This window comes from Leuciscus leuciscus, assembly GCF_965113295.1.
Source record: "Leuciscus leuciscus genome assembly, chromosome: 16".
NCBI classification, from domain to species: Eukaryota; Metazoa; Chordata; class Actinopteri; order Cypriniformes; family Leuciscidae; genus Leuciscus; species Leuciscus leuciscus.
This window is the reverse complement of record NC_138740.1, coordinates 31213381-31457173: the sequence shown is the minus strand read 5'-3', so window position 1 is coordinate 31457173 and position 243793 is coordinate 31213381. Positions and strand designations below refer to the sequence as shown.

The 243793-nt window shown below is 41.4% G+C and overlaps 2 protein-coding genes, 2 long non-coding RNA genes and 1 pseudogene across 5 annotated transcripts; 1 reads left to right on the top strand and 4 right to left on the bottom strand.

Annotated features, from left to right (window-relative positions):
• Positions 1 to 240: 240 nt before the first annotated feature.
• LOC309477551 (chemokine XC receptor 1-like) lies at positions 241 to 166962 on the bottom strand (annotated as a pseudogene). The gene is made up of 3 exons: positions 166650 to 166962; positions 4410 to 4778; positions 241 to 267 (listed from the first exon to the last, which is right to left on the bottom strand). The product of its transcript is annotated as a chemokine XC receptor 1-like (transcript).
• LOC309477351 (uncharacterized protein) lies at positions 15785 to 18131 on the bottom strand. The gene is made up of 2 exons (XM_082140607.1): positions 17334 to 18131; positions 15785 to 17231 (listed from the first exon to the last, which is right to left on the bottom strand). The coding sequence occupies exons 1-2, from the start codon at positions 17844 to 17846 to the stop codon at positions 16005 to 16007; spliced, it is 1740 nt and encodes a 579-aa protein (XP_081996733.1). The 5' UTR covers positions 17847 to 18131; the 3' UTR covers positions 15785 to 16004.
• Positions 68761 to 71731, bottom strand: LOC309477368. Its single transcript, XR_014198613.1, has 4 exons — positions 70833 to 71731; positions 70299 to 70355; positions 69732 to 69804; positions 68761 to 69653 (listed from the first exon to the last, which is right to left on the bottom strand). It is a non-coding gene; the product is annotated as an uncharacterized lncRNA (long non-coding RNA).
• On the top strand, positions 92518 to 93297 carry LOC309477367. Its single transcript, XR_014198612.1, has 3 exons — positions 92518 to 92869; positions 93067 to 93135; positions 93236 to 93297. It is a non-coding gene; the product is annotated as an uncharacterized lncRNA (long non-coding RNA).
• Positions 166963 to 174407: 7445 nt separating the features above from the next.
• LOC309477550 (chemokine XC receptor 1-like) lies at positions 174408 to 177004 on the bottom strand (the record flags this gene model as incomplete). The annotated part of the gene is made up of 3 exons (XM_082140825.1): positions 174408 to 174424; positions 174544 to 174694; positions 176339 to 177004. 3 exons carry the CDS (start codon positions 177002 to 177004, stop codon positions 174408 to 174410), a joined length of 834 nt encoding a protein of 277 aa, XP_081996951.1.
• Positions 177005 to 243793: the final 66789 nt, after the last annotated feature.

Here is a 243793-nt window from a genome sequence, read left to right as displayed (position 1 = left end):
AATGTTTACTCCAGCCAATGGGTGGATCTAGGGTGTTAAACACCACGAGGGAAATGATTTGAAATGTAGTTTTGTCAAAAGAAAAAAACATCTGTTTCATGGTTTAGTTGTATTTTAAAACACTGCTTTTCTTAAAAACATTGTGTCAGATGTACTTGGTGGTATTATTCTCTTGTTTCATCAGGTATTAACTCTATATTTATCCGGTTGATATTTTGTAGAAATAAGATAAGTACATTTCTAACACAAAAGAACCAGTTTATGGCTCTGTGTCAGAACACAGCACATATGAAGAAATGCTTTAAAAATTTTGTTCAAACTTTAAAGCAAGATTATCCTTTTTGAAAAAGTGTAATTGTATACAATAATATTTTATTTTGGTAGGGAATACTGGAAACTAGTGTCTTTTAACTTAATCTTTGGTTTTAAGGGAAATTAAATATTCTCAGGAGCCCCATTGACCCCTGAAGTTATGACTTCTGATTGAAGACCTTAAAGGTTGGGTAGGTAGGAATTGTCTAAAAAACTTCTTTTCCAAATTTGTTTAAACTTTATTTATATATCAATACATAATTAAAATGTAAGTACTCTGAAAAAGAAAGTATAAAAATCGAGTGTCTGTAGACCTCTCACGATTGTTTTAAAGACAGCTCATTATTTCCATTCACTCCACCCCCTCCCTTCTGGGCTCCTTCCAAAGCCACGCCCCCAAAACACATGAACGCGCGACTCCGACCGCTGAGCTGGAAGACGCATTATTTACCTGAGACGAGCGGAGAGGAGCGCAGTGCATGCAGTGACATCATGTCAGAATCGCATGTAATAAAAAAATCTAACTTTATCATTATGAATATAAACAAATAAGATGTATTTTAGTACTCACTATCAAGCTAGCATTGGGTCACTCCCCCTCGCTCTCTGCGAGTTGTAAATATGCAGGGACACTGATGACGGCGGATAAACAGTTATCGCACATTCACTGGTAGGGACGAAACATCAACAATATGCTTTACATTGACTATGGCCTGCCCATACTTTGACTACAAACTTGGTCCTCAAATCATTACGTATTTTGCAATACATGTAATGTAACTTCATAACGTTGCACTCTTTCTATAAGTTATAAATAGCTAGCAAGATAATAATGGTAACGTTACAGTATCTAAGTAATTATTCTAGCGATGTGTAATGCTAAATAAGGTTTGCTAGTACATTATTTCAGCAACATGACAAGCCAGTGAATTAGCAGGTTTCTATTGTTGTTTTGCACAGTGCGTGACATTTTATCTGTATGCTATGCGGCTAGAGTTTTGACACTGAGTCAATGGGCTCCGACGGGCTTGTTTATCGTCATCGGTCTTTTTCCGTTTACCTGTCTTTGTTGCATGAGCTGGTGCCACTCGAGAAATTGGCAGTTTTGGTTGTTTGTCCGCCATTAGCACAGCTGCGGCACACCGGCTAATCTTGATTTTGAACGACGGTACGCGCTGTGCGAGAGAGGGGGGTGATGATCAGCGCGTACACAAGCATGATTGACACTGCTAAGACACTCCACTCCGACCTACTCTGCCAGAAAGCTGCCGTCATTTGCTGACAGAACGCCTGAAATTACCGTAATAAGCCGCATATTGCCGAAATGCAGCAATTTGAAATGTTTTGATAGTGCAAACGGTTAAAAAGTTACGGTAACATGAATACATCTTGCTGGTGTGTGTTGGTGGATAAAATACTGCTTGAATATCTTTGAATAAAGTTTTTTGAGCAGATGCTGTTATGTAAAATAATACCTCGGGTTAAATTTATGCAAAATCATTTCTGGGTCATTTTATGGCCATGTCCATTTTCTGTCCCTAGCCTTTACAGAAATATCACACTTGAAAAACACTTTAGGGTTACAATTTCTTCACATTTTAAAATAAAACATGATATTTGAACAATTACGTCGTCTTGAGACATCTATGTGGCAATATTTGATTATTAATATTTGAAAGTAGTGGTCCCCTGGAGTTGTGTCACTGGCGTTACCGTTAAACAAAAATATAATATTTTGAAATAAAAATCATACTATACTGATGACATCACTCGACTTCCTTCTTCCAAATTCATGAATATCAATGAAGAAAGGCCCATGGCCTATTTTCAGTTATCAAAAACTTTCTCATTTATCTCATGATTTCATATGAAGCTTTAGTTGAACTCACTGGTATGACCTACTTTATTGTTAGGGAGTTGTAAAAAAAATTAAAATAAACTAGAATACTTATGGAATAAACAACTTCATTTAGTTAATATACCATGATTGACAAGATGTGGTATGATACTGTAATATAGATTCACTGGAGGCAAGTTGTAAAGAGAACCCAAGTTCAGCTTTATTTCAAATTAAACAAAACATGAAAACAAAAACCATGGCATGAACTAGAACTTACACAACAGCAGATTACAGGGAACAATACTTGACAAAGACACATGGCAAACATGAGGGCTTAAATACACAGACTAATGACAAGACAAGGGACATCTTGCTGCTTGAATATCTTTCAAGCACCTGTGAACAATGATCAGACAATTAACCAATGACAAGACACATGGCATGATCACATGACAAACAGGGAATCACATGACAGACATGGAAACATGACATGAACAAACCCAAAACGTGACAGATACCTTGTAGTAGCCATTTTGTAAAATTATTTTTTCATGAAAACTGTCACTGGTGTCTCTTTTCTTATGGGAGAACCCCAGTGACACCAGTGACTCCCATTTATAGATACAACTTTATTCAAAGCTATTACCAAATGTAGCAATTTAGTCTCATCTACTTAATTATGGTTGACGAATAATGATCTTTGGTCTTATGTGTGTCATTGGTGATTCATTATGTCATTGGTGTCACTGTCTTTTTCTGTCACGTTAAATAAAATGTCACATGTGATATGATAATCATTTTACATCCATTTAATTCTGATGCACTCAAAGTTAAGATTTAAAGGATTGCATCGTTACTTGATTTTAACAGGTTTTTCAAATATTTTCATTGTTATCGCAAATACATGGTAGCGCAGATGAACTAACATCATTCAATCATACTTTTAACAAACCTGATTAAAATAAATAAAACATAATCTTCTTATTTGTAGAATAAAGCAGAACAACTGGATGAAGAGGAAGAGGAGGAACTGCAGGGAGAAGAACCAAATTGCGATTGAATCAAAACAACATGACAGTTACCAATCTCACAAGAGATTGAGGATGAAGAATTCTGAATCGACTCCACTTCCTGTTCCTGTGACAATGAGCCATATAACGTAAAAGTGTGTAGGAAGACCTAACAGAAAACTAAAGCTGCACACACAATTCTAGACTTTCTTTTAGCTCAATGGAATGAGCAGTGGAGTTTGAGGATGCTTTAATGATGAAGTTCACTGTAGAGTCATTCATCTTTTTCTAGTCTTGAAAATCTCACAAAATGAATACTAAGTTATCTATAGGAAGATAAGAGTAAGAATACTAGATAACTAACCCTGCTCTGAAGAAGAAGAAAAACAAGAAAAAAACAAAACAATGTTGTGCATATCATAGTCTATGGTCATATTCCAAATCTCAATTAAAACAAAACACCTCTCCCTGTTTTACCCAACAGCTAATTCATCTAAGTTGTCCATAACTCTTAATCTAGAGCAGTCTGCTAATCATGTTAATATTTTTTGCATATCACTCAATGGAATAAACAAATTAAGTCAAAAAGGAGAGTCTGTCACCTGAAGAGTGAATGTCCAGTCTCTCTGGGTGTAAAAAATACGCTGTCCTGTTTTTGTATTCTCACTTCAAAGTTGTTGCAATGATAAATCACATAAAACAAAACATACACAAATGCATGTGGTTGAAAAATGATTGATGTTCATTCAAAATGTTTTAAAACATTTCAATATATCTGAGAAATTGTGTGAATTTCTTCTTCTTTTGTGGAATCCAATGGAAACTAAAGAATAAATACTCAATCTTAATATTAATAATTACTAATAAATAATAATAAATTAATAAATAAATGTATTTTGCAACAAAAAGCATTTAGTAAACAAATTGCGACAAATGCATTCAAGGAATGTATTGTATCAGGGTGTATCCACTATTCATCTGTGGAACATTTTCTTGTCAGCTTTTCTAAGTTTTTCTACACTGTTATAGAAGTTATTGATTAGTAAAAAATAATAAATAAGGATTAGTTACATAACTTTTGAGGAACAGAGGCAGGATAGTTTTTCAGCATGGTACAGATAAAGAACAGGCTGAACAAAACCAGCCAGCAAAAAACAAACTATACAAATGCACCAAAGTGCACAAATATTCTGTTTTGTCACAATGACAAAGAGTCCTTTCATAGTATATGGGACATATATGATGACCATTTTGACAGTAGTTATTAGAATGACATAAAATGCTCTTCTCTTCATGTGGTTTTCCTCCTTTCTCTCTCTCTCTCCCTCTCTCTCCTGGTCCTGACTGCTTCAGAGCTCTGAGAACAGCCACAAGACAAAACAACTGGATGGAGAGGAAGAGGAGGAACTGCGTTGAGAAGAACCATGTTTGTTCTATAGTATTCAGCAAGAAGAACATAGAGAAAATACAGGAGCCAAGAGTGATGATCCAGACCGCAGTGCAGCAGATCACTCTATATCTGAGAGGTTTGAACTTCAGAAAGGTTACAGGATGAACCACTGCCAGGTAACGCTCAACACAGATCAGACACTGAAACAGAGGACGACCGGTGGTGCCTAGTCCCATTAAAAAACACATTAATGTTGTGAGACTTTTATACCAAAAACACAGTAGACAAATTAAACTAGTCACACATATACCAATCTCAGAAACAGACAGATTGAGTTGAAAGAACAATGATTCAACTCTTGATCCTGTGATGATGAGCCATATAACATAGGAGTGAGTAGGAAGACCAAACAGGAAACTAAAACTGTATGCATACATTTCAAAAATGTCCAATGGCCCAAAGGAATAGGTTGTGGATGATTCAGTGAAGTTCACTGTAGAGTTGTTCATTTCCTCCGTGTGTTCTCAAAATATTATAAAAAATATTTATATCTTGAAATAGTGATCTATTAAAAAAGAGAAGAGCAAATGTACTAAGAAAAAAGCCAAATCAAATTGACTCAAGATTAAAATCTTCAATATACCCCAGTATCCAATTCTACACACTCATGATTTAAATCCAAACATTAATTTGAACAGATCTTTAGAATTTTAAATTAATTTCATGTCCAGTGAAGTGATATTATTATTAAACAAATGCATCACAAGCTGTAATTCTACACAGTTGTTTAAACTAATTCTTTAAATTACCCAAAACGATTACTTGGTATGGGATGATTCTATTAATTATTATAAAACAAATGTAGTGTATTTCTTAGCATGAAGTTGTAAAACAAAACATTTTCTATTATATTTCTAAAATTAAACAATACACTTCAGCACAAGTTTACTCATTCAGCTAATTTACCTAATTCAGCCATAAATTACATCTAATAATCACACTCATGTTTTTGCATTTTACTGAAAATAAAAACAAACTAATCAATCAAAAAGGAGAGTTTGTCACCTGAAGAGTGAATGTCTAGTCTCTCTGGGTGTAAATGACTTTTTCTAGTCTCACTTGAACAGCTGTCACAAGAATATATGTACATAGCTTCATAATGTAGCATGTCACTTAAAACAAAACATATGCAAACATATGCAAGACATGCACAAGATTCAAAATGATCAATGGTCTTCCATTCAAATGTCTTAAAACATTTAAATAGTATGGAGAAATTGTGCATTTGTTTTCTGAGGACATTAATTGTACACGTCAATGGAACTGACTTTGAACTTTTATAGCCTCGGACAGTGACATCAATGTTCATTCGACAGAATTAGATGTGCCACAGGTACACCGACAGGTCTTTTTGTCTTCAGGCCCATACATGGCCCAGAATGCACCTGTATGCGTTTCCTCTGGTTTCTTTGCTCCTGGGAGTTCGCTAATAAGGGTCTTGACCCTCGTACTAATAGTGCCTCGTTGACCGAACAGAGTATGGTTCTCAGAGATAATATCTCTCCTCGACGGCTCGCCTTGGGCGATACCGGAGAGGAGGGACCTTCTGTCTCAAGCGCAGGGGACGATATTTCATCCCCGACCCGAGCTGTGGAACCTTCATGTCTGGCCCCTGAAGGGTACCAAATGAGGGACACTGGGCTTTCACCTGAAATTATTGAGACCATTCTCAGTGCTAGTGCTCCCTCCACTAGAAGGATTTATGGCAATAAATGGGGTGTCTTTGAAAGGTGGTGCACTGCACGTAATGCAGATCCAGTTATCAGCCAGATTGCTTCAGTTTTGGACTTCCTGCAGGAGAAATTATCAGCAGGCACATGACCCGACACTCTCAGGATCTATGTGGCCGCCTTATCGTCTTGCAACGACCTTGATTGACGGGGGGCCATTAGGGAAGTATTCTCTAGTTGCTCGCTTGTTTGTGGGGCCAAGTGACTGAGGCCTCCCGTTAGAACCAATATCCCTTCATGGGACTTAGCTATAGTCCTTGAGGGTCTATTTGAGACCCCCTTTAACCCTCTGAGGTCTGAGCTGTTTTCTGGCCCTGGAGGTGTTCTGACATGCTCTGACATTTGTGCTTATTTCTGTTACTTGTGACATTGTCATGGCTAAAGTCTTATTACACTGTATTTAGCACAAACTCTGCTACAATAATATATCAGCAGCATGTATTTAAAAGTTTGTAGTTTTGAGATAATGACATTTATGCGTGGTTTGTGAAAATACCAAACAAAATTGTCACTGAAATAAGGCCATGAAACCCATACTGATTATTTCTTCACAAGACTTTTGAAAATTGTATCACGTAGCCTAGAATATTTGCTCCAAAACTATGTGAAAATCACCCTGACTGCTCATTCAGATAAGACAATATATTGATTTAAAATTTCTAAGACGTGTTTTGTGTGAGAAAGCCATATGCGAAGAGGCGTGATCATCTCATGAATATGTAAGCCTTCAACACCTGAGAAAGACAAAGACACTCCCCTAACTGCCCTATTAGGAGCGATCAGGCCCTGCCATTCAGAGAAACCTTGCACAAAGAATGAGGAGATTTAAAAAAGAATGGCTTTTAGATTGTTTGGATTTATTTACAACACAACATAATCCAAAAATACACAACAAATGACAAAAGAGCACATTGAAAACAATGATCCAAAGACAGAGACCTTTGTGCCATTCCTAAAAACATTGTACATACCTTTCATTTCCAAGGTGTTTGATTTTCACTTTGCCATGTTCATGTACAGAGACTCAGAGCAGGACTCAGTGGCATCTGGTCCCTGAAAGAAAAGAAAAAAAGTGAACATACTGGTATCAAGAGAAACTAGGCCTGCACGATTTTGGGAATACATTTTAGATTTTTCTGGTTAAAATTGCTTTTTAAAATTCACAGAATACACACACATACACACAAATGTTTCCAACAATATATAATATAATGAACACCAGGTTTGTTGTGCCTTGTAGGCATAGGCTATGCGCAGTGCTGCATAAAATAATAATAACATTAACCTATAGCAGCCTATAAATCTTTCATAAATCTAAGAATTTCAGTAACAACTATGCTAGAGAAAAATATATTGATTATCATATGTTACTTCAAATGTTTCCATTCGTTATGATGATATGAAATGAGATAATAGTAAAAATATAAAGCCTATTGTTTGGTGCATTTTGCTTTTCAAACGCGATCATGCTCCAAAATATGATACATTCAAACGCGATCGCGCTCCAATATATGAAACATTATGGTTACCATATTTTACATATCTACGTTTGAGCAGATATCCACAAACAGTATTTAACAGTAAACACGGGTCTAAATATTATAATATTCACCATATATCTAGCAACTGTTCAACTGCAATGTGAAGTTTATGCAACAATACCATAAACTAATAAGTAAGAATTTCTTACCTTACATCTTTCTTGTCTTCAAATCGCGTTCTTCTTCTTCTTAGGTAAATCCAATGTAAGCTCACAGCGCGTCTTCCAAACTCGACGAAAAGCAGAGACTTGTGAAGTGTTTTGGTGTTTTGTGTTTGAGGTAACGAGGGCGTTCGCGTTCCATGTGGAGAGTTGCATGTGAATCTCTTTTGCGCGAGTGGGCGTGTCGAATTAAAAAATAATTAGCAAGCGTTTGAGATACTGAACATCCTGTTGGTTTTATACAAATTACATAAACAGAGAATATTTGTTTTCAGTTTGAATCCGATCATTTAAAAGTACACACTTAAATGTTTATAAAGGTATATGGCTAATAAATGTGTGAGAAGTATTGACGGAGTAATTTAAGTTTATTGTGCTACAATGTGAAGAAAATCCAGCAAAATGCGGGGGCGCGTTTGCCGACCTCAGAGGGTTAAACCTCTAGAGTCGGTGCCTGACAAGCTTCTGACTCTAAAGATGTTTTTTCATATAGCTATCAGTTATAATAATTGCGGATTTGCAGGCTCTGTCGGTCTCACCATCCTGCCTAGACTTTGACCCAGGAATGGTGAAAGCAATCTTGCATCCTCATCCTGACTACCTGCCTAAGGTACCTTTCTCAACTGTACATCCACTCTTGAGGCCTTCTGTCCTCAGGAGAGACTTCACAGGCTGTGTCCAGTCCGTGCTCTTCAGACCTACTGTGCGTCCACTTGCCAGTGACGTAAGTCAGATCAACTATTTGTTTGTCATGTCAAAACAGACATTTTCACATTGGTTGAGGGATGCTATTGCCCTTGCCTATAAGGCGCGTTGTCAAGCTTTGACAGAAGGCATCAGGGCTTATTCTACTAGGGGGGTCGCTTCTTCTAGAGCCTTGGCGGGGGGTGCCCCCCTGCAGCATGTTTGTGACTCGGCAGGCTGGTCCTCTTTGTATAAATTCATAAGGTTTTATAGTTTGGATGTTCATGCCACTCCGGGCTCTCACATCCTTGAGTCGACATCACAAGCTCATGTCTGAGACCTTGTGAGCACACACTACACAACCGTAAGGGGTCCAAGCACCCACAGTGCGGCGGCGTGGGTATTCTTGTTTCAAGAGCGCTGAATCAAGCGCAGCATTGCTTTTGAAAGGGGACAAGGTCAATGAAACACTGTGGTCAAGCCAACACTGAGAGGTGGGAATTTACTCAGGCTTCATAGAGCATCTACACAAGTTCCTCCCCCTCTTCCTGCTTCTACTGGTTGCTGTGCATGTGTGTGACCGGAAACCCGGTCCGACCATGCGGTCGCGGTCCGGCAGGCCCAACACATCAAGCCATGTGCAACTTCCTCGACCATGACGGAGTCGAACTAACCATGCAAGTTCATCATATCTTCTTTATTCAACACAGGAGAAATCAATTGCAAATTTAACGCCATTGACTCACGGAACCATCAAATCATGAACTTTACGGAACTGCTGCAACAGCGATGCAAGTATCGAACAATTAACTGACTAAACAGGTTTAGGATAAGCAGTAAAATCCTCTTAATGAAGTGCTTTGAAAATAATAAGCTGGTGATTCTTTTCATGTTGAATGAATCTTTTCCATTGTTTCATTCCCCTTTTTCCATTTCCGGTTTCATTCTGTCACTTACCATTTTACCCTTGTATGTGTGATTGTGTGATTGTGTTTGTTTAGATTAGTTTCCTGCGTTTCCACCACAGGAACTTTCCCCAGGAACTAGGAACTTTGGGGTTGTACTCGGTGTGTTTACACCGCAGGAACTAGGGTCTAAATGAAGTTCCGTGTAACTATTTCCCCCTCCGAAAGTCACTGCTGGTGAGGTAGTACTTTTTCAATGTCCAGGAACTTTTGGGGGTGGGACTTGTGTGCTGAACATGCTGATTGGTTGAGTTCACGCCGCATTTTAATTGGTTGACTCCACGCAGCATTTTATTTCAACCGCCATTTTTAAAAATCTATTGTGGTTAGTGCAGTAAGAGTGTAACGGTCACCAGCTGGAGTGCCCTTGAGAGCCAACAGAGGACACTCCACACCAGACTATTATCACTCCCTCACAAACTACATTTCCCATAACTCACTGCCCGGACTCATCATCACTGATTGCGTTCACCTGTGTCTCATCACCCTGTTAGTCTCAGCCTATTTATACCATGTTCACTCATTCACTCACTGTGAAGTTTTGTATGTTGTTGCACTGCATTTTCGAGCATTTTCCCTGGTTTCATGTCTCTTGGTTTTGGGATTTTTTTTGCCCCTGACCCCTGCCTGTTTTGTTTGTTTGTTTGTTTGTTTGTTTGTTTGTTTGTTTGTTTGTTTGTTTGTTTGTTTGGACGGCCTACCTGTGTTTTGACCTATTGCCTGTATATTGGATTACGTGTCTGGATTGCCCCTTAATTAAAGCTGCATTTGGATCTCAACCTTCGTGTCTCGGAGCAGTTCGTAACAAAGAGTTGTCTGTCTGCAATTATGGAATTTAATAAAAAATATGACCGCTGGACCGACGACGAGGTTCAGGCTTTATTAAGCGTATTCGCGGAAGAGGAAATCCAGCGGGAACTGGAAACGGCAATGAAAAGGTATACCTGAAAATATCGAGTTGTTTATGCGAGCTGGGCATTGTTCACACTGGAAAACATTGCAGAGAGAAGTTAAAAAAATTAAAACAAGATTACAAGCAATTGAAGGATCACAACAACAGAAGCGGATCCGATTGGCGTACCGTCAAGTCAATTCAAGTCACATTTATTTATATAGCGCTTTTTATAATACAGATTGTTTCAAAGCAGCTTTACAGAGATAACAGGAAAATAATGCAAAAAAGTTTGTTTCCAGAAGAAAATAGCGTCACGGTCCAGCTTAAGTAAGTTGAGTGATGTTTCATTTTTGTTTTAAAAAAGGCATTAATTTAGCCTTCAGTTCTTGTATAATAGTATAATAGTGCCAATGCAGGCAGATCAATATTATTGTTGAATATTAAATTAAATGTTAAATTTAATGTCCCCAACAAGTGGTTTGACCGCCTGTACGCGTTGTTGGGACACAGGCCGGCCTTTTCTGGAGCAGCAGTGACAAAAGACTCGGCAATTGCGTTGTTGGAATCCATTCAGGAATCTGAGGACCAGTCAGTTGAAGGTAAATAATGTCACATCTACATGATATCTTCTTAAACTTGTTGCAGTGATAAAACAAACTAACTTTTTTCAACGTGTTTTTATAGATGAAACGAATGACCCCAATGATTTGAAGGCAACGGAGGCCAGCGTGTTTCCCCCTGCAATTACCAGTAGCCCTCGTCCCATGTCTCCCGCCGAAATGCACACACACCAAGTTATAAAGCCACGTTGTCTGTTGACAAAAATATACTTCAGAACTAACCTAATTGTAGTCTTAATGGGTTTGGGTCATTGTGTTTTTTTTTTATTATTGCAAACTTAAATGGCCCATGATAAAAAAAAAAAAAAAATGGAGCATGATGGCCCAACACAAATAGTTCAAAATTAAGATTTTGTAGTGAAAACACTTTATTACATAATACTTATTTTATGGTTTTATTGTTTCAGGGTGGGCTTGTGTATTTATTGTCATGGGTTTCTTCACTTAGGGAAGAGGAAAAGGGATTGTGACTTCCTTGGAAGATGCTAACCGGGCCGCCCTGCAGCTTGGACAAGAACAGCGTGACAAATTTATGCAGCTGTTACTCGAGAGCCAGGCAGAGGAAAGAAAGATGAGGAGGCAAGAGTTGGCATTCCTGCAGTCGGAAGCTGAAGAAAGCAGACGGCAACAGAGGGACTTTCAGGCCGGGTTTCTGTCTGTTCTTGGACAGTTTGTCCAGTCATTCAAAAAGTAACCACAATGCCCAGCCACTTGACTGAACACTGTCTCTGAGTTTACACTTGCACTTTTTCTTTGCACAATTGGCATTTATCATTTTTATATATTGTTCTGTTTGTTCTTGGAGAGTTTGTCCAGTTGTTCAAAAATACATTTTTATTTGTTTTCCTTTGTGCATTAATATTTTACTGTTCTCGTAATTTATTGCTCTTCGCACAATTTTATATATTTTAAAAGTAATACTTTGTGTAAAATAAAGTTTGTAAAATGTCACTTTCTTGAGATCAAGTGCCTTTTCATTTCCATGGTAATTTTAGCTCTTACGGTAAGATTTGAAGTGCTGGTTAGATGTTAAAACATTTCACTCAAACTATATCGCTAAGTATATACTACAATATGTAAAAAGACACATTCTAGATTTACCACATTCTAATAATATTCACTATGCCCTGAGGAAGTAGTGACTGGAAATATATACAATAAGCTCAGTATTTAAACCAGGTGAAAGTGCACAGGTTAAAATAAGCAAAGTGTAGGTAATTTGTTTAACAACCTGATAACAGTCACTTATGAAATTACATCATTTATATTTATTATGACAGAGTCAAATATAAAAAACATAACTACAAATAACAATTGTAGCTTTATTATGTTTCTATATTCACTGACTCAAGTGTCAGCTTTCTGAAGATACTTTGGTTAAGGATAAAGTCACAAGGACACATGATTCAGCAATCATTTTATTTCTGGCGTAGCATGTATGCTCTCTCTCTACAAATTGGGGGTAACTGTTACTGTTAACAGAATAAATGAAAACCAAAGCATGATTCAGAATGTATTTACAAAATGAATGTGTTATGCAGCAAAAACAATGTACAACAGGTGTATACAGCATAAAAGCCTCTGATGGTTATTTTTCCCTAAAAAAAAAAAAAAAAAAAAAACCTTTCTGAACTAATACAGGGTTAGTTCACCCAAAAATGAAAATTATGTCATTAATGACTCACCCACATCACTCCAAACCCGTAAGATCTCCGTTTCTCTTCTGAAGACATCTTAAGATATTTTAGATTTATTCCGAGAGCTTTCTGTCCCTCCATTGAAAGTCAATGGACGGTATACTGTTCACGTCCATAAATGTAATAAAGACATCATCAAAGTAGTCCATGTGACATCAGTGGGTTAGTTAGAATGTTTTGAAGCATCGAAAATACATTTTGGTCCAAAATTAACAAAAACTACGACTTTATTCAACATTGTATTCTCTTCCGGTCTGTTTTCCATCCGCGTTCACGAGTCCACATTGACGCTGCTATCGTGTTATCTGCTGCGCCCGAGCTTCGGTTACAGTCTGAGGGAGAAGCACGGTGTAAACAAAGCAATCTTCGCAAACATGTCTAATGATTTCGACACAGAGGAAGACTTGTATTTTTTTGCCCAACCATATTTATTTGAACCCGAAATACACAGACGAAGAACTTAGAGCGATGGAAGAAACTCCTACACAGCAGCAACCGCTGTCACAAGCTTCGGAAAGACAAAGTGCAATGGAGACCTGGTGGTATAAATGTCTTCATTGCCATACGATGCCTACAGAACTGGAGAGCTTGTGCTGCACCGAGTGGGACATAGTAATGCCGCAGCTGGAACGTGGAACATTCAGCAGATGAGATGGCATTGCACTGTATAACGGAGGATACCGGCTTTCCGCCCCTGCTGAGCCGCAGTGTTTTAGACGTGTTTTTTCACTTACCTAAAGTGAATTGGAAATGACGACCGAGGCCTGAAGGACCAGGTGGCACACTAACTGTAGAGTAAGTATTTATTTAATGTAATTTTTTTTCTATTACTTGTTACACATACCGCCATTGTAGTAACAATGTATCTTCTTTATCGTTTACAGTCAGTGTAGACTGGTGGCATACCGTGTTGTACTACTGGAGTGGATACTCAAAGGAGAAAAACTGGGAAGAAACAACAGGAAAGTTCTGCCATTGTGTGTGGTGTGGAGTATACGTGAAAGATACCCATCATCATCTGGAACGTATGTGGGTTTCAAAGAAGTTCAAGAAGCTTTTGAACTGATTTGATTTTTTTTTTATAATAATTGTTATATTCTTCTTGTTACTGAAGACTAACTCTTTATGTGGACAGTTTATTTTGTGAATTATAAAAAAAAAAAAAAAAAATCTGTTGTACAATTTGTTACCTATAGGCTATAAATCAAAAACTTTTGTTACAGTAGCACATTCAACTTCAGTCAGAGTCAATCCATAGTAAAAAAAATAAATATTTATGATATGCATTTAGATATTTACATACACATCTGGTGCTCTCAGCACTCTTTTTTTAGATTGTGAAATGTATCCTACAAAAATACCTGTAAACGTATATGCTGAAAAATTATAGAAAACTGGGAAAAAAGTTGAAAAGGAATGATGTAGAACAAGGCCATCTACTTTTGAAACCTTGAAACATGCTTTTCAATTGCTGCTGCTTTGTTCATTGTAGCGAAAATGACTTTGTTATGGGGAATTAATAGTCAAATGAGGGGAATATTCAGAATATTCAGAATATTAATATCGCATACACAAATTAAATTATCCCGAATAGGGAATAGGTCAGACCTCACCTTATATCAATAATTAACAGGATTACTCTTATCAATTGTTGATATAGGTAGGTAAAATTATATCTTTAATCAGGGGAAATTTAGGTAGAAGTTAATGTTCAGTTATCACACAAACTGTCCGTCCGGCGGCCAGTATATGTACAACCTCTGAACAGAAACTTATATGGCCTATAACACCGACAAATACCCTCTTGTGGCCACAAGAAATGATATCTTCGTGTTCTAGACAATTTACAGATTGTGATGGTAGAATAAAGTAGAGCAGTAGCTTAGATCAATTTTCAGGGACTTCAGTAATGGAACATTGAGACAAATTTCAACTCAAAAGATTATGGAATTTAATATAAAACAACTAAGATTACATGTACTAATCAAAACACGCAGAAGTAGCCTAAATATGCATAGAAAAACGAACAACAATACAAACGATCGCAATAAGAAATATTGGAGAGAGAAAGAGAGAGATTGAGAGAGAGAGAGAGAGAGAGAGAGAGAGAGAGATTCAGAGAGTGTGTAAGTGAGTGAGAGAGAGAGAGAGATTTAGGACATAAACAGTTCAAACAGTTTTTTCACAAATGAGACCCCAAAGGCTTTAGTAATATCTAGGCAATCTTAACACAGCCGTTCTTTCCGGATTGCGAATTTAAGAATGTACGTTACTTTACTTTGATCTGGCCACCTTTGTGCGTCTGTGTTGAGCGGATGCGTGAAGCCACGTGTTTCGCGGAGTCTTCAGGGCGGAGTTGAGGTGATGGTAACTCGCTGCAGAGCATACGCGAACTTTGTCCAAAAGATACCTTAGTCTTAAGTTGGTATTTAAGTAAAGTATCAAACTGAGGTAGATTATCAAGAAAAGAAAGACTTAGGGTAAAAACGAAATTAGAAAGCAAAAATGAAGAAAACTCCGGTTGGAGTTTGTAGTAGGAAGGCGGGTCCTCTCTCTGGCGAACTGCCAAGAAAGGAGCGTGGTTCCGTGTTTTGAAGGAACTAAGCCACTCCTTTCTCACCTACCTAGACCAATCATTTGACGGATGTGTGTGGCGCCAAAACTTTCTTTGTTCGCTAAGTACACGCCTCTGGAAAGAGGTGCAGCGGAGATTAAATCTGTTATAAACTGATATAAATGGCAGAATGCATAATTTCATACTTTGAGTTAAGAATTCAACACCGTTGGTTTCTTTGGAATAAAACAATACCATGAATGATAATTCTGCGAGCTATTAACAGAAGATACATGATTCTTCGTGATTACATGCACATCAAATTTACATTTACATTTACATTTAGTCATTTAGCAGACGCCCTTATCCAAAGCGACTTACAAATTAGGACTAAGTTCAGCGAGTCATCATAAAGAGGCAAAAGCAACAACAACGCAGGAAGTGCTCAAAATACGAAGTTCTGGTATTATTCAGAGTAGCATAAGCCTGATAAGTGATGTTTCAAAGGGAAAGGATTTTTTTTTTATTTTTTTTTTATTTTTTTTTTATAAGGTTAAGTGCTCACGGAAGAGATTGGTTTTCAGCTGTTTTTTGAATGTTGTCAGGGATTCTGCATTCCGGATGAGGGTGGGGAGAGCGTTCCACCAGCATGGAACTGTAAATGAGAATGTTCTGGAAAGTGATTTTGTGGCTTTCTGTGATGGAACCACGAGACGTCGCTCGTTGACCGATCGTAGGTGTCTGGTAGGGATGTAGACTCGTAGGAGTGAGTGAAAGTAGGAGGGAGCTGAGCCTGTGATAGTTCTGTAAGCAAGCGTCAGAGCCTTGAACTTGATGCGAGCAGCTAGAGGTAGCCAGTGCAGAGAGATGAACAGAGGAGTGACGTGGGCCCTCTTGGGCTCGTTGAAGACAAGACGAGCTGCAGCATTCTGGATCATCTGTAGGGGTTTGGTCGCACATGCTGGGAGTCCAGCCAGAAGGGCATTGCAGTAGTCAAGCCTAGAGATGACCAGGGCCTGGACGATAAGTTGTGTTGCATGCTCAGTTAGGAAAGGCCTGATCTTCCTGATGTTGTGCAGTGCAAACCTGCATGATCGAGCTGTCTTTGAAATGTGATCTGTGAAGGTCAGCTGGTCATCAAACGTTACTCCAAGATTTCTGACCGATCTTGATGGGGTGATTAATGATGACTCTAGCTGGATGGTGAAGTCGTGCTGTAGAGACGGATTGGCAGGGAGGACGAGAAGCTCAGTCTTTGCCAGGTTGAGCTGCAGGTGGTGTTCCTTCATCCATGTGGAGATGTCCGCCAGACAGCTTGAGACCCGTGCAGCTACTGTGGGATCATCTGGTTGAAAGGAGAGGAAGAGCTGTGTGTCATCAGCATAGCAGTGGTAGGAAAAACCGTGTGCCTGTATGATGTGTCCCAGTGATGTGGTGTAGATGGAGAAGAGGAGGGGACCAAGAACTGAACCCTGGGGAACCCCTGTGGTCAGCTGATGTGCTCTGGATACCTCGCCTCTCCATGCGACCTTGAAGGACCTACCTGTGAGATAGGACTCAAACCAGTGGAGTGAAGTTCCTGTGATGCCCAGTGATGAGAGGGTGGACAGAAGGATCTGATGATTCACCGTGTCGAAGGCAGCAGACAGATCCAGGAGAATGAGGACTGAAGATTTGGAAGCAGCTTTTGCGATCCGTAGGGCTTCTGTGACTGACAGTAATGCAGTCTCAGTTGAATGTCCTTTCTTGAAGCCAGATTGGTTGACATCCAGCTGGTTGTTTAGAGACAAGAAGGATGTTAGTTGGTTGAAGACAGCTCTTTCAAGTGTCTTCGCAATGAATGGTAGGAGAGAGATAGGTCTGTAATTCTCTACCAATGATGTGTTTAGCGTTGGTTTTTTGAGCAGTGGAGTAACCCGAGCCTGCTTGAATGCTGTAGGGAAGGTGCCAGTGTGGAGGGATGAGTTGATGATGTGTGTGAGTGATGGTAGAAGTGTGGGAGAGATGGCTTGTAGAAGGTGTGAGGGGATGGGGTCAAGCGTGCAGGTGGTAGGGTGACTGGAGAGGAGAAGTGTAGATACTTCTTCCTCGGTTAGCGAAGAAAAGGAGGACAGAGGGGTATTGGCTGTGGAAGGGGTCGGTCTGGGTTCCTGTGTGTGTGGAGCTGAGAACTGGCTGCTGATAGCTGTTGTTTTGTTGGTGAAGAAGGTCGCAAAATCGTCAGCAGTTAAGGAGGAGGCGGGAGGTGGTGGAGGTGGACAGAGGAGAGAGTTGAATGTCTTGAAGAGTAATCGTGTGTTGGAGGAGCTGTTGATCTTGTTGTGGAAGTATGAAGATTTTGCAGCATGAACATCAACAGAAAAGGAGGAGAGGAGAGATTGATACATACTCAGGTCAGATGCGTCTTTTGATTTGTGCCATTTCCTCTCCGCTGCCCTGAGTTTGGTCCGGTGTTCCCGAAGAACCTCAGATAACCAGGGGTTAGAGGGAGTAGTGCGTGCTGGCCTGGAGGAGAGAGGGCAGATAATGTCTAGAGAAGAGATTAGAGTGGAGCATAAGGTGTCCGTTGCGGTATTCACATCCAGAGATGAGAATTGTGAGGGTGGGGGAAGAGAGGATGACACGGCAGAGGAGAGATGGGAGGGGGAAAGTGAGCGCAGGTTTCGTCTGAAAGTGACTGGTGGTGGGGGTGGGGGTGCAAATTGATTAAATACCAACAAAGCTTATAGTCAGGACCGTGCAGAGACCTCTGGAGGGGCAGGTGCTCAAAGTATAAAAGGGGGCACATGGAACAAGGCTTTAAATAGGGCTGTGCTCAAAATATCAATACAACAATATATCAATATGGATGATTCTGTATCGATACGGCAGCAAATGCATTGATGCAGTTTTGAAAAAGAAACAGAACAGAAAAGACAAATTTTAAGTTTAAAAGTAAAAAAAATTAAATAATTATGTGTACATATTAATAACTCTGGGATTAGAAACTGAAGTATCTTAAGTTGCCCCAACCTGATGGCTTTTCCTTCTCTGTTATAGCCTACAGAATAATAAAGAACAGCTGTTATAGTAAACTGTGTAGGACAAAATCAACGTGGCCCACGTTTCGTACAGTACAGTACAGTACAGTACAGTATAGTATAGTTTTATTTAATGCCGTGTCAGCATCTGTGGCTATTTTCATGGCATAAACTGATTTACAAAAATACAAGAGTTACATTTATTCAATGAAAATAAAAACAAAGCAAACAGAAAAAAATACAGCAATTAATACATTACAATATTTTTAACATTAATGTGATACCTGTTTCTGGTAAATTCTAAGTCCTTAAGTGAGTTTGTTTGCTGCCTTTGCTGTTGTTACTGCTGCTGCTGATGATGATGATACTGCTGGAGTTGATCTGAGACTGTAGACATTAAAACAAACATATAGGAGATATATTAGCTGATTAAACCATTTTTATGTGACCATGACAAGATGTAAAGATTGCTGACAGTGTTTGGAACTGGCTCACTAGCTCACTGACCTGCTGTAAAGCTGCAGACTCTGCCCAGGCTGCTAGGGGAGATGTGCACAGAGGCTGCTGCACACAAAACATAAGATACTGGTAAGCCTTACCAGTGTTGTGATCATTTTTAAGGCACTCTACGTTTTTTAAATAAATATTGTAATAATAATAATAGTTTAAAGTACAAATAACATAAAAAGACCAGACCCCTCGACACCCGTGAAACTTTTCTCCCTAAACAGCAAGCTAACGTTACTTCTACAGCCTACACACAGACAGCAATGTAAACAACATTTCTGCATGCTCTCTTCACGTCGTTCTTGTAAAATAACAATAATAAGTAAACAAACATCATAAGCACTTCGCTAAAAATGAAACACCACTTACCAGCAGCCGCAGAGTTGAAGATATCCTGTGGTAGTGCGCATAGCCGCGCGAATTTAAAAAATGCGCGTGCAGCGTGAGGAATCGTCCCGGTTGAGTTCGTCAGGTGAAAGGTCATCATGTGGGTCATTTTATTTACGGCTAAATTATTATTCATTCATTTTACTAATAGTTAGATTGGGCAGGCATCCACAAAAGGGCCTTTAATTACAAAAAAAGGAGAGGAAATTTTGCCTTGACATAAGGGCACTTTGGGCACCAAGGGGCAAAAGGGCAGGTGCTCGAGCACCCAACAATAAATAAATTGTAATAATAAATATTCAATAAATATTTATTTAATAAATAAATAAATAAATAGGCACCCCTCTGCACGTGCCTGCTTATAGTTATAGTAATTAGGGTATGGGGATCATGAAACACAACAAGAAATACATTTCATACATTTTCAAGAGTAATTTTGACCACACGTGGTCAGGGAATAGATGCGGTCCTTGAGCGTGTATGCATATGTGTGTGCGTAGAGTCATGAAGTCACGGAGAGTTCAAACTGCGCCGTGAACTTTTGTCACTCTGACTCAGGGGAAGTTCGTATGTGTGTGCGTATGTGTGTGCGTATTCTCTGAGCTGATGAGGTTAACAGTGGGCACATGTTTTGACATCTGGTCAGACACTGTTTTATTGTTTTGAAGTGTTAATCAGTGTCAAGAATCCGACGGCGTGGCGCCTAGGCGATCCGTGCTCCCAGCAGAGCAGTAAAACAGAATGGTTTTTGTATACCCAGGAAAAAGAGATCTGTGTTCTTAGATCGGCAATCTCTGATTATGCAGATGTTCAAATGCCATTTGCTCGGCTTCAAAGTCCAGGAACAACAGGGTTTGTGTTTGTTGATTGGAATCCAGTAATTTAATCACCTAGTAGAAACTGACCATCTGCTTTGTGCTACATCATTTTGGGTTTGGTAGCAATGTTCGGTGGTAATTCCTGAACAACAACTTGCGAGGTTGGGTCCTTGAAAACAACAATGCGCCGCTCCATAACTTTTTCCAGGAGTTCCTCCCTAAAGATCTGTGTTGTGGGTTCGTAAATTTGCCTAGCCACCCATTCCTTTGATTGTTTGGGAAAAACCACATTGTATCGTGGAACACCTAAAACACAGTCCAAAAAAAGTCCAAAATTATTACTTACTGCAAGAAATAATAACCAAGCATAACCCGGTGTACCTGTACATTTCACCTACTTCAGAAATATGTCTATATGTACGAAAAATAAATTACTTGTAGAACATGTTTTTTTTATGCTGTGTACTTGCCTGATGAGGTTGTGGCCTGTTCACGGTTTACATTCTCATTGTGGTCCAGGATAGCCAGTTGTGTGCGAGCAGCCATTGAGGAGTAGTGAAAGTGGAGGTTCTTCCGACAGTACTTCAGGAGAACAGTGTGGTACACCTCAAGACTGCCTGAGAAACCAAAATAAACAATGTACACTGGATTTAATATCAGTGTTGACAGAGTGCGAAATGAAGGAGATTCCTTTGTCAGCCAACGTTTTCGTCGCTGTTGGTCAGGACTTAGGACATCGTGATCACATTCTTTTTGCCGTCCATCTTCTGTCCATCTGTGTACACCACAAATGGGGTGGAGAAGGGATTTCCATTTCTCAGTTAATACCTGAAAAACAAAAACAAAAATGATAAAAAAAAGAATTACATACATTTACTTATTCAGTAATGTATATTTAGTGTTAAATATTGCAGATAACATACATGGGGGTTACCGCCACAGGATGCACATGCATACCACAAATGGTTGCATATACTTTTTATCCAAGGCTGGAGGTCTTGATTCTCTTTTTTTTTTTTTTTTTTTTGGTAATTGACAGCAGTTTTTTGAAGAACCCTTTTCAAAAAATTAAAAAAATAATATTATTTCAGATCAATAGGTTTTTTGGGTCAAAACAGAGCATGTAGACACTATTTTCTCTATTTTCAGTACTTCAATATTACTGTGAACCTGTTGTTTCCGCAACATCACAAATATAAGCTGCATTTAAAATAGTATATGTAACATTCATGTAATACTACTCTATAAGAACAATAATAATTTGTAAAGTAATTCATACCCTTTACTACATGCCAGATGTCAAACTCGTGTTGTATACGAGGGTAATCGACCCTCATAGTCTTTCTTATTGAGGGGGACCTGTCCGTTGTGATCACGTCTATTTTTAATCCACTGTCCAAAAGAAAGTCTACACACCTTTTGAAGGCTACTGGTTCCATGGCAACAGAGCTTGTTGCTTCAGTAACCTGTAAAAAAAACAAAAAAAAAACATATTTAATTCTAAAATAGTTTTTAAAAAAAGACATCCGAGACATGCACACTTACGCACCATTTTAAAAGATATAGCGATACCAAAATACAAACAATGTAGAATAGCTTGAATACACCGTGCTTCTCCCTCAGACTGTAACCGAAGCTCGGGCGCACCAGATAACACGTCAGCAGCGTCAATCTTTTTTTTACATTTTGGACCAAAATGTATTTGATGCTTCAAAACATTCTAACTAACCCACTGATGTCACATGGACTACTTTGATGATGTCTTTATTACCTTTATGGACGTGAACAGTATACCGTCCATTGACTTTCAATGGAGGGACAGAAAGCACTCGGAATAAATCTAAAATATTTACTTCCTGCTCAGCTACCGTTCGGACGCTCTTGCTTACTGCTCCGTGCTTTGCTCTATCGCTTTTATATTTTATCTTCTATATTTTTATATTTTAGCTCCTTTTATCACCTAATTTTAACTTCAGCAAATCAGCACAGTGCTCAAACGACAAAGTTTGGATTACTACAAAAACGCAGAATTCTTCTACCCGACCAGCTTACATTCCGGGGAAAGGAAAACACAACTGCCTACAAGGATAAGAGAGAAAATGCCTCTTCTGGAATCTACTTGCTGCACTAACTGCCAGAGACTTTTACAAAGGATTGCAGTTCTTGAAACAAAGTTATTTACGGGACCACCAAACCAGACGGAACACACAACAGAGCTTCGTCATGGACACCCTCAGCATATAGCCGGTGAGTCCCATGAAACTAGTGCTCCTCGACAGGTAGAGAAACAAGCCGACCGACTTACAAATCGATGGCACAAACAGGGAGCGAGACCCAAAGGCACTCGAGACATCAGATTGTCACGAGCCTCACATATTGCCGCAGTAGCATCCTCTACCCCAGATACAGCTCTGACAAGGATTGCAAACACTGGTCTCCTACCAACTATACATCTTGAGAACAGATTTGAAGTACTAATGAATGTAAATGAGGAATCCCCAAACATGAGGAATATGATCGAACACAGACTGAATCAGCCTGTAGCTAACACTGATGCTATCTGGCGCTCAAGGTTGAGCAGACAGCGACACTCAGCTCAGAGCGCAGCCGAGCCCAGGACTCTGATAGTGGGAGACTCCATAATCAGAAACATTAGCAGCAGGGATACAACTACATGCTGCCTTCCACAAGCAACAACTTCTGATATAAACAGGGAACTTCAGAACATTCTGATGAAACATAAGACTGCAAATCGACTCATCATTCATGTGGGGAAGAATGATATTCATAAAGAGCAGTCAGAACTCTGATTTCAATGAACTTTTTGAAACACTTAAAAGACTGAAAGTTCAAACATTCATCAGTGTACCACTCCCAGCAAGAGGGACAAACAGGTTTTCACGGCTGCTTGGGCTTAATACATGGCTGCAAAAAACCTGCAATATAAAAGGAGTAAACTTCATTGACAACTTAAATCTTTTCTGGAGTCAGAGACAACTGTTTCATCAGGATGGCCGCCATCCAAACAAACTTGGTTCAAGAGTGTTAAAGGACAATATCTACTTCTCCCTCAATCATTCTTCTGCAGTGTGTGTCAATCTGAACGACACACACACACCTGGAAACAGTATGAATGACCACGGGACTTCACTTCAGCAGCAAAATGGACATGCGGTTGACATATCACACAAGGACAATGATAACACCACTCAGCCACAACAACCTCTGCTCACGGACACAATCTCAGCTGAGCCCTGCCCACAGAGCTCACCACAGACAGACACATCAGAACTGCTCCAAGATTCAGCACCCAAGGACGACTTCCTGGAAAACAGCCAGGGAAGCCAGGACAGCATATCACAGCCTCCGATAACACCTGAGCAACAGCCCCTCTCACCAGACACGTTATCCCTCTCTCCAACATCCCCACTTCTGTGTTTCTCACAGAAAATGGAAGAACTGGTGCATGCTGGAACCAGACTATCCCACTATTTTGCTGCAAGCCCCCAGATACCAACCTAAAAACGGCAGGCACCTCAAACACCAAGGCCTGCGGGCCGAGCTCGCCCGCCCCCTCCTCCTGTGAGAGCTCTTCGGCCTCTTCGGCCAAAATGCCAGGGCCCACACCCTCCTCCATCTGCTCGAGGTGAACCAAAAACAACTGATACCAGCTCTCAGTGATATGTGTTGGGTTCCCGCTATGATAACAGTAACTTTCTCAAATGTTTACAGAACAAGCGGGAACCCAGTGTGCCTGTATCTTTCTCTATTGCTGTTTTATTACAAGATAGAAAGTCTAAGGCCTTCAATAGCCATACAGCAAACCCAACTAATCTGGTGCCTACTACATGTCAAACTAAGATTGCTGTGGGGACAAAAAGTAAGACTGTTAAGTTAGCACTTTTGAACATTCGCTCACTTAAAAATAAATCACTTCTAGTCAACGACTTAATTATCACAAACAACCTGGACTTTATGTTTCTAAATGAAACCTGGCTAGAAGACAGCTGCAGTGCAACAATCCTCAATGAAACAGCCCCTCCTAACTTTACTTTTATGAGTGTCTGCAGAGCTGTTAAGAGAGGTGGGGGTCTAGCTGCTCTTTTTAAAGATATCTATCAATGTAAGCAAATATCATTTGGGAATTACCCGTCTTTCGAATATCTGGGTGCTGTGTTAAAAGGTGCTCCACGCATTTTACTTATCATCATTTACAGGCCTCCAAAATACTCTCCAGCCTTTGCTGAGGACTTTACAGAACTGTTATCAACAATTACCTCAGAGTTTGACTGTTTTGCCATTGCTGGAGATTTTAACATTCACATAGATAGTGCAGAAAACAATATGGCAAAAGAAATCAAAACTGTCTTAAAAACTTTTGATCTGACTCAGCATGTACATGGACCCACACACAATCATGGACACACTCTAGATTTACTTATCAGTAAGGGTCTAAACATTTCATCAATTGTTGTTAAGGATGTAGCACTGTCTGATCATTTCTGTATTTTCTTTGATATATTGATCTCTCCTGCCACTGAAGCTAAATCTGTGTCTGTCAAGAAGAGATGCTTAAATGAGAACACTAGTGTACTATTTATGAAGGCTATATCCTTAACCAGGGGCGTAGCACCAAATTTTGGGCCCTGGGTACAAACCATCTTGCTGGGCCCCCGTACCAAATACCATAGTGATACCAATGGGTGGGGTAGGCTATTGCATTTTTATCATAAAAACACTTAAAATGTAAACAAAATAAGCCACACTCTGATTAATATATTTTTGTTTTATTGTCAAAAGTACAAGATAATTGATGATTATTTGTCTGTTTAAAATAAATGCAGAATATAGAATCAAAGGGTACACTAACCGCCAAACTAGACATTCAGTCTTTGAATTACGTTTTTAAAATAAGTAATTTTCAATCATTAAGATGTGCATTAAACTGAGAACAATCCTGTACTTAATGTAAGAGCGTGCGCGAGCTAATTTGCATAACATTGTGGTAAAATAGGCGCTAACGATCTGTGTTTTCACGGGTGTTAGATTTTGACAATGGAGGGAAATATACAGTGTTTTCATGTAAACTTCTGACTCTGGGGAGAACCAGAGAATGTCTAATAGGAAGAGAATTGGCACTCTCTGGTTACGTCCGGTTTCTGGACTGGCTGCAGTAACACGTCTCTGTCCATGCGGGGGCGCTCGCAGGCGAGTGCAGAATGAATGGAGGTCTATGACGCTAAACCATCAAAATCCACTTTTCTCAGGATATAATTTTTTGTCTAGTAATTTGAATGTTGTTTTCGAAAGGAGATGCAAAGAAATTACACATTGCTGGGTGTTAGATTTTTTAGAGTCACTTATTTGCTTTAAAAAGTCTTTTAAAATGTCAATGACGTCATACACATCGTACGACCAGAGATACTGCTTGACGGCAATCCTTCAGTCGCTTTGGTGCTTTCGCGCTCGGCACTTTCTTTTCTCTCGAGGCATCGACAACACAGCTGACACAGGTAAATACACATGCTAGAAGAGTTTTTGTTTTGTTTGTTTCTGGTCCTGCTTCGGATGCCACGATGCCATCAAGCGGTATCTCTGGTCGTAATCAGTCCTTCACTGACCAATCAGCGTTCATTAGCAGAATGCTAGCGTGTTATGGGCAACAATAACTCAACCTGTAAGAAATCGAAAGGACATAAGTACTCGTTCATTCAATTTTCGACCTATAACCCATGTTGAAGTTGCAAAACCTACAATAAAATCTGAGATTTCTCAACGGCAATCGGGTGAAAGAGACAAATTTAGCCGTATAGCCCCATAGACTCCCATTCAGTCTGCACTCGCCCGCGATCACCTCCAGTGGAATTCTAATGGAACTGCAACCAAGATCGATACAATGGGGCTAATAGGAAGTGCCAAGGCTCTCCGTAGACGGGCTCTGGGAGAACTGCAGCAGAAGAGGAGACAAGCTGCGCAGCTGCCTGGAGTGGCAGTGTGTTGAGCTCCCAGCTCCGCCTCAGTCTGCTTCTCACTCCGTTATTTACCCAGAAACATTGTTTGCTCGCTATGTAGGTTGTGATACTATAAAGTATTGATATATAATTCAAATAGAGTACGAACATAAATGTATGCTATTCTACCTGGAGTAGATATTTATGTTAAAACAATGTCAATGCTCGATGATGCATTTGGAGCTCACCTTTCTTTTAAAAAAACTGAGTGAGCAACTGCTTGCCCTCATTTGCCTTTCTCTCTTTAATCTTCTTTTCTTTTCGTTTTTGAGCCCCTGATTTTCCTTTCTTAAGGAAATACATGACTCTTCCCCTGTCTTCCTAGTTCCTATCACGGCTCACTCCAGCTCCTGTCTCATCAACTGATTCACCGACCGCAGGTCCGCAGCAGAAGCACCTGAACTGCGGGTCGTACCATTTACATTGATTCGAGAGGGGTGGTGGGGCCCTGCACAGCATGAAAATGACTTCTTTTATACCAAACCAGTGCCTAACTACAAGTTTAGTTTTGCACAGGAACTTTTTTATTTGTACATAAATGCTATACAAATGTTAGTGCATATATATGTATGTATAGAAAACTGACTTCTAACTGACTTTCTTCTCTGAGAAAATCAATAATATCAGAAAGGTGATCAGCACATCCTTGAGTTGCGCTGGGGTCAGACAGATCAGACCACCTGAGAAAGTAGTTACTATGTCTGATTTCAAATAAATTGATGGCAAAATTTTGGAAGAAACCGTACAGCACCTTAAAACATCAACATGCGCTCTTGACACACTTCCCACATCTTTTTTCAAAAGTGTGTTAAACAGTTTAGAAGCAGATCTTCTAGAAGTGGTAAATGCCTCACTTCTCTCTGGGAGTTTTCCAAACTCCCTGAAAACTGCAGTTGTCAAGCCCCTCCTGAAAAAGAGCAATCTGGATAAGACCATATTAAGCAACTATAGACCGATCTCAAATCTTCCTTTCATAGGCAAGATCATTGCCTTCAATCAGCTGAACAAATTCTTATGCTCGAATGGATACTTTGACAATTTTCAATCTGGTTTCCGACCGCACCACAGCACAGAAACAGCGCTCATAAAGATAATAAACGATATTCGCTTAAATACTGATTCAGGAAAATTATCAGTGCTGGTACTACTCGACCTCAGTGCTGCATTTGACACTGTCGATCACAACATACTTCTTGACAGGCTGGAAAACTGGGTGGGGCTTTCTGGGATAGTCCTAAAATGGTTCAGGCCATACTTAGATGGGAGAGGTTATTATGTGAGTATAGGAGACCATAAGTCTGAGTGGACATCCATGACATGCGGAGTCCCTCAAGGCTCAATTCTTGCGCCACTCCTGTTCAACCTGTATATGCTCCCAATGAGCCAAATAATGAGAAAGAACCAAATTGCTTACCACAGCTATGCCGACGACACACAGATCTACTTAGCCCTTTTGCCTAACGATTACAGCCCCATTGACTCCCTGTGCCAATGCATTGACGAAGTCAACAGTTGGATGTGTCAAAACTTTCTTCAATTAAACAAAGACAAAACTGAAGTCATTGCGTTTGGAAACAAAGATGAAGTTCTCAAGGTGAACGCATACCTTGACGCTAGGGGTCAAACAACTAAAAATCATGTCAGGAATCTTGGTGTGACACTAGAGTCAGACCTTAGTTTCAGTAGTCATGTCAAAGCAATAACTAAATCAGCATACTATCATCTCAAAAATATTGCAAGAATTAGATTCTTTGTTTCCAGACAAGACTTAGAGAAACTTGTGCATGCTTTCATCACCAGCAGGGTGGATTATTGTAATGGACTCCTCACTGGCCTTCCCAAAAAGACCATAAGACAGTTGCAGCTCATTCAGAACGCTGCCGCTAGGATTCTGAGCAGAACCAGGAAATATGAACATATCACACCAGTCCTCAGGTCTTTACACTGGCTCCCAGTTAGATTTAGGATTGATTTTAAAGTATTATTACTGGTAAATCATTCAATGGCCTAGGACCTCAATACATTGCAGATATGCTCACTGAATATAAACCCAACAGATCATTAGGATCACATCAGCTAGAAATACCAAGGGTTCACTCTTAGCATGGCTTTTAGCTATTATGCCAGCCACAGCTGGAACCAGCTTCCAGAAGAGATCAGATGTGCTCCTACAGTGGTCACATTCAAATCCAGACTCAAAACACTTCTGTTTAGCTATGCATTTACTGAATGAGCACTGTGCCGCTGTTCGTCCGACTGTTTGTTTTGCTTTCAAAAGATCAAACTATAGGCAAGGTGACAGAGAGGGTTTTAATTATGGTCAGCAGGGCATTTAGCCCGTAACTGTAAATGCCCACTCAGAAGGTGAAAGTGACGTGTATTAATGTGGGTTTGAAAGTAGAACAGTATTCTGAGAAAGAATGTGAACGCAGTGCTAAAGAAAGTGAAAAGAACGTGCGAGTAAATGAGGGAGAAAAGAAAATTAAAGGAAAGTTGATAGATGGAAGTTGTAAGAAGATTGAAGGTTAAAAGAAGGTTGAAAGATTTAAGTCTTAAAGGGATAGTTCACTTTGAAATAAATTTTTGGAATGTTTTAGCTTACCTCAAGGGCATCCAAGATGTAGGTGTCTTTTTTTCCGCAGTAGTTTCAATTTTTATATTTTTAGGTCAAACCGTTCTTGTCTGTCAGTCATATAATGCAGGTCGATGGTCACTGTCTCAAAACACAAGCACAGAGTCCAAATTAAAACAATTCCCCGTCGTCCAAATTAAACAATTCCCCATCGTAAGTACACATTGATGGCCTAAGACACGAAACGAGCGGTTTGTGTGAGAAAACGAACAGTATTTATACGCAGCCATGTCGAAGTGATCTGATCTGACGTGTGCGCAGACTGGTGCATAGATATATACACTAGATGTCGCCTTAAAGACATTAGTTCCAATGAACTGCCGTATACAAGGCGACATCTAGTGTGTATATATCTATGCACCAGTCTGCGCACACGTCAGATCAGATCACTCGGACATGGCTGTGTATAAGTGGTAAAAACGATATAAATACTGTTCGTTTTCTCACACAAACCGCTCGTTTCGTGTCTTAGGCCATCAATGTGTACTTACAATGGGGAATTGTTTAATTTGGACGACGGGGAATTGTTTTAATTTGGACTCTGTGCATGCTCTTTCAGATAATGACCATAGACCTGCATTATATGACTGACAGACAAGAACGGTTTGACCTAAAAATATCAAAATTGAAACTACTGCGGAAAAAAAGACACCTACATCTTGGATGCCCTTAAGGTAAGCTAAAACATACCAAAAATTAATTTCAAAGTGAACTATCCCTTTAAGGGAATCCTTTTGAAGGAAAGATCTATAATAATATTCTTTTTTTTTATTTAATTTTTTTTATAAGTACTGTATTTTATTTTTTATTTTTCTAAACTGTTTTAATTATTCTTATTTCTTTTTATTATTTTAATTTCTTCTATGTAAAGCACTTTGAATTGCCATTGTGTATGAAATGTGATATATAAATAAACTTGCCTTGCCTTGCCTTGCCTTGCCTAAAATATCTTAAGATGTCTTCAGAAGAGAAACGGAGGTCAAGTCAAGTCAAGTCAAGTATATTTGTATAGTGCTTTTCACAATACAGATTGTATCAAAGCAGCTTCACAGTATTAAATTAAAATAATACAACAAAGGTCTTACGGGTTTGGAGCGACATGTGGGTGAGTCATTAATGACATCATTTTTGGGTGAACTAACCCTTTAACCAGTGATACTGCAGTTTACTACATTGTAGTCAAAAACTTCATTAGACCTGTACGTGCATCTAGATCCTCGGCCTCTACAGTGGATGGCAGTACACAGTCAGGCTGGTTGAATGTACTCGTAACCCATTCTTCTCTGAACTCATCATTCATTTCACAGAGGTTATGCAGAATACAACATGCTATCACCAGGGATTTAACCTTGTGTGTATTGCATTCATTTCGTTTTAGCAAACACCTCCATCTGCCCTTTAGTCTGCCAAAAGCATTCTCAAACAAGCTCTGCTTGTTTTCTGTATGTACAATATACTTTAAACATTACATTGTCTTACAAGACAGTATTTTAAATGTGTTACCTGAATACTGAAGGCTGAATTTCTTGGGGGTATTTTTTCACACAATGCTGAATGCACTTGTTTTCAAGGCCATTACAATAAATAACATAACTTCAACAACAGACAGAGACACATGGTATTAACAACTCAAACAGTGATTATTTAAATCTCACATGGTTGTATCATTGTAAAACATAACAACATGTACCAAAAATGTTTTTAAATTAAAAGAACACTGAAAGAAACAAACCCCCCCCAAAAAAAAAAAAACATTTTGGAACAGCGGCCACACACAAACTACACACTGTTAGTTACTTTTTCTCGCTGAAATGCTCATTGTTAAATTATCATGCTCATGTTATCCAGCTTACTCCCAAGAAGTATTGACATAGTACACATAGTATAGTACTAGTAGGCAACACTGATATTACTTGCTACATACTTGGAAAATGTAATTTAACTTTCACTCTAAACACGATGGGTTTGTTTTAATGATTTCATACAATTAAATATCTCACAACTATGAAACTTGAAAATTGTGACATCATGTTCAATAATAATAATAAAAAAAACATAAAATAAGCACAGACAAAAAACAAAACAAAAAAAACAACAACATTTGTGTAAACGAATAAATTGTTGCAAAAAAAATGCACAAGTCATTTTAAGGTACACACACACACACACACACACACACACACACACACACACACACACACACACACACACACACACACACACATATATATATATATATATATATATAGAGAGAGAGAGAGAGAGAGAGAGAGAGAGAGAGAGAGAGAGAGAGTTTCTCTCTGTGAGGATACATTTACAGTTTCAATTCAACTGGAAAAACAATAATAATTTAAAATTGTCTGTACTGTTATAAAAGTTGTTGATAAAAAAAAAATATATATATATAAATAAGAATTAGTTACATAACTTTTGAGTAACAGAGGCATGTTTTTCAGCATGGTACAGATAAAGAACAGGCTGAACAAAACCAGCCAGCAAAAAACAAACTGTACAAATGCTCCAAAGTGCACGAATATTCTGTTTTGTCACAATGATAAAGAGTCCTGTCATAGTATATGGGACATATATGATGACCATATTGACAGTATTTATTAGAATGACATTAAAAGCTCTTCTCTTCATGTGGTTTTCCTCCTTTCTCTCTCTCCCTCTCTCTCCTGGTCCTGACTGCTTCAGAGCTCTGAGAACAGCCACAAGACAAAACAACTGGATGGAGAAGAAGAGGAGGAACTGTGTTGAGTAGAACCATGTGTGTTCTATAGTATTTGGCAAGAAGAACATAGAGAAATTACAGGAGCCAAGAGTGATGATCCAGACCGCAGTGCAGGAGATCACTCTATATCTGAGAGGTTTGAACTTCAGAAAGGTTACAGGATGAACCACTGCCAGGTAACGCTCAACACACATCAGACACTGAAACAGAGGACGACCGGTGATGCCTAGTCCCATTAAAAAACACATTAATGTTGTGAGACTTTTATACCAAAATAACAGTAGACAAATCAAACTAGCCACACAGATACCAATCTCACAAACAGACAGATTGAGTTGAAAGAACAATGATGCAACTCTTGATCCTGTGATGATGAGCCATATAACATAGGAGTGAGTAGGAAGACCAAACAGGAAACTAAAACTGTATGCATACATTTCAAAAATGTCCAATGGCCCAAAGGAATAAGTTGTGGATGATTCAGTGAAGTTCACTGTAGAGTTGTTCATTTCCTCCTTGAGTTTTCAAAATCTCATTCATAAAATTAATAAATAGTTGCAACAGTGATCTATTGGATAGAGAAGAGCAAATGTACTAAGAAAAAAGCCAAAACAAATTGAAACAAGATTTAAATCTTCAATATCCAACACACTCATATTTCCTATATTAAATTACTTTCATGTCCAGGAAATTGAAGTGAAATAATTAGTAAACCAATCACAAGCTGTAATTCTACACAATAGTTTAAACTAATTCTTTCAATTACCGAAAATATTACTCCAAATTTGTATGATTCTGTTAATAACAATTAATTATAAAACAAATTGAGTGCATTTCTTAGCCTAAAGTTGTAAACAAAACATTTTCTATAATATTTCCAAGGTGAAACAAACACTTCAGCACCATTTTACTCATTCAGCTAATTTATCTAATTCACTCATAATATTTATACTACATCTGATAATCACACGTATGCTTTTGCACAAAAACAAACAAATCAATCAAAAAGGCGAGTTTGTCACCTGAATGTTCAGTCTTTCTGGGTGTAAATGATACTCTGTGCTTTTTTGTCACTTTCAACCATGCTTCAATATCTGACGCTCAAAGCACCCTTTAGCGTCCATATGAGACGCATAACCCTACCACAGACCTAAACCTACCCAACCGAAGCGTCTCATATTGACGCTAAGGGTGCTTTGTGCGTCGGATATTGACGCTTCCGAAAGCGTCAGGTATATGACGCCTAAACCTACCCATAACCGAAGCGTCACATATGGACGCTAAAGGGTGCTTTGAGCGTCAGATATTGAAGCATGGTTGAAAGTGACAAAAAGTGACGTCTTGGGTATGAGAATGTGTTGGAATATATGTGCATATGTAACATGTCACATAAAACAAAACATATGCAAACATATGCAACACATGCACAAGATTCAAAATGATTGAATGTCCTTTATTCAAATGGCTTAAAACATTTAAATAGAAGGGAGAAATTGTGTGCATTTGTTTTCTGCGGACAGTTTAATTTTAGAAATGTACACTACATAGGGTGGATTGCCCTAATGTGGGACACTGCCTAATGTGGGACACCTAAGCTTCAGTGGGTGTGGCTCTTCCCCAAACTAATGAATGTCACTGAAACTATGGGAAAGCCAAAGCTGTAGTGTCATGTGAACAAAATCATATAACCTTTGACCTGTCCAGTCATAAATTAGGGCGGGGCAATCATCAAACAGGAAGTACTTGCTGTGAAAGCTACAAGAAGGTCAGTGACGTACAATTTTGACCAAATTAGTGTTAAGGGTATAAATTAATCATTATCAAAATAATCATGCAACTTTTTATCTTAACGTGTTCATAAAATGTTTGTTCATTAAAAAATAGTATAGCATATTATATATTTAAGCTATATATTTGTTTTTTAATACATTTTTCTATTGTCCCACTTTAGGACATGTAGTGTCCTAAAGTAGGACAGTATGATTAGCCTAATTTGGGACAGTTGTAAAGCTACATGCCAGTCAAGAATGTGTGGTGAAGCATGGTTTATGCAGCAGTAATGGTTATTTACATGTTCTTAGTGATCTTTTGCAGTATTAAAATACTTTATTACTACAGATATTTAAGGGCAAGGGACATTTTTACTGCGGTTTGAGGGACATTTTTACTGCGGTTTGAAGGTTGTGTGTGTGTGTGTGTGTGTGTGTGTGTGTGTGTGTGTGTGTGTGTGTGTGTGTGGGAGTAGGGAGTCCTAAAGAAAATAGCAGCAATAGCAACTCAATAAGGCATTTTATTCCATGAATATAGTGTTGACTTCTGCAGGCCATTTGTTATCTGCTGTTTTTTTCATCTGTTGTTGTTTGATATATTGTAATAAGCCTATGCAACATTTTATATATTTACCTTTAAATATAGGCTACTTCACGAGTTCATAATAAATGCATTTATAATAATAAGTTAATAATAAATTCATGCATGCAAATAATGTTGTTTTATTTGCTTGATGATGCTCAATTGTCCAACGTTCATCTTGGTTTTATGACAGGAACAACATTGCAAATGGTAAAATGACTGAACATAAAAATAAAGAATTAAAGAAATAGACAGAATTACTTATTGAGGACGTTTTACTATTATTCATGAATGAAGGTGCACCAGTTTAGACCTTTTAACATAGACTTTACAGTGTCCCACATTAGGCAAATGACTGTCCCACATTAGGAAGCTGCACATTTTCTCAGACAATTAGGCACTAAAAGCACTGATATCTGTATAATTTATTTTATGAATGTGTTATCTGCAATATCTCTTTTGATTTGATTAGAAAACCACCTGAGGATTCCAAAAAGGTATTGGATGTGGATTTAATGTATTGTCTTCACATCGTAATATTCTACAAAAGTCTGAAAAGCAAAAAATGTCCCACATTAGGGCAATCCACCCTACACAGCACATAACATTCAAAGACCTTCAGGTCTCTCTCGTCTCAGCTAAGGTCTGTGTTCATGACAAAGTACCAAGGCAGAAACCAGTGCTCACAACGAAAAAAAAAAGCTTGTTTTTGTCACATGCCTGTCCTGTCTTGTGCTGCACATGGGTGTTTTGTTATTTTGGGCCATGTGCTCGTGTCTATTGTCTAGCCCCACCCATCTTGTTATCTGATTATTGGTTAATTTGTCCCACCTGTCTGTCTCCTTACCCTCCTTTGTTTGTTCCCCTATTTAGCCTCCTTGTGTTTATAGTCTGGTGCTGGTTCGTTGTCCGAGTTTCTTGTCCCCATCTATTCCGTGACAGTTTTACATTCAATAAGATACACGGGTGAAACTCAATGTCTTATGAAGAAACAAATGAAATGTGGCACTTCTTGGTAAACATTTTTGAGTGACTAAGAATTTAATGTTTAGGAAAACTTCAACATAATATGAGTTAGTAGTGAGTTAGTTAACATGCAGTTGCAAAGTTACTTATAGTTAGTAGTAGCATGTCTTAAACGGACTATCGAAATAAAAAGCAACCAAGTATTGTATAAAAAAACAATACTAAACCACATCTGATAATCACACACTGAAAAAATCAGTGTATAATTTATTTTTAAATGATAATGCTTGTAAATTTCATAAATAACATAATATAATGGTCAAGTAGCACATTGAATTACATTAAACTTTTAATGTATTTTGGCTGTTCATTTACACGCCAACGGCGTTGTGTGTAATCCTCTCTGTGTAAACTACAAAAAAATTTTTTTTGGAAAACGGTAACGTCATGCGTATTACGCTCAGATACGAAAATTATCTTTTAGAGTTGTTTATAGAATCAATTATCACTTAAAATACTACTAAGATCCATTACTATCACACGAGCCAATGGCAATTAAATGCACAGATGCATAGTCAGATTAATGAATGAAATACAACTGTTCACGAACAGAAGATTGTATTTGACTCATGCTGCATATACATACGCAATGACAATTATGCCTACTGTAAATATAGAGTTGCAACTACCATTAGAGTTGTTTGCATAAAATGCACCGTGAACATTCATATGTTTGCCCCGTGATAGGCTTCAATTTATCTCCATAAATACTATTTTCTCAATTCTGCGCATATATTTTTACTTAGGCCTACATCAATTGCTCGATCAGTATTATCATCACATATTTTACATTTACATTTTTAACTGTAGGTACCACAAACAATTTAATATAGGTAAGTTTGTGTATATTTTACACGTAGTACAATACTGTATGTGCTGCTTATAAACACCAGACAGATAATGATTTATGAATTATGATCTTTACTCATCTCACTTGCACAAAATAAATGCAGAAATAGAAAGCATAGCAACGCACAGTGAAATACACTGAAAATTATATGCATTTAAAAATTCGGTCGGGTTGAAGTCATCCCTCCGGATCTTCTGTATCCACTCAGTCCGTACCGCAGCGTCAACGGGGAATGCATGAAAGCTGACTTCTCTGTTGTAACGTGACGAAATGGTATATAACGGCACACAACGATGAAGTGCTGAGGCTGTCACCTCTCTTGAATCCTAAAAACACTCATTGTGAAAAAAATATCTCTGTGGTAATGGAACTCGGTCGCTGTTGTCTCTCGCTCTCGCTGACAGATCACCGGAAGTTTTCACCGGAAGTACTGGCCCACACACTCAAGTACGGACGTCAACAGTCGCCATATTGTGCACGGAGCGAATTATGCGCGTCTCATGTTTTTAAGAGCAAAATTGCTTTCTGTTTGATAAGCCCTTAGGCCTTTCACTCATGTCAACATTTTTTGTCATGTTGTAGTGAGTTAAATCACCTATGAAACCTCTAAAAGACTGCTCATTTGTTTCTTGAAGCCATTAACAGCCCATACTTTTCTCTTCCAGCCAATGAGATCTTGGGCCAGATTTACAAAACATTTTTAAGTATAAAATAGTTCTTAACTGCCTTTTTCTTATTTTCAACTTAAGAAAAAAAGAGAAAGAAAATTATTACAACCAAACAAATATAATTACAATTCTTCAAAAGAATGTTTTTAAAAATCCACACAAAAAACTCCAACTTGTCTTAAATTACCCAAAGGTAAGATATTTAATGAATGTATTGGGTTGTTTCAAATGTTAAGCATTACAACAAAACACATAATAAATATAACTACTACACAATATTTCATATGCACTATGGAGGGATTTCAATTAAGGGAAAATGTACATTGAGTACTGTAGGTCGCAAAAAAAAACAAATCAGACAGGGTGATCCAAGTCCAACACTCAATCTGGAAAATGGTGAAACTGGGTGATGCAGTAAGTATTTATTCAAAACAAACAAACCACAAACAAGTGTTACAACCATATCTGATTAACACTCAAATAAAAAGCAAAATGTGTATGCAAATAACAATCACTAGTCGGTTTGACCTCTCTGAATAAAAGAGTGACCATGTTACCTACACTAACATGTTTTGGGCCATGAATCCTTATTTAGAGGAAAATGTCAATTTAGAAAAATAAATAAATAAATTAGTGACATTAGCAGGTATTATGTGGAACAGGTGATTTTTCCAGTTCGTCGCAGAAAAACAACAGGCTGCACAAATCCATCTATAGCAAATAACCAATTGAAGCAATAAACTGCAGAACCGAAATATGCTGCTGTGTTAAAATGAATGCTGAAATTTTATATGGGACAAATATGATAACCACAGCCACAGTAGTTATTAGAATGTGATTAAATGTTCTTCTTTTCAATTGGTTTACCTTTTCTTTGTCATTCTCTCCTGGTCCTGACTGTTTCAGACCTATGAGAACAGCTACAAGGAAAAATAACTGAACAAAGGGGAAAAGTAGAAACTGCACAGTGAACAGCCGTGCATGTGGACTAGTGTTGAGCGAGATTACAATAAACATGCAAAACAAACAGGAGGCAAGAGTGATTATCCAAGCAGCAATGCAACAGATCACTCTATATCTGAGAGGTTTGAACTTCAGAAAGGTTACAGGATGAACCACTGTGCTCAACACAGATCAGACACTGAAACAGAGGACGGCCAGTGATGGCTAGTTCTTGCAAAGACTGTGATGATGTCTTGAAATTTGAAAACCAAAATGACAGAATATCAATTAAACATTTCAGACAATTGCCCATCTCACAAACAGAAACATTTAGGTTGAAGAAGTCTGTTGCAATTCCAGTTTCTGTCACAATAAGCCATATAACATAAAAATGTATTGGAAGACCAAAAAGGAAATTGATGCTGCACACACACATGCTGCTACTTAGTCCAATGGAATGGGTTGTTGAGTCTGTAGTGAAGTTCAGTGTAGAGTTCATTTCTTCCTTATTTTTTTTCCCCCAACAGATTCCAATCTTTAGTTCTGCAGTTCTAAAATGTAAATACATATAACCAAAGCCAACCAATATTAAATAACTTTCATGTGTAGGCATTCAGGTAACTTAATTAATCCACAAAGTCAATTATTCAGCACAACACTTAAATTACTCAGTTGTATTCCAATTATAAATCATTTCAAAATATAGCTGCATTCATTATCATCAAACAACTTATCTTTATAATGATGACATTGATATTTTCTGCATATTATTGAATACAAAAAAAAAAAAGAAAAAAAAAAGAGTTTGTCACCTGAAGACTGAATGTCCTCTGAACTATGTTTTCATAGTCTTACTTTAAAGCTGCCACACAAATAAATGGCTGCACATAAACAATTCACTTCACATAAAATGGATATGCAAATGAATATAAGAAAGCATGAGGTTCAAATTATGCGTGGTATTCTATTCAAATAGCTTAAACATTTGAATAGAAAAAAAGCTCACTTCTATGTGGACATTTTTCACTAGAAATTGTAAGATACTGATTGCAAAAAAAGTGAATAAGTATTCAGAAAATGAATAAATAATATTGTGTATTTGTAGTATAAACACGAATACATCCCAAACAACAGCAGACCATGTACTTCGCTCACACATAATCAATATAACAAAACAAGGTATATACACATAAACGTTAGGTCTGCTTTATGTATATCAATGAGAACGTCTCGGTTACTAACGTAACCTCGGTTCTCTCTAGATTAGGGAACGAGTGTTGCGTAAGCTAGCTTATGCTACGGGAAAATCCCTTTTCTCGAGAATACTGAAGCCAAAAATTATCCTTAATTTTGTATTCATTTGAAACGCATTTGCTGCAGAGAGCAGACTCGCGCGCACCTCGCGCGCCTATTGGTCGCTCTGCGGCAACTGCTGCAACCTATCGAGGGGCTGCTCGTGACATAAGCACCAATGAGGGCGCGGGCGTGGCACAAGCACAGTAGGGTTACGCAACACTCGTTCCCTCATCTAGAGAGAACCGAGGTTACGTTAGTAACCGAGACGTTCTCTTACGAGAGTACTCTCGTGTTGCGTAAGCTAGCTTGTCCACAACAAGCACAACATTGTCCCAAGGGCATATGCCCGGGGCACACATGATAAGTGGGTAATATCAAGGCCAACGAAGAGTGGTTCTAATGAATAACAGAAGGCAATATTGTTGCCTTATGAACTAATAGGTGCTTGACACAGTATGACAGTCAGGATGGACCTCAGTCAGCCTGAACTGTAAAATAAAAAGGGGGTGCTTAACACAGTATAACAGTCAGGATGGACCTCAGTCAGCCTGAGCTGTAGAAAAGAAGGGGGTGCTTTCAGCACAGTATATCAGTCAGGATAGACCTTAGTCAGCCTATACTGGAACAGACAGCTGGACTGAACACAGTCCACTCTGTATAAGCATAACACGCAGTCCGGTCGGATCTGATTCGAGCAGAACTGCTGAATTTTCATTTAGACTGATAACAGTCTAGCCTGTAGTGCAGGGACTTCTAGGTTATAAAACCTTATGAATGTAGACGGAGAGGCCCAGCCTGCCGCCATACAAATATCATGAAGTGATACCCCGCTGGACCAGGCCCATGAAGAGGCCATGCCTCTGGTGGAATGAGCTCTAACACCCAAAGGGCAACGAAGGCCCTTGGACGTATAAGCCAGCGCGATAGCGTCGACTATCCACCTGGACAGGCTTTGTTTTGAGGTTGCTGGCCCTTTGGTGTGGCCACCGAAGGAAACAAAGAGCTGTTCTGACTGTCTGAAGGCAGCAGAACGGTCCACGTAAATTCTCAGTGCCCTGACCGGGCAGAGAAGATTTGCGTCATTTTCGCTATCAGATCCATGGAGAGCTGACAGGGAAATAACTTGTGCTCTGAAGGGGTGGAGAGCACCTTGGGGACATAACCATGTCTCGGTTTGAGGATGACTTTGGAGTCATTAGGCCCAAACGCGAGGCACGTGGCACTCGCAAAGAGCGCGTGCAAGTCACCCACCCGCTTAAAGGACAAGTTCGGTATTTTACACTTAAAGCCCTATTTTCAGATTGTTTCTGATGAAATAGAATGGTTTAGAATGAAATTTGGACAGATGCTGCTGGTCCGAGAATTTTAGGTTTTTGTGTTATCACCCCCCCACCTTCACAATGGCTCAATAGGTGCATATATGAACTATCCTTCCTAAAATGCATTCAACTTTCGTTTACAAAGACTGAAACTCACCGAGTGGTCTGTGATGGTCACTGATATGCTCACACAAAAATCGCTGCAAAAGATGCCTTCCAACAGTTGTTTTACCATTCGTTGTAAAACTGCGGGTCTATTTTTCCAAACGTCTCACACCCGTACATTCTTCCGTTGAGAGCTTGAATAATAGACACTCCAGCCCAGTTGGTGACTCCGTTTCCGGCAGCGGAGTAATAACGTACCTAACAGCACATCCATTAAGAGTCAATGGAGTTGCACATAAACTACGATAAAACCTGTTGGAAAGCATCTTTTGCAGAGATTTTTGTGTGAGCATATCAGTGAACACCACAGACCACTCGGTGAGTTTCAAGTCTTTGTAAACGAAAGTTGAAAGCGTTTTAGGAAGGGTAGTTCATAGATGCACCTATTGAGCCATTGTGAAGGTGGGGGGGTGCAGCCTGAGTGAGCACTGAACAGCGGGCACAATTCCTACATTTGAAACACGCGGCCTGAGCCGATTTTATTAATGCAGGCCCTGAATGAGTGAGTGTCACTGAACGGGCCGTGCTATGTGTAGGGGTAAGCACTGGGAAGTGGGCACAATTCCTATATTTATAACACTTTCGGCGTGAGCCGGATAACAGACATAATGCTCCTAGAGATTTATCTGGGTCGCCGTGAAAACAGCGTCAGGGCACAGGCGAGCGGGTTGTATAACGGGCTCGTTGGCTGCAAAATAGTCACATATGCTGTGGGAACTGTGAGAGCGAAGCGTTTCCAGTCACCTGGCGGGGCCAGCGTGAGCTCGTTCACATTGGTGAAAAAGTTCAGCGCGGCGAGATTCGAACTCGGGTCTCTGGCGCGAAAGTCTCAGATTCCACCGCTGAGACACAGAAGGGGGGTGAACTGTGAGGGGCGGGTTTGCTTTCTGTACGTAAGAAAGCTGGCCGCGAGCTCTGTGTTTAAACGCTCATAGTACTCGAGCCCCGCCATTTGAACGGGAGGGCGCGATGGGCGCGTTCGCTTTCTGTACGTAAGAAAGCTGGCTGCGAGCTCTGTGTTTAAACGCTTTTAATTCTCAAGCCCCGCCATTTGAACGGGAGGGCGCGAGGGGCGCATTCGCTTTCTGTACGTAAGAAAGCTGGCCGCGAGCTCTGTGTTTAAACGCTTTTAATACTCGAGCCCCGCCATTTGAACGGGAGGGCGCGAGGGGGCGTTTGCTTTCTGTACATAAGAAAGCTGGCCACGAACTCAGAGAAGAGCGTGGTATAATTTATATCTGCCGCCAGAGCCGGGATTCGAACAAGGGTCTCTGGTGCGAAAGCCTTAGATTTCGCCACAGGGGGAAAATTACATAAGCTTTCAGTTAGTGAGCAGATAAGAGAGCGTCATGTGAGTCACGCGGAGGATGTGTTTAAACGCTCATAGTAATCGAGCCCCGCCATTTGAACGGGAGGGCGCGAGGGGCGGGTTCGCTTTCTGTACGTAAGAAAGCTGGCCGCGAGCTCAGAGACGAGAGCAGCATAATTTTTTATCTGCCGCCAGAGCCGGGATTCTTTCCAGTCGCCTGAACTAGGAGGGAACTGAGAAATGTGTGAGAAATGGAGGTTGGTCCGGCCTCTTCTGGTACACTTTGCTCTTCGGCATTGTCCCCGTCGAACTCGTCGAGCACGTGAGCGAGGCGGGAGACTCAGGAAGCGATGCACGCAGGGATTCCACCGGCGTGCATTCACGAGCAGGATCACACTCCGGTGGTCTCTGTGAGCGGAGCTTTTTGCGGCGCGGCCCAGAAGAGAGAAGCGGAGGAGCGGGGTCCACGTCGAAGATGGCTAGTCGAGCCCGCAGGGTCGACACAGTCATGATATCACATTCCGGGCAGCCGCCCTGTGAAAGCGCGTGGTCCGCGTGGTTTCGTCCCAGGCAGGAAGCGCACAGGATGTGGCGGTCCCCGTCGCTGAGAGGGGCTCGACACGAGCCGCATTTGGAAACACGAGGCATTTGAAACAACGCCTCGGCTCTTTTAGGAAGAAAAACAGTGTTTGTAAAAGGATATGAGCGCCGGATGGCGCAGCAGGAACGGCGGCTGAAGGTGGCGAGAAGACGGCCGGCTTCCTCAGATTCTGTTCTGCGATGCAGATGGCTCGTCCCGCTGCAGTGCCTTTTCAACGACGCAGGCTTCTTCCGGAGATCCAGCGATGTGTACATTTCGCTGAAGAGATGAAAAATCAAAGAGCATCCTATCGGGACTGGGCTTATATAGACATAAGCCACGCCCATTCTGGCGGGACATGACGCATTGGTGCTTACGTCACGAGCAGCCTCTCAATAGGTTGCAGCAGTTGCCACAGAGCGACCAATAGGCACGCGAGCTGCCTCGCCTAGGTCTGCTCTCTGCAGCAAATGCGTTTTAAAGGGGTCATATAATGGTACATGCACTTTTACAAGTTGATTGCACTGAAATGTCTGTTGGCAGTGCCTGTACACAACCATCCTATCATGATAAAAATCCATCCAGTGGTTTTGTTTTAATCTCCTTATATGTTTGACCATCTCTGAAATCAAGCCGTTCGATATTGTGACATCATAAGATCGTACGCCCCTCCCGCTATTGTGATTGACAGCCGTGTTTCAACACAAGACCCGCCCTGAGCAAGCTGTGACAGCCGTCGTCATAGTAGTCCGCCATTGTTGATATGCTGGAGTAGAATGGCGTCTAAGCGATTGTGGTGTTCTGTTCTTAGATGTAATAAGGAACACAGCAGTCATTTGGATGTTCCTAAATCCGAGCCGTTGAAGAAGCAGTGGCTGAGTTTTGTTTTTGAAGCAATATGCCCAAAGGATTGACACGATCGTCTGTGCTTTCATGTTTGCGCGAATCATTTCACACCAGACAGCTTCACAAACGAGAAAAAACGGATCGGTACCAACGTGTTCCTGCTGAACCTCCAGAAGATGTGAGTGTAATGTTTTATTAACCTTTATATTAGTATTTATATTAATCTTTGCGAAATTTGCAAACCTTGCTGCAGGCTTCACGATGAATGCGTCTAAGGTTTACACTCAGGGTACATTACGGCATGTTTTCTATGTACGACGTTCTCAATATAATCCATAATCCCACGTTTATAACGAATAACACGTGGTTATTGTGTTAGATACGGTCAGAGAATGTCTAATACGGTGTACCCACAGAACAGTGGGGCGGGGTGAGCAAAGCTCATTATCATTTAAAGACACATGCACTGAAACGGCGTGCTGAAAACAGAGCTGTTTTTGACCAGGTAAAATTAGTGTTTTCTTACAATACTAATGAGAATTTTTAATTAAAGTATATTGCAAACTTTTAATTTAGACCCTAAAGAATCATATTAGCTTGTACAAAAATGGCATTATATGACCCCTTTAAATTAATACAAAATTAAGGATAATTTTTGGCTTCAGTATTCTCGAGAAAAGGGATTTCCCCATAGCGTAAGCTAGCTTACGCAACACGAGAGTACTCTCGTAAGAGAACAACAGTAGCTACATAATAATAGGAAAGTGAACAATTCAGATTTACTGAAAAGTATATTAATCTAAAGCAAATGTTTTGTTTTTGAGAATCAACTACATTCAAACCATTCTGACTTACAATTAAGTTCACACTTTAATTTTAAAGGTACTCTTATGTAACTTTTGACCCTTTAGCAGTTAAAAAACAAAACTGCAGGCGTTTTGCAGAAGAACATGGTTTTGGTTGTGCTTCGGCTCTGCGTTACTGTACTAAGTACAAATACTTTAACTTAATTAAGTACTTTATTCAAAAACCAAACCACATACAAATAACCATGTAGGCTATAACAGCTAGAAAAGGCATACTATGCATATACGTAAAAACCCAATGATTTTATGGATTAGTCAGTCATTTCAAAGATACCAGAATAAGTAAAACAGTGAATGGCTGACTAAAATGTTCTGGAATCATTAACTGTGTCAATAGAAGTGTAAATTCAGCTGGAACAAAAACAATGATTAGTTACTTTACATTGTTCACATTACAATGGATATCTTTAACAGGTTTCTTGGAAAACAGTGTTAGTTTTCCAACATGATTCAAAAAAGAACCGGCTGAATAAAACCAGCCAGAATATAACAAAAGACAGAAGTAGACCAAAGAGCTGGAAAATGCTGTTGTGTAAAAATTGTAGTGAATCCTGACATTATAAATGGAACATATATAATAGCCAAGCTAACAGTAGATATTAGAATGATATGAAATGCTCTTCTCTTTATGCTGTTTTTCTCCTCTTTCTCTCTCCCTCTCTCTCCTGGTCCTGACTGCTTCAGAGCTCTGAGAACAACCACAAGACAAAACGTACTCGGTTACTAACGTAACCTCGGTTCTCTCTAGAAGAGGGAACGAGTACTGCGTTTTTGTAAAAACGCTACGGGAAAAGTCTCTTTTCACGAAATACTGAAGCAAAAAATTATCCTTAATTTTCATACATGTAAAGCGCGTTGCGGCAGTGCTTAGCTATGGCGAGACGGCTCGCTCGCTCATTGGCTGCTCTGCAGCAACTGCATAAGCCTATCGAGCGAGGCCTGAGGTGACGTCAGGCCAATGAGGACGCTTCGCGCCCTCCTAGCCATTTCCCGCCGAGATGGGTGTGGCTAGCCTCTATATAAGGAGCTCGAGAAGGCTGATTCACTTGATTTTCATCGCCGAAGCGAACCAGAGTGAACCGTATGCACGGCAGAGAACGCAGTACTCGTTCCCTCTTCTAGAGAGAACCGAGGTTACGTTAGTAACCGAGTACGTTCTCTTACGAGAGTCCTCTCGTACTGCGTTTTTGTAAAAACGCTACGGGAACCCCTTGTAAAGCGCCGTGCGTGCTGGGATAAAGACACCAATCACTGGAGCAAACCAGGTGTACAGTGCATAATCACCAGATAGACTCACAAAGAGTCTGATTACATAATTCCCCATATTGCAACGTCCACGGACGTAAAACATGACCTCACAGAGAGAGTCTAGAGACAAGAGGGGATTCCTCTGTCCTTATAAGGTTGCGTCAGCAGACGCGAATATGACATAGCATAGACAGGGTGGGGAAACCTGAGCTAAATGCGGGAAATGTGGGTCTTACACAATTCTGCCCATAAGACAGTCGGCAGCGCATTGCGCATGCGATTTCAGTGTTCTAGTTAGACAGCTGAATCGGCTACACCGATAGTAGCTTAGCCTGCAAGGCGGGAACCTCTAGGTTGTAAAACCTAATAAATGTAGACGGCGAGGCCCAGCCCGCCGCCGTACATATATCCTGTAGGGAAATCCCGCTGGACCAAGCCCACGAGGAGGCAACACCCCTCGTGGAGTGCGCTCTAACTCCCAACGGGCACTGGAGGCCCTTGGCAGTATAAGCCAGCGCTATGGCGTCAACTATCCATCTGGATAGGCTCTGTTTCGAAACAGCCATTCCCTTGGAACGTCCACTGAACGAGACAAAGAGCTGCTCAGTCTGTCTGAAGACAGCAGAGCGGGACACGTAAGCTCTTAAAGCCCTAATGGGGCAGAGAAAACTTGAGTCCCCTTCCTCACTTGATCCCGGCAGGGCAGACAGGGAGATGACCTGAGCCCGAAATGGTGTGTTGAGGGATTTTGGCACATATCCATGCTTAGGTTTGAGTATGACTTTAGAGTCATTAGGTCCAAACTCTAAGCACGTTGGGCTCACAGAGAGCGCGTGCAGGTCGCCTATGCGCTTCACTGAAGCGAGAGCCATCAAAAACACTGTTTTGAAAGACAAATGCTCGAGGCTAATAGATTGGATAGGCTCGAAAGGGGCACCTTTCATGGCCGCCAAAACCGTAGAAAGGTCCCACATAGGAACTGAAGGAGGTCTGGGAGGATTTAGCCTCCTAGCTCCCCTGAGGAAGCGGATGACTAAATCGTTCCTTCCTAGAGACTGCCCCAGCGTTGTTCTGGAAAACGCTGTAATAGCCGCCACATAAACTTTGAGCGTGGAAGGGGATCTGCCCTTATCCAACAGCTCCTGTAGGAAGGAGAGAACCTCCGTCACCTCACAATTGAGAGGTGATATGCTCCGAGCTGTACACCAGCCGGAGAAAACCGACCACTTCGAGGCATAAAGCCGCCGAGTCGACGGCGCTCTGGCCTGAGTGATGGTGTTTATCACTCCCTCTGCGAGGTTAACGGATAACCGTTGAGCGCCCACACGTGAAGCGACCACAGCTCCGGGTGCGGATGCCAAATCGAGCCCCCGGCCTGCGAGAGGAGATCTCTCCTCAATGGCACTGGCCATGGAGCGATGTCTGCTAGCTGCATCAGGACTGGGAACCATGCTTGGTTCTTCCAGAACGGTGCTACAAGCAGTATTGAGCATTTCGTTTCCTTGACCCGCTCTAACACCTGAGGCAGGAGGGAGACGGGGGAAAAGCATAAAGCGGGCAGCGCGGCCACACGTGGGACAGCGCGCTGTCGTTCTTGGAAAAGAACACGGGGCAATGAGCGTTTTCGCGGGACGCGAATAGGTCCACCTCCGCTCTGCCGAATCTCTCCCACAACAGCCGGGCTGTTTGTGGGTGTAGAGACCATTCGCCCAGGGGAATGTTGTTCCTGGACAGTCTGTCTGGGCCCACATTCTGGAGCCCAGGCACATGCACTGCTCTCAGCGAGCGCAAACTGTGCTGAGCCCATATTAGGAGGCGTTTCGCCAGCCTGTACAGGGATGTGGATCTCAGACCGCCCTGGCGATTTATATAGGACACCACGGCCGTGTTGTCCGAACGGACTACGACGTGTTGGTCCTTGATGTGGGGATAAAAGCGCGTTAGCGCGTTGTGCACTGCCAGCATTTCCAGGCAGTTGATGTGTTGGAGCTTTTCTCGTTTCGACCACAGGCCGAAGAACGGTCTGCCCTCGAGCAGCGCTCCCCATCCCGAGGTGGATGCGTCGGTCGACACCATCCTCACTCTCGAGGAAGTCCCCAGGCTTACACCTGATCGGTACCAGTCGTCTGCCAACCAAGGTGTCAGGGCTGTGACACAGCTCTGATCGACCTTGAGACGCAACCGGCCGGACACCCACGCTCCGCGCGGTACTCGCGCTTTCAACCAGAACTGCAGAGGGCGCATGCGGAGCAAGCCCAGCTGGAGAACCGTTGATGCTGAGGCCATGAGACCTAGCATCCTTTGAAACGTTTTGAGCGGGGTAGACGCGCCGCAGCGGAAAGATCTCGCCACGCGCTGAATGTGCACCACGCGCTGTGGCGACAGCCGCGCTGTCATAGACTGTGAGTCCAGAATGGTACCCAGAAACGAAATCGTTTGACTGGGGTTCAGTGAACTCTTCGTCCAATTGACCGTGATACCAAGATTCTCGAGGTGGTCGAGTAAAATGGTTTTGTGCTCCACGAGCTGTGATCGTGATTGAGCTAGGATCAGCCAGTCGTCCAAATAGTTCAGCACTCGCATGCCTCTGAGTCTGAGAGGAGCAAGCGCCGCGTCCATGCATTTCGTAAATGTACGAGGTGCCAGGGACAAGCCGAACGGAAGGACTGTATACTGGTATATCTGACCCTCGAAGGCGAATCTCAAGTATCGCCTGTGACGTGACGCTATCTGTATTTGAAAATACGCGTCCTTCAGATCTATTGACATGAACCAGTCTCCTCGGCGAACCTGCGCGAGAATTTTCCTGGTCGTGAGCATTTTGAAACTGCGTTTCACTAATGCTTTGTTCAGCCGTCTTAGATCCAGTATGGGTCTGATACCACCGTCCTTTTTGGGGACTAGAAAGTATCTGCTGTATAGCCCCCCTTCGCTTTGAGCCAGGGGTACATGCTCTATCGCCCCTTTGCATATCAGTTTTGATATTTCGGCGCGAAGTAGGTGTGCTACTTCTAAATTCACCGTAGTCTCGACGCGCGCTGTGAAGCGGGGAGGGCGTCGACAAAACTGTAGCGAGAAGCCTCTCTTTATAATGCCTAGCACCCAGTCCGAAACCCCTGGAAGCGCTGCCCATGCTTCTGCATGGCTGGCTAAGGGCTGGATGCGAAGCGCGCTCTGTTCGCCGTGCGACAGAGGTGCTTCGAGGTGCGATAACATAGGCGTTATGCCTGTGGCATTCGAGGCGGGGGGCGCGCTTAATACAGCGGGCAGAGCGCTCGTCCTCGACCTTACTACAGTGCTTAACTGAGTGAGGGAGGTCTGAGCGAGCCCCGCGGGACTCATGTCTGCGAGTAAACGTGGGCGGGAAGCGGGCACATTTACTGCTTTGGCCGCGCTGCCTGTCTGAGCAGAGCGAGCGCGCACAGGTTTCGTTTTTACAGAGAGCCTGTGGTCTGTGAGACATAGTGTGTGTGGGCACTGGGGAGTGGGCACTTTCACTATATTGGAAGCGCAATCGACCTGAGTCGATTTTATGTGCGCGAGCCCTAAGTGTAGGGCTGTGCTTGTGTGTAGGGATGGGCACTGAGGAGTGGGCATCGACACTACATTTATAGCACCAACGGCCGTGGCCGGGACACCAGAAAATACACTCTTTTCGGGATATATCTGGGTAGCCGTGAAAACGGCTTTTGTGTGCAGGCGAGCGGGCAACTGTGCAGGCTTGCGTCTTGCAGAAAACGCTGGAACAGTCGCAAGTCTTGGGACTGAAACAGCGGTGCGCTTGGGTGAGAGACCGGCCGCAGCGGGGCTCACACACCTGCGCTTCCCTAGGAGTGCTAGGACTTCTTCGGGGCTTCCGGCTTCACCACAACCCTCGGCCGAGGCCCGCGCTGAGCAGGGCGTCGGCTGGTAGAGCGAGAGCGGGACCTAGAGCTGTGCTGCTGTCGCTGCTGTCGCTGCTGTCGCTGCTGAGAAGGTGTGGCGGAAGGCGGGGGCTGATGCTGAGAGCTTCGCGGATTCTGTTTATCGCGATTCGCTGCAGAACCGGAGCGCTTCGGCAGGAAGTGCTTAAAGGCTTGGGACGCTTTCTGGGCCTCGGTAAATCTCTCCACGAACTCGGAGAGAGAAGAACCGAAAAGGCCAGCGGAAGACAGCGGGGCGTCGAGAAACGCGTTGCGCTCGGAATCAGCCATTTCCGTGAGCGTAAGCCATAGGTGCCTCTCAGCAACAGTGGCGGAAGCCATACATCTTCCCATGGCCTGTGCAGCAGACTTGGTAGCGCGGAGTGTTAGATCCGAAGCGCTCCTCAGATCCGCGATGCAGATAGCCTCCGGTCCCATCTCGTCCAGCTTACGGAGGAGATCACCTTGGAAAATCTGCAGTGTAGCCATGGTGTGTAGCGCTGACGCAGCCTGCCCAGCGGCGGAGAAGATTCGCGCGAGCAGCGTCGACGTCATGCGGCAGGCTTTAGAAGGCAACACCGGTTTAGTCCGCCGTCCAGAAAACGGCCGTCGTGAAGCTCAGGAAGAAAGGGGGCGGGCTTAGATTCCGGAGAAGTGCGCTCACCAGGGAGGAAGCTACCATCCAGCCGGGTACGAGAAGGGAGTTCCGGTGCAGACCACTCGAGGCCGAGGCTCGCCGCGGCCAGCGCGAGTACTCGCATGAGCTCCTTCTCTATGTTGGCTCTCGTAGTGGGCTTGCGGGCAGGAGGCGCGAGGTCCTCAGAGCTCGCCCAGTCCTCGCTGCCTGAAGCTAGCAGAGAGCAGGAATCCTTCTCTCTCGACGCGGCCTCAGAAATGACTTCCTCTGATGAAGCGGCGGCAGACTGCGGGCGCTGAGCATCAGGAAGTGAAACAGGAGAAGCCGGTGAAGCAGGCGGGCAAACCGGCGAGCTTGGTCGAGCTGGAGCGGGTTCCGGGGCCCGCTGCGAGCGGCGCTTCTTACGGCGCGGCAGCGCGGCGGGGAGTGCAGACTCTGAGAAGGATGCCAGGCGAGTCCGCAGAGTCACCATCGGCAAAAGGTCGCAGTGAGGGCAGCCGCCGTCAGCGAGCGCGAGTGCTGCATGGTTCTCACCCAAACAGGAAACGCAGATGACGTGTTGGTCTCCCTGGGCGAGTGGGGCTCGGCACGAGCCACATGAAGGCATCTTTAACCCCCTGAGGTCTACGGTATCGCCGGCGATACCAGCTCGCTTTTTTTTTGTCAATGTAAAAGAAACTCATAAATACTCTGTTGACTTTGATTTTCCATAGGAGTTTCATACATCAATCGATTCTGTTAAATGTGTATTATTTTTGTGTATACTCACAATAAAAACAAAGTGTTGTGCTTTTTGCCAAATAAAGAAAAATAAACACGAAGCGAGTTCTGCCTTCTCTCTGCCAGTGAAGTCCATTCTGAAACGCGTCCGAAAATGAACAATAACTGAGCGAATACTCAGTCAAACAGACATACAGGCACACAGGCATGAAGCTTGAATTTTCTTCTTTTAAATGAAGTAATTTATATAAAAAACAAATATTCTAATCTTGTGAAATCTGTATTAAAAGAGAGCGATTCCAGTCGAGCTCATCTCATCTCATTACGTTATAATCGGCCCCGCCCACGGAGAGCGCGCGCTATTCAAACGCAAATGGCTGAGACGATCCCATACAAACTGTGAACGCCCCCATATCAGCTCGAGAAAACACATCAAGTTTATTCAGATAAGTGTAGTTGTCTACACTGTCTCGCAGCGCTGTGAGGAATAATAATAATGGAAAACTTACCTCAGAAGTGCTGGTATTTCGAGGAGCAACGGATGGAATAATGTAGTAAGTTTTTTTTTTCATTCTCAAGTAAATCGCGTTTCTGTGTGAATGAATGAACGAAAGAGATGCGCTGTTTACCACAACTCGCAAAAAGACGGTTTAAATTTGAATTGCGTTTCTGTGTGTGAATAAATGATCTGCTTTTAGCAAACTATTTAGCTATACTGAGTAAAATCGATTGAAATATGTTGAAATAAAATGTATTTGTATAAGCAACGTATTAAACTGCAAATTAACATTTATATTCCTTATAATAAAAACGAAAGACCTATGTTACAGACATATGAAAGACAACATTTCGTTGATTAGTTTTGGATAGATTACACATTTTTACTGTAAAATATCTGCCACCTCAAATAAGCTTTTGTTTGCCAATTTTTGCTAATATGTTAAATATAGTATGTTTTGTCAATGTAGGCTATATTCGAAGTTTGAAATATGTATGATAAAATGTATACTTTAGTTTTTACAAAGAAAGATTACACTTCAATTGTTGTTGTAATTGTAACCTTTTTAATAAAAAAATATATATTTACAAGGTAGATGTAAACAAATTTTAAAAGGTAAATATAAGCATTTTCTTTAAATAATTTTTATTGTGTTTTATTATTGACAAATTTGGGGAGAGGATACATATTCCAAAACTGAAAATACAGTATGAGAATTAACTGCACAATTAATAGACATGTTTTCCTTGGATACTATACAATTTGCAAGCAAAATTTGTAAAAAAAAAAAAAATTGACATGCTTCCAACTGTGAACCAATTTGGTAGAAATATATATATATATATATATATACTGTATATATATTGCTCTTGCATTCTTTCTTGTGGCTATAGGTGACACACCTGAATGAATGGCTCATTAAGTATGCGGGCCCCATTGTCTCCTGAGGTGTGAGCCACTACATATGCATGATGCTGTTGAATCGTTGACGCCCCTTGCGCATATTGCCTTTACAAACAAAAAGTGTTTTACAAGATTTAAATCAATGTATTGTGTTATGTGAATGATAAGGGCAGGATGATTTTCACATCATTTTGAAGAAAAAATTCTAGGCAAAGACATCAATTAGTCAAAAGTCTTATTGACACGTATTTAGTATGTGTTTTGTGGCCTTATTTCAGAAACTTTAGTTTTTAGTTTTTTCAATAACCATGCATAAACATTATTCTCTCAAAAATACAAACATGTACATGCATGTTGCTCACATATTATGGTAGCCCTGTTTGTGCTAAATAGAGTGTAATTATACCTTTGCCATTAATATGTTTATAAGCAAATGAAAAAAGCACAAATGTCAGGGCATGTCAGAACATCTCAAGGACCCCAAAAACCCCTCAGACCTCAGAGGGTTAAAAAGACGCAGCTCTTTTAGGGGGTGAGTGTCGCGGCGGCGAACACACACACACACACACAAACAGAGTGATAAAGGATATATAGCGCCGGAAAGCGCAGCAGGTACGGCTGTAGAAGGCGGCGTTGCCAGCAGCTTCGAGTGGCTCGTCCCGCTGAAATGCTTGCCTCAAACGACGCTTGCTTCCTCGTGATCCAGCGATGCGTGAGCTTCGCTGAAGAGATGAAAATCAAGTGAATCAGCCTTCTCGAGCTCCTTATATAGAGGCTAGCCACACCCATCTCGGCGGGAAATGGCTAGGAGGGCGCGAAGCGTCCTCATTGGCCTGACGTCACCTCAGGCCTCGCTCGATAGGCTTATGCAGTTGCTGCAGAGCAGCCAATGAGCGAGCGAGCCGTCTCGCCATAGCTAAGCACTGCCGCAACGCGCTTTACATGTATGAAAATTAAGGATAATTTTTTGCTTCAGTATTTCGTGAAAAGAGACTTTTCCCGTAGCGTTTTTACAAAAACGCAGTACGAGAGGACTCTCGTAAGAGAACAACTGGATTAAGAAGAAGAGGAGGAACTGCAGTGAGAAGAACCATGTATAGAAGATCGTGGCAAATGTCTTCAAAATTAACCAGCAGAATAAACATGAGCCACAAGTTATTATCCAGGCCGCAGTGCAGCAGATCACTCTATATCTGAGAGGTATGAACTTCAGAAAGGTTACAGGATGAACCACTGCCAGGTAACACTCAACACAGATCAGACACTGAAACAGAGGACGACCAGTGATGGAGAGTCCTTGCAAAATTAGTGACAATGTCTTGAAACATGAAAACTGAAATGACAGCAGAATAAACAAATTTGTCAGACAAACACCAATCTCACAAACAGAGAGATTGAGGTTGAGGAACTATGATGCAACTCCACTTGTTCCTGTGATGATGAGCCATAAAACATAGGAATGTGTTGGAAGACCAAACAGAAAACTGATGCTGGACACACATATTCTGGAGATTAATTCATAGGAATCAGTTGTGGAGTTTGTCGATGCTTCAGGTGTGGCGAAATGAACCGTGGTGTTATTCATCTCCCCGTCTTTTCAGCTCAGAACCTCACAAAATGATTCATTAGCGTATTCTATTTGAAGAGAGAAACGTGAATGTACCAAGCAATTAGGACTTCATTAAAAACAGTCAAAACTATTACACATATACTTCATATAAAAAAAAAATATATATATAAAAAAAAATTATACACAGAAGACAATCACATTCCTTCATAAAATTACTTTAAAATGAGATATCATTCTATTCATCACTTTCACTCTATTTAGATTTCTTAGTCTGATGTCATATACAAAATCGCTTTCTTGTTTAAGGAAACCATTTAGGGATGCACCTCAACCTGTTTTACTCAGAAGATAATCATTTAACCCTAAAACTATGTCTGATAATCACACTCATATTTTGCATATTACTGAATGGAATAACTAAGAAATTAATCAAAAAGGAGATTTTGTCACCTGAAGAGAGAATGTCCAGTTTCTCTGGATGGAAATAATACTCTCTGCTGTTTTTGTAGTCTCACTTCAATGTTGTCATTTGCACAGCTTCATATGCAACATTTCACATAAAATAATACATATGCAAACATTGCAGTCAAATATATATAAACTTTATTACAGGCTCTAGGCCCAACAGCAGGACATACACCATACAAAAACAAACAACAACAACAAAAAAAAAACAAAAAAAAAAAAACAATTACATAAACATATACAATACACCCTTTTTCACAAAAGTCTTAAAAGGCACTCATACCAATGCTTCCATAGATGTGATTGATATCGGACCGAGCTACACCTGGGACTTGTGAGCCTTACTATAATATAGTTTTGTGACTCATCAAGTCGACCCATAAACTTAAACATTAGGTTCCTCAAGAGGGCCTGTAAACAGCTTAGCCTCAAGTCACAAAAAAGCTTACTTGCACTGCTGCTCCTGGGCTTCTTCAGCAGTATCCTCAGACAATCATTATATGCTACCTGCAGTTTGCGCATGGTCTCCTTTTGATTAGTTGACCCATAATGGGGCTGCATACATAGGGGTACAGTAAGCACGAAACAAGTGCACTTTCACATCATCAGAGCAGTAATGAAATTTCCTGACTAACATGTTCGCTTGTACATACAACTTTCGTCTTTGCCTATACATGTCAGCATCATCTTCCATCTTGTCAGTAATGATATGCCCAAGATATTTTGTACAGTTAGATACACAGATACATTGCCCTGACAGGTAAAACATAGGAAAGTGCAGCTTCTGATCTTCCTTAGTCCTACAAACCAACACAACACTCTTCTTTGCATTGTACTGTACATCAAACTCACCCCCATACTTGGAGCATATATCCAACAACTGCTGGAACCCAACAGTACTGGGGGACATAACAACTAAATCATCTGCGTACATCAGGTGGTTTAACAGAGTGTTCCCTATTACACAACCCGTCTTACATATCCCCAACTGCTTTGAGAGGTTGTCCATATATAAGTTAAACAGTGCCGGAGACAAAAGCCCCCCCTGCCGTACTCCATTACTTACACTGAATGGTGACGATAAGCTATTTCCCCATTTCACCTGCATGCTTTGTTTTGCATACCAGTAAGTCAGTATACGTATGATGCATCCCGGCACACCCCTAAGCATAAGTTTAGTAAAAAGCTTATGATGATTTACTCTATCAAATGCCTTGGACGCATCAATAAACCCAATAAACATTGTAGAGCCCTGCCTTCTATAGGATTCAACAGCTTCTTTCAATGCATAGATACATAGATCAGTACTGTGTTGAGACTTAAAGCCAAATTGATTTTCCGTGGTGTAAATGAGCCCACTCAATCTATCTAGTAGCATCTTTTCTAACACCTTTGAAAGAATGCTAGCTAGAGCGATGGGTCTATAGTTGTCCAAACTCCCTATTTTCCCCGCCTTGTCCTTAATGACGGGCACTAATGTGACGATCAACATGGTGTCTGGCAGTACACCATGAGTCATCAGCCCTGTCAGGCAAATGGATAGAAGGGCTGACACTCTAGGGTTGGCTAACTTGAGATGCTCCGCAGTGATGTTATCTTTGCCACTAGCTTTGCTATCAGCTAGTCAGTAATGCTATAGCATTATAAACCTCATTGGGAGTAAAGTGGATTACATCCTCATTTAACTCCCCCACACAATAGGGCTCACTTTTAATGCAATTAAACAGAGTTGCATAATGCTGCCTCCACAGCTCTGCTATATTTTCTGCACCAGATACCCCTTCGATATGGCAAGGCAATATTGTCTTGGCCCTATTAGTAACTTTCACCTCCTTCCAGAACTCAGTGACATTGTTGCCAATCAAGTTTCCAGCCATAGAGTGAGCTCTTAAGGCTTCCTCATGCTTTCCAACAAAGCGCACTGCATATTTATATCTAGCCCTGGTAAGCTTTTTGTGTTCTAACTCTGGCCCCTTTCTGGGTTTACCAGCTATAACCCAGGACCTATGAGCCGTCTTAGCAGCTTCATGGTGGTCAACTACATACTTATTCCAGCCAGGTTTGATATTCTTAACCTTTCTGGGGTGTGTGTGTAGAAGACGACTGGCATCATCTATAGCCCTCACTATACCATTGTACATTTCATATAGGTCATTACAGTGAGTGACATCATCACAATTAATATTTGAACATAAAATAGCACCCATGGGTAACTGTACTTCCCTTAGAAGAGCATCCGACCTCCCACAATAGTACAATACATCCTCTCTATTTAGTTTATCCCAATCCACTTTGACCATGTTGGCGCCATCTTCTGTCAAACTACTGCAGTCAGGTAAGTTATCAACATTTATAATCATAGAGACAGGTAAGTGATCAGTTGTGGTCAACTCATACAGAATTTCAACTTTTTCCAGACTTTCATGAGCATCGGCTGTACAGATTACATGATCCAGCCAAGATGTCGTGTTCCATGCTTCACTGACATAAGTATAACTACCGGCAGGTAGGAAATTCATACTGGATAGAACCAGTTTACTATCCTGACAAAATTGTAACAAGTGCTGACCAAAGAGAGATTTGTCATCCGAAATGTCTGCATTCAAATCACCCATCACAAATATATTTGCATATGTACATTCCTTAATATAAGAGTTCAAAAAGGCCAATCTATTCATATATTCATCTTCATTTTTATAGCAGTCATATGGGGTATAAACATTTAAAATAATAAAAACATTCATAGAATGCACAACTTTAATTGCAATGCACCAGTCCACCTCTAATCTGATAATACTGATCATTGGATCATATTTCTTGCGCCACAAAATGGCCACACCTCCAGGTATTCTACCACGCACCAATTTGGTGCTTAAATCTGTTGTGGATTCCCCTGCTCCATGAAAATCACTGTGTACAGAATTGAGTTTATCAAGGTCCTGTTTGGCTAAAAATGTTTCTTGCAGGCAGATAATGTCTGTGGTCTCCAGTAGCTGACCAACCACAATCCGATGTGCTCTGTATCCAGCATTCTGTCCTAGGCGCAAGCCTCGTGAGTTGTATGACACCACTCTGAGCACCATCACTGTTGCTAGTACTAGACATCAGGTCCCCCAGATCCCATTACAGGCACGTTCAACACTGATATTGGCACAGCTATAGATTTAGGTTTGCGTGCCTCATAGAATCGCCGCACGAAAGTGCCTTCCGGCCACAGCTCTGGATTATACATTTCATCTACTTCTTTACACTCTGCGGTTATTTTAAAAGAACTGAACCAACTTTGCACAGCTTCTATCTTTTGGCAGGTTACATTACGCCCAAGTTTATCTTTCATATAGTTAGTCAAAGTCTCAGAGTCCAAATCAGGTGAGAATTTTGTTGCAAATACACTCACCATTTTGGATTTTATGACTCGGATGTCTCCACCCGTACCAGTTCCAACAATGCCAGCAGTTTTCTTCCCTTTATGAGGATTCAGGCGAGGTTTGGGCTTTACTGAAGCATTTTCAAGGACCTGTTTCCTGTGGTTGTTGCTCCTCTTGCCCTGGACCAGGTTCCAGGGTGGAGTAGCTACCACTTCACATGAGAGTCTTCCTTTGCAGCACTGGTTAGCCTGCCCAGGCCTAAGGCAGAATTCTCCATCTGGCTTGAATCTCCTTCGCTGGTCTGACCCTCCATGTCATCTTGGGTCTTCTCCCAGGCTTGAGGAGTGGACACTCTCTGAGTCATTGCATGTTTGTTGGTTTGGAGAACAGGCCCTCTCCTCAGACTTGTTCTAGGCTGCTCAATAGCACTCAAACGTTGGTTTATGTCCGTATTGATAATCCGCAGATCGTTACAGGTGTTTGCCTGCAAAGAAACAGCCTGTTTCATAGTTGTAATATCCACACTTAGTTGTTCAATCTTACCAAGCAGACAAGACACATCAAGGCTGTTGAAAGTCACAGATGGAAGTTCATCAAGATGGTGAGAAACAAACCGAGGAACATTTTCACCAGCTTCATTAAGGAGCTTAAGGCAACTCCTGATGTTCTTTAAGTCTTTTTGAGGCCCAGTGTGAGCCACAAGCTTGCGAGTAGAGCCTGGACACAGTTCAAAAAGCAGTTTAGTGGAGTTTACAATCCATTCTGATCCAAAATGGTCCACAGCCATCAAAACAATCTCATCCTGCTTCACAGTTTTGAGCTTGACATACAAAAAGTTCAAAAACTCATCTTCCACAATCACTTGCCCTGTATCTGTGTGGTAGATTTCAGGTTTTGTTCGAATTTTGTCGATGTTTGTCGAAATAAAAAAACATGAGGTTTAAAATGACATGTTTTAAATCATTTGAATAGTAAGTGCAAAAAAATCTACTTCTGTCTAGTCTTATGATATTACAAACATATAGTCAGTACAGCTCAGGTTCATTTTATTGTCATGTCTGAAAGGATATGTTTTTAGTAACTGTATAACAAGTGGCCAACATAACATCAAGAACCTAACAATTATACAGTAATTTAATTAACATTATGCATTATTGCACATTCACAATTTGCCAATGTACCTAGCATAATTATTACACCAAATCAAGGGTTTAAATTGGGAATGCCTACAGCAAGCTCCAGAAATTGGATCAAGCCTACAACAAATGGAAAATGGCCTAAAACTAATCATGACATATTTTCCTAAATAAACCATCAATAGTTGTGAAGACAGTTGCACACGTTTGGAAATATAATAATATTATAGTATTAATAATATAATAATATAATAATAATTATATTTTTTTATATTTTTTTTTGTCTATTTCAAATGCTTAAAACAAGACACATTTACTTGTTTTCATAGATTGTGATGTTAAGAGCATTTTGTCTTACTGACAGATATTTTTATATATATATATATATATATATATATATATATTTTTTTTTTTCACACTTGTATGTTTTGTTTAAACTTAAAGCAGGGCTCAGTAGTTTCGGGATTTCTTCGCTGTATTCTCGCTTTTTGCTCGCAGGTTTCTCTCTAGAGCTCCCCCCACAGCTTCGGAATAGATATTTGACAACACTGTTGTAAAAAGTCGTTGGCGATTCTCAGACACCATGGCTAGTAGATAAACGACATCAAAGCAGACGGGACATTCTTTAAAATGTCTTCTTCATTCGGGTTCGAACAGCGTGAGGGAGCGCAATAATGACAGCATTTTAGCAGATTTCTTTTGGCCGTAAAGCAATTGTTTACATCGCGAGACCTGATATCACGCGAGACTTCCTGACGCGGCGGCCGGCGGCCCGCCAGCTCAAAGTTGCAAGTGCGGATTTTCCGCTCACGGGCACCAGGGGGGTGCGAAACGACCACCATTCAACCCGAAATAAGTAATATAACCATTCCAATGACTCCGAAGCTGTTCAGTTAAGGTAAAAAAAAGTTACTTAGAGCACCTTTAAATCAAGTGAAAAATCTGCCAGTGCACCAAGACAAAGGTTTACATTAAAGTTTGTCACCTGAAGAGTGAATGTCCGGTCTCTCTTGGTGTAAATGTGCTGTAAATGATACTCTGTGCTGTTTTTGTGGTTTGACTTCAAAGCGTTCACCAATATGGCATAACTTCCTATGCACCATTTCACATAAACAATAGGCAAATAAAGATAAAAAGAAATAAAAGTCAAAATGATCTATAGCGTTTTAAACCATTTGAACAGCGCACAATTGAATTTCCCATTTCTACCAGTTAATCAGATGGAATGAGGTAAGATCTCTCTCTCTCTCTCTCTCTCTCTCTCTCTCTCTCTCTCTCTCTCTCTCTCTCTCTCTCTCTCTCGTTTCCGTTTGCGCATGCGTGGATGTATGACTGCGAGAGGTGTGTGAGCGTCTATCGTTTTGAGGGTGTAATTTGAACTTTTTGTGTCAAGTGCTGCTGAAATGTGGACACATTCTGATGGTTTTTCATTTTTAACTGCACGGCATGGATGCAAATGCATGCTGGATGAATCAATCACAACCGAAGATGTTTTAAATGCTATTGGAGATGAGTTAGGTGCTCGTAATATCTTATCGGCATCTAGAAGGAATAAAGCCATCGTTGTTTTTCTTAAAGAGGAGTCGATGGTACGTTTTGGTTGAGCGTGGTTTGTCTGTAAGGGATGTTTTCTTGTCAGTTTTACCGCTATCTAATCTGGCAAAAAAAAGTGATGTTATCTAATGTACCCCCGTTTATTCCTAATGACTTATTAGAGCGCTTACTTGTTCGCTACGGCAAATTAGTGGGAACTATAAAGATTATTCCTCTTGGCCTAAAAAACCCTGAGTTGAAACATATAATGTATTTTAGGCGTCAAACACACATGGTGTTGAATGCAGATTGTCAATCTTTAATCTTGTACAGCAAGTAACTCCAGCTACAGAAAACCATAGTGTGGGTGAGAACATCAATGGAAAAAATGAAGAACAAGTTGAGACGATGACTCTGTCTTGTGATAGAGAACATCAAATTGTACTTGAATCACCAAGCAATGTGAGTGCAAATGAACATTCTGTTGATACAGATGCACATTTGAATGATTGGAAATGACTCTGTAATAGTTACTGCGGAAAAAAATGAATTGGATGATTCTGATGGACAGATTAAGTTTGCGGGGGAGACTCAAATGTTGGTTGAAAATTTGTCACAGAATATAATAGATGCACCACTAGAGCTAAAACAAGGTGAATCTCAGTCGATTGATTATGATAATGCTGACAGTGCCACATCAGATGAAACGGGTGTGACTGAAATTAATTCTCAAGGAAATTCTGAAGGTAAAGCCTCCCGTTTTAAACTGAAGTCTCATTATTCTGTTCAGCAGATTCATAATTTGCTTGATGCCACATTTAATCAGCGAAGACCTAAACTAGAGACTTATTTTCCTGATTTACAACTTTTTGTTGAATCTGTTTCTATGGCTATGAGAAAAGCTACACTTGACGAAATTGACCAGCCCAAATGTTACAGACTTAAGAAACACATGAGTGCTGCTAAGCAAAGACTGAAAATCTGTCATAAGAAATAATAATATAGTCATGATTCTCCATGCATTTTTTTAATTTTTTTAATTTTTTTTTATTACCAATTACCACATGACATTCTTAAACATCGGGACCTTTAATATTAATGGTTGCCGGGGCACAACAAAGAGAGCTGCTTTATTTGATTATTTAATCTTAAAAAAGCAGATATAATCTTGCTTCAAGCAACCTATTCAGACTTACAAAATCAGGCACACTGGGTTAGAGATTGGAAGGGCAATGCTTTATTGGAACAAATTTAAGTGCATGTGTTGCCATGCTCTTTTTGTCTCGTATTGGTAACCATCCAGTAATGCTAGAAATTATGCCTTTTAGAATTTTGCGAGTAGATATTACTCTTGGTGAAATTGATGCTACCATTGAAATTGAAATTGAACCCAAACATTCTGTCATAATTTACAATTTACACTAAGTTGTCCCAAACCTGTATGAATTTATTTATTTTGCTGAACACAAAGGAGTATATTTTGAAGAATATGTAAACAAACAGTTGATGGACCCCATTGACTTCCATAGTATGGTAAAAAAAAAAAAAAACACAAGTCAGTAGGGTCCATCAACTGTTTGGTTACTGGCATTCCTAAAAAAAAATCTTCTTTTTGTTTTCAGCAGAAGAAGGAAATTGTGACGAGGCCTTATTGTAAACTGTCACCAAAATCTGACATTCTGACACAAAAACAATTCAGAAATAAGTTCTTATATTTGTTTATACAACTGAGAAAATGAAAAGCAACATGCATTAAACATATAACAAAACACACCTTAATGTATAAACTTAAACACAATGATAAAGTTAAATTACTCTTAAACTTGTTTGCAATAAACAACGGAATATATGATTCATAATGCCATTAGAAAAACCACTAAATTAAACGTTCCAAAATCTCAGGTATATGCAATTTGTTACGCTAAAATTATTCACCAAAGCTTATTTAGGTCATTTTATATAACCTAAAATATCTATTCTAAATTAAAACCAGCGTAAATTTTATAGTAGTATACGGCTCTCTGGAGAACATGACTCCGATTGGTCAATCCCAGCATTCAACAGTTAAATATTTCCAAATGATGACAGTCGAGATGAAGCTAAATTACTAACTGCCCAATTTGTGTGCCGTGCCTCTGCAGTCTCTAAAGGTTACAATAACTCAGATTAAAATTTCCTGTCTATGCATTTATTTTATTTGTTATGAAGCCATGTAATATTCAGTTTAACACTCAATATTCAATAACACAAAATAAAACACAACAGGGTGATAGCGAGTCTGGCGCAAAGCGGGCAATAATATGATTAATAACTCAACAAAATGTCATTTAAAAAAAAAAAAACAGAAGCAGAAGAGTTTTCCAGTCCGGTGCAGATAAAGTCCAAGGTGAACAAAACCAGCCAGCATTGTCACGTTACACGTTCAGGAATTAGGACCCAAAAGCAATTCAAGATCAACAGTTCTTTAATGGAAATTAGGCAGGCTGCGTAGCTGTCAAACAGAATGTCTCTTGTTGTAGAAAATAGGATGAACTCAAAGTCTCTTAATAAATCAACTGAGGAACAGTCCCGCAAAGGTACTCAGCATTCAACTCAGCATTCAGCAGCATCAAATCAAACTGGGCTCGGGGTCCGTCTCTCGTCATCAGATGCAGAGTAGCTGGGCAGAGAAAAGCTTCAGCATTAAACAGTCCAGACAGCGCGTAGCTTCCAGAAACACGTGTACCAATACCGGACTTGGACAAGACAGGACAAGACAAGATTCTAGCAGGTAAGCTCCGTGACGTAAGAAACATTGACAATAATCTGGCAGAGGAAAATGGGAAAAGGGGTACTAGAAGTAGGAACGCTAATTAGAAGAAAGTGGAAGCAGGTGAGGAGATAGATTGAGTAAAGAGAAGAATGATGGAAAACAGCTGGCGTAGAATGAGCGTAATAGTAAGTGGGTGTGTCCGGGCGAGGTGTGTGTGAATGAAGAGCGAGCGTGTGTGTGTGTGGGTGTGTCAGAGAGAGATGAATGAATCAAAGAAACAAAAGCCACAAGGGGGAGACAGAGACAGGAGAGAATACCGGGATCATGACAGTACTCCCTCCTCAACGAGCGCCTCCTGGCGCTCCCGAGGATTGAGACTGGCGAGCGCGGTAGAAGTCCTCAATCAGCGAGCGGTCCAAGACGTTCCGGGAGGGGATCCAGCTCCTCTCCTCAGGCCCGTATCCCTCCCAGTCGACGAGGTACTGGTGGCCACGACCCCGTGGTCGGACATCAAGTAATTTACGTACGCGATAGACAGGACCTCCATCAACATGAATAGGAGGAGAAACCTGGCGAGGGGGGGCGCGGACGACGGGCTTGATGCACGAAACATGAAACACTGGATGGATGCGCCGGAGGTTGGGGGGCAATCTAAGCTTAACCGCGACAGGACTGATGATCTTGGAGATAGAATATGGCCCAATGAATTTAGGGGCCAACTTGCGGGAAGGAGATCGTAACGGAAGGTTAAGAGTGGAGAGCCATACCTTTTGTCCGCAGGTGTATCTAGGGCTCTTAGTACGACGACGATTAGCAGCACGACGAGTGCGAGAACGAGTATGACATAGTGCAGACCTCACCCTTCTCCAGGTCTTCTTACAACGCTGAATAAACGCCTCGACGGATGGGACATTGGTTTCGGTTTCTTGGGAAGGAAATAGAGGCGGTTGGTATCCAAGACAGCTGTGGAAGGGAGACAAGCCAGTGGCGGAGGACGGAGAAGAATTGTAAGCATACTCTGCCCATGGGAGTTGGTCTGCCCATGAGGAGGGGTTACGGAACGCGAGACTGCGGAGAATACGACCAATAACCTGATTAGCGCGCTCGGCCTGACCGTTAGTCTGCGGGTGAAAACCAGAGGACAGACTGGGTGAGGCACCGATCTGACGGCAAAATTCCTTCCAGAACAATGACGCAAATTGAGGTCCACGATCGGACACGACATCCGAGGGGAGTCCGTGAATTTTGAAAACATGATTCACGACAACTTGAGCGGTCTCTTTAGCGGACGGAAGCTTGGGAAGTGGAATGAAGTGAGCTGCTTTTGAAAAGCGGTCTATGACAGTGAGAATTACAGTGTTGTCTCTGGACACCGGCAGTCCAGTAATGAAATCTAACGCGATGTGCGACCACGGGCGAGAAGGAATGGGTAAGGGTCTAAGCAGACCAGCAGGTGGCGAATTACTAGGCTTGGTCTGAGCACAAATAGAACAGGCGGCCACAAATCGACGAATATCGCGCTCGCGGGTAGGCCACCAGAATTTCTGACGGATTACTGCAATGGTACCCCTGACTCCAGGATGGGCAAACAGCTTGGAGGAGTGACCCCATTGCATGACGGCTAAACGAGTGGAGACAGGAACAAAGAGTAGGTCTCGTGGGCATTGGCGAGGAATGATAACCCGAGAAAGAGCTCGTTTAACCATACGTTCGATTCCCCAGATGGAGGAGCCAACGATACAACCCTGTGGGAGGATCTCTTCCCTAACAGGGGTTCCCTCGGGGGAATCGAATTGGCGTGAGAGGGCGTCGGGCTTAACGTTCTTAGAGCCAGGGCGATACGAAATGGAAAAATCAAAACGATCGAAGAATAGGGACCAACGTGCCTGACGAGCATTAAGTCGTTTAGCAGATCGAATGTACTCGAGGTTCTTATGATCGGTCCAGACAATGAATGGGACAGGGGAACCCTCGAGCCAATGACGCCATTCCCCCAAGGCCAATCGGATGGCTAGAAGCTCACGATTACCAACGTCATAGTTTCGCTCGGACGGAGAGAGACGGTGAGAATAGAATGCGCACGGGTGAATCTTATCATCAGTGGATGAACGTTGTGAAAGAATGGCTCCAACGCCCACCTCTGATGCATCAACCTCCACGATAAATTGCTTGGAGGGATCGGGGGTCGCAAGAATGGGTGCTGACGTAAACAAGGATTTTAAACGATCAAAAGCGGACTGGGCTGAGTGCGTCCATTCAAAACATGACTTGACCGACGTGAGTGCGGTAAGGGGGGCGGCGACCTGGCTAAAGTTGCGGATAAATCTTCGATAAAAATTTGCAAAACCCAGGAAACGCTGTAGGGCGACTCGTGAGTCGGGAACCGGCCAATCAGTGACAGCACGAACCTTGGCAAGGTCCATGCTGACCCCGTCAGCAGAAATTACCGATCCTAAAAACGTGACAGACTGGGCATGAAAGGTACACTTCTCGGCCTTTACAAAAAGACGATTCTCCAACAACCGTTGGAGTACACGGCGTACGTGCTGTACGTGAACCTGGAGAGATGGGGAGAAGATTAATATGTCATCAATATAGACAAAAACAAAGATGTTTAACATATCTCTTAAAACGTCGTTGACCAGGGCTTGAAAAACTGAGGGAGCGTTGACGAGGCCGAACGGAAGAACCTTATATTCAAAGTGTCCGAGGGGGGTATTAAACGCGGTCTTCCACTCATCCCCCTCTCTTATACGCACCAAATGATACGCGTTACGCAGATCTAGTTTCGTGAAAACCTTTGCGCCCTGAAGGATCTCGAACGCCGATGACACAAGGGGAAGAGGGTAGCGGTTTTTGACCGTTATGTCATTGAGCCCACGATAATCTATACAAGGGCGCAAAGAGCCGTCTTTCTTTTTCACGAAAAAGAAACCTGCGCCAGAGGGGGAGGAGGACGGAACAATAGTTCCCGCGGCAAGAGACTCGGAGAGGTACTTCTCCAGGGCTTCGCGCTCTGGTGCGGACAACGAAAATAGTCTGCCCCGCGGCGGGGTCGTGCCAGGGAGGAGATCAATACAACAGTCATACGGGCGATGGGGAGGGAGAGAAGCGGCCCGTGAACGACTAAAGACCGCCCGCAGATCCAGGTACTCCTCCGGGACTCCAGACAAATCCCCCGGATCCTCCTGAAACACAGAAACAGAAGAGACAGGAGGAACAGCAGACACTAAACACTTCACATGACAAGATAACTTCCACGAGAGAATGGACCCCTTGCCCCAGTCAATATGTGGATTGTGTTCCACGAGCCAAGGATGGCCCAAAACAACAGGAGTGTAGGGCGAATGAAAAATAAAAAAGGTAATAGTCTCTCTGTGATTTCCAGAAATCGTGAGACTCACCGGAATGGTAGCGCGGCTGACTCTTTCCAGCTCGCTTCCGTCGAGGGCAAAAACAGGCGTACAGTCATTCAAATTAACTAAAGGAATGCCCTGTTCAATGGCCCAGGTCTCATCCAAAAAACTTGCCTCCGCTCCCGAGTCGATTAGGGCTCGACAGGTAACCGAGGATCCCGACCATTGGAGAGTGGCAGGGAAGGTAGTGCGTGAACTTGGCGGAGGGACAAAAGCAGTAGTGCTCGCCAGAAGCCCTCTCCTTACTGACGAGCGTTGGCTTTTAACTTGCATGATGCTGCGAAATGACCGGCAGATCCGCAGTAAAGGCAGAGTCTGTTAATGATGCGACGCTCTCGTTCAGCCGTAGTGATGCGAATTCCTCCCAATTGCATGGGTTCGGGAGCCGAGCTGACAGAAGGAGTGATAGAAGAGACAGAGGGTGAGGCGAGCAGAGTCCTCTCCATGCCGCGTGCTCGACGCCGAAGCTCGAAACGTTTATCTATGCGGATGGCTTGGTCAATGAGAGAGTCAAGATGGGTCGGCATCTCACGGGAGAGGATCTCGTCCTTGATGTCTGTGTTAAGCCCCTCAATGAATCGAGCAACGAGCGCTGGCTCATTCCATCCGCAGGTAGTGGCGAGCGTACGAAACTCTATGGAAAAATCTGGAACTGACCGTTTGCCTTGACGGAGGGATGAGAGCAGGCGGGAGGCTTCAACGCCATGTGAAGAACGATCAAACACTCGAGTCATCTCCTCCTTGAATGTCGAGTAACAACTGGTGCAATCCGAGTCGGCGTTCCAGACCGCCGTTCCCCATTCACGAGCCCTCCCGGTGAGAAGAGAAACAACGTAGGCGATCCGGGTACGGTCCAGCGAATAGGTAAGCGGCTGTAGAGTGAAAACCACCTCACATTGAGTAAGGAATGAACGGCATTCTGAAGGGTCGCCGGAGTAGCAGGGCGGATTGTTTATTCTGGGTTCTTGGGTTCCAGAGAAGCGAGGGTGAGGCTCCGAGCGAAGATCGTGGACCCGCTCCGAGAGATCCGACAGCTGACTCGCCAAGGATTCGACTGCTCGACGAGTAGTGGACAGCTCGTCCTGTTGGCGGCCCAGCATGGCTCCCTGGAATTCCACCGCTGACTGGAAGGAATGATCAGTTGCTGGGTCCATAGCTGGCCAGATTATTCTGTCACGTTACACGTTCAGGAATTAGGACCCAAAAGCAATTCAAGATCAACAGTTCTTTAATGGAAATTAGGCAGGCTGCGTAGCTGTCAAACAGAATGTCTCTTGTTGTAGAAAATAGGATGAACTCAAAGTCTCTTAATAAATCAACTGAGGAACAGTCCCGCAAAGGTACTCAGCATTCAACTCAGCATTCAGCAGCATCAAATCAAACTGGGCTCGGGGTCCGTCTCTCGTCATCAGATGCAGAGTAGCTGGGCAGAGAAAAGCTTCAGCATTAAACAGTCCAGACAGCGCGTAGCTTCCAGAAACACGTGTACCAATACCGGACTTGGACAAGACAGGACAAGACAAGATTCTAGCAGGTAAGCTCCGTGACGTAAGAAACATTGACAATAATCTGGCAGAGGAAAATGGGAAAAGGGGTACTAGAAGTAGGAACGCTAATTAGAAGAAAGTGGAAGCAGGTGAGGAGATAGATTGAGTAAAGAGAAGAATGATGGAAAACAGCTGGCGTAGAATGAGCGTAATAGTAAGTGGGTGTGTCCGGGCGAGGTGTGTGTGAATGAAGAGCGAGCGTGTGTGTGTGTGGGTGTGTCAGAGAGAGATGAATGAATCAAAGAAACAAAAGCCACAAGGGGGAGACAGAGACAGGAGAGAATACCGGGATCATGACAAGCATAAAACAAATGTAACTAATTGACCAAATAATCTGAATGAACTGCTGTGTCGCAAGAGAGTGTAATCCAGTGGCAATAAATGGAACATATGTGATAACCAAGCTAGCAGTAGTTACTCGAATGATGTAAAATGCTCGTCTCTTCATTTGGTTTTCTTCCTCTCTCTCTCCCCTTCTCTCTCCTGGTCCTGACTGCTTCAGAGCTCTGAGAACAGCCACAAGACAAAACAACTGGATGGAGAGGATGAGGAGGAACTGCAGTGAGTAGAACCATATATACATATATATGGTAAATGAGAGAAAACTAAACATTGAGAACAAACAAGTGCCAAATATAAATATCCAGACCGCAGTGCAGCAGATCACTCTATATCTGAGAGGTTTGAACTTCAGAAAGGTTACAGGATGAACCACTGCCAGGTAAAGCTCAACACACATCAGACACTGAAACAGAGGATGACCAGTGACAGTAAATCCAAAGAAAAACTGTGTTACTGCTGTGAAACTTTGAAATGGAAACCATTTTGAGACTACACTGTAAAAATAAAAGGTGCCTGGAGGAACCTTTCGGGGTTCTTCACTTTGCCACACCGGCGGAACCGTCTGTAGATCCTCTAGGCACCCTTTAAAAAGGGGTGGTTCTCTGAAGAACCACACAGGTTTCCTGAGGAACTCTTATATAAGGCACTGTGTGGAACCACTGTGGGTGCCTCCAGGAACCAAATTTCAATTTTATTTTATTTGTATTAAATTAATTTCATGTTGTTACTATGGTTACCACCATTAACTTCTATTATAATAAACAAACTGAACCAAATACAAAATAAGAATTGTTTATTACATATTTTTAGATCCATTTTAATACATACACTTCCATGCACTTGAAAAAAAAAGCTAGTAATAGATTAATATCAATGAATACACACACACACAAAAAATAGTATAATACATAAGTAACATGAATAATCAATGTGTATACAATAGGCTACACAAGAAAAGACATCTCAACAAAATGCATGGAAAACACATGTTCCATGTAATAAATCAATGTAAAAAATTAAAATTTTGACTAATTAAAAATGTCCATCTTCACTTAATTTTAAAACATGTGTTTCAGTCCGCTTGTTAAGTCTGACGTCACTGTTTCCAAGTCCAAAAGCTCTATCAGATGCCAAAAACAAACAACAAACAGTGCTAATACACTCATTGTGCTGTAATATTCCTGAAAATTAGGATCCTAACCTTTATCTCTATTCCGAAATCTCAGATGGTTAGTTATTCAGCTATTTTGAATCATAAAATGTTGAAGTCTGGGATGCCGTGAGACTAGACTGAAATGTACACTATGGCTTTTGAAAAGCTTAAATGTGTGACTTGAATCAACAGTTCCCATAAAGGGTTGTTGAGTATTCTCAATATCTAGAAACAAGATAGAGAAAGTAGAAGTAGAGGCTTCGACCCGGAAACAGTATTCCTTATGTCACAACAAGCAGAAAACATTTTCCATTTTAACAGAGTTAAGGTGCAGTAAAATGATCTGTTGTTCTGTGAATGTTCACTGGTGAATTCAGTCATTTCAATAAGAATCCACACGATCAGCAATTTTGTCTTTTTGCCTGTGTAATTTCACGAAATTCACAAATGTGATGCACCTTTACTCGCTGCAACATAAAATGCAATCAATTATAAAATCTTCACAAGGGACACGTGAGGTACTTAACGAGTTAGAAAAGTGAAAAGGTGCATCAGCTTCATTTTCTGTTTGCTTTTCCTCTTTTCTGGTGGATGGTCCAGGCACTTCAGTGATTTTCAGGTCTACAGGAGGATTTTTATTCTTGATCAAACTTGTATTTCAGCTTACCGAGATCCCTGCAAAGTAAAAAATGTACTGTTAGTAAGGTTATTAAAGTTATTAAATAATTTCCTCAGCCTTGTGACGTTCCAAACCTGCTTGACTTTCTGTCTGTGGAACCCGAAAGCAGATCTCAGGCATAATGCAACCCGTCACCATTCAATATCACTGCATGAAACACAAGCATAAATTTTTTTTGCAATTCATTCAAACTATTCTTATGTACACTTGTCTAGTTCAATTCAATGCAACAATTTATGTAAAAATGGTTAAGCTCCAAAAATGTCCCAGAAAAGATCCTAAAAATAGTCAATGAGTTCACAACTCATGTGTTATGGGTTGTGTTGTAAGTCTTCTGAAGTCATATAATAGCTTTTTCCTTTTTTTTTTGTCGAAAAAGACTAAACTTTAAGTTATAATTCAGGGTTCAAATGTCTTATATTCAAATGCATATGATTAAGGTATAGCCTATAAAAAATGCATAGCATTATTAGCTCCAAACCTGTGATATTATTTTTCTGAGTAACATGAAAGATTTGAGAGCATGAGGGAAGATTTTCAGAGAATAACTTATTAAAAAAGTACACAGTCAAACAATACAATTTCACACAGAGAAAGTTCATAGTAATAAAGCACTTGCATGTGGTGTATAGGTAACTTACTGTAATTCAATGTTGCCTCTGAAATGTTCAGATTATTTTAGAAATGTACTGGTTGTTCTGGGGAAACAAAAGAACAAAGCTGATTATTCACAACATAATATTTATTGACCAGTAAATGGCTTTAAAATGGTATTTGAGAGAATGAGGGCACCTGTAGTAAGTAAAGTTAGGCTAAACAAAAACAGACCAAACTATATTAACCTGCTTTTGTTATTCATAACAAACGCCAATGACGACAGCAGGAATCAGCTACATTAGTTAGGCTATCTCAGCAATTTGAAGACACAGTTTTACAGAATATGTTGAATTGAATGACTAAATCAATCTAAGACAATAAGTCAATAATTTCCATTTGTTCATTAACTTACGTTAGATCATCGCGGCTAAAACCTTCATACCAGATACTGTACAATAAACGAGTGGTAAACACTGTAAAAAAGTAGTAATGTATAATCAATTTAGTTTATATATATGTGTGTTTGAGTATATAGTGAGTTGACTCTGTATTTATATTTATTTGGCGAGTTTACAAACCTTGTAACGGAGAGCCGATCAAACGGCGGAAGCTTTGATGAGAGGACGGAGCCGTTACCCGATGACGTCGATCAGCTGAGCTTTGTTGCGCGCGAGCAGCGCGAGCATCACTGAAGTGACGACAGCAGAGGAATAGCAGCAGTTTCGTGACAGAATAAAACTTTTCTCCTCCTAGTTCTTCTTCTTCAAATAATAATTTATGAAGAAGTAGGTAAAAATTATTATTTTATTACTATTATTTATTCAATAATAATTAATGAATTCTTATTATTAATATTATTATAATTTAGTGTTGTTGTTTAAGGTTTAAATTAATCAACAAAATAGGCCTATAGATACTAAATAAATGTAAGCTACCCAGGTGAAAAAGACGTAGGCTACTGTTAAATGTATTAAAAATGCATTAAAGTATATTTGTATTGTAGGCCTACTAAAAACACACTCAAGTACATTTTTAATAGTACGTCTTTTTTCACCTGGGTATGTAGGCTATACTGAATCAAACTTAAGTAGCCTATAATAATAATAATAGGATAATAATATTCTCATTCTGGCCTCACAGAACCATTGGGTTCCTCCAGATGCTGGCTTTAACATAAGAGATCTTCCAGGAACCACTTAAATGTTAAAAGATCTTCCAATAACCCTTTTATCGCATTCAAGTTCCTCTATTTTCCCCCAAAGCACTTCGAGGTCTCATGGTAATGAAAAGGTGACTCCAGAACCTCTGAACTAAATACAAAGTGCTTAAAGGATCCCATAAGTTCCAGCAAGAACCTCAAAGAATGTCAATGCTCCTCCAGTAACCCTACTATAGGAGAAAGAGCTTTGAGGCACCTAAATTACATTTTGAAGTTCCTTGAGTATCCGACAGGATATTTGAGGCTCCTTTAGTTTTTACAGTGTAGAATGAGCAAAGCGTTCACAGAGATAAAGATCCCACAAATAGAGAGATTGAGGTTGAAGAACTCTGATGCGACTCCGTTTCCTGTTCCTGTCATGATGAGCCATATAACATAGGCGTTTGTTGGAAGACCAGATATGAAGTGGAAGGTCAACATACAAGTTTCTAATATGCCTATTTGCCAAAATGAAGATAGTGTGATGTTGGCAGGTGTATGAGGTGTGGTGAAGTTTGCCATGTCTACTTTCTTCAGTCAGAACCAGAAGAACAAAGAAACAATGTTGCAGTTGTGATCTATGGAAAAAAAGAATACCAAATGTTCCAATGAAAATCTATAAAAAACAGACAATTTAAAGGCAAAATTACACTACATTATTGTAAGCAATTGTTATAATTCTACATAATACCTAAATTATACACAGACAATAAATGCATTCAAGTTTTAAATACAATGCTATATAATAATTTGAAACAAGTTAACTTTCATAGCTTAAGTTCAAATAGAAAATCTAAATTTATGTTACTTTTTTCCAAAGATCAAACCTATTTTACTCAACTAATTCATCTAGCATGCTTATCATAACCTGTGACACAGTGACTTTGTTATATATTATAAAGCAGAGACAAAGATAATGAATCAAAGTGAACAGAGTTTGTCACCTGGAGACTTCATGTTCTGTCTCTCTGGATTGACATAAAGCTCACTGCTGTTATATAGTCACTTCACAGATGTCCCCATGTGTATACAATTTCATTTTCTAAACATCACAAACACCATCTATGCAAATATTTAAAGTGAAAATTAGGAGGTTAAAAAAGACAGACAATCTTGTATAAACATTAATAGAAAAACATTTTATTCTCTGTGGAAAACTAATTTGAAAAAGATTGAATCAAAAAAAAAAAAAAAACACTGACACACAATAAACTGTTATTAGTATTACCGAATGTTCTTTGTTTGCAATATGTGATAAAGGCAACATTATACTATTCAAAATTGTTCATATTTAAAATCATGAGTTCAAATTAGTTTTCCACAGCTAATTTCATCCACACAGACGTCAGGTTTAATGGGAACATCTCTGTGACAAATGTCTAAGAAGTTTGGCTGTTTCAGTAATTCAGTCAAAACAAATCTTAAAGGAACATTGTGTGATTAGTACAGGTTAATTTTAATCTGGTTAATTACCAGACAACACAACACCCCAACCTTTAAAATACTGTAATACTGTAATAAAGTTTAAACATTTTTAGAGCTCAAACAATTTACTGTTTACTGTTACACATAAAAGTATAATTTTATAAGCTAAAAAGTTGGCCAGCTTACTCTCAAGAAGTATTGAAACAGAACACATAGAAGTATAGTACTAGTACACTGACATGACTTGCTAAAATATACTTTACGTTTGCTTAATTAAAATGAACTTTGTACAGGAACTATTTCACACCAAAGCTGATTTACAGTATTTTACCATACATTTGAATAAGTATGTTTTATAGGCCAATGTGTGAAAAAAAAAAGTAGTTAATAGACTACTATATCAAAAGAATAAACACATCACACGTCAAATATACTACTATTAATTATATATTGACATAAAGATTAAGTACAAGTATAGGCCAAATAAAAGCATACTATCTTATTTGTGTTTAACAGAAGTACTAATGGCACATTTTAATTAAATTTTTTTGTAATGAATTTCTTATGAGGAACAGAGGCAGGAGAGTTTTCCTGTCCAATTGAGATAAAGAACCGACTCAACAAAACCAGCCAGTGCATAACAAACCAAACCAGTGAACCAAAGTGCCTGACTGTTCTGCAGTGTCACAACATTCAAGAATACTGAGGTAGTACATGGGACATACCTGTATATGACGACCATGTTCACAGTAGTTATTAGAATGAGATTAAATGCTCTTTTCTTCATGTGGTTTTCCACTGTCGGTTGTGCTCACTGGCAGTGGTAGAGTGGCCCCCAGGCCTAGAGAATAGTGTATATCTACAATAATTGTATTGACTGGCCTAAAATATAGTATTATTATTATTATTACTACTATTATTATTATAAATTACAGTGCTACCACTACTCCTACTATTATTATCATTTTTTTTGAGTGGTGGAGATGGGATAGCATTGGCGCCCCCTGCACCCCAAAATGTGGAGGATGTCGCTGCGGCAGTTGTCAACCTGGTGGCAAAGAAATGACTCTGGCTGAAGAAAGGGAGCTGGAAGTTGTAAAGGGTGGCCTGACTTATGTTGGTGCTGATGACCACAGTGATAGTCCACACTGGCATGCAAGATATCCATGGCTCATGGACCCATCTACATTGCCAAACAACAGAAAAGCAGTGGAGGCAACCTTCCTTAGAACAGAGAGACAGCTCGCCAAAGAACCACAGTGGAAAAAAGCCTATAGTGCTCAAGTCCACGAAATGGTTGACCGCCGGGCTGCAAAAAAGCTGACCAAAGAAGATCTAACCAACTGGAATGGACCTGTCTGGTATATTAGTCATCTTATCGCACCCAACCCCCACTCTGTTACAACTCCGGTAAGACTTGTCTGGAACAGCAGTCAGAAGTACAAAGGCCAAAGTCTCAATGACCTTCTGATGAAAGGCCCTGACGTTCTCAACTCGATCCGAGCTGTCCTCCTCAAGTTCCGCCAATGCTCCTTCGCCGCTCTAGGAGACATTAGAAAAATGTACAATTCTGTGTGGCTCGAGGAGAGGGAAGTCCATCTACACCGGTTTTTGTGGCGTGATTCAGAGGGCGATGAGCTAGAACAATACGCCATAACCAGAGTGAATATTGGGGACAAGCCAGCAGGTTGCATAGCACAACTTGCCATGAGGGAGACGGCTAACCTGCCTCAATTCAGCCACCTCACAGATGAATGCCAAGTATTACATGAGCACAGCTACGTCGATGACATCTTGACATCCCACAACTGCCGTGAAAGACTTAAAGTCATCACAAAGAATGTGGAGCTGATTCTAAAAGCAGGAGGGTTTGCACTGAAGCCTTGGGTCTTCTCAGGCCAAGGTAAAGGAGAAAGAGAAAAGGCATCACCAAATATTGTTGTCCTGCCGAACCAGCTTAAGGAGGAAGACAACAAGGCGCTCGGTCTCGGCTACATTGTGGATGAAGACATGTTGCATGTCATGGTAAGGGTCAACTTCTCCAGGCGGAAGAAAAAGATGAGACTTGGGCAAGACTTGCTGCTAGAAGAAGTACGAGCACAGACACCAGACCCGCTGACAAGACGTGAACTGCTGAGTCAAGTTGCTGGTTTGTACGACCCAGTTGGCCTGACAACGCCATCAAAGCAAAAAGGGGCTATCTTGGTCCGAAGGGCATTCCAAGAGGCAAAACCAAAATGCAGCATGGTCAAGGACACATGGGACCTTCCTCTGTCGGATGAGCTCCGCAAAGATGCAATTGGAATTTTTGAGGAGTACGTCCAGCTAAGCAAAGTAAGGTTCCCAAGAGCCCTTACTCCACCAAAGGCAACAACTGAACCAGTCGCTGTCACTTTTTCAGATGGCAGTGAAAGCTCCTATGGTGCTGTCCTCTACCTGCGGTGGAACTGCAACAAACAATTAACAATTCGACTAGTGGAGTCAAAAGCAAAACTGACACCTCTAGACCAGAAGGGGGATGCGGTCAAAGCAGAACTTTGCGGTGCAGTCTTTGCAAGCCGCCTGAAAAAGTACTTTGAAAAGCATACCCAGATCCAGATAAAAAGGTGGTACCATTTGTTAGACAGTCAGACTGTTCTTGGAGCTATCCAGCGTGAAAGCTATGGATTTCAGACTTTCTTCGCTAATAGAATTGGAGAGATCCAAGAGAGCACACGGCTACAGGACTGGTGGTGGATCCCTGGACCACTCAACATAGCCGACATTATCACTCGAGGAGCTGGGCCAAATGAACTTGATGCCCATTCAGAGTGGCAGCAAGGGCCAGAGTTTCTACATCTTCCAGAGAGCGAGTGGCCAATTATGTCATCAAAAGATGTGTCTGTGACAGCTCGAGAAAGCATTAACAATATGCAAAAGAAGTCATTCGTGGCAGCACTCACCAGAGCCCAAGCGAAAAGAAGTCTTCCAAGTCTCGTGGGACGACTTCCTGCTGGTGCAGCTGTCCTAAACTTGGTGGATGAGAGGCGCTTTAGTAGCCTAAAGTGTCTAATCAAGACTGTTGCTTTCATCTGGAGAGCCGCCAAAAAGTTTATATCTGCAACAAAGTCCGTCGAGACCCCAAAGTGGGAGGCGATTCCCACAAAAGGAGTTATCACCGCCACAGAACGTCAAGAGGCAATAAGAGACATCTATCTTGCTGCTCAAGAAGGGGTGACGTTCCCAGCTACCACTACGGACCGCTTGGTTGTGTACAGAGAGCCAGAATCTGGGTTACTAGTCTGCGGTGGGAGAATCCATGGCTTCAGGGAGGATGGCGCTGCAGTTCCCCTTCTGCCTTTCAATGCATGGGTCTCTACTTTATTGGCACGGGAGGCGCACGATGAGGGTCATGAAGGTGTGGCTGCAACCCTGCTGAAAATGAGGAGGAAAGCCTGGGTCATCCAAGGGAGGAAAATTGCCCAAAAAGTAGTGGAGAACTGCCTTTTCTGCAAAAAGTCAAGAGCAAGAAGGTGCAAATAGGTAATGGCTGACCTACCTCCTGAAAGAGCCACACCTGCAGCTCCGTTCGAGTTCACTACAGTCGACCTCTTCGGACCGTACCTTGTCAAAGATGACATCAAGAAACGGGTCTCAATGAAAGTGTGGGGTGTCGTCTTCAGCTGTATGGCCAGCAGGGCAATTCATGCAGACCTGGTCAACACAATGTCGACAGAGAGCTTCTTGATGGCTTACCAACGCTTTACTGCAATTAGAGGGCACCCAAGAAAGATCTGGTCCGACCCGGGGACAAACTTCATCGGCGCTAAACCTGTCCTAAGAGAGCTGTACCAGTTCCTGGATTCTCAGAATAGAACTTCAGTAGAAGAGATGTCGGCTCAAAAAGGTACCAAATGGGAGTGGACAATTCACCCTGCTGACTCACCTCACCGCAATGGGGCTGCTGAAGCCGCTGTCCGCATTCTCAAGAAGGCACTACAGAGCCTGGGCAACAACACTGGCCTCAGCTATAGCGAGTTTCAGACAACACTACAACTTGCTGCAAACCTTGCCAACGAATGCCCAATAGATGCCAGGGTGCAGAGCCATGAAGAAAGCGTGCAGTATGTGTCACCCAACACACTTCTCCAGGGCCGAGCCTCTCCAAGCGGTGAGATCAAAACATTTGACTTTGCAAACTACCCTTACAAGAGACTCAGAGAGATGCAGAACCAGGTCAACAAGTTCTGGAGGTCTTGGAGCCAGCTTGCCGGCCCAAACTTATTTCTGAGAAGTAAATGGCACACTTCGCATCGCAACGTTGCTGTCGGAGATATTGTCTGGTTGTGCGACCAAAATGCAGTGAGGGGCCAATTCAAGCTAGGACGGGTGGTGAGCGTCAATCCAGATGCTAAGGGCATTGTTCGAGACGTGAACGTCAAAGTGGTCCAAAGCTCCTGCCTTCCTGTCACAAAACCCGCACTAAACCGGCCATCGGCCAAAGTCCTGAAAGACGCTACCCAAACCACGGTCCTGCACCGAGATGTTCGACGCCTGGTTGTCTTGCTACCAGTTGAGGACCAAACTCGGAGCTGACCGGCAGTAAGCAGGTGCTGATTTACGATCTTTCCATCGGTTCCCGTGGGAAGATCGAGTGGGAGGTGTGCTGACAAACTGCCTGGGAGCTCCTCAGTGGTGAAACTCCTCCTCCTTCAATCAGTGGAGAACCAGGTGGAACAAATCTGAGGCAATCTGAGCGTGCCAGTACCTGGCTCTGTTGTTGTCTTTAAACCACAGTGAAAGGAGCATTTATAGCACCACTAGACCAAACTTCATCTTTGTCATCAAGGTGACTGTGCAAAACCAAGCCCTCCACAAAACGGTGAAGGACAGCCGGTAAGCGCCTTATTGGCCATGTTTGGCTAGACTGACTTAAGCAGTGCAGTGCAAATGATACTCTGGAAAACACAGACTTTTAACTCTTGTTGACTTTGTTGGGACTCTTACTTTGATGTTTGTAACTTCAAATGTTGTTTGGTTTTATCAAACAAGTGGGGTATAAAGGAAAAGTAAGAAAAGCCAAATTCATTGTTTGACAAAGAATGTGTTTGAAATGGTTAAAAGTAATTTAAACTTTGTAGAAATCTTAATAAACCAAGTTCTTAATTTAGTAAAAAATGTATACTCTAAAGATCTTTGGCTAAAAATATAATGAGATCTATTAATTAACCTAAATATTTTGAAGGTAAAAAAGTTATTTGGCTAAAGATACTTGGTTAAAAGATAAGAAAATATACATTTTGAAAATTAAAATACCAACTGATTTGTTTTGGTAAAGCATATCTAGTTGTGTGGCTACAATGATACCTTAGAATAATTCTTTATTATGAAAATACTGCTTAAAACTACTGATTAGAATAAAAATGGAAACCTTGTAATAGCAGTAATGTGTTTATCTGAGGTGAATGTGAATAATTTTGTTTGGCTGTCAACTCAAATAATAATCTTGTATTTGTCATCTCTCTTTTGAGGTTTTTCACCTGTTTACTGCCAACCAAAGAATGGTAAATAAAAGACAAACAACTGATTCCATGGCTGTTTATTGAGTGAAATCCAGTTAAGACCTTCATGTGGAGGGACTGTCCTTTTCAAGTGGGGAATTGCACAAAAAATAGATCACAACTTGACAATCATGAATATTATTGTTACTACTACTACTATTACTGCAACTCTGTCACAATTACTATGATTCTCTTAAAGTGCCTCTATATCACTAAAATATCTCATTGCTTAAACTTATCAATGTACCTGCATACATCACTATATTGATATATTTATATTTAGTTGTTTTATTTTTCTTTTCTTTTCTTTTCTCTTTTTTTGGGTGTTCTGTATGTCCCTCTCTCTTCTGTATGTGTATATATGTCATTGATCTTTTACCTTGTATAAGCTACAATGTTTTAACTTGCAATACAAAAATAAAATAAAATAAAATAAAATAAAATAAAATAAAATAAAATAAAATAAAATAAAAATGAACATGGAGAACAAACAGGAGCTAAGAGTGATTATCCAGACCACAGTGCAGCGGATCACTCTATAGAGGTTTGCACTTCAGAAAGGTTAGCATAGGCCTTGTAGAATCTGTGATACTCTCTTGAGACATGAAAAACAAATTGCGATTGAATCAAAACAACATGACAGTTACCAATCTCACAAACAGAGAGATTGAGGAAGCGACTCCACTTCCTGTTCCTGTGACAATGAGCCATATAACGTAGAAGTGTAGAAAGACCTAACAGAAAACTAAAGCTGCTCGATGGAATGAGCAGTGGAGTTTGAGGATGCTTTAATGGTGAAGTTCACTGTAGAGTCATTCATCTTCTTCTTGTCTTGAAAATCTCACAAAATGAATATTAAGTTATCTATAGGAACACTGTAAAAAATTTCTAACCCTCCCAAATCAAAAATTTAAAGTGACCGATAACATCTACATTTTTCAATTGGCCCAAGTGAAATTCTTGTTGCAATAGTCTGTTAACATTGGCTCAATGAGAAATAATACGTAAGAATAATTGAAAAATTAAGATGTTATCGGTCACTTGAAATTTTTGACTTGGGGATGTCATTTTTTTTTACAGTGAAGATAAGAGTAAGAATACTAGATAAATAACTCTGCACTGAAGAAGAAGAAGAAGAACAAAAAGAAAAAAAACAATGTTGTGCATAATCATAGTCTATGGTCATATTCCAAATCTCAATTAAAACAAAACACCTCTCCCTGTTTTACCCAACAGCTAATTCATCTAAGTTGTCCATAACTCTTAATCTAGAGCAGTCTGCTAATCATGTTAATATTTTTTGCATATCACTCAATGGAATAAACAAATTAAGTCAAAAAGGAGAGGTTGTCACCTGAAGAGTGAATGTCCAGTCTCTCTGGGTGTAAAAAAAACTCTGTCCTGTTTTTGTATTCTCACTTCAAAGTTGTTGCAATGATAAATGTCACATAAAAAAAAACATACACAAATGCATGTGGTTGAAAAATGATTGATGTTCATTCAAAATGTTTTAAACCATTTGAATATATCTGAGAAATTGTGTGAATTTCTTCTTCTTTTGTGGAATCCAATGGAAAATAAAGAATAAATACTCAATATTAATATTAATAATTACTAATAAATAATAATACATTAATAAATAAATGTATTTTGCAACAAAAAGCATTTAGTAAACACATTGCGACAAATGCATTCAATGAATGTATTTTATCAGGGTGTGTCCACTATTCATCTGTGGAACATTTTCTTGTTAGCTTTTCTAAGTTTTTCTATACTGTTATAGAAGTTATTGATTAGTAAAAAAAATATAAATAAGGATTAGTTACATAACTTTTGAGGAACAGAGGCAGGATAGTTTTTCAGCATGGTACAGATAAAGAACAGGCTGAACAAAACCAGCCAGCAAAAAGCAAACTATACAAATGCACCAAAGTGCACGAATATTCTGTTTTGTCACAATGGTAAAGATTCCTGTCATAGTATATGGGACATATATGATGACCATGTTGACAGTAGTTATTAGAATGACATAAAATGCTCTTCTCTTCATGTGGTTTTCCTCCTTTCTCTCTTTCCCTCTCTCTCCTGGTCCTGACTGCTTCAGAGCTCTGAGAACAGCCACACAGCAGAACAACTGGATGGAGAAGAACAGGAGGAACTGTGTTGAGTAGAACCATATTTGTTCTATAGTATTCAGCAAGAAGAACATAGAGAAAATACAGGAGCCAAGAGTGATGATCCAGACCGCAGTGCAGCAGATCACTCTATATCTGAGAGGTTTGAACTTCAGAAAGTTTACAGGATGAACCACTGCCAGGTAACGCTCAACACACATCAGACACTGAAACAGAGGACGACCGGTGATGCCTAGTCCAATTAAAAAGCACATTAATGTTGTGAGACTTGAAAACCAAAAACACAGTAGAAAAATCAAACTAGTCACACAGATACCAATCTCACAAACAGACAGATTGAGTTGAAAGAACACTGATGCAACTCTTGATCCTGTGATGATGAGCCATATAACATAGGAGTGAGTAGGAAGACCAAACAGGAAACTAAAACTGCATGCATACATTTCAAAAATGTCCAATGGCCCAAAGGAATAAGTTGTGGATGATTCAGTGAAGTTCACTGTAGAGTTGTTCATTTCCATCTTGTGTTCTCAAAATATAATAAAAAATATATATATATCTTGAAACAGTGATCTATTAAAAAAGAGAAGAGCACTCATAATTTAAATCCAAACATTCATTTTACCAGATCTTTAGAATTTTTAATTAATTTCATGTCCAGTGAATTTTAAGTGACATTATTATTAAACAAATGCATCACAAGCTTGAATTCTATACAGTTGTTTAAACTAATGCTTTAAATTACCCAAAACGATTACTTGGTATGGTAATTATTATAAAACAAATGTAGTGTATTTATTAGCATGGAGTTGTAAACAAAACATTTTCTATTATATTTCTAAAATTAAACAATACATTTCAGCACAATTTTACTCATTCAGCTAATTTATCTAATTCAGCCATAACACTTAAACTACATCTAATAATCACACTCATGTTTTTGCATTTTACTGAAAAGAAAAAACAAACTAATCAATCAAAAAGGAGAGTTTGTCACCTGAAGAGTGAATGTCTAGTCTCTCTGGGTGTAAATGACACTCTGTGCTGTTTTTCTAGTCTCACTTTACAGCTGTCACAAGAATATATGTACATAGCTTCATATGTAACATGTCACTTAAAACAAAACATATGCAAACATATGCAAGACATGCGCAAGATTCAAAATGATCAATGGTCTTCCATTCAAATGTCTTAAAACATTTAAATAGTATGGAGAAATTGTGCATTTTCTTTCTGAGGAAATGAATTGTAGAAATGACACTTCATACAGCTCATAACATTTAAAGAGGTCTTTCTTGGGGGTGGGCGATAGGACGCAAATCTTACATCTCGATATGGATTATTTTATTTCATGATAGCAATATATAATACTATATAATTATGTTTGCTTTGAATAAGGTTTTTCAAAAATGTTGATACAATTGAAATTTCACAGTTCTTGCCACAAATTTCATAGCCTGGAAATCCAGACCTAAAAGATTAATGGTCTGGCGTCGACTAATGAAAATCGGCAAGCTCGAAGGGCGGCACGAAGCATGCATTTGAAAATCTCACTGCACGCAATTGGATAACACTATGACCAATCACAACAAGTTATCGCTTAGCTACCAGCGGAGCTAAATGGTAGATTAGACTCTTACCGTATCCGGTCGGCAAAACAGCAAAAACGCCCTTCTTGCAAAGGAACGATTCGAGCGCCGTCTTCTGTTCCTCTTTTAGAGAAAAAAGTCTAAATCTTTCATTGTAGCGACCAAAGCAGTTTCAAACAAATGGTGTTCATCCATAGCTATCTTGTTATCAATGTTTACTAATGACTTCGACCGTTCAACGTCGCAGCACTGTCGTCATCTCGCCTCTGATGAGTATAGGAGCCCTATTAGTAACACACTACACCATCATGGATTAAAATCCTGCAGCGCACGCAAGGTCCCCCTGCTCAAGCCAGCGCATGTCCAGGCCCGTCTGAAGTTTGCCAATGACCATCTGGATGATCCAGAGGAGGAATGGGAGAAGGTCATGTGGTTTGATGAGACATAAATAGAGCTTTTTGGTCTAAACTCCACTTGCTGTGTTTGGAGGAAGAAGAAGAATGAGTACAACCCAAAGAACACCATCCCAACCGTGAAGCATGGAGGTGGAAACATCATTCTTTGGCGATGCTTTTCTGCAAAGGGGACAGGACGACTGCACCGTATTGAGGGGAGGATGGATGGGGCCATGTATCGCGAGATCTTGGCCAACAACCTCCTTCCCTCAGTAAGAGCATTGAACCTCCCTCCACTGGTTTGAGTCCTATCTCACAGGTAGGTCCTTCAGGGTCGCATGGAGAGGCGAGGCATCCAGAGCATATCATCTGACCACAGGGGTTCCTCAGGGTTCAGTTCTTGGTCCCCTCCTCTTCTCCATCTACACCATATCACTGGGACACATCATACAGGCACATGGTTTCTCCTACCACTGCTATGCTGATGACACACAGCTCTTCCTCTCATTTCAACCAGATGATCCCACAGTAGCTGCACGGATCTCAAGCTGTCTGGCGGACATCTCGACATGGATGAAGGAACATCACCTGCAGCTCAACCTAGCAAAGACTGAGCTTCTCGTCCTCCCTGCCAATCCGTCTCTGCAACACGACTTCACTATCCAGCTAGACTCATCATCAATCACCCCATCAAGGTCGGTCAGAAATCTTGGAGTAACAGTGGATGACCAGCTGACCTTCACAGATCACATTTCAAAGACAGCTCGATCATGCAGGTTTGCACTGCACAACATCAGGAAGATCAGGCATTTCCTAACTGAGCATGCAACACAACTTCTCGTCCAGGCCCTGGTCATTACTAGGCTTGACTACTGCAATGCTCTTCTGGCTGGACTTCCATCATGTGCAACTAAACCTCTACAAATGATTCAGAACGCTGCAGCTCGTCTTGTCTTCAACGAGCCCAAGAGGGCCCATGTCACTCCTTTGTTCATCTCACTGCACTGGCTACCTCTCTCTGCTCGCATCAAGTTCAAGGCACTGACACTTGCTTACAGATCTGTCACAGGCTCAGCTCCGTCCTACTTTCACTCACTCCTACAAGTCTACATCCCTACCAGAAGCCTTCGATCGGTCAACGAGCGACGTCTCGTGGTCCCATCACAGAGAGCCAAAAAATCACTTTCCAGAACATTCTCATTCACAGTTCCATGCTGGTGGAATGATCTCCCCACCGGCATCCGGAATGCAGAATCCATGACAACATTCAAAAAAGAGCTAAAAACTCTTCTCTTCCGTGAGCACTTAACCTCATAAAAAAAAAAAAAAATGTATATATGGGTAGTTGACAAATGGCCAAGAAAAAGTACTTTTTTTGGAAAACATAACTTTTTAAGAAAAAATACATATATTTATGGAGTATGAAAACTGCAGTTTCAGAAAATAGTAGTGGTCACTCATTTTGTCAATGACTTCACGTATTTTTTTCACGTTTTCACTCAACAGTACTGTAAATGTGTCCTATGGTGTGACATTTAAAAAGTACTAAGAAATTATATTAAATAACATAAAAAATACTTGAGACAGAATTGTTAACATTATTAAAACATTATTTTCTTAAAGTGATATTTATTTTACATGAAAGTACTAATTAGAATCATTTTCACCATGGATAGATGAACCTGATAAACTTTTCCCTACGAATGTCAATAAAACTTTTTTGCCAACCTTACAAAACTGTTTGAAATTGTACCCATTTAAGAGGAGATATTATTGTAACTCCCCTAATGCCAAACTTGACTCTTTTTTTAAAAAAGATATTTTAAAATAAGTATATTTTTCTGTTGTTTTATGTTTGTCACACCATAGGACAAAACGTCACACTAAAGGACAAAGATAGTCATTGCATAAAAAGAGTCAGAATATATAGTGTTTATTGTAACAATAATAAAAGAGGACATCGTTTTTTTTGTTGAAACTTTATATATTCGTCTTAAAAGCTTCTTAAGGAGGTCTTGTCCTATGGTGTGACATCTGTGTCCTATGGTGTGACAGGCCAAAGTGTCACACCAAAGGACATTTCCAGTGACATTTTCTGTCACACCAAAGGACATTTGAGCTTTTGTGGCAGTTAATAACCATGCTAATACTAGCTGAACTGTTATTAGCAATTGGCATGATACATTTGCATAATATTGCATAGTCTTGCTGTTAAAAATACACATTTTTATAAAAAAATTATATTTAGGAGTGTCACACTAAAGGACAAAAAAACTTAACAATTTCAGTGGTCTGAAAACATAGTTAAATATTTGAACAATTCTGAGAGAAATACTTGCCATGTGCACTGCTCATGGGTTTCATAGGGGTCTTCAGTCACATGACCTTGAATCGGGCCTTTCAACTAAATTTAGTTGTCCATGATATTGCCCAACTTAATATCAGGTTATTGCATAACACCAAAGGACATTTTTTTTCTGTGACAAACTTTATTAAATTCCTACACTTTTAGAAATGTATGTATAGGGAAAGTGATGGCCACTTAGTGAAATAGACACTTGCACAATTATGCCAGGAGTGTTCATTAAGATGTTTAAACATTATTTTCTTTATTTATAAAAGTTAATATTTATGAAATAATGTTGTCTACCATCACACCATAGGACGATTTTGAGATTTGGCTCAAAGTTGTAAAAAAATTACTTGGGTATTTAAACAACAAATTCATGTAAAACAAGAAAATGTTTAACCATTTATAGTATTCTAAATGATGAAAATGTGAAAGAAATTATTTTTTATCTTCTGTGACGGTGAAAAAGCCACGTCACGTCAACTACCCATATATGTATATATTCCTGTAAATTCTCGCTTATCGGGCTTATGCTACTCTGAATAATGCCTGAACTTCGTATTTTGAGCACTTCTTGCGTTGTTTTTGCCTCTTCACGATGACTTGCTTAATTTAGTCCCAATTTGTAAGTCGCTTTGGACAAAAGCGTCTGCTAAATGACTAAATGTAAATGTAAATGTGAAGATGGGTCGTGGCTGGGTCTTCCAGCATGACAACAACCCGAAACACAAAGCCAGGGCAACTAAGGAGTGGCTCTGTAAGAAGCATCTCAAGGTCCTGGAGTGGCCTAGCCAGTCTCCAGACCTGAACCCAATAGAAAATTTTTGGAGGGAGCTGAAAGTCCGTATTGCCCAGCGACAGCCCCGAAACCTGAAGGATCTGGAGAAGGTCTGTATGGAGGAGTGGGCCAAAATCCCTACTGCAGTGTGTGCAAACCTGGTCAAGAACTACAGGAAACGTATGATCTCTGTAATTGCAAACAAAGGTTTCTGTACCAAATATTAAGTTCTGCTTTTCTGATGTATCAAATACTTATGTCATGCAATAAAATGCAAATTAATTACTTAAAAATCATACAATGTGATTTTCTGGATTTTTGTTTTAGTTGTTTTGATTCTGTCACTCACAGTTGAAGAGTACCTATGATAACAATTACAGACTTCTACATGCTTTGTAAGTGGGAAAACCTGCTAAATCGGCAGTGTATGAAATACGTGTTCTCCCCACTGTATAACTTCTCAAGCTTACAGAAGACAAGAAGTCAATGATAAAATAAGAACAAAGAAACTAATTACAAGTGTAGCGTGGGGCGCATCACACGGGTAAGTATTTCACTATGGGCCAAAGGATCAGAAGATAGGTGCGACTACTGGAGAGAGGAAGGCAGCACAGTGGTGGTGAATTATCAACAGAGTCTTTTTTATGATTCAACTGAGGGTTTATATTAAAGTAAAATGATCTTTTTTCTTTTTGTTGTTTGAAATGCAAAATCACAATGTAATCAATTAATTAGCAATGGACAATAAGTGACAATATTTGTTCTCCACACTCTTTTGTAAGTACTTGAATGAGCAACCTTAACAGCTCGACTCAATGTAAATCAGATTATTCCCTTTGTACAATAAAGTAAAATAAAAATAAAACAATTGGAAAAATGTAATACTTCAAGGAAACAGTAAGCAATATTCTCAAACAAAATAATGCATTCACTTGAATACTCAGAATTCGTAAACAGTCAATTTGATTCAATGTACAGAATGAATTCTCAATTTCACTTTTCAAATTCAAATAAACACTTTTTCCCTCAAAACTGTAGTATTCTTTTCAGTTTGTGAATCAAATGCTCAAGATTCAATTGGTGGAATCGACTCAGACGAACAGAATCAATTGACTCAGTTCAAGAAAATGTTGGTTTTCAGTTCAAAGTTAAATGTCTTTAGTTGAAGATTCGGAGGAAAAAAAAGAAAGAAAAAACAGTTCGCAATGAGTCCAGGCCCTTTTTGTCCAAGAGCAACGAAACAAAAGGAAAGGAATTCTCCTACCAGATCTGATGAGCACAGTTCAACAAGTGAATCGAATCCGTGCGTGGCTCGCCGTGTTTATACGCTTATTGCGTCTCGTGTGTCCGATATGGAACAGGAAAACTTCTGATGGTGAATCACAATCTCTCACAAAAAAACCCAGCCAAGGCAAGAAAATAGTCTATATTCAAGCAGGGAAGTTAATACGCAGCACTTTAAAGTTGCGTTGGTCTTCATCAGTTACTAGCCTATTTCTTTGACTCGTCCTCTTCTCGCTCCGATGACAGCTTATCAACGTTTCATTCAAATATTCAACTTTATTTTATCTGGTCTCTTTTCACTCTGACTCTTTAGCTTAAATGCGGGAAACTTCTGGGGCCTTATTTATAAAGCTTGCGTACGCACAAAACGGGGCTGAAAACATGCGTACGCCAGTTCCTGCGCAAAAGGTGGGATTTATAAAGAAAAACTTGACGGGAAAATTTGCGCACCTGCACGCAAACTCTGACCCATGCGTACGCACATTTTGGAAATGGAGCACTTTGGCGACACCGATGGTGAGCTGGAGTTAAATGTATTTTTGGTCACTTTTATACAGAAAATCTAAAGAAAATTAAACATATACAGAAAGATTATACAAATACAATTTCAATCACCAAGCCTGTCACTTGAAGCAAATATCCATCCCTACTTAAATGTCCGCGGCAGCGAGAGTGTTGAGCCGTTTAGTGAAACTGACGCAAATAACAGTTTAAATAAATAAAATACTTCTGATATAAACATTTATATTAAATATGCCATTCAAATTAATGGAGTTAAACACTTAAACATGAAATCATTACTGAAGTTACAATTTTTTTTTAAATTCAATCATTAGAAATATTTGTTGTGGATGCGATTGTTTTTGAACACTTTTCCTGTGGCGTGCTTGTTTTAACCACAGAGATAATTGCGTATCATGATAATACCAGATTGTCTGAGAAAATAGTTTTGTGCAAATAATGCCCAAGGCCTATCTGTTTCCATTAAAAATATAAATCAATTAAAAATACAATTCGGCAAGTGGAAAAGATTGAGAAAAACTTTCTCTGAAATGTATTTTACACTATTTGATTTATGTAGGCTATTCAAAAACAAGGCAAGGATAGGTAACTACTTGATTTGTATTAATGTAATGTTTCTTGTACCGTTTATATCATTTGCATATTATTATCCATCCACGTGATAACGTTTAAGTTATCATGTGGATGAATAATCATATACAAATGATATGTAGATGAGGATCTGCATAGTAAAACTAGGCGTTGTAAGCTCCATATATGGTTATTTCGGGTGGAGACGCATGTACGCACAATCTTCCGCTGACTGGGATTTATAAAGTGAATTCTGCGCAGGTTCTGGCGTACGCACGGTTTTATAAGTCTGAATATTTTTTTGCGTACGCCATTTTGGGCTTTTGTGCGTACGTACACTTTTAGTAAGGTTCCTACGCACAGTTTTATAAATGAGGCCCCTGGAGATTAGCCTACTCCGCACAGCTGCGTTCTCTGACTTGCTTTTTCTCATCTGCCGCTCGCATTCAAAGAGGGACTTGCGCAACCTGATGTGCTGCTGCCATTGGCTCACAGAAGTGTCAGTCACTGCAGCGCAATGTGTGATTGGGTGATTCTCTTTTCAGTCTAGAACAGTCTTTTTCTCTTTTTTTTTCAGCTGTTCTCTTTCGATTAACTTACATACTTATTTGTTTACTAGTAGCCTGGGTTACACAACCAATAGGACATCACAACTGAAAAAAAAAAGACACAAATGAAAAAGACCAAAAATGATTAAGACAAGAGCAGTGAGAGATTCTCTCTTTTTTGTTGTATGATGAACATTAATGACAGACAACAGCAGGTATTATGCTGTTGTCACTTTAAGACCAAATGCACGGATTCAATATAGGCTAATGTTACACACGTGCAACATTTCAGCCATAAATAAATTATAAATGTTAGCTAGATTATGTTAATTAGCTGTCTAGTGATGTATGTTTATGCTGACATAAAATAAAATAATGGTTTGCATTTTTAAAAACATATATCGCGTGTCATTATGTCTTGTGAGTTTGGCACACATGATTTATGTTCCGCACTTGAGCTACGCTCAATGCTGCGCTTGGTTCATCGCTCTGGGAACACTTTTTGTGTGACCAGCTGTGAATATATGTGTGCAACACGTCAATGGAATTGACTTTGAACTTTTATAGCCTCGGACAGTGACATCATCGGAATGTTCATTCGACAGAGGATATAATTAGATGTGCCACAGGTACACCGACAGGTCTTTTTGTCTTCAGGCCCATACATGGCCCAGAATGCACCTGTATGTGTTTCCTCTGGTTTCTTTGCTCCCGGGAGTTCTAGCCAGAGTTCGCTAACAAGGGTCTTGACCCTCGTACTAATAGCGCCTCGTTGACCGAACAGAGTATGGTTCTCAGAGATAATATCTCTCCTCGACGGCTCACCTTGGGCGATACCGTAGAGGAGGGACCGTCTGTGTCAAGCGCAGGGGACGATATTTCATCCCCGACCCGAGCTGTGGAACCTTCATGTCTGGCCCCTGAAGGGTACCAAATGAGGGACACTGGGCTTTCACCTGAAGTTATTGAGACCATTCTCAGTGCTATAGGGATCCCTCCACTAGAATAATTTATGGCAATAAATGGGGTGTCTTTGAAAGGTGGAGCACTGCACGTAATGCAGATCCAGTTAACAGCCAGATTGCTTCAGTTCTGGACTTCCTGCAGGAGAAATTATCAGCAGGCACATGACCTGACACTCTCAGGGTTTATGTGGCTGCTTTATCGTCTTGCGACGACCTTGATTGATGGGGGGCCATTAGGGAAGCATTCTCTAGTTGCTCACTTTGTTTGTGGGCCCAGGCGACTGAGGCCTCCTGTTAGAACCAACAGGTTTGGTTCCCTGGAGCAGCAGTGACAAAAGACTCAGCAATTGCGTTGATGGAATCCATTAATCTGAGGACCAGTCAGTTGAAGGTAAATAATATCACATCTACAGGAAATCGTCTTAAACTTGTTGCAGTGATAAAACAAACGAACTTTTTTTTAACGTGTTTTTACAGATGAAACGAATGACCCCAATGATTTGCAGGCAACGGAGGCCAGTGTGTTTTACCCTGCAATCACCAGTAGCCCTCGTCCCATGTCTCCCGCCGAAATGCACACATGCCAAGTTATAAAGCCACATTGTCTGTTGACAAAAATATACTTCAGAACTAACCTAATTGTAGTCTTAATGGTTTTAAGACTACAAAAAAAAAAAAAAAAAAAAAAAATGGAGCATGATGGCCCAACACAAATAGTTACAAATTAAGATTCTGTAGTGAAAACACTTTATATATATAATAATTATTTTATGGTTTTATTGTTTCAGGGTGGGCTTGTGTATTTATTGTCATGTGTTTCTTCACTTAGGGAAGAGGAAAAGGGATTGTGACTTCCTTGATGCTCTGAGGGACATGGAAGATGCTAACCGGGCCACCCTGCAGCTTGGACAAGAACAGCGTGACACATTTATGCAGCTGTTACTCGAGAGCCAGGCCGAGGAAAGAGAGATGAGGAGGCAAGAGTTGGCATTCCTGCAGTCGGAAGCTGAAGAAAGCAGACGGCAGCAGAGGGACTTTCAGGCCGGGTTTCTGTCTGTTCTTGGACAGTTTGTCCAGTCATTCAAAAAGTAACCACAATGCCCAGCCACTTGACTGAACACTGTCTCTGAGTTTGCACTTGAAATTGCACATTTTGTATTTGTATTTTTTTTTTTTTTTTTGCTTTGCACAATTAGCATTTATAATTTGTATATATTGTTCTGTTTGTTCTTGGAGAGTGTGTCCAGTTGTTCAAAAATACATTTGTATTTGTTTTTCTTTGTGCATTAATATTTTACTGTTCTCGTAATTTATTGCTCTTCGCACAATTTTATATATATTTTAAAAGAAGTACTTTGTGAAAAATAAAGTTTGTAAAATGTCACTTTCTTGAGATCAAGTGCCTTTTCATTTCCATGGTAATTTTAGCTCTTACGGTAAGATTTGAAGTGCTGGTTAGATGTTAAAACATTTCACTCAAACTATATCGCTAAGTATATACTACAATATGTAAAAAGACACATTCTAGATTTACCACATTCTAATAATATTCACTATGCTCTGAGAAAGTAGTGACTGGAAATATATCCAATAAGCTCAGTATTTAAACCAGGTGAAAGTGCACAGGGTAAAATAAGCAAAGTGTAGGTAATTTATTTAACAACCTGATAACAGTCACTTATGAAATGACATAATTTATATTTATTATGATAGAGTCAAATTTAAAAAAACATAACTACAAATAACAATTGTAGCTTTATTATGTTTATATATTCACTGACTCAAGTGTCAGCTTTCTGAAGATACTTTGGTTAAGGATATAGTCACAAGGACAAAAATCCAAGGACAAAAATAATTTTATTTCAGGCATAGCATGTATGCTCTCTCTGTACAAAAACTTCATCAGACCTGTATGTGCATCTAGATCATCGGCCTCTACAGTGGATGGCAGTGCATAGTCAGGCTGGTTGAATGTACTCGTAACCCATTTTTCTCTGAACTCATCATTCATTTCCCAGAGGTTATGCAGAATACAACATGCTATCACCAGGGATTTAACCCTGTGTGTTTTGCAGTCATTTCTTTTTAGCAAACACCTCCATCTGCCCTTTAGTCTGCCAAAAGCATTTTCAACCACCATCCTGGCTCTGCTTGTTTGCTGGTTATACTTTGTACAATATACTTTAAACATTACATTGTCTTACACAAGACAGTATTTTAAATGTGTTACCTGAATACTGAAGGCTGAATTTCTTGGGGGAATTTATTCACACAATGCTGAATGCACTTGTTTTCAAGGCCATTACAACACTGTTAGACTTTTCTGTAATTTCTACAGTTATTTACTTTAAATCCCCCAGTATTATACTGCTATTTCTCTTTACAGTAAATAACTGTGATTCCCATTGCATCATGGGAATTTTCTGTGACGTCTAACACCACATACAGAGACTTACTGTATTTTTTAAATTTGCTGTATACTACTGTATTTGACGTAACTGCCTCTCTGGCTGGCACCATTCCATCGTGCTTTTTATTTCCTAATTTTTGCCTTACACCGCGTGTCTACAACGCTATAATAGCCAGAGGCTGTCTATATTGGACACATTGAAGCGACCGGACCTTTAAATGCATACCTGTTTATCCCTTGTCAGAAATAGCGCGAGCGCTTGGACTCGTATCGGACTACGTCAGAAATATAACGGCCGCGGCGCATCACTACACCTATTTTTTTACAGTCTATGCACTACACTGACTGTCTGGGATTTGTCGTGTCGCGTCAGAGCATCCAGTGTAGGTAATGGGGTCTGTCTTTTGTTGGATCGCGACGTTCGTGTCTGGCCCGGGGAAGAGACGGAATTCACTTCACCGAGAGAGAGATCAGCAAGCAAGGTAAAAAAACAAAACATTCTGTGTGTGTTGTCAGGATTGTGCCCAGTTTAACTTATGTTATAACGTTAACGTTAGCCTAACGTTACTCGTCGTCAGCATGGCGGTAACGAACTTTACCATGGTAAACTGAGCTAACGTTTCATTTTACACACTTTGTTAGATTATTGAATTGTCGAGTTAAAATATGCCAACGAGCAACGCGTTTACATTAACAATAAATGTGAATAAACTAATGTGAAATTCTGTTTATAGCCTAATGTTGGCCTACTGATGAGAACCTTTATAGTTTTAGCATTAGTTTGCAAACTATACCATATTATACTTTTTTTTTAATGGAATTTAATATTTACTTCCATTTTTGTGTTTAAAGGCAACTGCAACAAAGCGCCAATTCGCGCCAGTGACTTCCAGCAAGATTCCAGAGGTAGGCCAGCCCATTTGTGATATATTTTGAGATAAATTTGCTGAAATGATTAGCAATACGCTATGTGAAAATTGCTTTTGAGCCACTGGTGCAGACTAAGTAGCTTACAATATCTTACAATATCTTATAACATCTCTATAAAATTGGCTAACTTTATATCAAATAAGTGACCTTTGCCTTATGTCTAACTTTATTAGACAGCAAATGAACCAATCAGAAGATGGACCATTGTCTTTGTTCAGTCTCACCAGATTAAATGTATCCAGGTAAGCACTGCAGTAAAACTCTCACTAATTCATTCAGACAAAATCTAGCATTCTAAACAACTTAAGTTTATATTTTTGCATTATTTTGATATTTTATTAGCCAGAAGACTCTACCATTGCAGTCCCACCTGACTAGGAAGGTCCTAACATCAGCACGCAGGTGGGTTAACTACTGTAGGAAGGAGAACGATCATCACACAGTGATTTCTTGCATGTATCTTACTGTGTATTTGTCTCAAACAGGAACTCCTTCACTGCAGACAAGCTGAAATGGGCTAAAATCATCGATTTCAGTCGTTCTTTCTATGGATCTCAGCATTTTTGGACAGAATTTAGGATTTGTAAGTATTAAAATTTAATCTGGCATAATTTTATTTAGTTCTTTTGTATGCTATTTATTGACAAAAGCTGTTTACAAATATATATTCTTAAGTTTTTGTGAAAATAATAATAAAAATTAACAAAAAAAGGAGGTTAAAAATAATGTGACACTAATACTCTCTCTCTCTTTCTCTCTCTCTCTCTCATATAGTGTTGGAACCGGGATCTCCTCTGAAGGACTGAGTACATTTGTGTTTGTGGGCACGCATGCAGACCAGGGAACACTCTGATGTTGTCAATCAAGTTCTGAACAGGAACCAATCTTTGGAGAAGTTCATTTATTCACAAAGGTGGACAAAAACATTGTGTTGGCTTTTTAAAGATTATTTTGATGATGACTTTTACTCCTATGCTGTAGAAAAGATGGAGTAGACAGTCAGACATTGATAATAATAAGAAATGTTTCTTGAGCATCAAAGAGACTTCTTTCAAAAACATTAAGACACTTAAATACATATTTTGGCCTCCAGTGTACATGAATCCAACAAATTTTTGGAAATAAGTGAAATTATTTTGAAGGTGGGGTTATGTGTCATGTATTGTGAAAAGAACTGTGTTTTGTCCTGTGTTGGACATTTCCTTTTTGAATGCTTAAAAATGTATTTATATTCTGCAGTTTTATGAATGTAATGGTTGATATTTCATTATAATACTTGTATAAGCTAAACAACCAATGACTACATTCATTTAGTCCAGGGTTCACCAATCTCGGTCCTGGAGGGCCACTGTCCTGCAGAGTTTAGCTCCAACTCCAATTAAACACACCTGAACCAGCTAATCAAGGTCTCATTAGGCATACTAGAAACTTTCAAACAGGTGTGTTGGAGCTGGTTGGAGCTAAACTCTGCAGGACAGCGGCCCTCCAGGACCGAGATTGGTGAACCCTGATTTAGTCAAATGCTAATGTTTTGTTTATGGTTTTATGTATGTTTTCAAAAATGTTTGCAGTGAAGGACAGCACATAATGTGTTAATTTAACACGTTTACACATCTTTGTGTTAACCTCTCTGACATATTTACTTTGTTAAAATCATTAACACAATGAATGAGTTAAAATTAACACAAAAAACATTATCCCTAAACTCACCCATTAATGTGTAAAAATTTCACACATCATTTCCAGCATTGGCATGTTTATTTTGTGAGATATATGAAATGTTTTAAATAAAAAAATGGTATTTTGTGATAACTTTGTCTAATTGGTTTGTATGAAAGTAGTACTTATGTAGGATAAAAATAAAATTAATCATATATCAAAATTATCAAATCTAATTTATATTTAGTACAAATAAAAATAATTACAGTAGTGTACTGATTAGCTTCGTTTTTACAGTAATGCACTGTACTGATTAGCTTCGTTTTTACAGTAATGCACTGTATTACACAAAACTGAAATATGGTTTGGTACTGTAACTCTTAATTACAGTAACTTACTGGCAACAGTGTTGCCAGTAAGTTACTGTAAAAAACCCTTGAAAAGTCTAACAGTGAATAAATAACATAACTTCAACAACAGACAGAGACACATGGTATTAACAACTCAAACAGTGTTTATTTAAATCTCACATGGTTGTATCATTGTAAAACATTACAAAATGTACCAACCATGTTTTTAAATTAATAGAACACAAAAAAAACAAAAAAAAAAAAACATTTTGGAACAGCGGCCACACACAAACTACACATTGTTATTTACTTTTTCTAGCTGAAATGCTCATTGTTAAATTATCATGCTCATGTTATCCAGCTTACTCCCAAGAAGTATTGAAATAGTACACATACAAGTATAGTACTAGTAGGCTACACTGATATTACTTGCTACATACTGTATATGATGACCATATTGACAGTATTTATTAGAATGGCATTAAACGCTCTTCTCTTCATGTGGTTTTCCTCCTTTCTCTCTCTCCCTCTCTCTCCTGGTGCTGACTGCTTCAGAGCTCTGAGAACAGCCACAAGACAACTGTGTTGAGAAGAACCATGTTCTATAGTATTTGGCAAGACGAACATAGAGAAAATACAGGAGCCAAGATGATCCAGGCCGCAGTGCAGCAGATCACTCTATATCTGAGAGGTTTGACTTTCAGAAAGGTCACATGATGAACCACTGCCAGGTAACGCTCAACACACATCAGACACTGAAACAGAGGATGACCAGTGATGCCTAGTCCAATTAAAAAACACATTAATGTTGTGAGACTTTTATACCAAAATAACAGTAGACAAATCAAGTCACAGATACCAATCTCACAAACAGACAGATTGATTTTAAAGAACAATGATGCAACTCTTGATCCTGTGATGATGAGCCATATAACATAGGAGTGAGTAGGAAGACCAAACAGGAAACTAAAACTGCATGCATACATTTCAAAAATGTCCAATGGCCCAAAGGAATAAGTTGTGGATGAATCAGTGCTGAATTTCACTGTAGAGTTGTTCATTGCTCTTGAGTTTTCAAAATCTCATTCATAAAATTAATAATTAGTTGCAACAGTGATCTATTGGATAGAGTAGAGCAAATGTACTAAGAAAAAGCCAAAACAAACTGAATCAAGATTTAAATCTTCAATATCCAACACACTCATATTTCCTATATTAAATTACTTTCATGTCCAGGGAATCTGAAGTGAAATAATTAGTAAACCAATACATCACAAGCCATAATTCTACACAATATTTTAAACTCTTTCAATTACCCAAAATATTACTTCAAATTTGTATGTCTCTATTAATAACAATTAATTATAAAACAAATTGAGTGCTTAGCCTAAAGTTGTAAACAAAACATTTTTCATGTAAACAAAAAAACGTACTTTTTACCATTTTACTCATTCAGCTAATTTATCTAATTCACTCATAACATTTATACTACATCTGATAATCACACTTATGCTTTTGCATGTTATTGAAAATAAAAACAAACAAATCAATCAAAAAGGAGAGTTTGTCACCTGAAGAGTGAATGTCCAGTCTTTCTGGGTGTAAATGATACTCTGTGCTTTTTTGTCTCACTTTAGCTGTCACAAGAATATATGTGCATATGTAACATAAAATAAAACAAAACATATGCAAATATATGCAACACATGCACAAGATTCAAAATGATTGAATATCCTTTATTCAAATGGCTTAAAAACATTTAAATAGAAGGGAGAAATTGTGTGCATTTGTTTTCTGTGGACAGTTTAATTTTAGAAATGTACACTACATATACAACACATAACATGCAATGACCTTCAGGTCTCTCTCGTCTCAGCTAAGGTCTGTGTTCATGACAAAGTACCAAGGCAGAAACCAGTGCTCACCACGAAAAAAAAAAGCTTGTTTTACATTCAATAAGATACATGGGTGATACTCAATGTCTTATGAAGAAACAAATGAAATGTGGCACTTCTTGGTAAACATTTTTGAGTGTTTAAGAATTTAATGTTTAGGAAAACTTCAACATAATATGAGTTTGTAGTGAGTTAGTTAACATGCAGTTGCAAAGTTACTTATAGTTAGTAGTAGCATGTCTTAAGCAGATAAAAAGCAACCAAGTATTGTATGATTTATTTATTTTTTTAAAACAATACTAAATCACATCTGATAATCACACACTGAAAAAATCAGTGTAGAATTTATTTTTAAATGACAATGCTTGTAAATTTCACAAATAACATAAAATAAATGTCAAGTGGCACATTGAATTACATTAAACTTTTAATGTATTTTGGCTGTTCATTTACACGACAACGGCGTTGGGTGTAATCGTCTCTGTGTAAATTACAAAAACACGAATTTGTGAAAACGGTGACGTCGTGCGTATTACGCTGAGTCATTAGCCTCTTTCACACATACAGTCTTTACTGGTAAAATACCGGTAAGAGATCATGTGTGAACAGGAACTTTTCAAAAATACCAGTAAATTTCAGCAGTTTACCAGTAAGGGAATTACTGAATTACAGTACGCTTTTTAATAGGTTTTATGTAAGTATGCGCAAGATGATCATCTTTGACAGTTGCGCAAACGTCTTTTTCAACGTGTCGCGCTCGAGACCCAGCCTTCTTTTCTATTCATCAGCATGCGGCTCTGCAGTTTGCTACTATTATGCACGTCTCATGTTTTTAAGAGCAAAATTGCTTTCTGTTTGATAAGCCCTTAGGCCTTTCACTCAGACGTCAACATTTTTTGTCATGTTGTAGTGAGTTAAATCACCTATGAAACCTCTAAAAGACTGCTCATTTGTTTCTTGAAGCCATTAACAGCCCATACTTTTCTCTTCCAGCCAATGAGATCTTGGGCCAGGTTTACAAAACATTGTTAAGTATAAAATAGTTCTTAACTGCCATTTTCTTATTTTCAACTTAAGAAAAAAAGAGAAAGAAAATTATTACAACCAAACAAATATAATTAAAATTATTCAAAAGAATGTTTTTAAAAATCAACACAAAAAACTCCAACTTGTCTTAAATTACCCAAAGGTAAGACATTTAATGAATGTATTTTGTTGTTTCAAATGTTAAGCATTACAACAAAACACATAATAAATATAACTACTACACAATATTTCATATGCAATATGGAGGGATTTCAATTAAGGGAAAATGTACATTGAGTAGGTCGCAAAAAACAACAACAAAAAAACAGACTGGGTGATCTAAGTCCAACACTCAATCTGGAAAATGGTGAAACTGGGTGATGCAGTATTTATTCAAAACAAACAAACCACAAACAAGTGTTACAACCATATCTGATTAACACTCAAATAAAAAGCTAAATGTGTATGCAAATAACAATTTAAATCACTAGTCGGTTTGACCTCTCTGAATAAATGAGTGACCATGTTACCATGTTTTGGGATCATGAATCCTTATTTAGAGGAAAATGTCAATTTAGAAAAAATGTTTTAATAATAAATTAGTGACATTAGCAGGTATTATGTGGAACAGGTGATTTTTCCAGTTCGTCGCAGAAAAAGAACAGGCTGCACAAACCCATCTAGCAAATAACCAATTGAAGCAATAAACTGCAGAGCCGAAATATGCTGCTGTGTTAAAATGAAGGCTGAAATTTTATATGGGACAAATATGATAACCACAGTCACAGTAGTTATTAGAATGTGATTAAATGCTCTTCTTTTCATTTGGTTTACCTTTTCTTTGTCATTCTCTCCTGGTCCTGACTGTTTCAGACCTATGAGAACAGCTACAAGGAAAAATAACTGAACAAAGGGGAAAAGTAGAAACTGCACAGTGAACAGCCGTGCATGTGGACTAGTGTTGAGCGAGATTACAATAAACATGCAAAACAAACAGGAGGCAAGAGTGATTATCCAAGCAGCAATGCAACAGATCACTCTATATCTGAGAGGTTTGAACTTCAGAAAGGTTACAGGATGAACCACTGCCAGGTAACGCTCAACACAGATCAGACATTGAAACAGAGGACGACCAGTGATGGCTAGTCCTTGCAAAGACTGTGACAATGTCTTGAAATTGGAAAACCAGAATGACAGTATATCAATTAAACATTTCAGACAATTGCCAATCTCACAAACAGAAACATTGAGGTTGAAGAAGTCTGTTGCAATTCCAGTTTCTGTGACAATAAGCCATATAACATAAAAATGTATAGGAAGACCAAAAAGGATATTGATGCTGCACACACACAGTGCCATGCTGCTCATTGGTCCAATGGAATGGGTTGTTGAGTCTGTAGTGAAGTTCAGTGTAGAGTTCATTTCTTCCTTATTTTTCCCCCAAACAGATTCCAATCTTTAGTTCTGCAGTTCTAAAATTAAAATCCATAAAACCAAAGTCAAACCAAAATCCATAAAACCAAAGCCAACTAATATTAAATAACTTTCATGTCTAGGCATTAAGGTAACTCAATTAATCGACAACACTTAAATTACTCAGTTGTATTCCAATTTTAAATCATTTCAAAATATAGCTGCATTCATTATCATCAAACAACTTATCTTTATAATGATGACATTGATATTTTCTGCATATTATTGAATACAAAATTGAATTCAAAAAGAAGAGTTTGTCACCTGAAGACTGAATGGCCTCTGAACTATGTTTTCATAGTCTTACTTTAAAGCTGCCACACAAATAAATGGCTGCACATAAACAATTCACTTCACATAAAATGGATATGCAAATTAATATAGGAAAGTGTGAGGTTCAAATTATGCGTGGTATTCTATTCAAATAGCTTAAACATTTGAATAGAAAAACAAAACAAAAAAACTCACATCTATGTGTACATTTTTCACTAGAAATTGTAAGATACTGATTGCAAAAAAAGTGGATAAGTATTCAAAAAATGAATAAATAAGATTGTGTATTTGTAGTATAAACACGAATACATCCCGAACAACAGCAGACCATGTACTTCGCTCACACATAATCAATATAACAAAACAAGGTATATACACATAAATGTTAGGTCTGCTTTATGTATATCAATGAGAACAACAGTAGCTACATACACTTTAATATTAAAGGTACACTTATGTAACTTTTGACCCTTTAGCGGTTAAAAAACAAAACTGCAGGCATTTTGCAGAAGAACATGGTTTTGGTTGTGCTTCGGCTCTGCGTTACTGTACTAAGTACAAATACTTTAACTTAATTAAGTACTTTATTCAAAAACCAAACCACATACAAATAAACACATATAACAGCTAGAAAAGGTATAATATGCATACTGTATAAGTAAAAAAAAAACTCAATGATTTTATGGATTAGTCACTCATTTCAAAGATACCAGAATAAGTAAAACAGTGAATGGCTGACTAAAATGTTCTGGAATCATAAACTGTGTCAATAAAAGTGTAAATTCAGCCTGAACAAAAACAATGGTTAGTTACTTTACATTATTCACATTACAATGGATATCTTTAACAGGTTTCGTGGAAAACAGTGTCAGTTTTCCAACATGATTCAAAAAAAGAACCGGCTGAATAAAACCAGCCAGAATATAACAAAAGACAGAAGTAGACCAAAGAGCTGGAAAATGCTGTTGTGTAAAAATTGTAGTGAATCCTGACATTATACATGGAACATACATAATAGCCAAACTAACAGTAGATATTAGAATGATATGAAATGCTCTTCTCTTTATGCTGTTTTTCTCCTCTTTCTCTCTCCCTCTCTCTCCTGGTCCTGACTGCTTCAGAGCTCTGAGAACAGCCACAAGACAAAACAACTGGATTAAGAAGAAGAGGAGGAACTGCAGCGAGAAGAACCATGTATAGAAGATCATGGTAAGTGTCTTCAAAATTAACCAGCATAATAAACATGAGCCACAAGTTATTATCCAGACAGTAGTAGAGCAGATCACTCTATATCTGAGAGGTTTGAACTTCAGAAAGGTTACAGGATGAACCACTGCCAGGTAACACTCAACACAGATCAGACACTGAAACAGAGGACGACCAGTGATGTAGAGTCCTTGCAAAATTAGTGATAATGTCTTGAAACATGAAAACTGAAATGACAACAGAATAAACAAACTTGTCAGACAAACACCAATCTCACAAACAGAGAGATTGAGGTTGAGGAACTCTGATGCAACTCCACTTGTTCCTGTGATGATGAGCCATAAAACATAGGAATGTGTTGGAAGACCAAACAGAAAACTGATGCTGGACACACATATTCTGGAGATGAATTCATAGGAATCAGTTGTGGAGTTTGCCGATGCTTCAGGTGTGGTGAAATTAACCGTGGTGTTATTCATCTCCCTGTCTTTTCAACTCAGAACCTCACAAAATGATTCATTAGCGTATTCTATTTGAAGAGAGAAACGTAAATGTACCAAGCAATTAATACTTCATTAAAAACAGTCAAAACTATTACACATATACTGAATAAAAAAAAACATTAAAAAAATAAATAAATTATATATATATATATATATATATATATATATATATATATATATATATGTCATATACAAAATTGCTTTCTTGTTCAAGGAAACCATTTAGGGATGCACCTCAACCTGTTTTACTCAGAAGATAATCATCTAACCCTAAAACTATGTCTGATAATCACACTGATATTTTGCATTTTACTGAATGGAATAACTAAGAAATTAATTAAAAAGGAGATTTTGTCACCTGAAGAGAGAATGTCCAGTTTCTCTGGATGGAAATAATACTCTCTGCTGTTTTTGTAGTCTGACTTCAATGTTGTCATTTGCACAGCTTCATATGCAACATTTCACATAAAATAATACATATGCAAACATTGCAGTCAAATAAAAAACGTGAGGTTTAAAATGACATGTTGTTTTAAATCATTTGAATAGTAAGTGCAGAAAAATCTACTTCTGTCTAGTCTTATGATATTACAAACATATTGTCAATACAGCTCAGGTTAATTGTATTGTCATGTCTGAAAGGATATGAAGAGTTCAGATGCAAAAGCCTCTAAATGCCATCTGAAATTTTCTTATAGAATGATCATTTTTTATCAAGCTCGTATATTTAAATTCAATAATTTCACTTAAATGGCAATGAAGATGACCTATTAATTGTCATTTAAGTTAAATGACTGAACTTAAATATACAAGCTTGATAAAAATGATCATTCTATAAGAAAATTTCAGATGGCATTTAGAGGCTTTTGCATCTGAACTCTTCATATGTTTTTAGTAACTGTATAACAAGTGGCCAACATAACATCAAGAACCTAACAATTATACAGTAATTGAATTAACATTAAGCATTATTGCACATTCACAATTTGCCAATGTACCTAGCATAATTATTACACCAAATCAAGGGTTTAAATTGGGAATGCCTACAGGAAGCTCCAGAAATTGGATCAAGCCTACAACAAATGGAAAATGGCCTAAAACTAATCATGACATATTTTCCTAAAGAAACCATCAACAGTTGTGAAGACAGTTGCACACGTTTGGAAATATAATAATATTATATTATTGATCACATAATAATAATAATAATAATAATATTCTTAATTCGTTTTTTGTTCTTGTTTTTTTTTTTTTTCTGTCCATTTCAAATGCTTAAAACAAGACACATTTACTTGTTTTCATAGATTGTGATGTTAAGAGCATTTTGTCTTACTGACATTTTATTTTTTTCCCCCACTTGTATGTCGTTTAACTTAAATCAAGTGCAAAATCTGCCAGTGCACCAAGACAAAGGTTTATATTAAAGTTTGTCACCTGAAGAGTGAATGTCCGGTCTCTCTTGATGTAAATGTGCTGTAAATGATACTCTGTGCTGTTTTTGTGGTTTCACTTCAAAGCGTTCACCAATATGGCACAGCTTCCTATGCACCATTTCACATAAACAATATATAGGCAAATAAAGATAAAAAGAAATAAAAGTCAAAAGATCTAGGCTATATCGTTTTAAACCATTAGAACAGCGCACAATTGAATTTCCCATTTCTACCAGTTAATCAGATGGTAAGATCTCTCTCTCTCTCTCTGTCGTGCGCATGCGTGGGCGTCTGTTGAGTGAGTGTGGAGAGCGTTTGGTGAGTTCGAGTTAGTTTAGTTTTTTTTGCCCGCTGTGGCTTTTTTTCTTGGTTGAATATCGCTATTTCTGGTGTTTAATCTGCATTGAGTGGATAAAACAAAATAGTGTTTTGGCCGTTGGTTGCTAGTGTATCGCCGAGGGCATGGCGGCCCAAGGTGTTGACTTGCTCGGTTCATTAACGCGGCGCCACGGGGTCAAAGTGGTGGCCGCTGCAAGTGTGGAAGATTGCATCTTGGCAATCGGAGAGGTTGTTGGACACAAAAGTATTCTAGCAGCGTCAAGTTTGAGTAATGCAGTTGTTTGTTTTTTGAACACTGTAGAGAATGCAAACAATGTAGTGGAAAGAGGAGTTGTAATTCGTGGCCTGTTTACACCTGTGCTTTCTCTTTCAACTCCTGCTAGAAAAGTTATTCTGTCAAACATCCCCCCTTTTATTAAAGATGAAGCCTTGGTTAAGGAATTATCGCGTTTTGGAAAGTTGGTTGCTCCAGTGAAAAAGATCGCGATCGGGAGTAAATCTGAATTGATCAAACATGTGGTGTCTTTTAGAAGATTCACTTACATGATTTTGAGTGAGAACAGAACAGAACTGAATTTAAATCTGAAATTCAGATTTGATTTTTTCGACTATACTGTCTATGTATCCACTGATATAATGAAGTGTTTCGGATGTGGAAAAACTGGCCATTTGGCTCGTGCCTGTCCGGAAAATGGGGGTACACGTACAAGGCAAGAGACGATAGATGAGAGGGTGGTGCAATTCGCGGAAAGCGCTGCTGGAACATCTGTGCCAGTACCTGTGAATTCAGCACAGAGTGTCAAGGGCAAAACTAACAAAGTGCCTTGTGAACAAACAGTTGAAACTGTTCAAACCATGATTGAAGTCATGGAAGATAATGATTTGACTGTTAAAGACCAAACAAAGTCGGATGTGAGCTTGCTTAAAGAAGCTACTGTGATAGAATTGATGGACATACAAAATAGTTAACTGAATTGTTCATCTGATATTGAGTCTTTATCAGACAATGTAAATTTGTGTGAAGTAGACATGGATCAAGCTGTCTTCAAAACTCCTCTGAAAAGGAAAAGGAAGAATAGAGAAGAAGAATCGAAACAAGCAAGAAAAGAGCAGAAGAATGATACAGATAATTTTGAAAGTGAAAGTGAATTGTCTGATTCTCGTGCTTCAAGTTGCTCACAAAGTGAATGGAAATGTAATGATTACAGTGCTGAAGAAATTAAGAAGTTTTTAAAAGTGACAAAAAATCAGAGAGGGGTACGGATTGCTGATTTTTTCCCAGATCTGAAACGGTTTGCGGAAAGCACTAAGAATCTAATGAGTGAAGGTTGTTTTCTGGATAAAGAAGTATATCGACTGAAAAAATTTGTTTCAAAAATACAAAATCAGCTGAATAATAATGATGACAAAGTGGCATAACTCTTTTATCTTGAGCGGCTGTGTGTTTCTGTATGGTTTAATTTTTTTGTTTCCTTTTTTTCTTTGCACATGGCAGATATCCGTATAGCATCTTTAAATGTGAACGGAGCCAGAGATGATGTAAAGAGAATGCAAGTGTATGAAACAATGAAACAGAAACAACTTGATGTTCTTTTTTTACAAGAAACACACAGTGATGATAAAAATGTTACGGATTGGATAAAAGAATGGAATGGTCATATATTTCTAAGTCATAAAACTTCACGTAGTGGAGGAGTTGCCATCTTGTTTGCAAATAACTTTACCCCATGCTCTTTTAAAATGGAGGAAATAGTGAAGGGGAGACTTATGAAAATTCAAGCCCTTTTTGAAAAATATGTTCTGGTGTTTATTTGTGTATATGCCCCCACTTTACCAATAGAGAGAGTGGCTTTTTTAGATATTTTATGCTCAACTCTAGATAAATGTAATAGCGAAGAATATTTATTTCTTGGTGGGGATTTTAATTGTGTTGAGCAAAATATTGATCGCAATCATATAGAACCTCATATGCCTTCTCGCAGGCGGCTTTGCGAAATAATTGAAAGAAATTACCTATCTGATGTCTGGAGAAGTTTAAATGGAAATTTAAGGCAATATACATGGGCTCATGCACATGAAAATGTATTGTCTTTAGCAAGACTGGATAGATTGTATAGTTTCAAACACCATCAAAGCGTTTTTAAGAGTTGTAAAATATATCCAGTTGGTTTTTCAGACCACAGTTTAGTTATGTGCAGTGTTTTCCTTAATTCTGTGTCACCAAGGAGTGCGTATTGGCACTTTAACACTGCTCTGATGAATGATGCTTTTTTTAAAGAGACTTTTGCTTTTTTTGGGGAAAATTTTAGAAATGAAAATGTTTCTTTTTCTTCTCTGCAGAGTTGGTGGGATTTTGGCAAGACTCAGATTAAGATTTTTTGTCAACAGTATACTCAAAATATCACAAAAGAGACAGTTAAGTCTATAAGAGTTTTAGAAACTGAAATTTTGAATTTTCAAGATATGGCACAATTAAGTGGAAATCAAGCGTATATCGATTCTCTTTTTTTAAAGAAAACTGCTTTATCTGACCTACAAGAGATGAAGGCACAGGGTGCACTGGTCAGATCGCGTTTTAAAACGGTAGAACAGATGGATGTACCGTCGACATTTTTTTTCAGTTTGGAAAAAAAGAATGGCCAGAAACGTTTTATCCATTCATTACTTTCTGAGTCTGGATCTTTGTTGTCAGACTCTAAGGAAATAAGAGAAAGAGCAGTTAGTTTTTATGAACAACTTTATAAGTCTGAATATAAAGAAGATAAAGACCTAGAAAAGGCTTTTTTTGAAAAATTACCAAAAATGTCGAAAAAAGCTAATTTAACACTTTCAAAGCCTATTGGCCTGGAAGAATTGTTTAAAGCTCTTCAGGGAATGGATAATGGTAAAGTTCCTGGGTTAGATGGAATCCCGGTTGAGTTTTACAAAAGTTTTTGGTCTGTTATCGGAGAAGATTTGTTAGTAGTTCTTAATGACAGTTTAATCAAAGGACTATTGCCAATGAGTTGTAGAAGAGCGGTTTTGACCCTTTTGCCTAAGAAAGGTAATTTGAGTGAGATAAAAAATTGGAGACCCGTGTCCTTATTGTGTTGTGATTATAAACTGCTATCTAAAGTACTAGCTACCCGTTTGGGTGAAGTTTTAGATGAAGTCATTCATCCTGACCAGTCGTATTGCGTGCCTGGTAGGTCAATTTTTGATAACATTCATTTAATTCGAGATTTGTTTGACGTATCTAACATGTTTGGTCTTGACATAGGCTTGATTTCCCTAGATCAAGAAAAAGCCTTTGATCGCGTAGAACACAATTATTTGTGGAAGACTCTTCAGGCTTTTGGTTTTAACCCTGAATTTTTATCTTATGTTAAAGTCTTATATTGTGATATTGAGAGCATTCTGAAGATTAATGGTGGCTTATGTGCTCCTTTTAAAGTGTGTCGTGGGGTAAGACAAGGTTGTTCTTTGTCAGGGTTATTATATACCCTCGCGATAGAACCACTTTTAAGTGTTTTAAGGAGAGTTTTAGAAGGGGTGCCTTTACAAAATTGTAAGACTTCTTTGTGTCTGTCTGCGTATGCAGATGATGTAATTATAATGATTAATAAACAAAATGATGTAGATTTATTACTAAAGACATTAAAGGATTTTGGTTTAATTTCTTCTGCAAGAATTAATTGGAATAAAAGTGAGGCAGTTTTGACGGGAGAGTGGAAAAGTAGAGCACCACCAAATCTTCCAGAGGGTTTATGTTGGACAAGAGATGGTTTGAGATATCTGGGAGTATATTTAGGTAATGAAACGGTAGTTCAAAAGAATTGGATGGGAACTGTTGAGAAGCTTAAGAGCCGACTTGAAAAATTGACTTGACCCGACTTAAGAGCCGACTTGACCAAATTTATCATACAGAGGACGTACTTTGGTTATCAATAATTTGGTGGCTTCCTCTTTGTGGCACCGGATGGCTTGCATTGATCCACCCGCTTATTTACTTGGAAAAATCCAGTCTGTTTTATTGGACTTTTTTTGGGACAAGTTACACTGGATACCACTAGGGCTGGGTATCGTTCAAAAAATTTCGATACCAATACCGATACCGATACCTTGATTTCGATACCGGTTCCTGAACGATACTTTTTTCGATACCAATTTTATGAAATCCATTTTAACAAGATTACATAACACATTACCTCAGAAAAACTTTGGTTTTATTTTTTCAGTTTGACTCATGCTCCTTAGTCAGTCCAGAAAGGAACAAAAAAAAGCACAAAGGAACAAAATATTTTTTATAAAGAGCTCATGCTCACCAAACCTGAATTTGTTTGATAAAAAATACAGTAAAACTTGTAATATTGTGGAATAGTACTACAATTTAAAATAGTATTTGAATATATTTCAAAATGTAATTTATTCCTGTGTTGTCAAAGCTGAATTTTCAAAATCATTACTTCAGTGTCACATGATCCTTCAGAAATATGAAAACAGTTTTTGGAAACTATGATACATTTTTTCATGATTTTTTGATGAATAAAAAAATTCAAAAGAACAGCATTTATTTGAAACAGAAATCTTTAGTAACATTACACATGTTTTACACATGTTTTAAGGTCATTTTTGATAACTTTAATGCATCCTTACTGAAAAAAAATTCTGACCAACACATTTTTGAACGGCAGTGTACATTCAGTAGGTCATTATTGCAATATAAACACTGTCAGAGTGATCAGCAAGGTCATTTACCAGTCGTAGACGGAGCAACTTTCTGCTCTTATGTTTACTCCGTGCACTGTCAAGGGCTTCATCATATCTGGCGCGGTACCGTCTTCGCAGCAATTATTTTACCGCAAATACTGCATCGAGTATTGGCATCGAGAATGGAGAAATGTAGCCACACTTTTGATCGGCTTTTCCACATCTTTAAGGTATTGTGAGTGTGTGTGCTCGCGTCTCATTGAGTATGTGCGCGAGTTTGTGTGTGTGTGCTCGCGTCTCATATGAGAATGTGTGCGTGGACAGTTTGTGTGCGCGCGCGAGTATGTGTATGAGTATGTGCGCAGAGTTCCGCGCGTCTGTCCGCGTGTGTAGAGTTTGCGTGTATGTGCGTGAGCGACTTTAGGCGTGTCGTTGTGCATTTCATATGTATTTGTTTGAGCATTGACGTTGACGAGTTAACCCCTTAGGTATCGAAATCTTGTACCGAAAAACAAGTCATTTTTCGATACTCGATAGTATCGAGGCAATTCGGTCGGTACCTAAAAAGTATCGAACTCGGTACCCAGCCCTAGATACCACACAACATTCTGTATTTAAAAAAAGAAGAAGGGGGTCAAGGACTTATACATGTGCAAAGCAGGACTGCGGCCTTTCGGCTACAATTCATACAACGATTGCTTACCAGTTCAGAGAACTTGGCTTGGAAATCAGTGGCCTGTGCTATACTTAAATCCGTTGATGAACTCTGTTTAAGCAAACATTTATTTTTGATGGATCCAAAAAGAATCAACACATCGAAGCTTCCTGTTTTTTATAGAAATCTGTTTAAAATATGGGACCTTTTTAAAGTGAGAAGAAGTGAGAGTATAGATTCTCTTTTTTGGTTACTAGAAGAACCCATGATTTACGGTGCTCGTCTGGATATTTCAGATACATGTGGACTATTAAATGCTGCTTTTATTAAGTCCAAGATCGTAACACTGGGGCGTTTAATTAATGTGACTGGTCCCTGTTTTAAAAATGTGGAAAATGTGGGTGCCTCATTAGGTATTAAATCAGTGCGAATTGTTGGAAAATTTCTTCAGAATTTGCAATCTGTATACAGTAAAAGAGTTGAATATGCTTGAAAATTGTTTTGCTGTGAAACTTGTACCTAATGATAAAGATGCTTTTCCAAAGTGTTTTTTGTCCCCAAATATAGGGGAATATTCAGGAGTTTTTTTGGAAAATGTATCAGATATGGATTTATATGAAGTTGGGGGAAAAATGTTGTACAATGCTTGTGTAAAAGTTTTCAACAAAAAAGGTTTACATGAAAGAGTTGATTCACCTTGGCGCACCATTTTTGAGGTTGATGAAGATGTAAAACCAGAGTGGAGGGCACTTTATAAGCCACCATTAACAAAAAGAATTGGAGATTTACAGTGGAGAATTATACATGGCATAATTGCTGTTAATTCTTTTATTTCTATCTTACACTTAAATGTGTATAAAGGTATATGGCTCATAAATGTGTGAGAAGGATTCGCTGAGTTTTGTTTCAGTTTATAGACGTGCTCAAGAAAAAAAAGTTCACCGCAACGGAGAGGCAGAACGCACACCCTGTTTATTTTCTTTATTTTACAAAAGCACAATGTTTTGATTTGATTGTAAGTGGACACATACAAAAGTAGAAATATCACAGATTATTTTTTTTATATTTCTTTTTTCTGTATAACCATAAATGACGGAGTAATTTAAGTTTATGTTGCTGCTATGTGAAAAAAAATCCATTAAAACGCGTGGGCGCGTTTCTCGACCTCAGAGGGTTAAACTCCACTCGCCGTGTTTGGAGGAAGAAGAAGGATTAGTACAACCCAAAGAACACCATCCCAACTGTGAAGCATGGAGGTGGAAACATCATTATTTGGGGATGCTTTTCTGCAAAGGGGACAGGACGACTGCACCGTATTGAGGGGAGGATGGATGGGGCCATGTATCGCGAGATCTTGGCCAACAACCTCCTTCCCTCAGTAAGAGCATTGAAGATGGGTCATGGCTGGGTATTCCAGCATGACAACGACCTGAAACACACAGCCAGGGCAACTAAGGAGTGGCTCCGTAAGAAGCATCTCAAGGTCCTGGAGTGGCCTATAGCCAGTCTCCAGACCTGAACCCAATAGAAAATCTTTGGAGGGAGCTGAAAGTCCGTATTGCCCAGCGACAGCCCCGAAACCTGAAGGATCTGGAGAAGGTCTGTATGGAGGAGTGGGCCAAAATCCCTGCTGCAGTGTGTGCAAACCTGGTCAAGAACTACAGGAAACGTATGATCTCTGTAATTGCAAACAAAGGTTTCTGTACCAAATATTTAGTTCTGCTTTTCTGATGTATCAAATACTTATGTCATGCAATAAAATGCAAATTAATTACTTAAAAATCATACAATGTGATTTTCTGGATTTTTGTTTTAGATTCCGTCACTCACAGTTGAAGAGTGCCTATGATAAAAATGTACAGACTTCTACATGCTTTGTAAGTGGAAAAACCTGCAAAATCGTTAGTGTATCAAATACTTGTTCTCCTCACTGTATATATATATAGACAGATGAAACACACAACAGAGCTTCATCATGGACGCCCTCAGCATACAGCAGGTGAGTCCCATGAATCTAGTGCTCCTCGACAGGCCATTCTGAGTGTAGAGAAACAAGCCATAACTGATCGACATACAAATCGATTGCACAAACAGGGAGCAAGACCCAAAGGCATTCGAGACATCAGATTGTCACGAGCATCACATATTGCATCCTCTACCCCAGATACGGCTCTGACAATTATTGCAAACACTGGTTTCCTACCACCACCTATACACATTGAGAACAGATTTGAAGTATTAATGAAAGTAGATCTGGAATCCCCAAATGTGATGAATGTGATCAAACAAAGATCGAATCAGCCAGAAGCTAACTCTGATGCTAACTGGCGCTCAAGGTCGAGCAGACAGCGGCACTCAGTTCAGAGCGCAGCCGAGCACAGGACTCTGATAGCGGGTGACTCCATAATCAGAAACATTAGAAGCAGGGATACAGCTGTGTGCTGCCTTCCACAAGAAACAACTTCTGATGTAAACAGGGAACTTTAGAACATTCTGATGAAACATAAGACTGCAAATCAACTTATCATTCATGTGGGGAAGAATGATATTCATAAAGAGCAGTCAGAACTCCTTAAGAAGGATTTCAATTAACTTTAAACAATAAAAAAAAACTGAAAGTTCAGACATTCATCAGTGGACCACAAAAGGAACAAACAGGTTTTCACGGTTGCTTGGGCTTAAAACATGGCTGCAAAAAACCTGCAATGTAAAAGGAGTGAACTGTTTCAACAGGATAGGAACCACCCAAACAAACTTGGTTCAAGAGTGCTAAACGACAATATCTACTTACCTTTATCATCCTTCTGCAGTGTGTGCCAATCCACTTAATCTGAACAGCACACACACACCTGGACACAGTATGAATGACCACAGGACTTCACTTCAGCACCTGAATGGACATGCAGTTGACATATCACACAAGGACAATGAAAACACCATGCAGTCACAACAACCTCTGCTGTTTCACGAGTTCACACTTACATATAAGTTGAAGGGTAAAGTTTAATGCGTATTTGGCGTGCTGTCCGGAGGGAGGACTCCGAGCTCGGAGTTCGGCCCGAACCCAGAGTACTCCCCCCGTATGTAAGTGTTTAGGACTAGAAGGGTGGAGAAGGGGTGGTGGAGGGATGCTGCAAAACTGTCAATGGAATGAGGTGAGACTGCTGAGTATATATGCACCTCTTACCATTGATTGCTGAGTGCTTTCCACCTCAACAATGATAAACCATGGTTCACACCAAAACTCAGACAGCTTCGTCAGGTCAAAGAAGATGCCTACAGGAGTGGGGATAGGATCTTGTATAATCAGGCCAGGAACACATTGACAAAGGAGATTGAAGTGGCTAAGAAGAGCTATGCCAAAAAGCTGGAAAACCAGTTTTCCTCCAACGACCCTGCATCAGTGTGGAAAGGCCTGAAAGACATTACCAACTACAAGACACCATCCCCCAGCATCGACAGCAACAAGCATCTTGCGAACGAGCTGAATGTCTTCTACTGTAGATTTGAGACCCCCGATCAGACACCCCATACCAGCCCTGACCATCTCTCTACACAGCCATCAACACCTCCAGCCATCCCCCTCCCCTCCCCCCCTGCACTTCAGATCAGTGAGGATAATGTGCGTCAGATCTTCAGGAAACAGAAGAGAAGGAAAGCACCAGGCCCAGACGGTGTTTCACCAGCCTGTCTGAAAACCTGCGCTGACCAGCTGGCCTCTATCTTCTCACTGATCTTCAACAGATCACTGGAGCAGTGCAAAGTCCCTTTCTGCTTTAAACGCTCCACCATCATCCCAATCCCGAAGAAACCAAAGATCACAGGACTCAATGACTACAGACCTGTTGCCTTAACATCTGTGGCCATGAAGTCATTCGAAAGACTGGTGTTAGCATATCTGAAGGACATCACTGGACCCTTGCTGGACCCCCTGCAGTTTGCCTACAGAGCAAACCGGTCTGTGGATGATGTGGTCAATATGGGACTGCATTACACCCTACAACATCTGGACAAACCAGGGACCTATGCAAGGATTCTGTTCGTGGACTTTAGTTCTGCCTTCAACACCATCGTCCCATCACTGCTCCAGACCAAACTGACCCAGCTCTCTGTCCCTAGCTCCATCTGTCAATGGATCACCAGCTTTCTGACAGACAGACAACAGCTAGTCAGAATGGGCAAAATCACGTCCGACAGCCGCACCATCAGCACCGGTGCTCCACAGGGATGTGTTCTCTCACCACTGCTCTTCTCCCTGTACACAAATGACTGCACCTCTAAAGACACCTCTGTCAAGCTCCTGAAGTTTGCGGACGACACTACTGTTATCGGACTCATCCGGAACGGTGACGAGTCTGCGTACAGACAGGAGGTGGAGCAGCTGGCTCTTTGGTGCAGTTATAACAACCTGGAGCTGAACACGCTCAAAACAGTGGAGATGATCGTGGACTTCAGGAGAAACCCCCCTGCACTCCCTTCACTCACCATCATGGACAGCACTGTGACTGCAGTAGAGTCATTCAGGTTCCTGGGCACCACCATCTCTCAGGATCTGAAGTGGGACACTCACATAGACTCTATTGTGAAGAAAGCCCAACAGAGACTGTACTTCCTGCGTCAGCTGAGGAAATTCAACCTGCCACAGGAGCTGCTCGTACAGTTCTACTCAGCTGTCATCCAGTCCATCCTCTGCACTTCCATCACCGTCTGGTTTGGCTCTGCTACCAAAACCGACCTCCGTAGACTACAGCGGATAGTTCGGACTGCTGAGCGAATCACTGGCACTACCCTTCCCACACTCAAAGTACTGCACTCATCCAGAGTGAGTAAAAGGGCTCGCAAAATCACTCTGGACCCGTCACACCCAGCACACTTTCTGTTTGAACTGTTACCGTCTGGTCGACGCTACAGAGCACCGAGCACAAAAACAACCAGACACAGGAAAAGTTTCTTTCCCCAGGCCATCTACCTCATGAACACTTAATGTTCCCCTACTGTGGAACAAACACGTGCAATACTTCCCTCAGACATTTCATTATAGCACCTTATAACTTTATATATATTTATAATTTATAATCTTTTATTTTTATTTTATTTTTATTTTTTCTATTTTTTTATTTATACCTATGTTACTTGTCACTTGTCTTGTCACTTTATATTGTATGTGTACTGGAAGCTACTGTCACCAAGACAAATTCCTCGTATGCGCAAGCATACTTGGCAATAAAGCTCTTTCTGATTCTGATTCTGATTCTGTGTTAATTATCTGAACGTGCTCCTCCCGAACCTTGTTAATAAAACATCATATCAAGAACTGGTGTATGCTGGAACCAAAACTATCCCACTCTTTTGCTACAAGCCCTAAGATATCAACCAAAAATGTCAGGCCCCGCAAACACCAAAGCCTGCGGGCCCAGCTCGCCCTCCCCCTCCTCCTGTGAGAGCTCTTCGCCCTCTGCCACAACGCCAGGGCCCACACCCTCCTCCATCTGCTCGAGGTGAAGCAAAAACAACTGATATCAGCTCTGTGATATGTGTCGGGTCCCCGCAATGATAACAGCAACTTTCTCAAATGTTTGCAAAACAAGCAGGAACCGCTTACTATGTCTGATTTCAAAAAAAATTTGATGGCTAAATTTTGGAAGAAACCGTACAGCACCTTAAAACATCAACCTGCGCACTTGACGCACTCCCCACATCTTTTTTCAAAAGTGTGTTAAACTGTTAAGAAGCAGATCTCCTAGAAGTGGTAAACTCCTCACTTCTCTCTGGGAGTTTTCCAAACTCCCTTAAAACTGCAGTTGTCAAGCCCTCCTGAAAAAGAACAATCTGGATAAGACCATATTAAGCAACTATAGACCAATCTCAAATCTTCCTTTCATAGGCAAGATCATTGAAAAAGTTGTCTTCAATCAGCTGAACAAATTCTTAAGCTCGAATGGATACTTTGACAATTTTCTATCTGGTTTCCAACCGCATCACAGCACAGAGACAGCACTCATAAAGATAATAAACAATATTCGCTTAAATACTGATTCAGGCAAATTATCAGTGCTGGTACTACTCGACCTCAGTGCTGCATTTGACACTGTCGATCACAACATACTTCTTGACAGGCTGGAAAATTGAGTCGGGCTTTCTGGGATAGTCCTAAAATGGTTCAGGTCATACTTAGATGGGAGAGGTTATTATGCAAGTATAGGGGACAATAAGTCAGAGTGGACATCCATGACATGCAGAGTCCCTCAAGGCTCAATTCTCATGCCACTCCTGTTCAACCTGTATATGATCCCAATGAGCCAAATAATGAGAAAGAACCAAATTGCTTATCACAGCTATGCAGACGACACACAGATCTACTTAGCCCTATCGCCTAACAATTAAAGCCTCATTGACTCCCTGTGCCAATGCATTGATGAAGTCAACAGTTGGATATGACAAAACTTCCTTCAGCTAAACAAAGACAAAACTAAAGTCATTGCGTTTGGAAACAAAGATGAAGTTCTCAAGGTGAACGCATACCTTGACTCTAGGGGTCAAACAACTAAAAATCAAGTCAGGAATCTCTGTGTGATTCTGGAGTCAGACCCTAGCTTCAGTAGTCATGTCAAAATAATAACTAAATCAGCATACTATCATCTCAAAAATATTGCAAGAATTAGATGCTTTGTTTCCAGACAAGACTTAGGGTGCTTCTCATTTCTTATTTGTGCATCCTCGTTTACTTTCCTCGCTTCCTTTTCTCGCGTCTCAGCTCCACCCCCTGTAGAATGCGACGGAAGGCTGCAAGGAAAGAAGATGAGGACGGAGGAATCGAATGAAAGCTTTTTTTTATATACATTGGAATACTTGATCACTCGAGCGTCACTTCACCGTGTCATCAGCAGCCCTCAATGGATCTGCCATTATGTTGTTGAAGTTTGTTTATTTAAGAAATTCATAATAAATAATAATAAAGCAAGATATCCTGTAAATGAGATGTGTGCTTTATATAAACTGCAAAGGTAAAGTATAAATTAAAATTATTGTGACTGATGTGAAGGGGGTGGAGAATTTACACGTGCGTCACGTTTTAGTCAATAAAACTCTTCCGCAAACTCTTCCTGTGTATCCTCGCTCATGACTCCTCAGGAAGCCTCCTCACTCCTCGATCCTCGACTCCTCGCGGTGCAATTAGAGAATTGAGATGTCCTTCAAGATGGCTGAGCTCGATCGGTTTCCGGGTCAGAGGATGGAGGACGGAGGACGGAGGAGCGAGGAGACGAGGAGGGATATTGAGAAGCACCCTTAGAGAAACTTGTTCATGCTTTCATCACCAGCAGGGTGTATTATTGTAATGGACTCCTCACTGGCCTTCCCAAAGAGACCATAAGACAGTTGTAGCTCATACAGAACGCTGCTGCCAGGATCATATGAAAATATGAACAAATCACAGTCCTCAGGTCTTTACACTGGCTCCCAGTTACATTTAGGATTGATTTTAAAGTATTATTACTGGTATATAAATCCGATCATTAGGACTACATCAGCTAGAAATACAAAAGGTTCACTCTTAGCATGGTGAGTCTGCTTTTAGCTACTATGCCAGCCGCGGCTGGAAACAGCTTCCAGAAGAGATCAGATGTGCTCCTACAATAGTCATATTCAAATCCAGACTCAAAACACATCTGTTTAGCTGTGCATTTACTGAATGAGCACTGCGCCACTGTTCGTCCGACTGTATTCTTCCTTTTGATTCTAAACTGAACTCAAATGGCACTGATTGATAACCGGTGTTTTGTGAAGGGTATTGTAGTAGTGGGGGAAACCCTGATGGTACTGATGACCAAATTTGTGAGCAAGTGCTCACCTTTCTGTGGTGGAGTTTGAGAGGGATTGACTCCTGACGGTCAAGGGAATACTGTGGTGACAAGTACAGATTACTAGTCTGGTACGGATAATCAAGAGAGCTCTGTGGTGACTAGTACAGATTCCTGGTCTGGAGGGCTCAGATAATCCACGGTATATGAAAATCCACAGAAGAATACTGACCGTCATGGGGAAATCTCAGAGTCAAAATAAGATACACTGGTGTTTTGCCAGATGAGCAGTTTATTTACTATTTTAATTCATTTTACTCTAATCAATTTTATAACTGTATGGTTTATCTCTTTGAATTCCTTTTATAACTGTTTTAATTTCCTCTGTTTTTATTTTGTCTATTTTCTATGCAAAGCTCTGTGAATTGCTATAGTGTGATTATTATAATTCCTTTCTTTGTAAAGCTTTTGAATAACTCTTTGAATTTCCCTTGCTTTTATTTTGTAATTATTTTTATTCCTCTCTATATGTAAAGAACTTTGAATTGCCAGTGTATGAAATGTGTTATATAAATAAACTTGCCTTGCATTGCCTAAATGCAATCATATTAACACATAAGCTGTTTTTTTTAATGTTTTTTTTTTATAGTCCATGTGTTTACATTGATAATCAAATCATATTATAAGAGTGAATGTTCAGTCTCTCTCGATGTGTATAAATCTCTGTGCTGTGTTTTATAGACTGACTTCACTGCCACAAGAATATATGTGTATGACTTCATCTGCTACACGTCACGTATAACACCAGATATGCAAATATTAAAAGTGAAACAATTAATAAAAAAAACAATAAAAAAAAAGTCCCCCCCCCCCGGTGGGGGACTTCGCCCAAGAGTTCTCCGCCGCCCAGAAGCAGTCTGAGGCGCTTCGGCATGTCCTGCCCAGGAGACGGAATGCTGCTGGTCCGTCTTCTGCGGCCGAATAACCTCAGTCTGCTCGTCGCCGAGGGCGCCCTCCTGCGGCCGCTTCCGCTCCTCCTCCTGGGCAGCAGTCCAACCCCAGGAGGCGGGGTTCAGGTCGCAAGAGGACTCCCCCGCCCGCTCAGCCGCCTCCGCCGCCCGCTCAGCCGCCTCCGACCCCCAAGAAGAAGACCAAAGGGAAGAGGCGTTCCTGAGACGGGCGACCCAGAGGACCGAAGAGCTGCTCTACAGGAGGGGGCCTCTGCTCCCCTCCTTCCCCCGGAGGAGGGCCGGGTGGAGAATCCTATGTTGTTTTTTTCTGTTCCGCCGCCGACCAGCCGGTCGGTGGTACCCAAAACTTCAATAAAAGAGCAATTTCTTCCTCCTCTGGGTCATTCACGGTTGGGACTGCTGAACAAGCAGTCTCTCCCGTTAGAGAGTGGGACGGCAGTGTGCGACACCCTCGGGTCTCGCCACTCTCAGTCCCCTCTCCCCAGCTCTCAGATAGCAGTGGCGCCACCTCGGTCACGCCACTCCTGTCTGTCGCTGGGCGGGAAGGCGACAAGACCAGCAGCCGCCCTCGGGCCTTGCTCCTGGTCTCCTCCCCTTCCCTCGCCAGACGACAGCCTGCAGCAGAACACTCTCGGGTCTTCTCTGCCGTCTGTCCCCCGGTGGAAGCAGGTAGGTGTTGTCCAACTACACACCCAGACCCCGCTCTCGGCCGTTACAATGCCACCAGAGCCGTGTCCCTGCCTTCCACCTCGCTGCCCCTCCGTGGGTACGCCGCTGGTGCGGGTCGGCTCGTTGCGCCGGTTTCTCGGAGCCTGGTTAGCGCTCCCGAGTCCGTCGCGCTGGCTCGTCCGCACCATCCGGCTCGGCTATGCAATTCAGTTTGCACGCCGGCCTCCCAAGTTCAGGGGCATCCACTTCACCCGTGTGCGTCCAGTGGATGCTCCTGTCTTGCGGAAAGAGATCGACGCCCTGCTGGCGAAGGACGCGATCGAGCCGGTCCCTCCAGCCGAGATGAGGTCAGGGTTTTACAGCCCTTACTTCATTGTACCCAAGAAAGGCGGTGGGTTACGGCCAATCCTGGATCTGTGAGTATTGAATCGGGCCCTGCACAAGCTCCTGTTCAAGATGCTCACACAGAAACGCATTTTCGAATGCATCCGGGATTGGTTTGCAGCGATAGACCTGAAGGACGCGTACTTTCATGTCTCGATTCTTCCCCGACACAGACCATTTCTTCGGTTTGCTTTCGAGGGTCGAGCTTATCAGTACAAGGTCCTACCCTTCGGGCTGGCCCTGTCGCCCCGTGTCTTCACGAAAGTCGCGGAGGCGGCCATTGTTCCCATGAGAGAACAAGGCGTTCGCATTCTCAACTATCTCGACGACTGGCTCATTCTGGCACACTCGCGAGATGTGTTGTGCGAGCGCAGGGACATGGTGCTCCGGCACCTCAGTCAGTTGGGGCTTCAGGTCAACTGGGAGAAGAGCAAACTCTGCCCCGTGCAGAGGATCTCTTATCTCGGTATGGAACTGGACTCGGTCGCTCAGACTGCGCGGCTCACGGAGGAACGCGTCCAGTCGGTGCTCAACTGCCTCAAGTCTTTTCGAGGCAAGTCAGCGGTTCCACTGAAACAGTTTCAGAGGCTCCTGGGGCATATGGCAGCCGCAGCCGCAGTAACGCCGCTCGGTTTGTTGCATATGAGACCGCTTCAGCACTGGCTTCACGATCGAGTCCCGAGGTGGGCGTGGCAGAGCGGCACGTTCCGGGTCAAAGTCACCCCGCACTGTCGCCAAACCTTCACCCCTTGGTCGGATCCTGGGTTTCTACGGGCCGGAGTGCCCCTAGTCCAGGTTTCCAGGCATGCTGTGGTTTTCACAGATGCTTCTGCCAAGGGCTGGGGAGCCACGTACAAAGGGCATGCAGTCTCGGGCCTGTGGACGGGGCCCCAGCTGCATTGGCACATCAACTGCCTAGAGTTGCAAGCAGTACGCTTGGCCTTGTGTCGCCTCAAGGGCCTTCTCAAACACAAGCATGTACTGGTCCGTACGGACAGCACTGCGACCGTTGCGTACATCAACCGACAAGGTGGTCTACGCTCCCGTCGTATGTCGCGACTCGCCTCCCACCTCCTCCTGTGGAGTCAGAAGCATCTGAGGTCGCTTCGTGCCGTTCATGTCCCCGGGGAGCTCAATCGTGTGGCCGACGAGCTTTCGCGTCAGCCCCCCCTTCCGGGAGAATGGCGACTCCATCCCCAGGTGGTCCAGCTGATTTGGCGAATCTTCGGAACCGCACAGGTAGACCTGTTTGTCTCTCCGGACACGACCCATTGCCAGTGGTTTTACTCCCTGACCGAGGGAACTCTCGGCACGGATGCCCTGGCACACAGCTTGCCCCGGGACCTACGCAAATATGCGTTTCCCCCAGTGAGCCTTCTTGCACAGACACTGTGCAAGGTCAGGGAGGACGAGGAGCAAGTCCTTTTGGTGGCCCCGTATTGGCCAACCCGGACTTGGTTCCCAGAACTGATGCTCCTCGCGACAGCCTCTCCTTGGCCGATTCCTCTGAGGAAGGACCTACTTTCTCAGAGAAGGGGCACCCTAGTGCACCCGCGTCCAGACCTTTGGAAACTCCATGTCTGGTCCCTGGACGGGACGCGGAGGTTCTAGATGGCCTGCCACAGGCAGTGGTAGATACCATCTCTTCAGCTAGAGCCCCCTCTACGAGGCGCCTCTATGTTCTGAAGTGGAACCTGTTCGTCGGCTGGTGTTCTTCCCACGGGGAGAACCCACGAACTTGCCCGATTAGAGTCGTGCTCTCCTTCCTGCAGGACGGGTTGGAGCGAAGGCTGTCTCCCTCCACCCTCAACGTGTATGTTGCCGCAATAGCCGCACATCATGATGTAGTTGAAGGTAAGTCCGTGGGGAAGCACGACCTGGTCATCAGATTCCTCAAGGGTGCCAGGAGGCTAAATCCACCTTGCAATTTGCACCCTGTACCCTCTTGGGACTTAACTTTAGTGCTTAGAGCACTCCAAAGTCCTCCTTTTGAGCCTTTGATGACAGTTGAGCTTAATATCCTGTCCATTAAGACAGCGCTCCTGTTAGCATTGGCTTCCTTCAAGAGGGTAGGAGATCTGCAGGCTTTTTCAGTCGACGAATCGTGCCTAGAGTTCGGGCCTGGCCTGTCTCATGTTATATTGAGACCCCGGCTCGGATATGTGCCCAAGGTTCCTACCACTCCCTTCGCGGACCAGGTGGTGAATCTGCAAGCGCTGCCCCAGGAGGAGGCAGACCCAGCCCTAGCTTTTCTCTGTCCCGTCCGGGCCCTCCGGGTTTATATAGACAGAACGCAAAGCTTCAGGACCTCAGATCAGCTCTTTGTTTGTTATGGATGCCAGCAGAAGGGAAGGCTGTCTCCAAGCAGAGGTTAGCCCACTGGCTAGTGGATGCTATCACCAGGGCTTATGAGTCCCAGGGTGAGCCCTGCCCTCCCAGGTTGCGGGCTCACTCCACTAGGAGTGTTGCCGCTTCCTGGGCTCTGGCACAAGGCGCCTCGCTAACAGACATTTGTAGAGCTGCGGGCTGGGCGACACCGAACACGTTCGCTAGGTTTTATAGACTACGTGTGGAACCTATTTCCTCCCGAGTACTTGCTACGGCCAGTAATTAGAGGGAATAGGTGTGTCGGCTTGTGACGCCATTCCATGAGCGGATACGTGCGTCTCTTGCTCCGTTGGTTACCCAACAAACGGCTAACCTCGTGAGTTCCTCCATCATCCCCTCCGGTGCCAGGCGTTGCGGACCGCCCGGCATCAGGTCTGCTACCTTCAGTAAGGAGTTGCTAGTGGACTGGGTGCCTTTTCCAGTGGTCCCTGCGGCGACCCATGATTCCCACGTGCAGTTCAGCCGTGTCTTCCCCTTGACAGACTCGTTCTGTCGTCCCTGTTGAGTACGCTCCTCACTCCTCCGGACTGGGACTACCTTCAAGGACTGCCATATGTTTCACTACCCTACGTGGTTAGTACATGTGTGTATTTGAGGGCCTTCCTCTAGGCTGCCTCAGCTTCCGCAGCGTTCCCCCCCTATTATTATTTTCCTTGGGGATGGGCACGCTTTCCCAGTGTTATCCAACATCCACTGATTGGGTCTTGCGGAACAGCAGTGTGATTCCCTAGCTAGCTCCCGCAAAAATTTCTGGAAACTACTGCAGGGTAGCTTAGCTGGGCGCTGGAAGGGGCCAGCACCATGGCGTTTTGGTAGGGATCCCAATTCGTCAGGGGAACTCCCCCGACGAGGCGTCGGAGTTCCCTGCTGACGAAAGGGAACGTCTCGGTTACGTATGGTAACCCTCGTTCCCTGAGTCCAGGGAACGGAGACGCCTCGTCCCGTCGCCATGTTGCTGTACCTTCGCGGAGGACTGGACACTGTTCGGCTCCTCAGCGAAAAGCATTGCGCAATGTTTACTTCCGCCTTTTATACCCGCGCTGGTAGGCGGGCCGCGGAATGCAAATATTGCATGCCAATTCAGTTTCTCTTTCATTGGCTCGTTGTTAACTCTCTCGAAGGCAATTGGCTCCCTAGCGTGATCCCAATTCGTCAGGGGAACTCCCCCGACGAGGCGTCTCCGTTCCCTGGACTCAGGGAACGAGGGTTACCATACGTAACCGAGACGTTTTTGGAAGTATGACCAACATAAGAATTTTCACCGGAAAATGGCGTCTGAACAAGTAAGTAACATCCACTTTTGTTCTGACCAACTAAGCGGAAAAAAGCATTGCAGTAAATCATGCAGATTCAATCTAACGATAGTTTATCGTCAAACCGTGCAAATTATACTTTGTTCTCAAATTGTTAATGTTAACAACATCAGCATTGCGTGACTACATTTAATGACCTTCCGATATTTATCCTTGTTTTCGCATGGACCTGGTTGCAGTCTCTTTTTTTTCTCCGAAGTCCAAAGTCTTTCGAGTTTTACAACGGGTGAATCTCCAGTTATCACTGGTGATTGTCGTTTGAACCGTTCTGGATCCGCCATCAATGATAAGTTTAATTATATCAAGTGCTGCGAGAAAAGGCTATAAATCTCCACCTCCAACATCCTCACATGCAACATAGCCTACTAGCTGAGACACCTTTATGTGACATAATGACGCAAAGACATGCTCGAATTTCCCGCAGAAATCGTACTCGGTTACTAACGTAACCTCGGTTCTCTCTAGAGAGGAAACGAGTACTGCGTAAATCTTACGCTAGGGGAAAATCTCTTTTCCGCGAGATACTGAAGCCAAAAAATTATCCTTAATTTTGAAATAATGTAAAACGCGTTGCGGCAGCATGCAGACACAGGCGAGACGGCTTGTGCGCCTATTGGCTGCCCTGCGGCAACTGCAGCAGCCTATCGATAAGGCCCACTCGTGACGTCAGCTCCAATGGGGGCGCTTCGCGCCCAATACGTCACGTCCCGCCAGAATGGGCGTGGTCTAGGGCTATAAACATAGCTTCGAGAGGCTAGCTCACTGGTTTTTCATCGCCGAAGCGAACCAGAGCGTGTGCAGGCACGGCAAGATACGCAGTACTCGTTTCCTCTCTAGAGAGAACCGAGGTTACGTTAGTAACCGAGTACGTTCTCTTACGAGAGGTACTCTCGTACTGCGTAAATCTTACGCTAGGGGAAACAGTGTAAAACGCCGTGCATGCTAAGATCCAGCACCAAAGTCCCAAGGGCAAGTGCCCGGGCTCATATAGTACATGATCATAATGGACTCACAGAGAGCCCAGGAAAGAGTGGCTAGAATAGCATCATTCCTGTAATAATATAACATCTTATAAGGAGCAGTTATACTGATGATGTGTCGTACAGTCAGGGCGACCCCCGGCCTGGACTGACGAATATAGTGGGTCTTACACACTGCCCATAGAGCTGCGCGATCCAACAGCGAGCATTTGCTCAAGCAGTTTCAGTATTCTGGCCCGAACACATCAGGGCAGACAGTACCGATTTTAGACCGAAAGCAGCTTAGCCTGCAAGGCGGGAACCTCTAGGTTATAAAACCTTATAAATGTAGACGGGGAGGCCCAGCCTGCCGCCATACAGATATCTTGCAAGGCAATCCCACTAGACCAAGCCCACGACGAGGCCACGCCTCTCGTGGAGTGTGCTCTGACTCCAAATGGGCACTGTAAGCCCTTAGAGGTATAAGCCAGCGCTATAGCATCAACTATCCAACTGGATAGGCTCTGTTTCGACACGGCAAGTCCCTTAGAACGTCCGTAGAGTGAAAACAAAGAGCTGCTCTGTCTGTCTGAAAACAGACGTGCGAGACACATAAGCTCTTAATGCTCTGACTGGGCAAAGGAAGCTTGCGTCTCCTTCCTCGTCAGAGACCGGTAAGGCTGACAGGGAATGACCTGCGCCCTAAACGGTGTGTTGAGGGATTTTGGAACATAACCGTGCTTAGGTTTGAGTATAACTCTTGAGTCATTAGGCCCAACTCCATACACGTCGCGCTTACTGAGAGCGCGTGTAAGTCCCCTGTGCGCTTCACTGAAGCGAGAGCCAGAAGAAACACTGTCTTGAAAGACAGGTGTTTAAGATCAATCGTCTGTAAAGGCTCGAATGGGTCACCTTTCATGGCTTCCAGCACTGTAGAAAGGTTCCATACAGGGACTGAGGGAGGCCTGGGAGGATTCAGTCTCTTAGCTCCTCTAAGGAAGACGATGACTAAATCGTTCCTTCCTACTGACTGACCCAGCGTTGTTTTTGAGAACGCTGCTATGGCCGCCACATACACTTTGAGCGTGGAAGGGGTCCTGCCCTTGTCCAACAGCTCTTGTAGGAAGGAGAGAACCTCCGTCACCCCACAGTCTAGGGGCGACACGCCACGAGCTGTGCATCAGCTGGAGAACACTGACCATTTCGAGGAATAGAGACGTCGCATAGACGGAGCTCTAGCCTGCGTGATCGTGTTTAACACTCCGCTTGGGGAGGTCAGCGGGTACCCGTTGATGGCCCAAACATGAAGGGACCACAGCTCTGGGCGCGGATGCCAAAACGAGCCCTTGGCCTGAGAGAGGAGGTCCCCCTAAAAATGTTTCTGGACAGTCTGTCCGGTCCTACGTTCAGGAGCCCTGGCACATGCGCTGCTCTCGGCGAGAGCAGGTTGCGCTGAGCCCACACCAGGAGGCGTTCTGTCAGCCTGTGCAGGTTTCGGGACCTGAGGCCGCCCTGGCGATTTATGTAGGACACCACTGACATGTTGTCCGAGCGGACCAGGACGTGGTGTCCTCGTATTTAGGGACAAAAACGCGTCAGTGCGTTGTCTACTGCCAACATTTCGAGGCAGTTTATGTGTAGAAGCTTCTCCCGTTCTGACCATTGGCCGAAGAACGGTCTGCCCTTGAGCAGTGCTCCCCATCCCAAGGTGGAGGCGTCCGTAGACACTACCTTCACACTCGAGGAAGTCCCCAGGCTAACACCTGATTGGTACAAGTCGTTTGCTTTCCCAGGTTTCAGAGCTGCGATGCATTTCTGATTGACCTTGAGACGAAGCAGACCGGAAGCCCACGCTCGGCGCGGTACTCGCGCTTTCAGCCAGAACTGTAGCGGGCGCATGCGAAGCAAGCCCAACTGAAGTACTGATGATGCTGAGGCCATGAGACCTAGCATCCTCTGAAATTTCTTGAGCGGGACAGATGCGCCGCAGCGGAAAGAGCTCGCTGCGCGCTGAATGTCTAGTACGCGCTCTGGTGACAGTCGCGCTATCATAGACAGCGAGTCCAGTTCTGTGCCCAGAAAAGATATTATCTGTCTGGGAGACAGAGAACTCTTCGCCCAATTGACCCAGATTCTCGAGGTGATCGAGCAAAATGGTCCTGTGCTCTATGAGCACCGAGTGAGATTGAGCTAGAATCAGCCAATCGTCCAAGTAGTTCAATACTCGCATGCCCTGTAGTCTGAGGGGTGCGAGCGGCTAGAGACAAGCCGAACGGTAGGACTGAGCACTGATATGCCTGGCCCTCGAAGGCTAATCTCAAACGTCGCCTGTGACGTGACGCTATTTGTATTTGAAAATATGCGTCTTTCAGATCTATTGACACAAACCAATCTCCTCGGCGAATGTGCGTGAGGGTTTTTCTGGTCGTGAGCATTCCGAACTGTTGCTTCGCAAGCACTCTGTTCAGTTGCCTTAGATCTAGTATGGGTCTGAGACCCCCGTCTTTTTTCAGTACCAGGAAGTATCTGCTGTATAGCCCTCCTTCACTCTGAGCTTGAGATAAAGGCTCTATGGCCCCTTTGCTCAACAGTTTCAAAATTTCGGCTCGAAGTAGGTGGTGCTACTTCTGTTTTTACCGTAGCTTCGACGCGCGTCACATAGCGGCGAGGGCGTCGGCGAAACTGTAGCGAATAGCCTCTTTCTATAATGTCTAGCACCCACTTCAAAACCCCCGGGTAGCCTTGCCCATGCATCTGCACGAATGGCTAGGGGCTGAATGCGGAGCGCGCTCTGGTCGCTCAGCGACAGAGGGGCTTCGGTGTGCTGTAACATAAGCGTCGCGCTTCGAGGCAGGGGGCGCGCTGATAACAGCGGGCAGATTGCCCGCGCTCGACTCCTTTGCGGTGGTCAACCGAGAGGGGAGGGCTGGGCGAGTCCCGTAGGACCTGTCATGTCTATGTGTGAATGTGGGCGCGGGATAGCGGGCACATTTACAACACTGAGAGCATTGTCCGCCTGAGCAGAGCGAATGCACGTTGGTTTTGTTTTTACAGAAACCTTGAGATATGCGGAACGTAGTGTTTGTGGGCACTGGGCAGTGGGCACATTTACCACGTTTAATGCGCAATCGACCTGGGTCGATTTCATGTGCGCGAGCCCTGTGTGACGGGCTGTGTTTGTGTGTAGGAATTTCGTCTACATTCGTAACACCATCGGCCGTGGCCGGGACACCAGAAAATACACTCTTATGGGATTTATCTGGGTAGCCGTAAAAGCGGCGTTTGTGTGCAGGCAAGCGGGCTATTTCGCCGACTTGTTTACTGCAGAATACACTGGAACAGTCGCATTTACTGGAACTGAACGAGCGAGAAGTTGCCATAGAAACAGAAAGCGTCAACATGCTGGCGTTTGTTTGCAGGCGTGCGTGTATTACAGCAGGCTTGTTCACTGCAATATTGACATTTCCAGTCGTCTGAACTTCAGAGGCGGAAACCATAGAAACAGAGTTTGGGTGCAGGCGAACGGGTTGTACCACGCGCTCGTTGGCTGCAAAATACACATCTGCAGTCGCCTTTTCAGGGAACTGCCAGAGCGAGAATTGACGGCAAAAAGTGTGTTTTGCCGGTAGACCCGGGATTCGATCGCGGGTCTCTCGCGTGAAAATCTGACGATCTACCACTGGACCACAGAGGAAGACACATAGACATTCAGTAGCGCGAGTATTATCAAAGAGCGTCAACATGCTGGCGTTTGTTTGCAGGCGTGCGTGCAAAACAACAGGCTCGCTCACTGCAATATTGACATTTCCAGTCACCTGAACTTAAGAGGGGAATGAGAAATGTGTCAGGAGTGGAGGTCGGCCCGGCCGCAGCGGGGCTAAAAACACCCTTTTCTCCTTTCGCCAGTGACGCACGGGAACCATAGAAACGGTGTTTGGGTGCAGGCGAGCGGGTTGTACAGCGCGCTCGTTGGCTGCAAAATGCACATCTGCAGTCGCCTTTCAGGGAACTGACAGAGCGAAGCATTGGCGGCATAATATATCTGCCGTTAGACCGGGATTCGAACCCCGGTCCCTCGTGCGAAAAACCTAAGATTCCGCCACTGAGCCACAGGGGGGGAACACAAAGGTGTATAGATGCATGAGCATATAAGAGAGCGTCAACATGTTTTCTTCGGCGTTTGCTTGCAAGCGTGCGTGTTACAACAGGCTCGTTTGCTGCAATATTGATATTTCCAGTCGCCTAATCAGGGAACTGAGTTGTCTTTTCGCCGGTGAGTGACGCGTGAATGGGGCGCAAGGGCAGGGTAGCTTTCTTGTAACGTAAAGAAAAACTAACCCCGATCGTCCGCTTCCAGCCTCCCTTGTGAACGGCGCAGTTTGCGCGGCTCGAACAGAGGGAGAGAGAAAGCTAGCCCCGTGACCGTCCGCTCCTGACATCCCCTGTGAACGGCGCGGTTTGCGCGGCTCGAACAGAGGGAGAGCAGGTATCATCCCCCAAGCAGGCAAGGCAAGCGGGCGCACCGGCGAGCTTTGCGGGTTGGGGGGGGCGGAGGAGCAGTCTCGGAGAAGGATGCCAGGTGAGTCCTCAGAGTCACCAGGCAGTAACTGGCTCGCAGTGAGGGCGGTCGCCGTCAGCGAGCGCGAGCGCGAGAGCTGCGTGATCCTCAGGAAAGGGGCGTCTTGAAAAAGACGCCCGGCTCTTTTAGTGCAATGAGAGTGTGTGTCGCGGCGGCGAGCACACACACATACACAAAACACAGTAGCAGAGAAAGGATATAACGCCGGATAGCGCAGCAGGAAGGCGACTGAAGGCGGCGCGGCCAGCGGCTTCAGAGTGTCGACTCGTCCCGCTGAAAGGCTTTTTCAGACGGCGCGGCTTCTCTCCGGATCCAGCGATGCGAGAGCTTCGCTGAAGAGATGAAAAATCAGTGAGCTAGCCTCTCGAAGCTATGTTTATAGCCCTAGACCACGCCCATTCTGGCGGGACGTGACGTATTGGGCGCGAAGCGCCCCCATTGGAGCTGACGTCACGAGTGGGCCTTATCGATAGGCTGCTGCAGTTGCCGCAGGGCAGCCAATAGGCGCACAAGCCGTCTCGCCTGTGTCTGCATGCTGCCGCAACGCGTTTTACATTATTTCAAAATTAAGGATAATTTTTTGGCTTCAGTATCTCGCGGAAAAGAGATTTTCCCCTAGCGTAAGATTTACGCAGTACGAGAGTACCTCTCGTAAGAGAACCACCAGTACCACTGGAATTAAAAACATTATTACAAGATTACCATTTTGAATCGAGCTAAGGCAAACAGATAGTTTTGAACACTGGCTGGTATGTACTTGCTCAAATTTATTTTGGATCATTTTTAACCCAAAAAAGCTACGGACTGCAGCTTTAAGATCGACAAGGAACATTTGAATAACATTTATCAAATGACATTTGACATCAATACAAATGTTAACACACACATACACAAAAACAATGATTGTTATATAATCTTATTTTACTAAACACATAATCAGTCTTCTCAAACAGTATTCATGAATCTAAAAATGGCCTAAACAGATGCAACACATTTAACAACTGCAACACTTTTTTTTTGTTAAATGGGCAATGCTGTTTTATCAATGTAGTTAATTGGAAAAACGACTATATATACTATATACTATACTATGCTAAAACATCTAAATAATATGTCAAACACTATAGAGTTAATTGGGAATCTCTAATACTAAAACACAAATGCATTAACATGTTTTGAGGTCATGGAAGAACAGGAAAAGTTATTTAAAAATGTATGAATGTAACTTACAAATTTTCCATTCAAAGGTATTTGAAAAAAAAATATTTTATGGAGAGAAAAGAAAGGAGAGTTTTCCAACACGGTGCAGATAAAGAACAGGCTGTGTTAGAATGAAAAAAAAATCCTGAGATTGTAAATGGCACATAGAAAATAATCATTCCTACAGTAGTTATTAGAATGAGATAAAATGCTCTTCTTTTTACATGGTTTTCCTCTCTCTCTCTCTCCCTCTTTCTCCTGGTCCTGACTGCTTTAGAGCTCTGAGAACAGTCACACAGCAGAACAACTGGATGGAGAGGAAGAGGATGAACTGAATAGAGTAGAAGCATACAAAAATATAAAACAAGCTTATAGTATACATGCAGCACAAACAGCATCCAAGAGTGATTATCCAGACCGTAGTGCAGCAGATCACTCAGGTTTGAACTTCAGAAAGGTTACAGGATGAACCACTGCCAGATAACGCTCAACACACATCAGACACTGAAACAGAGGACGGCCAGTGATGCCTAGTCCTATCAAAAACTCTTATAATGTTGTTAGAGGTGAAAACGTACTCGGTAACTAACGTAACCTCGGTTCTCTCTAGAAGAGGGAACGAGTACTGCGTAAGATATCTTACGCTAGGGGAAAATCCTTTTTCCGCGAGATATTGAAGCCAAAAATTATCCTTAATTTTGTAATAATGCAAAACGCGTTGCGGCAGCATGCAGACATAGGCGAGGCAGCTCGCGCGCCTATTGGCTGCTCTGCGGCAACTGCAGCAGCCTATCGAGCGAGGCCTGGCGTGACGCCAGACCCAATCAGGGCACTTCGCGCCCGCTGCGTCACGTCCCGCCGAAATGGGCGTGGTCTAGGCCTATAAATACCGCTCGCAGGCAGCTATTATCTGGTTTTTCATCATCGAAGCAACCAGAGCGTGTGCATGTACGGCAAGATACGCAGTACTCGTTCCCTCTTCTAGAGAGAACCGAGGTTACGTTAGTAACCGAGTACGTTCTCTTACAAGAGGTCTCTCGTACTGCGTAAGATATCTTACGCTAGGGGACCCAATGCAAAACGCCGTGCATGCTGATATCTGACACCAAAGACCCAAGGGCGAAAGCCCGGGGTACATATAGTGCACAATCACTCAGGGAACTCACAGGGAGTTCGGGAAGAGGGAGGGGCGAAGCCGCACTCTTCCACATATGGCAGCGTCGCTGAGACGCGAATTTCATACAGACAGGGCGGGGTACGGCCTGAACTGATGGGGGAATGTGGGTCTTACACAGTCTGCCCAGGCACATCTCGTGCTGCTACTTTTTACTGTCGAACATTGAGCTGTGCTCAGTAGACGCAGCATTCTGAGCTGAAAGCATCAGGTCAGATAATACTGGTAAACTTAGACCGACAGCAGCCTGGCCTGCAGGGCGGGAACCTCTAGGTTATAAAACCTTATAAATGTAGACGGGGAGGCCCAGCCTGCCGCCATACAAATATCTTGCAAGGCAATCCCACTTGACCAGGCCCACGAAGAGGCCATGCCTCTCGTGGAGTGCGCTCTGACACCCAACGGGCACTGCATGCCCTTGGAGGCGTATGCCAGCGCTATAGCATCAACTATCCATCTGGATAGGCTCTGTTTCGACGCGGCTAGTCCCTTAGAACGCCCGCTAAATGAAACAAAGAGCTGCTCCGTCTGTCTGAAAACAGACGAGCGAGACACATAAGCTCGTAATGCCCTGACTGGGCAAAGGAGGCTCGCGTCTCTTTCCTCATCAGGGACCGGTAGGGCTGACAGGGAGATAACCTGCGCCCTAAACGGTGTGTTGAGGGATTTTGGAACATAACCGTGCTTAGGTTTGAGTATAACTTTTGAGTCATTAGGCCCAAACTCCATGCACGCCGCACTCACAGAGAGCGCGTGTAGATCCCCTATGCGCTTCACTGAAGCGAGAGCCAGCAAAAACACCGTCTTGAAAGACAGGTGTTTCAAATCAATTGACTGTAAAGGCTCAAATGGCGCACCTTTCATGGCTTCCAGAACCGTAGAAAGGTCCCATACGGGGACTGAGGGGGGTCTGGGAGGATTCAGTCTCTTAGCCCCTCTAAGGAAGCGGATGACTAAATCGTTCCTTCCTATTGACTGACCAAGCGTTGTTCCTGAGAACGCTGCTATAGCCGCCACATAAACTTTGAGCGTGGAGGGGGCCCTGCCCTCATCCAACAGCTCTTGTAGGAAGGAAAACACCTCCGTCACACCACAGTCTGTGGGTGACACACCACGGGCTGTGCACCAGCCCGAAAACACTGACCATTTCGAGGAGTAGAGCCGTCTCGTAGACGGAGCTCTAGCCTGCGTGATCGTGTTTAATACTCCTTTAGGGAGTCCAACATGTACCCGTTGATGGCCCAGACATGAAGGGACCATAGTTCCGGGTGAGGATGCCAGATCGAGCCGTGGGCCTGTGAGAGGAGGTCTCTCCTCACTGGTACTGGCCACGGGGCAGTACTTGCTAACTACATCACGACTGGGAACCAAGGTTGGTTTTTCCAGAACGGTGCTCGCGCTTTCAGCCAAAACTGCAGCGGGCGCATGCGGAGCAGGCCCAGCTGGAGCACTGATGATGCTGAGGCCATGAGACCTAGCATCTTCTGAAATTTCTTGAGCGGGACAGACGCGCCACAGCGAAACGAGTTCGCTGTGCGTTGAATGTCTACCGCGCGCTGTGGTGATAGTCGTGCTATCATGGACAGCGAGTCCAATTCTGTGCCCAGGAAAGATATCTTCTGACTGGGTGACAGAGAGCTCTTCGCCCAATTGACACTGAGACCCAAATCCTCGAGGTGATCGAGTAAAATGGTCGCGTGTTCTATGAGCACTGCGCGAGATTGCGCTAGAATCAGCCAATCGTCCAAATAGTTCAGTACTCGCATGCCTCTCATTCTGAGGGGTGCGAGCGCCGCATCCATGCACTTCGTAAATGTACGGGGTGCCAGGGACAAACCGAACGGCAGGACTGTGTACTGATGTGCCTGGCCCCCGAAGGCGAATCTCAAATATCGCCTGTGACGTGACGCTATTTGTATTTGAAAAATACGCGTCTTTCAGATCTATTGACACAAACCAATCTCCTTGGCGAATCTGCACAAGGATTTGTCTGGTCGTGAGCATCCTGAACTGTCGCTTCACAAGCACTTTGTTCAGTTGCCTTAGATCTAGTATGGGTCTGAGACCCCCGTCTTTTTTCGGTACCAGGAAGTATCTGCTGTATAGCCCTCCTTCGCTCTGAACTTGAGAGAGAGAGGCTCTATGGCCCCTTTGCTCAATAGTTTCGCCACTTCGGCTCGAAGTAAATGTGCTACTTCTGTTTTTACCGTGGTCTCGACGCGCGCCACATAGCGGCGAGGGCGTCGGCGAAACTGTAGCGAATAGCCTCTTTTTATAATGTTCAGCACCCACTTCGAAACCCCGGGCAGCTTTGCCCATGCGTCCGCATGAATAGCTAGGGGTTGAATACGAAGCGCGCTCCGCTCGCTCAGCGATGGGGAGGCTTCGGAGTGCTGTAACACAAGCGTCGCGCTCGTGACATTTGAGGCATGGGGCGCGCTGATAACAGCGGGCAGATTGCCCGCGCTCGACTCCTCTGCGGTGGTCAACCGCGAGGGGGAGGGCTGGGCGGTTCCCGTAGGAACTGTCATGTCTATGTGTGGATGTGGGCGCGGGACAGCGGGCACATTTACCACACTGAAAGCATCGTTCGCTTGAGTGAAGCGAATGCACGTTGGTTTCGTTTTTACAGAAACCGTGAGACATGCATAACGTGGTGTTAGTGGGCACATTCACCATGTTTGAAGCGCAATCGATCTGAGTCGATTCATGTGCGCGAGCCCTGTGTGACGGGCTGTGCTTGTGTGTAGAGATGGGTACTGGGCAGTGGGCATTCTTTCTACACATAAAGCACCATCGGCCGTGGCCGGGACACCAGAAAAATTCACACTTATGGGATTTATCTGGGTAGCCGTAAAAACGGCGTTTGTGTGCAGGCAAGCGGGTGACAGAACCGACTTGTTTACTGCAGGATACACTGGAACAGTCACATTTACTGGAACTGAACGAGCGAGAAGTTGCCATAGAAACATGCTGGCGTTTATTGCAGGCCTGCGTGCATTACAACAGGCTTGTTCACTGCAATATTGACATTTCCAGTCGCCTGAATTCCAGAGGGGAGTGGGAAATGTATAGGAAAAAAGAGGTTTGTCCGTCCGCAGCGGGACCAGAAAAACTCCCTTTTTTTTTTTTTTTTTCTTACGCCAGTGACGCACGGAACACCATAGAAACGGTGTTTGGGTGCAGGCGAGCGGGTTGTACAACGCGCTCGTTGGCTGCAAAATACACATCTGCAGTCGCCTTTTCAGGGAACTGACAGAGCGAGCATTGACGGCATAATTTTATCTGCCGGTAGACCCGGGGATCGAACGCGGGTCTCTCGCGTGCAAAAACCTGAGAGTCTGCCACTGGGCCACAGGGGGAGACACATTGTAACTCAGTTAGCGCGAGTATTATAAGAGAGCGTCAACGTGCTGGCATTTGTTTGCAGGCATGCGTGTATTACAACAGGCTTGCTCACTGCAATACTGACATTTCCAGTCGCCCGAACTTCAGAGGGGAATGAGAAATGTACGAGAAAGAGGAGGTCGGTCCGTCCGCGGGGGGACCAGAAACGCTCTTTTCTCCTTTCGCCAGTGACGCACGGAAACCATAGAAACGGTGTTTGGGTGCAGGCGAGCGGGTTGTGCAACGCGCTCGTTGGCTGCAAAATGCACATCTGCAGTCGCTTTTCAGGGAACTGACAGAGCGAAGCATTGGCGGCATAATTTTAACTGCCGCTAGACCGGGATTCGAACTCCGGTCTCTCGTGAGGAAAACCAATGATTCCACCACTGAGCCACAGGGGGGAACACAAAGGTTTTCGGATGCACGAGCATATAAGAGCGTCACATGCTTTCTTCGGCGTATGCTTGCAGGCGCGCTTGTATTAAAACAGGCTCGCCTGCTGCAATATTGATATTTCCAGTCGCATGATCAGGGAACTGGGAAATGTATGAGAAATTGAAGGTCAGTCCATCCTCGGAGGGACTAAAAAAAAACACAGGAGCAGTCTCGGAGAAGGATGCCAGGTGAGTCCTCAGAGTCACCATAGGCAGTAACTAACTCGCAGTGAGGGCAGTCGCCGTCAGCGAGTGCGAGAGCTGCGTGATCAGGAAAAGGGGCGTCTTGAGCCCAGCTCTTTTAGTGCAATGGGAGTGTGTGTCGCGGCGGCGAGCACACACACATACATAAACACAGTAGCAGAGAAAGGATATAACGCCGGATAGCGCAGCAGGAAGGCAAGGAAGGCGGCGCGGCCAGCGACTTCAGTGACTCGTCCCGCTGAAGGTGCTCTCTTTCAGACGGCGCGGCTTCTTATCCAGCTCCAGCGATGCGTGTGCTTCGCTTGAAGGATGAAAAATCAGATAATAGCTGCCTGCGAGCGGTATTTATAGGCCTAGACCACGCCCATTTCGGCGGGACGTGACGCAGCGGGCGCGAAGTGCCCTGATTGGGTCTGGCGTCACGCCAGGCCTCGCTCGATAGGCTGCTGCAGTTGCCGCAGAGCAGCCAATAGGCGCGCGAGCTGCCTCGCCTATGTCTGCATGCTGCCGCAACGCGTTTTGCATTATTACAAAATTAAGGATAATTTTTGGCTTCAATATCTCGCGGAAAAAGGATTTTCCCCTAGCGTAAGATATCTTACGCAGTACGAGAGACCTCTCGTAAGAGAACCCAGTACAATAATGAAATATATTGATAAAAGAGATCAGACAGTTACCAATCTCACAAACAGACAGATTGAGGTTAAATAATCCTGATGCAACTCTTGATCCTGTGATGATGAGCCATAATAACATAGATAGGAGTGTGTAGGAAAACCAAACAGGAAACTGATGCTGTGCATACAAACGTTCAGACTTCCCAAAAGCCTAATGGACTGAATTGTGTAGTTTGTAGATGTTTCAGGTGCGGTGAAGTTCACTGTAGAATTATTCATCTCTTCTGTTCTTTTCTTTTCAGCTCAAAAACTAAATATAGCAGCTGTGATCAATAGGAAAAGAGAAAATGTAATTCAGACTGTATGAAATAAGACAGTGTTATTAGGCCGCTGTCAGTAGCCTAAAAGAGGCCTAGAAATAGGGTTTCGTTCCACCAAGTGGGGCACTAATTTTTCTTTTGCTCAATATGTTCAACGTTAATAAATGGTATCCAAGCAAAAAGTTCTCCACGCATTATCCCGCAGTTAATGAGAAATTGTAATTTATTGGCGCACTATATTGACTGCGTATTGAGACGTCTAAAACGGTTGAGCTCGATTTTCAACCAATCAGCATCGAAAATGTAAGTAGGTCACAGCCGAAATCAAGCCAATATCACTACGCACATGTAAACAGAGGAGGACGTAAGCAGCGCATCTTCATCTGATAGCGGCGATCAAGCTCGATTAACACCCGTAAAGTGTATTCTTCATGTCGGAAAAGATGGTGGGAAAGGTCCGCAGCCCTTTACTGAAGTCCGATGGGAAAAAATCAAGCAATGTGCGTAGGAATGGCTCAAAACGTCGGACACTACGGTGCTAACGTTAGCTATTGCTAATAAACATGTTGCCCTCCTGGACAAACTGGTCTCTGATGTCCCAACAACTACGGGTTTCACCCGGCCTGATATCGGCGTTTTATAGGCTAGACAAAAAAAAACGCTTGACTTGTGTGTATGTGCGTGATGGGTAGGTTAAGGGGTCGGGTGAGTGTGAGTGTGTGTGTGAGAGAGAGAGAGAGAGAGAGAGATGGGTAGGTTTAGGGGTTGGGTTAGTGTGTGTGTGTGTGTGTGTGTGTGTGTGTGTGTGTGTGTGTGTGTGTGTGTGTGTGTGTGTGTGTGTGTGTGTGAGAGAGAGAGATGGGTAGGTTTAGGGGTTGGGTTAGTGTGTGTGTGAGTGTGAGTGTGAGTGTGTGAGAGAGAGAGAGAGAGAGAGAGAGAGAGAGATGGGTACTGGGTAGGTTTAGGGGTCAGGTTAGTGTGTGTGTGTGTGTGTGTGTGTGTGTGTGTGAGAGAGAGATGGGTAGGTTTAGGGGTTGGGTTAGTGTGTGTGTGTGTGTGTGTGTGTGTGTGTGAGAGAGATGGGTAGGTAAATAAATAAATCCAAATTAAATCTTGTTTACAATAATCATTCCTGTGAATATGTACATGTAGTGCAGTTACTGCTCGTGTATGCAAATTAACAATTCACCATTAAATGTGTTATTTTTAAAAGTGTTTTTCTTTGTATACTTTTGAGTTTAACTTGGTGATTGTCAAAACATTTTAGTAACTAAACTGAATTTTGACAACATGTTACAATGTTTATATGGTACAATTTCTGGTAAGCTAAGTTTTTTAATTTTTTTTAATTTTTTTTTTTAAATTTCACGATTTCAATTCAATTCTTGTGATTTGATTTAATGTTGACTCATTTGGATAAATATTAGGTACACAAGATAGGCGTTAATTTTTCTCAAGAAAAATAGGCTACACACAGACAGCCCTATCAGCTGGTAGTATTATTTAAGGTTAAAAATAACTCAAAATAAATATAATGTGTTTTTTATTATAATAACAACTTTATTTAATGATATAAGTACAAATATAATAAATATGTAATATAGTACACATATTTAGCAAAATACTCTCTATAGCTCTTTTTCTAGCCAACTAACGTGTCTATATTATGGTCAATAAATGGCTTTCCTGAGAATGGATGTGTGGTGTGAGAGTAGTGTTGCACGGTGTACCGATACTTCAAAAGTATCGCGATACTCGGAAATTAAAAACGTCACGATACCTAAATTTTTCAGTATCGATACTTAAAAATTTTTTTTTTTAAAACGCCTCCCTATGGACGTCTGTGTTTTTTTCCTGACGCACGCAGCAAAGAACCTGCCGCTGTCAGTGTCATGTGACAAAACCATGGACAAAACACTACAGCGAGATGCTGCATGTGCGAGCACAAGTGGTCCACGACTCGTAGAAAAAGATGACGCGAGGAGTGACATAAGGAAGTACGTTGCCTACCTTGCTCTGTTGCACGGTGCACCGATACTTCAAAAGTAAATCGGAAATTAAAAACGTCACGATTCCTTAATTTATTAGTATCGATACTTCTAAGAATGACTGCGTTCCAGATTTGTAAGGCTGGCGAGTGGCGACACATTGGCTGCGTGTCGTGTCCGTTTTTATTTCGGCTCCCATGTTAACTGCCTGCGTGACACAAGTGTCTGGGCGCAGCTCGAGACGCGCGGAAAACGCGTGCATGCTACAAATAGAACCGACGCCTATTTTTCACGCGACACGCAAGCGTGTTGGAAGGGTTTCCAGGCAAAATAGAATAGGAAAAGATGTTTCTATGTCATTTTGACACGAATACATATTAATAAATGACATTTTGATGTTTGAACGTTTTGACATAAATACAATAAATGTCATTTAAAAAAAAATATTATCGATTTTCAAATATTGCACCTCTCAAATACAGAACGAATTATTCTGTAGCCTATTTTGCCGTCAACACTGCCGACGTTGTCTTTGCTGCTATATATTTATGTTTAACATGAAGTATAGGCCTTCCACACATCTCTCTCTCCCCACATGTCAAATATATCACCAATGAGGCTTATCATATGTTACCAATATTAAACATTGTTTAATATAAACGCTGTTCATATTTTTATTCAAAGTTCAGAATCAAGATAAAGCTCTTATGTTTCTTATGATAAATGAGATAATGCTGCTAAATTTATATTTTTTTTACCTTGAATGTCATTGCTCTAATTTATTTTTTATATTTCATATTTTGTTCAAATGTTTAATATATCTGCTGTTCATATGTTAATTTATTAGTGTGTTATATGATTAGAATGTTGTCCCGGTTTTAAAATAAAGCACAGCAATGATATTTTCAGGAAAAGTATCGAAAAAGTATCGAAATCGCAATACTTGACTTGGTATCGGTATCGAAACAATAATTTTGGTATCGTGACAACACTATGTGAGAGCGTGTGAAAATTGTCAATTGCGTGAGTCTCACGGTGAATGCGTGAGAGTTGGCAGCTCGGTTATTATATTTTGGCTTAATTCTATTTGTTATTCAGATTTTACCTCAAATATTACCTTTGAATTGGAACAACATAATGAGAAGTAATTGGGATGTTAATGTTACAGTAGAAGTTTTCTTGATAATCTTATCATGTTTACTGTCCCTAGATAGCAACTTCAGGTATATCACACATTTCAAACTGGTTTAAAATTTCAACATTTTATTTTGTACTTCAAGTGGTAATTCGGCATTTTTGGGTTTATATGATAACAGGTTTGAAAGTGCAAAATTCCCTATGTTTTCCCTTTTTTTCAAAATGGGCACCTTTAGCATAATTTTTCTCAAAAACTGCAAGATTGTGTGTGGAGAACTTTTTCCTAAGGAATCTCTATATATTTCTGATATTAAATATGTGGAACGAAACCCTATTTCTAGGCCTCTTTTAGGCTACTGACAGCAGCCTATCTCTCTCTCCTCACACACACTCACACACTAACCTGACCCCTAAACCTATCCATCTCTCTCTCTCTCACACACACACACACACACACACACACTAACCCGACCCCTAAACCTACCCATCTCTCTCTCTCTCTCTCTCTCTCTCTCTCTCTCTCTCACACACATACACACACTAACCCGACCCCTAAACCTACCCTTCTCTCTCTCTCTCTCTCACATACACACACTAATCCGACCCCTTAACCTACCCATCACGCACATACACACAAGTCAAGCGTTTTTTTTTGTCTAGCCTATAAAACGCCGATATCAGGCCGGGTGAAACCCGTAGTTGTTGGGACATCAGAGACCAGTTTGTCCAGGAGGGCAACATGTTTATTAGCAATAGCTAACGTTAGCTCCGTAGTGTCCGACGTTTTGAGCCATTCCTACACACATTGCTTGATTTTTTCCCATCGGACTTCAGTAAAGGGCTGCGGACCTTTCCCACCATCTTTTCCGACATGAAGAATACACTTTACGGGTGTTAATCGAGCTTGATCGCCGCTATCAGATGAAGATGCGCTGCTTACGTCCTCCATGTTTACATGTGCGTAGTGATATTGGCTTGATTTCGGCTGTGACCTACTTACATTTTCGATGCTGATTGGTTGAAAATCGAGCTCAACCGTTTTAGACGTCTCAATACGCAATCAATATAGTGCGCCAATAAATTACAATTTCTCATTAACTGCAGGATAATGCGTGGAGAACTTTTTGCTTGGATATCTTTTATTAACGTTGAACATATTGAGCAAAAGAAAAATTAGTGCCCCACTTGGTGGAACGAAACTGAACGATACAGCTCACGTACAGCGGCCTATATGTGTTCAACAATACAAATAGAAGGTTTTCAAACTGTGCAATTCCACACAATTACAATTTATATTTCAACATTAAATGTCTAACATTTACTGCCTGGTAATTTTAAGGCAGGTCACTTTGATACACCCATGAGAGAAATTCAATCCAATATTAAATGACTTCAGAACATGAAATGGCTATTATTTCAAATCCTTAGCCTATAGGTTTGCATGAAAATTCTAATCAGTTCTACTTTTAACTGTCTTTCACATTCTTTTTAAAATATTTTAGGTATCAGTCTTATTTTAGTTAATAATTAAACCATCTTACAAAACATTTTGTATATTATTTAGCTGAAAACAAGAAAATTAATCAAAAGTTCATCACCTGAAGAGTGAATGTCCAGTCTCTCTGGATGTGTATAAATCTCTGTGATGTTTTATAGACTGACTTCACAGCTGTCACACGAATATATGTGCATGACTCCATAGGCAACAAATCACCAAACATTCAATATGCAAATCTTAAAGGGTTAGTTCACCCAAAAATGACAATTCTGTCAGTAATTACTTACCCTCATATTGTTCCAACCCTGTAAGACTTTTGTTCATCTTCGGAACACAAATTAAGATATTTTTGATGAAATCTGAGAGCTGTCTCACTCCTTAAGGCTGCTAGGTAATCGATATCTGCCATCCCAGAAAAGTTAGTAAAGACATCGTTAAAATAGTCCAAGTGACTATAGTGGCTCAACCTTAAGTTTATCAAGCGACGAGAATACTTTTTGTGCGCAAAAAAACCCCGTAAAATAACGACTTTATTCAACTATTCATTTTCTTCCGTGTGGGCCTCTGACGTGAGTTCATGAGAGCGCCACGACGCATGCGCGAGAACTGAGAAGATGACGCTCATGATCATTTTATGGGAAAGTGTGAAAGGTAAGCCATTCATTTTGCGGCATTGGTAAGGCACTTTTAGGTTTTCTCGTTTGTTTCTTACGATTCGTACATCCAGGAAATGAAACCATTTTAAACACTACATCGAAACCCATCTGCGTCATCTTCTCAGTTCTTGCTCATGCGTCGTGGCGCTCTCGTGAACTCACGTCAGAGGCCCAAGCGGAAGTATTCTCGTTTATTAAATGATGCAATCATTTTTGGGTGAACTAAACCTTTAACTGGCACAAAATACAGTGTATAACACTAGCAATCCAAAAGCGTGAGTCAAAAAGGCAAAAACAGTGGTCATAACAGTAATCATCAACAGAAACAGGCAATACTTTGCAAAATGGCAGTGATAGCACGGCTTAAAACACAGGGGGTGCTTCTCAATTCTTATTTGTGCATCCTCGTTTCCTTTCCTCGCTTCCTTTCCTCGCGTCTCAGCTCCACCCCCTGTAGGATGCGAGGAAAGGCTGCAAGGAAAAGACGCGAGGACAGAGGGATCGAATGAAAGCTTTTTTTATACATTGGAATACTTGATCATTCAAGCGTCACTTAACCGCGTCATCAGCAGCGGATCTGCCCTTATGTTGTTGAAGTTTGTTTATTTAAGAAATTCATAATAAATATTAATAAAGCAAGATACCCAGTTGAAATATGTGAGATGTGTGGTTTATATAAACTGCAAAGGTAAAGTATAAATCAAAATTATTGTGACCAATGTGAAGGGGGAGGAGAATTTATACGTGCGTCACGTTTTAATCGATAAAACTCTTCCGCATAGGATACACCTGTGTATCCTCGCTCATGACTCCTCAGGAAGCCTCCTTACTCCTCGATCCCTGCAATTAGAGAATTGAGATGTCCTTCAAGATGGCTGTGCTCGAACGGTTTCCGGGTCATAGGATGGAGGACGGAGGAGAGAGGGGATATTGAGAAGTACCCATTGTGACAGGAAATGACAAGACAGGAACTGATATGGCAGGAACAGGAAGTGACAGTTCAATAGTCAGGTGAGGGCTCCCTCTGGTGGACTGGTGCCTGATCAAACGTTACAACTGGACAAACTCTGCCTAAAGTTTTGCAAAACACCAAAGAGATACGCATAAAATGAATAGCAGGTTCCCAGTTATAAAGACTTGTTCATTGTTCCTTGCGCAATAGAGCTCACAATCTCATGGCAATTTGTAACTATTTTGCGTTTTGGCAAATTGGTGGCTAATTCGTTCAATTTCATTAAAATGTTTACGGATGATCTGCTTACAGCCCAGTGATGGATATGTTAAGAGTTTGGCCTTCATGCTTACATTTTTTCTAAAAGGCTAAAGTAAACTAGTAAACCTTCACCCACACGGACCTTCAAACAGCTCAACTGCTTCCGCTGAGGACTTCGGCTCCAGCAATCAACGCCTGACCTGCACGACTCTTGCCTTTGTAACCTCTAGCCCGCAAGGGATCCTGCGGATCGACCATCGCCTGACCTACAGTTTTCCGGATTACACAAGGACCAGCAGCGAACCTCCAGCACTCAGTGCAGCTCTGCAACTGTTGAAAAGTGATCCAGTCTACCCCCACTGTGAGCGGCAAGATACCAGTGGAAGACGTAGCCCATTGCCAGACTAATCACCCGACCACGTGGAACGTAGATATAAGCTAACCAAACCTCTTCCCAAAGGCCTTGGCATTAGGTTGTTGCTAAATGAGATTGCTTTTTGTGTAAACTGAATCTAGGGTCAGCGTTTACAGATACTTAAGACACGTTATCTGTATTCATAGTAAATGCGTATTTACTATTTCATACCAGCATCCAGAAAGACCACAATTGACTCCTCCATAGACTTCTAATTACCCATTCATTGCTTCGTCCAATCTGTTGCTCATCTACTTGGTATTCATTTTGTTAATGACCATTTGTGTAGTTGTTTGTAATTTCTGTTTGATTATTGATTCAATTTTCTTAGTAGTTTAGTAATTTTTCCTTTGTAGTTTAGTCATTTTCCTTAGTAGTATTTAGTGAGTGTGGTATTTTACTCTTGTATATCTGTTTGTTAATAAATTTATTTTTATTGCAAACTGTGTCATTCTTGTGTTGATAATCAGAGGATCTACAAGCTCACCAGAATCTCACTAAATCCTTCAGATTGATCAGATGATGAACTTCCTATAATTTATATAGTTCTAATTCTTTCAACAATCTTCCATGATTGTTCTTTATTGTCAAGGGAAATTCCTTGGCTGGTGCCCCATAATATAGGAAGGAATCATCTGACACTCACACTCGCCTTAGGTGACGTGTGACCAAAAACTCAATATTAATATTAATACAAAATATTAATATTAATATTTAAGACCATAAAACACTACAAATCACTTAATTGACATATAACATATTATACATTTTCTAAGTGAACTGAAGGGAAGAATAGGTCATGGGAAGGAAGTGGGGGAGAAGGAACAAATGTGAAGGAAGGACAGGAGGGAAAGAAGCTTTCCCACATCTTCACTCTGTGGGTTGCGGAGACACATGGTTGTATGTGTTTGTGTTGTCTGTATCTCAGGAGATAAAAGTGGTTCTTTTCGCCATATAGGTTCAGGCTGCAGGATTGCCGAATGAATAAACGTATTCAAATTTCTAATTGAATTCATTTATGAAGCACATTTAAAACAACCATGGTTGACCAAAGTGCTGTACAAAATTGCCTATAGGTCTAGCACCAAAATTAAAATAAACATTCACAAGACATTAAAAGCACAAGAGTACAAATGGGTTTTCAAAAGACTTTTAAACTCAAACACTGTGGTCACTGTTCTGAAGAGAGTGGCAATTTGTTCCATAGCTTGGGACCAGCGACTGCAAAGGCTCTGTCACCTCTGCATTGTAGTCTGGATCTGGGTACAGTAGTAAATGTTGGAAGTGTAGGACAAATGATGATGAATTCTTCTGATAAATCCCCAGACATGATATATATTAAAGATCATTTACATGCTTCAAATATGACAAACAAGGTTGAGCTTCTTATGGACGATCTTGTAGTTGAACATCTCCAGAGGGACCACGCAAGGAGAGTTCGCAAGGCTGAGAAGAAGGAGAGGAAGGTGCTTGCAAAGATCTTCCGCTAAGACTCAGCCTCCTCGGAATGGACTGATCTGTCATGGCCAGCAGTTAATAAAATCATCCGAAAAGTTGAAAGATTAAATAGGAAATTAATAAACATTGTGAAAAGTTTTATGGCTGAACATGAAATATGATGAAGTGTTTGATTTGCAGGACAAGCTTGAATTGCTTAAATCATAATTCAGATTTGACCTGCGAACTTAAGGGTCATTGTTACTATTAAAATAATAATAATAATTCATTACATTTATATAGTGCTTTTCTCTGCACTCAAAGCGCTTTACATAGAAGGGGGAATCTCCTCAATCACCACCAATGTGCAGCATCCACTTGGTTGATGCGACGGCAGCCATATTGCGCCAGAACACCCACCACACACCAGCTTACTGGTGGAGAGGAGACAGTGATGAAGCCAATCAGTGTATGGGGATGATTAGGAGGCCATGATGGACAGAGGCCACTGGGCAAATTTGGCCAGGATGCCGGGGTTACACCCCTACTCTTTCGAAAGACATCCTGGGATTTTTAATGACCACAGACAGTCAGGACCTCGGTTTAACGTCTCATCCGAAGGACGGTGCTCTTCGACAGTATAGTGTCCCCGTCACTATACTGGGGCATTAGGACCCACACAGACCACAGGGTGAGCACCCCCTGCTGGCCTCACTAGCACCTCTTCCAGCAGCAACCTGGTTTTCTCAGGAGGTCTCCCATCCAGGTACTAACCAGGCTCAGCCCTGCTTAGCTTCAGTGGGCAACCAGTCTTGGGCTACAGGCTGACATGGCTGCTGACGATATTATGTGTGTGGGTGTGTGTGGTTTCACAGTGCTTCGGTTGTTTAGGCTCGATGCATTTTTGAAAGAAACTGTGAACATCTTTTGCTTCTGACAGAGAAAATGTGTGAAGCACTGGGTGGGGTCTCAAACTTTATTGGAAAAACTTACCAAATAAGCTATTATATATGTGCTGTATAAAATAGGTGTGAGGAAGACAAATAATAATGAATTAAATAAATAAATAAAAGTTCGCCCAGAACAGAACCATACCGCCAATCCAAACTATATGCTAATTGTCTATCTTATTTGACGATAGTGGCCCTGACTGAAATGGTCGAATCCGGCTTGTCCCGTAGATGGTCTGCTTGCACGCTTTAACCTCGCGCACGAGCAGATCCGTTTGCGATCTGGAGACGCGTTCAACCTTTATACTATCAAATTCCGCCATGTAAATTGCAACCCGCCATGGCACGAGCACAACTGGCTTTTGAAGGAAATGGGAGATGAGACTTTGATTGGTTTATTGCACGTCGCGCCCAAAACACACTTATTACTCAGAGAATAGGGACAGCCCTTTTAGACTATGCGCCACCCATTTTTTCGTTGTTAAACTAGCAAAAGTGGATTCGGACAAGGCCTAACTGCACTTGCGCCCTGCGCTTAAGACCATGCACTTAAATCGTTAAAATAAGGTCCTGAGGCTCAGTCTTTTTAAACAGCCTTCATAAATCAAAAACTGGCCTGCAGGTGCAACACATTTAACACCTGCTATGAACATTTATATATATAACGTTTGTAAAATGAAAGATGGGCTGGGATTTCAGGTCAAATGAAATAGGTCTGTGACGATCCTTGAATTGGTAAACATTTATATCAACTTTATCAAATAAACACAGAGTTATTCTGAATGTAGAATGAGGCAGACAAGGATTATATGTATAATTAAATAATTGTGGTGGAGAATCTCTCTAAATAAACCATTAAATGACACAGGTTCACATTAGCGTGTTTCTGCAAATTAATTTGAAATTATACAGTAATTTACAGTATTGTAAGTAAACAAACAACAACAACAACAACAACAGTAATGACCAAATGAAGCTATTCAAAAAAGAAAATGTCCAGTAAATTAACTTAGTCAAAATAAATTAACCAAATGTTTTAGGAAAAGGCAGGAGAGTTTTCCAGTGCGGTGCAGATAAAGAACAGGTTGACCAAAACCTGCCAGAATAAAACATAACAAACCAAAAGAAAAAAGGTCCGCAATAAACAGTTGTGTCAGAATAAAAGAGAATCCTGCGAAAATAAATGGAATATATATAGTGGACATGGTAACAGTATTTATTAGAATTACATGAAATGCTCTTCTCTTCATGTGGTTTTCCTCCTCTCTCTCTCTCCCTCTCTCTCCTGGTCCTGACTGCTTCAGAGCTCTGAGAACAGCCACACAGCAGAACAACTGGATGGAGAGGAAGACGAGGAACTGAATGGAGTAGAAATATATGTAAATATAAAAATAAACTTGGCTTGTTGTAAACATGCAGACCAAACAGGAGCCAAGAATAATTATCCAGGCCACAGTGCAGCAGATCACTCTATATCTGAGAGGTTTGAACTTCAGAAAGGTTATAGGATGAACCACTGCCAGGTAACGCTCAACACAGATCAGACACTGAAACAGAGGACGACCAGTGACCAATAGTCCTAATAAAAAACATGCTAATATGGTGGGATGTGAAAACCCAGTAAAAAAAGAAATTACAGCCATCAAAGAGTTCAGACAGGTTCCAATCTCACACATAGAGAGATTGAGGTTGAAGAACTCTGATGCAACTCCACTTCCTGTGATGATGAGCCATATAACATAGGAGTGTGTAGGAAGACCAAACAAGGCACTGATGAAGTACAAACAAATGTCCAGTCTAGATACTAAAAATAAATAATTTGAGACATGTGTTGATGCTTCAGATGTGAAGTTCACTGTAGAATTATTCATCATCTTCTTGTTTATCTCTCAGTCCAAAAGCTCACAAAAATGTTAAAGACCCCCTGTGGTGAAAATCAAGTTTTGAATGTTATTTATATGTCTATGTGGTGTCTTTAATATACTTTAAGACAAACCATGTGCAAATTCATAAGTCACCACCATTGTTTAGTATTATCCCCTTAAAACTGTAGTAAACCACTGCCTGTTTCCTGCCGTCACAAACATGTAACCAATTCCATCAACGTGCGGACTGGCTTTTCCACATTGAAGAACTTTAAGAAGTGGCAGGAAAAAAGGCTTGAAAGCAAAGTTAAGTACATTTTCCTTACATTAAGAAGTTTCATAAAAAAATGCAGTTTTAAAAAATAAACGAAGCAATTACAATAGGGTCCTCACACCATCAGTGCTCAGGCCCTAACAATTCTATATTTTTATTAATGTTTTCAATCATGAAGTCTTATTTGTTATTAATGGTATATAGAAACAAAATTCATTAATTTATAAATGTTCTTTCAAATACACCTTTCAAGACTGCAGTCTCTGTCTTAGGCACACATACAGTAAAGTCTCAGGTACACACAGAATGCTCAAAATGAGTTGAATTAAGTTTATGTATTGCTGAATTTTAGCAAAGAGTCAGTCTCAGAAAAAGGTGTCAATATATTGGTTATTTTACCATTTTAAAATGATCTTCTATAAATAACAATCACAATCTATTAATAACAATCTCTAACCTAAGTTCATACAGAAAATGTAAAGTTGAGTAGTTTGTCACCTGAAGAGTGAATGTTCAGTCTCTCTGGATGCGTTTAAATCTCTGTGCTGTGTTTTATAGACTGACTTCATAACTGTCACAAGAATATATGTGCACAACTTCATCTGCTACACGTCACAATCAACATCAGATATGCAAATATATTATGCAAACAAATGTAAGGCTAAAAAAGGGACATATATCAACTGATAGCCAGTGACTGACTTTTATTGCATAACTAATCTACAGAAACCATTTTTAACCATATCTGAAAAACACTCTCTATGTAGGCTACAATGTACAACTGTAAGACAGTTTGTGGCTGTATATTTCTCTAAATAAACAGTGAATGACAGAAAGTCACACTATTGTTCTGACCCATTTTACACTACAAAGACAGTACAGGAGCCACTTTTCATTGAATCTACAAGAATTTTCTGGTGTCATAAACAGTAATATATATATATATATATATATATATATATATACACTCTAAACAAAAATGGTGCTAAATAGCACTAAAAGTGGTTCATTGGCTTGTAATCATAGGGGAACCACTTTAAGTGCCATATAGCACCTATCTTTAAAGGTGCTATACAGCACCTTTGTCAAATGGTGCTATGTAGAACCATAAGAGGTGCCATATAGCACCTTGGTTGTTTATAATTGCTTCAACAAAAATGGTGCTCAACAGTACCCAACAGTGGTTCTTTGGCTCGTAATAATAGGGGAACCTCTTTTGGTACTATATGGCACTTAAGAAGCTTTATAGCACATTTGTCAAATGGTGCTATATAGAACCATTTATGTTTTTTGTTTTTTTTTACATTTGAGGTAGTAGGGCCCATTATCATGCCAGATACTACAATTGATGAGTCAATATGCTCCTAAATGACAATTACTTACAAGATGGATAATTAATTTCTTACCAAATCGTGGCTTAAAAGATTCAAAATCCTGTAAAAAAAATGTCTGTGGTCAAAAAGTCTTGTGTGGGGGCCCTGGAATATATATAGGCGGGACTTGTATTCAGGAAAATCACTATATTTTAATGTCGTTTTTCTAATCCTATCACCAACTAAACTAAGAGACTAAGAGAGCCTTTAAATAACTGTAGGTGCTTAACAGGTTTTTTGTATGGTAATGGTGCCATATAGCACCTTAACCACCCCAAAGAACCGCTAAAGAACCGCTGAAGAACCAAACTGGGCTTAACAGGTTCTTTAAATGGTAGTGGTGCTATATAGCACCTTAAGAAACTATTCTGTTTCCACCCATCCAGGTGTTCCACCAGCTCTAGGTAGACATATTATCCGTTACTAACAAACAGTCTTTATGGGCATTATCTCTCATGTCCAACAACACCTTTCCAGCTGAAGTACCCTCAGTTTCCTTTGTGCTTGTGTCATCCCCTAGTCTACCTTTTCTTTGTGGATAATCTCATCTCTCTTTTTGACCATAAACCCCCACCAAGTTTTTCCTTTCTCTGAACCTCGTCAGTAAACTAACACAATTGTGCTGGGTTTATTACGGTCTTCTTAGGATTTTTTTTTTTTTCATGTCTAAATTCTCTGGTTATCTGGTTATCACAAATTAACTTTGTCCATTTAGACTAGATAAAAACGTGAATACGCTTATTTTCATTCACTAAGTTTTCCACTTCTCTGGCTAATAAATCAATCCCTTTGCTTTTGACAACGGCAATGATTAATTTTTCTTCAGCCAACGATTTAACAATAAGCAACTCGCTTGTTTCTCGCTACTGTAGCTCATATATATTTCTCTTTTGATTAACTTGTTTTTCATGAGAGATAAACATTACTGGACTTTTTGAATTACCTTTGTTATAACTTCCATTTCTTCAGTTGTGTTATCAACTTTTACTATAAGCTTTTTATCAGGATCTCTTCTGATAATTCACCCTGAACTTAAAGTCATGTCAATAATATCACATTTGATTTTCATTCCATTTAAAATTATCTCCTGCTGTGGCTTAATACAGTAGTTCAGTTTTAGTACTGTAACCTGTAATTAGGTCTTTTACTAAATTTGTATCTCCCTAAAAGGCTTTTGCAACTGTCTCAAGTTTTTTGTCACTTTTAACTCTATGAGTTTCACTTGGGTTGATTCTGCTATGCCTCTGCCTGTGCCTAAGATTTCAAACCCTAGAAAATCAACCTTTTCTTTTCCTAACTCAAGCTTTTCCAAGTTTAAATAAAACCATCATCCGTTAATTTTCTAATGGTTTCTGTTAATATTTCCATCTGTTCGTCAATTGTCTGTCTGGCTATCAGTACATCATCAATGTAAACTGTGATCTGCAATCCTTCTAAGACTTTCAATACATACATATATATATATATATATATATATATATATATATATATATTTTTTTTTTTTTTTTTAAATTTTTTTTTAATTTTTTTTTATCTACTATAAACCTATTGTTTTCCCTCAAATTTGAAGGCTGTTCGTGCGCGACTTTCCTTTGCTAAGGTTAGGCCACTGACCAGAATCCGTTAGCTAGGTCGATTTTAGATAGTATCCTACCATTATTCAAACCAATTGTCGCGTCTCCTGTAATAATTAAATATCGTTTTAATAAAGCCTCTATTAATTAAATATTACCTCTTTTCGAGATAATTCTCCTATTGTTTCTTTTATCTTCTATATACTGATTTTTTTATCTGATACTGTCTCTGCAGAACTTGAATTATTCCCATTACGGTATATTCATATTTATATGATAGTTTTAAATGATCATTTTGGCTTATCCCTTATTCTTATATTTTTAGAGTAATTTTTCTAACTCCTTTTTTGGTAATAGGGTCTCGTTTTATAACCCTATTCATTTCTTACTTCAAGTCAACCTTTTAAAAGCCATCTGATTATTTTATCTTTATCAAGGATCTTCTTCCTTAATCTATTTAATTAGAATATTATCTTTTAGACACATCACCTTTGAGCTGTCAACTACACAATGCAATCCTGCCAAAATAAACGATCTATCTCTGGTCACTTCGAACCAGCCAGTTTCAATGGCTAGACTTTTTAATCTAGCTAACTCTTTTCCATCTAACCACCCTTGGGTGGCTTTCTCTGGAAGATATGGCCAAAAGGTTTTAACCATTTCTATATTTTTCCTGTATTCAGCCTCCTTTTTAATACCTATCCCTTTGGACTGGTATGCATTAAGGTTTTCTAGCTTCATTGATATTCCTGTATAATATTTTATCATTAGTTCTACCAGGCTAGTTGAGGCACCTAGGGTTTTCCCCAGATTAGCTACCATTTTTGCCTTAATCCTATTGTTATCTTTTGCCCCTTTGAATTTCATGTTTTGTAGGAGCTGGATGAATGCAAAACTGTCTTCCATAGTCTGTTTAGCTGGACCGCGCCTAGGTTTAGAGGCTACTTCTTCATCTTCGGATTCAGATTCTGATTGCGTCCATTTCTTTTTAAATGACAAGGGCTTTTGAGAGCTTTCTTCCTCTTTATCACAGTCTGAGATTTCTAAGCTGGATGAGGAATCAGAAGGTTCTCCTCCCTTTTCTACCTAGGTCTTTGTCACTAAAAGAGGAAGTTAATACTTCCTTTTTTCTTTTAGGTAAAGCAGCTTTATGCGGTTTTCTTGGAACTCTACCCTTATTGGGGTGTGGAAGCCTTGCTATGCGTGGCCTCCCATAGTCTCCAAAAGTCTTTGATCTTTGATACTTGTCAAACAAAATATAACACAATGTGTTTTTGCATTCGATCTAGCTGTTCTGCTAACATGTAACATTTTACTTTTTTGCTGGTTCCCTGCATATTCAGGATCTCATCAGATGTAAGTTCACAACCAAGCTGCATTACTTTCTGCCCTGGTCCCTTGCGTGCTGCTGAATGTGAATTCACTGTACTAAGTACATGACCAGGGTAGGTTAGAGATGTTCTACCTCTCAGGGTATTATTTTCTCTTTTATGCAAGCTGCTTTTACATTCTTTTGGCTTGCTTGCTGATTTTTTTACTATTAATCCTACTTCTACAGTACGAGTTAGTTCCTCATTGCCTACCTGCCCTGCATCTTTTAATCTTTTAATCTTTTATTTAGTTGATCTTGCGATAGCAAAGTGATATTGGTTATTTTTTCCATGACTGTGTTAATCTGTGTACTCCTCTGAGGCTCTTTTTGGTAACTATCTCTTTATATGAGGTTTTTAGGTACTCTATGGTCCTACAGCGCTGCCCTCGAGATCTCTTGTTACCTCTGTCGTGCTCAACCAAAGAACCTTATCTCAGGCATCCCCGAGATATTTTCTACGGTTAGGAGGAAATATCTGTTCCTGTAACTTCCTCAAAGCACTAAGGAGACATTGTTTTGCACTCGGATTTAGCCGTTGCCTTAGTTTTTTGAAAACTAAGGTTCTTTTGGGTTTTATTGGGCAATTAGAAATTGTCCCAATCCCGGACGAGCCCCCATGTGGTGAGATCGTCTCCGGTTACTTAACTGTAACCTTGTTCCCTGAGAAAGCGGAACGAGATGCTGCGCTGCTCAGCGCATTGGGAACATATTTTATTGTGTCCAGCTGTGAATATTGTGTATAACACGTCAATGAAATTGACCCGGAGGTAATATAGCCTCGGTCGGTGACGTCATTGGCGTGACACGAGGCTATAAGTAGATGAGCCACAGGTGCATCGTCAGGATATTTTGTCTGAAGAGCAGTCCTGGGACATCTTCAGCACGGCAAAGTAGCGCAGCATCTCGTTCCGCTTTCTCAGGGAACAAGGCTTTTCAAAAGCTACAATCGATGCTGCGCTGCTCAGCGCATTGGGAACGAGAATACCCACGCCGCCGTGCTTGAACATGTCTGGACCCCCACGGTTGTGCAGGTGTGTTTCACAAGAACGCAAGAAGGCCTAGACATTAGCTTGTGATGTCGACTCAAGGACATGAGAGCCCGGAGTGGCATGAACATCCAAACTATAAAATCTTATGAATGTGTGTGGAGAGGACCAACCTGCCGCATCACAAACAAACCTCAAGGGGCACCTCTTGCCAAGGCAGCAGAGGAGGCGACCCCTCTGGTGGAGTGAGCCCTTAGACCCGTTGGCGAAACTTGGCTGCGCCTCACAGGCAAGAGCAATAGCATCCCTGACCCAATATGACATGGTCTGCTTAGTGGCAGCAGCCATCGGTTGTGGCCCCCATAACAGGTGAAAAGTCGCTCTGACTTACGCCACTAGCTAGTGCGATGGACGTAGGCCTGAAGAGCACGGACTGGACACAGTCTATGAGATCTCTCCTGTTCCGGCGTCGTGAACGGCGGAGAGCAGAAGGCCTCAAGCGTGACAGGATGTACAGTCGAAAAAGGCACCTTAGGCAGGTAATCAGGATGAGGATGCAAAATCACTTTCACCATTCCTGGGGCAAAGTCTAAGCAGGGTGGCGAAATCGACAGAGCCTGCATATCCCCAATTCTTTCAAAGAAGTTATTGCCATAAGAAAAACCATCTTAGAGTCAGAAGTTTGTCAGACGCTGATTCTAGAGGTTCAAAAGGAGTCTCAACCAGACCCTCTAGGACTAAAGCTAAGTCCCATGATAGGATCTTGGTTTTATGAGAGGCCTCAGTCGTCTGTCCCCATGAATGAAATGAACGGACAGAGGATGTCTCCCGAGTGGCACCCTGTCAACCAAGGCATGGCAAGCCGAAAGAGCGGCCATACAAACCTTGAGAGTGGCGGGGCATGTGCCAGATGATAATGTTTCCTGCAGGAATTCCAGAACTGAAGCAATCTGGCAGTTGACCGGATCTGCATTATTTATGACACACCACCTTTCAAAGACACTCCATTTGTTGACATAACTCTTTCTAGTGGAGGAAGCACTAGCACTGAGAATGGTCTCAACAACAGGCGGAAAGCCCAGTGCCCCTCAGTTGGTACCCATCAGGGGCCAAACATGAAGGTTCCAGAGGTTGGGCCTGGGATGGAATATCGTGCGCTCCGTCTGAGACAGAAGGTCCCTCCTCTCCGGAATCGTCCGAGGCGAGCCGTTGAGGAGAGATATTATCTCGGAGAACCAAACTCTGGCTAGAACTCCTGGGAGCAGAGAAACTGGAGGAAAACACATACATGCACATCCTAGGCCATGTGTGCGCCATCGCATCCAGACCCAGGGGCTGGGTGATTCAGAGATAAGTAGAGGGAACATTGCGCTTTCTGATAAGAGGTCCACCTCCGCTTTGTATCCAAATCTGTTTGACAACTTCTGGGTGGAGTTTCCATTCCCCTCTCAGTAGTTTCTGTCTGGACAGTAAATCCGCTCCCATATTCAGGTGCCCTGAGATGTACACTGCCCTGAGTGACAGGAACTTTTCCTGGGCCCAGAGAAAGATGTGCCCCGCTATTCTGTTCAGATTGCGTGAGCACAAACCTCCCTGGTGATTATGTGAGAGACTGCCGCTGTGCCGCACTAGGACATGACAGTCTCTCAACTGAGGGAGAGAGTATTTCAGGGCCAGAAATACAGTCATCAGCTTGAAGCAGTTGATGCCTCTCATTCCCCTTGAGCTGGACGACCACTTAAGACCGCTCCCCAGCCCATCAGGGAGGCGTCTGCCGTTAGCATTCTGCGACAGCAAGACGCACCTAAAGTGGGACCCAAAGCAAGGAACCGGGGTCTGAACCACATAGAAAGGGAACGAAGCCGCAGCGCGTAACCCTTACCATAAACATGGATTTTAGAAAGTTCACGAAGCGTTCAGCGCGCGACTCACCATAAACATGGATTTTAGAAAGGACACGAAGCACTCAGCGAATGTTCTTGCCTTTATTTGCCCTTGGGGATTGTAGTTGAAATCCCCCGTTTTGAGCCACAACTGACATGGTCTCATGCGCAAAAGGCCCAGAGGAATCATTGTGGACGCAGCTGCCATGAGACCTATGTAATGTCCTGACCTAGCTAGATGTTGCTTAATTGGTCCTGACACGAGCGGGAGACAATTATGCCCGATGGTGACAGAGTCCCATTTAACCCCAAACATGTTACCCTCAGGGTGGGAGAGAGTACGCCCTTGGCGTTGACCTCAGCCCCCTAGAGATAACATGGCTAGGTCGAATGGAAGGACCTAATATTGGTAAGCTTTGCCCCCAAAAGCAAACTTGGGAACCTCCTGTGTTGTGGCAATATTCTATATGAAAATATTAGGGCTGGGGGAATTAACGCGTTAATCTTTGCGATTAATTTGAAATGTTTAACGCGTAAAAAAAAAAAAACGCAATTGACGCAGCACTTTTTTTTTTTGCCTCGTTTTAATGATTTCCTGTTGCGTCTGCTATTAAAAAGGCCGAAATATGCCGTCCCGCCCCTCCATGTTCGGCGGTCAGGTTTCATTCTCGGGCAGCTTTCATGAGCGGGTCTTTTCCGCTCGGTATGTGCGTCGCGCTCTGTGCTCCGCGCGCACGAGTGTGTGTGTGTGTGTGTGTGTGTCGGTCGTTCGGCGCGCTCTGTGCTCCGCGCGCGCGTGCGTGTGTGTATGTGTGTGTGTGTGTGTGTCGGCTCGCTCTGTCGTTAATGGCCCAGCAGCGGCGAGCTCTCCGTTCCGTGTGTGTGTGTGTGTGTGTGTATGTGTGTGTGTGTGTGTCGGCGGCTCTGTCGTTAACGGCCCAAAGGCTTCAATCATGTACTAAGCACTGGAAAAGTAAAGTCCACTCAAGTAACATGAAATTTCTCTGTTGACTTCTCTTTGCTGAGCTGGTATAGCCATGCTGGGCAACAATGGTAAAATGACCTGCTCTGATCACATGCTCTGGTAATAATAGCTTTGTAGGACTATATTTTGTTTTAATAATTAATAAAATAATAATAATAATAATAATCTGTTAAATTGATTATGTTGATTGATTATTGAAAAAGAATAATATATTGATATATTGATGTTTAATATTTTAATATAGGGCTATTTTCTGTTCCCTTTTTTTCCTGTGTTGTTTAATTAGGTGATTCTAAGTTTAAATATTGATGATTACAAGCTTGGGGGAAGCGCAATTAATTGCAATTAATTACAGAAATTGTGCAATTAATTAGTTAATTTTTTTTAATAGATTCCCAGCCCTAGAAAATATACATCATTCAGATCGATCATGACAAATCAAACGTGATGTTGAATTTACGACACGATCGTCTTTACAGTTAACATCTTGAACTTGAGTGCTTTAACTGTACGGTTTAAGCCTCGAAGATCGAAGATTGGACGCAACCCCCCATCCTTCTTGGGGACCAGGAAGTATCTGCTGTAATAGCCAGACTCTCTCTCTGGAAGAGGAACATGTTCTATGGCCTCTTTGCTCAGCAGAGATTGTAGCTCTTGTGACAATACATGCCCCAGTTCCGGTCTCACGGAAGTGAATACCACGCCGTTGAAACGCGGAGGACGATTAATAAATTGGATTCTATCCTATTTGTACTGTACTTAATACCCAAGCAGAAAAACCTGGCAGAAGTTTCCACGCTGCCAGACTCTCTGAGAGTGGTATCAACTTAAAACTTCCTTTTGAGGGGATGTTAGATGTTCCGTGTCCTGGATGACAGCAGAAAAGCAACAGAACATCTAACATTTAGCTGGAAACCGCTGCTACCCGAATCACCAGAGGTGGCGAGGAAGTACAGTGGTTTCGTGAGGGTGTCAGGTAGGAGCTGTTTGATTTACATGTCTCGTCCCGTAGGGGCACACCCCCACAGACCTGGGACAAAACAACCCTCAGGATTTAGTCTTAGGTCTATTATGCAGCTGCTGAGTGCAACGAGCAGGTCCGCAGTTTTTCTTGAGGGAGAGCGCAACTCGTTACACTCTGCTTTTGAACCCTCCTAAAATGACGATGAGCAAAAAGAAGAGAAGAAAATGTCTCTTCAGACTGGCCCATCATCGTATAACCACAGACACCTGCACCCATGATAGTCTTAATACGTCAAGGGCACAAAGATGCACGAAGAATAAGGTTTTCCCATGAACGAGTTAACGTCATGGAGATCCTCAAGGAGGGCAGTCTAGCTGTAATCCGACCATCACACAAGTCACCACCTCGAGAACCTCTCAAACGTTTTATCATAACGAGAGATGTGTTCGGAGGCAGCTTTAATTCCTCAGAATTAAATGTGGCCGAAGAACAGCCAGACAATATTATATATAATGTGTATATATATATATATATATATATATATATATATATATATATATATATATATATATATATACACACACACATATATATACATACATACATACATACATATTTTTATATATATAGGCTATCGTATAAAATATTATATATATATATAAATATCAGTTCCTCAGCAATAAACACATCCCAATCAGACAAGCAAACACGGTCTGGATGATATGCTGTTTAAATCTTTCATAAGATCAACCTGGTATGCCTTTAACACGGCCATGGTGTACAACGCAGTACCAGCCTGACCGCTGAAAATGCATCTGATAATGTGATCCCAGGGGAGAAATAGCCCGCGAGCGTCTCTCCAAACTGAGGCGATATCATATAATCGCGTGCCCTCGCACCCGCGATAGTATAATGGTTCGATGTCGAGGACACAAGACATAAATATTTACAATCTTTATTTATTTATAGACTGTTTTATGGGACTCTTTTTGTTGTGATCAGATTAATCTGGCCACTGCACGAGGGATCGCCACGAGCAATCTCCTTTTATCATCACGGGAGAAACGCTCGGAGGCGACAAACCCACGAGATTCAATGTCCTCTGCCCGAGCCGAAGAAGCGCCGAGGCACGCTTCGGTAGTCAGGCAAAAGGACATCGCGATCTGGAGAGAGAGCGAGCGATAGGGACGCACCGTCTCTCGCTTCTCAGCCAGATCGCATGCGAGCCCCACAATCATTATGGGCGCTACCCCTTTGAAATAAGCAAAGCGAACGCGAAGCACTTTAACCCCTTCCTCATCACCCCCAATTTTGGCAAGTGCTGCATACATGAAATGCCCAAAATAAAAAGGTTACTGCTCATAAGTAATTCTGAATAGAAACATAACACACATACATTTAGAAAGCCAACCCTTGACAGTTTATAGTTCAAGACTCAAAATTAACCAGACTGTTATATATATTGAGATATATAAGCTCAAACATATTTTGAACTAAAATAATCCAGGATCACCAGTGATCCCTGACAGGTAAGGGGTTTTAACTGTGAACATTCCACTGTGCTCGCAATCACCATGCTCAAATGCAAGGGCAGCATGTTCTTTCCCAAACAAACAAAGCAGTAAGTGTGTGTATCCAATTCTGACATGGGACATCGGGAGCATCGAGGAACACAACGCTTATTGTTTTATTGGCTCATTTCTCCTCTTTTTTTTTTTTTTTTTACTTCTTAAACTCTTTGATGTACGAGAGCGAAAAAGGCTTGAGAAATGAGAAATTTTCTGCACACTGCCTGAATAAACTAACTCCTAGCAAAGATCTGTAGCAGATAAAAGGTAGAGAGAGAGAGTTTTGACGTTCACACATGCACAGTAATGGTCTGAAGACAAAAGACTGACGATGCACCTGTGGCTCATCTACTTATAGCCTCGTGTCGCGGGGGCGCGCCGATGACGTCACCGACCGAGGCTATATTACCTCCGGGTCAATTTCATTGACGTGTTATACACAATATTCACAGCTGGTCACGATAAAATATGTTCCCAATGCGCTGAGCAGCGCAGCATCGATTGTAGCTTTCGAAAGGGAACTGGTATTACTCTCACTTTCCTGATTTCCTTTTGCTGTCAGGTCAGAATAGGTATTATTCCCTCACTTGCTTGTTATAATTTATACCAGTAAATCTAGGTGTAGTCCCTACACTCCCAGGAAACAATAATAATCATTACTTAGCCTACTAGACATCAGGCCCGGCTCCACGGGGGGCCAGGGTGGGCCTGGCCCACCCAATCAGAAGCTTGGCCCACCTTGGCCCCACACCACATAACAGCCAATCACAAAATTGTTCAATCTTCAATATTAAATCGCTGCTCTCATGCCACACATATGTTCTTATGCAGTGAAACATACATCGCGGAGCAGAGAGGACACTGACAATGCGCTGACAGACAGGACAGGCCAGGTTACTTTTAATATGAAACAAAGTCTCAACTTTCAAATTTGGTCATTTTTTAACGCAATTTAAAAAATAAATACCGTTTTGTGGCTCTTTAATGTGTCTGACAGATCGTTGTAGAGTCTCAGTTAAAGCTGCTGGTGAACCGATCATCACTTCCTTCTAGTTAATTTATAGCATCAAATAAACATAAATGAACACCAGAAGGAATGTTGTTTTAACCGTGGAAAGACGTCAGTACACAACGCGTTATTCAAGTTCAAATCCTCCAACGTTAATCTACTAACTCTCCTGACTGCTTTGTCGGACGCAGATGGCGGATTATGATTGGTCAGATCGCCTATCAATCAAACTCCCTGCGAAGTTTGAATCTTCATGATGACTTGTAATCAAGAGTTACCACACTCTGTAGCCTAATAAAACACAACATGCACAGATTTATTGTGGTAAAAAAAATAAAAATAAAAAAGATTCTAAATATACATAAGAATGTAAAAATAAAAATGTAAAAAATAACAATGGCCAAAAAGATTAATAATAAATAATTCTTAAGAAAAACTGGATTTCAGATAAAATGAACATTTTTTGTTTGTAACAGTTTTCTAAAATGAGCAAAAAGCTGATGTTGTAAATGGTATACAGTGAAATAGTTATTTTAAAAGACCTGTCCCTTTTTATCAAATCTAAAGTTACTTAATTTATACAGGATCTGTTAAGGGGTAAAAAAATATATAATAATATTACAAATGCAAAAAGAGAGAATGTAAAAATAAACCTGTTAAACATTTTTATCTCTATATAGATGCCAGGCTGCCAAGGACACCCAGCCTGTAGTTCAGAGTTTTATGGGTCACCTCTTGGCAGAAAGGCCAAATCAGATCTTGGCCATCGATTTCACCTTGCTTGAGCCCTCACGTTCAGGGATTGAGAACGTATTGGTAATGACTGACGTCTTTACTAAATTTACGCAGGCGGTCCCTACCCGGAACCAGCGAGCTGAAACCGTAGCCCAGGTACTTGTGTCTGAGTGGTTTTGTAAGTTTGGTGTTCCTGCCCGCATCCACTCAGACCAAGGCCGTAGTTTTGAGTCATCCCTTATCCAGCAGTTGTGTCGCTTATACCAGGTGGAGAAGTCTCGCACTACCCCGTGGCATCCTGCCGGTAACGGGCAGTGTGAGCGCTTTAACAGGACACTGCACAATCTCCTGCGTAGCCTGCCTAGGTCACAGAAGGATGATTGGGTCTCTGCATTGCCCCAGCTACTCTTCTGTTATAACACTACTCCCCATCAGGTGACTGGAGAGTCTCCCTATTTTCTCATGTTTGGACAGGAACCACGATTACCTGTAGATTTTCTGTTGGGTCGTGGTCCGGGGAGGGGTCCTGATAGTGTTAACAGTTGGGTGTTGGAGCATCAGACGAGACTGCAGGTGGCCTTTGAAGGGGCCCGGGAACAGTTGCGTCTAGCTGCAGAGCGCCGCAAGGAGATGCATGACTCTCGTGCCCGGGACGCACCCCTGAGTGAAGGCCAGTTAGTCTATCTTCATAACTATGGTCTAAAGGGTCGTCACAAGATCCAGGACCATTGGAGTGCAGTGGTGTATCAGGTACTGAAAGCACCTGGAACAGGAGGCTCGGTATACACCATTGCACCGGTCAACGATGTGAGTAGGGTGAGACATGTTCATCGCTCTCTGTTAAAGGCCAGAGTGGGGCGGGAGCCCTTGGCACCGCCCCCAGAGAATAGGGCGTCGGTTGGCGAGGAACCACTATTGGAGGATCCTTCCTCAATGGAGGAAGTTGACCTTTTTAGGGTGGTACCTGAGACTTTTCCGGCTGCCATGGAGTCAGGGAGTCAGGGCCCCGTTTTGGTGGGCTCTGGTTCACTGGAGCCTGTGGTGGATGTGGAGGTTGAGGCTCTTGTGGTTCCTGGACCATCAGGGCAGGGCGCCGTAAGTCAATTACCCTTGACGGATCTTGGCCCCTTTGGTCCATCTTATGTGGATGGGGCAGTGAGGCGTACTAGGCGAACTACTGCTGGTCATCATTCTAACCGTAACCATCTTCCTAGGGCTGTAGGGGGGGTGGTAGGTTTGGAGGCTGTTGAGGCCTCAACTGGTTCTATATCCGCATTGTTTAGACCTTGGGATTAGGGCTATTGGAGTGATCGTCGGGGCGACGATTCAAGAGCTGAGGGTAGATTGTGGCAAGGTGGGTGACGTAGTTCAGTTTCATTGGCTCATTGGTACATGATTGTCACCCACCATAGCCTATTGGAGGTGGCACTGATGGTATTTTAGGGCTGGAGTTAGATCGCCTGGTGTGCGTCACAACTGGGACCGCCCATACTGAGCGCGCTGGTGTAGACGGTACGTGGTTTCTCTTGGTTTGTAGCTGTTTGGCTAATAGACGTGAGCATGTGGATTTTAAATGTAGACTTTCTCTTTTTTCAGTGCGTTTTATGCCTGGTTGGGTAATAGGCTGTCCACTGCATGTTAGGTATGTGCGCGATTCTGTTTACCTACTGTTATTTTGGCGTCGGGTGATTAATTATCTGTTTAACTCTTAGCCGTGAAATCAGTGAAAAGTCTTCCTGCATGTTAATTCATTATGACCTGTGAGTGACCATACACCCCGTGTGGCACGAGGAATTGCGTGGGGTAAGTGTGATTTAATCTGCTTCCTCTTTTTCACAAGACCTGTATCTAATTAAGCATTCTTCCTTAGTGCGCTGAGCTGTCTCTTCCATCGCGTTTCTTGAAGGCGGAAGTTTATATCCGTTGTTAAAGGAGGATGCGCTGCTGTTTTTCCTTTCCTGCTGTTTTTGGGGCTGGTTTACATCTAGGGCATTATTAATGTCATCGTTCGTGCCCTGTTAAGTGTTTACGCTCAGGGAACTCTGATTCTGGGACCTGCTCCAGTGATCATTCGAACTGTTGCATTCATTTCATTTTGTGTGTTTATGTTGTTGTTTACTAGTATTTTGTTTTGTATATTTTCAATAGTTCAAGCTTGTTATTGTAATAGTGTTCTTTATAAATGTTTTTGTTTACTTTGATGGAAATATTTCCACTGTATGATTGAACTTAATTTGTTTTGTTTGCTTTGGTGTATTTTAGGCACTGCTGGCTCGAGGCTGGGAGGCTAGTTAGCTAGTTTGGAGTACTACAGGTGGTGATGCAGTTGTGTGGAGTGCAGTGCTGTTTGGATTCACCTCTCACTGCGTGTGTGTGTGTGTGCGTGTTACACAAATCCACAGATAGGATCTCCACTCCATCTAGCCTGCCCCAGCCACTGGAAAGCCTGTGTCTTTTATGTCTTTTGTTTATTTTTTTGTTGTGACTATTTTCCAATTGACATTTTTATTTTTGTCCAGTACACAGAGTATCTGATTGCTACAGGGCTTGATGGTGACCAGACATTGATTATCATGGAACATTTTAACTATTTATGATGATTGAATAAAGTCTTTTTGTACATTGTTCACACGCCTCTCTCGGATTATTTCAGCCTACGAACCTGTGTCCCTTATTTTGGTTATTTCCCCGTTTTATTACGGGGTGGCGTAGTCGGATTGTATTTGTTCAAACGTACTTATAACGTACTTATAACACCCAGCCCACCTGGAACATCACTTGGCCCACCTTTCATCTCATATCTGGAGCCGGGCCTGCTAGACATATTAATAAAAGTCATGCTTACCTTCCAGCAGAATCGCTCTTGGAATCCTTGTTATCTTTGGTTATCAAGGATTAATAAATTGCTCTGTCTTTTTTTCTAATAGAACTGTTTTGTAATAGCTGAAGTAAAACTTAACAGTCATTGTCTTTTAGAAATAAAAATGTATTTATACAAAAGATTAAAACACTGAGATTAAAACTCGTAGCAAATCAAAAGAAAATGTTACAGGATATAAAACTTCAGCTTATTCAATCTCAACAGTGCAGTCCTGTATGAGTGAATATTACAAAGGCTAATTACCTTGTAAGCAGTTCAAACAATTGGAGTAAATACAAACTTGTTCTCATCCGAGGTTTTTCAAGTTACAATAATACAGCAGAGCAGTTCAAACCAAAAGAAATTCCGCTAGGATTATACTAGAAGAGATTTAATTTCTCTCTAGGGATGCAATTGACATCAAAATAAAAAATGCAGCAACTCAACAGTCAAAATGCAGTCATATTTATACGGAACTGGATTACATTGTTCCTATGCAGTTTCTTGGGTTTTTTCCAGAGGAACTAACGCATGTGACATCAACCTTCTTCAGATGTCGACATTGTTCCCCATATATGGGCATTATTGTGTCCTTTCCGTCCTCTGTGCTTTGGGCTTCTATGTAAGTGTGTGCGTGCATATATCTGGAAGTGTGTTTGTAGGTTCATAATATCTATCAAAATTCAAATATTTCACTACAATACGCACTTTCATGAGATCGTGTTGGATCATTTTGTGCGCAGCTTGTCAGTGCAGTGCGGCTGATCGGTGGTAAATGCTGCTCCATCTGAACACCAGAGGGCGCTCTCCCGCAGACACGCCAAATATGCCCCGCCACCGAAATACGATAAAGCACATCATTCCAGGAAATCACTATCGGGCATCAGACTATCTGTAGCTGAATAAACAGAAGATTGAAACACTTTGATGAGTGTTTAAACATGACGAATAAACACACAACTTATTCTGTGTAAGAAGCCACATCATCTCACAGAAGGATGCTTAAAGGGGTGGTTCGGGATTTTTGACATCGGACCTCATTTTTAAGTCAGCCTGGTTGTTATTCATCAGTGGAGACATTTTTTTTTCAAAATTATCCAGTCCTTATATTTGGATAGTTAGCCGATGCTAGGCTAGCGCGAGTCAATGGTATATGTTAGCCAGCCATTAAAAACCGTTTTACCCACTCCACAGTGCACCAAACGCAAATCAATTATAACACTAGACTATCGATGCAAATGTCCGTTGAGAGAATAATGTTAGAAATCAAACTTACCTTTCATCTCAATGATCCCAAAGGAACTAGTTTCTCAGCAACTGCGGAATTTTACTTTGCTCCGGTTAGTAATGCGGCAAAAAGTAAACACAGAACAGAAGAGCACTACAGTCGTTACATCCAGCTAACGTTAGCTAGCATTCCTCAGCGATATCAAAGTCGCGGCAGGTAAATACACTTGCGTCATGTGTGTACCGGCTCACTCGGTTGCCTAGGTAATCAATATCACTCCGCTGCTGCTGTAGACAAGGCTTATGATTACAGGGAACAAATTATAACTAATGCAATGTGATGAAAAGGTAAGTTTGATTTCTAACATTATTCTCTCAACGGACATATACATCGATAGTCTAGTGTTATAATTGATTTGCGTTTGATGCACTGTGGAGTGGGTAAAACGGTTTTTAATGGCTGGCTAACATATACCATTGACTCGCGCTAGCCTAGCATCGGCTAACTATCCAAATATAAGGACTGGATAATTTTTTTTTTTAAATGTCTCCACTGATGAATAACAACCAGGCTGACTTAAAAATGAGGTCCGATGTCAAAAATCCCGAACCACCCCTTTAACTGTCATTATGAAGTGAGTTTGGGGTAAAAGCATGTTATTAAATGTTTTTTTTGCTTTTTTTTTGTTGGACAAAAGGTTCATAAATGCTTCTCATATTTGGAAAGATGTTTGACACTTGTTGCATTTTCAAATGCAAGTTATAAGTGACTCAAACTCACAGTGGTTTCAGATGGAGCAGCGTGTACACAGCCGTACATCAATGACAAGCTGCGCATAAAAAAATAATCGCAGCCTTTGCGATTTAAAAATTGCGATGAGCCGAGTTTATTAACATGTAAATTGCGATTAATCGTGCAGTCCTAATTCGGCTGAAATGTTGTAAGGATATGTAACAGAACAACGTGTTTAAACAGCATACTATTTTTAAAAGATATAGGTCCTGCCTGTTGTTGATTAATTCCCGCGGTAATATTCTACAATGTTGTACGTAGTCGCTGAAAACTGAGTAATCATTATCCCACTGTAAAAAGAATCAGGGTCCTTACCGGTGCCTGTATTCGTGTAGGCCAGTAGGCTACATGACATTGGCCTTTATTGTTGATGAGTACAGCAATACAGCATATTTTACACTGTTTTAACATACAATATTGCCTACATTTAAACTCATTTAACAAACATTTTATTAGTACAAATGAAATTCAAGTGTAATCAACCAGTCTGTTATCCAATTTCCACCACATCAGCGCTGGTTCTCGTGCCGGAGACGGACTCGCGCTCTGGGTGAACTTCGAACTTCATAAACGTTTCACTCATAGCTGAAAGATACTGTGAGCGACTGACTGCATAACCTGCCAATAAACAAACAGTGTGCAGTTCTGAAGACATTTTATCATCCAAATTAATTATATTTATTCATCATCATTAGGAATAAAGTCGTGTGTTTTATGCAAGGCATTTCAATCACGCGAAAATACGCGACTCTCTTTTAGGTGTCACATTACGCCTCTGTATGTTGTTTTGCATTAAATAAAATTATTTAAAGCACAGTAATGATTTTATAGATAAAATAAAACATACACAAACCTGAATTTCACAGAGGAAATGCACCAATTCTGCGACGCTGAGAAGAGAAGAACTGTTCTGGACTGGAGAGAATTCAAACAGCCCGCGCTCACTCAACCGTTGAGTTGTCCTCACGTCAGAGGGTGGGGGAGGAGTGCATTGTTTTAATTGAGTAAACTTACTAAATTTTAAGAGTGTGTTAAATATATTAATAATATTGATTTGAATTAAGTAATATTTTTGTTCAATTTAATTCTCTATTCTCAAATATTTTGATAGAAATTTCACAAATATATTAAGTATATTATTAATAAATAATTGGTTAGTCAAATACTAAATTCTTTTAGTGAAAAAAATAGATATAACTGTAAATTTTAGATGAAATTAACTGTTGGATTTTTAGTAAATTATTTTGGTAAGTTTTACTCAAACAATCAAGTAAACGATATTCAGAGATTTTATTAAGTTAATAAAGTTAAATATTACTGTAATATTTACTAAGCCACAGAATTATTTTCAGTAGAGTGAGTATATAGTAAATCATTGAGTTATATTAGCATTGGATAAAGATATTATCACATAACATGTGATGTCAAGTTTAATGCAACAATTTCGGTGGCACCTCATTATGGAAAAGGTGATCCTAAATCACTGATGAACAATATGCTCTAGTAAACTAACTACTACTCAAAAAAAAAAAAAAAAAAAAAAAAAAAAAAAATCTAAAATTGTCAGAGTATGGTTGAAATAAAAGGTGAGGAAAGGAACTAAGCACAGAAGTAAAACTTTTATTAAACAAAGAAGTAAAAAAACAAACACTCGACGAGAACTGACAAAGAACTGAAAGAAACACAGGGCTTCAATACGCAACTAAACCAATCAATGAAATTAACCACAGGTGTAACCGAATCAGTAAACATGATAATTAAAAGGCAGGAAAACTAGAACAAAAGCAACATGTACAAATCACAGGAAAACTGAACATAATCCTGACATTTCCCCACATTAAGGACTCGGACTCGTCCGTCGCTGGGGTGGTGGCAGTGACTGGTACGCTGTTTTCCTCCTCACTCTTGCAGATGGTGAAGGCATAATAATTGTGGAGGAGTACCCATTCCATGTACTCCTTAAAAGTCCCTAGAGGCTCGACTCCAGGCAAACGCACTCTTGTTTTAGAATTCAAGCTTGTCCTGAAAAGCACACAGACGTCATTACTGTGGACGACATGGTAGAGATCCAAAAATACCAGTGCACGCCTCTCTAGGGACTGGTTCCCCTGCGAGAGAGGAGGATCCATATTTGGCCAGTTAGAAAAGAGATTTGTATACGGTTATGGTCTTGACAGTTAATATATGATAAGAAGATCCTCCAGGGTTGGTTCAATTGTTTCAGAGACTGGAAAAAAACAATGGAAAAATGGAAAGAATAAATGCATTCATGCCTATAAATAAAGATGGATATTTTTCTGCAAAGATGGAAAAATATCACGCAAACTAAGACAGGTTAGACTAGGATGACAAATGTATAAGCGAGGTACAAATGTTTGTTCCACAAAGATTTTTTTTTGATTTTTTTATAAAAATGTTTAAAAAAAAGTTTACAAAAATATATGAAATAACTGAATTTAGTATTAAATTAAATGTATAATCATGATTTAAGTATTAAATTAAAGTTACCTAATACAACGTTTAGAAAGTAAAGTAAGCAACTGTATTCAGTGAAATATCACAATTGCAGGTCTCATGAGGAACAGAGGCAGTTTTCCAGTGCGGTGAAGATAAAGAACAGGCTGAACGAAACCAGCCAGCACATAACAAACCAAACCAGGGGTCCAATAAGTAAGATCATTCTGTTGTGTTAGAATGATACAGAATCCTGTGATAGTATATGGGACATATATAAAAGCCATGCTCACAGTAGTTATTAGAATGAGATAAAATGCTCTTCTCTTCATGTGGTTTTCCTCCTCTTTCTCTCTCCCTCTCTCTCCTGGTCCTGACTGCTTCAGAGCTCTGAGAACAGCCACAAGACAAAAACAACTGGATGGAGAGGAGGAACTGTGTTGAGAAGAACCATATGTGTAGTTGAATGTTTTGTGAGATTACAATAAATAAACGGTAGAAACAGGAGCCAAGATTGATGATCCAGACAACAGTGCAGCAGATCACTCTATATCTGAGAGGTTTGAACTTCAGAAAGGTTACAGGATGAACCACTGCCAGATATCGCTCAACACAGATCAGACACTGAAACAGAGGACGACCAGTGTGAATTAGTCCTTGTAGAAACAGCGGTAACAATGAGAGACTTGAAAAGTATATTGGCAGTATAGAGAGCAAACCATTCAGACAGGAACCAATCTCACAAGTGGAGAGATTGAGGTTAAAGAACTCTGATGCGACTCCACTTCCTGTTCCTGTGACGATGAGCCATATAACGTAGATGTTTGTAGGAAGACCAAACAGGAAATTCATGCTTAGTACGCAGATTTCCACAAAGCCCATTGGCCCAATAGACTGAGTTGTGGAGTTTGTAGATGTTTCAGGTGTGGTGAAGGTCACTGGAGGGTTATTCATCTCTGTATTTGTCTTCTCAGTTCAGCAGCTCACAAACCAAACTGTATATAACATTACAACTGTTAACTTTTTTAAGGAGAACTATAATGAACCAGTTAAGTCAATAAGGTAAACATAACATTTAAATACATTCACCCAGTTATCTACATAATACGATTTTGTAATACAAAGTTCATAATTTAAACTCAAATAAAAAACACATAATTATTATACATATACATCATGTAACTATACGTATACTACATGCATGCAATGATATTTTCACATCTATCATATTGCGTCACATCATGGTCACAAGCCTCTCCAACTAAATTAAAACCTATTTTCTCAATTTACAAACAGGCAATAAAAATGATGGACCGGAAACCTATTGCATCATTGTGATGTTTTAAGAAAGCATAAACTTCTTGACTTTGACAGTTTTATTGATTTTAAATATCTCAAACTGGTTTTTAAATGTCTAAATAATCATGTTTCACCACTGTTTTCTAAATTAGTCAGTAGGTGTCAAAGTTCTCATTGGGCGAACACACGAGCCACTATCAGAGGTGACTGTCTTGTCCCAAAGTACAAGACCTCTTTTGGTCAGTCTGCATTCTCTGCAAAGGGACCAAAACTATGGAATGTTTAATTTAAAACTAGAGACAGATGGCAATGCTTTTAACAGAGGACTTAAACAATGGCTAAAAACAAAATGACAGTGCTCGCATGAAAAAATATATTTTTTTGATTTTGATGCCTTTGCTTTATAACTTATAACTTTATAACTTTAAAAAAAAAATGTAATCATATTGTATATTTTCTTTATCCTTTTTTGTTAGTATTGTTATTACTACTTTTGCTATCAGTATTGTTATTGTATTCTTTTCTAAAAGCCTCCCGTGGACAGGTGGTTGAACATTAGCATTTGTGCTAAAACACCCAAGGAAATGCATATGGTTCGTCCAATGTAATAGTAATGTCCATGGGAAATAAAATAAATAAATAAATAAATATGACTTCAAAATATGGTTGTATATATTCAGTAGTATTTATACTTAGCCTAAATCATTAAACATGTAATTTTCTTTAATATGTACTTTTAAAATGATTTACTTCTGTTCAGAAAACAGCTCAGTCCAATTTGACCAATTCTTGCTAAAACATTAAACGCATCACAAAGCATTATTTGATAAACACAATTACACTGTTGGTTGATAGCACTGAGGTTAAAACAAGAAATCAAAAGTTTTTAATCACCTGAAGAGAGAATGTCCAGTCTCTCTGGATGTTAATAGATTTCTGTGCTGTGTTTTGGAGACAAGAATAATTGAATCTGCTACACGTCACATAAAACACAAGATATGCAAATTTTTAGACTGAACTTTAAAGGTATGAAAAATAAAAATAAAAGTGTGTTGTCAAGTGTACAGCAATAATTGGTTTGGACAACTGGTTTATTTTTAAGACACAACACTAAGTATACTGAACATACATGGGACAAATATCTGTTTTTTCAAAGTTCATAGATTTATATGAAGGTATTAGAAAAAAGTGTAATATCTCAGATAATAATGCATTTCTAGCATGTCAACATCATGAGATTTATCATGTGACTCTCAACTTTAATTTTGAGGCTGAAAAAAAAGTGTTGTTATAATATTTTGACAGCCTAAAACATAATCAATCTGCCAAAACTATCTTTATAAATCCAAAGACTTATGTGGAACATTTTGCTGTACATGTTTGCTATGTAAATGTTTAGTGTGTCAGTGAATACATTGACAAAAGTTTTTTTTATATATATATATATATATATATATATATATATTTATATAAATATTAGCTCTTCAATGGGACATTTCAGTGGTCAGTCCCAAAAAAAAAAAAAAAAAAAATGCATGTGGGTGCAGGTGTTTAGATAGAGACACTTTAACATTTTTTTTTTTTTTTTTATTGTTGAGTGTTAAAAAAAAGGTACTCAAACACTTTAAAACAATCTCTGTGGCAACCCTCAATATGGAAAACAGATACTAAATTACTGATGAAGTTTTATAAAAAAATTGGCTAAATAAAAAAAAAACATTACGAAATTTTTGCAAACAATCATAAAGAACATGTTCTACCAACAAAAAAATACTAAACTCTAAAATAACTATATTAAACAGATAATTAATACAATTTTAAATTAAACTTATCTAATATAATATTTAGAAAGTAAAGTAAATGGATTTAGTGACAAATTACAATTGCAGGTCTCATGAGGAACAGAGGCAGTTTTCCAGTGCGGTGAAGATAAAGAACAGGCTGAACGAAACCAGCTAGCACATAACAAACCAAACCAGGGGTCCAATATGCAGGATTATTCTGTTGTGTTAGAATAATGTAGAATCCTGTGATAGTAAATGGGACATATATAAAAGCCATGCTTACAGTAGAGATTAGAATGAGATAAAATGCTCTTCTCTTCATGTGGTTTTTCTCCTCTTTCTCTCTCCCTCTCTTTCCTGGTCCTGACTGCTTCAGAGCTCTGAGAACAGCCACAAGACAAAACAACTGGATGGAGAAGACGAGGAGGAACTGTGTTGAGAAGAACCATATGTGTAGTTGAATGTTTTGTGAGATTACAATAAATAAACGGTAGAAACAGGAGCCAAGAATAATGATCCAGACAACATTGGAGCAGATCACTCTATATCTGAGAGGTTTGGACTTCAGAAAGGTTACAGGATGAACCACTGCCAGATATCGCTCAACACACATCAGACACTGAAACAGAGGACGACCAGTGAGAATTAGTCCTTGTAGAAACAGCATTAAAAGTGAGATACTTGAAAAGTAAATAGTCAGTGTAGAGACTAAACAACTCAGACATGTACCAATCTCACACATAGAGAGATTGAGGATGAAGAACTCTGATGCAACTCCACTTCCAGCTCCTGTGACGATGAGCCATATAACATAGGAGTTTGTAGGAAGACCAAACAGGAAATTAAAGCTATGTACGCAGGTTACCACCAAGTCCATTAGCCCAATAGACTGAGTTGTGGAGTTTGTAGATGTTTCAGGTATGGTGAAGTTCACTGTAGAGTTATTCATCTCCTCTGTGTTCATCTTCTTATTTCAGCAGCTCACAAACCAAATATAATATAGCAACTGTGATTTTTATATGGAGACCTGTAAATGAACCAGTTAATTCAGACTGACTCAGTGAGGTAAACATTTAAATACATGATTTCAGTACAACATAATACAATTATACAAAATTCCTATTTATATCTCGTAACCAGACCACACCATTATTAAATGACTTCACAATATAGTTGCATTCAGTAGTTATGCTTAGCCTTTATAAGCATGTCATTTCTCTTTCATATATTTCCTTTAATTGTTTCATTTTAGTTATAGCTCAGTATAATCAGGTATAAGTATAAATCAGTATAACATATCTCAATCCCATTTTACTCAATAGCTAAAGTATTAAACACATCCCAAAAGATTATTGGGACACCATTGGTTGATATTATTGAGGTTAAAACAACTGAATCAAAAAGTTTTCTCACCTGAAGAGTGAATGTCCAGTTTCTCTACATTACTGTGCTGTGTTTTAGAGACAAGAATAATATATTGATTTCATCTGCTAAAACAAAACATATGCAAATATTTAGACTGAACTTTTAAGGTAAAAAAAAAAAAAAAAAAAAGTGTTATGACAGGATGTCAAGTGTAAAGCAATTACTATTTTGCAAACTCCAGCATGGAAAAGGTGACATTGGGTCACTGGTGAAGTTTTATTGGATAAAAGACTAGCAACCACTTACAACCATTTCAGTCTGATTTTATTAGTATTCCTAGCTTATTTGAAATAATTTGATCTTCACTCACATTAATTTAGAAAATAGTGAAGTAGAAAAAAAAAATCATTTAAGACTTTAGTTTCTGTGGCGGAAATGTGTGGTTTGTAAATTGCACGATAAATACAGTGCTATAGAGACACATTTCATGAGATCGGGTTGGTTCAGAATGCAATGGTACATGCACTGTATCTTATTTTATTTTCATCTGACTTGACTGACATCCAGTAATTTTCATTTAAATTGTGCACCAAGACATTTTTTTTCACAATATTAATCAACTGATCCTTAACTTTAGTACTGATGCTAAAACATTTGTTCATGCAGTAAATCTTCAACCCAGTAGACAAATCTTTTCTTTTTTTTTTGTCTTTTTACTTTTTACAATGTATAGTCAGTCTTCTTCTTTTTACTTTTGAAACTGGTCAGCACAGGTGCCACTCATTAAACACCTGACATGCAAATTTTTTAGACAAGAGCAATTTGTTTGTTTATTTCTGTGGAGAAAAAAAAAGTTCAAATATGTGTAATGAATGTCAAGTTTAACACAATAATCTTTGTGGGCAATCCTCAATATGCAAAAGGTGTATTTACTTTACATTTTCCAAACATATATAAAATGAATCAGACATAAAAAAAAGGGGATAAATCAAATATCACAATCGTGGGATTTAAGGAAAGCCAAGGCAGGGTTATTTTTCCAGCCCGTTGCAGATACAGAACAGGATGAACAAAACCAGCCTGCACATAACAAATAAAACACACAGAAAAAGTTTGCTTTTCTGTTTTGTCAGAATAAAAAATAATACAGTGAGAGTAAATGGTCAATATATGATAGCCATGCTCATAGTAGTTATTAGAATTATATAAAAAAGCTCTTCTCTTCATGTGGTTTTCCTCCTCTCTCTCTCCCTCTCTCTCTCTCTCCCGGTCCTGACTGCTTCAGAGCTCTGAGAACAGTCACACAGCAGAATAGCTGAATGGAGACAAAGAGTAAGAATTGAAGCGAATTTATGCATACATAAATATAAAAGTCGAAAGATACTAAAATAAACATGCCACACAAACAAGAACAAAGAGTAATTATCCAGGCCGCAGTGCAGCAGATCACTCTATATCTGAGAGGTTTGTACTTCAGAAAGGTTACAGGATGAACCACTGCCAGGTAACGCTCAACACACATCAGACACTGAAACACAGGACGGCCAGTATTGCCTAGTGCTAGTAAAAAACATGTTAATGGTGTGAAGCTTAAAACCCAAGTACAATCAAGTACAGTGAACAAAGAATTAACACAGATACCAATCTCAGAAATAGAGCGATTCAGGATGAAGAACCCTGATGCGACTCCACTTCCTGTTCATGTGATGATGAGCCATATAATATAGGAGTGTAGGAAGAACAAAAATGAAATTAATGCTGTACAAACATATGTCCAGACTGCCCAGTAACCCAATAAAATGAGTTGTGGAGTTTGTTGAAGCTTCAGTTGAGGTAAAGTTCACTGTAGAGTTGTTCATCTTCTCTTTGGTTGTCGTCTCAGCCCAGCATCTCATAAAGCATATAAATAATACTGTTAATGTTAGATTAATTAATTAATTGGATAATCAGATAATGATTCAATGTCCTTTATGATTCAGTCATTTAGTTGAAGTTTCCTGACATAATTATTAAGTTCTTTATTATTGGACCTCCTGGGGATCATTCAAAACATTTTTTTATATTTAGGGTTAATTAATAAATCAATGCATTATACATTCCTGGGCACAAAAAAAAAAAAAAAGGTTAAACACTAAGCTTTTTATTGTCTTAACCACAAATTAGCAACAATTTAAGCAAATACACTGTACAATAATCAACTCCACTTCCTGTTACTGTGACGATGAGCCATATAACGTAGATGTTTGTAGGAAGACCAAACAGGAAATTCATGCAGTGTATGCAGATTTCCACAAAGCCCATTAGCCCCAATAGACTGAGTTGTGGAGTTTGTTGATGTTTCAGGTGTGGTGAAGGTCACTGGAGGGTTATTCATCTCCTGTCACGATTTGGTCTTGTCTTGGTCACGTTTCATGTCATTGTCATGTTTCTGTGTCTTGTCATTTGATTCCCTGTTTGTCATGTGATCCTGCCATGTGTCTTGTCATTGGTTAATCGTCTGTTCATTATTCACAGGTGTCCATTGTCTTGTCATTAGTCTGTGTATTTAAGCCCTCATGTTTGCCATGTGTCTTTGTCAAATATTGTTTCACTGTGATCTCTGTTGGTTAAGTTCATGTCTTTATTCACCACGCCATGTTTTTGTTTTATGTTTGATCTTATTTTTATTGAAATAAAGCTGCACTTGGGTTCTATAAGCTTGCCATCAGTGGATCTTTTACATCTCATCTGTATTTGATTTGACAAATATCTATTTTTTCAAAGTTCATAGATTTATATAAAAGCATTAGAAAACGTGTAATATCTCAGATAATAATGCCTTTCTAGCATGTCAACATCATAGGCGACCATGAGATTTATCATGTGACTCTCAACTTTAATTTTGAGGCTGAAAAAAAGTGTTGTTATAATATTTTATTTTGACAGCTTAAAACATAATCAATCTGCCAAAACTATCTTTATAAATACAAAGACTGATGTGGAACATTTTGCTGTATATACATGTTTGCTATGTAAATGTTTAGTGTGTCAGTGAATACATTGACAAATATTTTATTTTTATTTTTTATTTTATTTTATTAAATATGAACTCTTTCATTGGACCTTTCAGTGGTCAGAAAATGCGTGCGGATGCAGGGGATTAGATAGACTTTTTTTTTTGTGTGTGTGTTAAAAAAAAAAAGTCCTCAAACCTTTTAAAACAATCTCCCTGGCAACCCTCAATATGGAAAAATGAGACACTAAATCACTGATGAAGTTTTATAGAAAAAAAACAAAACATTACAAAATCGTTGCAATCAATTAAAGAACATGCTCTACCAATTGAACAATGCTAAAATCTGAAATGACTAAATTTAGTATTAAATTAAACAGATAATTAATCAAATTTTAAATGAAAGTTATCTAATACAACATTTAGAAAGTAACTGGATTTAGTGAAAAATTACAATTGCAGGTCTCATGAGGAACAGAGGCAGTTTTCCAGTGCGGTGAAGATAAAGAACAGGCTGAACGAAACCAGCCAGCACATAACAAACCAAACCAGGGGTCCAATATGCAGGATTATTCTGTTGTGTAAGAATAGTATAGAATCCTGTGATAGTATATGGGACATATATAAAAGCCATGCTCACAGTAGTTATTAGAATGATATAAAATGCTCTTCTCTTCATGTGGTTTTCCTCCTCTCTCTCTCTCCCTCTCTCTCCTGGTCCTGACTGCTTCAGAGCTCTGAGAACAGCCACAAGACAAAACAACTGGATGGAGAGGAAGAGGAGGAACTGCAGTGAGAAGAACCACATTTGCACATTCATGTTTTGTGAGATTGCAATAAATAAACTATAGAAACAGGAGCCAAGATTAATGATCCAGACAACAGTGCAGCAGATCACTCTATATCTGAGAGGTTTGAACTTCAGAAAGGTTACAGGATGAACCACTGCCAGGTAACGCTCAACACAGATCAGACACTGAAACAGAGGACGACCAGTGTGAATTAGTCCTTGTAGAAACAGTGGTAACAATGAGAGACTTGAAAAGTACATTGGCAGTATAGAGAGCAAACCATTCAGACAGGAACCAATCTCACAAGCAGAGAGATTGAGGTTAAAGAACTCTGATGCAACTCCACTTCCTGTTCCTGTGACGATGAGCCATATAACGTAGATGTTTGTAGGAAGACCAAACAGGAGAGTAATGCTGTGTATGCAGATTTCCACAAAGTCCATTAGCCCAATAGACTGAGTTGTGGAGTTTGTAGATGTTTCAGGTGTGGTGAAGGTCACTGTAGAGTTATTCATCTCCTCTGTATTTGTCTTCTTAGTTCAGCAGCTCACAAACCTATAACTGTATATAACATTACAACTGTTATCTTTTTTAAGGAGAACTATAATGAACCAGTTAAGTCAATAAGGTAAACATAACATTTAAATGCATTCATCCAGTTATCTACATAATACAATTCTATAATAGAAAGTTCATAATTTAAACTCAAATAAAAAACACATTATTATTATATGACTTCAAAATATGGTTGTATATATCCAGTAGTATGCTTAGCCTAAATTATGAAACGTCATTTTCTTTAATATGTACTTTTAAAATGATTTACTTCTGTTCAGAAAACAGCTCAGTCCAATTTGACCAATTCTAGCTAAAACATTAAACGCATCACAAAGCATTATTTGATAAACACAATTACACTGTTGGTTGATAGCACTGAGGTTAAAACAAGAAATCAAAAGTTTTTAATCACCTGAAGAGTGAATGTCCAGTCTCTCTGGATGTTAATAGATTTCTGTGCTGTGTTTTGGAGACAAGACAAATTTAATCTGCTACACGTCACATAAAACACAAGATATGCAAATTAACTTTTAAGGTATGGAAAATAAAAATAAAAGTGTGTTGTCAAGTGTACAGCAATTATTGTTTTGGACAACTGGTTTATTTTTAAGACACAGCACTAAGTATACTGAACATACATGGGACAAATATCTGTTTTTTCAAAGTTCATAGATTTATATGAAGGTATTAGAAAAAGTGTAATATCTCAGATAATAATGTCTTTCTAGCATGTCAACATCATAGGCGACCATGAGATTTATCATGTGACTCTCAACATTAATTTTGAGGCTGAAAAAAGTGTTGTTATAATATTTTATTTTGACAGCCTAAAACATAATCAATCTGCCAAAACTATCTTTATAAATCCAAAGACGTATATGGAACATTTTGTTGTATATACATGTTTGCTATGTAAATGTTTAGTGTGTCAGTGAATACATTGACAAAAGTTTTTATTTATTTATTATTATTATTATTATTATTTTATTTAAAAAAATAAATATTAGCTCTTTCATTGGACCTTTCAGTGGTCAGTCCAAAAAAATGAATGTGGATGCAGGGGTTTAGATACAGAATTTTTATTATTTTTTTTTAATTATTATTATTATTGTTGTTGGTTGTTCAAAAGAAAGGTACTCAAACACTTTAAAACAATCTCTGTGGCAACCCTCAATATGGAAAAATGAGGCATTAAATCACTGATGAAGTTTAAAGAACATGCTCTACCAACTAAAAAATACTAAAATCTAAAATGACTAAATTAGTTATTAACTTAAACAGATAGTTAATACAATTTTAAAATAAAGTTATCTAATACAACATTTAGAAAGTAACTGGATTTAGTGAAAAATTACAATTGCAGGTCTCATGAGGAACAGAGGCAGTTTTCCAGTGCGGTGAAGATAAAGAACAGGCTGAACGAAACCAGCCAGCACATAACAAATAAAACCAGGAATCCAATATGCAGGATTATTCTGTTGTGTAAGAATAATGTAGAATCCTGTGATAGTAAATGGGACATATATAAAAGCCATGCTCACAGTAGAGATTAGAATGAGATAAAATGCTTTTCTCTTCATGTGGTTTTCCTCCTCTCTCTCTCTCCCTCTCTCTCCTGGTCCTGACTGCTTCAGAGCTCTGAGAACAGCCACAAGACAAAACAACTGGATGGAGAAGACGAGGAGGAACTGCAGTGAGAAGAACCACGTTCGCACATTAATGTTTTGTGAGATTACAATAAATAAATTATAGAAACAGGAGCCAAGATTAATGATCCAGACAACAGTGCAGCAGATCACTCTATATCTGAGAGGTTTGAACTTCAGAAAGGTTACAGGATGAACCACTGCCAGGTAACGCTCAACACACATCAGACACTGAAACAGAGGACGGCCAGTGAGAATTAGTCCTTGTAGAAACAGCATTAAAAGTGAGAGACTTGAAAAGTAAATAGTCAGTGTAGAGACTAAACAACTCAGAGAGGTACCAATCTCACACATAGAGAGATTGAGGATGAAGAACTCTGATGCAACTCCACTTCCAGCTCCTGTGATGATGAGCCATATAACATAGGAGTTTGTAGGAAGACCAAACAGGAAATTAAAGCTGTGTACGCAGGTTAACATCAAGTCCATTAGCCCAATGGACTGAGTTGTGGAGTTTGTAGATGTTTCAGGTGTGGTGAAGTTCACTGTAGAGTTATTCATCTCCTCTGTGTTCATCTTCTTATTTCAGCAGCTCACAAACCAAATATAATATAGCAACTTTGATTTTTTTATATGGAGACCTGTAAATGGACCAGTTAATTCAGACTGACTCAGTGAGGTAAACATTTAAATACATGATTTCAGTACAACATAATACAATTATACAAAATTCCTATTTATATCTCGTAACCAGACCACACCATTATTAAATGACTTCACAATATACTTGCATGTGTATTCAGTATTTATGCATAGTCTAAATTTAAAAGCATTTTTTCTTTCATATATTTCCTTTAATTGTCTCATTTTAGTTATAGCTCAGTATAATCAGGTATAAGTATAAATCAGTATAAAATATCTCAGTCCCATTTTACTCAATAGCTAAAGTATTAAACACATCCCAAAACATTATTGGGACACTATTGGTTGATATTATTGAGGTTAAAACAACTGAATCAAAATGTTTTCTCACCTGAAGAGTGAATGTCCAGTTTCTCTACATTACTGTGCTGTGTTGTGTGACCTTGATTTCCTCTGCTAAAACACAACATATGCAAATATTTAGACTGAACTTTTAAGGTTTATGACAACAACAAAAAAAAAAAAAAAAAAAAAAAGTGTTATGACAGGATGTCAATTGTAAAGCAATTATTACTATTTTGCAACCTTCAGCATGGAAAAGGTGACTTTGGGTCACTGGTGAAGTTTTATTGGATATAAGACTATAGCGACCAATAACAACAACCATTTCAGTCTGATTTTATTAGTATTCCTGTTTTATCTGAAATAATTTGATCTTAATTAACATTCATTTAGAAAATAGTGAAATAGAAAAAAAAATGTAAGACTTTAGTTTCTGTGGCAGAAATGTGTGGTTTGTAAATTGCACGATAAATGCAGTGCTATAGAGACACATTTCATGAGATCGGGTGGGTTCAGAATGCAATGGTACATGCACTGTATCTTATTTTATTTTCATCTGAATTGACTGACATCCAGTAATTTTCATTTAAATTGTGCACCAAGACAAAAAAAAAAAAATGTCACAATATTAATCAACTGATCCTTAACTTTAATACTGAGGCTAACACATTTGTTCATGCAATAAATCTTCAATCCAGTAGAAGAATCTTTATTTTTTTTTATTTATTTTTTTTTACTTTTTACAATGTATAGTCAGTCTTCTTTTTACTTTTGAAACTGGTCAGCACAGGTGCCACTCATTAAACACCTGACATGCAAATTTTTTAGACAAGAGCAATTTGTTTGTTTATTTCTGTGGAGAAAAAAAAGTTCAAATCTGTGAATGTCAAGTTTAACGCAATAATCTTTGTGGGCAATCCTCAATATGCAAAAGGTGTATTTACTTTACATTTCCCAAACATATATAAAATGAATCAGACATAAAAAAATATATATAAAAAAAAGGGATAAATCAAATATCACAATCATGGGATTTAAGGAAAGTCAAGGCAGGGTAATTTTTCCAGCCCGTTGCAGATACAGAACAGGATGAACAAAACCAGCCAGCACATAACAAATAAAACACACAGAAAAAGTTTGCTTTTCTGTTTTGTCAGAATAAAAAAGAATACAGTGATAGTAAATGGCCAATATATGATAGCCATGCTCATAGTAGTTATTAGAATTATATAAAAAAGCTCTTCTCTTATTGTGGTTTTCCTGCTCAGCAAGCTTGCACTACTCAGTACAGCGACCGTTGCTCATACGCTTCCCTCGCATGTCACAACTCGCCCGCCACCTCCTCCTGTGGAGTCAGAAGCTTCTGATGTCGCTTCTTCCACTTTTAAGTTTCGGCCTGCTCAATCGTGCCGCCCATGAGGCCTCACGTCAGACTGTAGCCGAAGAGAGTGGAGACACCATCCCCAGGCGGTCCAGCTGTTTTGGGTTCACTTCGGGGCCGCACAGTTACATCTGTTGCCTCTCTGAACTCATCCCTTTGCCAGTAGGTTACTCCCTGAAACACGGAGACACTGGCATACAGCTGACCCCGGGCCTATGCAAAATGCGTTTCCCTAGTGAGCCTTCTTGCACAACATTGTGCTAAGTCAGGAAGGGGAAGGAGAAGGAGCAGGTCTCTTAGTTGCCTCGTAGTGGCCCAACTGGACCTCATTCCCCCGAACTTATGCTCCTCTCGACAGGAGCATATGCTCAGGAACTTATGCTCCTCCTCTCCTTCCTGACCCTTTCCTCTGAGACATCTCAGGGACAGGGCACCGTTGGCATCCGCACCAGACCTCTGGCAACTCCATGTCTCATTGCGGAGGTTCAGCTATCTACCTCAAGATGCTCCCTCTAAAAAGTAAAGAGGCTTGCTTACGACCTGAAATGGAACCTGTTCGTTGTTGGTGTTCTTCCCGCGGAAGACCCCCGAAGGTGTTTTGATCACTTCTGTACTTCTTTCCTGCAAGATGGGTCGGAGCGAGGGCTGTCTCCCTCCACCCTCAAAATGTATGTTGTCTTTATATTAACGTACATCATGATGCAGTGGATCTAATCCTTAGGGAAGCATGACTTGATCATCGGGTTCCTGAGGGGAGCAAGGACACTGAATCCACCTTGCGCCTCCTCTATACCTTCCTGGGACCTATCTCTGGTGCTACTCCACTCAGAGACCTCCCCTTGAGTCACTGCAGGCAGCTGAGTTAAAAATCCTGTTTTTAAAGAAACAGTTTTCCTGCTTGCTTGCCTCTATGGAGAAGGTAGGGGACCTGCACACATTTTTGGTCAACGAATTGTGCCTGGAATTCGGGCCGGCCAACTCTCACAATATCTGAGACCCCGGCCTGGATATGTGCCCAAGGTTCCTACCTCTCCCTTAAGACGGGACTGCAAGCGCTGCCCCGGAGGAGACAGACCCAGCCCTGGTTTTTCTCTGTCCCTTCTGCCTTGTGGTTATACAGGACAGAATGAAAAGCCTTAGGACCTCATCCAGCTCTTGTCTGTTACGGAAACCAGCAGAAGCGAAGGCTGTTTCCATGCTGAGGTTGGCCCACTGCAAAGTGGTTGCCATCATCTTGGTGTGTTTATACCCAAGGTGCACCGTGCCCACCTGGGTAGTGAGCTCCTTCAAAGAGAGAGTTAGCTCCTTCCTGGGCGTTGACACAGAGTGCCTCGCTGACAGATTTTTTTATTTATTTTTTTTAGCTGCAGGCTGGGCGACACCAGCACATTATATGTGTCGAGCCGGTGGCTTTCCGTGGGCTCCCTTCACATCAAGCCAGCTTCACTGTTAGCCCGGTTTGTAGTGTCGGCTTGCTGCGCCATTCCCCTCCTATGGACTGGACACGTGCGCCATTTGCTCCAGTTGAGATCCCCTTTAGCCGAACTCTGTTGAGGTCCTCCAAACCCCTTCGGCGTTGGACGTGGCGGAGTGTCTGATGCTAGGCCTACCACTCGTATGCATTGGTGGAACTTGTGCTAGGCTGGGTCCATATGTTGCGATCCCTATGTGTATTCCCATATGTTGCAATTTTGTATGTGTATTCTTCCACGGTACAGCTCCCTCCGGTGAGCCCGTGTCTTCCCTTGGCAGAGCCTGCTCTGCCGTCACTGACCGGTTGCGTCTCCCCCCTGTTAATGGCTGGAGCCACCTCAGTGACATTCCATATGTTGTACTGCCCGGCTATTCGCTCAGTCCATATGTGTTATTCTCTACATGTTACCTCCCTACGGGCAGGATTCAGGTTCCTCCTTCAGGGAACGAGAGTTACATACGTAACCGACATAGGCATTGTTTTCGAGTCATTTTGTACCCACCACTTTTTTGAAAACCTCAAGCTCAATTTAGCCGTTCTGCTGCTGCGCTGGCTACACGCTTCTCTGTTCATAACACAGCAACAACTGTAACATTGGGATACGTTCTAGGTTGGGGGAGGGGTGGGTGGCACGCCAAATGGAACATGTTACTTTGATTGGAATCCCCGTGTGGGAGATTGGGTGGTGTCATCATGTCACTGATGCAGGTGCAGCTCAGCTGAAGTGCCTGTTCACTTAACTTTTTCTCCTGGCCACTTGATTGGACAATTTTGTTCGTAGTGCTGCTGCCCGCCTGCATGAACATGTGGAGGAGGAGGAGGTAACGTATTCATTTATTCTTGACAATCTGTAAAAACTCTTTTCTCGTAGTTTTGACCAAGAGCAGCATGTTAGATTGATAGCTTTAGTTTCTAGCAGCTAAATTCTATCATTGATGTTAGCCGGCAACATCAGCTTCCAGCTGCCAAGTAGCTGCTAGCTGCCACAGTAAAGTTGGCTCCGCCATCTTACAGACAATCGTACGTGAGTCCCCTTTCACTTTAGCTTTATCTCGGGGCCCGAGGAAGTTGTGGCAATGTGTTAACTAAGTACAAAACTGGTGTGTCTGACTGTTGTGGAAAAATAAAGATACTGGTTATCTTGTTAGTGCTAGCTAACTAACGTTCGTTGGAGGAGCTAGTATTAGAGCAAACAGTAAGCTAGAGACTGTGCTGACTTGAGGGGCAGGGCAGCTAGCTGTAGTTAGTGATAGCTGCTACAGCTTAGCTTAGCTGACTCAGTTCGCAGCATTGTAGCATCTTCGGTGTAGCGTTATTTGGAGTTCAGACCACAGGAGTGAAGCAGAAATGCTTAATGTGAGATAACGTCCAGTTTTCAGTGGTTATGAGGAGCAATATGAGAGAGAAATTTGGTGATCGCTGTTTAGGTACATTAAACCACGTAAAGCATTTTCACGTTAGGTCTTATATACTGTACTGTATAAAGCCCATGAGAACCGTGGGGAGTCAACCCACAGCCGCTCCACTGCCCTGCTGAAAATGTGAAGCAGAAACGTTTAATGTCAGATAACGTCCATAATAATTGGACATTGGGTTAGATTTTTTTTTACTGTTTTCAGTGGTTATGAGGAGCAATATGAGAGAGAAATTTGGGGATCATTGATCGTTGTTTAGGTACATTAAACAACGTTAAGCTTTTTCCTTACAATAGGCTCTAATGAAGCAGAAACACTTAAAGGGATAGTTCACTCAAAAATGAAAATTGTGTCATCACTTACTCAACCTCTTGTTGTTCTAAACCTGTATGGGTTTCTCTGTTCTGTTGAACACAAAAGAAGATATTTTGAAGAATGTCGGTAACCAAACAGTTGATGGTGTCCATTGACTTTTCTCTGTTCTGTTGAACACAAAAGAAGATATTTTGAAGAATGTCGGTAACCAAACAGTTGATGTGTCCATTGACTTCCATAGTGGAAATACTATGGAAGTCAATGGACACATCAACTGTTTGGTTACCGACATTCTTCAAAATATCTTCTTTTGTGTTCAACAGAACAGAGAAACCCATACAGGTTTAGAACAACACGAGGTTGAGTAAGTGATGACACAATTTTCCTTTTTGAGTGAACTATCCCTTTAATGTCAGATTACGTCCATAATATTTTGACTTTTGGTTAGATTTTTTGACCGTTTTCAGTGGTTATAAGGAGCAATGAGAGAGAAATTTGGTAATCATTGTTTAGGTACATTAAACCACGCCATGTCATATTGTCAACATGGTTCTTATGAAGCAGAATAGTGGGTCACATGTCTAATGCTTTTTGAAAACTTAAGGCTTTCTTCTTCATAAAACGAGTCAGACATCATCACATTTTTGTATACATTTTTATTTATTTACATTAGTAAGCTACAGGACATCGTCTTTCAAAACATTACCTGCGCGAAAGAGAACAAAAAAAAATGCGTCATTGTGTGTGTGTGTGTGTGTTCAGCACTTCTGAAAATGCACTTCCGAATGTGTCTCTGTCTCCAGCACATTTCAAACCAAACTGACGCCCATGGTAACAGAGATGTTTCTCTTGTTCTGTTTTATCTGCTGTTTTACCATTATAAAACAACTTATACAGAATTCAAATTAAGTGAAGCAAAGCCAAGCATGACAACAAAAATAAAATTTGAAGGATTTGATTGTGTTTTTTTGACTCGTTTTAAAAAAGTTTTTATAAAAGGATAAATGTCTTAAATTATATAATACCTACATGTTTAATGGGGTATTTAATTCTTGTGATAAAGTATGTTTACGAGCTGTTTTAATTCATAAAATATATTAAAATAAAAAAAATTTAATTAAAACTAAATTAATTAAACTAAATTCATAAAATTATCCCATGATAGGAACAGCTAAAATGTTCTAAATAAGAAGCGAACCCTTTAAGCTCTTGAACCTTTCCTTCAGAACACTCCAATATTTTGATTATATATGTGTGTGTGTGTGTGTGTGTGTGTGTGTGTGTGTGTGTGTGTGTGTGTGTGTGTGTGTGTGTGTGTGTGTGTGTGTGTGTGTATATACTGTATAATCACAAGTTCACAAGAAGATTTTATCACCTGAAGAGTGAATGTTCAGTCTCTCTGGATGTGTATAAATCTCTGTGCTGTGTTTTGTAGACTGACTTCACAGCTGTTACAAGAATAGATGTGCATGATTTCATTAATGTCATTAATATAACTGTTTACATGTAATAAAATCAGCATATTATTTACAAATAAGACACTCAAGTTATTGGTAATAAGTGTTTGTATACGTAAAATAAATTTTAGATGCATGTTGTCGACCCACAACTTTTTAATGAAATCACTGACTATTAAATAAACAAAATATAACATAACAAAAAACCCCAAGTAAAGCTATAAAATAACAATTACATAATAATTAAAACATTTATTAAAATATCATAATTTTATGTTGCACTGAAGCGGAAAAAATTCCCAGTGTGGTGCAGATAAAGAACAGGCTGAACAAAACCAGCCAGCACATAACAAACCAAACCAGTGATCCAAAGTTTATGAATATGGTTTGTTAGAATGGTAAATAATCCTGTTGTAGCAAATGGGTGTTATGGCAGGATGTTAGGTTTGATGTAATCTCTGTGACAATCCTCATTATGAAAAAACGAATGTAACCACTCATGCATCTCTTCAACACAAGCAGGATAAACATGACAATCAAAAATAGTATTATGCCATAAAAAGGTGCATTTCCACAGTGAAATAATGTAGTGCGTATGAAAGAACAATGACAAAGTTCATGGAGGTTCTGATGTGGCATTTTATTATCTGTTACATAATAAAACCTTTATTCAGATGGGAAAATCAGCTGCAAGGACACAAAAGTGATTAAAAAATTTCAGAAGCAATAATAAAAGTTCTATGTAAAATATTGTTGAGTAACTTAATTCCATAATATGTTACATTACAGGTCTTATAAGAGACAGGGTCAGGAGAGTTTTCCAGTGCGGTGAAGATAAAGAACAGGATGAACAAAACCAGACAGCACAAAACAAAACAAACCAGGGAGCCAATATGCAGGATTAAGCTTTTTTCTGACAATGGTAAAAAACCCTGCAATACTATAAGGGACATAAGTGATAATCATGGCCACAGTAGTTATTAGAATGAGATGAAACGCTCTTCTCTTTATGTGGTTTTCCTCCTCTCTCTCTCTCCCTCTCTCTCCTGGTCCTGACTGCCTCAGAGCTCTGAGAACAGCCACAAGACAAAACAACTGGATGAAGAAGAAGAGGAGGAACTGCACTGACAAGAACCACATATGTACAGTGTTGTGTGGGTCTATAGTAAACATGCAGCGCAAACAGGAGCCAAGAATAATAATCCAGGCCGCAGTGCAGCAGATCACTCTATATCTGAGAGGTTTGAACTTCAGAAAGGTTACAGGATGAACCACTGCCAGGTAACGCTCAACACACATCAGACACTGAAACAGAGGACGACCAGTAGTGATTAGTCCTACTAAAAATAGTTTAAACTTCATAATAAATGAAAACCACTCTGACAGTACAAAGTTCAAACAATTCACACAGAAACCAGTCTCAGAAATAGAGAGATTGAGGATGAAGAACTCTGATGCAACTCCACTTCCGGCTCCTGTGATGATGAGCCATATAACATAAGACTGTGTTGGAAGACCAACCAGGAAACTTGTGCTGTAAATACAATATTCCAGAATTTCCACAAGCCCAATGGAACGAGTTGTGGAGTTTGTAGTTGTTTCAAGTGTGGTGAAGTTCATTGTGTAGTTATTCATCTCCTCTGAGTTTGTCTTCTCCTTTCAGCTCACAAAACAGTATTATGTGCTGTAATTCATGGAAAAAGAGAAGTGTACATGAGCCAGGTAATTCATATATAGTAAATTAAAATAAGAAATCGCTATATGGTTTTATAATAAAATAAAAAATATTAAATGACTTCAAAATATGGTTTTATCAGTAGTTTTTAAGGTGATTTCATGTGTTCATCAGCCTATACATTAAAAGGCAAAATGTTTGTTTATTGTATTTCAACTGAACTTTCTTCTTTTCAATGAAATAAAAAAAGATATGTTTGTATTTACTTCAATCTAATTCCCCCCCCAAAAAATCAATGCAGTGACAATGCTTCTTCTTATTAACTAAAAAACAAGAATTTAAATCAAAAAGAGGAGTTAATCACCTGAAGAGTGAATGTTCAGTCTCTCTGGATGTGTATACATCTCTGTGCTGTGTTTTATAGACTGACTTCACTGCTGTTACAAGCATATATTTGCATGACTTCATCTGCTACATGTCACATAAAACATCAGATATGCAAATATTTAATTACAAATTAAAGGTTAAAATATGTGACTTATTGTGTTTTAAATTGTTCACAATTTATACACAACCATGAAATAATAGTCCCACCAGAGATTCTCAACTCTGGCCCTTGAGATTAACTTTTCTACAGAGTTTAGCTCCAATCCTAAAATACACCTGAACAAGATAATAAAGCTCATTCGGATTACTAGAAAGTCAGTTTCACGAGTTTACACGTACATGAAATAAGATAAGGGGTTTTGGAGGGATGCTGTGAATGTGCTCCTCCTGAACATTGTTAAATTAAACTTCATTCAGATTGATCAAGGTTGGATCCAAACTCTGCACCAGACTGCCTCTCTCTCAGAATCATCTCACAGTCACATGTACAATACATTCAGCTGGATGTCAACCAATCTGGCTTCAAGAAAGAACATTCAACTGAGACTGCATTACTGTCAGTCACAGAAGCCCTACGGATCGCAAAAGCTGCTTCCAAATCTTCAGTCCTCATTCTCCTGGATCTGTCTGCTGCCTTCGACACGGTGAATCATCAGATCCTTATGTCCACCCTCTCATCACTGGGCATCACAGGAACTTCACTCCACTGGTTTGAGTCCTATCTCACAGGTAGGTCCTTCAAGGTCGCATGGAGAGGTGAGGTATCCAGAGCACATCAGCTGACCACAGGTGTTCCCCAGGGTTCAGTTATTGGTCCCCTCCTCTTCTCCATCTACACCACATCACTGGGACACATCATACAGGCACACGGTTTTTCCTACCACTGCTATGCTGATGACACGCAGCTCTTCCTCTCCTTTCAACCAGATGATCCCACAGTAGCTGCACGGGTCTCAAGCTGTCTGGCGGACATCTCCACATGGATGAAGGAACATCACCTGCAGCTCAACCTGGCAAAGACTGAGCTTCTCGTCCTCCCTGCCAATCCGTCTCTACAGCACGACTTCACCATCCAGCTAGAGTCATCATTAATCACCCCATCAAGATCGGTCAGAAATCTTGGAGTAACGTTTGATGACCAGCTGACCTTCACAGGTCACATTTCAAAGACAGCTCGATCATGCAGGTTTGCACTGCACAACATCAGGAAAATCAGGCCTTTCCTAACTGAGCATGCAACACAACTTATCGTCCAGGCCCTGGTCATCTCTAGGCTTGACTACTGCAATGCTCTTCTGGCTGGACTTCCAGCATGTGCAACCAAACCCCTACAGATGATCCAGAATGCTGCAGCTCGTCTTGTCCTCAACGAGCCCAAGAGGGCCCACGTCACTCCTCTGTTCATCTCTCTGCACTGGCTACCTCTCGCTGCTCGCATCAAGTTCAAGGCACTGACGCTTGCTTACAGAACTATCACAGGCTCAGCTCCCTCCTACTTTCACTCACTCCTACGAGTCTACATCCCTACCAGACACCTACGATCGGTCAACGAGCGACGTCTCGTGGTTCCATCACAGAAAGCCACAAAATCACTTTTTTCAATACACATCAATACAAAATCAATACACATCCTTTCTAAATAACTGGATAGAAACGGACAGAATATTTGTCAAAAGTGCCATTTTTGAGCTATTAGCGGCCGGCGGCTTAAGTGATTATGTCAAGCTATTATCTGTATAAGGTGCACTGCTGTGGTAATCAGGTATATAAAAAAAGTACAAAATAATAAATAAAAAGAATAATAAAAATCATTGTGCACGAATTTTTTTAACACCTATATTTAGACACACAGACATCAAGAATCAGCATATGAATCTCAACAACGGTGATGTGCTTCATGCTTCTCTCAGTACAGGAGAAGCATGAATCATTGATAATATGCTGTATGTTACTTTATTTAAAAGGTAGTAACTGTATTGTAGTGATTATGTCTATTAGCTTAGTTAAGTTGATGTATTATTATTTTTTTTTTTTTTTTTTTTTTTTTTTATCATTTCTGCTCAATTTTAGATACACAAAGTATATTAACAGTATTTACAGTTTAATAAATACAAATCTGTTGTCCCAACACTCTTTTGTATGTCTTTGTTTTAACAACTTACAACTTTAAGTAAAACATGCTTAAGGAATATAAGGCAATCTGTTTCCACATATTTGTCTAGTAATGTGAACAAGTTTGTTAAGAAAACAGAGGCTGTGTCTGAAATCGCATATTTTCTTGTACTTATTTTGAATAAGTAATAACTCCACAACCGAAAAAAACCCCGTTCTATATAGTATTAATGTGTGTTTGAATGTAATCTGAACATACTCGCCATGTTGTTCGTCATGCACAAATTTGAATATGCAAATATTTAAAGTAAAAAAAAAAAGTAAAAAAAAAAAATGCAGTGCACTTCTACATGGAATATGTTAACTCGACAATGTGCAAAACATTATTTACATCCATGCAGAAAATTGTGTAACTTCAGTAATCATCTTTGAATATTCTGTGTACAGATAAAATCAGTGATGAGTCAAAGATTCAATCTTTATTTGAATTTGGCAAGCAGGTGCCAGTGAGCATTTAAAAACTGTGACAAAGAAAGAAAAAAACAAAACAATAAAATCAATGTCATGGCAGGACGGAAAATGTTAAAGGACAAGTTCGGTATTTTACACTTAAAGCCCTGTTTAGAGATTGTATCTGATGAAATAGAACGGTTAAGATTAAAATTTGGACACATGCTCCTGTCCCGAGAATTTTAGGTTTATTTCGCTTTTGTGGACCTATTTTGCCAAACGCGTCACACCCGTGATTCTTCCGTTGAGAGCTTGAATAATAGACACTCCAGCCCAGTTGGTGGCGATAATGCACCTTTGCCAATTGCAAGCAAACCACGGGCATTTCATTGAATACACAGAAGAAGCAGAAGAAGAAGCGGCGGAGTAATATCGTAAAGGTGCTGCGGTCTCACAGCACGTTCTATTAAGTCAATGGAGCTGGACAAAAACTACGATAAAACCTGTTGGAATGCATCTTTTTCAGCGATTTTTGATGGAACATATCAGTGAACACCCCCTGACCACTCGGTGAGTTTCACGTCTTTGTAAATGAAAGTTTAATGTGTTTTTAGGACGGAATCTTCCAGTGCATATAGACAACCATTGTGGGGGTGGGGGTGTGAAGCAAAATAAACCTAAAATTCTGGGGACAGCAGCATGTGTCCAAATTTTAATCTTAACCGTTCTATTACATCAGATACGATCTGTAAACAGGGCTTTAAGTGTAAAATACCGAACTTGTCCTTTAAGTTTGATGTATACTACTGATGTATACTAAGTTTGATGTATAATACTAACACTTTCTCTTCTATTCTATTGTATAAAATAAAATAAAATAAAATAAAATAAAATAATAATAATAATAATTAACATGTACTGCGTTAGACTAAACTAAAAAGGGTCATAGCACTTGCATATTGTTTGCCTACTGTTAGTTTAACTGCTTCTATTGTTCTCATTTATAAATCGCTAAAAGCGTCTGCTGAATGAATAAATGTAAATGTAATCTCTGTGACAATCCTCATTATGGAAAAGGTGACACTGGGCCATTGATTAATTTTCTCATAAATTCTCATAAAAACTCATAAATCTGTTAAACACAATCAGATTAAACAGAATAAATCTGACTAGAACAACCAAAAATACAGCTAAAGTCACTGAATAAACAGTGAATGACAGAGAGTCCCAAAACTGGAAATACATAAGAAATAAAATGACATAACAAAATCCCTGCTTAATTCAGACGGGAAAGACTCAGCTACAAGGACACACAGGTGATTTACCATTTTCCCAAGCAATAATAAAAGTTCGAAGTCATATTTGAGTAACTTAATTTTATTAACTTAATATATTTAAGTAGCAGGTTTTATAAGAGACAGGGGCAGGAGAGTTTTCCAGTGCGGTGAAGATAAAGAACAGGCTGAACAAAACCAGACAGCACATAACATACCAAACCAGGGACCCAACATGCAGGATTAAGCTTGTCTGTGGCAATGGAAAAAAACTCCTGCAATACTATATGGGACATATGAGATAACCATGGTCACAGTAGTTATTAGAATTAGATAAAAATGTTCTTTTCTTGATGTCATTTTCCACCTTCTCTCTCTCCTTCTCTCTCCTGGTCCTGACTGCTTCAGAGCTCTGAGAACAGCCACAAGACAAAACAATTGGATGAAGAAGAGGAGGAACTGCAGCGAGAAGAACCACATATGACAGTGTTGTGTGGGACTAAAGTGGCACAAACAGGAGCCAAGAATAATTATCCAGGCCGCGGTCCAGCAGATCACTCTATATCTGAGAGGTTTGAACTTCAGAAAGGTTACAGGATGAATCACTGCCAGGTAACGCTCAACACACATCAGACACTGAAACAGAGGACGACCAGTAGTGATTAGTCCTACTAAAAATTGTTTAAACTGTACTATAAATGAAAACCACTCTGCCAGTACAAAGGTCAAACAATTCACGTAGAAACCAGCCTCAGAAATAAAGAGATTGAGGATGAAGAACTCTGATCTCCTTTCAGCTCACAAAACATTATGTAGCTGTGACCAATCGAAAGAGAGAAGTGTACATGCAGGTAATTAAATAATAAATACTAAATTAGAACTGAAATAACCAGAGCAAACCAACATTAAATGACTTCAAAATGGTTCTATAAATTCAGTAGTATTTTAGGTTATTTTGTACCTTCATCAGCCTATGTTAACTGGCAAAATTGTCTCGGTTACGTATGGTAACCCTCGTTCCCTGAGTGAGGGAACGGAGACGTCACGTCGGTAGGAGTTACCAACGAATTGGGGTCCCTTTTCGTCCGGTCACTCCTACGTCACGTCGGTAGGAGTTACCAACGAATTGGGATCACGCTAGGGAGACCAATTGCCTTCGAGTGAAACTAAAACGAGCCAATGAACATTGCCATTCAACATTTGCATTCCGCGCCCCGCCTGCCAGTGCGGGTATAAAGGCGGAAGCGAGCGCATTCACAAATCGCTGTATGCTGAGGAGCCGAACGGTGTCCTCCGCGAAGGTACAGCAACCATGGCGACGGGACATGACGTCACGTTCTCTCACTCAGGGAACGAGGGTTACCATACTTAACCGAGATGTTCCCTTTTCGTTCGGTCACTCCTACGTCACGTCGGTAGTAGTTACCAACGAATTGGGATCCCTAACAAAATGCCATGGTGCTGGCCCCTTCCAGCGCCCTGACTAAGCTTCATCCAGCAGTTTCTTGAAACTCTCTTATGTGCGGAAGCTTAGCTGGGAAGAGGTCACACTGCTGTTCCACAAGACCCGCTCAGTGGACATTGGATAACACTGGGAAAGCATGCCCATGATGTAAAAGGGAACGCTGCGGAGCCCAAAACCTGCCCGAAGGGAGGCACTAGGAAAACACATGTGCATTAGCCCGTAGGGTAGTGAACACATGGCAGTCTCTGAGGTAGTCCCAGCCCGAAGGGTGGGAGCGTACTCAGCAGAGACGACAGAGCAGACTCTGTCGAGGGGAAGACACTGGCTAACCCGGGGGGTAACCGTATCGTGGAGAACACATATGGGGTCGCCGTAGGGACCGCAACATAAACCCCAGCCTGAACTCGGCTCATAGTGAGAGGTAACAGGCCTGGCGACTGGCGATCCGCCTCGCCTGACGCCGGGGGGTGACGGAGGAACTCACGAGGTTAGCCGTTTGTTGGGTAACCAACGGAGCAAGAAAACGCACGTATCTGGCCCCTGGGGCGAGCCGACACTAACCTAATTTCTCGCGCTACTGGCCGAAGCGAGTACACGGGAGGAAACAGGTTCTACACGAAGGCTATAAAACCTAGCGAACGTGTTAGGTGTTGCCCAGCCCGCAGCTCTACAGATATCTGTCAGCGAGGCGCCTTGAGCCAAAGCCCAGGAAGAGGCAACACTCCTAGTAGAGTGTGCCCTCAACCTAGGTGGACAAGGCACGTCCTGGGAATCATAAGCCCGGACGATAGCATCCACTAGCCAGTGGGCTAACCTCTTCTTGGAGACAGCCTTCCCCTTCTGCTGGCCTCTGTAACAGACAAAAAGCTGGTCTGAGGACCTAAAGCTTTGAGTTCTGTCAATGTAGCAGCGCAGAGCGCGAACAGGACAGAGCAAAGACAGGGCTGGGTCTGCCTCCTCTGGGGGCAGCGCTTGCAGGTTCACTACCTGATCTCTAAAAGGAGTGGTAGGAACCTTGGGCACATATCCGGGCCGGGGTCTCAGAACAACATGAGAGAAGTCCGGCGCGAACACTAGGCACGATTCGTCGACCGAAAATGCCTGCAGGTCCCCTACCCTCTTGATGGATGCCAAAGCGAGCAGGAGAGCTGTCTTCATTGACAAGATATTTAAATCAACTGCATGCAACTGTTTCCTCAGGACAGGGGCATCGCAGCTCCGTGCATGGGTGAAGCGGACGCCCCTGAACTTGGGAGGCCGGCGGGCAAACTGAATTGCATAGCTGAGCCGGATGGTACGGGTGAGCCACCAGGACGGCCTGGGAAGCGCTAGCCAGGCTTCGAAGAACCATACCAGTGAGCCCACCCGGACCACCAGCGTACCCGGGGTGGGGCAGCGAGGTGGAAGGCAGGGACTCGACTCCGGAGGCACTGAAGCGGCCGGAAGTGGAGTCTGAGTGTGTAGTGCAACACCAACCTGCTTCCACGCGGTGGCAGACGGCAGGGAAGGCACGGAGGCGTTCGGCTGCTCGTTGCCCCGAGGCGAAGGAAGGAGGGGAAACGAGGAACAACGCACGGGGGCGTCGAGTCCAGGTTTCTGAACCTCCTTGCCCAGCGGGAGATGAGAGTGACGAGGCCGGGGCGGCATCACTGTCATCTGAGTGCTGGGGCGAGGGGAATGAGAGCGGCGAGGCAATGTGGCGGCGCACACTGTCATTCTGGCCCTCTTGGATGGGGGAGACTGGGAGCGGCGAGGCAATTTAGCGTCGTCCTGAACTACCAGTCTCGACAGTGTGTGACCCAGGGGAAATAGAAACTGCTCTTTTATTGAAGTTTTGGGTACCGCTGGTCTGCTGGCCAGCGGCGGAACAGAAACAAAACGAAACAAAAGATTCTCCACCCGGCCCTCCTCCGGGGGAAGGAGTGGTGCAGTCACACACTCCCTAAGAGCAGCAGGCATGTCCCCTGGGTCGCCCGTCTCAGGGTCTCTTCCCTCTCCTCTTGCCTGGGGGTTTAGAGGAACTCCGAGCGGGCTGGGCAGCTCTTTTGCGGCCGGCACCCTGCTGCCTAGGTGGAGGCTACTGCTTAGGCTGAGCAGGGGCGGAGGCAGCGGCAGGAGGGCGCCCTCGGCGACGAGCAGTCGAAGGCGCAGCCGATGAAGACTGGCCAGCAGCAGCCTGTCTCCGGGGCATGATGTGTTTGATCACCTCCGACTGCTTCTGGGCAGCGAAGAACTGTTGGGTGTAGTCCTCCACCGTGTTGCCGAAGAACCCACCCCAAGAGTTCAGGAGCCTACTCTTGTCCGACTCCTTCATATCAGCCAGGGTGAGCCACAGGTGTCGCCCTGGACCACAAGAGTGGACATCGCCCGACCCAGGGAATGTGCGGTGACTTCCGTCGCCCGGAGGACGAGGTCCGTCGCCGTACGCAGCTCTAGCAGCACCCCTGGGTTGGTACCATCCTCCTGCATGTCACTGAGCGCTTTCGCCTGGTGAACCTGGAGAAGCGCCATGGCATGCAGGGCAGAAGAAGCTTCTCCACATGCACTATAGGCCTTTCCAGTCAGAATGGAAGAGAACCTACAGGCGTGGGAGGGGAGCGTGGGGTTACCCCGCCAGGTGGACGCGGTCTTGGGACACAGATGCATCGCCACCGACCATTCCACTGTGGGGATGCCCTCGTATCCCTTCACTGCCCCACCATCGAGAGTGGTGAGGGAGGAGGAGGGAGTCGACCTGTGTCGGGCCACCAGAGGGGCCGTCCACGATCTCGTCACCTCCTCATGCACCTCCGGAAAGAATGGCACTGGGACAGCACGCTGAGAACCAGCACGGCCTGCTCCGAGTTATCAATCGTCGAGCTGCGAGGGTTCGGGACACGGTGGAGGATTCCACACGAGCCCAACACTCGCGGCTGCCCAGGCAAGCATAGCGGCCATTTCCGGGTCCGGCTCGGACAACGCCACCACACCCGAAGGGGGCAACGCAGCCGAGTCGTCATGCCCAGAAGATGACCGCTCTCCCTCCAATGCAGCGATCGACATCTGGTCCTCCGGTGGAGCTCCGAAGGAAACAACCGGAGCCACATGAGATCGTCCCCCTCGTCTGAGGGTTCTCAGTCTCGATCTTAGTGTCGCGATGGTCATGTTCCTGCAATGGGAACATGAATCATTCACTAACGCTGCCTCAGTGTGCGCGAGGCCCACACACGTGAGGCAGCGATCGTGACCATCAACCGGTGGCAGATATTGACCATATCCAGAAACACACGGGTGAAACGTCATCCTGAAAAGGATGCGATCTTCACTCGTGTTGCTCTTTCAGAAAACGCTCTCTTAGTGTGCTGAAGCACGCAGGGATCAAAGCGGCAACACAGCGGGGAAACTGCAAGCCCACTGTGTGCACTCAACCAGATACCAGCTGTGACAACAGCTCTTTGAAAGAAGCAGATCGCGTGAAGTGACAGTTGATATCCGGGAGATCGCGAAGATCACTGCCGCGCCATAACACCAACACAGAGAGATCTCGAAACAGCAGACTCGTTGAGCTCACGGAAAACACAATCCAAACGCTCATTCACTCAGAGGACACAACCGGTCGGCTCCGAAACAGAAAGCGATTTGTGTATGCGCTCGCTTCCGCCTTTATACCCGCACTGGCAGGCGGGGCGCGGAATGCAAATGTTGCTTGCCAATGTTCATTGGCTCGTTTTAGTTTCACTCGAAGGCAATTGGTCTCCCTAGCGTGATCCCAATTTGTTGGTAACTCCTACCGACATGACGTAGGAGTGACCGAACGAAAAGGGAACTCTGCTTCTATTGTATTTCTACTGAAGTGATTTCTTCTTTTCAATAAAATAAAAAGAGCCCAGTTTCTATTTACTTGTTAAATTTTTCCTAAAAAACAAATCAACACAGTGACAATGCTTCTTCTTATAATCTGTTTTACCATAAAAGCAAGAAATCAAATCAAAAAGAGAAGTTTATCACCTGATGAGTGAATTTCTGGTCTCTCTGGACTTCTGATCTCTAGTACATTCATCTTTGCTGTTTTATAGACTGACTTCACAGCTGTAATAAGAATATTCGTGCAAGACTTCATCTTTTAGACATCACATAAAACACTAGATATGCAAATGTTTAAAGTAACAAAGGTTCAAAATATATAACGTATTGGGATTGTTCACCCAATTGTTCACCAAGGCACAATTTATACACCACATTGAAATAATTTTCCTTATCTGCAGTTAAGATGACAACAGCAAGTATCCATCATTTCTTTCAGACTGTGAAGATATTAAGCACATGGGAAAATTGAGGATGTGCGTGTATTTATTTTTAATATACACTCACCTAAAGGATTATTAGGAACACCATACTAATACTGTGTTTGACCCCCTTTCGCCTTCAGAACTGCCTTAATTCTGCATGGCATTGATTCAACAAGGTGCTGAAAGCATTCTTTAGAAATGTTGGCCCATATTGATAGGATAGCATCTTGCAGTTGATGGAGATTTGTGGGATGCACATCCAGGGCACGAAGCTCCCGTTCCACCACATCCCAAAGATGCTCTATTGGGTTGAGATCTGGTGCCTGTGGGGGCCATTTTAGTACAGTGAACTCATTGTCATGTTCAAGAAACCAATTTGAAATGATTCGAGCTTTGTGACATGGTGCATTATCCTGCTGGAAGTAGCCATCAGAGGATGGGTACATGGTGGTCATAAAGGGATGGACATGGTCAGAAACAATGCTCAGGTAGGCCGTGGCATTTAAACGATGCCCAATTGGCACTAAGGGGCCTAAAGTGTGCCAAGAAAACATCCCCCACACCATTACACCACCACCACCAGCCTGCACAGTGGTAACAAGGCATGATGGATCCATGTTCTCATTCTATTTACGCCAAATTCTGACTCTACCATCTGAATGTCTCAACAGAAATCGAGGCAACATTTTTCCAGTCTTCAACTGTCCAATTTTGGTGAGCTCGTGCAAATTGTAGCCTCTTTTTCCTATTTGTAGTGGAGATGAGTGGTACCCGGTGGGGTCTTCTGCTGTTGTAGCCCATCCGCCTCAAGGTTGTGCGTGTTGTGGCTTTGCTGCATACCTCGGTTGTAACGAGTGGTTATTTCAGTCAAAGTTGCTCTTCTATCAGCTTGAATCAGTCGGCCCATTCTCCTCTGACCTCTAGCATCAACAAGGCATTTTCGCCCACAGGACTGCCGCATACTGGATGTTTTTCCCTTTTCACACCATTCTTTGTAAACCCTAGAAATGGTTGTGCGTGAAAATCCCAGTAACTGAGCAGATTGTGAAATACTCAGACCGGCCCGTCTGGCACCAACAACCATGCCACGCTCAAAATTGCTTAAATCACCTTTCTTTCCCAACTTGAAGCAACTGCCATGTGATTGGTTGATTATATGATTGCATTAATGAGAAATTGAACAGGTGTTCCTAATAATCCTTTAGGTGAGTGTAAACTCGCAATTCTGAGAAAAAAAAAAAAGGTCATGAGATGTAATGAGATGTAAACTCACAATTTAATTTATTATTATTATTCTGTGGCAAAAACAAGCTTCCACAGTTTTAAATTAAAACATTTAGAACATTTTATTACATGGCTCCCTGGAATACTGTTTGGTCACTCGCACCATAGCTGTCTGATATTTCCAAATATCCCCTGTCATCAATAGCAACACTGTATATAGGCGATTAACAAACTGCATTTTTTTTAAACTGCTGGAAGGAACGCTTCTTTAAGTTCTTTTGAAAGTGAGCAACGTGAACCCTTTAGGATGTATCCTACTGTTCTACGAGGCCGAAAGGTGCATTCAGTCACTTCGAGTAAGTAGTTAATTTGTACCATTTCCCCCGTGATCCTGTGTGGCTTAAATTTTGAAAACTGATTTATTGAACAAGCTATCTGAGAAGTGAGAATTTAACTCCATCGTGAAATATGCTTTATATTTTTATACGTTTTACCAAATGCCAATCAAATAGACTACACCATTAAAATTTATTTGAATTAAAGACCTAAAGGGTCCTATTTTGACGATCTAAGTGCATGGTCTAAAGTGCAGGGCACAAGTGCAGTTAGGTCTTGTCCGAATCCACTTTTGCTAGTTTAACGACAGGAAAAATGGTCGGCGTGCCAGGCGCATGGTCGAAAAGGGTTGTCCCTATTCTCTTAATAAGTAATGGGTGTGTCTTGGGCATAACGTGCAATAAACCAATCAGAGTCTCATCTCCCATTCCCAAAATGGCAGATTCACTATTCACATGATGGAATTTTTATAGTGGAAAGACCGAAGCCATCTCCAGAGCGCAAACGGAACTGCTCGTGCGCGAGGTAAAAGTGTGCAAGCAGATCATCTACAGGACAAGCCGGATTCCACCATATCTTTATGGACACAATAATAACCTTTTACATTGTAATCCTTTTATTTTAAATATTTGACATGTTTGTGTGCTGCTGTACATGCGTCCCTGTGTGTTTAATAAGCAGAGTGTACACGTGTTGTGGACCCGCCTATAGGCGCACATTACTAACGCGCTCTTTAGATTACTAAAAAAATATCTATTTCAGTTGCCTCAAAATAGCATGCGCCAACAATGTACCAGAACACACCTCGTTTTCAGACCAGCACGCCCATTGGTGCACAAATGGGTGCAAATGCATTTGCCATTTAAACAACGTGGCGCAGGATGTGAAAATGATAACTATGTCTGACTTAAACTAGCAAAAAACACTTGCATCGCACTTGGCGCTGCATTGCGCTGGGTGCATAGGGCCCTTTGTCTCAGCCTGGGGTGTCCTCCCGCAACTGATCCAGTGATCACCCTGCCCGCCATAGTTGGGGGCTATAAATAGGTAATTTCGTGCAAATTCATCTAAAAGCGCTAAATTTGGCACAGATGTAGCTCAGGTCATACTGAAATGATTTAGCAAGGGCGCTTGAGCCAGCGACCCTCGGAGCCAAGATGGCGGCCAAATCCAAAATGGCCGCTGCCCAAAAAGGGTTCCAACTATAACTTTAGAACCACATGAGCTACAAATACAAACTTGATGTCTTTTTCAGCTTAATTGATCATGGTAAACACATAGGAATGTTTATATTTATTACCCAGTATATCTTGACCCCTTAATCCTCCAATTCCAATATGGCGGCTGTCCAAAAAAGCAGTTTTTACTGTAGTATGGGGCCTTACACCCCATTGTTTGCGCCAATTTATCTACAAACACCAAATTTGGCATGGATGCAGCAGACGGCATACTGAAATGATTTAGCCAGGGTGCCCGAGCCAGTGATCCCTGAGACCAAGATGGCTGCCAAATCTAATATGGCCCCCACCTGAAAAGGGATTCGGCTGCATATTTTGAACCAGACGAGATACAAATGTTAAGTTGATATATATTTCACCTTTTCTGCGTATGGGAAACACACAAAAAAGATTTATATTTATGATTGGGTATATGTGGACCCTCAAAGTCCCCATATCCAATCTGGCTACTGTCCGAAAAAGGGTTTTGACTACAACTTTTGAACCAAATAAGTTGATGGGAGAACTCCAATTCCAAAACGTAACTGGAACAGTGACTTCCTTAAAAAAAAATGTGGACAACAAGGATGAACTATTTGGATATATCAGTGAAGAGATAACCAAGCATGGCATGTCAGGTAAACCACCAAAATAGATGCTGTACTCTCCAACAGACCAGGGTATGACATGTCTGCCCTTCAGCCTTGTAATCATCCTGAAGCAGATACAAGAATAATCCTGCATCTTGCTGGTGCCAATGGCCATAAAAAGGCATTTGTCCGGACTATCTACAGCGATGTTGTCATCCTTGCCATCCACTTCTTCAACACACTCGGCCTCACAGAGCTCTGGATCGGCTTTGCAGGTGGAAAAAAACGATAGGGATATTCCTGCTCATTAAATCAGCAAGGATCTTGGTCCCCAGAAGTCACTGGCCTTACCACTCTTCCACACTTTAACAGGCTGTGACACAACCTCAGCCTTCCTGGGCCATGGGAAAAAGGGTGCATGGGCAGCTTGGGAGGCAACACCAGATCCTCACCTCAGACCCTGAACAGATCAACAATGACGTCCATGTCCAAAGACTGGAGTGTATGGTCGTCATCATGTACAGCAAGAGCTGTGGTTCCAACCGCGTAGATGAAGCTAGACATCACCTTTTCTCGAATGGTACCAAGTCTCTCGAGAACCTGCCTCCCACCCAAGCTGCACTGATTCAGCACATCAAAAGAGCACTGCTGCAGGCCAGCTTCTACTGGAATCAGGCAACCGCTGTCCAGCAAGATATCCCGGAGTTCGATGGTATCGGGACTCTACGAGCAAGACTTGGAAACCTTACTGGACTAATCTCGGAGACGCCAGTTAAGCCTGCACCATTCTCCTCCACTGTGGCTGCAAGACAGCATGTAGAGGGCACTGCAAGTGCTGTAAAGCCGGAGTTTGTTGCACTTCTATACTGTATGTGCATGTGAGGGTGCTTGTACAAACAATGATGGTGGAGACGATGAGTGATCCGGTGATTGTGAGTGATAATGATAATTCATGTGAGAGAGACCATGATAATGAGAGTTCATGAGAGAGACCATGAGATTGCACTGTTGTTGTTTTTTATGTTATTGTTGTTTTGTTTTTGTTGTTTTGTTTTTTTGTTATGCTAAGCAAACCTTTAAGAGTTTTGGACAAATTGACTATATTATTCTTTTAACAATTTGACATAATATAAATATTGCCTTGCAATAATAATTGTGTTTTATTCTTTCTTATATGATTACACTTTGAAATGTATTCACCTGTGGTACACTGAAAGCATTTCACTTTTATAAGGAAATGAATCAACATTGAGAATAACCTTCAAAGTTGTGGTAAAAAAAAAGGATTTTCAGCCACAGTCTTGAAAAGAATACAGGTTCCAGACTTACACAAGCATACATATAAAAATGGCAATGGACTTCCTGTGGTCAATAAACATAAAATAGACACCACATCCCCATTTGTAGCGCATTTGGTTAAATTTTTTTTATCCTTTTTCGGACAGCGGCCATATTGAATTTAGGGAATTTGGGGGGTCCTGATATACCCAATCATAAATGTAAGTACTCCTATGGGTTTCCCATGGTCAAAAAAAGGTAAAATAGACATCAAGTTTGTATTTGTATCTCATCTGGCTCAAAGGCTATAGCCGAATCCCTTTCAGCCGGTGGCCATATTGGATTTGGCCGCCATCTTGGTCTCAGAGACCATTTGCTCGGGTGCCCTGGCTAAATCATTTCAGTATACCCTCAGCTACATCTGTGCCACATTTGGTGCTTGTAGATGAATTTGCGCAAACAATGGGGTGTAAGGCCCCATACTACAGCCAAAACTGCTTTTTTGGAGAGTGGCCACATTGGAATTGGAGGAATAAGGGGTCCAGATGCACCGGGTCATAAATATTATGTCAATAACATTCCTATGTGTTTCCCATGATCAATTAAGCTGAAAAAGATATCAAGTTTGTATTTGTAACTCATGTGGTTCAAAAGTTATAGCCGGAACCCTTTTCGGGCAGTGGCCATATTGGATTTGGCCGCCATATTGGCCCCAAGGGTCGCTGGCTCCGGCACCCTAGCTAAATTATTTCAGTATGACCTGAGCTACATCTGTGCCAAATTTGGCGCTTTTAGATGAATTTGCGCGAAAATGTGCGTAAGGCCCCCAACTACCACGGATTCTGAGTCTGAGCCTGACCCAGTGCCCTCCTCGGGCTACGAGCTTGAGCCCCCTCCATGCCCGGAGTTGGAACCAGCCACTGAGTCCACCCCAAAACGCCTCGGTTACGACTGTAACCTCGGTTCCCTGAAGAGGGAACGAGCGTTGCGTCGAGAAAATGACGCTGTGGGAACGCTTTGCGTGATGACGTCTTGAAGCACATGTAAAATCAGTCCAATGGTGTGGCGGAACGTCAGAGGCGGGTGACGTCACGTACCAGGAAGCTATAAAAGCCGGCCCGAAACAGAAAACGAAAGCTTCGTAAAGTCTGAAGTCGCGCTGACAGGCATGAAGGAGATATGGCAAGGCGACGCAACGCTCGTTCCCTCTTCAGGGAACCGAGGTTACAGTCGTAACCGAGGCGTTCCCTTTCAAGGGAACTCCCGTTGCGTCGAGAAAATGACGCTGTGGGAACGTCTATACCAACGCCTCCATAGCTACAAATGTCTGTCCTGTGTGAAATCCGTAGAGCAGCACTAGGAAGACAAGACATGAGACCCTGGAGCAGAGTCTAGATCCAGAGAGTAAAACCTGACGAAAGTGTGCGGTGAGGACCAGCCTGCCGCATCACAGACGTCCTGTAAAGAAACTCCTGAAATAAGGGCCTTAGAGGCCGCCATACTCCTAGTAGAGAGCGACCGGACAGCCAAAGGAGAAGGCTGTCCAGCCGCCTCATAAGCCAGTGAGATAGTCTCAACCACCCACTTGCTCATCCTTTGCTTAGACACTGGACCTCCCTTGTTAGGGGAGCAAAAGTCACTTTTACGCCACAGGGCAGCTCTGTGGACATACGCGTCTAACGCCCGAACAGGGCAAAGCAAATTATTCGCCTCCTGGTCCGATTTCGAAAGGGAGGAGGACCTCCAAGTGCCACGAAGGAAACGAGATACCAAGGGGTCTTTCCCCACAGACATTCCACCCAAAGGACTGTGGTAAGCACCTATGGCCGCCACATAGACCTTTAAAGTGGACGGGGTCAGACCTGCAGTGAACCGTTCCTGCAGGAACTCCAGCACTGTACCAATTGGGCAGTTGACTGGGTCCAACCGACGGTCACTACACCAAGAAGTGAATACTCTCCACTTCAGGGCATAAAGTTTCCTCGTGGAGGGAGCTCTGGACTGTAGAATGGTCTCAACAACCTCGGTTGAGAGACCTGACTCTATGAGCTGGGCCCCCTCAGAGGCCAAGCCCACAGGTTCCACAGTTCTGGCCGAGGGTGAAATATCGAGCCCTCTGCCTGGGACAGAAGGTCCCTCCTGACGGGTAACTCCAGAGGATGCCCGTCGAGGAGGGACACAAGATCGGGAAACCCGGTCCCTGCGAACTCTTTCCAGAACTCCCGGGAGCAGAGCAACTGGGGGAAAGGCGTACAGACGTAGCCTCGGCCACGTCTGTACCATAGCATCCAGTCCCAGAGGAGCTGGATGCGTGAAGGAGAACCAAAGTGGACAGTGAGACGTCTCTCGAGACGCAAACAGATCCACTTATAATTTCCATATCAGCTCCACCCCCTCGGGGGTGGAGCCACCATTCCCCGGGCCTCGGCCCCTGTCTCGACAGAGTGTCTGCTCCTATATTCTGGACCCCGGGGATGTAGGCTGCCTTGAGTGACAGCAACTTCCCCTGGGACCACAAGAGGATATGGCATGCCAGCGCAAACCCCCTTGATATAGGCGACTACCGACGTGTTGTCCGTATGTACTACACATGGTGTCCCCTGAGACCTGTGATAAAGCTCCTCAGAGCCCGGAAGACAGCTAACATCTCTAGGCTATAGAATGCCAGGAACGATGATGGTCTTCCCACAGACCTTGAGATGAGCGACCCACAGGATCGCTCCCCAACCCGTGAGGGAAGCATCCGTCGTTAGCAGTTTGCGACGACAAGGAGCTCCCAGCACTGGGCCCTGGGACAGGAACCAAGGTTTCTTCCACATAACCAAGGCACGTAGGCATCACCGCGTGACCTTGATTGTGCGAAATGGGTTGCCCCTCGGGGAAAAACCCTCTGGTCCTGAGCCACCACTGCAGGGGCCTCATGAGCAGCAGTCCAAAAGGTATCCCGTTGGAAGCTGCTGCCATGAGACCCAACAGTCTCTGGAACTGTTTGACAGTGAGTAGCTGGCCTAGCTTTACACTTCTCACAGCTGCCAGGATGGAATCGAAGCGTGGCGATGACAGGCGCGCCTGCATCGACACTGAATCCCAAACCACGCCTAAAAAAGTGGTCCTCTAAAATGGAGAAAGCACACTCTTCTTGGCGTTCAGCCGTAACCCCAACTCTTTCATATGGGCGAGAACAACATCTCGATGTTGAACCGCCATCTAATGCGACTGAGCTAAAATCAACCAATCGTCGATGTAGTTCGTGATGCGAATACCCCGGAGGCGCAGAGGCGCCAGAGCTGCATCCACGCATTTGGTGAAAGTGCGGGGTGATAAAGCAAGGCCGAATGGAAGAACTCGATATTGGTATGCTTTGCCCCCGAAAGCAAACCTCAGAAACTTCCAATGACACGGACGGATGGAAATATGCGTCCTTGAGGTCTATCGTGACAAACCAGTCCTCGGACCTGATCTGTGGCACGATTTGTCTCAAGGTTAACATTTTGAACTTGAGCTGCATGTACTCGTACAGAACTCGAAGATCTAAAATGGGACGCACTCCCCCGTCCTTTTTTGGAACTATGAAGTACCGGTTGTAAAACCCGGTTTCCCTGTTGGAGGGGGGTACATATTCTATGGCCCCTTTCTCTAACAGAGTGTTTACTTCCTGTTCCATAACCAGAACCTGCTCGGGGCCCACCACTGTGGGCAGGACCCCCATAAACCGCGGTGGGCGTTAATAGAATTGTATCTAATACCCTTTTTCCACGGTCTGCAGGACCCAACGAGAAACATTTGACAGTAGCTTCCACGCTGTCAAAGATTCTACTAGAGGTACCAGTCTCTCGAGACTGGTTTCTGGATTTTGTTGCTGTTGAGTAGTCGGTTCGTCGCCCTGTAACGGCGCACCGGCAGGGAACGACCAAACAGACTGCTCCAGCACCCTCCTCAGAGGGGGCGGGCATCCCGAGGCCACTACGTTTCCGGGTGGACCTTGAGATATGTGCTCGCCGGAGACCGCTGCGCCCTGTAACACCGGAGGCGGCAGGGTTGGCAGAACGGTCCCCTGAGGGCACCGAAGAGAGACGGCACCGTATTTTTCTCCTGCTGTTGAGTAGTCGGTTCGTCGCCCTGTAACGGCGCACCGGCAGGGAACGACCAAACAGACTGCTCTAGCACCCTCCTCAGAGGGGGCGGGCATCCCGAGGCCACTACGTTTCCGGGTGGACCTTGAGATATGTGCTCGCCGGAGACCGCTGCGCCCTGTAACACCAGAGGTGGCAGGGTTGGCAGAACGGTCCCCTGAGGGCACCGAAGAGAGACGGGCACCGTGAAAAGAGGTGTTAACCGCTCTGCTTCGGGGGGACTACCCTCATTTGTCCTGAGCCCTCAGACATCAGGACTTTTCCCCAGCAGCCTTCTTGGCGGTAATAACGGTCCGCAGATCCGTTTTACCCCTCGAAGACTGCTGGGTTTGAGAGCGCCCTCCGTGTCCCCGAGATTTTTGTGGGGGAGCACGAGAGGACACACTCTGTTTTTGAGTGGCACGATGTTCAGCGCTCTTTAGAGGAGTGAGGCTGCTCCCGCTCAGCAGCCTCAATGAAAGAACGGCGGGGGAGAAGTTTTTGTAATGCAGCTGCCTGTTTAGCAGCTTCCTGAGATTTAGCTACCGCACTGTTTACTGCATCACCAAATAAACCAACAGTGGAAACCGGAGCATCTAAGAGAACGAGCTTTTCTTTCTCTTTTATATCGCTCAAATTGAGCCACAGATGCCTCTCAGTGGCCACCAGGGCTGCCATAGACCGCCCGATTGATTTAGCGGTCTCCTTGGTGGCCCTGAGAGACAGATCTGTGGCTCTGCGTAGTTCAGCCACTGTGTCAGGACCAATTCCCCCGCCCTCCTCTAAATCCCCCAATAATTCTGCCTGACAGGCTTGCATAATAGACATCGTATGCAGACACGCTGCAGCTTGACCAGCGGCTGCATACGATTTATGAACCAGAGATGATGTGAATTTTACTGGCTTAGAGGGAAGTGAAGGAGCTTTCAGGGAAGATGCCGTTGCTGGAGAGAGATAGCTCGCAAGCGTCTCCTCCACCTTCGGCATCTCCCCATAACCATATTCTTTATATTTGTGAATGTAAGAATAGTGGGATGTTTGTGGTGCATACACTCTGTATGAAACCGGTTTTCCCCACGATTTCGACACCTCGGTGTGGAGATCGGGGAAAAACGGAAGGCTTCTTCGCTGAGGCTGTGTACGAGATGGCAGGAAGCGTTCGTCGAGCTTACTTTTCGAACGAACGTCCTGCCTATCCTCTGGCCACTCAATAGATAGTCTGTCAACTGCTCTAGTAATAACATCGAGCAGTTCCTCAAACGCATGAGACTGAGGTGGCGAATCCTCAGACTCAGCTTCAATACTCACAACATCCAACTCCTCAGAGCTGGACAGTTGCAGTATTGGTGCCTCTATCGGGGGGGAAGAAACCGCAATGCGTGCTTCCACACCCTGATGAGAGGCACTGGATCTGTCAGATTGATGCTGAGATAAGGCAGAGCCCGTCTCAACATCCACTGACAGATCCATTTGCGAACCCCAGGTCTGAGATCGCCGCCGAGCCTCAGCCGCGGCGGGACCCGAGCCCTGGGGAACGCGATCGGGATTGAACCGAGCCAAGCGGGATCGGAGCGTGCGCAATGGAAGCGCGTCGCAATGCACACAGTCACCACCCTCGAGTGCTGACTGGGCATGCTCCTCACCCAAACAAACAACACAAAGAGTGTGAGTATCACCTCCCGTTAAATAACGCGGGCAGGGATGGACACACACTCTAAACTGCTGCTTGCTCGCCATACTGAATATATATATATAATATAGACAGACAACACCAAATAACAAGGACAGATTCAACACAGAGCGCAACTGAAGACTCAGAAAGCTTTCGTTTTCTGTTTCGGGCCGGCTTTTATAGCTTCCTGGTACGTGACGTCACCCGCCTCTGACGTTCCGCCACACCATTGGACTGATTTTACATGTGCTTCAAGACGTCATCACGCAAAGCGTTCCCACAGCGTCATTTTCTCGACGCAACGGGAGTTCCCTTGAAAGGGAACCACAGTATGTTGCCGCACCCGTCCCGACGCTGGAGCCGATCGTCAGATCCAGCGAGGAGTTAGGTCCGGTTAGACAGCTCTCAGATGAGCCAGTTGAGGAGCGCTGGTTCATCAATTTCACCACGGAGCTCGTCCCACTCCAGCCAACTACACTCTATATCACCCAATATCCTGCCCACCCTATTGTCACCACTATCATTCCCCAGACATACATGCTTCACTGGTGTCTCATGGCTCCTCAACTCTGCCTTCACCATTGATCATCGCCAGCTCGTTGGCTCCACCTTAGGCTCATTCAACACCAGCACGGCACTGTGATGTGGATCCCCTGGCTAAACCTCAGGCCTCTAGGCCCAGTTCTTCACCTCAACCTGTCAGCCCGGTTTTGGTGTGGACTTCCAGGCCTCCGGCTGCACCTCAACCCTCCACCCCTCCAGCTTCACCGGGATCCTCCTTCCCTGCGGTTCCACCATGGTCCTCGCTCCCTCTAGTGTCGGCCCATTCTACCAAGCCATCTCCTCCACCTCGGTCACTCAAGCCGACATCGCCACCTCGACCCTCCAGGCCTGCTATATCGCCCTGGGAGCTCGTCCCGCTCCACCTCGATGTCCAGGCTCTGCCCAGTAAGACTTTTAGGACTCCGCCTTGGCTCCTCCCACCGCCAGTTCCGCCATGGTATTCTTCTCTGCTGACTTCTCCTGACTCGACCTCCTCCTAAAGTTGGACTTTTGCAAGAATAATTATCCAGACCACAATGCTGCAGATTACTCTATATCTGAGAGGTTTGTACTTCAGAAAGGTTACAGGATGAACCACAGCCAGGCAACACTCAACAAAGATCAGACACTGAAACAGAGGACGACCAGTGGAGGAGAGTCCTACTAAGAACATTTCTAATCTTGAGAGACATGTAAACCACATTGACGGAACAAAGACCAAACTATTCAGACAGATACCAAGCTCACAAACAGTGAGATTGAGAATGAAGAACTCTGATTCAACTCCACTTCCTGTTCCTGTTATGATGATATATATACAGTAGGAAAATCAAATGGTCCATACATTTTTAAAGAAATTATCTGTAGCCTATTTCTGAAACTGCCAGCACACCTGCCACTCCATCAACACAAAATATGCAAATTTTTATACCAAGCTTTTAAAAAGGAGAGAGGAAAAAACTCTTTAATCATCTGTGTTATGATAGGATGTCAAGTTTAATACAACATTCTAAATGGAAAGCCTCCATAAAGGAAAGGTGACACTGAGTCATCAAAAAACCAGCCCATCCCACACTCAATATAGATGGTCACTTAGTAACCATTCTTACTGAGAAGGCCCCATGGAAAACACATTTTCAAAGTGTTTATTAAAAACAGTAAGGACAATTTCTAATAATCATGCCCATGAACGTGTTAAATAGTTGTATATGGACGAGCATAGACCTTTACCTTTTAATGCACAAACCACAGTGACGGTGGCAACCAAAAACAATACTGAAGTCACCATGAAATTAAAATGAACAATTCTTATATGTTATGGAATGTTACAGTGTTTATTTACATTTACATTTATTCATTTAGCTGACGCTTTTTATCCAAAGCGACTTACAATTGCTTTATATGTCAGAGGTCGCACGCCTCTGGAGCAACTAGGGGTTAAGTGTCTTGCTCAGGGACACATTGGTGTCTCACAGTGGATTCGAACCCGGGTCTCTCACACCAAAGGCATGTGTCTTATCCATTGCGCCACTACCACCCTTAGTGGTTCATTATTATAAATGAACTATCCGTGCACATCATTCTTTTCTTTTTTTTTTTTAAATGTGCCCTCGTAATCTTACATCCACAGATTCCAAAAGGCTCAAGTTCATCAGAAACAAAGTCAAGAAGAAGATTATTTTGCAAATTTATTATTTATGTTTTGACATCGCCCTGAACAACATCTATTCACTTTTGCATAGAGTTTTGTCACGCTATTTATTTGCATAAAATATGTGATAAAATGGCCATAATTTTATATAGTGACCACCTAAAACATACATATTAAACTGAACAGCTTAATGTGAAAAATGCCTAATTTTACCAGTATACATTCATGTAAATTCTCATTAAGGTAAACTACCTGTCTTCTAAACTGATTGTATCACAATTTTTACCCCTGTGTGTTTTTCTGGGAAAAATAAAATAAATGACAGGCTGGTAGCAACCATTTATATCAATTATATCGGACAAGTACACTCAGAATGAACTAAACCTTTGTATAAATAAATAGAATAATTAAAGTACAACTAAAAGTCAGTTTGTGGTGCTACATCTCTCTAAATAAAAACTGAATGACAGTCATGTCTTGTGCCACTTCACACTGCAAAGGCCATTTAAACATTACGAATGCAAAAAATAATTACAGAGAAATCACAATGTTTAGCGTTGCCATTTGTGTTAATTCTAGAGGGCAGCTGAAGAAAACAGACATGCCAAGATTAACCCAGAAACAATAAGTAGATTTAGTAACTTAAGTAAGTAAATTATAACAATTGCAGATTTTATGATGAACAGAGGCAGGGGAGTTTTCTAGTGCGGTGCAGATAAAGAATAGGTTGCACAAAACCAGCCAGCATAAAACAAGTCAGACCAGTGAACCAAACTGTTGGAGTATTTTCTGCCGTCAGAATGATAAAGATTCCTGTGATTGCAAATGGGAAATATAGGATAATAATGTTCATAGTAGTTATTAGAATGAGATTAAATGCTCTTCTCTTCATGTGGTTTTCCTCCACTCTCTCTTTTCTTCTCTCCCCTGGTCCTGACTGCTTCAGAGCTCTGAGAACAGCCACAAGACAAAACATCTGGATGAAGATGACCAGTGAAAGCTGCACGGACAAGAACCATGTATGTGCATGAACGTTGTTTGAGATTAAATACATGCAGACCAAACAGGAGCCAAAACTAATTATCCAGGCCGCAGTGCAGCAGATCACTCTATATCTGAGAGGTTTGTACTTCAGAAAGGTTACAGGATGAACCACTGCCAGGTAACGCTCAACAGACATCAGACAATGAAACAGAGGACGACCGGTGAATGTAAGTCCTAATAAAAAAGCATCTAATATCTTAAGACTTGAAATCCACATTGACAGTATAAAGACCAAACTATTCAGACAGATACCAATCTCACCAAAGGAGAGATTGAGGATGAAGAACTCTGATGCAACTCCACTTTCTGTTCCTGTGATGATAAGCCATATAATATAGGAGTGTGTTGGTAGACTAAAAAACAAATTGATGCTGTACACACAGATTTCCAGACAGTCTAGTACCCCAATGGACTGAGTTGTGGAGTTTGTTGATATTTCAGATGTGATGAAGTTCACTGTAGAGTTATTCATCTTGTCTGTATATGTCTTCTCAGTTCAGCAGCTCACAAGTTGTGGTAATGTAACCATGATCTAAGAAGAGAGAAGTGTGAATGAACGAGGTATAATTAGGATTTAGGTTAATATACATTCAAGTGCAAAAATATCATCTTGTATCATATTTCCCATGAATGGATTTCATTTAAATTGTTACTTCTTGAACGTGTTTTCGTGCTCTGACAAGCATTTCAGGAAGTGTGTGCCACTGTGTCAGCGGCCAGTGCCTTATCCCTGATGCAGTCGCCGAGCTGCGCCATACTACAGATCTTGCTGTCCGGGCCACCAAGCAAACAGCTGCTGCTATCGGTTGCTTAATGGCGGGTATGGTGGCCATGGAGAGACATCTGTGGGTTAACCTGGCTGACATCAGGGATAAAAGCGCTTTCTCCTCGATGCACCAGTATCACCCTCTGCTCTTTTTGGCACTTCCGTCGAGACCGTGGTCGAAAAGTTTAGAGAAGTGAGGGTGCGGTCTGCGCCGTCTCAGATCTGCACCAGATCCGCACCTACCTCAGGTGCCTGGACCCCTGGGCCATCTCAGTCTGAGGACTACAGACAGGCCGAGAGGCAGAGTGTTGCCAACCTAATCAGGGGGATAGGGCTTGGAAAAGGCGTAACCAGAGGAAGGTGAAGAAAGACCTGAGGGAGGTTATTGAGAGTAAGCGCACTGGCAACTAGCCGCACTTTAGAGAGAAGTAACATCTCCTTCCTCTCATATCCCTCTCTCCTTCTTCCCTTCCCCTCCCCCTCCCCTCCCCCTCCCCCTCCCCCTCCCCTCCCCCTCCCCCTCCCCTCCCCTCCCCCTCCCCCTCCCCCTCCCCACTTTCCATACCATTTCAGGGAGAGTGTGGCAACAGAGGTTTTCACGCTTAACACACAGCTCCTGACACTGAACCTTTGATGTTATGCCGGATTGCGTGTCTAATACCACATGCCCTACTGTTCTGATGGTTTGGTTTGGGCCCTATGTGTTGGTGTGCTTGAGGTGTGTTATGGCAGAAAACTCCCCCCTACAGGAGGTTTTTTTTTCTTGCAGGCAGTTTTCCATCTATACATTTATCTTAAATTTGTGGCCACCTACCCCATGAGTGGGGTCCCTAAGTAGGCGGCTCCTTCATCAGATCATTGTTCTGTTTTAAAGGGGTCATATAATGGTACATGCACTTTTACAAGTTGATTGTACTGAAATGTGTGTTGGCAGTGCCTGTACACAACCATCATAAAATGATAAAAATCCATCCAGTGTTTTTTTTTATTTTATATCTCCTTATATGTTTCCCCCCCCTCTCAAATAAAGCCGTGACGTCACACGGTCGGACGCCCCTCCCACGATTGTTGATTGACAGGAGCGTTTCAACACAGACCCGCCCCCACTCGTGAGCGAGCTGCCTGTCTGTCATCATACTCTGCGCGTCATTGTTGATACTGGCACTGTCTATGAGCAGAATGGCGTCTAAGCGATTGTGGTGTTCTGTTCTTGGGTGTAATAAGGAACATAGCAGTCATTTTGACGAACCGCTGAAGACGCAGTGGCTGAGTTTGTTTTCGAAGGGAGTATTCCCCACGATCAACGTCAATGCTTTCATGTTTGCGCAAATCCTTTCACACACCAGACTGTTCGAGGGTCAGTAAAGCTGGTTTTTCTAAAGAAGCTGCTCCTGAAAAAAGGATCGGTACCAACTATTCGTGTTCCTGCTGCACCTCCAGAAAAAGAAGTGAGTGTAACATTTTATTAACCTTTATATTAATATTTATATTAATCTTTGCAAATCGCTAGCATGCTTCACGATGAATGCGGCTATTTTTACACTCAGGGTACATTACGGCATGTTTTCTATATACGACGTTCTCTATATAATTCATAATCCCACGTTTATAATGAACAACGCGTTATGGTTATTGTGTTATGGTTACAACAAATGGTGTATGCACAGAACAGAGGGGCGGGGTGAGCAAAGCTCATTATCATTTAAAGACACATGCACTTAAACGGCATGCTGAAAACAGAGCTGTTTTTGACCAGGTAAAATTAGTGTTTTCTTACAATATGAAAATTTTAATTAAAGTATATTACAAACTTTTAATTTAGACCCTAAAGAATCATATTAGCTTGTACAAAAATGGCATTATATGACCCCTTTAAGGTTGAAGCTGCCTCACCATACTGACTGGTTTTATTATTAGATAGCTCCCTTATGTTTAATGAAGCCATGGCTGCCTCCCCAGATGCTGGTCCCTAAGTAGGCGGCCCCTTCATGAGTCACTATATGTTCCAGGGTAAGCTGCCTCCCCCTTGCAGAGGGTTCATAAGCAGGGAGCTTCCTTAGGTCTTGAACCAGTAGCTGCCCCCCCCAAGCTGGGGTCTTCAAGCAGGCGGCTCTATCGTGAGCTTGCATAAGGATTAAGCTGCCTCCCCCAAATGGTGGGTTCTCTAAGCAGGTACTGTAGCTCCCGTATGTCTTGAGAATTGATCTGCCCGTTTCAGATAAAGAACAGGCTGAACAAAACCAGCCAGCACAAATCAAACCAATGGACCTAATGGCGCTTTTCCATTACCAGTACCAGCTCAACTCGACTTGACTCGACTCGCTTTTCGCTCCGTTTTCCATTGAGGATAGTACCTCCACAATAGTACCTGGTCATCATAGCGATGCTGCAGGAAACTATTCTCTCTGACCAATCAGCAGTCTGCCATGTTTTCACGTCACATTTTAGTATCGCCTCAGCTCGCTCAGAACCTCACCAGAGGTGATACGAAAAAAGTATCTGGAAGCAGGTAAAGGTACAACTTTTACACAGTGGAAAACCAAACAAAGGCGAATCGAGTCGAGGCGAGCTGGTACTGTGTAGTGGAAAAGCGCCATAAGTGGCACAACAGGCACAAAATAAAATAACTCAAAAAATAGTTATTCAGGCAGCAGTGCAGCAGATCACTCTATATCTGAGAGGTTTGGACTTTAGAAAGGTTACAGGATGAACCACTGCCAGATAACGCTCAACACAGATCATACACTGAAACAAAGCACAACATTATTAAATTACATCTTTTTAGATTTCTACTTCTGCTTCTATCAGCTTCATAGAGTATTGTTTGTTCTTCTAGTAAATTGCTTGTCCCTTTGGATAAAAACATATGTTAACTGAGCAACTGTAAATTTACACTAAAGTGTTATTAACTTTCATTAGGCAAAATTTTAATTTGAAGTATATGCAAAACTGCATGAACACAGTAATAGTGTTGAGGTTAAAAACAAGATATTAAATTAAAAAGAGGGGTTTATCACCTGGAGAGTGAATGTCCAGTCTCTGTAAATGTGTAAACCGATGTGCTTTGTAGACTGACTTCACAGCTGTTACAGAACATATGTGCATGACTTCATCTGCTACACGTCACATAAAACACCAGATATGCAAATAAAGTAAATGTTAAAAAGACTGCATTAATAGAATGCAGCTGATAAAAGCCGATAAAAATAGAAAAAGAAATCATAATATCATAAACTTACATAATGAAAGTGCCTGATTTCTTCATTTCTTTTTAATAATTGTTTTTATTGTCTGACCTCGGTTTGAACTCATACGATATAATGAATGTCCAGTCTTCACAAACAATCTTTATACCCCTTACGAAAAATACGTTTATTCAAGTGTTCTATTAGTATACTTATTTTAAACTAAAAATAATAAAGTATACTTTCAGTCTACATTTTATATACTTCTCAAAAATATACTTTATGTACTGCTCAGAAATATACTTAAAATTACACTTAAGTGTGCTTGACTTATACTGAGAGAAAACTCCAAGTATATTTGGCCTGTACTTGTACTCATTCTTTTGATCGAGATATACTTAAAAGTATAATTAAGTATTCAAAGTATACTTGGCTTGTAGTCCACCCCAAAACCACAGTATGTTGCCGCACCCGTCCCGACGCTGGAGCCGATCGTCAGATCCAGCGAGGAGTTAGGTCCGGTTAGACAGCTCTCAGATGAGCCAGTTGAGGAGCGCTGGTTCATCAATTTCACCACGGAGCTCGTCCCACTCCAGCCAACTACACTCTATATCACCCAATATCCTGCCCACCCTATTGTCACCACTATCATTCCCCAGACATACATGCTTCACTGGTGTCTCATGGCTCCTCAACTCTGCCTTCACCGTTGATCATTGCCAGCTCGTTGGCTCCACCGCTCATTCAACACCAGCACGGCACTGTGATGTGGATCCCCTGGCTAAACCTCAGGCCTCTAGGCCCAGTTCTTCACCTCAACCTGTCAGCCCGGTTTTGGTGTGGACTTCCAGGCCTCCGGCTGCACCTCAACCCTCCACCCCTCCAGCTTCACCGGGATCCTCCTTCCCTGCGGTTCCACTATGGTCCTCGCTCCCTCTAGTGTCGGCCCATTCTACCAAGCCATCTCCTCCACCTCGGTCACTCAAGCCGACATCGCCACCTCGACCCTCGAGGCCTGCTATATCGCCCTGGGAGCTCGTCCCGCTCCACCGCCGTCGGTCGATGTCCAGGCTCTGCCCAGTAAGACTTTTAGGACTCCGCCTTGGCTCCTCCCACCGCCAGTTCCACCATGGTATTCTTCTCTGCTGACTTCTCCTGACTCGACCTCCTCCTAAAGTTGGACTTTTGCAAGAATAATTATCCAGACCACAATGCTGCAGATTACTCTATATTTGAGAGGTTTGTACTTCAGAAAGGTTACAGGATGAACCACAGCCAGGCAACACTCAACAAAGATCAGACACAGAAACAGAAGACGACCAGTGGAGGAGAGTCCTACTAAGAACATTTCTAATCTTGAGAGACATGTAAACCACATTGACGGAACAAAGACCAAACTATTCAGACAGATACCAAGCTCACAAACAGTGAGATTGAGAATGAAGAACTCTGATTCAACTCCACTTCCTGTTCCTGTTATGATGATATATATACAGTAGGAAAATCAAATGGTCCATACATTTTTAAAGAAATTATCTATAGCCTATTTCTGAAACTGCCAGCACACCTGCCACTCCATCAACACAAAATATGCAAATTTTTATACCAAGCTTTTAAAAAGGAGAGAGGAAAAAACTCTTTAATCATCTGTGTTATGATAGGATGTCAAGTTTAATACAACATTCTAAATGGAAAGCCTCCATAAAGGAAAGGTGACACTGAGTCATCAAAAAACCAGCCCATCCCACACTCAATATAGATGGTCACTTAGTAACCATTCTTACTGAGAAGGCCCCATGGAAAACAAATTTTCAAAGTGTTTATTAAAAACAGTAAGGACAATTTCTAATAATCATGCCCATGAACGTGTTAAATAGTTGTATATGGACGAGCATAGACCTTTACCTTTTAATGCACAAACCACAGTGACGGTGGCAACCAAAAACAACATTGAAGTCACCATGAAATTAAAATGAACAATTCTTATATGTTATGGAATGTTACAGTGTTTATTATAAATGAACTATCCGTGCACATCATTCTTTTCTTTTTTTTTTTTAAATGTGTCCTCGTAATCTTACATCCACAGATTCCAAAAGGCTCAAGTTCATCAGAAACAAAGTCAAGAAGAAGATTATTTTGCAAATTTATTATTTATGTTTTGACATCGCCCTGAACAACATCTATTCACTTTTGCATAGAGTTTTGTCACGCTATTTATTTGCATAAAATATGTGATAAAATGGCCATAATTTTATATAGTGACCACCTAAAACATACATATTAAACTGAAAGCTTAATGTGAAAAATGCCTAATTTTACCAGTATACATTCATGTAAATTCTCATTAAGGTAAACTACCTGTCTTCTAAACTGATTGTATCACAATTTTTACCCCTGTGTGTTTTTCTGGGAAAAATAAAATAAATGACAGGCTGGTAGCAACCATTTATATCAATTATATCGGACAAGTACACTCAGAATGAACTAAACCTTTGTATAAATAAATAGAATAATTAAAGTACAACTAAAAGTCAGTTTGTGGTGCTACATCTCTCTAAATAAAAACTGAATGACAGTCATGTCTTGTGCCACTTCACACTGCAAAGGCCATTTAAACATTACGAATGCAAAAAATAATTACAGAGAAATCACAATGTTTAGCGTTGCCATTTGTGTTAATTCTAGAGGACAGCTGAAGAAAACAGACATGCCAAGATTAACCCAGAAACAATAAGTAGATTTAGTAACTTAAGTAAGTAAATTATAACAATTGCAGATTTTATGATGAACAGAGGCAGGGGAGTTTTCTAGTGCGGTGCAGATAAAGAATAGGTTGCACAAAACCAGCCAGCATAAAACAAGTCAGACCAGTGAACCAAACTGTTGGATTATTTTCTGCCGTCAGAATGATAAAGATTCCTGTGATTGCAAATGGGAAATATAGGATAATAATGTTCATAGTAGTTATTAGAATGAGATTAAATGCTCTTCTCTTCATGTGGTTTTCCTCCACTCTCTCTTTTCTTCTCTCCCTGGTCCTGACTGCTTCAGAGCTCTGAGAACAGCCACAAGACAAAACATCTGGATGAAGATGACCAGTGAAAGCTGCACGGACAAGAACCATGTATGTGCATGAACGTTGTTTGAGATTAAATACATGCAGACCAAACAGGAGCCAAAACTAATTATCCAGGCCGCAGTGCAGCAGATCACTCTATATCTGAGAGGTTTGTACTTCAGAAAGGTTACAGGATGAACCACTGCCAGGTAACGCTCAACAGACATCAGACAATGAAACAGAGGACGACCGGTGAATGTAAGTCCTAATAAAAAAGCATCTAATATCTTAAGACTTGAAATCCACATTGACAGTATAAAGACCAAACTATTCAGACAGATACCAATCTCACCAAAGGAGAGATTGAGGATGAAGAACTCTGATGCAACTCCACTTTCTGTTCCTGTGATGATAAGCCATATAATATAGGAGTGTGTTGGTAGACTAAAAAACAAATTGATGCTGTACACACAGTTCTCTTACGAGAGGTCTCTCGTACTGCGTAAGATATCTTACGCTAGGGGAAAATCCTTTTCCGCGAGATATTGAAGCCAAAAATTATCCTTAATTTTGTAATAATTAGGGTTGGGTACCGAAACCCGGTTCCAATAGGGAACCGGTTCCGACGTAAACGGTAGTAACCAGACCGAATAAGAACGAAACTTTCGGTGCCTGATTTCGGTGCCTGACTTTTTTCACCGCCCCCTATAAAACATCTCGCGGCACGAATGATCCAATAACAAAACATCTCCAGTTAACCAGCAGAGCATTCATTTCGTTCGTTTGTTAAATAAGAGACGATCTATCGCTGAAAATTCTTTTCTCTTGTGGCTCGCGCACACCGCACTCGGACGCGCGCTTCAATACGTTGCAGAGATCGATCTATTTATGAGGCGCCGTCATAAGAGTATGTGCTTGGAGAGTTTGTATGTGCGTGCTCGCGTCTCAGATGAGTATGTGCGCGAGTTTGTGTGTGTGTGTGTGCTCGCGTCTCAGATGAGCATGTGCGCGAGTTTGTGTGTGTGTGTGTGTGTGTGTGTGTGCTCGCGTCTCAGATGAGTATGTGCGCGAGTTTATGTGTGTGTGTGTGTGTGTGTGTGTGTGTGTGTGTGTGTGATGTGCTCGCGTCTCAGATGAGTATGTGCGCGGTTTGTGTGTGTGTGTGCGTGAGCGACTTTAGATGTGACGTTGTGCATTTCATATAGTTGGAGCATTCAGCAGTATACATGTATGTGTGACTACTTAGTATATGTGTATGCAAGCGTTTTATGTGTGCGTGAATGAAGTTCGATTTAGGCCCTAGACGGCGCCTCATATCTATTAGTTCTGGTGAAATCACAACATATAATGCACACAAAGTGTCCCTGCTTGATATACAACCACTGATGAGCATTATCGGTTTAAAAAAAACTACGCATGCGGATTAGAACCCAAAACCTCTGTCTAGTATTTTAATGCCAACTGCAAATCTTGCATATCAAGTATGAAGTATATCAAGTATATTTATATGAGGCTATACTTTGTGTGTTAAATATTTCTGCTCAGTGTCAGATATTTCTCTGTTTTGTAAAAGTCTATAATATATAATATGTAATATAATTGATATATAATATATATATATATATATATAATATATATAAATAATATTAGAAGACAACATTTTTATCTTAACTTAAGTGTTTTCGGCTACATCAGCACAATTTTTAATTTAATCAGAAATCAGAAAATCTTTTTCAGAAAACACACACAGATATTATTTTTTTGATAAAGTGTGTGCAGTTTCGTTTTCTTAAGTACCGGTTTAAGAACCGTTCAAGCACCGGAACCGTTTGAAAAATACCGAGTAGGTACTGGTATCGGATAAAACCCAACCAATACCCAACCCTAGTAATAATGCAAAACGCGTTGCAGCAGCAATGCAGACATAGGCGAGACAGCTCGCGCGCCTATTGGCTGCTCTGCGGCAACTGCAGCAGCCTATCGAGCGAGGCCTGGCGTGACGTCAGACCCAATCAGGGCACTTCGCTCCCGCTGCGTCACGTCCCGCCGAAATGGGCGTGGTCTAGGCCTATAAATATCGCTCGCAGTTAGCTATTATCTGATTTTTCATCCTTCAAGCGAAGCACACGCATCGCTGGAGCTGGATAAGAAGCCGCGCCGTCTGAAAGAGAGCACCTTCAGCGGGACGAGTCACTGAAGTCACTGGCTGCGCCGCCTTCCTTGCCTTCCTGCTGCGCTTTCCGGCGTTATATCCTTTCTCTGCTACTGTGTTTATGTATGTGTGTGTGCTCGCCGCCGCGACACACACTCCCATTGCACTAAAAGAGCTGGGCGTCTTTTTCAAGACGCCCCTTTTCCTGATTACGCAGCTCTCGCACTCGCTGACGGCGACTGCCCTCACTGCGAGTTAGTTACTGCCTATGGTGACTCTGAGGACTCACCTGGCATCCTTCTCCGAGACTGCTTCTCCACCGCAGGCGAGCCTGTTTTAATACAAGCGCGCCTGCAAGCATACGCCGAAGAAAGCATGTGACGCTCTTATATGCTCGTGCATCCAAAAACCTTTGCGTTCCCCCCCTGTGGCTCAGTGGCGGAATCATTGTTTTTTCTCACGAGAGACCGGAGTTCGAATCCCGGTCTAGCGGCAGTTAAAATTATGCCGCCAATGCTTCGCTCTGTCAGTTCCCTGAAAAGCGACTGCAGATGTGCATTTTGCAGCCAACGAGCGCGTTGCACCCAAACACCGTTTCTATGGTTTCCGTGCGTCACTGGCGAAAGGAGAAAAGAGCGTTTTCTGGTCCCCCCGCGGACGGACCGACCTCCTCTTTCTCGTACATTTCTCATTCCCCTCTGAAGTTCGGGCGACTGGAAATGTCAGTTTTGCAGTGAGCAAGCCTGTTGTAATACACGCATGCCTGCAAACAAACGCCAGCACGTTGACGCTCTCTTATAATACTCGCGCTAACTGAGTTACAATGTGTCTCCCCCTGTGGCCCAGTGGCAGACTCTCAGGTTTTTGCACGCGAGAGACCCGCGTTCGATCCCCGGGTCTACCGGCAGATAAAATTATGCCGTCAATGCTCGCTCTGTCAGTTCCCTGAAAAGGCGACTGCAGATGTGTATTTTGCAGCCAACGAGCGCGTTGTACAACCCGCTCGCCTGCACCCAAACACCGTTTCTATGGTGTTCCGTGCGTCACTGGCGTAAGGAAAAAAGGGAGTTTTTCTGGTCCCGCTGCGGACGGACCAACCTCCTTTTTCCTATACATTTCCCATTCCCCTCTGGAATTCAGGCGACTGGAAATGTCAATATTGCAGTGAACAAGCCTGTTGTAATGCACGCAGGCCTGCAATAAACGCCAGCATGTTGACGCTCTCTGTCTCTATGGCAACTTCTCGCTCGTTCAGTTCCAGTAAATGTGACTGTTCCAGTGTATCCTGCAGTAAACAAGTCGGTTCTGTCACCCGCTTGCCTGCACACAAACGCCGTTTTTACGGCTACCCAGATAAGTCCCATAAGTGTGAATTTTTCTGGTGTCCCGGCCACGGCCGATGGTGCTTTATGTGTAAGAAGAATGCCCACTGCCCAGTGCCCATCTCTACACACAAGCACAGCCCGTCACACAGGGCTCGCGCACATGAATCGACTCAGATCGATTGCGCTTCAAACATGGTGAATGTGCCCACTAACACCACGTTATGCATGTCTCACGGTTTCTGTAAAAACGAAACCAACGTGCATTCGCTTCACTCAAGCGAACGATGCTTTCAGTGTGGTAAATGTGCCCGCTGTCCCGCGCCCACATCCACACATAGACATGACAGTTCCTACGGGAACCGCCCAGCCCTCCCCCTCGCGGTTGACCACCGCAGAGGAGTCGAGCGCGGGCAATCTGCCCGCTGTTATCAGCGCGCCCCATGCCTCAAATGTCACGAGCGCGACGCTTGTGTTACAGCACTCCGAAGCCTCTCCATCGCTGAGCGAGCGGAGCGCGCTTCGTATTCAACCCCTAGCTATTCATGCGGACGCATGGGCAAAGCTGCCCGGGGTTTCGAATTGGGTGCTGAACATTATAAAAGGAGGCTATTCGCTACAGTTTCGCCGACGCCCTCGCCGCTATGTGGCGCGCGTCGAGACCACGGTAAAAACAGAAGTAGCACATTTACTTCGAGCCGAAGTGGCGAAGCTATTGAGCAAAGGGGCCATAGAGCCTCTCTCTCAAGTTCAGAGCGAAGGAGGGCTATACAGCAGATACTTCCTGGTACCGAAAAGAGACGGGGGTCTCAGACCCATACTAGATCTAAGGCAACTGAACAAAGTGCTTGTGAAGCGACAGTTCAGGATGCTCACGACCAGGCAAATCCTTGTGCAGATTCGCCAAGGAGATTGGTTTGTGTCAATAGATCTGAAAGACGCGTATTTTCAAATACAGATAGCGTCACGTCACAGGCGATATTTGAGATTCGCCCTCGAGGGCCAGGCATATCAGTACACAGTCCTGCCGTTCGGCTTGTCCCTGGCACCCCGTACATTTACGAAGTGCATGGATGCGGCGCTCGCACCCCTCAGAATGAGAGGCATGCGGGTGCTGAACTATTTGGACGATTGGCTGATTCTAGCGCAATCTCGCGCAGTGCTCATAGAACACACGACCATTTTACTCGATCACCTCGAGGATTTGGGTCTGAGTGTCAATTGGGCGAAGAGCTCCCTGTCACCCAGTCAGAAAATATCTTTCCTGGGCACAGAACTGGACTCACTATCCATGATAGCGCGACTATCACAACAGCGCGCGGTAGACATTCGACGCACAGCGAACTCTTTTCGCTGCAGCGCGTCTGTCCCGCTCAAGAGATTTCAGAAGATGCTAGGTCTCATGGCCTCAGCATCGTCAGTGCTCCAGCTGGGCCTGCTCCGCATGCGCCCGCTGCACTTTTTGGCTGAAAGCGCGAGTCCCACGCGAAGCGTGGGCACCCGGTTTGCTTCGCCTCAGGGTCAATCAGAAGTGCGTCACAGCTCTGAAACCCTGGAAAGCGAACGACTGGTACCAATCAGGTGTAAGCCTGGGGACTTCCTCGAGGGTGAAAGTGGTGTCCACGGACGCGTCCACCTCGGGATGGGGAGCGCTGCTCGAGGGCAGACCGTTCTTCGGCCAATGGTCAGAACGGGAGAAGCTCCTGCACATAAACTGCCTCGAAATGCTGGCAGTAGACAACGCGCTGACGCGTTTTTGTCCCCAAATAAAAGGTCACCACGTCTTGGTCCGTTCGGACAACATGTCTGTGGTGTCCTACATAAATCGCCAGGGCGGCATCAGATCCGAGAAACTGTACAGGCTGGCAGAACGCCTCCTGGTATGGGCTCAGTGCAACCTGCGCTCACTCAGAGCAGCGCATGTGCCAGGGATCTTGAATATAGGACCGGACAGACTGTCCAGGAACAATGTTCCGGCAGGCGAGTGGTCTCTACACCCACAGACAGTCCATCTGCTGTGGAAGAATTTTGGCAGAGCGGAAGTGGACCTGTTTGCGTCTCAAGAAAACGCTCACTGTCAAGAATTTTTCTCCAAGAGCAGGAGCGCGCTGGCCCATGTGTGGCCCCGCCGCCCGCTCAATGCCTTTCCCCCCCGTCTCTCTCCTGCCTCAGGTGATAGAACGGATCAGGGAAGAAGGATGCTCAGTACTGCTGGTAGCACCGTTCTGGAAAAACCAACCTTGGTTCCCAGTCGTGATGCAGTTAGCAAGTACTGCCCCGTGGCCAGTACCAATGAGGAGAGATCTCCTCTCACAGGCCCGCGGCTCGATCTGGCATCCTCACCCGGAACTATGGTCCCTTCATGTCTGGGCCATCAACGGGTACATGTTGGACTCCCTAAAGGAGTATTAAACACGATCACGCAGGCTAGAGCTCCGTCTACAAGACGACTCTATTCTTCGAAATGGTCGGTGTTTTCGGGCTGGTGCACAGCCCGTGGTGTGTCACCCACAAACTGTGTTGTGACGGAGGTGTTTTCCTTCCTACAAGAGCTGTTGGATGGGGGCAGGGCCCCCTCCACGCTCAAAGTTTATGTGGCGGCTATAGCAGCGTTCTCAGAAACAACGCTTGGTCAGTCAATAGGAAGGAACGATTTAGTCATCCGCTTCCTTAGAGGGGCTAAGAGTCTGAATCCTCCCAGACCTCCCTCAGTCCCCGTATGGGACCTTTCTACGGTTCTGGAAGCCATGAAAGGTGCGCCATTTGAGCTTTTACAGTCAATCAATTTGAAACACCTGTCTTTCAAGACGGTGTTTTTGCTGGCTCTCGCTTCAGTGAAGCGCATAGGGGATCTGCACGCGCTCTCTGTGAGCGCGGCGTGCATGGAGTTTGGGCCCAATGACTCAAAAGTTATACTCAAACCTAAGCACGGTTATGTTCCAAAATCCCTCAACACACCGTTTAGGGCGCAGGTTTTCTCCCTGTCAGCCCTACCGGTCCCTGATGAGGAAAAAGACGCGAGCCTCCTTTGCCCAGTCAGGGCATTACGAGCTTATGTGTCTCGCTCGTCTGTTTTCAGACAGATGGAGCAGCTTTTTGTTTCGTTTAGCGGACGTCCTAAGGGACTAGCCGCGTCGAAACAGAGCCTATCCAGATGGATAGTTGATGCTATAGCGCTGGCATACGCTTCCAAGGGCATGCAGTGCCCATTGGGTGTCAGAGTGCACTCCACGAGAGGCATGGCCTCTTCGTGGGTCTGGTCAAGTGGGATTGCCTTGCAAGATATTTGTATGGCGGCAGGCTGGGCCTCCCCGTCTACATTTATAAGGTTTTATAACCTAGAGGTTCCCGCCCTGCAGGCCAGGCTGCTGTCGGTCTAAATTTACCAGTATTATCTGACCTGATGCGATCAGCTCAGAATGCTGCGTCTGCTGAGCACAGCTCAATGTTCGACAGTATAAAGCTGGGCAAACTGTGTAAGACCCACATTTCCCCATCAGTTCAGGCCGTACCCCGCCCTGTCTGTATGATGAAATTCGCGTCCCATCGACGCTGCTATATGTGGAAGAGTGAGGCTGCACCCCTCCCTCTTCCCGGACTCCCTGTGAGTTCCCTGAGTGATTGTGCACTATATGTACCCCGGGCTTTCGCCCTTGGGTCTTTGGTTTCAGATCTCAGCATGCACGGCGTTTTACATTGGGTCCCCTAGCGTAAGATATCTTACGCAGTACGAGAGACCTCTCGTAAGAGAACGTACTCGGTTACTAACGTAACCTCGGTTCTCTCTAGAAGAGGGAACGAGTACTGCGTATCTTGCCGTGCATGCACACGCTCTGGTTGCTTCGATGATGAAAAACCAGATAATAGCTGCCTGCGAGCGATATTTATAGGCCTAGACCACGCCCATTTCGGCGGGACGTGACGCAGCGGGCGCGAAGTGCCCTGATTGGGTCTGACGTCACGCCAGGCCTCGCTCGATAGGCTGCTGCAGTTGCCGCAGAGCAGCCAATAGGCGCGCGAGCTGTCTCGCCTATGTCTGCATTGCTGCTGCAACGCGTTTTGCATTATTACAAAATTAAGGATAATTTTTGGCTTCAATATCTCGCGGAAAAGGATTTTCCCCTAGCGTAAGATATCTTACGCAGTACTCGTTCCCTCTTCTAGAGAGAACCGAGGTTACGTTAGTAACCGAGTACGATTTCCAGACAGTCTAGTACCCCAATGGACTGAGTTGTGGAGTTTGTTGATATTTCAGATGTGATGAAGTTCACTGTAGAGTTATTCATCTTGTCTGTATTTGTCTTCTCAGTTCAGCAGCTCACAAGTTGTGGTAATGTAACCATGATCTAAGAAGAGAGAAGTGTGAATGAACCAGGTATAATTAGGATTTAGGTTAATATACATTCAAGTGCAAAATATCATCTTGTATCATATTTCCCATGAATGGATTTCATTTAAATTGTTACTTCTTGAACGTGTTTTCGTGCTCTGACAAGCATTTCAGGAAGTGTGTGCCACTGTGTCAGCGGCCAGTGCCTTATCCCTGATGCAGTCGCCGAGCTGCGCCATACCACAGATCTTGCTGTCCGGGCCACCAAGCAAACAGCTGCCGCTATCGGTTGCTTAACCCTCTGAGGTCTGAGCTGTTTTCTGGCCCTGGAGGTGTTCTGACATGCTCTGACATTTGTGTTTTTTTCTGTTACTTGTGACATTTTCATGGCTAAAGTCTGATTACACTGTATTCAGCACAAACTCTGCTACAATAATATATCAGCAGCATGTATGTAAAAGTTTGTAGTTTTGAGATAATGACATTTATGCGTGGTTTGTGAAAATACAAAAAAAAATTCTCACTGAAATAAGGCCATGAAACCCATACTGATTATTTCTTCACAATACTTTTGAAAATTGTATGACATAGCCTAGAATATTTGCTCCAAAACTATGTGAAAATCACCCTGACTGCTCATTCAGATAAGACAATATATTGATTTAAAATTTCTAAGACGTGTTTTGTGTGACAAAGCCATATGCGAAGAGGCGTGATCATCTCATGAATATGTAAGCTTTTAACACCTGAGAAAGACAAAGACACTCCCCTAACTGCCCTATTAGGAGCGATCAGGCCCTGTCATTCAGAGCAACCTTGCACAAAGAATGAGGAGAATTAAAAAAGAATGGCTTTTAGATTGTTTGGATTTATTTACAACACAATCCAAAAATACAAATGACAAAAGAGCACATTGAAAACAATGATCCAAAGACAGAGACCTTTGTGCCATTCCTAAAAACATTGTACATACCTTTAATTTCCAAGGTGTTTGATTTTCACTTTACCATGTTCATGTACAGAGACTCATGTGAATGTTGAAGTCAGCAGGACTCAGTTGCATCTGGTCCCTGAAAGAAAAAAAAAAAGAAAAAACTGTGAACATACTGATATCAAGAGAAACTATAGGGCTGCACGATTTTGGGAATAGATTTTAGATTTTTCTGGTTAAAATTTCTTTTTAAAATTCACAGAATACACACACACACACACGTTTCCAACAATATATAATGAACACCAGGTTTGTTGTGCCTTGTAGGCATAGGCTACGCAGTGCTGCATAAAATAATAATAACAATAAATTAAATCTTCCAAAAGATTTCAAGAACAACTACGCTAGAGAAAAATATATTGATTATCATATGTTACTTCAAATGTTTTCATTCGTTATGATGATATGAAATGAGATAAAAGTAAAAACATAAAGCCTAATGTTTGGTGCATTTTTCCTTTCAAACGCAATCGTGCTCCAAAATATGATACATTAAAACCCACAGCGCGCTCCAAAATATGATACATTCAAACCCACAGCGCGCTCCAAAATATGATACTCAAACCCTCAGCGCGCTCCAAAATATGATACATTCAAACGCCATCGCGCTCCAAAATATATAACATTATGGTTATACATATCTATGTTTGAGCAGATATCCACAAACAGTATTTAACAGGAAACACGGGTCTAAATAGTATAATATTCACCATATATCTAGCAACAGTTCAACTGCAATGTGAAGTTAATGCAACAATACCATAAACTAATAAGTAAGAATTTCTTACCTTACATCTTTCTTGTCTTCAAATCGCGTTCTTCTTCTTCTGATGTAAATCCAATGTAAGCTCAGACGTGTCTTCCAAACTCGACGAAAAGCAGAGACTTGTGAAGTGTTTTGGTGTTTTGTGTTTGAGGTAACGAGGGTGTTCGCGTCCCATGTGGAGATTTGCATGTGAATCACTTTTGCGCGAGTGGGCGTGTCGAATTAAAAAGTAATTAGCAAGCGTTTGAGATACTGGACATCCTGTTGGTTTTATACAAATTACTTAAACAGAGAATATTTGTTTGCAGTTTGAATCCGATCATTTAAAAGTACACACTTAAATGTACATAAAGGTATATGGCTCATAAATGTGTGAGAAGTATTCGCTGAGTTTTGTTTCAGTTTATAGACGTGCTCAAGAAAAAAAAGTTCAGCGCGACGGAGAGGTAGAACGCACACCCTGTTTATTTTCTTTATTTTACAAAAGCACAATGTTTTGATTTGATTGTAAGTGGACACATACAAAAGTAGAAATATCACAGATAATTTTTTTATATTTCTTTTTTCTGTATAACCATAAATGACGGAGTAATTTAAGTTTATGTTGCTGCTATGTGAAAAAAATCCAGCAAAACGCGTCGGCGCGTTTCTCGACCTCAGAGGGTTAATGGCGGGTATGGTGGCCATGGAGAGACATCTGTGGGTTAACCTGGCTGACATCAGGGATAAAAGCGCTTTCTCCTCGATGCACCAGTATCACCCTCTGCTCTTTTTGGCACTTCCGTCGAGACCGTGGTCGAAAAGTTTAGAGAAGTGAGGGTGCGGTCTGCGCCGTCTCAGATCTGCACCAGATCCGCACCTACCTCAGGTGCCTGGACCCCTGGGCCATCTCAGTCTGAGGACTACAGACAGGCCGAGAGGCAGAGTGTTGCCAACCTAATCAGGGGGATAGGGCTTGGAAAAGGCGTAACCAGAGGAAGGTGAAGAAAGACCTGAGGGAGGTTATTGAGAGTAAGCGCACTGGCAACTAGCCGCACTTTAGAGAGAAGTAACATCTCCTTCCTCTCATATCCCTCTCTCCTTCTTCCCTTCCCCTCCCCCTCCCCTCCCCCTCCCCCTCCCCCTCCCCCTCCCCCTCCCCACTTTCCATACCATTTCAGGGAGAGTGTGGCAACAGAGGTTTTCACGCTTAACACACAGCTCCTGACACTGAACCTTTGATGTTTTGCCGGATTGCGTGTCTAATACCACATGCCCTACTGTTCTGATGGTTCGGTAGAAGGGCCCTATGTGTTGGTGTGCTTGAGGTGTGTTATGGCAGAAAACTCCCCCCTACAGGAGGTTTTTTTTTCTTGCAGGCAGTTTTCCATCTATACATTTATCTTAAATTTGTGGCCACCTACCCCATGAGTGGGGTCCCTAAGTAGGCGGCTCCTTCATCAGATCATTGTTCTGTTTTAAAGGGGTCATATAATGGTACATGCACTTTTACAAGTTGATTGTACTGAAATGTGTGTTGGCAGTGCCTGTACACAACCATCATAAAATGCTAAAAATCCATCCAGTGTTTTTTTTTTATATCTCCTTATATGTTCCCCCCCCCCCTCCCCCTCTCAAATCAAGCCGTTCGACCTAGTGACGTCACACGGTCGGACGCCCCTCCCACGATTGTTGATTGACAGGAGCGTTTCAACACAGACCCGCCCCCGCTCGTGAGCGAGCTGCCTGTCTGTCATCATACTCTGCGCGTCATTGTTGATACTGGCACTGTCTATGAGCAGAATGGCGTCTAAGCGATTGTGGTGTTCTGTTCTTGGGTGTAATAAGGAACATAGCAGTCATTTTGACGAACCGCTGAAGACGCAGTGGCTGAGTTTGTTTTCGAAGGGAGTATTCCCCACGATCAACGTCAATGCTTTCATGTTTGCGCAAATCCTTTCACACACCAGACTGTTCGAGGGTCAGTAAAGCTGGTTTTTCTAAAGAAGCTGCTCCTGAAAAAAGGATCGGTACCAACTATTCGTGTTCCTGCTGCACCTCCAGAAAAAGAAGTGAGTGTAACATTTTATTAACCTTTATATTAATATTTATATTAATCTTTGCAAATCGCTAGCATGCTTCACGATGAATGCGGCTATTTTTACACTCAGGGTACATTACGGCATGTTTTCTATATACGACGTTCTCTATATAATTCATAATCCCACGTTTATAATGAACAACCCGTTATGGTTATTGTGTTATGGTTACAACAAATGGTGTACGCACAGAACAGAGGGGCGGGGTGAGCAAAGCTCATTATCATTTAAAGACACATGCACTTTAAACGGCGTGCTGAAAACAGAGCTGTTTTTGACCAGGTAAAATGAGTGTTTTCTTACAATATGAGAATTTTTAATTAAAGTATATTACAAACTTTTAATTTAGACCCTAAAGAATCATATTAGCTTGTACAAAAATGGCATTATATGACCCCTTTAAGGTTGAAGCTGCCTAACCATACTGACTGGTTTTATTATTAGATAGCTCCCTTATGTTTAATGAAGCTGTGGCTGCCTCCCCAGATGCTGGTCCCTAAGTAGGCGGCCCCTTCATGAGTCACTATATGTTCCAGGGCAAGCTGCATCCCCCTTGCAGAGGGTTCATAAGCAGGGAGCTTCCTTAGGTCTTGAACTAGTAGCTGCCTCCCCCAAGCTGGGGTCTTCAAGCAGGCGGCTCTATCGTGAGCTTGCATAAGGATTAAGCTGCCTCCCCCTAATGGTGGGTTATCTAAGCAGGTACTGTAGCTCCCGTATGTCTTGAGAATTGATCTGCCCGTTTCAGATAAAGAACAGGCTGAACAAAACCAGCACAAATCAAACCAATGGACCTAATGGTGCTTTTCCATTACCAGTACCAGCTCAACTCGACTTGACTCGACTCGCTTTTCGCTCCGTTTTCCATTGAGGATAGTACCTCCACAATAGTACCTGGTCATCATAGCGATGCTGCAGGAAACTATTCTCTCTGACCAATCAGCAGTCTGCCATGTTTTCACGTCACATTTTAGTATCGCCTCAGCTCGCTCAGAACCTCACCAGAGGTGATACGAAAAAAGTATCTGGAAGCAGGTAAAGGTACAACTTTTACACAGTGGAAAACCAAACAAAGGCGAATCGAGTCGAGGCGAGCTGGTACTGTGTAGTGGAAAAGCGCCATAAGTGGCACAACAGGCACAAAATAAAATAACTCAAAAAATAGTTATTCAGGCAGCAGTGCAGCAGATCACTCTATATCTGAGAGGTTTGGACTTTAGAAAGGTTACAGGATGAACCACTGCCAGATAACGCTCAACACAGATCATACACTGAAACAAAGCACAACATTATTAAATTACATCTTTTTAGATTTCTACTTCTGCTTCTATCAGCTTCATAGAGTATTGTTTGCTCTTCTAGTAAATTGCTTGTCCCTTTGGATAAAAACATATGTTAACTGAGCAACTGTAAATTTACACTAAAGTGGTATTAACTTTCATTAGGCAAAATTTTAATTTGAAGTATATGCAAAACTGCATGAACACAGTAATAGTGTTGAGGTTAAAAACAAGATATTAAATTAAAAAGAGGGGTTTATCACCTGGAGAGTGAATGTCCAGTCTCTGTAAATGTGTAAACCGATGTGCTTTGTAGACTGACTTCACAGCTGTTACAGAACATATGTGCATGACTTCATCTGCTACACGTCACATAAAACACCAGATATGCAAATAAAGTAAATGTTAAAAAGACTGCATTAATAGAATGCAGCTGATAAAAGCTGATAAAAATAGAAAAAGAAATCATAATATCATAAACTTACATAATGAAAGTGCCTGATTTCTTCATTTCTTTTTAATAATTGTTTTTATTGTCTGACCTCGGTTTGAACTCATACGATATAATGAATGTCCAGTCTTCACAAACAATCTTTATACCCCTTACGAAAAATACGTTTATTCAAGTGTTCTATTAGTATACTTATTTTAAACTAAAAATAATAAAGTATACTTTCAGTCTACATTTTATATACTTCTCAAAAATATACTTTATGTACTGCTCAGAAATATACTTAAAATTACACTTTTTTTACACAAATTACACAAGTGTGCTTGACTTATACTGAGAGAAAAGTCCAAGTATATTTGGCCTGTACTTGTGCTCAATCTTTTGATCGAGATATACTAAAAAGTATAATTAAGTATTCAAAGTATACTTGGCTTGTAGTTGTGTTAACTCTTTTGATCGAGTAGGCTATTAAATATACCTTTTTTTTTTTTTTTTACATAGTTTTTCATATAGAGTCTTATGAAACTTACATTGTTTGAAAATATTGATTAGAATATTAATATAAAACAGATATGTTTCTAATTCTGCGTATCTGAATTTTTGTGTAGGCTAGTCCACTGGTAGTGCAAAGGAATTTACTCTTAATTCTACTTTTCCCCTAGCCTGGATGACAGCCAAACTTAGCCCCGCCCACACATTTTTTAGGTCGGGAAGTTCGGTCTGGACTTGATCCGTTGTGGAGCCTGAACAAAAGCTGTTCGGACTAATCAAATTGTCAGGGCGGGCTTAATACGATGACGGACAGATGATCAACAGTAACGTAATCATCCACGTCACCAAAGACCGCTTGGGTTGAATCAAGGGGGTAATCTTTCAGAAAAAACTGAAGCTTCCCCGGGGGCCGCCATTGATTAGCAGACCATCACCTGCTGTTAGCATTCCATTGACTCCCATTCATTTTGGCGTCACTTTGACAGCGAATAACTTTACATCTGAGGTGTTTAAAGACTCCATTTGTCCATTATTTATTTCTAAAGAAACACGAAAATGTATAAAAGGCTCCATTACCTTGTATCTTACGTTATAGCCCCGTAGAAGCAGTTTTTGTAAAAATAGGCTAACGATTGCATCATAACCACCCGACTCTCTGTCGCACAGTAGAGAAATTACCGTATGGACAGGAGGAGAAGCTCGCGGGCAATCGGGGGGACGTGGAGGCAAAATGACAAAATAATTAATCAGAATACTTAGCAAAAGTTTTTCCTGCTCCTAGCTCATGGACACCTGCTACTCACACTCTCCGTCTCTGCAAGTTTCGGAAGGGAATGATTCAGATTTCTCTTGGCACAGCTACTAGAAGACAGACAGGTTGCTCACGTCACATCTACGTCGTCAAGCTCAGTTTGAGTCTGCGCAGTACAGTCAGCCATCAGGAAGTGAGTGCTTCTAATTGACTTCACTTTTCTTCGTTGAATCCAATGGGGTCGCTGTGTCCATTTCTTTTACTGTCTATGGGTTGAATTTGTTTACAACAAAGATGACTGCCGCTGGAGAATTGAGATTTCACGAGTTCTCACTTACAAATAAGTCAGATAGAATAAATGCATATTTGGCGTGCTGTCCGAGGAGAGGGCTCCGGGCTTGGTATTCGGCCCGAACCCAAAAGTACTCCCCCCCTTCATCATGTAACATTTCTGAAGTACAAACCTCTCAGATATAGAGTGATCCGCTAGCCTAGAAATCTAGACGCACCCTGGCGGCAGCAAAAATAATTTTGCAGCCAGGGTAGTCTAGCAACTCTCCGTTGACTTTCGTGCTGGATAAACCTAAATTGGGTCAGGCCAATCACGTTGTGTATAGAGTAGGCGGGGCGGGCTTAACATAATGACGACAGAGTTGCGACGGTTCCCTGCTACTTGAAAACAAAGAAGAGCTGGTGCTGGAGAACAGTCTTTCGAATCGGCTTTGGCCGCGACTCTGGAGGACTTGGAGTTAAGTTTTTCTTTGAGAAAAGAGCAAAGAACAGCACTTAAGTCATTCTTAAAAAAGGAAGATGTGTTCGTAGTTTTGCCGGCCAGATTCAAAAGTTGAATCTATCAACTAACGTTAGCTCCGCTGTTGGGAAAACGCTCTGGTTGGTTGAAGCGCTGTCCTATTGCGTGCAGAGGGAATTTGAAAGACAGCCGTTTATCCCGCCCCTCGGATTGAGCATGTCTATGGTGAGTTGCCAGACCTAACATCTTGATGTAGGTCTGGCTTGCAGGCTAGTGATATGCTGCACTGCGGCTTGGATAATTGTTCTTGGCACTTGTGCCTCGCCACTCTCGTCCCCCTCTGTCGCCAGACCCCTGTCAGAGCAGGCTGCCGCGGAACGCTTGTCCTTCCCTGGCCTCCTCTGTCAGGACATGGAACTTGACCACGCCCCCACACCGGGACGCTACCCCTCCCATGTCTTGGCCGATCTTTCTGCATTGCTGCCCCATCGTGGGTACGCCTGTAAATCCAATGACCCCGCTGGTTCAGTTTTTGGGAGCCTGGCTAGAGCTTCCCAATCAAGCTCGGCTATGCGATTCAGTTAGTTCTGTGATATACAACACGCTTGTTGTATCAGTTTTGTTGCCACTAGTCGGAGCTATTGCTGTAGGGTGTATGCTTCTCCAGTCAAACTACACTAGTTTTAGCAATAGTTCCGCGATTATACAACATGCTTGTTGTATCAGATTTTGCTGCCGCTTGGGGTGTAAGCTTCCCCCAATAGATCCCATACAACACAGAAATAAAGCATAGCGTCAGTTCTGGCAGGTCACGTTAGTCAAGCTCGCATCAGCTGACTCTAAGCTGATACACGTCTACCTATAGGAATAGGACGCCTATCACTGTATACTATATATAAGCTCCTTCACTTATATATAGTATAAGTTTCCCAGGAGCGTTTCCCAGGAGCTAATTACCCTCCTCCATCCCCAGCTCCTCCTAATTTTAAGGTTTTGGCAGCCATTTTTAAGTAAAGTGACTTATTGCTCATTCAAGGTATACATTTTGCTATTATAAGTGTTCAAATCAATAATCACTCAAATCTGTAAGAAAAGATATTATCACTGCAACAATTTTTATTCAGTCCTCCCAAATATTCTTCAATTGTCTGACACTAGATGGCACAGGTGCCACTTATTCAACACCTTAAATGCAAATTCTTAGACTGAGACATTTGTGTTGACAGGAAGTCAAGTTTATTGCTATAATCTCTGTGGCAACCATCATTAGGGAAAAGGTAACACTGGGCCATGATGTGTTTTATTGGATAAACAATCTACAAAGAGTACATCAGTAAATCAGTTTGTAATAAACAGTGAAACACTTACATATTCTGAATATGTAAAAAGATACATTTACACAGACTCTTCAATGCGAAACTCAGTGCATTTACAGAGGAATAACAATGCAATTTACGTGTTACATTTATGACAAAATGTTGCTATATTAAATCTATAAAGGATCAATCCCAGGACATGTTTGCGTTCACACAGATGGCACTCTAGCAATTCTATGCAATTTTCTTAGATCAATGCTCTGTGTGAAAGGGGTTCGATGGGTGTTGTGTTCATAAGTGAAATTGTGTTGTAGACTACTATTTTGAAAAGGAAGCCTGATCTGTTGTGTTATGTGAACATAAGGGGCCCTATTTTAACGATCTAAAGCGCAAGTTCACTTAGGGCGTGTCCGAATCCACTTTTGCAAGTTTCACGATAGGAAAAATGGTTGGCGCGCCAGGCGCATGGTCTAAAAGGGTTGTCCCTATTCTCTTAATGAGTAATGGGTGTGTTTTGGGATTTACGTGCGTTAAACCAATCAGAGTCTCATCTCCCATTCCCTTTAAATGCCAGTTGCGCTCACGCCATGGCAGATTCGCTATTTACATGACGGAATTTGATAGTGGAAAGACCGAAGCCGTCTCCAGAGCGCAAACGGATCTGCTCGTACGCAAGGTTAAAGTGCGCAAGCAGACCATCTACGGGACAAGCTGGATTCCACCATATCTTTATGTACACAATAATAATCTTTTACATTGTAATCCTTTTAATTTTAATATTTGGCATGTTTGTGTGTGCTGCTGTGCATCCCTGTATGTTTAATAAGCAGAATGTACGTGCGTTGTGGACCCACCTATAGGCGCACATTACTAACGCGCTCTATAAATAACAACAACAAAAATTGTGCCATTGACTTTAGACCAGGTTTCAGTTGGTCAATGGCGCAGTCTATTTCTGTTGCCTCAAAATAGCAATGTGCCAACAATGTGCCAGAACACACCTCGTTTTCAGACCAGCACGCACATGGGCGCACAAATGGGCGAAAATGCATTTGCTATTTAAACAACGTGGCGCAGGACGTGAAAATGATAACTGCGTCGGACTGAAACTAGCAAAAAACACTTGCATCACGCTTGGCGCTGCATTGTGCCAAGTGTAAGATAGGGCCCAAGGTGTGAGAACGAAAGTGAAGATAGTTGAAGTTCGCTACCGCTGTTTCGTGTGCTTCATTACGTAATAGCTCCTGACAGATACCACAATGGGTCAAAACCAGAATTTGGAAGTGACATTGAGCTGCTTTAATCTGCCAGAGTAATGATGAGGTGTCAAAAATCCTAATTTAGAGAAATTAGTGTTATTTATCATTTTCACAAAGCAATAAACATTACAGATAAGTAAAGGTCACCATCTTAATCTAATCTAAAATGTCAAAGTTGCAAATATTATGGAAAACAGAGGCAGGAGAGTTTTCCCGTACGGTGCAAATAAAGAACAGGGTGCACAAAACCAGCCAGCGCAAATCAAATCACTGAAGGAGTCCAAACTCCCTGAATATAGCGTTTTGTCAGATTGGTAAATAATGCTGAAGTAGTAATCGGCACATATATGATGACCATGTTCACTACTGTTATTAGAATGAGATAAAAGGCTCTTCTCTTCATGTGGTTTTCATCCTTTCTCCCTCTTCCTCTTTCTCCTGTTCCTGACTTCTTCAGAGCTCTGAGAACAGCCACAAGACAAAACAACTGGATGGAGAGGAAGAGGAGGAACTGCAGTGAGATGAACCATGTATGTGCATTAATGATGAGTGAAGCTAAAATGAACATGGAACACAAACAAGAACCTAGAGTGATTATCCAGCCCACAGTGCAGCAGATCACTCTATATCTGAGTGTGACGGGGCGCATAGCTACCGTCACGGTAGCGACGCGCTACCTATTCCAGTTCACATAGACTGAGTGCAAATGTTGCCTGTATTTGTTTGTCAAGTGTGTCAATGTGTTTTGTTAATCCTTATACTGTTTCAAATCAGCGGTAACCTAACCATTATCAAAACCCCCACAGTAATCCCGTAGTTTTCGTGTGCACACTTATAATATCTAATACTACGGTGATTTATTTGCTATAGCTACTACTATCAATACATATCTTACTGTTTAAAACCATGCCATTTATTTCACAATCATGATCAGTTTCAATAACCACGCAACATATGTTTTGTTAATTATGTATCTGTTTATTTAGTTTAAAAGGAACATAGCTTTGACATACCATCTGTGTGTCTTACTGGCGTCTCCGGTTTGTTGGTGTAAAGGAATTTTGCCGCAATGGTGGGGTTTAAATGACGCTATGACTTCCGGGTCAATTGGTAGTGACCCGGAGTTTGAGTTATTAATTTTTTGGCTGTTAATATGACTTGTGGCTTTGCCAAATGTTAGCTGGAACCATATAAATAATATTTTGTCATTTTCTAGTTGTATAGTTGTATAGTTGTAGCATTTCGGCTGTTTTTAAGCATTTTTTTGCAAGGCTATTCACCTGAGCCACCCCTGTATTGTAATATTGTGTTCAGGGCTTGACATTAACACCCGCCAACCCGCCAAATGCGGGTGGATTTTGCTCGTGGCGGGTAACATAGTCACTCCAACTAGCCACTGTGGCGGGTTTAATAATTGTAGTCTTTTCAAAAGGCATCTGAAATAAGTGTGACACTACGACACTACAACTCCCATAGGGCTGTCAACGAATATTCTAAATTCGAATATATATTCGAATAGTTTTAAAAAACAGAATTTCGAAGGTGAAAATGTATATTCGAATGTGGAAAAACGCCCCCGGTAGCAGAGGCGCGGCTGTCTGCTTTGCGAGTGGGCGCGCTGCCTGAGGGGTCAGGGACAGGTAACAGGAAGAAGCGTTAACGTTAAACAGAAACAACATTACTGAAGTGTAGGCTACTGTAATGACTGAATAGATATTGCATGAATAAGGTAGGTTAGATACAGCAGTTTCATGCACTACAGGCTTCCACTGGTTTGATTATTTACCGTTTCATGTCAAGGAAAAGTTCCATGTTTACCACAGCACAGCTCGCTCGGAGCGTTCAATGTCGGTTCTATATAGGCTAAAAACTTCAATTATTGTTAATAATATTTGTTTCAATCACTGAATGAAGCCTGCTATATAAGAGTCGCGACCTTAAATTGCTTGCACAAAACTCTTGATCAGCACTCAACATTTGCTTATTGTTGTTGTTCATTTATGCACAGAGAGCGTGACGCCTCATTCGCGCCGCAAGACCTCCAGGCGCGCGTAAACGCGTCTTTACACTAGCGCCAGACGCTCTATTCGCGTTTGGTGTGAACGCAGCATGTGAGGGTGAGAGAGAGAAAGAGTGCCTGCGAGTGAGCGAGCGAGAGTGAGGTCTGCGGTCTTGGCCATTAGTTGATTTACTTGTTTTTGTGTAATACGTTGTCAAATGTGTTTAAACTTAAATAAACTACCTATACAAGTAGTTATGTCTCTTTGTATTAATTTGCCCTGTTATTGACGTAATGCGAGTCATTGACAAAATGCGCAACCATGTTCGAATAGTTCGAATATAGGCTATGTGTTTTTTTTTTAGAGAGAATATTCGAACGTCATTTTTGAGTAATTTTGACAGCCCTAATGAGTATTACATGCACACAGTGTATGTCGGTGGAGCTATGTGGCGATATGTAATATAGGGGAGCGCGGGGCACAACCTAACGCGGGGCTAGTTGTAACACGCTTGTTTTAAATACTTCCGCACATGCTTGGATGACGAAACTTTGTGTATTTACTAGTTGCCATATCAACACTATATAGAAAAAAAAAAATCCGCCAAAATGTTTTTTTTTTTGGGAAGATATCCATACACATTTATTAAACCATAGCAAAAGTAAATTTCTTACTTAAGTTAATTTTTCATCTCTATTTTTTGTGTTTATTTAAAATAAGACAAATCTGATATTATTTTAATCTCCAAGATGTTATTTAACTGTTGAGATAGTTCTTTAATGCTTCGCTAACTAGCAGAAGACACTAGCAGGGTTTAAATCCCATTTGTGCAGGCGGGGGCATGTTGTAACACTGCGTTACAATGTGCCCATATTAGAAATATGCTATTATATTCTATACTTTTATTAATTCTATTGAGAAAACATGAGAAAAAGGTGAATAAAGACTGAGAGTCAATGTTCAGAAATTACTAATTATTTATTTGTTTTGAACTATGTTGTATAGCTGTGTTTTCATGTGTTTGTAGTCAAAACTCAAAAATGAGTTTATATTTAATTATTAAAAATTGGCATTATTTTATATGAAAATTTTTTTAATTGTATTTTATTTAGAAAATATTTTAGTTTGTTTTGTATTTTTTTTTTTATTAGATCAGATAACATTTTAAGCTGTCATATGTTATGTTACAATGTGCCCCCACACATGTTACAATGTACCCCACCTATGGGGCATGTAGTCACATTTCACTTCCATTCTTTCGGGGTATATCAAGAAAAAAGTATATACTGTATTAATAAAACAAAAACACATAATTGTACTAGACATGTGGGAAATTAATGTGGGAAAAAATAAATACTCTGAACCATAAGTAGATTTACACAAACTGAGAAAGTCAAAAAGCGTTACTTTGTGCCCCGCTCTCCCCTAATACATGGTTTTATTTTAAAAAAGGAGCTTTACACACAACCTTATCAGAGCTAATGATAATGACCTGTTTTGTGTAGTCTTGATTTGGGTGTGTACAGTGGTTTTACATTTAAAAGGGTTGTAAATCTAGTTCAAGTAAATTTTAGCACGCCATAGTCGACTTTTAAAAGGTAATTTCACAAAAACAAAAATGTGGCTAGTAAAAATGCTGTGTGGTTAGTAACTTTGGAAAACCACTAGCCACATTGGCTAGTGAGCAAAAAAGTTAATGTCAAGCCCTGATTGTGTTGGTATGTGCCAATTTCAGGGGTGCCTTCAGTTCTATAAAGACTAGTAGCTTCATTCTCTTGAGAAGAGCGTGAGATGAGAGGACATAAGTCTGTGTGATGCTCTATGTATAGTGGCTTGTGCAAAGGTCAATTTCTAGGCAGCTGCAAAATTTTGATTGTGTTTTTTTTTCTTTTCTTTTTTCTGACTCTCATGTCAATTTATTTTATTTACTAAACAGTATTTTTTTTTTCTTTTTTTTTTTTCTTGTAAATTTTTATTGCCTTTCTTTGGCCTTAATTGGGGTAAATAAAAATATCCCATCTGTTTCCAACTCATCCAACTTCTCCTGAGTGTTTACATCAGCTCACGACGACTCAGCCACATTTACCCTCAACACTGAGAGGTTTGTACTTCAGAAAGGTTACAGGATGAACCACTGCCAGGTAACGTTCAACACACATCAGACACTGAAACAGAGGACGACCAGTGACAGCTAGTCCTGTTATTAAAACTTTTAGTGTCAAGAGACTTGAAAACCAAACTGAAAGTACAAGGAACAAACAATTCAAGCAGTTTCCAATCTCACAAATGGAGAAATTGAGTATGAAGAACTCTGATGCAACTCCACTTCCAGCTCCTGTGATGATGAGCCAGATAATATAGGAGTGTGTAGGAAGACCAACCAGGAAATTGATGCTATACACACAGATTTCCAGACTTTTCAGTGGCTCAATGGATTGAGTTGTGAAGTTTGTAGATGCTTCGGGTGCGGTGATGTTCACTGAGTTATTCATCTTTAGGTTTGTCTTTTCATTTTAATGGTTCATAAAAACTTATTTTGTGATCTACACAAAGAGATAAGTGTTATTGAACCAGATCTGTAATAAAAAAATAAAAAAACATTTTAATATATCCAGATTTTATATTTCAGTCGGTAAATGTTCCCAGTTTAAATCTGAATAGAGCAACATCATTAAATTATGAAAAATAGATTGTTTAACAAAGTAATATTCGCAGGCTACATTCACCTGCAAAATCTAATTTTTATAATATGAATTTAATGAATGAATGAATTTAATCATTAATTAATTCATTTAAACTGTTAGTTCTCTTCAATTACACAAAGCTCAGTCCCATTTTACTCAGTGGATAAAGCATTAACTCCATCCCAAATCTTTAGACATTATCAGATAAACACAGTGACACTGTTGCTTATTATTAAGGGTATAAACAAGAATAATCAAAAAGAGAAGTTTATCACCTGAAGAGTGAATGTTCAGTCTCTCTGGATATGTATAAATCTCTGTGCTGTGTTTTAAGTTCACAGCTGCCACAAGAATATATGTGCATGACTGCATCTGCTACACGTCACATTAAACATCATATACGCAAATATTTAGAGTAAAACAATTAACAAAATTCAAGCCATTTTTTACACATTTATCAAGTGACCCTGAACTTCAAAATATAATTTTCATATGATACAATATTTAATGGTGAGTTTTCAGTCTTCCCAAACAATCTATATAAATAATGAGATGGAAAATTGAGGCTTGGTAATTGATGTAGTGATTTATTGGAAAAACAAACTACTGTAATAGCAACCACTCATTTTCTTAATAGGATATGAGGTTTCATGCGCTCATGCTGTCAATCTGAACGACCTTAAATAAGTTCAAATATTACAGAACTTCTGCTAGGCATTTTCTAGAAGTCAAAGTGCACATGTTTGTTTCAGTCCTCTGAAAAGTGAAGTTGTGTTTGAAAGGTATCAAGTTAAGTACATTTGAGTACAAACTATCCCTAGATTTGAAGAGTTAAATAATATCATAAACAGGTTTTATGGAGAAAAGAGGCAGGAGAGTTTTCCAGTCCGGTGCAGATAAAGAACAGGCTGAACAAAACCAGCCAGAACGTAACAAGTCACAGACGAAGACCAAACTTTCTGAATAATCAGTTTTGTCAGAATGGTAAACAACGTTGTGAGACAGTGAGAGTAAGTGGCAGATATGTGTAATCCCAACAAACCAGAATATTAAGCTTTAATGAGTTTTTATGTTTTTCATCCTGCTCAAAATAACTTTATTCATTCATTCATACCCAAAATAACAATTCTATCATATTTTGCTTATTAAATTGTTACCTCTTTACAATTGAACAAAAAGAGGTCAATCTCATTATATTCAATAGTAAACTTTCCTCGGAACTCACTTCGGACTTTTTCGGATAAACATTGTGACATTTTTTTATATTAAGGATAAAAACAAAAACAAAATTAGTTTGTCACCTGAAAAGTGAATGTCCCCTCTCAGATGTAAATATCTGTGCTGTGTTTGTAGACTGACTTCACAGTCGTCACAAGGATGTCATTGCATGACTTATCTGTTTCATACTGCATAAAACATACAAATATTTAAAGTAAAAAAATAAATAAATAGAGAGTCTGATTAAACTTATTAAAAGAAATTCACTTTTATATGGAAAATGTTAATCTGGAAGCTTGTGATTGACCAGTCAGAATAAAGTATTCCAGTGTGCCGCATAATATTGTTATATGTTTCTTCTATATAAGAAAGTAGCAAATTCAAATGAATCACCTGAATACTATTTTTTGCAGACTGAATATTCAATCTTCAAAAATATTCAAACTGGTGCAACTCATTAATTTTTAGACTGAGTATTTAAGAGAGCAAGAAAGAATGACACAGAGATAAATAGATAAATAAATAATAGATAAATAATAACAATTGTGGGGGGGGGGGGGGGGGGGTGACTGATTAAAAAAAGGTGACTGATTAAATGTTTTATTGGATAAACAAACACACTGATATCAAACAACCATATTTAATTAACACACTCAAAAAAAGCTAGATCTATGTGTAAATGAACATGGAAATTAAAGATGTTTATACTCGCATGAACTGACAATCAAACTAAAAAATAATTTTAAATATAACTTAATTTAAAGATCAGAGCAAAAACCAAGAGGAAAGAGACACTTCAGCTGATAATGCAAAAAAAATGGCCCTAATAAAAATTATTTAAAAAGTATAACAATCTGTAGTCATTTTTTGTCATTATGATGAACAGAAGCCGGAGAGTTTTCCAGTGCGGTGAAGATAAAGAACAGGCTGAACAAAACTAGCTAGAACATAACAAACCAAACCAGGAGCCCAAAATGTCAAAATATACTGGTTTATCAGAATTATAAATACTCCTGCGATAATAATTGGCACATATGCAAAAACTATGTTCACAGTTGTTATTAGAATGAGATAAAATGCTCTTCTCTTCATGTGGTTTTCCTCCTCTCTCTCTCTCCCTCTCTCTCCTGGTCCTGACTTCTTCAGAGCTCTGAGAACAGCCACAAGACAAAACAACTGCATGGGGAGGAAGAGGAGGAACTGCATCATGAAGAACCATGTATGTGCATTAATATTATTTAACATTGATGTGATCATGCAGCACAAACAGGAGCCAAGAATAATTATCCAGGCCGCAGTGCAGCAGATCACTCTATATCTGAGAGGTTTGAACTTCAGAAAGGTTACAGGATGAACCACTGCCAGGTAACGCTCAACACACATCAGCCACTGAAACAGAGGACGACCAGCGATGAAAAGTCCTTGCAAAAACAATGCTAATGGCTGAAGAACTGAAATCCAATTAGCCAGTACAAAAAACAACAAATCCAGACAGTTACCAATTTCACAAACAGAGAGATTGAGAATGAAGAACTCCGATGCGACTCCACTTCCAGCTCCTGTGATGATGAGCCATATAATATAGGAGTGTGTAGGAAGACCAAACAGAAAATTGATGCTGAACACACACATTTCCAGATACCCCACTAGCAATATGGAAGGGGTTGTGGAGTTGGTGGAAGCTCCTGGTGTGGTGGAGTTCATTTCCTCCTCGTTTGTCTGAGTTCACAAAACATAAATAGTATTGCTATAAAAAGAGAGAATTATAAACTTATGGGGTTACTCAGACGACAGTTCAACGTAAGCAAGATTAAAAAAATATATATTTAAAAAAAATACATAATGCACTCTTAAAAATAAACAGCATTAAAAAATAAATAGATCCCATGTTAAAGGTTATTCATGAAATCACAGATGCCAATAAAGAACCTTTATTTTTAAGAGTGCACCCTAAAGTCAAGTAAATTTCTAATGCACTTTGATGAAACAAATAGAGATCAGTTCTGTTTTACTCAAGTGGTCCATCTAACATGCCCATAACCCTTTTACTATGACTGATAACCACAGCAACATTGTCATATATCATTCAGCGGTAAAAAGAAAAATAATTCAATTTAAAAGAGAAGTTTATCACCTGAAGAGTGAATGTTCAGTCTCTCTGGATGTGTATAAATCTCTGTGCTGTGTTTTGTAGACTGACTTCACAGCTGTTACAATAATATATGTGCATGACTTCATCTGCTACACGTCACATAAAACATCAGATATGCAAATATTAAAAGTAAAAAGGTTTAAAAAGATCATAAAAACATATACTCTTATTTGATACTTTAATTTTATTCCAAAAAAGGTAATTCATTCATTCTTTCATTCATTCATTCATTCATTCATTCCCAAAATAACATGTCTATCATATTTCGCTTATTAAATTGTTACTTCTGTTCAATTAAACAAAAAGTCTCTCATTTTATTCAGTTGTAAACTTTCCTCAGAACTCGCTTTGGACTTTTTCAGATAAACATTGTGACATTTTCTAACACTAAGGATAACAAAAATAAGAAAAAAAGAAAATAAGTTTGTCACCTGAATAGTGAATGCCCCCTCTCAGATGTAAATATCTGTGCTGTGTTTGTAGACTGACTTCACAGTCGTCACAAGGATGTCAATGCATGACTTATCTGTTTCATGCTGCATAAAACATACAAATATTTAAAGTTTGTTTATTTTTTATTTTTTTAAACAGAGATTCTGAATAAACTTATTAACATAAATTCACTTTTGGAAAATGTTAATCTGGAAGCTTGTGATTGACCAGTCAGAATGAAGAAATCAGTGTACCGCATAATATTGTTATATATTGCTTCTATTCAAGAAAGTAGCAAATTCAAATGAATCACCCGAATATAATTTTTTTGCAGACTGAATATTCAATCTTTGTACATCTAAACTAGACAGCACATGCAGGTGCAACTTATTAGTTTTTAGACTATGTATTTAAGAGGGCAAGAAAGAATGAGAGAGAGATAGCCTACTGTAGATAAATAAATAATAAATATGGATATGCAAAAGGTAAAACTGGTCAATGATTAAATATTTTATTGGATAAACAAACACACTGATATCAAACAACCATATTTAATTAACACACTCAGAATAAGCTATCTATGTGTAAATAAACAAGGAAATTAAAGATTTTTATATATCATTTAAAATATAAATTAATTTAAAGATCAGAGCACACACCAAGAGGAAAGAGACACTTCAGCTGATAATAAAAAAATTAATAATAATAATAATAATAATAATGGCCCATCCACTACTAAAGAAAATGTAAAAAGTAAAACATTGTGTAGTTATTTTTGTCAGTTTATGATGAACAGAAGCCGGAGAGTTTTCCAGTGCGGTGAAGATAAAGAACAGGCTGAACAAAACTAGCTAGAACGTAACAAATGTAACAATAACGACTCGGGGTAAATGTGAATTAGCTCAAGAATATAGGGAATTTTGGAAATATTAATATTATGACTCATGGTCATAATTCATAAGTCGCATGTACATTTATTTGATCAATTATCGAGATTGCCTTGTTCTGTAACTGTCTTGACCAACATTTAACTCGTCCAGCGAATAAATGTAAGATCATTACAGTTAAGAAGGGGGTATCCCTTTACAAACTCCGAGAAAGTTTTATCTTCTGGCCACGAATATCAACTTTTCTGAGTTTATGAATTAAGAACCACTAAATGTAGTTTATATCGAGCTTGTAGCTTAGATCTTGAAGTTTCATTGACTTTATAAGGTGGGTTTTCAAACACAGAGACAATTAAAAGTATAAATGGGTTTATTAATAAAATGGCACACACTAGAGATTATATAACCTACAAATATAAACGTACGTAAAAATGCAAACAAACAAATAAGCATTTAACCGAAACAAACATAAAACATAGCGTGATCAGAATGAAATGAAATGAAATGAAGAAAGATATAGAGAGAAGAGATAGAGGGTAACTTAAATCACAGACCTAAGAACTGGACAACTTAAATCACAGACCTAAGAACTGGACATCTGAAATCAGCGTTTAGAGAGCGTTACGTTACGTTACTTGCAAGATTCTGTGTTCTTTCAGTGTGGTGCTGAAGAGGGGGCGCGCGTGCGCATGTCCGGCTGGTTTG

Excerpts from the sequence above, each read along its gene's own strand:
- LOC309477351 (XM_082140607.1), bottom strand. The coding sequence starts at position 17,846 with ATGTATCAATCTCTCCTCTCCTCCTTTTCTGTTGATGTTCATGCTGCA. Across the intron at positions 17,232-17,333 it reads CAACGCTAAACACATCATTG|CTGGATGTCAACCAATCTGG; the intron begins GTAGAGAATTAC and ends CTAAACAACCAG.